The 288,358-nt window shown below is 44.5% G+C and overlaps 6 protein-coding genes across 20 annotated transcripts; 2 read left to right on the top strand and 4 right to left on the bottom strand.

Moving 5' to 3' along the window:
• Positions 1–6,665: 6,665 nt before the first annotated feature.
• On the bottom strand, positions 6,666–54,366 carry IFT43 (intraflagellar transport 43). Of its 3 annotated transcripts, XM_061998130.1 has the most exons (10): positions 54,208–54,366; positions 53,675–53,761; positions 48,244–48,273; positions 39,137–39,204; positions 24,071–24,103; positions 23,493–23,539; positions 10,851–10,923; positions 9,471–9,546; positions 9,014–9,076; positions 7,957–8,201 (listed from the first exon to the last, which is right to left on the bottom strand). In XM_061998130.1, the coding sequence occupies exons 1-10, from the start codon at positions 54,259–54,261 to the stop codon at positions 8,091–8,093; spliced, it is 642 nt and encodes a 213-aa protein (XP_061854114.1). In that variant the 5' UTR covers positions 54,262–54,366; the 3' UTR covers positions 7,957–8,090. The 3 variants fall into 3 exon arrangements, with proteins under 3 accessions (XP_061854113.1, XP_061854114.1, XP_061854112.1); XM_061998129.1 differs by lacking the exons at positions 7,957–8,201; positions 48,244–48,273 and adding an exon at positions 6,666–7,702; XM_061998128.1 differs by lacking the exon at positions 48,244–48,273.
• A 7,472-nt stretch (positions 54,367–61,838) lies between these two features.
• On the top strand, positions 61,839–76,861 carry TGFB3 (transforming growth factor beta 3). Its single transcript, XM_061998619.1, has 7 exons — positions 61,839–62,458; positions 67,849–68,012; positions 69,353–69,482; positions 70,957–71,064; positions 71,884–72,055; positions 72,626–72,779; positions 74,890–76,861. The coding sequence occupies exons 1-7, from the start codon at positions 61,975–61,977 to the stop codon at positions 75,046–75,048; spliced, it is 1,371 nt and encodes a 456-aa protein (XP_061854603.1). The 5' UTR covers positions 61,839–61,974; the 3' UTR covers positions 75,049–76,861.
• A 9,558-nt stretch (positions 76,862–86,419) lies between these two features.
• Positions 86,420–227,393, bottom strand: TTLL5 (tubulin tyrosine ligase like 5). Of its 9 annotated transcripts, none has more exons than XM_061998316.1 (33): positions 226,883–227,393; positions 226,631–226,795; positions 224,049–224,158; positions 222,082–222,164; positions 221,217–221,323; positions 220,554–220,684; positions 220,026–220,108; positions 217,944–218,013; positions 217,568–217,652; positions 201,173–201,274; positions 200,954–201,045; positions 198,760–198,867; positions 189,830–189,911; positions 188,334–188,395; positions 187,514–187,605; positions 185,253–185,294; positions 182,151–182,264; positions 181,673–181,764; positions 181,049–181,111; positions 176,758–176,903; positions 175,476–175,653; positions 171,374–171,494; positions 169,580–169,726; positions 168,857–168,964; positions 167,321–167,418; positions 163,329–163,462; positions 162,617–162,730; positions 160,274–160,467; positions 145,099–145,253; positions 113,699–113,858; positions 105,617–105,837; positions 98,315–98,400; positions 86,420–87,660 (listed from the first exon to the last, which is right to left on the bottom strand). In XM_061998316.1, exons 2-33 carry the CDS (start codon positions 226,699–226,701, stop codon positions 87,620–87,622), a joined length of 3,492 nt encoding a protein of 1,163 aa, XP_061854300.1. In that variant the 5' UTR covers positions 226,702–226,795; positions 226,883–227,393; the 3' UTR covers positions 86,420–87,619. The 9 variants fall into 9 exon arrangements, 8 of the variants coding, with proteins under 8 accessions (XP_061854300.1, XP_061854301.1, XP_061854302.1 ...); XM_061998317.1 differs by having other exon boundaries at positions 227,192–227,393; XM_061998318.1 differs by having other exon boundaries at positions 160,274–160,464; positions 226,631–227,393.
• A 260-nt stretch (positions 227,394–227,653) lies between these two features.
• Positions 227,654–230,132, top strand: ERG28 (ergosterol biosynthesis 28 homolog). Of its 2 annotated transcripts, XM_061998540.1 has the most exons (4): positions 227,654–227,847; positions 228,038–228,128; positions 229,355–229,473; positions 229,635–229,796. In XM_061998540.1, the coding sequence occupies exons 1-4, from the start codon at positions 227,715–227,717 to the stop codon at positions 229,709–229,711; spliced, it is 420 nt and encodes a 139-aa protein (XP_061854524.1). In that variant the 5' UTR covers positions 227,654–227,714; the 3' UTR covers positions 229,712–229,796. The 2 variants fall into 2 exon arrangements, with proteins under 2 accessions (XP_061854524.1, XP_061854525.1); XM_061998541.1 differs by lacking the exon at positions 229,355–229,473 and having other exon boundaries at positions 229,635–230,132.
• Positions 230,133–230,636: 504 nt separating this feature from the next.
• On the bottom strand, positions 230,637–266,787 carry FLVCR2 (FLVCR choline and putative heme transporter 2). Of its 4 annotated transcripts, XR_009818945.1 has the most exons (12): positions 266,210–266,787; positions 252,286–252,427; positions 250,926–251,066; positions 246,765–246,832; positions 245,864–245,967; positions 240,013–240,123; positions 239,274–239,379; positions 238,691–238,802; positions 238,210–238,265; positions 236,633–236,727; positions 231,791–232,127; positions 230,637–231,713 (listed from the first exon to the last, which is right to left on the bottom strand). XR_009818945.1 is itself a non-coding variant. In XM_061998537.1 (11 exons), the coding sequence occupies exons 1-11, from the start codon at positions 266,714–266,716 to the stop codon at positions 232,094–232,096; spliced, it is 1,476 nt and encodes a 491-aa protein (XP_061854521.1). In that variant the 5' UTR covers positions 266,717–266,787; the 3' UTR covers positions 230,637–232,093. The 4 variants fall into 4 exon arrangements, 3 of the variants coding, with proteins under 3 accessions (XP_061854521.1, XP_061854523.1, XP_061854522.1); XM_061998537.1 differs by having other exon boundaries at positions 230,637–232,127; XM_061998539.1 differs by having other exon boundaries at positions 230,637–232,127; positions 266,528–266,787.
• Positions 266,788–277,880: 11,093 nt separating this feature from the next.
• Positions 277,881–283,029, bottom strand: BATF (basic leucine zipper ATF-like transcription factor). Its single transcript, XM_061998510.1, has 3 exons — positions 282,809–283,029; positions 280,909–281,013; positions 277,881–278,430 (listed from the first exon to the last, which is right to left on the bottom strand). The coding sequence occupies exons 1-3, from the start codon at positions 282,872–282,874 to the stop codon at positions 278,224–278,226; spliced, it is 378 nt and encodes a 125-aa protein (XP_061854494.1). The 5' UTR covers positions 282,875–283,029; the 3' UTR covers positions 277,881–278,223.
• Positions 283,030–288,358: the final 5,329 nt, after the last annotated feature.

The raw sequence follows: 288,358 nt of genomic DNA, 5'->3' as shown, positions 1-288,358 counted from the left end.
AAAGGGATACTCCAACCTCCTGACAGCCACCATTTAGATATTTGTAAATATGAATGAGATCCCCCCTCAGTCTCCTCTTATCTACACTAAAATGAAGAGCATCCAATCCCCTTCATGCGGGGACAAATGGGGTCTTGTCCTGGGCACCATGGGTTTGAAGGCCATGCAAGTAAGAGTACCCCTGGAAGGGAACAGAGCAATACAGAGGGGCAATACCACAGACAACTTTAAAAGAGCTCACTCTGAAGAAAAGGAGCCACAGCACTCAGCGAGGCAAATCTGGGCTGTTTCTCATCCCTCTGGCTTAGAGGGGGATTGGTGTCTGGACTAGCTGTGAGTGAGCTCAGGTATAGCTACAATAGCCTGAACCCTTTCCACTCATTTACTTAGTGTGGGGCTCATGAAGCCATACAGCAATCCCCACAGGCAGCCACAGGCTTAACTCCAGCTTGGCTTTGGAGCTCCAAGCACTGAGAATGTTGTTTGACTCAGGCAAAATTCTTTGGCAAATTCCCAAGCCACTTTTCTGGCTTTGCGAGTAGTTCTGCTGATAGGGGTAATGATCAAAGCAAGACTTCAGCCTTGATAGGACTGCAAGTCCATCTCTTTTGACTGATTCAGAATGTCCAACAACACCAAAAACTGTGTCCTTCATCACTTTAGAGCCAAAAGCTATCCTGAGATTTTTCCTTACTTACATCTGAAGAGGGGGAAGTTTTTTCTGAAGGAGCAGAGTCAAATAATAGAAGTTCTGACCTACTACTAGTGAGCCAGTTTAGGCAAGTGAACCCTGCATTTTCTCATCTTTCAGACATTTTGTTCTACATTATGCACTGATGAAAAGATTTTCTGTGAGCAGCAGGAATGTCACTGTGCACAATTCTTGCCTGTGATTGTTACAGAACCAAGTGTTTTCAAAGGATCTGCTAAGCCATGCACAGGGGTTCATATTGTGGCAGCTCCCTCACCAACATCTCAACTGCAGGTTAACGTTCATCCCAGTCAGCTGAAATGCTCTAAAGCAACAGAAGCACAGGAGCAGAAGCCAGCGTGGCTCTGCTTGACAGGATTTCAGAGCTACACTCTCGCTTGAGCATCAGGAAGTTCTGCACTATACCCTTCCTGGGCCCGCAGCCTCTCAGGGGTGAAACAGCCCTACAAATCTGAGCCAGTTGCCATATTCTGTAGCAGAGGGTACATACGCGTTCAGTCAATGCTGCAACTTGTGCATCTGAAATGAACCGTTAGGGAAGGGAGGAATATGCATTTGCAGAGCTAAGGTTGACTGCTCCTGCTGCTCGCAGCCAAGCTCCTGCTGCTGCACTTCAGAGCATTCTGCTTTGTTACGGACCCCTGATTAACACTTTCTAAGCATTTCAGCCCACACTCCAGTCACTTTACAGATTGCAATGAATGCAGATTTGAGTTTATGGGTTCATAAAAGTGTGAATTAGCACAACAATTTTCCCACAGCCTATTTGCACAGCCCTTCCTCAAGTGACCTATCCCTTCAGACAACACAAATATTTCAGCTCAAGCAAACTGCCCGGCGAGGCATTTTTAAGAGATTAGAACGAGATCTGTGGCCCCAGGAAGCAAAGCCTGTGGGACTACAAAGCAGGAGTGTCACTGTGAAACCCAGCACTTACATCTCTTGGCAGTATTAGAAAGTGCTGAGAAATAAAGTCCTTCAGCCCCCGTAGGAACTGAAGAGTTCCCGGCAGCCCCAGCAGGGCCACTTGCACAGGCTCTGAGCCTGGCATTGCTGCTGTCACCCATGCTAAGCAGAGGGGTGAGCAGAGCTCCCTTGCCCCTCGCCTGCAGTACAGACATAGGCGCATAGCCCTGCACCACCAACACACCAGGTCAGACATGGGGTCCCCAAAATGAGCACCTCAGAGTGCCCCAGTGCCGGGCTTCTCCGTACACATGCGCCTTAATCTCTGTTAGCCTCTACTCCAACATCCCATATCTTTGGGCTGTGGAAAACACTGTCATCCAGTAATCTGCCCCTTTTCCTTTTCTCTGCATATCACTGGTGTGATCAGTCCTATCTCTGCATAGAGGAGGGACTGGCTGACCAAATTTCTTTAATTAAAAGAAAAAGGATCAGGTTTATTCCAGATAAGCAGGCAGGATTAAAATAGACAGAAAGAATAGACAAGGGGCAACTGTCAGCACTCCATCCAATCCAGTGTGATTATTAATAATGATAAGCAGTAGAAGAGGGTTAATAAAAGGATAATGAAGTGGTCCTGAAAGTGACAGGAGATGGAGCCTGATAAGAGGACCCGTGGCTCAGAGCAGGGGCAGACCTGGGTAGCGGGGCACTAGGAGGAAAGGTTTCATTTCCCTGGGGACCACGGCAAAGAGATTAACAGGCTCAGGAGCTCTGGACAACCATGTCATGCAGCATTCACGACAGAAACAATCAGGATGCTTCCCAGGCTGTGACCCCAAGAAGTGCAGGTCATCGTTCCACATAAAGGATGGCCCTGGGAGGCTTTGTCTCACCAAGGCAGCTGACTGTGGATCCCTCGTGGTGCCTCATAGCTGGGACCTTGCATTGGCCCTCACGGAGCACAGCCTGGGACTGGGATGCCACATTTTGAAGGGGAACACAAGGGGCAGAAGTTGCTGAGGTACGGGTACAGTTTCTGGGGGAGTACAGAAGCAGTATGGGGCATCTCTGCCCACTGCTCCTGTGTCTCCTGGCTCTCTCAGCTCTCCAGGCCAGGAGAGTATCCCATATCTCAGGCAGTTGTCCAAAAAGGTGGAAGGATGTAGCTGAAGAAAGGGCAACCAATGTTGGGTTGGCTCTGGATGCCCTTTCTCAAGGGAAAGCTCACATGCAGAGTGTGAGGCACTGGCAAAGATGGCTGCAGCCTGCAAACAACATTGTGCACCCACCCTGGATACAGGCTGTGATGCAAGTCAGTCGAGGGGCAATAAGGTGTGGAAAGTTAATTCCCGAGAGCCATTAAACAGTGAATGAAATTCCACCTAACAGCAAATACAGCCTCTGTTGAGAGAAGGATCAAATCATCTGTAGAGATGCGGTGGGAAAGAAGGAAGAGGGAAGAAGGAAGGGGGAGACTGAGGAGTGAGAGCCTCACAGCAAGCCACCGAACCAGTCAGATGGTGGGAGAATTGGTCAGGGAATGCTGTGAGAGGAATTAAGGCTGTTTGGGACAAACTGGATTAGTTTCCGTTCAAATCGGTCTCTTTTCCACTCAAACATCTCCTTCTTCCTCCCAGGTATAGAGCACGTCCCCTCTGGAGAGGGAGAAGGGCAGTGGCGGGGCTGTGAGGCGCACGCAGGTGCGGTGGGCAGGCCTCAGCAGCCTGTGGAGCAGGCCGAAGGGCCGCAGGGGCTCGCGCCCTGGCTCGCGCCGCTGCCCGCTGCGCGCCCGCCGCCCCGGTCACCGTGGCAGATGCCGGCAGCATATGCCAGGAATTAATTCCGCCTTCCCTGAGACGCTCCGGCGGGAGGAACAGCCATGCCTTTCCAACTTATTAACATAGGAGCTCCCCCCACTCCCATCACTTTGTCACACTTAATAAACCAGGCAGCCAGAGTCCCTTTAAGAGGCTGCTGGCTGCCAGGCAGGCTGCTGAGCGGAAAGGTGCTGGGACTGGCTTTTCTGTCAGCTTTTCAGTTTTTTTTCCTCCAGCACTGTGGATGCTGTTTCTGCCCCAATATCCACTATCAACAACAAACTGTGCTCTAGTAAAATATCTCCACCAAAGAAATACTATAATCCACCAAGAAAGCCTGTAAATTTGTATCTAATATACGCAAAACTAGAGATTCCTAAAATTGATAGTACCCAGAATTCATTTCTCCTTTATGCACTTCTTTATTTCATCTGTGGTTGAGGCCCACTGCTTGCCTGGAGTAGCCTACTGAGCCCTGAGCCCACAAGAGGCTATCTGTGAGTGAGCATTTACGCTCACCTGGAACCCCAGCAAGTCCCTGGGCAGGCACCTCAGATCTGCTCACTGACGACACACATTTCAAAGGGTTTACAGCTCTGCCTCAGCAATGTACAAACAGAGGCAGAACAAAAAGCAAGCAGGACACACGACTGTCTCTATTGAATTGCCATCTTCAAATTGAAGATGGGAAACTCCAGGTGTATGAAAGCCACGTTTCAACCAGGAACTTGAGATTCCTCATTTCTAACTCTGATTCTGCTACAGATCTGCTGTGAGGCCTCAGGCCCATCACAGCACCTCACTTTACCCCTCTGTGATACTGCTTTGTGGATACTAACAAGGGACTGCAGCACTTCCTAGGAATGAGGTGCACTCTTCTGAAAACTGCTCACACTTCTCACCTCACCTGAGGATCAACCAGAGGCATACCTTTCCAGGCTACAAGAAAAGAATTTACACCTGCCATTTTTTCCTTTGCACGCTCTTTCCATGGGACTTTTCAGAAATGCAGGTTCCTGAGGCATCTTTGTCACAGCCAATACACACAGGTGAATCACCACAAGTCAAGAGCTGACCCAGGCATGCAAAAGCATCTCATTATTTCCTTTTAACAAGGAGAGTAGCAGGACAAGATCTTCCTCTGGCAGCACCAGGACCAGCCCTTGAGATTCTATGACTTGAGAGAGGAGAAGGAACAGGTCTAAGTCACCTTCCCAGCACTGCAACCAAAACACAACTGTGGAAGGAAGGTAGGTGGGGACAGCTTGCTGGAGGCAGGCCAGAAGCCAGACACTCATCTCCTCTCCTCTAGCTGGGAAAGGAATTGAAAAGACATGGAAACAAGTCTCAGTCTATTAAGTTTATTGAAGGAAATTAAAGAGACAACTTGATCACAGTACACATAAATACTGAAGCAAGGAGAAAAATACCTGACAGCATGACTTAACTGGGAAGATGAAAACACAGGCAGGCTCAGGGAAAAGAATGAAACTCAAAATCTGAGTCCAGAAATACAGCTGATTTTGAACCACAAGGGCAATTATCTATTAGAAAAACTAACCAAGGAAGACTTTCAAGTATATTGTTTGCCTTTCTAAAAGACAAGCTCTGCCACAGGTCACTGGACTCTGCCACGGCCTGTATTATAGCAGGTCAGACTAAGTTATCAAAGCCACTTCTTCCTACCTTTAAATAGATGAAGCTGTGATGTTTTTCAAGTCCTACTCTCAAACTCTGCCTGGGTATTTCCTGGGCTCCCACGGTTCCAGAGTGAGTGGGACCTGGCCCACACACACTTGCCTCCTACCCCAGAGCATCCCTGCTCAGTGCCTCAAGCCAGATGTGGGTAGCTAACAGCACGCAGCCCCAAACACACTCCTCTGGGAAATTTTATGCAGTTTTAGAGCACCTCCTCCAGCATAAATTAACTACAGCTCACCAGCAAAGGCCTCATGCTCTGCTCTGGCCTCGCTCCCCTCCAAATTCTGTGCATACACTGTTGCCAAATAATTCAGCCTCCTTTCTCCTCTTGCCCCTACTCTGTCTCTCCCACAAGCCCTGCTCTTGCTTCTGGACCCTACACTCCACACTCTGCTTCAAACAGCCCTTCCCAAGCCCTCCCGCATTCCCACCTCTCACCGTTTCCAGGAGGCTCTCCACGGCCAATGTCTCTTGTGCTGTCATCTCAAGGGGTGCTTTTCTCCTCCTCTTGACTCCTGAAGGGCCGCTGTGGCCTCTGAGGGGCTGAGCATCACTGCACAGTCCAGCTCTTCTCCTTCCTGTCTGCCAGGAGAGCAGCCAGACAGGACTGCTGTACCTGCCCAAGGTGATCAGAGCAGCTCTCGGGGGCAGAGGTGGCTCTGGGAGCCTTCCTGGAGATGGCTCGGGACTGCTGGTGCAGCTGCTGGAGGGGCAATGGGCTTGGTGTGACTCTTCCACGGAGCACTCAGTGGCTACAATCCTGACTACTGCTTAGTTACCTGCTCTGAGTGCTGTGGCCAGCAATGGCACCTCCCCGAGGCCCGAAAGAAAATGCACCATGCTGACACACCATCTATCACACACCACAGCTCAGGCCGGGGAGCCAGAGATGCTGGATCACTCACCCTTGTGCCTCAGGCCTGGGCATCTTCAGCTTCTCTGGTCATTGCAAATGGGCTGATTTGCACCAGGTAACTGTGTGGTTTGATGAGGTGATCCAAAACTGCAAGGTCTCATATGCTTTGCAACAGTGATTGAAGGGAGAAAGGCAGGCTCACCTTTCAGCCTCCCTTTATGTCTCTGCTCATGTTGTTTTCTTGCCTTCCTCCTCAACAAACCAGAGGCAGTAAGAAGGCAGTTCTGACCGGGACATGGTACAGAGACCCAAGTTTCAGTAGGGGTGCTGGCAGTCTGGTTTGGGCTGCTCCTGCAGCCACCAGAGTTTGTTTTCTCATTCTCAGGGCATGAAAAGTTATGTTCATTTAATGCCTCAAAGAGGCTGTAGTCTCACTGGAAGCAGATACCACTGAATAAGGTGACACCATGCAAGCAACTTATAGGAACAGTGTGGATTAGAGCCTCAGATCAAGCAGAAGGGAGGGAAACCAGCCTAGATGGTCCTACAGTTTGCAACTGAGAGTGAGTGCCCCTGCTCTGTGATCTTTGAGGGACAAACTGAGCAAATCCATGTCCCATCCTGTGCTCCATTCTCTTCCTCTCAGACGGGCTCGTTGGGATTGTCTGATCACTAAACTATTTCAGTTTGCTAATTTTCTTTTTTCTCCTGGAATGTAGGAAGCATTCTAAATTCTCTTTGGCCAAAAAACATAGCTGTCACAGAAAAATAGGCACTATCTCAGCTGGGAACTCTCAACTTACACCAAAACAGGTTTCTCTACTCAGAGAAAGTCTCTCCCAAGCTTCTGCCTCACCTAGTTTTCTAGTTATAGGGGAGATTTATTGGCTGTAAAAAGCCTAGTGTCTCCTTGAGATAGATGAGCCCCTCCTTATTTTGGTGGCCCCAGACTGGGATTTCTCCAGATGCTTCTCTCTTGTTGGTAGAACTGTTTGACGTATCAGCTCTGACCTGTGGTTTTGCAGAGCACTGAATTCACCGCAAGTGCTATGACCTGTCCTGCTGTCAGTCCAAGAGTGGGAATGCCGTACTCTATTAGACCAACCAAACGAGCTAAGGAAAGCACAGCAAACGTCCCTGCCAGCATCTGCACTGCTCCCCAGAAGGAAGATTCTCTCACTGGACGAGGCTTCGAAGGACGTTGGCTTAGAAGTAATGTTACTGTTTCCTGCTAATAATGACCAAAGTTCTATGGGCACAGGGCAACAGCTAAATGGATTTTTCCTTAGATGACAATAAGAGTGGGTTACTTGGTTCCAAGGAGACACACACAAGGGAGTTACCTTGTTTCAGAGCAGCATGCTCCATTCTTTCACATGCTGAAATAAACAGTATTTTCTTTGCAAACTACCTCTTGCCTGAAGCTCTCTCTGTTCTGGCTGTAATCTCATCTGATAGCAAAAGCTAAGTGGGGTTAGGCCTGGTCAGAATTTAGCTGGGAAACCTCAAGGGAAAAAAGAGGGGCTGTAAGAAGTGGTGTTGGCAGTTTAGTAGGTGATGCTGCTTCCTTTGAGTCAATACAGTGGTAAAGTTCCAGAAGAGAGGTTAAACTAGGAGGGAATGGCTGGAGGCTGCTGGATGAAATGTAAAGCAGATATCTTTACATCTTGTGGCATTTGCTGTGAGGAAGGTGGCAATCTTGATGTCCTAGGCAAAGAAATCATATTAGTCTAAGCTTCTCTGAAAGCCATCACTGAAAACTACACTCAGCTGTAAGGTGGTCCACTCCAGAGGGGCTACATTTCCATAGAAGAAAGATTGACCATTACAGTTCTCTGTAAAGGTGCTAGTGACGTGGAAGTGACTGCTCATAAAGAAATGTTTTATTGTCTTTAGAATTCTTACTCTCTTTGAGAACAAAGATTCTTATTACAAAATACCCAAAACTTTTCCTGAGACAGTTTTCCTATGAGGCAAGATCCTATTTATTTTCATGTCTGAAATAAATTCTCAAATACAAACAAGTGAATAGAAGATTAAAGTGCTGAACTATTTACAGGGAACGCATGTAGGAGATGTCTGGTATGCCAGTGCTCTAGGGCAGACTGAGGTGGTCCTCTCTCTCAGACTGTCCCAGGTCCCACTCAGTCACTAGTTCTGAGGACACCTCTGTGAAGAGATGGTCCCAATCCCAGCTGACGTCATCCTACCGAGAGGGAGAAGACAAGCACACTGAAATGTTACTGGTGACACTCAAAGGTCACTGAATGATGCCAAATATTCAAGATGAACAGCAAATAGAGAAACTAAATGGCACCTGCCTTGGCCAGGGAAATCCCAGACTTGGTTGGCTAGAACAGGAATCTTAGCCAGAATCAAATCTGAATCTCTGTTACAGTTTAAAGATGCTGACAGGATTATTCATATTCCAAATTTCAGTAAAAGACAGATATTTTAATACTTGTCAATTTCAGACGCTCCCAGAAAAGGTGTAAAGAGAAGCCATAAAAATCTTCCACCCTTCTGCACCTCTGCTGAAACATCTGCCATTCTGAGCCACAGAAGTCCTTTGCTACAGGTCCTGAGCTCCTGCCCACCCAGTTGTATTGAGGTTGTTCTGTCCTGCTTAAAGACATTCTTCTGCCTAAACCTCAAATGCTTTCTGCCTTTATCCCTCCATACCACCCGGCAGAATCCCATGGAGCTCATGGTGGCTACCAAAAGACAATACAGAGCAGAGCACTGTTTCTGCAGGGATCTGTAACAGTGCTAGGCTCTCCACGTTTTCCTTACGCTGTCATACTCAAGTGGGCCAATCATAGCGATGCCACAACCTCACACAGAGAAACATCTATATATTTTTAAAATAATCTGCTAGGGAAATCAAACCTCCATCAGCTTGGAAAAGCTCCTCCTCACTGCTCTCCATCTAACCAACAAAGGCTTACTTTCCAAGTACAGTCTGAGACAAATGAGAAGCTTTTGACTTGTTGGTGTTCCAACAAAAGAAAGACTCACCTCTCGTAGTTCATGCTCTGGAGACAAAACTTTGGTGAGAAGCTTCAGGTCGACCTCTCCATCCTATGAATACATGTAAGAGTCACACACAGAGTCACAGTCTTACAGTGAGAAAGCACACAACATCATTTCACTAGGTCGGTCTTGCTAGAGATAGGCACACAGGCACATTTAAGGGACACACACTTAGTCTGGGACAACAGCAGGAGCCCATCTGAGCAGCAGACACCTTACTCAAGCAGCAGATACCTTACTCACAGTACTTACAGACACAAACAAGCACAAAAGCCACACTGCAGAGAACAACAGACTTGCAGGTAGACTGCAAGTTGTTTGGATGTGTATTTTATACGGCTGACTACTACTGTGGAAGATGATGGGAGCCTGGAAGAAGAGGGAATCACATCAGTCACCCCACGGGAATCACATCAGTCACCCCACAGCAACATCCACTTACCAGAGTCTGAAAGGCAGCATATTTCATTAGATCTTTGTCCAGGTCATGGTAGGTCAGAACTCGGTTCACCTGAACACTGCAACCAGAAAGGGTCAGAGTACAAGGCTGGGTAAGTGTGGGAGCACATTTGAGGAGAAGGGGGTGGCATCAACAGTAGCCTTGTGACACCTCTCTCAAGTGTCTGCATGCCCTGTGTGGACTCTTGAGACGGATGTCCCCAGGCAGAAGCACATCTCATTCAGCAAATGAACAGTCATTGACAAATCTGTGTGCCAGGACGTGGAGAAACCATGGACTCCCTCAGAGAGCCAGCATATTGAGAGCAGACACACAGACTAGCTGCAAGGGCCAGAAAGAAAACAGGAAGATAGCAACCATTCAAACAGCCCCAGCAGAGCAGCAAAGCAGGCTCTGAGAGCCCCACCATACCAGATAGAGGAGGGGCTGTCTGATTTTCATGTCTGAGCTGAGACATAGCTATCAAATACAATTTCTTAAAAGGTAGCTGTCAAAGAGAAACACAGTGTAGGGGGGTAATACATTGTCATGCCATGCTTCCCCTCACAGGTGATGCAATACTATAGAAAGGACATACATTCATTCAATTTTTGTGTTTGTCTTTCTCGCAGGCAGACTATGGATACAGGAGGAACAGATGGGATTATAAAACAGAGAAAACAAAGCCATGAACAGAGAGACAAGGTATTTTTAAACATTATTATAAAGTGACATTTACTCCACACTTGTGAGAGAGGCTTCTGTGGTCAGGAGTAAGATACCTCAACCTTCCAAATAAGGGTCAACAGAAATCCCAGTCTGTGATCTTGGCAATAGACCAACAGGGGAGAAAAGACTTTCCTGATACATTTAAGATAAACACCCCAAACCTTCATTTTTGAAACTTGCTGTTCTCCCTTGAGTTAACCCTAAGACTACCTTCAAACAACAGGACTGTACTTTGCAAATTAACTAGGTACTTGAGTAAGGAGGATATCCTGTGGAGGGCAAAGCAGCTTACATCCATGCATAATCAAAGTGTGTGTGATAGCACAGGTCTGCTGGAGGCATTTGAGGTTATGCAGACAACCTTAAATCAAGCAGTTACTTACTTCTGAGAGTTTGATTTTGCAATATCAAATTTGTTACTCTTTTTTTTACAAAGAGGGAGAGAATATGTAGTAATTGCTTTCTTTGTGTAATAGGAAACAAGAAGTTGGCACTGTTCAGCATAGAACCTTGCTGCCACAATACACAGCACCAACTGCTGCTGAATGGCACTGCTGCTGACATCCAGAGAGCATGAGATAAGATGGAGTTTAATTTCACCAGCCCTTTCAGACTGCTGATGACAGACTCAAGAGCACCTGGAAGTGCTCTTACCTGGGGGGAGCTGCCACTTGCATGGCAAGATCTTCCTCCTGGACTTCCTCCAAGTCAGGGATCACAGGAATGTCTGCAACAAGAGAAAGCAGCAGCAGGTAGTGTTGTGCTCTCCTCTCGCTAGAGACAAAAGTTCTCTAGCTTCACAGATATTAAATAGCCTGTTTCTTTTCAGAGTGAAACACAACAGAGTTATTTAGCAATGATTAAATAGTTAAATATTAAAACAAGACAATAAAGCTTTGAAGCTTGGAGTCAAAAGAAATCTTGCAAGAGGAGCAGATTTGGGCTGCGACAGGCATGCATTAGAGAAAATATTGAAGAAGCCAGCTGCACTAAACCCTGATGCCTACTTGCCATCATCCCAATACTGGCAAGAATTTGCATCTTATGAGATCTGTTATCTATTGTTCAGCTCAGCTGCCAATGATCTAGACTCTTAAACATGAAATGTGGGGCAGAAACTGAGAGAAGCTGTGTAAAACTACATGGTGAAGAACTGCTGGCAGAGTCTATGTAGAGGCCTGATAGCTGAAGAAGTGGTTGTCTAGCAGACAGAAAGGCTAGCTGTAATGTCATAAACCTTTTTGTGGTTTTCATTGTGACCCTGGGATGGCTGATGTCTGGGTTATTGGGTAGTCTCAGCACAAGAACTATAGCTATTCCACCTAAAAAGGATGCTAGAGACTAAATAATTGAGAGAAAGAACTGGACATACACTGAATCCTGCTAAAGGAGAAAGGCTCTGAGGGCTTTGCATGATCTTTGACTTGATAAAAGTGCTGTAAACAGCTAGAGATGGAGAAAGCAAAAAAGGAGAGAGGAAGAGAAGGGAAAGTAACTGGAGGCAAAAGCACAGAGTACACCAGCACAGAGCTCCTTTAAAGACTCAAGGCCACAAAGGCTCTCCAGAGACCGCGAGCTCTCAGACTGTGAAGGTGGCAGCTCAGCAGTGGGAGGAGGTCTCCCTCGCAGGCTGCCCCCAGCCCTGTGGCAGCGCAGTCATGCTACTGCCAGCCAGCAGCAGGCAGTTGGGCCTGGCTTCACCACACTTTGCAGCCCAGGCCAAGATGAATACTCAGAAGCCAGAGAGATGTTCCCACCTATGGTGCTCAGGGCTCTGGGCAGGGTCTTCTTGAACAGGCCCTTGTCAGAGCTTCGCAGACTTCCCACTGCCCTCCCCAGCCGGGCTTAGCTGCACCAGCGCTGGGAGCTGGTGCCTGCCAGTGGGGAGCCAACATAGCAAACTACCCAAAGATATTGAAAGGGAAAGTGGAGCAAGAGGCCCCAGGCTGTTCCTTAGGTGGAGGAGGCACGTGCAGGAAATGGCTCACCAGTGGGATGTGCTTGAAGGGACAATATCCGCCAGAAGCTGTGATCCCACTGGCTCTGCCCACCAGTGGCTCCCAGCTCTTGGTGAACCTTGGAGCAAAATGTAATTATGGGCTGAAAGCATTTCCATGCATAGATGGACTGACCTGTGGAGGCTGCTGGTAAAATCTGTACAGTGACAATTTGGGAGAAAAGTCCCTGTATATAAGAAACAAAGACCAAGGAGGGAACAGACTGGTGAGACTGGTCCAAAGGGAGGAAGGAAGCAGTGTGCAGAGGTGCTCTGTTAAGTCCAGGCAAATGAGCATGGGGATGAGAAAGAGTCTAATCTCTCCTGAGCTAATTTATCCTTTACAGCAAGAGACGGAATTTTGCTCAGCAAACACAACCTGGAAACAGAGCTGCCCTCACCCATGGAGAAATAGCATTCCCTGTAGCAGAAGGTCAGATACTTCTCTTCTTTTGGCAGCAGCAATGTGCAAGGTGTTTGCAACAAACTGAATTTCTTCACTCAGTGCCCGGTTTGGCAGCTATTCTGGGATCTCCTCTTCCCAGTTCCCCTTTGCTTTGGTTGATCTCTTTTTGTGCTACAAAAAAACCCCTGTAAACTTACAGCCTGGATCAGTGATGTCCCTTCCATTTTGCAGGTTCCTAAAGACTCTTGGATTCTCCAGTACTGCTTTTATCTCATAAATTCCACTGAGAGATTCACAAACTCCTTGCAGAGTCTGTATTAGCAAAATCCAGGCAATCACATAGAAATTGTTTCCAAAGGAAATTCAAGACTCCAACGTTTTATAGACACTTTGAAATATTTTCAGACAGAAGAGCTGGAAACGCTCTGGGGGCTCCTGCCAGCCCCTCCAACAAAGGCCAGTGTATGCTTGTTCTTACTGCAAAGTGTAGATGATTTGTCCATTTCTAGACAGAAGCAATGCCCTTCAGGACTGTCAGAGACTGACAGGAAACAGAACAAAAACGTAGCAAATTATAAGAAAATACCAGCTCCCCAGGCTAACTGCTATCAGTGGCAAATCAGCCCTGAAATATTTTGGTCTTTATTTCACTTGTTACTCATAATTTCCTCTTCCCTCTGTCAATTCCCATGGGGTCATCTCTTTGCAATCCCTCTCCTTTCTCTCTGTGCAGTTGCAAGGTATCTCCGTTCTCACTTTATCACCAAGGAGCCAACCTTTCCCCTCACTCAGTCTCCAGCTCTCTCATTGTTTTTGTTGCTCCTCTTAGGACTCACATCTTTTTTTTTCCAGTAAGCTCTGGTAGCCCAGCCAAGTCATGGCACTGTCAGCTGCAGGGGAGAGAAGCACATGGGCTACTCTGCTGCAAGAGTATAGGCATATACTTTTAATATTCCCTCTAGCTGCAGTAAGGCTACTTCCATTTAACATTAGTACATGCAGAAGTGTCCACAGGACCACGTCCTCCCAGCCTTGTATTGCAGCTTTTCCCAGTGTCAAGGTTACATTACAAACCCCCATCCTGTGTGCTTTGCTGCATGACCCACACTTCCACCCTTCCGTTCAGCATGGGGGCTTCACAACAGTTTCTGTAAGCCTGTGGTTTTAGTGTGGAATCTTGACACATACTTTACTGTCCAGGTTCTCATGCTTGAATTCAGTGCCCACATATGAAAAGCTTATAAATGATTGCACAACATACCTACATGCTACAGATCTGCCTGTGTGCAAGAGAAAATACCTTCACAGACACCAGGTCATTGCAAAGTGAACAAATGGCCTGTGCTTTCCAAAAAGAAAATGTTTTGCAGCTGAGAAGAAGGAGTAGCTTCAAAACCTGGAAACAAAAAAATTCTCTGCAGTCTAGTTATAGATTGGAGGGGAGGGAGGGGTGCATAACTCTGCTGCATTTTGGAGGAGAGAGCAACTTCCATATTGTCTTTAAATAACAACTGATTTTAATCAAGACTGCAGGCAAATCTGAGAACCAAGAGGAAAATCTTACAGCTTCAGCTGTTCTTCTGCCACTTTCACATCCTTTCCTGCAGACTTTCAAATCAGAATAAACTGATACCATGATGTAAGAAAAATTAAAAGTTGAGTTACTGGTAAAAAAAAAAATTAAAAAGGGGAACAAATTCAGTATAAACCACTTCACCAAACCTGATCTCCCAACTGGCCTCTGAACACGGTGCTGCAAGGTACTGTTACCTATGCCACTGGTCTTCTCTAGACAGAATCTCTCTGAATCCCCAGTTCATATATTAGACAACATTCCCAGAGTGAGTGAATGACACTCACTCTCCCCTTCAAGAGTGAACATCCTGCTTTCATTCTAGCTGAAGGGAGGGGAGAATAGGTAGACACACATGTCAGTGTTTTACAGGTAAAAGAAATGAGTGTACGCAACAAGAGGGGAGAACATTAAAACTTGGCCCATGCAGTTACCTTAAAGAGGAATGGATGAGGTTTCTCTTTATGGCTCAAAATGACTGGGAGCAGAGTAACACAAAGCCTTTCTCCATGGATTTCTCAGCCCATGAAAAAACAAGATATTGGCTTTAGAAACTGGTCATGGTAGAGAAGTGAAATACTGAGTGAGAATCAAATGCTTGATGACAAATGCAAACTCTTCTCAACCTCCCCGATGATGGCGAACATGAGCGAACAAAGGACGAAACCAAAATGAGCTGGCTAACAGAGAAGTTATAACATACTGCATCCAACTGATTGTCTCAGGACATCTAAGTCCCAGCATATAAGTAAGAACAGTATTTTAAACACAACATCTCCACAGAGCTAGGTCTTACACAAAAAGAGCCTCATGGCCAAGTTATGACAAGACACCAGCAGCGTTAGGCAGAAGCGTGTGGACGGTAGGAGGAAAAGATGGAGGGGAAAGACCGAAGGTGACTCATGCTACATGCAGATAGACAAAGAATAAGCAAGGAACAGCAGTTTTTCAAATCATGAACAAAGGAGGGCTTTATGTGCTCGTATTAGAGTACATGCAGTAACCATCACATTTTTTACCCTTAGCAAATAACTTACTGCAGCTGAAGAAGACAATCACAGAAAGCAACAAGCAGGAGGTAGAAGAACATACGTGGAATCCTCAAGGTCAGACAATAAATCAGTGGCAGAGCTGGATCTAGAAGCTATGTCCCAGGTCAGGCCTGCAGTTAGTCAGCAGTGTGGTTGCCACATTCTCCCTGAGCTGCTTTAAGAGTCTCCTTAGCCAACACCCTGACACCCCACAAAAACGACTCCATCTCACACAGATTGATTTGCTTTCCCCAACTGGATGAGCCTTTTGAAGGCAGGTTCAGAAAGGACACCCTTGCAGGGGGGATTGTGTTGCCCTCCCTGTCTATATCCCACCATAACCAGACAACATAAAGAGTGGTGGCTTCTGGAGCTGGTGGTCCCTCGCCATTAAGCAGGCACAAGACTGAAACTAACTTTAGTTTAAGTTGCTTGCTCACAAAACGTAAAACTGAAATAATTACAATATCTCTGCTGCTGCAAAACTTTGTTTTACTGAATGCTGTTACCTTCTGCATCACGTTTGGGGAATTTTAAACAGGCAAATGGAAGAAGGTCTGATTGAAGATGAAGTTAAGTGAAAGAAATTGGTCTCATTTAGCACATGACAGGATTCATCTGTGTTCTCAAGTCCACTGAGGTAGCATCGTGGGCGTTTCATATTCATGAGCTGCTGCGACACTGTGTCCCCTCATTTACAAAGCACCGTGTTCAGCAAATTCTGTCCCTGTGGACACTCCGTGCATTTCATGCTCTTGTCAGAGAGACATCAAACACTTCAGTAACCAAATACCAGAAAATGGCTTTAATTAGCACATCTCAATGCAATAAATAATTTTTCTCTCTAAGTGGAAAAATGGAGAATTAAAAAAAGAAAAGAAAAAAGTGGAAAGCAACAGGCAAAAAATCTTCAAAAAAACATAAGGAACAAGGGACACAGACAGCTTCTGCTGAACACACAAACAAGCTTGAAGCCTCTTGGAAGCTTTCTCAGGAGAGTAGCAGGCAAATGGAGGGGATAAAGAACACTTCTGTGGATGCTGGGACATTAATTTCATAGGGATGCCTTTCTCTGACTGAAATTGCCCTACTAGTAGGCCAACACGGAACAGCGCACCTGCCTGATCAGCCAGCAGGGAGATGAAGACAGTGTATTGAAAAGCAGGCAGTACCGCAGCTACTAGGGCATTGCCTTAAAAGCTGAGACAAGCAGAAGATAACCCTAGTGTCTCACATCCCAAAGCACCCTTTTGAGAGGAGAATGGCAACAACACAACCTGGCCAAGCTGATGGGAAAAGTCACACGGTGAGCAAGTGGCAGAGGATTCACAGGATCTAGGGGGAGGTCACGCAGCAGATTCGGTACTGACCCTCCAGCCTTGCCTTAAAAGATGATGCGTTTGCCCTGAATCACATAAAATCGTTTTTTCCTTCAACCACCAAGCTCTGATGATGCTGTCAGCTAGATGTCAGCTTCTGTAGGGGGGTTAGACTAGATGATCTCTAAAGGTCCCTTCCAACCCCTACCATTCTATGATTCTATAGACTGGGCTGGGACATCGAATGGTCCATAAGACACTTGACTGACTTGGATAGCGTTTGTGCTTGCACAGCCTGCTTGATGTTGCATGGTTTCCTCCTCACCTGAGAGCTTGCTGGGGACTAGCGTCAGGCATATTGGCTACTTCCCAAGGCACAAAGCCTCTGTCCAGTTGAAAGCCCTGGGAAATGTGAAGAGAGACCAGGCACAGAACAGTCTCGTCAGATGAGTCGCTGGGCTCAGTGCAGGGCTGGAATCCATGGCTTGCATTGTGCAAGAAGAAGCAGCTGACACTGACAGATTTAAAGGTGAGGAATCTCTTAAGGCACAAGTTTGTTCACCAGCAGCAGAAGACAGCAGACTGGAGGCCGGGCTCAGGACCTAGAGTCCACCATACATAGCCCTGAGGTCATCAGCGTTTAGAGTGGTCACACCCCTCCTAGCCTTACCAACAGCCCCTGACACTGCTATGCCTGCCCTCCATTCAAGAATATGTTTTCTTCTTTCCAAAGACTGTGCCCCGCTCCTTTGCAGTATTCCCCTCCTGAAAGACACTCAGAAGGTGGTATGGCAGCAGATGAGAAGGCATGAGGTGCCCAGGGAGGGTCTGGTGAACTCGGAAACACAAAACCCTCCTCAACAATGCTGGAGATGGGTGTTTTTTGCATTAGAGCATTACTGTGGCAGGGAAAGCGGCTTCTCAGGATGCTCCTGTGGAAGTATGTTCAGGAGCAGGCGTGTCTGATTCTATTTCATCCTCTTCATGTTACGCTGGAAAAACAAGACAAACTACATTTCTTTTATGCTAAATCCTTAGGTTTTTTATTTTTTCTTATATATATTTATTAAAAAATGCCTCTTTGATCGGCAGCACCCATGACACTTCCACATCCAGCAACTCCTCAGAAGCCTCCCTCCCTCCACACAAGGCCACCGCTGCTGACAGCCAGCTGGGTTTGATCAGAGCCACTCAGAATCGGATTTTCATAAGACAGATGAGGAATCTTACTGCTGCTCTCTCTCATATCAGATGAGAAACTGAGGGGGAGGGGGGACGGGTCCTGAGGGAACGACACTACAATCAAGGGCTACGCGGTTCTCTCTCTGTCCCTCCACTGCTGCAATTTTCAAAGGAGTTTGCCTCAGGCAGTTTTAAATGATGGTGTCTCAATTCTGTAATCATCTTTCAAGAGCTTTTTCTTAAAGGGTATTTTAGGTAAACCTAGTCCGTCAACTACACTTACGGATTCAGCAATCACAGACCCAATATAACTGTGTATCTACCATATCACACAATTTAGCAATGGAAGATGCCTACCAAGGCCATCATTTTTAGCCCCCAATGAGCTGTGTGTGCTCCCCTGCAATTAAGCTGCCCACTCATCCTTGGCCAGTGGTCTGCTGCATCAAACAGGACTTCAGACATATCCCCTGGGACATATTCTCTCCTGCCCCCTGCCCATTGTGGCTGTCAGGAGGGAGTTTGCCTTGAACACCGGAGACTCTAGATCACAATGCCAGTAGTCACTGGAAGAGTTCGAACTAGACTGGACCAACAGCTCAGTGAAAATCATCAGGTTGGGCTGAGTCTGCCCTTCACTGACCTTGCACAGGGACTCAGGGTAGTATATTAGGAGAACAGCCAAGGGGAGGACTGCAGTATGCTGACAGAGCCACACACAAAGTCACAGTGCAGAATCCCAGAAGCTCAGCAGTCACTACCACTCTCTGCCCCAGGCCCCTCTCTTCAGCCCATTCACACCACTTACCAAACATCATGTTTATCACTCTGTCTACATTTCACTGACTCCGAGAACTTTTTGTCCATTTAGCTCTCCCCAGACCATTGCCTCTTGAGCCTACTGCCCATCTCCCTGATCATTCTGGCAAATTCTCCCTTCTCTTGCCCTCATGCTCAGCCTATGTAGCTGTCCTTGCAGCTCACGGTCCTTGGAATCCACTGGCACCTGGTGTGTTCTATAAAAACAGCAGCTCACCCAGGAAGCAACTAGCAAACTTTATCAGGAGTGGTAGAGCCAACAATAACCCACCTTGCACTGTATTCTCAGCTGTTTGCAACAATTTCATCATTGGTACATATTCACATGCAGCTCCAAAGACGTTTGACACTTTATGGCTGTGAATTCCAGGTGCTGGCTATCCTGTGAGGGCTGTCTCCCACCTGACAGATAGACATTGCTCCCCAGAAGGCTGTGGGGACCACAGCATATATCCGCTTCCTCCTCTGTTGTGTACAGAGCCTGGACTCCCACCCTGTTCAAATGCAAAGCTGCTGCTGGCACACACCAGAAGGGTAAGAAGTCCTTCTAGAGGTTTGACATTGTATAGAGAGGTCTAATCGTCAGCTCTGCTTCCTTGAGGAGGCTTCCCAGCAGGCAGGAAGGGGTTTTGCCTTGAGGGCACAGATCTAGTGACTGTCTCCTGGCAGCTTTCCTGACCTGCAGGTCAGGTTTGGGTTTTCTGTGTAGCATAGTCAGGCTTTTATTTCAATCATCTGTCTCATTCACACGCACTATCTGCTTTAAAATAACAAGCCGTTGTTCCCGCAGACAGAGAATCACACATCACATCCCAACCCTCCAAGAAAAGCCTGTTCAAGTTGCTATGCATCCCAAGGGTAAGAGAGAGAAGTGGGGAAGGGACTTCTGAAGACAGTGGGCAATAGTCTAATGGGGAAGAATGCAATAGTCTAATGGGGAAGTATGGCTGGGAGAGATGACAACCTTCGCTAACAAGCCCCGTAGTGTGCTGAGGAGAAAAATCCAAGGGCAATGTAGTGAGGGGACAGGCATCTGGGAGAGTGCAACTCAGCAGTGCAGAACTGGTGGACAGAAAGGAACAACAAAGAAAACTTTTAGCCAAAAGACAAAGCAGTTTGCTGATGGGGAGTAAAGCCAAATGAAACAGCCAAGCAAAGTCAAAGCAGACTCTTATTGTCTAGATGAAGAAAGGAGCAAAGAAAGGAGCAAAGGGAGGAGAAATCCCTTCAATGGGAACTTGGTTGTTGTCTTTCCTCCCACCTTATCACAAAGAATAGTCTGCACTACAGAAAAGAAAGCAGTGCTCTGCAGATAGCACTTCTTAAATTCCACTGATAGTCTCCCATCTCATGCCATACAGAGTTCAGTCACTGCTACCCATTTCCCCTGTTGACATGGACAGAAAATTGAGCAATTACCCTTAAACTCCTCTCTCTCAGATTGCTACACACACAGCATTAAGCCCTCAATTGCCCCTGGCCAAAAGTGACTCAACTAGGCCTGTCCTTTAGGAATTAAACATTTTTGTGTTGCTTGTGAAGGTTTATTATTCCTCAAGTTAAGATGCATTAAATCCTGCTACAGCAGATTTCCCATCATGCAGAGGATCCGACCCCCCACTGACAAGGTTCAGGTAGACACACACTCCCCTAGCAAAGGCATGTTACCCGTTTGCCCTGCCTGTGTGCTACTGTGTTCCACTGTGTGCTCAGGAGGATGAGCACTAAGCTCACAGAGGGTGCTGCAGAAAATCCCAGTGCTCATCAGCCAGACACTCCAGAGCTGTTTCTGGAGACATACACTGCACTTTTTGAGACAATCTTTCCAGATCAGAGTTTATACAGGAGCAAAGTTTTACAGGAGCAGAGTTTTACAGGTGCTTTCAGTCAAAAATGAGTCCTTACTTTCCTGTAACCCAAAACTGGCTCCTCTTTCAAGTGTCTCTCTTGTCCTGGACTAGCCTCTATGCAGAAGAAATAAGGATTAGAAGAAATTAATTCTGAGCATGACCTGAGCCAAGGTAATTCACTGATGGTATTTCAGTGTTTTGTGTTGTGCAGTGTGGATAACTTGTACCTTCTGGGTTTCCCTGTACAGCTGTAAGGAATGGCTGAAATTGCAGATCGTTCCATGCATGTCCCCATCTCATCCACCCACTTACAATCTCCCATATTACCTCAGTCTTTCCACACAGCCTGAGAAGCATATCAAGTCAACTACAAAGCATATCAAGTCCAAAAGTCTCCACTCGGCCATACAACCTCCCCTCCACTCTCCACAGGCCAAACTGGACTCTCTACAGGCCCTGTGCATTTTTAACACTTTCTCCAGTGGACTCCAAATCCTGAGACTCTCGGTGTTAGTGGTGTATAAATGATCCACATTTCAAATTCACAAGAACATCCTTTTAAGGGCAGATAGTTTTGTCCTTCAGTGTTCTAATGAAAAGGTTGTACGGGGGACAAACAATGTTAATGGAATGGTACAGCTCAGCTTTCTAATAGGTTAAGGGAAGGCCGTCCAAATGTATTGGTTGACAGCAGCAATCATTACGCAACTGTGCCTCTTCATATTAAGGTGTACAAGATAACACATTATGCAGCAGAAAATACCCGTGACCCATCCTTGGGCATCCATGCACCAACGTCTTGATTTCTGTATGTTTAAACCTGAATGTTACTGTTACAGTTAAGGACATAAGTCCAAGTGCATTTCTGCACAAAGGGGAGGCCGATACGGCTCAACTTACTGCAGAGTCACAGCATGCTACTCCCTGCCTTCTACACTGGGCAGCTATTTGCATCTCTCTGCTTAATCAAAAAGGTAATTATATTCAGGTTCTGGAGTTTGTTTCTATGTCACCTATCTTCACTACAATTGCTGAGTCCAGATGGCAAACTCCTCTCCCAGAATAGCTTCCTTCATCTCCCTGTAGAAACAGGACCACAAGTATGCAGTGCATTCATCCCTTTAGAGATTTTCCACATGCAAATTAGATCCACAGCCCAGTGTACCTGGCTGTACCAGAAACTGCCTGGGTAGGAACCACAATCAGGTTAGTGGGATCTTTCTTCTGACAGAAGACAGAGGAGAGCATGTATGCAAACAGCCAAAGAGACTGTTCAGAACAGCCGATCAGTCTCAGTGACATACGCTAAAATTTAAGAAGCCGAAGAAACTTTCCAGGGGAAAAATTAAGATGTCAGTGCTATAAAGGTGCCACTTCTGGCAATCATTTGTTGCAATGCTTAATCTGTCTGGAAGACCCAAATAACTCTTCATTTAATCTCATTAACCATAGTGATGTCTGATCCTTTGTGACTCCTGGTAATTCTTCTGATGCTTGGTGATATTTTACAGATCCAACTTTTTCTGCACTGTATAAAATTCTTAGCCCTTGAAAACTGAGGTGGCTCCTAGAGACTTTAATGAATTTCTATGCTCCCCACAGTTCTCTCATGCTTGTCTCAAAATTCATACTGTGACATTTCCTGAGATTTCACTTGGTTCATCCAGTCCTAGAAGAGCAGGTGATATACACTATAAAGAAACTAGTGCTGTCAGAAGTCCAATGGATTTCAAAGCAGCCTGTACAGGGATGGGACTGCCCACCAGTGCCTACATTTAGTTTATGATCTATGTTCTTAGGTCAGGGCAAGTGGACTTTTAAAATTAAGAATTCCCTCTAGACACCCCAGGAGAGTGGTGCAGGCACTCGTCCTGATGGGAACAAGACAAAGATGTTACCATAAAACGTAAGAGGCTTTACATAGAGCATACTACCACATAAACTAGGGGACAGCAGTGATTTCTTTCCCTCCTCCTTAACCTTTTATTGCTCTTTTAGCTCTCTTTTTGCCCCAGCCCACTGTTCTCTGTGTGGAGGTAATCACAGAGAAATGCATGTCCTCAACACTTTCCTTCCTCCCCAAGAGGCTTTATCATCCTGTGTCAATGAATCATAGAATCCTAGAATGTTAGGGGATGGAAGGGACGTTTAGAGATCATCTAGTCCAACTCCCCTGCTAAAGCGGGTCCACCTAGATTAAGTTACACAGGAATGCATCCAGCCAGGTTTTGAAAACCTCCAGAGAAGGAGAATCCACACCCTCCCTGGGCAGCCTGTGCCAGGGCTCCCTCATCTGAACAGCAAAACAGTTTTTCCTTATGTTTACATGAAACTTTTGGTGTTCCAGATTCTTTCCATTGCCCCTTGTCCTGTTGCTAGATACAAGAGAAAACAGTGATGCCCCAACCCCGTGACATCCACCATTTATTAATGAGATCCCCCTTCAGCCTCCTCCAGACTAAACAGCCCCAGTTCCCACAGCCTTTCCTCATAAGGAAGATGCTCCAGTCCCCTGATCATCTAGGTGACCCTGTGCTGGACTCTCAAGTTCTCTGTCCCTCTTGAGCTGAGGAGCCCAGAACTGGACACAAGACTCCAGATGAGATCTCACCAGGGCAGAGTAGAGGGGAAGAAGAACCTCCCTCGACCTGCTGACCACACTCTTCTTGATGCATCCCAGGATGCCATTGGCCTTCTTGGCCACGAGGGCACATTGCTGGCTCATGATTAGTTTATTATCAACCAGCACTCCCAGGTCTCTCTGCAGAGCTGCTCTCCAGCAGGTCAATCCCCAGCCTGTACTGGTGCATGGGGTTGTTCCTCCCCAGATGCAGGATTCTGCATTTGACCTTGTTGAACCTCATGAGGTTCCTCTCTGCCCAACTCTCAAGTCAGTCTTGCTGAATGAAGAGGCAGAGTTAGACTGCAGGTTCACTTCCTCATCCTCCTTTCTATCCTCTTTGCTCTCTCTCCCTCATTCAGCAGATGATATGTAAGCATCTTCCACATTTGTTTACCCTTAGGATGGTACATTTCCTTGCAATTTCTTGCAAGATGAATCTGCTTACTCCATTGGAGAGATCCCAGACAAGGGCACTCTTTGCAGTCAAGAAGTCTTACCTCCTCCATCCTCTGATGCCTCCAGGCTCTGCTGTCTGAGACGATGGCTGCAGCAAAACAAGAAAGAATTTCAATTGCAAGTCCAGAGAAGTCCAGAAAAGTCCATCTTGTTGTGCCCCCTTTCATCCCACAAGCCTCATGGCCTGTCAAGGGGAGAGTTCCTAGGTACGCTTAGTCTGCAGACTGACCTTCCATATCCCCTCACAACTGGACTCGGCTTAATCTCAAGCAGAATTTTAAGCAGGAATCTCAGAGTACAGTGGTCATGCAAGATGCCTTGAACCTGAGACAAATCCCTAGGCTGCAGACAGTAGGGCCTGTGATGGGAGGAAAGCAGATGCTCGCTACTTTTCCTTCTTTCTGTCACATGGGAGTGACAGAGCTATCATCTACTCCAGATCCAGGCAATTATAGTGACCGGCCCTACTCCATCCCAGGACAAAACAAGAGTTCATGCCAGGTGCTGCAGCCTTCCCAATTTCCAGATCTTGGTATAGCAGCGCTTAGAGTCACATGTCCCTTCTCCATGAGATCAGATGTAAAAGTTATGAAAGTACTCAGCAACAATGGGAACTTACTCTTCTACTTCTTCTGCATGCTTTCTTCCTGACCTGCAAGACAAGGAAAGGCTTGTGCTTAGAAAGGCTAGAGAAAATTCTAAAAACCTGCACCTTTCCCTGTATATTTGTTATTGTGCAAAACAGTTGCTACAACAGGTCCAATATAACACACCGCACCTTTAAACAGTTCTAAGTGACGATTAAACCAGAGTATCAAAAACTCCCCAAGTGCCTCAGACTGAAGCAGAACTATTTAGGTCCAAAAAGACAGATATACCCAGATACAGCAAAAGTCATACTCTCTGGGTTTCTTCTTTAGCTTAGGAAGTAGTTTTTCATCTCCTCTACCATCAGCTGCAGGTAAAGCTTGCCTTACCTGAGTAGAGAGGCTGGCATATCAAGTGAAGATGCTGTAATTTGTCTATCTACCCCTGAGAGATCAACAGGTCCTTCCTCCCCCTGGTCATGCATAAAGATTATCTGGTTGCCTTTGTAGGTTAGAAGCCCCACCTGAGCTAGCCAAGTTGAGGTCAGATATGCTGTTGCTGCAGTAAATCAGAGTTGATCTGGCTGAGTTAACAAGAGTTCATAATAATAACATGGGGGGGAGGCACTGGCAAATGGCAGCTCCCTTGCTCTCCATCCTAGCAAGCCCAGAAGTAATTCAGACTCGATTAGGGATGCTTGTTCAATATTCAAAATGTAAAACATGGAGGTTGCTGAACCAGCACTTTGGAAAGTTAATTAAATGCCAGGTCTCTTTTTAACAGATACTCCATCACTCGCTGATTGCTTTGGCCATTTTGCAGAGTGAAGTTTCATCTCTATGCGATGGGAATAAATATTCTCCCCTCCCTTGAAGTCAGGGTGCCATGACAAAGAACACATGGGGCTCTGCCCTACCACATGCACTCTCCCAGATCACCACCAAGATGCAAAACAAGTTGCTTCATTGCCTTGCAGTGCTCCTTTCAAAGCACCTTCATAAGGCAGAACAAGCCTCTCCTCATCTGCGATCTGTTCTAGCAAGTTATGGTTCTCATCTAGCTCTCCTGTGAATAACCTACTATTCTAAGCACAAGGAGAAGGGCACACAGGATGTCTAGCTAAGAGGAGAAGGAAGCCCCTTGCCTCCACAGCTCTCCCTGGAGCTTGCAGTCTGTGAGAAGCTGAAGATTTTACTGAATCAGTCAGTGTTCTCAGCTCTCTAATATTCACTGCTTCAGTCAGAACTGCAGCTGTGGAGTTTATGTCTGCATCTGGGCTTTCAGCTATTATCTGCACCCCTCTGTTCATTAGAAGAGGCAGAAGTGCAATGGAGATGGGTAATTTAGGAAAAGGCTCTTCCAGTAAGGAGAAATTGTCTAGCTCCATTCTCCTCCCCAGTAGCAGTGCAAAACATCTTTTGTGAACCTCCTGACACTATGGAGAAAGAAAGAGATGGCTTCAGAGCCCACCAGCAGCTTTCACTGGAGTTTAGAATCTGAGAAGATAGAGATGGAAAGATGATGCAAGATTTGTCCTATTTTATCCCTCTCTTCTGCCTTCACAGAACTGCTTCACACACCCTATCTTCAAAGCTTTGCCTTCACTGAGCTGAAACATCACAACTGATGGCTTTTCGCAGCAAGATGGTTCGATCCAACCTCCTCTTAGCATGATCCCACTACTCTTGGTAATTGTCCAGCCCCAAACAACACTCCATTCCTCAGTACTCACAGTCCTTACATCTTTGCTCATGTCCTGTCCCCAGGCAAGACAGAAACACGCTACACGTCTGTACTTCCCAAGAGAGGGTCACTCCTGCTATCCCCGTAAGCAATTCCTGTTTCTTTTTCCTGAGCTCCCTGTCATAACAGCTATCCAGGTGGCCCACAGGGAAGGCAGTCATTTGTTAGTCCTAGAGACAGAGACTACATCACTCATGTTCCAAGACTTAAAGCTTTCTCAACTTTGCCTTGTTATGTTAGGAAAGGACTTATTCAGGAGCAATAAGTAAATACTTCATTATGAAACATCTGCATTACATTAGGAAAAAAAATAGTAATTTGGGGAATAAATTCATAAACTGGGAGGAGAAACTAGGTCTGATCCCTTTAATCCCAGCACCCAGGTGTTAGTATACTGTACTGTGAAACAAGACAGTTCCCTCTTCCCTCTAGGGCAAGCTGAAGCCCCATAGTCACCCCAGTGTTCTGCCATGGAGACCAAGAGCAGCAGCAGGTGATGGCAGCCGCTCATGCTGACAGCATTGTAGTTTACACAGAGCACTTAACACCAATGGCACTAGAGCAGGAGCTAGAAACCCCTGTTGTTCTGTCTAGGCGAGACATTTGCTTCCAGTCACCTGTACCAAAAATGGTTGTTAATGTATGATTTGGTAATAGCATTATTTGATGAAACTGGCACTTCAAAGCAGCTGATAAGTTCCCAGGTACAGAACTACCCCAGAAATATAGTATGGGACTCCTAGAGCACAGGAAGGAATTGCATGATTTATACTCTCTGTGGCCTTAATGATTGAGCTGTTAAGCAAAGAATATATCAACCAGCCTACTGTTTCCCTTCTTTTTTGCTAGGCTTTCTTTCATTTTGCTTGATGACAAATTACTTTTTTCATTCTTTGCTTCAGATTGGAAAAAACACCCCACAAAATATTTTTGGTTTGTTCCTGACCCATCTGTTGGTTTTTTTGGCCCATTTGCTTTACTTAAATCTACCTAACAAAGTGACCTTGAGAGAAAAGACAAGCTTTGTCTTGTGTCCTAAGGTTAAAAACCTTCAAGGCAGTAAGGAAAGTCATTAAGAGATCCCAAAAAGATGCCCTACCTCCAACCCTCTCTATCCTATAAGCTTAGTTGAGGGCTAAGCTATACACAGAGAATATACTATTCCTGCAGAACCAGTCACCTGCTTGTCTATTTGCTCCCCAAGTGCTACGGGAAGTCCCACTGGCATTCTCACGGTGCTTTAAGCACTGTAGAGTACCCCTTCCTGAGAACTGGCTCAGCTTATCATAGTCAATTGCAACATGTTGAGTCCAATATTTCATCCTTTAGCAATATCAGACCTGGATACACAGCATCCTCCTCATTCACCACATGGGCACAGCTTTCTAGTGGTGAGTGAAAGCAGACGTGGAAGAAAAACAGACTGTAAAGTCAAACCAGCACAGACAGATTTCCTACTTTTTTCTTACGTTCTCAGCAACAAGAAGTGCACTGTCCTGGTTGGTTTGCTGCATCAGTAGCCACAGTCCAGGGAGGGCAGCAATGAGTGCCTACAAAATGAGCTATCGTGTATATATACACCTGCTTAAGTAAGGGAAAACAAACAATACAATCCAGGGAGCAGTGCTCAGAAATACATTCAGTCTGCTGTATTATACACCAGCCAGACCAGTTTTTGTGAGATAGCACCTGTTTCTCATGTTTCTTTTGGTAAGTCCATTGCATCTGGAGGGCTAAAGAACATGAATGACCCTATCACCTGGACAGCTCCCTTTAAACTCTTTAACTGCAAGGTTGGCTGTGCTCCTAATTATAACCAAAATCCCACACTCTGTCTTTGGCCAGCTGCTGACTCCCTCTCTATTTCAGGATGTTGAATAGCTCATAACCCCACATAACTCCTAGTATGGAACACCTGTTTCTCTCCTAGCTGTATCCTGGGGCAGGGGACACAGATCTGGTCTTGCTCTCCAGTGTTGTGTGTGTACAGTTCTGGCCAGCAGGAATCCTCCCTCCACACTAATGAGAAGGGGTTAAACCTCAAAACCGAGGCTTCCTGCCAACATCCCTAATGTACAGCTGAGCTGCCTTGGAACTGCAGAACTGCAGGCAACTTCTGGCTGAAGGAAGGGTGAGACGCAGTTCTAATGTAGACATCATCTCTGTTAAACTGTTTCTTTCTCATTTAATGGACTACCACGGAGATCTAAATGGAGATAAAGTAGCAGGGCTCAGAGAACAGCCAGGATGCTATCTTTATGCAGCATGACAATGTGCAGTGGTTAATTAGACACCGTTAACCTATTTTAGCAGGGGACATAACCGGGATGAATGGAGGAAAACGTCCTTGAAATCTTTTAATGTCCACAGCTCATGAGAGCTGCAGACACACTTGCATCCTGCACCCAGCCCAGCCAGATGCCTGGAGGCCAGTGTATTAGATCCAAGCCTCTCTTCCACGCGCTCAGGGAGGTGCGAGGGCAAGCAACACGGCTAAGGAAAAGGGGGGCGATTCTGGCGGCTCGTTAAAACGACCGCTCAGGTGGCTGGGCAGGAACGTCCGGCCTACAGCAGCCGAGGAAGAGAGGGGCCGGGGAGCGCGGGCAGCCCCCTCGCCCGGCCGGCTGCCCTCTGCCCGGCCGACAGCTCTCTGCTGAGGGCCGCTTTGCCCTCGCCGGTCTTCCGCCCTGAGGCCGAGGGATCAGCGCCACGGGGCCGCGGCGGACCCCGAAGCGGCCGCGCTACCCGTGGGCCGCCGGCCGGCGCCGCAGTATGGCCGGACCGCGGCCGCCCTCTGCCGGCCCCGCCGGCGCTGCGGCCGGGAGGGCTCCCCGCGGAGCCTGCCCTCGCCGGGCCGGGTCGGACCAGGAGGGAGGCGAGCAGCGGGGCGGGGGCGTGTTGCCACAGCCGCCACCCGGAGGGGAGGCGGGCTGTGCCCGGGAGGCGGGCGCGCAGCGCAGGAGCGGCGCGCCCCAAGTCAAAACCGAAGGGTGTTTGAGGTATTTTACAGAATACCTCAGCAGAAGGGGAGAATTTCATCTGCTTGTGTGCCGGCGTATTTCCTGGCATGTGTCAACTACTCCTAATGAATCATGTGGAATCGGAAAGCTGCTTCAAGCTGTTTGCTTGCTAAAAGAATGAAATGAGGGGCAAAAATACGCAAACAGCCTGACATTCAGATCCACCTTGTTCTGGCAGAGCAGAGAGACAGGTTCTGTGCACAGGAAGCTAGCCACTGGCCAGTGTTCTGCCCCAGCACTTCCATCCAAAGCCCTACCCAGCCCAATGCCGCTGCTGAAGGACTGGGCTCAGCCCACCGGGAGACTTGAAGCCTTTTGCGTCTAGGGCACAGACTGTAATTCAGACCTAGGCCTGAAGGGGGGGGGGGGGGGGGGGGGGGAAACCCAACAACAGATAAAAAAGACATTGTATGCTTCTGCTCAAGTATTTTTTTTTTAGTGCCGATCACCACAGTGAGTGGGTGGTGAGCTACAAGTGGCAGCTTGTTCAATAGCCTAAGGCACAACTAAGTTACACATCCAATATGATGCACAAGTGCTAACTGATCAGTTCTCCCCACACTCCCAACTCTGGATCACGGTCACTGCTTGTTTGCTGAGGCACAAGGAGAAAAAAAACATTAACCAAAGGTGTAAGTAAACTAGAACTGCAGCCCATACTGGAAAGCACTACCACAAGCTGTCTTCTCAGCTATTCCACAGCACCTTCCTTGAGGCTCTTTTCAGTTAAGTTTCTACCCCCAATCCTGGACTGTGGCAGCCTGGAAAAGCCAGATTTGCCTTGATTAAATCAGATAGTTCAATCTTCACATCTCCTAAGATCACGGCAAATTTTGCCACTGATTTCCACAGAGGGAGGACTAGTATGCGCCCTTATTTCTGTCATAGGATGTCACCTCACAGCCTTCCACTTCCAAGCCCTGGGGCACATACTTGTCTATCTCCACACTGAGGTTTGGGGCAGACATACATTTTACACTTTCTGACCCCTCACAGGCTCCCTGGGCTGTGTAGACATGTTGAACACAGTGCCCTAGAGCATGGCACAAGAGGAAGAAGGATGCAGCATTGAGCTGACACGCTCTGAGGCGGGATGTGATAGGCTTGCCAGCTTCAGATGAAATGGGCTTATGAGGCACTAATCGATCTCTAGCTGAAGTGTTGTTTCTCCTCATATCCTAATACTGAGGTTGCTCAACAGAAACAACAAAGGAGGAAAGCTCTGGCAAGCAGGACTTTAGGAACTGACATAAAGGAGCAAGCTGACAGAGAGAGTTCACAAGGGTCACTGAACCTCAGCCTACTCACTGCATCCTCCCCATACCAGATGTTCCCAGGGTTCCCCCACTGGCTCACTGGTAGAGAGCTGATGGTCAGAGCTGCTCAGAGCTCCCACTGAGCAACAGAAAAACAACAACACTCAATACAAATTCCTGCTGTGTGGGAAAACAGCGCTGCAGTTTCCAAAGGTATCCACCACACATCTTCGTTTCCTGAGAACAGGGGCTGTAACCAAGATCGCCAGGGCCAACTCTCACGCTAAACCTCTTGAGGTTACAGGAGAATTTCAGTCTCCATTTAAAAGGAAAAAAAAACTTCTGACACTCGTGGTTACAAGGAAGAACCGACTGCTGAAGGAGAATGCAAACAAAAAGAATCTAAACTTGTTTGGGTTTTCTTTTTTCAAATCCCACAACAGAGAACAAAGTTGCGATTCTGAAGTACTGGGCCAAAGATTTGTAATCAGCCTCAGTGAAAATATTTACATGAAAAACTCTAGAAATAACTAGGTGTTTATTACTGAATGGCACCTTGTGCTTTCATCTGAGAGCAACAGCTTCTGAAAGAAGGTATTTTAGGAACTTTGATTAAGAACTTGAAAATAGTAGAGGGGTTAAATGGGGAGGGGGACCAGGAGAAGGAGAAATAGGGCCAAGCAAGTAGATTAGGTCACCTCAGGTCCCTTTCCACAGGTAAACTGCATTAAGTTAGAATTTGCAGCCAATTTAGAGGTGACCCACAAAGAGAAAAGTTTTTAGCCCTGGCTTTGACAGATACAAAAGGGTTGTAAGTTGCACGAATTCTTCAAGAGATTTTTTTCTTTTTTAAACTACAAATATTTGAGACGGCAAGGATAGTATCCCCTGAATTTGCTGATAAATCCCTTGGAGATGCAGAGAACTAAGGAAGATGCTTTGTCCTCAATTGAAAATCAGAGACTTCACCCTGAGCACACTCTGCCACCTCAGCAGCTTACATGGGCTGCTACAAAAAATGTCACATTCCTGTTTTTGTCATGCAGGCTTCATTTTCTAGGGGAAAAAGAGGCTACAGTCCTACTAGTTCTTCCATTGCTCAGTGTCTTTCAGGAAAAAGAAGACAGAGAAAGCTTCACTAACAGAGAAAAAATAAATAGAAATGTAGCTTTAAAAAAAAGAGAGAAAAAAGCTCAGCTTTTTCAGGCTCCTTCGGGTTCTGCAAAGACACAGGAAGGGGCACAAGCCTTCCCTTCGCAGGAAACCCTTGCAAGTCATACTAAGCAGAATTAAGCGGAAAAAAATCCCCCATCACAGCCACGGTACTGAGGGATTCTCAGATGACTCTTCTGTCTTTTAGGGACTTTCCTTTTTCGCCAGTTATCTTTACTGAGTCTAAATAGAATCACCAAGGAGAGTTCACCCCGGCAATGACATGGAGGGACAGGAGGACAAGAGCCTGTTAGCATTCCTGCAACATCCAGACTATAAAAAAAAAAAAGAGAGAGGAGAGAGAGAGAGAGAGAGAGAAGGGAAAAACCCCTAGCCTGGGCCTGCACATTGCAGCTTACCGCCATCTTGATGTCCTTGATGCGTGCCGATGGCATGGAGGCGGCTGGCACCAGATCAGCCCAAGAGAAGGAATGAGAGGCCAATGGAGATTTATGTGAGGAGAGTGAGATGGACAAGGTAAAATTGTCAGGAGGAGTTGTTAGAAAGTAAAATATATTGTGACAATTCCACTCCTGCCGTTCATCAATAAACTGACAGATCATTTAGTGTCAATTAGGAGTGATAGATGGACAAGTCCCCATGATCCTGGGCCAAAATTAATGGCTGGGAGGGAGAGGGTGATTGAAAATGACGGCTGACATTGAGAGGAAAGTCCTGAAGGTCCCCAAGGGGCCATTACTTGCCTCATTCCCTTGCAGATCAATGCAGGGACAAACCCAAAAACAGACACTTCAAGACAAAACTTAATCAGACTTCCTTTTCTTTCTTCTCCTTCTAAGTTGTGCCCCCTCACTTGGCAGCCTTGATCCTTTCTGCCTATACTCTTCACATCATTGAGGACATCTGCAGATGGCTGCAAGATGCAGAGTAAGGCTGCACAGCCAGGAGCCTGGCTCTGCTCCTAACATAGCAGTTACGGGGAAGCTCAGCCTGAGAGTTACTTCAAAGCTGCTGGACTGGGAGTAGAGGGGAGAAGCAATGACACAAGCTTCCCCCTGCCACGTCAGATAGAAAAACTCACGAGCGCTTAACTATTCCCATTTGTAAGACAGGGATGGCTAGGAGTTCTATAAACCAGGCACTCTCAGGAGTCATTTTGTACAGATACCACAGAGGATAGTTTAAGCTCACATTTTTGAAACAGGAGGTTTTTAACTTTACTCAACTCTAGAGAGCTTGAATAATAAACTCCCTTAATTTCTTAAATAACTTTCCTCCAGCTCCAGGGTGCAATCTCACCATTGCCCACCCTCCAGAGCTCTAAATGATATCTACACAAAAGCTGGGTTATCCTGCTCTAAAGGTCACCCCGACTGCATCCCCTTCCTTCCTACAGACCCTTCATATTCACCTTCTTCTTAAATGCATTCCTGGGCACTGTACCACCACTTCTGTTCCAAAATACTTCAGCATGGTCATTTTCCTAAATAAGCCTTGATTATCCCAACTCTGTATGATCTATCAGTCAGAAAGCAGACATTTCAGTTCTAGCTGGAGCACCTGTTGTTAAATTTTTATGACCCCTGCAGAAGAAAGGGGATGTTCCTGCGGGCACTGGAAGGGATTTCCTACTGAAAGCAGCACTTGCATTTCCTTCCAGAAATGCCTAAAACAAGCTGTTTATTCCACAACAACCCTGAGCTGCTGCCTGCAGAACTGTATAAATTTCAAGGGGCTGATTGCAAGACCAAAGGGATCAAGTACCTGATTAAACTGGAAGCATCCTGAGAAGCGAATAAATAAAGATACCAGCAAGGAGAAAAGTCAATGAAATTCTATAAGGAAAGTCAGATAAATGAGATCAGCAGAAGCTGGAATTAAATGGACCCTGGAAGCACCTCACCTTTGTCAAATCCTCACCAGTATGCAAAACCAAGTTCCTTTTCCCGTTTCTCATTGGCAGGCACTTTGTGTTTCATTCTTCTGATGCATGAAATAACCTGACAATAAACCTCTGCTTTGCTTGTCACAAGTGTCAACACTGATCAGCATGGTGTTCAGAATGGCACTTGGGCTCCATCCAGTGGTTAGAAAGCTGTTTCTGTAGCAAAACCAGTTGTAATTACTATTATTTATGTAATCTCAGCAGGGTACCAGGCCTCAGGCAGCTGCCTCTGTTCTTGAAATACTGAGGCTAGAATACTGCTGGGGCAGCAAAGTATCTGTCTCTTCTCAGAGAGACTGATTCTTCTCTCACAAATTTAAGTAAGTATAGCAGATTCAGGTGCAACAGAATCTGTTAACAAGGAAAAAAAGATTCTCGTGTTACTGCTTTGTACCATTTATTTGCTGATTGTAGAGCACCAATCTGAGGGTTTGCTCAGGCACTCACCTGCAGTCCTCAGCATTTTCCAGATATACAAAATGGGACTCCTAGCAATAACAGCTGTTCTACAGAGCTACAGGGAGTCCAAAGTACTCTTTCTGGGCTTGAGTTTTGAAAACTTAACAGTACAAGACAGCATCTTGATAGTTCTTAAGATATTAAACATCCAACACTTGTAAATGCTACGCAAACTCATGACAAACTATCTTACTTGTACACCATCCGTGCAAATTAATTTCAAAATTAATTACAGGTTGGAAAACTTTAGGGACTCTCCTCTTCTTCCCATCTTTAAAACTGAAGGACTCAGGGAGCAAAGTGGCAAAGCATGTGCCATCCCATCCAACAGGGAAACAGTGCAGGGCAGGGAATGCAATGAGGAGTGCTCCTTAGACACACACCATGATGAGATGCAGAAGGCTGACCATCCCAAGGGAATGTCTAACTGTAGAGGATCCTCTGGCACCCGTCCAGGGAAACCTGTGTTCTCGAGTCAGCCCCTGCATTGCCTGTACACCAACGCACACAGCCTGGGGAATACATAGGAGGAACTGGAGATGGGAGTGCAGGGCCATGATCTCATTGGAGTTACTGGGACGTGGTGGGACAGCTCACATGATTGAAGCACAGCCATGGGTGGCTATGTGCAACTTAGGAAAGACAGGCCAACAGGCAAGGAGGTGGAGTTGCTCTCTATATGTGAGGGAGCAACTAGAGTGCATTGAGCTCTGCCTGAGTGGGGATGAGGGGTGGGTTGAATGTTTGTGGATGAGGATTAAGGGTGAGGTTAATGTGGGTGATAACGTTGTGGGAGTCTATTACAGGCCATCTGATCAGGAAGAGGAAGTAGATGAGGCCTTCACAAACAGCTGAGAGTTGCCTCACAACCACAATCCCTGGTCCTCACGGGGGAACACTGATATTTGCTGGCAAAGCCACTCAGCCAAGCGCACGCAGTCCAGGTGGTTCCTACAGAATGTTGGTGACAGCTTCCTGTCACAGGTGGTTGGTGAGCCAACAAGGAGGGGTGTGCTGCTGGACCTTGCAAATAAAGATCGTTTGGTTGGAGATGTCAAGGTTGGGGGCTGCCTTAGCTGCAGTGGCCATGTGATGGTGGAGTGCAAGATCTGACACAGAAGAAGTAGGGCACCAAGCAAGATTGTGACCCTGGACTTCAGGAAAGCTGACTTTGGCTTCTTCAAAGACTTGCTTGGAAGAATCTCATGGGCTAGGACTCTAGAAGGTTGGGTGGTACAAGAAAGCTGGTTAATCTTCAAGCACCACTTCCTCTAAGTCCAAGATCAGCATATCCCCGCAAGTGGAAAACAAGGTAAAGGCTTGTGTGGATGAACAAGAAGCTACTGGAGCGACTCAGGGAGAAGAAGGAAGTCTATGGAAGGTGGCAAAACAGCTTGGTTGCTTGGGTACCAAGGCCAGCCCTCAGGAAGCCCAGTCCCTGGAGGACAGATAGTCTGCAGAACAGAAGACCTTCCCTTGGTGGAGGAGGAGGATTGGGTTAGACACCTCTTACACAAGCTTAACACTCAAAAATGTACAGGATCTGACAGGACACACCCACGAGTGCTGAGGGAGCTGCTGGCGTTATCACTAAGCCACTCTCCATCACTTCTGAAAGATTGTGGAGGACTGGAGGAAGGCGAGTGTCACTCCAGGCTTCGAAAAAGGCAAGAAGAAGGAGTCAGGAAACTACAGGCTGGTCAGCCTCACCTCCATCCCTGGAAAGGTGATGGAACAACTCATGCTGGATGCCATCTCAAAACACACGAAGGAAAAGATGGTTATCAGGGGCACTCAACACAGATTCACCAAGGGGAAATCCTGTTTGACCAACCTGACAGCCTTCTATGAGTGCATAACCACCTGGCTAGAAGAGGGGAGAGCAGAGGAAGTCATCTGCCTTGACTTCAGCAAGGCTTTTGACACTGTCTCCCATAACATCCTCATCAGAAAGCTCAGGCACTGTGGCTTGGATGAGTGGACAGTGAGGTGGATCAAAAACTGGCTGAATGACAGAGCCCAGAGGGTGGTGATCAATGGCACAGAATCGAGTTGGAGGCCTGTGGCCAGTGGAGTTCCACAGGAATGGGTTCTGGGGCCAGTCTTGTTCAACATCTTCATCAATGACCTGGATGAGGGGACAGAGTGTACCCTCAGCAAGTTCCCTGATGACACCAAACTGGGAGGACTGGCTGATTCCCCAGAAGGCTGTGCTGCCATTCAGCAGGATCTCGACTGGCTTGAGAGTTGGGCAGAGAGGAACCTCATGAGGTTCAACAAGGACAAGTGCAGAGTCCAGCATCTGGGAAGGAACAACCCCATGCACCAGTACAGGCTGGGGATTGACCTGCTGGAGAGCAGCTCTGCAGAGAGAGACCTGGGAGTCCTGGTTGACAATAAACTAACCATGAGCCAGCAATGTGCCCTCGTGGCCAAGAAGGCCAATGGCATCCTGGGATGCATCAAGAAGAGTGTGGTCAGCAGGTCGGGGGAGGTTCTTCTCCCTCTCTACTCTGCCCTGGTGAGGCCTCATCTGGAGTCCTGTGTCCAGTTCTGGCATCCCCAGTCCAAAGGAGACACGGAATTTCTAGAGAGAGTCCAGCGCAGGGCCACCAAGATGATCAGGGGACTGGAGCATCTTCCTTATGACGAAAGGCTGTGGGACCTGGGGCTGTTTAGTCTGGAGATGACTGAGGAGGTACCTCATTAACACAAGTACTTAGAAGCTGTATGTCAAGATGATGAGGCAACCCTTTTTTTCTGTAGTCTCCAGTGACAGGACAAGGGGTAATGGAAAGAATCTGGAACACAAAAAGTTCCACTTGTACATAAGGAAAAACTTGTTTCCTATAAAAGCGACAGAGGACCAGCACAGGCTGCCCAGGGAGGGTGTGGAGTCTCCTTCTATGGAGGTTTTCAAAACCTGGCTGGACATGCTCCTGTGTGATCTGATCTAGATGGATCTGCATTGGCAGGGGGGTTTGACTAGATGATCGCTAAAGGTCCCTTCCAACCCCTACCATTCTATGATTCCGTGATTTACTCTGAACTAAAAACGTAGCAGAAAATACTTTAAATATCCCTGCAGGAAAAGCAACAAGTGTTCAGCTGCAACTAAGTAAATCTGTCAGAAACAGAACTAAAGGCTTAGACCTGAAATGAGGAGAGAATAACATATGAACAGCTACAAGATAATTGCACAAGTGGTTGCTGTATCCCATCCGACCCACAATGTATTTAGACAACACTGAAAATCTAATTGTAGCCACTCTGCTCACCCTCCCTTTTAAGTAAAAAAAAAAAATTAAAATAAAAATCACAGATTTTAACACTCAGTTCTGACAACCAGATCACTCCAAGCAGTACAATTCCCAAATGTAGGCTCAGCTACACTGGCAAATAAGTGCTTATACCTACATCAGATATATCAATAGAAGCATGTTATTCTAACTACATCTACACTAGTGAAATTGGAGCAAGTGAACTTGATGGGCTTCCAAACTGAGTTAAATTGGTTGAAAAGCTGTGGGGAGATAGAGCCTGAGAAAACAGAAACAACAAAGCTACAGCAACATTGGTATGACATCAGCCGATGACTCAGACTTTTCACATGAAGGCTTTACTCTGGGATATGTCACAAAGGCAGCCTTACAGGCCAGCATCCCAGACCTTTCTAAGGGAGAGAAAGAGAGAGATTAGCCTGGGGAGAATACACAGCTGAAGGAAAGAAGGCACAGGGGAACCAGTTGTATAAAATCCTTGTACCTCATGTAGCTAAAGAAAATCAGAATAAACCTCCCCTTCATAACACTTATTCAATAAAAGCTCTTAATACAGATGAAAAGAATACTGTCAGATATGGCATATCATACACATGACTGAGCAAGGGGCATCTTCAGCTCATGTCCCTTTGTGCAGGGTCCCACAGGTAGAAAAGTCTGCAGCCCTCCATCTCCTGTTCTGTGTCATCAGCTGAATTGCATCCAGCTCACAGGAGCACTTACTCCAGACACTGTATCTGTAAACTAGCAATTGGGACGCTGGAGAAGCATCACTGACAGCTCCAAATCTATCAGATGAGGCTAATGTCAAACAATGGACAACATCCCAAAGTAGCACATGGCACAGTGCTGTCACATTAGGAACCTGTACACTGTCTTTCAGGGTACATTAGGCACAGCCCTGAATAACTGTATTACCTCCAATCCAGTCCTTCACCTAGCAAACAGTTACATAATTTATTTTTCCTAAACAATGCAATTCACCCTTGTTCTCTGCTGCCACATTTCCATAAAGCTTCTGCTTGCTCCTGCAAAGACCCAACATTGGTGGCCTTTTTTGTATAACCCTGAGGTGGATGCATCTTTGCAATGGCAACTTTTAGCTGCAGCCAGCCTATGAAAAAGAATAGGATTGTGACAGTTAGACCACAGAGGAACAGAAGTTTGAGCTGAGATCTTTATTCCTTTGTTTTAGTCCAGGCTCCAGATTTTCAGGTAATTTTTTCTTCAGAGACAAACAGCGTAATCATTTTCCCAGGAAAGTACCATTTTCCAGAAAAGCTATACCAGAATATAGACCACCTGTCTCACCTCACAAAAAATACCAGCTGTCTAAGGTTTCTGGGTGTCCTTTCCCATTCTCAAGGTTACAGGAAAGAAAACACATATTTTTGTGATAAATCAGTGTCTCCGGTGTTTACATCCAGATATATACAGTCTTACTAGATGCCTTAATTTATACAAGCAATCTCACACTACTCCATGACTGAGCCCTTTAGCTCTGTGAATGAGAAATACAACATCAGCATAACTTTACAGCTTGAAAAATAACAAACAGCTTGAAACCAAGTCATCTCCCAGTCTGAACTTTCCTTTAGTTTTCATACCCTCTCTATTACCGTGTCCAGATATTTTCTCTCCCTTAGGTGCCCTTCATAAGCATCAGGCTTCTTAAACTACACTCTAGAGTTCTATACTTTTTCCTCCCATCTCTTCTCACTGACCATCTTCATCCATCTCCATTATACCATAACCCCATACACACATAAGCATTGACAGATTTCACCTTTACTGTCAAGGCTGATCACTAAATCCTGAACTGTTCATTGCATTCTTGTCAGTGGGGCACTGTCATGTGTCACTCTCCTGGAAAGGACATAACCAGTCAAATCCCCCCTCCCAGGTCCTGCATTTAACATGCTTGTTATGCTCTTGACTCCTTTCTGTTAGTGTACCAGGTGAGGAATGCACTGCCTCTGGCAGGGACTGACATGTACACAGTTCTGAGTGCTGCCAGCCCAATTCATGAAAAGCACTAACCAGCAGAACTGAGCAAGAGCAATGCTTCAAATGGTCTGAAGGAGTTACAGTGGTATTAGAGACACAGGCCATTTCCAAGATCCAGAAAATCTGTTGCAATGCCTGTGACAGCAGGTGTGTCACTAGCGATGTTCACTCAATCCATGCCTAAATCCCTCTTGATAAGAAACGAGGACTCACTTGGTAGGTGCCAGTACAGGATCATCTGCCCAGCCTCCTTGCCGGCGTGGAGGTTTAGGTGGTGGACCCTTTAATAAAGAGAACAGACACATTACAGCCAGCTCCAGACAAGGCAAAGTCAAGCCAATTGAGACACCAGGTTCACACATACTAATCTAACACTTTACCAAATAATAGACGGAGAGACAGTGTTTAAAGTGCTGTTTGTTCACAAGCTAAAACAAAGTCAAATACTGCAGGATAGGTTTTTAAGCGTCTCTGTAAAAGATGTATCACTCTATTCAGTGCCTTGTCAAAGGCACACAGACCTGAAATGTCTAGTCCACGACACACAGTACAGTAGCAGACTGATCCACACAGGACATGTTCTAGCAAAATATGGTTCACTGGGAACCTGTTCATTACTGCTGCCCACATTTCAGTGAGAGGTATCACACATCTTTCCTACAGTACAAACTGGCACATTTTGATGTTTTCCTTTAGATGAGGAATTGGTCCTAAAAAAGGAGTCTGCTTCTGCCTGATGCCTAGAATAGGAGGCTAGATGCCCAATTCAGATACAGCCAGCCATACCAAACGCCTCTACAGGTAGTTGAGATGAATCCTACCCCTGTCACCACTAAAATGCTGAAGAGGAAGCTCATCTGGAGCTTAGAGACACTCCCTGCTATTTTCTGGCACTGTCTTGCGTGGCACTCTGCCCCATGGCAAGAGAAAACACGAACTTGGCTTAGGGCTTATGATGGGAATTTTCAAGGAACAGGGCCATGAATTCCCACTGTGTGGGAGCTGCTCGTTGCCTTCTGCCGTTTTGGGCTCAGTTCCTGCTGCCTGAAGCACCTTGTGCAGCAGTGCCTCCAGTGTTCTGCGTGACTGGCAGTGGTTAAAGCAGAGGGGCAAGGTGAACCCAGTGGGTGATTTTCAGACTACAGAGCTCCCAATTGATGGCGCCTAGGGAGGGAAGATGGGTTACAGGGATCTGTAAAGGGACTATCATGAGAAAGCATGATTGTGTAAAAGATGTCCCAAACTGCAGAAAAATGGTAACTGCAAGGAGTCTAATCTGAAGCAATGGTGGGGGGACAGGTGGCTACCACAGATTTTATTAAGAAATTGAACGAGCTGGGTGACTCCTGAGGATTTTTTGACTTGACAGAGGGAACCTTGCATGTGTGGTGAGGTCAGTCCTGCACCAAAGCCAAATTCCCTCTTGCCACAGATGAGGAAGGGGTTGAGCTAACCCCTAATGGTAGGGGTCTCCCATGTTTATTTCTTGAAGCAGAAGCATTGTTTTTGAGTGTGGGAAATGAAGAGACCCTGCCAGGGGCAGCCGCTGCCTGCTGAAGGGAGGGGGCACGACCCTGCATAGCTCCCTGATAGAAGCAAAAATAGTCATCCTCCAAAAATAAACAGGGAGCAGGAACGAGGCAGGAGCTGCGGTCCCAAAATACCAGCTTTCTTTGGCAAAGGGAGCACAGGAGGGAACAGGGACAGGCAGGGAGCGTGAAATGCAGGAAACAGCCTCCTTATATGGGCTCATCCGCAGGGGACAGAGCTCAGTCGACTGGAATGACCATGTCACAGAATGTGAAGCCTTTAGGGGCCCAAGTGAATGGAGTTTTCTGATCTTTAAATGATTCCCCCAGATTCTTAAGATGCCAAACCAGGGAAGAGGCTATAGTGCCAAAAAAGGAGCATTTTAAATTCAGTTGATCTGGACACACCCAGAGCCCAGGAAAAAGGGGAAAAAACACACCACATATGGATGTGCATGCCCACATAAACATCCCTATTCCCATTAACACACACCCCTACCTCAGAAACACACTCCTTCCCGCACGGATCTTCCCCATGCAAACAACCCTCCTCCCCTCACACCATCCCTCTGACAGACAGCAGGCCACATTCCCAACACACAGCCTCACAACCCCTTGCAAAGGTACAGGGAATTACTCAAATGTCGCCAAATAACCTAGGCCGTGAGGGAAAATGCAGCATCTCCAGGGCATTCCATCATCATCAAAACTAGCCTTCAGATCAAAAGATATCTCAAATGGGACACTCCAGATCAGGTGATGAGAACGACTGCCCCACTCTTTGCACAGAGCATGACTCCATGGCATCTAGGTGTTTGATTCCAACATTCTGCCAATGTTGTAACATCTTCCCATTGATCATACGTATCAGGCAACCCTGAATGTCTGTCAGACCCTGACAAACACCTCACATCCATCTACAGGTCTTTTATTCCTCTTGCAATAAATCAGTTAATTCTTTTTGAACAGCATACAGGAGCACTAGCAAAAGAAAAGGCAATGTTAAACTGTCAGCTGAGGATAAATAGCTTTTCTTTGTTAGTTGCCTGGAAAGTGTTGTAATAAGGTCACACGTCACATGCACTCTTGTCAAGTAAATAAACTTACCTTCGTATACTTCCACGTTTCCAAAACCTCAGCATAATTTAGAATTGAGAATGCAATGTCATGCACTGCCGTAATATGGTGACAGGTAGGGATGCTGCAGCATCTTGAAGCAGAAAGTGGGAAGAATGTCAATCCCAGAGGAAGCAAAGCAGAAATAGAGGACACTGTTCTTCTGTAATGGAGCACATGTGCTCCTGAACACATCTTTTTGGTGAAAAGTACTGAGAGCTTTAAAGCATCAGAACTTATTGGTACCTACGTGTTGAATCTTGGGCAAGATTTTTATGTATGTTCACAAACGCAAAGCTAAGCTATACACCCACATGGCTTGGTGTTCAAAACATTGAGATTCCACCAGCTCCTGACAATTGTACTGTCTCTCAGTTCTTGCTCCTCAGTCTCCTTCACAGTATAAACTAACCACTTGCTGTGCTTTGCTTTTCCACTGAAGTTTTGACAGTTATCTCCAGAAGATTTCATCTACCTTAGTTTCTTCAATCACCCTCTTTTTTCAAGGAACATTGCCATGATCTGAACTGCTTTTTTTTCTTTCCTCAGAAAAAACCCCATGTTGACCCTTTTCCACTATTTCTCAGGCCACCATCCTTACCAACACTTTCATACTATCACCACCATCAGTATTTTATCTCTCTCTTTGAAAAATGACTTGTCTGAATTCCATCTCTCCTGCATTAAAGCAAAAACTCCACCTTCCTCTTTATCTGCAGTCAGGCCCTTTCTTATCATCAGATGCAGAATTCTAATTTGGCTTCCCCATTAAGGCAGAAATTTCCAGACTGCTTGTCAGATCATGTCTGCAGTTTCAAAGGTGCTAGTTGGATGTTGCTTCCCTCATGGAAGCAACTACCCCTATGTCTCTGGATCCCGAGGGTCCAGCAAAGTTTCTTTTAGGACCTACCAGGCAGATTACACACGTGTTAGGTCCCACAGATTCTCAGGTGGGTCTGAAAATATGGATTAATTTACCTTCATCAACAGGCCAAGTCCTTTGAAACAGCAAGCACTCTGTGCAGGGAAGCAGGGACTCAAATGACATTGACAGTGTACAACAGAGGACACACAGTTCTTCTGTCATGTAATACATCTCTTAAAATGCGTGGGATCTATGTACTGTCCAATATACAGACACTGGGAGATTTTATACAGTGTATAAATGCCTATTTTTAATCCAATACTGACCATGAATAGAAAGAAGTATAGTCAGTCTTGAGCTTCCTCTTCTCCAGCAAGTCGTCTGAGGGTTCTCTGAATGAAGAAAAGCAAATCTCTACAAAGAGGCCTACTAAATTAGTTTTGACTGCTGCCAATTAAGGAGCTGTAAGTCAAAGAGCCCTACTGCTTCCAAGGAGCCACATAACACAATCTATACCCATCTCAGAGCACACATAATATCAAAAAGGGCTCAACTCCCAGATCTATGGAAGCCTTGTTTTTTTACAAAGAACAACCCATCCCTGCCAGTTCTCTTTACCATGTCCACAGATGGTTCAAGTAGTGCATCTGACTTTAGTGAATACCCTCCAAGGACTTGTGCATATCTTCATCGCCTAGAAGAAATTGCTGGATTTCCATTTCATCCACAAACTATCCTTCTTGGTCACTGACCTTCCTTTACTAGGGAAAGTGCTATTGAGACAGAAAAAGTTCTTGGAGAGCTTCAAATATTCTCTGCCATCTCTCAAGCAGGTAAAGGAGCAGTTCATACTGTTAAACAGCTATCAAGAATTTGTTCCCTAAAACAATGGTCAGCTACCTGGTCAGTTTATGTGTGCACCTGCTAGGTAAGCTGTTCTATTGCAGCATTTGGCACTTTAATCTGGCTCAGCAGTTACTGCTCTCTCCTGCATGAAAACAGTGAAGCAGCACACAATCTGACTCTCTGGACGAGGAGTCACCGGGCAGAATCCTCTCACAATCCACAGTTACAGGGCAGTGTCCCTCCAGCCTTCCCAGGCATGAACCTCTCTGTTTGCTACCACCTTGTGCTACGTATCATAAGACAAGTTCTCATTCATCTCTACCACTCCTGCCGTCCTTCAGGTGGGGCCAGGAAAATTAAAGGAAAAGCTTTCAATAAAATTATTTTTGATGGGATTGTTTCTAATCCACATCAAGGTAGCCAAGCAGGGAGGATACTACCAGAAAGGCTGGGGAATATGGCTGACTAGAAATGCTATTTCAGTAGATGTCATCAAAAGGCTAGTAGATAACCTCAGAAAGCTGAAAATAGCTGCCCTGCTGGCCAGGCGCTGAGGGTGCACAGGAGAGAGCACAAGGCCTTGGGGAGCTTGAGGCCATGCAATGCTGAGGCTCACACTGGGGAAGTTGGCCTAATTAGGGAACAAAAGTTCAGCTGCATTTTTTAGATTCCTCTTGGAGAATCTGGCCAACTTCCAGCTGAGCGGTCCCCGGGAACAGGCTGGGAGCCCAGCATTTCCACAAGCAACCAGAAGACCACTGGAATAAAAGAAGCAACCCCTGTAAAAGGAAAGCAGGTAAAAAAGCCTGTGCTTCCTTGGATGCAGGTTCCCATTGGTGGAGGGTGTTTATTAGCACAATGCAAGAATCTAAATGGATGACAGAACTCTGGGACATGGAGGGAAAAATCTGTCTCAGACCAGGACAAACAGGCAAATGAGAGGGCATTCACAATGTTCAACAGCTACAGGAAATTCTGCCTCAGGGAACCCTCCCAGGTTCTCAGAGCTGCCCATCATTTCAACTGTCTACTGCCAGTCTACCCCACTCCCAATTGCATGCCTAAGGTGGCAAAACCCTGGCAACATGCTGTATACAAAATGCAGTTAGCCCCTTGACGAGGGCTCTTCTGAAGATTATAGGGGAGAACAAGATGCTAAAGAAAAACAACAGACTGAAAGGTCTTTTGGAACAGGAAATTTTTGTCCCAGCCACGTAACAACACCTCCAGATTTTACTGCAATGCAAGCTTTAGATACAAAAATGAGTTACAAGGGATTGCATTACAATTATCCATGACTTCTTAGGTCACCAAGTGTCTGAACTAGAGTGGCTGGACAGTGCCTAAACCACTGTGATTATTTTTACATATATAAAATCCCCAAGGGAAAACCCAGCACTGGGCTCCTTAGGCTCACATTTCTAAGTTTATGGAGATATGGGGAAGAGCACTTGGGGGTGGCTGCTGTGCAAATCCAGATCAGACTAGACAATGGAGTGAGAGTTTGGAGCTGGGTGCCAATCACCATGCGAGGGTAAGAACTGGGTCAGGAAAATACCGCTCTGATTAAAGGCCCTGATCACATCAAGCCTCAGGCCACGTCTACACCACAGGTGCAGACCCACCTGCAAGCTGCATCCATGTGAGTCAGCTCAAGTCTGAAAATCATCTAGCTTGAGGTTCTCCTAGGAAGCAAGCTGGTACCTCCCCACACAGAGTGCAGGTTGCTTTTCACCAGGGGATCTCTGCATCATTCTGCACCGTATTTTAGGTTGCAAATACACTCCCTCAAACAACCTCACTGAACTCAGCAGCCTAGCAACATCCACCATGGGCTTCACATTTCAGGTATTTAAATCCTCTTTCCAATTGCTGCCTTAAAGCATGTCATCACTCAAACTCTGAGTGACACAGAGCCACCTATCCAAGAGACAGAAATTAGGTGCTCTCCCCACTTTAGTCCATGAAGGACCTTGAGACTACCTATGGAATGTCAACCAAAGGACAACTAGAGAACAAGATTCCAGCTGGATTCATTAGGACTGGAACACACGTCTTCCCACTTAATTGTTGTTGCCTTCAGTTAAATAAGCTCTTCCCTGTGGCTCAAAAATTCTTTCAGGTCCATTTGCAAAGCAGAGCAGCTTCAGGAGAAAGGACTGAGAGCCTTCTCAGACTCAGAACAACTCATAGCTTTGTCACTATGTGCAATATCCTCTAGGGAGGTGGGAAACATTACTTAATATTTTTTTTGAGACGAAGGATAAGGCCAATAAAATCAGTATCTTCCAGCTTGGAAAGGAGATGGTGGGTTTAATCTTTATACATAAAGTGTGCAGCTTCGACACTGAAATGAACACCTCCATCCCTGGAGGTCCCCAAAGGCAAAAAAAAAAACCCTGCTCCACTGCTGCAGGCTACCAAACACAGTGTGGATCGGGATCACTCACTGCTAGTGTAGGGACATGCAGTCCCAGAGCTCTCAGAATGGGGCCAGAACTCCACAGGACTCCACAGAAGGACAGGGTTTCTGACACACTGCAGCCCCCACCCACTCTTTGCCACCTTAATAGATCCACAGGCCCATCCTAAGATTGTCTACATAACACACAGGCACCTAACACAGGCTGTGGATTTTGCTGCAGGGACTTGCATTTAGGGAATCCCTCAGTTCTTTATTCTACATAAAGCTCTAGCCATCCTTTCAGACAGGTACTAAAGCAAGCTAGAGAAGGGACTCCTCTAAGATCCCAAAGCCAGGAAGAGAACCTAGGCAAATCTTGGCTCACAGCCATCTTCATACTCCTCTTGCCTGTTCTGCCTCTGCAAATTAAGATTTTAGGATACACCCTTTATTATACCATTGATCAGGCTGACAGCCTTTGGCTAAATGTCCCAGGCAGCCTTGGAAGGTGCAGCCAAATGGGTGATTCAACTGGCAAAAATTCAGATTCAAGATGAGTGATTTGCCAGGGGAGGCAAAACAAGCTTCTGAGCAGGCAGATGGCTGGAGGGCAGGACTTGAGCAGGTATGGTCACATCAACAGCCTAGCTGGGGCTGTTGGCTGGTATTTGGGCAGCCACAAACTCTCTTCAGCACAGCTAGAGGAAAGGGACCAGGTCCAGGAAGAGTTCAGATTGTAACACTCAGCCTAGCCCAAAGGGAGTTCAGAGAAGGGTTACATGAGCCATCAGGGGGATGAAGGGGCCAACTTCGGACAAATGATACAAGAAGCCAAGTATTTCAGCTTGGCCAGGCAATGACTAAGGGAGGGATAGACTGCAACAAGTTTTGGATCACACTTTATATTATAAAAGTTCCACTAATAATTGGTTTGGAAGAGATTTACAATACAATTAACAGAAGTTTGTAAGCACGTCATATTATAAGCTCCAAGCAGCTTACCAGTCAGTCAGATTTCTCAACACTCAGTTAACCATTTTGTTAACCTTCATAGGTATTAACAAATGGAAAAATACTATAAAGTGTGACTGTGACGCTTAAGAGCATAAGCCTAGATAAGGGCTGCAGGAATTATCCAAACAAGAAGGGTTCCAAAGCAGCGATCGTTTCATACTGAGGAAAATCTCCTCACTAGGCATCACTGCATAACAGCCCCGAAGCAACAACAACTGTTCATGTGGAAGAGTCACATTAGGTGAGTTATTTTAATGAAATTCAGCAGCCAGGAGCAGTAAGGCGCCTGTGGCATGTGACCAGCCACCACTCAGCAGAGCAGACCTTGGGAATCAATGATTTAGGGCACCATATGAAGGTGGAATTAGTTCCAGTGAAATGACTGTTAAGGACTGGTTCTGGGGAGGTGAGTTTACATCAATTATCAGGAATAATGTCTATTGGGTAACCAGTCCCCAAAACTATACCCATCAGTGGGAGGTCTGGTAAATGGAAAAGTGCTCTGGGCATAGTCCTGAACCATCCATCACTGACGGGATAAACCCAGCGGGTCTCTCCTACAATATCATCTCTAACACCACCAAGAGAAAACTCAGCTAATCTGAACAGTCTTGACTCCTTGTGATGAGCAAACCCTTCTGAGGCCAGAATTAATGAGATGGGTGATAGGGGTTTCTTTTCTGGGCTTTAAATTTCACAAATGAATTTAATATGCTACCAGCACTGGGCTGGTGCTTCAGCAGAAAGAATTTAGAGTATGGGAGAGGATGTTTTAATTCTCCAACATGTACAGAGAGCCAGGAAAAACTGGACAATACCAACGCCACGGTTAGGAAGAGTGCAAGACAATTAGCCCGAAGACTTTAAGAGAAACAGGTACGAGTTCTCAGGTTGTCCTGAACAGCACCATCTTGGCTTCTAATGCCAAATGAATGCTGGGATATATTTCAGCTTTGCTACAGGATGAGAAATGATATGTGTATTCTTTTTTCTCTGTATAACAGGAGCCTGGTAAGAAGCACTATGCCATCCTATTAACCACAAATACTAACCATCCAGTGATGGTGTAATAAAAAGGAAAGACTCATAGAAAACAGAAAGACACACATCCCTGTTACTACTGGCTGACCTCCTCTGGGGCACCAGCAAGACTTCATAACCCCTGGAGACAAGTCTTCATGTTATGGGAGCAAGCTAACCACACTGGACAGCAAATCTAGGCTCAGTTGGGTTTTGTACTCTATTAGCTAGTTGCTACCTTGACTTTTAACTGAAAACAGAGTATCTTTCCCATGGCCACATATATAGCTGTGACCTCAGAACAAGATGCAGCAGCTGATAAGAGCAGCTGTTACAGAGATAATTAAAAAACCTGTCAGCAATAGGAATAGAAGATGCAGGAAAGGTACTGCATCTGGGGCAAACTTTGTCTTATTTCCCAGCACAAGAGTCCCCTCTTAAGGCAGTCTCCAGGCACTTGAATAGGTTAGTCCTACTAGTCCCCTTCAGAGGAGCCAGAATCTACCTAGAAAGCCTCTAGTCTTACATGGTCAACCTTCTCCTCAGGGTCTTCATCCTAGAAGGATTAAGAGGGAAAAAAGAGAGAAAGAAGTTAAAAGGAGGAACTATGAAAGCCTGTTCAAAATAGCTTGAAGATTGACGTGAATGGCTGTCCTGCAGCAAATGCTCTGCAACCATAGTCACTTGAACAAAGCACAAAGTTGATCCCATCATTGTAAGATTTTATATCCAGTCATTTATGCATATGGCATGGTACAACAAAGCAGGTCTGTCTGACTGCAATGGCAGGAAAGTCTGACAGCAATCACATCTTAAAAAGCATATGAAAAATAATATAAATGACAGCAAGAAGAGAACAGACTTAGTTCCTTCTCCCTATAGTGTGAGAAAAGTCATTACTCAGGTGTATAAGACTAGAAGGATTTGTATGGATAGGCTCTGCAACCACGTCAAAGACCAGCCATATTAGGGCTTATATATTGCAGCACGCCACAGCCCTTCTTTTCAAAAGCCATTTCTCAAGGCAACCTGAAGTCCTCCCATGGGAGTAGAAACTGTAGCAGTTCACATAAGGTAGGAATAGCTGATGTGTTACCTTTATCAGATAAACTGTAGCTAACCCTATAGTACATGGGAGAAGCTTGGTTTTGGGGTAGATTAACTGAAAGAAAACAGCCCGTAAATGACTGTGAAAGCGTCCACATCAGTGAAAAGCACAAATGTAATCAGATTTGCCCAACTGGTAAAATCCATTTGAAGTGTGTATGTCAGCCAGGGACCCACTTGATCCCACAACCACGAGCAGAAAGGCTTCTGCAGGGCCCAACATGACCTAAATTCCTCTGGATATACAGAGCCCAAGTGGTATAGGACTCACAGTAGCACAGAAGGAAATATAGCTGGACAACACATGTTAGAAGGACATTTAAAGATCCATTGCTTTGAGCAATCTTCCACATGGATTTCGCTCTCAGCAATTGATTTGCAGTTGTTCATTCACTTGGGTTAAATAACCAAGTCCTATTTAAATGATGTCTGGATGTCAGCCTAAAGAATTACTGCCAGGAGTGTTTATAAGCTGGGTGGTAGAAGTCCAAATAACTGCTTTGCAGAATTCACCTGTGGGAACATCCTTCCAATATGCAGTGGAAGTAGACCATGCTTTTGTCTTGTCTACATTAATCTATCCCCAAACAGGTATTTTTTTACAGCACAGAAACGCTCACTTTTTAACTAACACTCAAGGACTAAAACAACACGTGCAAGCTTACAAATAGCTGGTAGGACAACAAGAAAAGATGCTTCCTAAAGCAAAACCAGAGCCTTTCCCCAGGCTTTGGTGAAATGAGGGGAAGAGAATCAACAGATGTTTTTTTGGGCAAACCCCCACATAAAATGAAAGTGATCCTGTCCTACCTGTGTGGAGACACTCAACACACCCTGGAAAACCTTCATCCTTCAGAAGGGTGACATACTGCCTATTAAAACAGCCTCCACTCAAAGAAACTACAAAGCGCTGCCAGAGTGACACCAACAATATCGTGCTGACTGAACAAGAGGGAAACCAGAGAAGTTGAGAACAAGGTCCCAAGGGAATCCAGTCACTGTAGGATGAAGAGAAAACACTGTGGAAACAGGATAATATTTCAATTTTTTTGCATATTGATTTCTTACAGAACAGCAAATAGTTCACTCAAAGGAGAAATTTGCTGATGTATTTAATTTTTTTTTTAAAAAAGGCTTTTCCACTCAGCTTTCCAAATCAATCTCCTCAAGAGCTCCAGATCTGGCCCAACAGCTAGCTTCCTTTGGTGGATGTCATCAAGCCAGCATTCAGGCTGTTGGATGCAGTGATGTTAGAGTCAGGAAAAATGTTTGATTTTTATTCTATAAAAGTGTCCAGAAGTCCTGGTTGGATGGGACAGCAAAGATCTTCAACGGATCTCATTATATCATCTACCCCTCCCATTACAGAAATAACATGACCAGTTTAAGTTTGTCCCATTTTGTCAGAAACTTGATAGCATCAAGATGAGTAAAAAGTAGCATGTCAAGCCAGGGGATGGGAAAGGCCTCCCAATGGAAAAATGGCCACATTACCCCTCTCAAAATGAATGTTTGAAATGCAGAGTTCTGGCACGCAGCAAGCACATTTATCTCTAGGAATTCCCATTTCCAGCATATTCCCCTGGGTGCCCAAGCAGCGCCTGCTGCTTTGCCAGCGAGCGCAGAGGCCCTGAGCTTGCACAGCCATCGCTGCAGGAGGATGCTGACTGCACCAATTACATGTTCCTTCTTGCCTCCTGAACTAATACATAGCTGCAGTGTTGTTTGTTAGTACTTGTACTTCTGAAAAGGCAGGAATGCTCTGTGTGTCAGATGGCAGGCACACTGTGAGCCTTGTGACCCTCAGTGAGCCTCTTGAGGAGACAGAGGTCTCAATTTGAAGGTGATGCAGATCATTCCACACAGGAATGGGAATTATCAATCAGAGATTTGGGGAGAGGAAGTACAGATACACCACTTTAGTCAAGGAACTTACTGTGAGAGACGTACACAGCAGGCACTGGGAAGATACTAAGATATCATACTGTTTCCATAGAGCCTGGGGGGAATATATTAGGCTACAGGGCACAAGAGGCTGCAGTTGGGCCCTAGGGAAGGAGATTTTAACATATTTGCAAAAGAAGACACACGGTTGAGCAAATGTACCATTGTTTGGACTCTTTTGGAAGATTGAGTCCAGGTCAAGGCAAGATCAGATCTGTTAAGATCTATGCTCCAAGTCAGACAATTTGCCTATTGACTTCAAAACAAAGATCTTTTTAATTATGTTAAATGAGTTGTTCACCCCTAGAAGTTAATTTCCTTGTAATAATCCCAAATGTTGAGACATGGATAGACAGGTACTTTTTGCTTCCTTCAAGCAAGCTGCTCTAACTGGAAAACACCTCCCAGATGACTTTCAGTGTCATGAAAAGACCAGAACAATAGCACAAATGGTGTGTTCATACCAGACATCTGAGATTGGTGGATAGTGGGTGGATTGACATGGAATTGCAAAAAAAAAAACAAACCAAAAAACAAACCCTCAAGGTGAATCTTAAAACTCTGAGGAACTACTGAGGGCACAGTCACCATCTGGAATGTGAAGCTGCATATGAAAGTGTGAACATGGCAAAGGTTTAAGACAAACCCTTTTGTTGTCCAAATCAGTCATAAGAATAAAACCTCCTACGCTGAAATGAACTACACGGGGCCTTCTTCACTACTGCCAGTTCCAGCAAAAAGTACTGGGCTTTTTATTTTGCATTTCTTTTGGACAGTTTCCTTGAAAAGGTTTCAAGATGACCAGATGGCTGAATGAAACATCTATTGTAATAGCTGACCCCACCACTCAGAGGCAAGCCAAGGCCAAGCTTCCAGAAAAGAAAAAGGTGATTGCCAGTCTAGGGGGAAGGAAAACACAATATTATTTCTATTAAATGCTTGCTTTGGTATCAAATATGATCACGTATGAGAAGCCTCCAATTCTGAAGTAAAGGAAAAGCCTGAGGACTATTTCTAGTGGATTTTTTCTCTTTTCCTGTAGCTCCAAGGTTTTTGGTTAATAGCAACATTACACAACAAAGAACTGTCTGAAGGGAGATTATTGACACAAATAGTTCTTCCTGGTGGTTAAGATCCAGTAACAACACATTTGAACCTTGTAAGGCGTGGAAGGCCTCACCCTTCTGCTCCTGAAAATCTCACTGCTTTCAAACAGAAGATTAACTTTTTCTGAGTCCTTGCCAGGGGTGCCCAAGGACTGCAGCCTTTATAATCTCTTCCCAGCTATTACAATGGCTATGATGCAAGACACATCAAGCACAACTGCCAGTCAGCTATACGCCTCCCTACAGCATGCCCTGGTCTCTAACCAGGGATCAGTCCATGAACTACGACGGCCAGTTCCAGTAAGAGAACAATCTGACAGTGAGCCACCTTCACCTGGAGGACAACCAAAGATTACACCCACTTAAACCACCATCTGGTTTCTTTAAGTCTTTACCTACGAGGCCCATGGTTATTTTGATTTCTTAAAGTATGCCTTCTGCAAACTCCCTCATGAAATCCCTCCTGAACTCCTGAAGTGTATCCAGGGAGAGGAGAATGCATATGTGGGCAAGAACCCTCCATCAGGCCTATCAAGAGAAAAGACCATACTTTTGTCCAGGAAAAAAAAGCCTCTTCTATGAGGTGAGGTGAGCTAAGCTAAGCCAGAACAGTGTATTTTCAACAGCATGGCAGGGACTCCAAGGAAATAACTCTCCTACAAAACCATTTTGGCACAAATGGCTGGGAAACAACTACTTGGTGTAACAGGAGAGTTATGTGACAGCACAGAGGGTACAGCCACTACCAGGACTCTACCAGGACACTACCAGGTCCCAGGACTCCAAGTACAGTAGCCCTGAAGCACAGTTAGTGGCAGGGTGGCCATCAGGGCAAAGCAAGTTTGCAATTTAAAGCAGCCAAGAATATGGCATGCTAGAGACCAGGACTGGCATTGTCAAAAGCTAAGAATCATCTCAGTTAAAATAATATCACTGTCAATAAGGTGGAAGTCTGACAACCTTTTTGTCAGCTGAAGGTGTCACGGAGCACAATCTGTATGGCATTTCTCAACAGGTGCTCCTTCCACTGGGAGATGCTTGTGGAGAAGCCATGCTAACATCAGAGAGTAAACTTCCAGGTAGAAGTGAACTGAAAGGGTTCAGATCTCATCTTTCTGGGATTTAGAAGATGTTGCCTCATTCTGCTGTGAGAGAGCTTCTAGATCACGTTATACATTTTGAAGATGTACTGACAGAACAGAAGCTGAACAAAACCTTTTCTCCAAAACTATCTGGGAACTGAATTTGCATATTATTACCCACAAGATAAAGTCTCAGATGCTGCAAAGCTTGCTCCTAGCATGACCTTTGTAGCCTGTGCACGGAGGAAAGGAAAAAGAGCATCACTATACAAACTTCATAATGACCATCTCAGGTGCTGTACTCTGGTTCTAGCAAATGCAAAAGCACCAAAGTAAGGCACCTGCTTACCTGTATTCTGTCTTACTACCATAGGTGGTGGTGGTGAAACTGGTCACCAAATTATATGCCTGCTCATAACTTAATTCCCATGAAAGATATACACGTACAGGAGGCAGAGGCCCAAGTCCTGTTTGATGCTGTTCTCCATAGCTCACACATGAGAAACTGTAGCCCTAAACTATAAGCCTGTGTGAAAACAGTATGTCATGTAGTGGGTAACAGCAGGAAAGGGACAGGGCAACCACATGGGTCCAACTCTAAAGACAAATTTTGAAAGACAGAGCACATCACACAGGAACAAACATCTCAGATGAAGTGAAGAACTCCCACTGGAGACAACAGCAGGATTGCAACAGGGACTCCAGATAGGACACCCACCTCTCCAAAAGAAGACGGGGAATTCTTCCTGCTGAGGTTTTCATTTGTAAATAAGTCCTGGCGGGCACGACGGCCCATCTTTAGTACCTGTAGTGAGAAAGGAAACGCACGGGAGCTGCGGGCACATTGTTAATGATAAAAACTGCCTCGGGGCGCGGGGAGGCTAATACAAGCAACAGCCCCGCATTTACGTTGTTCCCCTCAATGCTGCCAAGCACTGCCTCCCAGGCGGCGGCCGATACGCGGGCTGCGCTCCTCGGCCTCACTCGCCGGTTCCTCAGCCCTTCCCGCTGCCCTACGGCAGCCGAGCGCAGCGGCCGTACCATGGAAAGCCCGGGCAGGCCTCTCGGGAGGCGGCCGCCGCCATCTCCCCGCCTCCGCCACCCCTGAACACAGCCGCGCCGCGCCCCCGGCCGCGCTCATCCCGCTCGCCCAGCAGCGGGCTGCGGCGCCAGGCCACGGAGCTGCCTTGCACTAGCACCCAGCCCCCAGGCGGCCGCCCGCGCCTCGAGCCGCGGCCCGGGCCCGCTCACCCCGGCGGCGCCCGCCCGCCGCGGCGCCTCCACCCGCTCCGGCTCAGCCTCCATCCGCCGCCTCCGGTCCCGGTGCTTCCGGCGGACAGCCCGCCCCGGCGTCCCGGCAACCGCCGTCGCCTCGGCCCGGTCCCGCGGGAGACCTGTCCGTGCGCGGCCCGCTCCCCCAGCCCTGCGCGGCTGCCGCGCTCCCCGGGGCCTGGCGCCGGAGCCCTCCGGCTGCCCGCGCGGCGCCTAACGGCTGGCGCGGCGCGGGCCTGCCCAGCACCCGGCGACGCCTGGCGACGCGAGGTAGTCCTGGTGGCCACATAAATAGCTAGCCCCGTTAGCAGTCTTAAACGGCCGGCCAGACTAACGGTGGCAGCGCTGCCACAGTTTCTCTGCACAATACGTCCTTTATCAGTTGCCAATTTCACGTGCGGCAGGGGCGGGTTAAAGGCAGCCTGACACTTTCGTCTCCAGCTCTACTGTATTCCTTTCCGCAGTTCTGAGTAAGGCAGATAATCCCAGATCTGCCTCCTCATACAGGGCTTTGCCAAGTCTCCTGATCTCTTCTGATGCTCTTCCCAATTCTCTGTAGCTCTCTTAACACTGCTTCCAGGCAGTCCCAAGAGCACTCTGCCGAGGCAGTCCTGAGGATTAAGCAGAAGCACAACAATCATTACACACATGCCCCTCAAGCATGAGCTGTGCAGGGATTTCCACTAAGCACAAAACAACCCCTTGTCCCCTTCTTGGTTGGGCAGACATATAGACTAACTCTAAATAAATCTGATTTTAAATCCACATAAATAAACATTCCATTCTCCAGTGCTTTGTCCATTTGCCTGTATTTTTCTGGCATCTGTGACATTCCTCACAATCTTCACCCATCCCTATCACTCTAAATAATTGCCATCCATTTAGTCCCCTGCTACAGTCAAGAACTGTAAAAAAAAAAAAAAGCTGCCCTATTAACACCTTGCCATGATGGAAATTGACTGTGTAACCTTGAAATCTTAAGCTTTCCAGGAATACCTGTTACTAAAGGCACCAGATCTCATTCCGTACCTGCTTACATTTAGTAGAAGCTCGTGGTTTAGCTGAAGAACTTTAAGTAAAGTCTAAATAAATTGCATCGAAGTATTTTTATTTCCCCATTCCTTATTGACATTTTCAAGTAGTTGTGCTGTGACTGTGATGATTAAGGATTAAGTGGAACAGAATTTGTGAGCAGAGGTAATAACTTTTTATTAGACTAACTGATATAGCTGGAAAAAAATATACAAGAAGTGTTTCTGTGTCTGAAAGTTTGTCTTTTTTTCCCAGCCATATCAATTGGTCTAATAAAAGATACTATCTCCCTTTGCAAACCTTGACATGTTCAAGGAGTTCAGTAAGTGAGATGTGATTTTCCTTTTCCGAAGCCAGGCTGGTTAGGCTCCATGAAATCATGATCTTCCAGATACTTTGTTCTCCTCTTTTAATTACAGATCCAAACATTCATGAGGCAGAGAGGCCAGATTTCACCTCATCACGTGGCTCACCACCAGAGCCACTGAATATGGTCCTGTGCTCTCATTTCCCAAATACTCATCGGAAGAGCTGCTGCAACAATGAAGCTACGCAGATACTAGGAGGCAAGGAGGACTGTAGCCCCCAGGTTGCAGTAGCTACTGCAGGATGTTCAAGTACAAGCATACACTTATAGCTGACCTTGATCAGAAAAGAGCATCGTAAGAGGAGTGTGATTGCATCTGGGACAGCGTGTTCTGAAGCAGGAGGGCATCCCTGGGCAGGAATCTTTGGGCAGGAGTGCATCATCAGCTGTGGTTTCACATGCATTGCTGTCAGGGTGTTCCTATCAGAGGCAGGGGAGGAACAGTTCAGGATGCCACAGATCACAAAGCATAAGGACCCGTAGGTTCACTTGTCTAGAACTGTTGTGGTTTTGTCCAGCTGGGAACAAAAGACCACGATTAGCCTCGAGTACCGAAGAGGCTGAGATTGCCTAAGGGCAGGGAGAGCTCAATTGCCGCTTAAGGTGCAGGACAAAACAGACCAGGCTACTCGGCTTGGGGAAGAAAACAGAAAATAATTTAATACAACATCAACTAAAACATAACCTTAAAACCCAAAACATAACCAAAATAAACCAACACAGAGTAATACATCAATGAAGAGTCCGACCGGCCTTTTTAAGAACACCTTCTTGCCACACCTCCCCTCTTCCCGGGCTCAGAGCCCTGATCCCGGGGTTTTTACCTCCTCACCCCCTGAAAGGCTCGGGGAAGGGGGGGGGGGGGGGGGGGGGGGCCTGTGAGTGGAGGTTTCAGTCTGTTCCCGATAGCTTCTGCCCTTTGTCCCTCCTCAGGAGGAGTGAGCTCCACGCCAGTCCTCCCTGCAAGTCCGTGGGGTAACTCACACACACGTCAGACCTGCACGGGCTGCTCCAACGCGCACTTATCCCAAAGGCTGCAGCTCCTCTTTGCCTCTCGTGTGGGGCTGCTCTGCGGCGTGCAGGCTCTCCAGCACGGCCTGGGCCATGGCCGTCTCCCCACACAGTCCCTCACCCGTCCGGGCTCACTCACATGGAGCTGCTGGTGGCTCTCAGTCCTGCCATGGATCTCCATAGGTTGCAGGGGCACAGCTGCATTCTCGCCACGGCTTGCAGAGGAGTCTCTGGTCTATTGCTTCTCCTTGCTTCCTCCTTTGGCTGAAGGGTCCGCATGGCCGCCTCCATCTTGTATCACTCTTACACCTCCTGCCAGTACTTCAAATTCCCGTCCCCTAAATAGTGATGGCAGAGGCGCCAGATTGGCCCAGCCGGGCCGGAGGTGGATGTGAACCCAGGAGCCAGGGGAGAGTCCACAAACTCTTTACCGGGTCTTCACTGCAACCCGCTCCCCCTCTTACCAAGCAGAAGCTGCTCCTTGCTAAACTAGAACAAGAACTGACTCCCCCCCAAGTTCCTCCTCAAGATTTCCCTTGGCTCCCATCCCAGACACCACCCGACTTGCACATTGCAGCTTCCCCCATGACACACTGCCCACCCCAGTGACAGGGGGTGGCATCCACATGTGGGAAAGAAAACAGTTAAGCACTTGAGGAATCCAGCCTTGCCTCAGAACTTTGACTTCTGATTTCAGAGATTCTTGATGAGAGAGTGGTGTGGATGTGCAGAATGAAACCAAGTGTCCTGCCTTGAGTCCCTCTGGACTTCTCCATCCATCACAATGGAGTTTGTCACCTACCCTGACACATTTTTGTTTGCTTGGGAAGGGCAACAGAGGACAAAGAGTTTTCATGCACTGCCTCATGTTGCAGGTAAAACAAATCTTGCTTGCTTTAAATATTGGGGTAACCTTTTCTGAACAGCTTAATTCTCACAGGCAGCATATGATCCTGGGCCTAGAGCAGCCCCACTCAGCTGAGGTGAAGGCAGTCAGCAGGACAAACATCTGGTGCTGCTGGGTGCATCCTGTCCAGTTCAGGTCCATGGTGCCAAGGTCTCTCTTTACTAGTGTAAAATTTCAAGGGTATTCTCAGCTCTCAGCCTGCCTTACTTGTTTGGTTTCATCCTCAAGCAAGTAAGAACTATGCAAGCATTCCTTTCACAGACCATTTCTCACATCTAAGCAGAGACTCTCTCCATCTGGTTTCAACCCAATCCCAACCACGCAGAGCAACACTAGCAGAGTCCCTCGCTAGCACTGTTTGCTGTTGATTACTCCTCAACTGGATCTATGAATAGAGCTTGTGTCTGGTCCTCCTTCTACTGAAGAGAAAGCTAGGAGAGATTGGGAAAGCAATCACACTTGAGCACTCCCACATGCTTCTGGTCCTAGGCAACCTTTAGAGCAAGGGCACACATAGCTATGGTGGAAAGCCCCCATGGTAGCTGTGCTGTGGGAGAGAACAATAATCACCTTATTCAGAGCAGGCAAAGGTTTTGTTAAGCAACTCTATGGCAGCAGTAGGATTTATGGGATGCAAAACAATTCATGTAGCAATCAGTGATACAGCGCTGTGCCTTTCTTCCTCACCCAGTCCTCACATCAGGCAGCCAGCCAGGCTCATGATTTTGACATGGGCCAATTCATTGAAAACATTATGCTTCCACTGGGAAGCAAAGCACTTGGCAAGGACTGCTGCCACAGCCTGATCCACGCTAGCAGCATGCTGGCAGCTCCAAGAACCTCACTTTGATTTTTCTCCAAGTTTTTTCTCCACACACCTCAAAGTATTTACCCCATCTCTAAGGGGTCTTGGAGAAGGGAAACAACTGCAAATATTCTGTCTTTTGTGCGGGTTCCAGCACAAAATCTAACAATTGTAAAGCTTCAAACAAGAGGTTCCTTCCTCTGGAAGGTGGAAGGGGCTTTGACAGGCAGGAAAGGCCCATGCATTTGACTGTCTTGACCTCCACAAGAACAGACGCTATTCAGGTAACATCAGCCCCAGCTCAGACTGTGAAACCTCAGCTGGGGTTGCCAAGTGTGAAGTATTTCCTATGATGCTCACACATTCAGTAGCTTTGTTGGGCTGTCCCTCAGCCCAGATGGATTCCAGCATGCCCAAGACATGCAACCTGTTAGCAACTGGTGCTCGCAGTCACCTGTGGTGGTTCCAGGACACATCAGACCATGGAGCTTCCCCACCTCTTCTCAACTCATAGAGGGTGATACCCAGAGCAGAAAGTGAGTGGAACTGGCACCACACCTACATCCTTCTTCTCCGCTATTATTTTGAAGCATAAGTCCCCACTGACAATTTGTAACACAAAGGTCTGCTCTCAGCCATGAACAACATAAACTTACATTTTGTACTATTGCCTTTCATCCCATTTCTACTGTGTCAGCCATCAATATTGCCTACCCCCCTCTTATACAACATCCCAGTCCTCCCCTGTATCGACAATTCCTCACGACTTTGGATAAGCAGCACATTTCATTAACATATCCATTTCGGTGTGCCAAGATCATTAATGAAAACTGGGCCCAGGATCAGCCACTGCGGAACTCCTCTAGTAATCTCTTATAATTCCTGTACTTATCTCCATCTTAACTACTAGCTCACCACGTGGCACGGTAGCAAATGGATTACTGAAGTCCAAAGCAATCAGTTCTACTGCACTTAGTGTGACCTCCAACCTAACGCAGATTAGAGGAGGTCCCAGAGCAGAAAAGCAGCCAGAATTCATTTCTGAAGTGCCTGAGCAGCTCTAGAAACATCCATCCTAAAAATATCCCATGGACAGTTAACAGCAGTGCTTAGCCTTTGCACCATAGTCCAAGTTGTGATTCACTTTACATCACCTTAGAGCCACTAGATTTTGTTACATCGTTGTCTGTGCTATCAAGGAACTCTTCCCAAAACAAAGCACACGCCACCTATGCGACAGCTCACCCATTGGTCTCCTCAGAGCTGCAGGGAGAGGGCTCATCGGGCATCCAGCACCTCCAGCTGCCCCATGGATTTCCTCTGAACCTCTTCCACTCGCCGTGTCTTCAGTGAGCTGCTCGTCTCCAAACTGGCAGTGGTCTCCCAATCCCAGATCCACAAACATGCAGGCAAGGGAGGGCTCCCCACAGCCGTGCCAGGTATTTCCAGCCACAGATCAACTGCGCTGAAGCTGGACACCACCCACTGCAGGTGCAGGGCCACACAGCCCCTGGGGCCCACCTGTCATAGAATTGTTACAGATGGAAAAGACCTTTAAGATGGAGTCCAACCACTAACCTCACACTGCCAAGCCCACCACTAAACTAAACCATATCCCTCAGTATATATGTTTTGAATATCTCCAGGGATGGCAACTCCACCAACTCCCTGGGCAGCCTGTTCCAGTGCTTAACAACCCTCTCAGTGAAAAAATTATTCCTAATGTCCAATCTAAACCTCCCCTGATGCAATTTGAACCCATTTCCTCGTGCTCTGTCATTCATTACTGGCGAGTTCGACTCCCACCTCACTGCAACTCCCCTTCAGGTAGCTGTAGAGAGTGATCGTATCTACTCTCAGCCTCCTCCAGGCTAAACATCCCCAGCTCCCTCAGCTGCTCCTCACCAGACTTGTTCTCTAGATCCACTCACCAGCTTCATTGCCCATCTCTGGACACACTCCAGCACCTCCACATCCTTCTTGTAATGAGGAGCCCAGAACTGGACACAGTATTCAAGGTGCAGCCTCATCAGCACCAAGTACAAGAGGACAACCAGATCCTTGGTCCTGTTGGCCCTGCTGGCCTCTCCCAGGGCACAAAGCCATCAGGAGTTGCTTCCACAGAGAGCTCTGCCCAGCTCCCACCTCGCCCAGCACCCCACAGCAGTTGTCCCTGCATCTTCCTAGCGCCACTGCCAGGCTACTGGCTTCTCCTTTGGCACCGCAGTCAGGATGGCATGAAGCCACCATCTCATCCCTAGACCTTCAGGGGCCAGAAGCCCTTTGGCTTCAGAGCAGTAGGCACAGGCCCAGCCTGGGGTAGGGAAGAGGGAAGCTTGCATGGCCGGTAGCCATGGCCAGGGCATGCCCCAGGACAGAAGCCTGCACAGCCCCTGGATCCAGACCTCAGCTGGGGCCAGTTTTGTCACCTGCATGAGTCTCTGGCCCCCATCAAGGGCAGCGGGTGCCCAAAGCAGCCCCTTCTCCTTCCTCTGCAAGGTTGCCACAGCAGGGCACTCCTCTGCACCCCAGCGCTCGCAGACCTGCCGGCTGCACCCTGCCTGCCTGCCACCTTCCCGCGACCCCCGGGGCCTGGCCGCGTCCCACAGCCCCACCGCCGGCCTGGGCCCCGCCGGGCAGCCGCAACCCCTCTCCCGCAGCTCGGCGCCCGGCCCCCGTCGGCCGCCCGGCCCCTCCTTCCCTCGGAAAGAAACCACATCAGGAAAGTATTCGGCGTATTTTTAGCCGCTTTTAATGCGCTTTCGCAGCTGGAAACGGGAGGGGCCTCCCCGCGCCTCCCGCCAGCGCGCGACGGACCACCGCGAAGGGCCCGGCCGCCGCCGCCCCGCGCTCGCCGCTGCCCCCGCGGCGCCAGCAGGGGGCGCCCGCGCGCCGCCGCCGAGGCAGTGCGGCGGCCACGTCGGAGGGCGCGCGGGGCCGCCCCGCGGCGGAGGGGCCCGGCCGGGGCGCGAGGGGCCCCGGCGGCGGCGCGGGGAGGCGGCCGCGGGACCCGACGGGGGGCGGTGGAGGAGGGCGAGTGCGCGGGCGCCCGTTGCCGCGCGGCTGCAGAAGCCATTTAGCGCCGTGCGGCGGGCGAAGGCCGGGCTTGGAGCTCCCTCCCCCGCGCGAGCCCCGTCCCGGGGACGTCATGGGAGGGAGGTATAAAATTTCAGCGGCGGGGCCGAGGGAGAGACAGAGTTGCGCGGGAGGGGCGGCACGGCACTGCACGGCGCGGCGCCGGGCGAGCCGGTGCGGTGCGCGGCCGGGACGCGGGGGTAGCGGGCGGCCCGGCGGCGCTGCTGCCGGCTGCAGGGCGCGGGGGGCGCCGCGGTGCCGCGCTCCCGGGGGCCGGGCCCCGGGCGATGTAGGGCGCGGGGTCTGGCCGGGGCATGAATGGTGCAGCGAGAGGGGCGGGCGGCGCGCTCCCCCCGCGGCGGCGGGGCGGTGCGGGCCGCTGACACGTGCGGCGGCGCGGCGCGGCGGGGCGCCCCCGGCTCCGCGGGACGCGGGGCGGCGCACGGGGAAGGAGCGCGGCGCGGCGAGGCACGGCGCCTGCCGCTTCTCCTTGCGGAGCGCTGCCAGCTCTTCCTGGAAGTCCTGAGTCGCGCACGGCGCAGTGAGTTCATGCACCTCCTCGCCAAGCCTCAGCCTGCGGGATCTGGGGAGGCTGCCGCCAGCACACTGCCCTGTTCCCCGCGCCCGCTCGCTGCCGCCCGGGGGATTCTCCCGGGGGCCCCCGTCGCCGCCCCTTCGCACATGAAGATGTACGTGCAAAGGGCGCTGGTGCTGCTCTCCCTGCTGAGCTTCGCCACCGTCAGCCTCTCGCTGTCCTCCTGCACCACCTTGGACCTGGACCACATTAAGAAGAAGAGAGTGGAAGCCATCCGGGGGCAGATCCTGAGCAAGCTGCGGCTCACCAGCCCCCCGGAGACCGTGGGGCCGGCCCATGTGCCCTACCAAATCCTGGCCCTCTATAACAGCACCCGGGAGCTGCTGGAAGAGATGGAGGAGGAGAAGGAGGAGAGCTGTTCTCAGGACAACACCGAGTCCGAATACTACGCCAAAGAGATCCATAAATTTGACATGATCCAGGGCCTCCCCGAGCACAGTAAGTGCTGGGCTGTCCCCCTCCCCGTGCCAGCCGGGGTGCCGCGCTCGAGGGGCCGGCTGCTCGGGACCCCCCGCACGGAGGAGGGGCGGCCGGCCGGAGCCGCCGCGTCCCCGCCGGAGGGGCCGCTTTCTCGGCGGGGCAGGAGGGGGCCGCCGCGGCGGGGGGCGCGGAGGGGCCGCGGTCTTGGGGTGGGCAGCGAGCGCGTGGAGCCCTGGGAGCGGCGCGGGCAGCGGCCCCGGCGCAGGTTGGGGAGGTGGGTGCGGGCGGACGCGAGTGGCGGGATCTGGGAGAGGCGACGGCACAGGCCGCAGCAGGGAGCGCCGAGCAGAGCCCCCGTCTCGGCCCCGGGCATCTGCGAGGAGGAGAGCGGCGAAGCCGGGAGGCGGCAGGAGGGGAGGCAGGGCGCAGCCCGCGGGTCCCGTCTTGGGGCGGCGGGCTGATAGACGGACTCCTCCCTGCCGAAGCTCCAGCGGCTGCCGCAGAGAGAGACAACCTGTCCGGTGTGTGTGGCGCTCGCACAGGCTGTGGGGCAGGCAGAGAGGTGCTTGCTGAAGAGACTGCAGGACACTGTCGAGTGTGTTACTGGGACTGTATAAGGGCTCAGCGAGCGAGCAGAAGGTGACAGTGATGTTGAGCAGGTGCAAAGCGGACAGTGATGCGGAGGGGACCCCCAAGGGAATGCAGGCATTGAGGAAACATGACAGATGTTGAGCAGGTGTGGAGCAGATGATGAGTGGGCCCAGATGTGGACACTAAACAGATTCAGGTGCAGAAGCTGAGCAGATGCAGATGCAAAGACAGAGACTGAGCAGACATGAACCCCAAGCAGATTGCAGATGCTGAGCACATGTGGGCACAAGCAATCCTTTCCATCTGTGCTTTGGATTCCTGAGGACTGGAAGATGTTGGTGGGCATGAGGTCATAACACCATCCAGGGTGTTCTCCAGTGATGCAGTGCAGTCTTGGGGACAAGATTTGAATGCCAGCAGTTCTGGGGAGGAGCTGTGACTTGGTGCAGGCAGCCTCAGAATGCAGTTACCCTGCCAGGTTTATGTTAATCTTAACATATGATGAGCTGGAATAAGAGCTACAATGTGGTAATGCAAAAAATTTCACTTAATCTTTAGCAGACTGCACTCCATCTGGTGATATGATTAGCTCTCAGCTCAGGAGACGCCAAGACTCGAACAGAAAGTGCACAGGGTATAGCAGCTTACCCGTATTCCAACGTTTTTGACCTACTGAAGTGTTGTTTCTGTAATTCTAAAAATATATGGAGAAACCAATTGTCTGTGCAAAACAGTACAGGCCTAATATGAACCGGTGTGTTTTGGGGAAGGAAACTGGGAAAGTACAACAGCGGGAAATGAAGTCAGAGGAGTGGATTTGGATAGAGGGAAAAGAGGAATGAAGACATGTGGTGCATGAGAAGGAGCAGTGAGGAGGCACTGTGGATTGGGGAAAGTTCCTGTGGAAATGAATGAACCTGTCCTGTGTCCCCACAGGACACTGAAGCAAGGTATTGAGCAAGGTCTTGTTTCAAAAGACCAAGCAGTGCTGAGACTGAACTCCTGGGAGTGGGCAGCGTAGATGCCACCACTCAGAGAAAAAGAGAACTTTGGAACTGGGTCACACTGGGAAACACTAGCTTTGGACAGGCCACAGTGTCAAGAGACGTGCTCCTTTTGAAACCTAGGGAGATTCATTGCTTACACCGTGGCTGAATTTGGCCCCGTGTCTTCAGAAGTGGCTGATGTTCAACTTTCCCATGACTCTGTCACTGTGCCAGGTGGTGATCTCAGAGCACACGCTGAGCCAAAGCCAGTCTCCTCTAGGGGGAAGGGGAGGACTGCTCCATTGAGGGAACTGCAAGGATGATATACACAAGTCTGAAATGTGTGTGCAAGCACACTCACACGTAGACCAACTGTTACAGCTCCAAACTCAGTCAAGGGGCTTGTTGGCCCAGAGAACTCATCCTTCTCAAAGACTTTAAGGCCCAAAAGTGAGGAGAGCTGAGGAGATATAGCAGTGGGGAGAGATACATCTATCTAGGAAGGAAGGATATTCAGGACTGGGTTATCCGTCCCTACTCCAAGCTGTCTAGTGTCTCACAGAATGGTGTTTCTGCTGTGCCTCTCGGGCACATTGCCTGAATTACAATGGGCCTTATTTCAGACAATAACTCACACTCAACCAACCATTCACTTCAGAGATTTCTTAAAACTCGTGGGGGTTCAGAGCCCCTTAAGCACTTGCTTGGTTAGACTGAAACTCGGAGAATATCTGCAATGGTCCTGCAAACAGCTTTGCTTACCTTTCTGAGGAAAAACACGTGCAATTTTCCAAGCCACTTTGAGAATACAGGCAATCAAAGCCATAGGTCTCTGGGGCCAAGCATCTCTTCCTTCCAAACATCATGCCTGCAGAGTTCCAGAAGGATCAATTTTTTCCCCAGAGTTATGCAGCTTTGGCATGAAACACCTTAAAGTACCAGTGGTATAATGTGGAGTGAGGCAATACCTGCTTACAGACAGCCTGCCCTTCCTTGACTTCAAACTTAAACTGTAAAACCCTCAGCCTTCTTCAGACTTGCCGGAAGCAGCAGTTGTGTAGGATTAGCAGCATGTGGAGAACCTGCATCTCACTGAACGCAGTGATAGGAAGTGGGAAGCTCCCAAAAGAACCTGCTCCCTGTGTCATGTTGTCCATGCTAAGAGACTGGTGGTCTCCTCATTTGTGTAGTCAACAGCTCTGGGCTGTCTGGGCTCCACAGTAACAGCAGGGTCTGATCGTGAGGATACACTTTGTCATGTCAGACATAGCCTGGCACAATGCACAGGGTGTTACAAATGCCCTGCCTCCAGGCTTGGTTACAGCCACTGAGTGCTGTGGACTAGGAGAGCTTGCAGGAATATTGCCCCCAGGCTTCATTCCATGCTGGTGGGTGGACATGTCTGGATTCCAGTGTGATTAACACACCTGAGCTGGAACTGGACCAAGTTCCTTAAAAAACCATCTCGCTTCCTTTGCCTGTGACCTCCTGCAAAAACTCCTTTGCCCCAAAGCAGTCAGCTTCCTGGGAGTGAGACCCTGCTCAGAGAAGGCTCCAGCCTCAGTGTTCAGAGTGAAACACACAGCTCCATCTCCACACAGGGCTTGTTCCCAGCATATGAAGGCAACATGAAACTTCTTAGGGAAGGGAAGGTAGCTTTTATTGCTTCCACTAGGAAAGTCTCCCAGGACATCATCAGCTTGCTGGTGAAGTAAGTAGGTAGAAGGCCATGTGGAGACAGGAGGTGAAATACATTGGATGCAGTGATCTCTTACCTCCATGGCTGCCTAACTTGGCCAAAAATCTTAAGGAGATGATAAACACTATATTATTTGGTCTGTGCTGTAGGACCAGATCTGCAGCCTCTAAATAGATTGTTGGATAAAGCACTACTGTTGCAAGCAGGCGCTGGGCTAGACTGACCACTGGTCTGGACTAGAAAGACATTTCTGATGGTGACTGGGACATCCCTCACGGACAGGCAGCCAGGTCTGAAATGGAAGGGCAGGCTGTTAACAGCACTATTAATAGAGATAGAAATGCAAACCCGCTTAGGTGGGTATTAAAGCACCATATCTGCCTAGGCCTAGGCCACAGAACAGTTACCAGCATTAGACTCGCTATGAAGATGCTTTTGGGCATTTAATGAGAACAGAGCTTGTTTTTTTCTGCTGTTTTTCTGTGGCATTAAACCTAGAACTGGCCACAGAGGTGGAGTCCCACCATGGGTGTCCTTGGGTGGCTCTGTGTGCTCATTGCACTGCAGGGTTGTTGGGCTGAGTGCACCAGCTCACAGCTGCAATGGGGTCTGGTCTCCTGGAATTACTAGACATCTCTTCAGTAGCAGCCAGAGACTTCCCTGCATGGGAATGCTGTTCCATTGAGCAGTACATATGACAGAACCCCTCCAATTAAAGCCCAGTGTGAGCATCCAGTCATTAGCTTATTGAGTAAAACTTCAGCACCTTAGGAACACATCCTTGTAAACTTTCAGGCTATTGCTTGCTGAGTCTGAGTGAAGCACAAGAGAAAGACATTCATCTTGATGGATATGACTCTGGAAGTGCATCAGTGTTGCTCAAAGCAGGATTTGGCACAGGAGGTGAAACTATGCTCAGGTGGTTTCACATTAGCCCATCTTCAGAAGCTGCTTCCCTAGGGAGGTAATGGTGGTGGTGTGAAAAGAGGAGCCAACTCCACAAGTCTAGCTTGAAGTTTGCTTCAGCCAGGGCTTCTAGCTTGCTTGTCACAGGCTGGAACTGTGGCTCGAAACAGGTGATATTTTTTCTATTGTTTTTTATTGTTTTGATTCAAGTATTGGTATTGCACTGGACAACAGTCAGAGGTGTTCTGTAGGGCTGCAAACAAACCTTCATTTGGGCATAGAGCAGGAGCTGCTGTGTCTTCAGTAAGCCTTAATGATGCTAGAGCTTTGAAGACTAAAAGGGGTTAAGAGGAACAACAGCAACAATAAAGACTCTTCCAAGAAAACAAAATGGTCCTGTTGAAGAGAGACTTGTTTCTATTGAGGACTCTGGTTTGGACCTCACATAGCTTTTACCTGCTGTATTTTGGGGCATCTGCAGAATGGATTTTTGTTCAGCAGGAACATGTTGAGGCAGAGAATTGCAGTGTTACTTCCTGCCCATGTGTCTGATCTCCACAGACCTCTCAGCACTATTACTCTGTCCTTGAAGAACTTGTATACAATGTGATTCATTAATTCCTTCTCCAAGTCATGAGTGAGAACTGATCTTAAAACTCAGATCTGTCGATACATGCCGAGTAGTCACAGCCCCCAGAAGTCTTCCACACCTCGTTTTCTGGACACTTGGCTGGCTTTCATTCAGGGAGCCAGTGTCAGGGTTTGTAAAACTAAAATTCAACAGCAAAAGGCTCACTTATGTGGCTTCCAGCATAGGCTAAGTCACATCATCATTGCTATTGGCAATGGGCCCCACTAGCCTTGGTTGCCCCCTTGCCTTGGTGGGATCGTCAGTTTGGCTGCAGTGGAGTCATGAGCGTGAGAAACATTTGGTGAGAAGAGTTAGAAGAGATAATAGTAAAACGTGGTTGATCTCCACTATTCTTTGATGTGCAGCATTGAAATAGCAGTGTCAGCAGTGGGAAGATTTTTCAGAATGTTGCAGTGTAGCCCAAATCTGAGTGAATTCATCCTGTGATATCTTTAGCTAGACAGGCATGCTTCACAGGAGGCAAGATGTTTGAACAACAGGCCTCTGCTGGAAAGCTGTTTCTCAAGCAATATTTATTCAAAATACGGCCTCTCTGACCTGTGGGTCTCAGTCTTTCTGTTCTTCTTTCTCCTAGATGAGTTGGGCATTTGTCCAAAAGGTGTCACCTCCAACGTCTTCCGCTTTAACGTGTCCTCAGCAGAGAAGAACAGCACCAACTTGTTCCGGGCCGAGTTCCGGGTGCTGCGTGTGCCCAACCCGAGCTCCAAACGCAGCGAGCAGCGCATTGAGCTCTTCCAGGTGAGTGGTATTCTCACCTTCCCCTGTGCCTGAGCCCAGCATAGCTTGACTCCTTAATGGTTGCCTCAAAACTGATGTGTGCGAAGCCACAGGACACAGAGAGAAGAAATCCCATACCACAGGCTTCCTCCAGCACATGCAGTGACACAGTCACCTTTCTTCCCTTTTACAGTGTGGTGCTTTCCTTTCCCCCCTGACATTGGCTGGCTGCTCTGGGCACCCTGGCATGGTGTCCACTGCAGCTCTTTGCCACACTGAAAAGAGGGATGAAAGGGGAGCCCCTCACCAGTGGAGCAGCCTTGATCATGCCATTACATCTGGATGCTTAGATCCCGTGGCAGTTTAGTTCCTTTGACTGTCACAGTACAGTTGGTGCTGATCCAACGGGTGGAGCTCTCTGTCTTGTTGCCGATTTACTAGAAAAAATAATGCTTCCTTTCAATGTTCCCTTCAGCAGCAGCTCCTCAGAGACACAATTTACAGCACCGTTAATTCAGGTACTTATCTGGAGTTTGATTTGGACTCCTTTGGCAGAATAAGCTCTGTTACAGGCTTGGAAGTGGTCTTAGGCTGGACTGGGCCACCCAGCTAACGGTACAGTTTAGCATCCAGGTAGCACACTCCCACAGGCTGGTGTCTGTTCACTTTGCAGTAAGAGTGCAGCTAAAATTGTCCTGTGGCTGGTAGGGGACTTTCTGGAATTCAAAGATCAGAATAATTCTCCACCAGCTGACACAACTAACGGAGACAATCCCAGAGCTTCTCCATGGGTTCCATGCTCTCTTGAGTCAACCTGGGGTCCTGCAGGGAGGAACACCTTGCACAGGAAGTGGGAAGAGATGTCAGCGTAGAGGGAGAGGTCTCCAAACCTGATCAGCCCTGGTGCATTTGGACAGAAGTTGAAGAGTGTAGGACACATGAAAACACCAGTGTGGGACTCGATAGGCTTGCTGGGCAAGGGACCTGTGGCAAGATGCTCTATTGCCCACCGCTGGTTCTACTCTGAAATCCAGACCCATATCCCACAGGTGTATACAGAAACAAAACCACACATTAGGTAACTGCTGTGTGCTTCTGCCTCTGGATATGTGCCCTGAAACAAGGATGAACTGAGAGAGGTGAGCTGCTGAGGACACAAAATAAGCATGGTGTAGGTCTCTGGAGTTGAGGTTGGTTGTGAAGCAGGGCCTCCTCTCCCGCACCAGGCCATTCCTGGAGTCCCACTTGCTGGGACCAACCTTCCAAAGTGGTTCTTAGCAAGCTGTGGAAGAAAAAGAGACCCAAGGCTATCCTTTCCTTCCGTGCAGCACTGATTGTCTCTCCCACTCGCTCTGGCACAGATCCTTCGTCCGGATGAGCACATAGCGAAGCAGCGCTACCTCAGCGGCAGGAACGTGCAGACACGGGGGTCTCCTGAGTGGCTGTCCTTCGATGTCACCGACACCGTGCGGGAGTGGCTTCTGCACAGAGGTAGGAGGTCATGGCATCCTCAGAAACATGGATCAACGTTGATAGAGTGTCTCTCTGCTCCCTTTTTTGCAGGAGCTTGGCTCACACAGAGGTCAGCTTGTTTCTGAGAACAAGCCTTGCCCCAGAGGGCCACCTCAGTGCCAAAGTCCTAGCTCTGTCCTGAAGTCCCCACTGTGTAGCTCTGTGGGCTGTCAGCATGGGGATTCATCCTCTGGAGGAGGAAATTATTTTCACTGAGAGACACCGGAACTTCCCTTGGTTCAAGCCCAGCAGGGACCCCTCTGCATGTCTGAACTGTCTTCTCTAGTAATACACAGAAAATGAGGATTGCTATGGTTTAATTTTCATGCGGATTAGAGTGAATCTAGTAGGGGGGAAAAACCAGCAAGGATCCTGGCTTTAGCTGTTTTACAATCAGGTATAAAGGTGAGGAAATTCCAGAGGCTGACACACCTAGACAGATGGAAGCTTTAGCACTGCCGAGAACCACCACTGGGCAGCCCAACAGCTAGTTACAGGGCAGCTCCCAGCAAGAACACTGACGCCATTCACAGCTGGAGCATAGGTACTGTGACTCAGCTGGATTGGCCTCACAGATAGAAGCTAGGTGCCACTGAAAACTGGAATGCAGGTACTGGCAAGCAGCCGCTCCCCAGAAGAGTAAGCTCTGAGCTTGTAGGCTCCTTTTTCAAGCAATCTAAATTGTGTTCTAGTAGCTGGAGTTCAGGGCTGCAACTGCAGCGAGCTTTGGGCAGGCACACTGACTAACATCACAGAGTATACAGTGCTTGGGAAATAAGGTGCTAGGCACCTTTTCAATGCCCTGAGGAGCCAGATGTTTTAATTCATGACACAACATTAAAAAAGGAGCTTTCATAAGTCTTACATTCCCTTAGTCAGGCCCACACAGCATGACTGATCCAGGAAGTTATGAAAATAGACTTGCCTCTGGAAAGTCTGTGTGACTTAGACCGCTAGCAGTTCAACAAAACAGGAGGTTGCAGCTGCTGAGCAAAATGCTTCCAGTGAAATTACTTGCCCATATCCAGCTCATTCATTTTCAGATCTCTCCTTCAGACGCTAACCAGAACCCAGATAGTAGACAGGTACCGAGGATGGCAAAACTGATTTAACACAGATACTGCAGGACAGCTCTTCAAAATACTTTCTTTCCAGTGGAGCCCCTTGTAGCTCACAAATGCTTTTGCATGCTGAATACCCTAAAAAAAAAGGTAACCAGGAGTACCCTTCAGCAAGAGCAAAGCTCTTGAGACACAGGTGAAGCCCCAAGATTCTGCTTCCTATTCTCCTTTCCAAAGCAGTTTTCTGTTCCCCAACTCTGATAGCATCCCTGCCTTTGAGACCAACCCACAGTCTAGGAGTTACCGCAGTACATGTTCCCGAGTGAAACCTCCCTGCACTAGGAGTTGTCCCAGCTGAGGAAGACTTTCTCACAGAGTCATCTTCTTTGCAGAGTCCAACCTTGGCCTGGAAATTAGCATACACTGTCCTTGCCACACTTTTCAGCCCAATGGAGATATCTTGGAGAATTTGCACGAAGTCTTGGAGATCAAGTTCAAAGGTGATAAGGAGCTGGGTTAGGGGAGGCTGTTGGGGAAGGAAAAGCCTGGAGTATCTAAAGAAAAAAAGGTCTCACTTTGCATATTTGAGCGTTTTACATTGCGTAACGTTAGTCTTAAAGCATGCACAGCTGGGTTTGCATACTGATTTATGGGTATATCCACTTTGGACATAGGTTAGAAATGGACGAAAGTAAGTGAAGTGCAAGCTGGGTGGGTTTGCACGAGTGTCTGCAGAAAGGAGTCATTTGGTATGTCAATGTATCTGGGAAGTTCAGCTTGATGCCTTCTCAGATTTCCATGGAGGCTCTGCTTTCCAGTTAGAGTGACTGAAACACAAGGAAGGCCGGCATCCTGCTTGAGGTGGCCCAGAGACTCAGTGGCTTGGCTGGCCTAAGAACTAGGAACCTCCTGGCTTGCAGCCCTGGGCTGCAGCCGCTGGCCCCTACAGGCTCCATTTCTAAGGCTGTTCTGCAGAGTGCCAATGATCTGACATCTTCTTTAAACCATTCATCTTCCTGTCTGTCCTGGGACCAAAGCCAGGATTGAGCAGGGTGGATTAATGGCCCCACCAGCAGTTTGCAAATGGTAAAACAGGTGGCCCGTAAGCTGCTATTTCAGGCCTGCAGCAGTCAGATTCACCAGGGGTAAAGGGGTCCTTGTGAGGGAGGAAGTCCCTGAGTAAGCAGACGTGGTGCTTGAAGCCTTTTTACCTGGTTCAAAGACAGCCATGAGAGTGTTAAATGCATTGAAACGTCTTGTTGCATCCTCCACTTCCTCCACACTGATTTCTTCCTTGTGGATCCTGTTTTTCTCCAAAGGCATTGACAGCGAGGATGACTATGGCCGAGGGGACTTGGGGCGCCTGAAGAAGCAGAAAGACTTGCATAACCCCCACCTCATCTTGATGATGTTACCCCCACATCGGCTGGAGAGTCCGGCGCTGGGAGGCCAGAGAAAGAAACGGGCCCTGGATACCAACTACTGTTTCCGGTAAGCCGGAGTCCTGCCTGGGGTGGCCAGGTCCCACAGGTGAGATGGCACAGCCTGGCCAGACTGCAGCTGGAGGGAGAGGCAGAGCCCTCCCAGAGGGGTTGTGGGTCCTCACGGTGCCACAGGGACCACACAAGCAGCACCGCTCAGGCAGCTGTTCCTTGTGGTGTCCAAGAAGGGGGCGCCGGCCAGCTCACCAGAGTCACTGTATGCTCTGGCTGAGCTGCTGGCTAGAGGGAGACTGGCAAGCAGCTTCCTGGGGCACAGCCTGGGCAGGGACCTGCCACAGCCCACAGCTAGCTCCAACTGCTAGAGAGCAACCAGGTGCTGCTGTGGGTGAACAGGGTGCTGCCTCCCTGGGCTAGTGGCCAAGCTACCTGCCCACAGGCCTGAGCAGTGCCAGACCGCTGAGCTGCCCACCACTGTTCGCCTGTGCTTCTGCATTTGGTGCAGGCAAACACCACAACCCACCAGGCACTGCTGGCACTTGTCCTTCTGCTCAAGAGGCTGCATCATGCAGTTGCATCCAGGACCCCTCTTGAGGTTCACTGTTTCAATACTGTGTTTCAGAAACCTGGAGGAGAACTGCTGCGTGCGTCCTCTCTACATCGACTTCCGGCAGGACCTCGGCTGGAAATGGGTCCATGAGCCCAAGGGCTACTTTGCCAACTTTTGTTCAGGCCCGTGTCCGTACCTCCGCAGCGCGGACACCACTCACAGCACGGTACGTCCAGTACATCGTGCTGTCAGGGCCTGTGGCCCTCACTCTCCTCCCTAAGCCTCACCATAGCTGGTCTCTTCAAAGCAGCAAAAGCAGTTCATTTTAATATTGGTAAAAACACATTCAAGGAAACTGTAGAACAGAGGCTAAGTGGTTCAGCAGGGAAAATGGGCTTCCTTTGGAGGCAATACTACATCTGTGCTTCCAGCCAAACGTTGAGGAGGATGCTATCTCTTGTATCCACGTCCAGAAGTGAACAGAGCCATGCAGTAAGCTCTCCTTTCTCCACAGGCACCCTTTCCAGCTGTAAGTCCCACCTGAACTACAGCATGGAAGAACCTACTAGGCAGTGAGATCCATGAGTGAAAAATGTCAGAAAGCAAATGGTTTTAGGTAACCTAAGCATAACCTCTGTTTAACATGAGTACGCTAGGTGGTCTTTGGGAAGAATACCACCTGAGCCTGGCTACTGGTTAGAGTGGAAGAAACACAAAAGCAACAGAAAAGCACAGGCATGAGAGAAGTATCAAGGGGAGAAGACAGGCTAAGGAGAATTCAGTGAAGCAAGAACAGTCAGAGAAAAACCCTGTGCTCTGTCCAGGGAAAAGAAAAGGTGGCAACCCAGGCAATGCATCAGCTTCAATAAAAAACATTACTGGAAAAAGCAGATTCGGATGAAGAATAGGTAACTAGGTAAAGAAGATATTGCAGAAAAGATGCTAACATTTTCTTGAGAGCTTAAGGCTGCACAGCAGCAAGGGTCACTAAAGCTCAAGGTCTAATATCAGTGGGAACAGTCGGTCAGTGGGAATGAAGGAGTGAACAGATGCTGAGCACTAAGGACAAGACAAAGCAAGAGAATGAACAGCTTTGAAAGGGTAATGGGCATGGAGCTTTACCATCTGGTTGTCCTGAGAAGCTCTCTAGTAGATAACTGCACTGAATCAAAGTGAGAGAAAGGAGTTTTTAGAATGGTTCCTAATGTTCTTTCCTTGAGCAAGAAAGGAAATGATCAAACATTAAGGTCAGATGAGTGATCCAAGAAACCTCTAGAACAATGTAGCTGCTGACAGCTTGCCAGCACCACCTAGGTAAAACATGGTGAAAAGATTTCTCACCAGTCTGTTTAACCTACTTCTCTCCTGAGTAGAGCAGCCCCAGAGCACATGGTACCCCTGTGTAAGAGCCAGGTGTGCTGTGCTCAGTGTCCCAGAGAGCTTCTGCCAGAAAAGCTGCAATTACATGGATCTGGATGGCAGAACAGGATATTTCCTTGATGCTTCTGATTCCCACAGTCTGTAATGTAGTTAAAAGGCAGTGTGGCAGCCCCTGTCATTTATACCAGATATGCACCAATGAGACCACAGTAGTGCAGGTGAGATCATGCTTTGGCCCCACAACTCAAGAAGTTGCTTACTGCTGAGAAGTGGCCACCTCTGGCAAGAAACATGGCAACTGTTCTGTAGCAGTTACATGGCTGAAGTGTAGAGTCATCTGTGGGTTGGGGCCAGCTGGGAGGAGGAATCCAGTGGGGTCCCACAGGACATTCTCCTGGCTCCAGCATTACAGTGTAATGACTTGGAAGATGGAGTGGAGGGAGAAAGCACCAGACAGTTCAAAGCTGGGAGGGAATTGTGGATGCTCAAGAAGACTGGCATCTATCCAGTGCTATCTAGAGATGTTGGTTGAAATAAGCAGCACTGTTGTTTTTTCTTCTGGTTTCTTTAATGGAACCCAAGACAACGTGGCCCCAGGCTGGTTACTGGTTACACCCAGCCTTGTTAAAAGCAAAAATTGTGACACTATTCACCATACCAAATTAGAGATGAAAGGAGACAACTACTATGCAGCCCTTCAACCCACAGGCATCAGCCACAGAGGCTGGCTACAACTGAAAAAAGGCTACTACAATTAAAAAAAAGCTTAAGAGTGAAGCCAGGGCAGGTGAGAGCCCTTAGAAGCTGGCCGTGACTGGGGAGTATCGCTGCCCCCAGGGAAATACCCTCTGATGGGCACAGTTCAAACACCTAGAGACCTGGTGGCTTTGCAGACCCTTCATGTCCTCATACAACTTAAACAGATTCCTGACTTTGTCACCGCATCATTTCTGCAGGTGCTGGGCTTATACAACACACTGAACCCTGAGGCATCTGCTTCACCCTGCTGTGTCCCTCAGGACCTGGAGCCACTCACTATATTGTACTACGTCGGGAGGACCCCCAAAGTGGAGCAGCTCTCCAACATGGTGGTGAAATCCTGCAAGTGCAGCTGAATGGCACGCTGGCCTGCCCAAAACCGAGAGAAACTGTTGGCACCCCTCTCCTGCTCCCAGGGAAACACAAAAGGAACCGGGGGTCAGAGACTACATGTGCCGAGGGCCAAATGCCAGACCCTGTGGCTTAGGATCTGGCAGCCCTTGGGGATCTCTTCTGGAACATTTCTTTCAGTGCCACGTTCCTTCTGGGAGTTTCTTTGGTGACATGAAGCCTGCTGGCTGGACTGTTGGTGTGGAAGAGAAGGCTAGGGTGGAGGAACTGCTGTGTGTTTGAATGCTGGGTGGTTGAGTTGGGAAAGGGAGGGAATGAGAGCAAGAGAGGAATGGAAATGGGGAGATGTTTTCCATCTTTAGCAATCACGGGACCTCAGCCCTCCCTGCTGGAATGAAGAATTAAGGGTTTCCCCTGTGGGAAGAAACCCTGAAAGTTTATTTAGGGAAAGAAAATGCACCAAGAAGGGAAGCTGCTGACAGAAGAAATGCTCAGATATAGACTTTTGTTCCTCAGAGCTGCGATCCAGGAGTCCTACAACTGAAACTCCGTGTCTGCCAAACCTATACATTCAGTTGGCAGATCCTGGCAAACTGGTTTCTAAATGCAAACCACAAAGCTCCCAGCCAGCCTGCTGAGGGTGGGCAGATACAAGGAAAGAGGGTGCCGAGTCCATTTTCAGACGGAGTGATGTCTCCATTCAGCTCAAACTCCCTTTCTGGAGTCTGAGAGATGGTTTCTGGGCCAGGGCAGGAATAATACCTGCGGGTTACCCGAATACTCAGACCATTCATTTGTGAACTGATACACCCTGAGGACCTCTTGTCTCTTACGGTTTGTGAGGAGCTTTAGGGTGTTCTGTACCTGTTCTACACAATGTCCTGAACGTGGCCCAGGCCTCACTTGCCAAGATTTTAAAAATAGTAATCTCAAAAACATTGTAAAAAATAAATATTTGGGGGGGAGATGCTCTTTTTTTCACAAGCAAGTTGTTTGTTGGAGGGTTCGATGGTTTGATGGTTTTAAACTGCCGCTGCTGTGGCATACTCGATCAGTCTAAAGTATTTTCCCATTCCAAAAGGTCTGTTCAAAGGGACAGACAGAATTTCTGTCAGCCAGAGAGCTCCAGAATAGAAATTCCTTGGTACCTTCAAACTGGCCAGATATCTGTGTGCCCTGTCCTGCCTTAGTTCTTCAGACACGTACATCACCTCTGGCATCTGTTTTTGACAGGTTCATGTAATGCTCTCCTCAAATCTAAAACACTTCCAACAGTGCTGCTGTGCAGTTGCCACAGCTGACAGATGCCCATGGCCATTTGAATATATATGGTGTGCCAGTACAGACTTGTACACATGGCTGAATAACACTCCTCCTCCCGATTTACCACAAACATTGCAGATGCTCATAAAAAGCTCACAGATGTTGCCCAGGCAAGAAATCAATGTACTCCAAATTAAAGTAAGGATATGGGGTTTTTCAGCCATAGCTACTCCCAGAGGTAAAAAATCTCCAGTGCTTGCGTTCCACATGGGACTCAGGCTGCCTCTGACTCTCCAAATGACAGCTACTTAAAGTCATCTAGAGACTACAGAGGTGCCTCCCTGTCCCTTCCCAATTCCTGGTCCCCAGTAACTGAGTATGAAATGTCACCTAGCTGGGTAATTGCATGTGGCCAGGGCGCTCCACTCTCAGATCAGAATTGCGCTCTTCCATCAAATCCTTCACCAGTAGTAGCTGCTTCCATTTACCTCATGTGAGGCTGCCATAATAACATGTAATCTCAAACATCTTAATAAACTGTACACAACTCCTGCACCATCACCAGCTGGGTTAGCAAGGCTGGGGCACTGAAGGCAGCCTGCCAGCCTCTGGGACGTTTTGGCCGGGACATACATGCTCTGATAGAGGCATTCCCCAACACATTGCCCTTTAATCTCTCAGGGACTCCTTGACTTGTCATGGATGTGATGATGAAAGGTGCAGCTCTGATCAGTCCTGCACCACTGCTGTACTACTGTGCCCTATACAGCTCTCCATGCCCATGCTTCCTGCCCCCTCAACCTCCACCTGTCCAAGGAAGGAACCAAATGCACTACAACCATGCTACTATGCTGACAGGCCAGAAATGTAGTGGCTGCAGTAGGGGGTGGAGGGAAATCTAGATGCCAAATGGCTTGGGGATTCCTTCTAATCTTTTAGCTGCAGCCCCTGGGGAGGTTTTTGTTCAGGAGCTGCAGCCGAGTCTTTGGTCTTTGTTCCTCCTGAGCCCTGGGCTGGCTCTGCTGCCCATCCAACTGAAAGGCTTCCTCACCAGTAAAGGGAAAAACAAAAAACAAGGAGGGGGAGCTGCAAAGAGCTGAACTAGAACACTTGCACAGCTCACAGTCCTACAGTGGCACTTCAAGCATGAAAGAACCACCCATGCATTAACCCTGGCAAGCCCTTTGAGGTGGGTCTGTCTTACTAACCCTTGTTCACTGCTGCTTCTCAGTGACAGGGAGAGGTGGTAGAAGGACTAAGCCATTTGTGTCCTTGGAAATGAGGCAAAATGGCAATAGAAAATCAGGGGAGAAAGGTCTCGGGGTGTGCAACCAGCAAGGGCACAGGTAATCTCACAGGTACAGTAATCTGTGAAGTCAGACACATTTCAGCTACTGCTTCTCAGCCCAGCCTTCCATTTCTCTTGCAACACTTGATATGTTCATTTGTGAGACACGATCCAAATTCATTTTCTTACAATTAAAATAGCTTTTCCAGGGGTGTTCTAGCTATAATTGAGCCACAAACTATACTGTATGTGTGGTTTTAATAACAGGTTGAACACACGCCTGGGTGCAGGCTTACCAAAACATTTGAGGACACTTGTGTGAGAAGGCAGAGGGCAGTTCTCTATATGCTCTGTTACTAGCTAGCAAATTGAGGAAGACAATAGGAAAGAAAAAGTGGGATCTTCACTGCCAACACTGAATACAGCTCCCAACAGTTCCCTTTTGTTATTCAGTGGAACAAACAAAAGCTGATGAAAACAATCCCAGCGTACTTTCTGTCTCTCTAACAAAGATCAATGTTGTAGCTACCAAATTTCCATTCTCTCAGTTCACAATCCTCATCTTTTTATCCATCTCTGAAGCTCTTCTTGACTAGTGCCCTAATCAGAACAGAAATACAGGAGGCCCCCAGGCTCAGACTACTTTATAAATTAAATTACTACAGCCATTCCCTGACAGAAAAGGATCCACTGCAACATCTCACAAGGCAGATGTCTTAAATGTCATCAGAGGTCCTACACAGGCCAGGTTCAGTACCACAAGGTTCGCGGGATGCAGCTCAAGCACCCGCTCCTTTGTGCAGAAAAGGTTTCTCACCCACTACAAGTGCTTCTAGTGGCATGCAAAACATGAACTCCATAGTACTGGCTTGTCTCCTCTTAATAGCTGACTGAAAGGCAATAAAATCAATCAAGAAAATACAGATGCCAATCCATATGGAGCCAACAGTGTGATATCTACACACTTGCAAAACTATACTGATTTGTGGTAGTGCGAAATAATAGATGGTCCTATGGGCTGCCTTTAACCTACCCTGTTTGTGGTTTAGATTGACAGCAGCAATTTAGATCCAGCATAAGGAGGAAAACATGCCTTCTAATTATTGTTTAAAAACCCATCTATTACCTTTTTCCCATTCAAAAGCACCAGACTATATTAGTCACAAGCTGTATATAATTAATAACTAATATGCATACTGTAATGTTTAGTAAAAGAACACGTGGACTTTTAGGTCTCTGCTTTACCAATATTTTCTTTTGTATACAGGGAAGTCATTTAAGCCCTTGGTCTACTTTTGATGCAAGTCCAGAAGTGACAGATGAAAGGCATATTTTATCATCCTCTCTTGAAGAGAAGATTCAGATGCCTCATACAAATGCAAGATCTTTTATCATGCAACAAGTCAACATAGAAGAGACGTGACAGTTTTACTCACTGGGAATTAGACTGTCTTAGAAATTATTTCAGCTACATCAACAAGAAATACAGCAAATGAAAACTGCTGATTAATGGCTGCCATTCTCTTACTTCTCTGCATGACAGTAATGCATTTGAGATGTCACTTATGTCCATAATTTCAGAAAGGGTACAGTACAGTACTTTGGATGTCACTGTGTGTTTTCAGGAAAGACTAATTACAAAGATTACAGATCTCAGTTACTCATCTGCTTTTAGAACATCCTTATCTGAGGCTAGGGTGCATAGGGAAGATGGCAGAAATGGTCTGTAGGCATTCAATCAAGCAGCTGGACCTGTTCTAGTACTGGGCTACAATTTCACGGAAAATACACTTAGGGATAAGAACCTTTATGTCTAGTAAAGAATAGAAGTTTCTTTACAGCTGTGGTTTGTAGCAAAACAAAACAAAACAAAACAACCCACATTATTGGTTTCCCACATCCTGCAAACTCAATGAACAGCTTTGAGGCAGAAACTCTGTCCCCTGTGGCATATGCTGGCACTGTTAAATTATACCAAGGAATACCAATCTTTCAAGCATCATCTTCTGAAGATAAAGATTTATTTCTCCCCCTTTCAGGGGGACAGTGGTCTTTGTGCAAGGTGATATTGTCTCTCATTCCACTCACTTGGCCAGGCAAGATGATACCTCATTGCTGTCCATAGAGATCAATGCAAGAAATAACTACATGTAAAGGTTATGCACGTTGCAGAAACCAAAGGTGACTTCCTATCCTGGTCTGCCAACACTCAAGACATTTCTCACTAGCTGTTTACAGATATTCATTCATCACATAAAGAAATCAGCATGAGGCATTATAATAATATATCATGGCCAGTGTATGTACATTATGTGATGAAAGGAGCCAGCTGGGTCCTATCAAACCAGAGATTTACTGACATTCTTCAGGAAGGATTTCTTTTTTTCTCCCAAAGTTATTATCCTCTTCAGGAAGCAGACAAAACAAAGATTTGCCCTGCAGCCAGGGGCAAATCTTACAGGATTTGTGCAATGTATGTAGTGTAATGGCTGGGGAATGTCTCGGTAACCATCTTCTGGTCCTGTCTTGAAACAAAAAATTACAATCTTTTGAAGTGCTGAAACCCTCTTGCAAGTACAGTAGATGCTTGGGAGATCTCCACTGTTTTCAAGGATTTGGAAGAAACTCCCCTTGGGGAGAGCAGTAGCAGGCAGTCTGACTCACAGGAAGAGCCTCTGGAAGATATCCAGCTTGCAATAAGCTGCCTTGTGTGACACAATTTGACATCTGCCCCCTCAAAAGGCACTTGCTACACAAACCTGTAACCATAAGATCTGAAGACTTCATTTGGATACTACCATGCTAAGTGCACTCTGAAGAACTGGAAGCCAACGAATAGAACAAACAATAAAGACATAAAATAAAGGAGCTAGCTGTAAAATCTCAGGGAAGTATGGTATGGCAACAGTGACAATGTGCTGACTTCACCTGACCTCAGACAAGCCATCATTCAAAAGATTTAAGAAACTTGGAGAGCTGCAGTTTGGCAGGAAGAGCCACCAATCTTTATTCTTAGATATTTTTTCATGAAAAAAAATCAGCAGACCTATGGAGACATGGATATGTACATCTGTGGGTAAGAAAAAACCTCCTAGGTGATATCATGGACAAAATGTACTCCACATTGAATTTCTGGAATTAGAAATGGTGGAGAAAACACACTTTCAGGAGGGAAGATGACCCTGATTTGAATGGGAGAAGCACCATGCAACTGGAAGCGTAAGTACTGTTACTAGGGGCACTGATGGGATGCCTACAACTTCACTTGCCCTCCCAGTAGATTCACAGCTGTCCCTCTGCACACCTTGAAGAACGGCACAGACATCCCAGATGCATTAAATACACCATGATCTTTTGAGAAGGTCATATAAATAAGGCCAAACAACTTGAAAAACATGAGGTGAACCCTATATAGTAATTATTTAGAACAGTGGGGAAAAATCTCTTGTAATTTTTCTTCCCCAATGAGGGAGTGATGACAGTCAAGCATTTGGACTTGGCAGCAGAGGAACTTTTCAAGATCCCTTCTTGACCTTTGACATGGTAGTACTCAAGACACAAGGATTAGATCAATAATCCCAAAACATTTTTTGAGGAGATTTTATTAGTTTTGAACATAACTACACTGAGTACAGTAACTTGTGTCCTCTTGCTCTGGGGGGAGGAAACTGCACTTTACCATTGTTTTAAGTATAGTCAAATGAGATTTTCTAAAATACTCTTGCAGGGACACCAAATTCAATTAATGTTCTGAGTTTGTCTTCTGGTGCATATCCCAAAACACCAGTAGACAAAATGCCAAGTACAATGATGAAATTTATTTCAGCACCTCTTCCACCCACCCCAAACAAACAACAAAAATTCTGGTAATAAAAAGATACATTTTTAACAGCCCCCAAATTCTTAGCAATTGCATAAAATTTCCTATTTTTAAGGCCAATTCAGTTTTTTTGTGTGATGTGTCAGATAAAGAAGCCACTCCTTTCCAAAGAAGAAAAGATTTCTCAAGCTTATTGTGTGTGCTGTAGGCGTGAACTTGGAGAGAAGAGGCTCTGTTAAGTATACCCTTCCCTAGGGAACCACTATGATTCACTGAATACCACTGGCAAAAGCTTCACACCAGGGTCTCCACAGTGATCAGTGATTCTTTTCTTTAAATTGGAAACAGCAGTGAAAACTTTTTCAGTGAGGGGCAGTAAAATCCTTTTTTGGTAAGGTAACTGACAGAGTGTACTCCTTAGGGCAGACTTGGTATCTTATTTGTCACCTTTAGTTCAGTTGACTTAGTCTTCTGTGTTAAAACTGCACGGAAGAAGCTGTTTCAAAAACCACAGAATCCAACAACTTTGGAGAAGATCAGCTTGTGTTTCCTTACTACTCATCTCTAAGGCAGCAGGGAAACTTAATCTCATTATTTGGAAAAGGACAGTAGGGTTCTAAAGTGGGAAGAAAGCAGTTGCCAGCTACTGTAGTTCTTTAAGATGTGTGGTAGTTGTGCACATTCATCTTGAAGGTGCTCTGCACTCCAACACTTTGGAAGAAAAAGATGACAAGAAATGAACTGTATATGAATAATGTAACTTAAATGCTTCAGTTAGTGGTAAATGTTTTCCATATTTAAGCTTTTAATCATTTACAAACATCACACTACGGATGGCTTCCATATAGCAACCTACTTTCCTCCAAAATCACAACTGTCTAGACATGGATCTTTGTGTCTTTTATGCTTCTGTGAGAGCTTCACCACTCTGAAAGTTTTTGCAATACATAGTGCCCACTTAGGTGAAGCTGTAGGCAAGCTGCACGTTACAACTCAGCAGACATCAGCAATGGAGACTTTTCTTAAGAGAACCCTACAGCACAGAGTGAATGCCACTGTTGTGGAAGGCAACTGTCAAAAAAAACCTTCACAGTCAGACTACAAGACCATCTAGCCCTCCTCTCATCTCTGATGGTCAACAGCACATGCTTGACAGACAAGCTAAAAACTGGAAAAAGCCCACTGCGATACTTCCCCAGAAGAGTCACTTGAAAAGTCTTAGAAACACTTCCTGCTTGTTTTTCAGTTTTATCTACTTGTCTTTTCAAACCACATTAACTTTTTCGAATCCACAACATCTTGCGACAAGGAGTTCCAGAGGTCAATTACATACTGGGGAAGAAATGCACCATCATTCTCTACTTGCCCACCACCCTCCTTTGTTTTCTTTGAATCTGGTATCTGTTAGTTTCATTTGATGATCCTACTTCTTCTAGTGGGCAAGACTCTAAACAATTACACCATTTTCATCATCTCCCTTACACTCTTCCTTGCCCACCTCTTCTCCAGTTAACCACTTTTCTGAACCAACTATGAATGTTGGGGTTTGTGCTATTGGTACAAGCAGTCTCAAGGACCGTTTGACCTGATTATGTAAAGACAAAATAAGATCCTCCTGATGCTTGGTATAAACAAGGACGTCTTACCTCTAAAAATATGAGGGTCTAGAAAGAAGAAAAGTAGGTCAAAAGTAAAGCTCTGACAGATCAATGGGAATAATGTGTCCAGAAAGCAAATAACAAGAAGAGAAGCAATCAGTCAGTTACTGCAATGAAAGAATCCAGCTATTTAAACACCAGCAAATAACCCATCCAGAATCAAACAGTGAGCCCAGGATTATCATAAGCAGTAAGACTGAACGAGGAAAAAAGTCCTTGGCAGTTTCATCAGGTAAACCTTAATAAAAACAACTCAGGAGCCAGACTACTTTTGTTTCCACCAAATAATCCAAAATGACTGGAACTGTTGTACAAGGTACAAGCCTGAAAGAATGCAAGCTGAGAATCCAGTCTGTTCTGTAAACTCATCTGTAAGTCGATGACCTCCTTCACAGGTACAGCGGAGGAATGGTACAGCACTACCAACCATTCAACTCCACACACATGGGGACTACTCCTATTCTGGTATGACAAAGGGGCACAGCATTGAGATTCCTATTAGCAAACAAAGGTCCTGACACCAAAACCTCCTGTCACACTGTGGAACCAGAATCAGAGATATTTATGTTGACCCTCCAGGCACTGCAGTGAAGAGCATTTCCAACAAATCATGATTGTCCAGAAGCATATCTAGCCCTCAGAATGGAAATTTCAGTATCTCACTGGCATCTAAGACTAAATAGTCTATCTGGTGTCACAACACGTTCTCCTACTGATGGCACTCACGTGACTGTCTTAAAAGCCAAGATGAACCATGCAAAAGTGAACTTAATACTTCATGTACTGAGTACAAGTCAGCTGCTTCTGGAGAGCAGAGACTCTAACATGTCTCTCAATTTTTATGTTGTGGGATGCTCATCATCTAAACACAGCACAAAACACTGGTATGAACTCTGCATTACCTCAGCTGCCAGGACTCTGACGTGTACCTTACTCCTTTCAAGACTAACAAGCCTGATTCTCTGTCATTGGAACAGGCTCATGATGCAAACATCACAGAGTGGAAAAGGAGGACTCCTTGGTTACGTTATCCAGTCTCACCACTGAAGCCGATGCTGGATAATTGTTGGGGCTTTCTATTGGTACTTTTCTCATAGTAAACAAAAGCAATTTCAAAGAAACTAACTGATAAATACAGGGAAGTAAACGTCATAAAAGCAGAGACAAATTAATCCCCACTTGAGGAGCACATATGTAATTGTACTCCCCTCATCTGCCTCTGTTATAAACCCAAAATGGTTTGCTATTCTCCTTTCCTTCCTTGTACTAGAAAAAACTTCCTGCAAAACGCTTTCTCTCCAAGACATGTGGGAAACAGTGCTGTGCACAAAGACATATGTGGACTCCAGAATGAGTACAGGGAGATGGAAAAAACAAGAGGCTGGAATCACAGGATTTGTTCCTGATTCTCTACTGCACATGCTCCCAAGCTAACAGCGTTTGTGTTCAGAGCTGGGATCAGCAGATGGCTAAGGCGAAGGAATACTGCTATTTCCTTTGATGCAGATGGCTGCCCTAACATATCCTGAGGCTGAACAGGAATTCAATGTCTAGGTGCCTGACTTGAAGTAAAAGAGCATTCTTGATATCCCTGGAGTTTTTTTTATTTGTTAGAAGCAGAAGAAAAATTTTCTAGGAACAAAGAATGCAAGAGTTAACTGCTCCAGAAGGTGACAAATTTCATCCCTTTGAAATGAGGGTCTTAGACTGTAATGTGCATTTCTCTGAATATTTCAAAAATCTTGGAGCCAAGACACATGGCTGTTAAGTCATCACAGTCACTGAGGTGACGTTGGCTGCATCTAACATGCAATGCAAAGAAGTTCAGAAAACATGCCGGCTATAACTGAGCACAAATCACTATTCCAAAATGAGTGGGTGGGAGACTGGGACAGCTGACAAAACAATTAATCTATGTTCATATTTACTAATTGGTAATCTGCCAGACAAAGATGTAAGAATGCCATTTCTACAATGACCCTCTGAAGACAACCACCTTTCCTGGGATAACTGGGAATATAAAGCTATTCTCTAAACTCCTCTATAGTTTTCAGTGGTGGCTGTGGTAACCTGAAAGATGAAACTAGAGAACAAAAACAGAGTTGAGAATTCCACAAGGACGTATATTCTATAGCTACTTGATCCTGCCCATGAAACCCAGTGGGATAAGGATAACAGATCTCTTCTGGGAGGAAGAAAGGAATAGAATCCATTATTTACTGAAGACAAATCTGACAGGGAAACAGTTCTGGACACTTCTGGAACTAGGGCTGTTTAGTCTGGATAAGAGGAGACTGAGGGGGGATTTTATTAGTATTTACAAATATCTAAATGGTGGGTGTCAGGAGATTGGGGCATCCCTTTTTTTTCTGTTGTAGCTAGCAACAGGACAAGGGGTAATGGGATGAAGCTGGAACAAAAAAAGTTCCATTTAAACATAAGAAAAAACTATTTCACTGTTCAGGTGAGGGAGCCCTGGCACAGGCTGCCCAGGGAGGGTGTGGAATCTCCTTCCTTGGAGGTCTTCAAGACCAACCTGGACATGTTCTTGTGTGACCCGATCTCAGTTGTCCTGCTTCTTCAGGTGGACTAGATGATCTCTAGGGGTCCCTTCCAACCCTACCATTCTATGATTTTATGAACAGAGCTGGAGACTATAGTCAATATCACATGTAGCAGAGTAGGCTATGGGAAGACAAACTCAAGGACTTGAAGCGCACACCTGCTGAGGATGTGCAGAACTTCTGCAAATGGATTGTCACAAGCTGACAACTTGATGCACCTGTAGAAATATCTATCTCAGAGATACAAGGGTGGAATTCCATGATTACAGACAGAAGCGACGTGATCTGAAAGAAACTTCACAAGATTATACAAATCTCTTGGTCACTGATGATATGTGATGGTGGCAAACAGATGCTGTTGAGATTCTTGAAGAACAAAGCTGAAAAACGCAGAGAAAGTGAAAAGGATCATGCCTGTCTAGGAAACGAAAGATAAGCCAATGAAGTAAGAAAGGGAACTGCTACACCAGAGAAGCACATCTTGGACAAATGAAGTATTCAGTGTCTGTCATATGCATGAGTGGAACAGAAATAGAAAAATGCATGTGAATTCATGCCTGGAGGAAGCCATGGTGAAACTATGGAGTATGAACATAATTATTTCATCTTCTCCCAAATTATCTGGTCTTGAATGACAGAAACTATACACAATCCAAGAGTGAACTTGAGGATAATAATTTCAAGAGAAAACATGATCCCCCTCTGACATTGTTTCTTCTGTCAGCCACTTGGGTTGATCATTATCTACTTGCTAACACGTGAGAACGACCTCTTAACACCGACTATACAGGCCAGAAATGACAGGGGAGCTGTGGAATAAGAAAACAGATCAAACAGGCTGCTAGAATCCAATCTCTGAGGGCCCTGATACAAATAACAGGAGATTTTGTACCCTTTGAGAACTACAATCATACCACTTGCTTTTTAACAAGGCGTAGGTTACAAAATATGGAGTTTTCTTTTAGCCTGGCACCAACAAAGACCCTGAGCTGAAGCTGCTTCCTGTTCATTTTAAGGATGGGTGGATCTTCTCTCCAATACGTTTTCCATCTGCTGCTGCTGTTTCTAACACAAGCAAATTAGTTTACATAGCATTAGGCAAATTTTAACTGGAGTGCTTCACCAAGCCACTACTGCAACTGATAGGAGCCACCTGGGGCTGAGGATTCAAGCTTGGGTCTGAAAACATCAGCCAACAAAATAAGTTTATAAAGCCTAAACAAACAGAAATAAAAACACACAAATCAGCCACACAGAACATAAGCATTCAGCAGCAAAACATAACAAGATTTGAAATCCTGTGCAATGCAACGACAGCAAATATTTTGGGGGTGTGAATTAATAACAAATTATAATTAAAACAAACAAATGACATGACTTTATTCAAACCAATCACTTCTACAGCTCTGTGCCAAAATTCACGATGGCAACCAACACAGATGTCTTCAGTGGTGTATTCTAATATTTTTCTCTGCTGCTATTTGCCACATGATGACAAGAGAGAATCTTGGCTGTTATCGGACTAGGACTGACTGAAATGTCTGAACAAATGAGACTTTGAGTCACTGTCCCTGGAAGTGTTTAAGAGAGAGTTGGATGTTGCACTTGGGGAAATGGTCTAGTGGTTGATAGGGCTGGGACAAAGGCTGGACACAATGATCTTAAAGGTCTCTTCCAGCTGAAACGATTCTAAGATTCTATGACAATACAGACAGCTGGAGGACCTCTATCTTATAGAAAGATCTCACAGTTAGTGATCAGGAAGAGGTGGAAGAAAGAGATCCCAAGACTCGGCAGCCAAAGCTGTCAGAGGCAATCATTCACCTCAGCTTGCAGGTGTATCACCAGCTTCCACAGATGCTGAGGTAGACTCCTCCGTGGGTTGTCCTCTTCACTCTTTCCTGTGTGCTATGGGAGTGTGGTGGTATGAAGTGACTGTTGCTTTTTCCTTCGCCCTATACTTGAAGCAACATCCTGGATTCCTCATCTGTTGTTCAATGTTAGTCCTTCTCTGCAAGTGGAGGCTGGAAAAAAACACAGAACAAAGATTCTTAGTAATCACGTGGGACTATTTTGTGGAAAAAAAATTGCTGTGCTGCTCTGCAAATCTCCATCATCACCAGAAATCTGGCTCTCCCTATCATACCAACTCTCTCTCCACTAACAGATCGGTATGACAAAACCTAATCTAATAAGCTACTGTGTGGAAAAGTACTCTTGGTATTCCTCTCAAGCTACAGAATACTTTCTTCACTCATCTCTTCATATGCTCCTCCAGTAGCTCTAAACCTTTCTCCTCATCAGGATGCTCAGTTTCTTTGTGTCTTTTACACATTTGCTTGCATGGGAGTATACTTCCCTACTCCAAAAGATGCTGAGGACCTTGGTGTAGGTGAGATAGGGCTGTGAAAGGTTGATCTTTAAAAGAAATGAAACGGGGATTAGGAAAAAAAAATTCTCACCCTTATTATAAAGATAGATTTTAATTCCACATACTGCAACATTTTCCTGTTTAGGCATTTCATGGGAAAAAGTCAATGTCATCTTCACTTCTTTCACTCAGAAATCCTTAGATGGTCTTCTAAAGAAAATCCCAAACACTTCAAAACATACCAAGTTTATTTTGGACAGTTTGCATTCTACAGCCAATCTAATAGGTAAAGCTTGTCCTATGTATTTACCATATCATCTTGCTCCTAAATGTGAGTGACATTTGTTGAGAGTTGTTTATTAAAAATATTGCTATATTTAAAAAAAAAAAGAGGCTCTCCTTGAAAGCCCAGCATGGAGCCAAACATCACACAGCACAGAGCATCTGGAAAGATGTTTAGAAAGCAGGACTGCCATTTGTGTCACTGCACAGAAGTTTGGAACCTGATTTAGGAGCCAAACTGTCAACCAAGTGTCTTAAGGTACTGGTCCAGAAACTTATCCTTTGGCAATATGCTGAAATTAAGGAAACAAAGGCACATGAATCATGTGCCCATGAATCACAATCCCCGCTTTAGCAGGGGGATTGGACTAGATGATCTCTAAAGGTCCCTTCCAACCCTTACCTTTCTTTGATTCTGTGAAATGAAAGAGGCAGCCAACTTCAACCTCATCATCCTCTTTTGAAGAGACTTTTGAGCCTTCCTTTTCCTACAGAAATGCACAGTATAGTTTGTCTTTTCTCACAAAATGTATTAAATCACTTTGTGTGAGTTCCTCTTGTATGGCAAGCTTGAGGACTCAACACAGAGAGGAGCACTGTTGTATCTACAAGTAAATATGTAGGTTCCTATCATGAGCGCAGCTCATGGCCAATTCAGTCATTTTATAAATATTAATGTACATAAATTCTGTGAAGTTTTACTATTTCAAAGCTACTGGAGAGCATCCCACCTCATCCTGGTTGAGGTTCTTGTTAAGATAGGGAAGACAAAAAACCCCAAGTTCCTGGCAGCAGCCAACATTAAGGGTTGATTCTCCCTAGTGATAAGAGTCATTGCAGTGAATCATCACCTACAACAGAATAAATCTCCTTTATTCTCTGCCTGCCAGGAGGTGGTAAAATATCTGCCTCTATGTCATCCACAACTGCATCTCAAAAACTTTAACACTTTTATACTTAGAACGGTTACATATGAGGAAGAGAGGGAATACCTCAATTTTATGGATATTATTCTCAGTCACAATGAAATAACAGGAATTGTGTAAAGTTATTTATGGGATACTTTGCACACTAAAATTCAGTGTCATGTAGACTTTCCCACAGATGTACACAGCCTTGGCCAGACACCAGTACCTAAATCTACCCTGCTTCCAAGCAGCAGGCCTGAGACAGAGCAGAGACTAGGCTCTATGACAGTATGAGACCCATGCTAATATTTGTTAGAGCTAGCTTGGGCTGTTTTTTCATATCCACAGCAAGTCTATGGCAGAACTGAGATACATGGTGAAGCCTCCTGAATCTAGTGTTGAAAACAGGAACTTCTTTTCTGCTGAACGGGTCTGATAATCCTAGAAATTCAGTTTTTTTTTATCCCAGAGCAGAGGGAATTCCTAATCCCAGAGTGATGCCCAGCATTCTCTCGATAACACACAGTGCAACTAAGAAAGGCAATAAATAGATGAGGGTTATTTATATCCATGGGTGACTGACACCAACAAGCCAGGACAGCTGACAACAGAAGGCCAGCTTTCCCTCCCCCACCTTTTGGGCATAATTTCAAGTTGGCTTGCTGGACTGGGCAGCCAAGAGAAAGCAGCAGTTTCAAGTCATGAAAATTTACTTGGGGGGCAGGGAGGAGGATGTGCGACACAAACAGTACACACAGCTGTATTTGAGTGAAGTCTCCTTGCATGAAAAGGGTAGTGAGCAGACCCATCAAGTGGAGAAATAGCAGGAGAAACCAGTGTGAGCCTTCCAGCTCCTATGGTACAGAGAAGACACTGAACGGGCGCCTTACCCTGACTGCTAATGCCCTTCTTCCATACTTGACAGCCTTCATCCTGATTCTCTTATTCAGCTCCCTGGTTTGCGGTGGCTCTCTCTTCTCCGGCTCTTCCCCACATTTCATTTCTTAACTTTAGACACTCCTTTCACCCTATCCACACACATGTTGGCTTCTATTTTTAGTCTGAATAAAATAATGCCAGATTAAATCAAAATCCAATTTGGATGGGCAAAGTCATCCTCTCTATAGGTAGCCTAATGCCAAAGGGCCAGATGTGAGACAGAAGTAGCCAAGACATTATACAACCTCTCCCCAGTCTTTACACACCTGATCCTGAATGACATTTCCAACATAGCAAGGAAATACAGGCAGTTCGCCACCACCTAACTACTGAGAACAAGCAATGCTCAGCCTCCAGTCAGGCAAAAATGCCAACTGCCTGAAGTCATTACTTATCCTGCTGTGGAGTTTTCTTTAAGCCTGTCAGAAGTGAAGGCTCCTAAAATTTGAACTGGATTCTAGTTCTTAAACAGGAAAGCCAGTTTCTAGAGATTGTCCCTTCCTTTTTCTCCTGCTTTTCCAGTGGTCCTCAGACACGCAATGTCCTTTCAGTGGCATGAGAACAGTAGTAACAGGAAAAATCCTTCCTTTCATAACAGAAAGGCTAAAGCTTGACTAAAGGTATGAGAGGCAGACTGCTCTCACAAAGAATAAATGTAATTTCTGATGATCAGAAGTGAACACTGACTCTCAGCTCTAGCTAAAAGGCAATGCCTGAGTTGGACACTGTCTTCTTAACATCATCTAAGAAGGGCCTGGAATGCTGCTTTTAGCAGAAATTTACACTGCTGGTGTTTAATGAGACTTACATGCAGTTCTCTGATAGGCAAACATAGGCATGCTCTGTTGGTAATCTGCATCTATTTTAAAGGTATTTGTTACAGACATTGATATTTGCTCATCGTAGTCATAAGGTAGTGGTTCCCTGCTCCTTCAAAGACTACCAAGAAATGGGGTAGTCTCTCTTTACCCTTCTTTCTCTTTTGGTCTACCTGGTACTACAGGCTTGTTTGTCATTATTTGGCCTGGGACAGATGCAACAACTATAGCAGGGAGAGAAATTAAAATATCCTCCATTGTAACTGATTCTTTGCCCTCCCCAAAAGGGAGGCACAACACTAGGATTCACCTCCACCTGCTTTCCAAACTATGATAAAACATGATTCTGTTTCTCAAGAACTCTTTTTCTGCATAGAGACAGCACTACAGAGAGAGATGCTGACTGTTATTATTGCTGTGACAAAGGCTGTATGCAGGGTGAGAGGCTGCACTGGAAAGGTTTGATGCAAGGTGCTGGATATCACACAACTGTTCTCTTTCAGTGACCCAGCCACAGCTACTTAGCCAGACAGGTGGCTCTAGAAGGATTTATGTGAAAGAGCCCACCATTACTCCAGGAATAGGATAAGTAACGCAATGGCATCAAAAGTTGCTCTTTTGTGTCACAAGATATCTTGTGTCTGAGTAGACAAAGTAGTCTGAGGTAGAGGTTACTCAAGGTGCCCATTTGAAGGTCACCTTTCAAAGTCAAGACCACTTGTGCAGTCAGTTACCTCAACAAGAGAGGACCAGGAGGGTCGCAAATGAAGACTGGAATTGACAGTGGGAGGGAGGAGGTGCACCATCAATGTGCCCTGCACAAACCTGAGTGATTTTTTTTTCCCCAGCTGCTCCTGATGAAGGATTTGGCCAGTGTGGTGAGACCAGCTGAAATCATAGCCAAGGTTCCTCTTGGGAATGTGGTAACAACATAAAAATAAACACATTGGTGTTCAATGATCTCCTGCCTTCCATGGCTGTGGGGGAGCCTGGCAGAAGCTGAGGAAGCCTGGACAAGGCTGGGCAGCTGGGAATTCCACCTTACTGTAGCAAATGGCTGGGAGTCCGACACAGGCCAAGTACAGTGGCAACAGTACATATCTCATCCCCACCCTTTATGCTTCAAGGGAGCTGGGAGACACTGGCTAATAAAAGAATCCCCAAATTCCAGGCATTTTCTTTGTTTATATCTAGCAAACAATACAAAATAATTGGATGTGTCTTATTTAAATGCCTGATGTGTTTACCATAGAATGGTGGGGTTGGAAGTGACCTTTAGAGATCTAGTCCAACTCCCCTGCAGAAGCAGGTTTACTTGCCTTCTTTTTTTTTTCTTTCTTTTGATGGTGCAGGGCAATTTTGAAGCTTGTACTTTTGCACATCTGCTAAAAAAATCTCATCTTCCCTTAAGCTTATATAACAAAGAGTGCATTTCAGGAATAATATTAATTCAAGCGGTGGGTAGGCAACAGCCAGTCTCAGCTTAGCATCTCCAATGTTAACTCTAATTTGAGGTCTTCAATAACAAGACATACATGACCTTCTTATGAAGGATCATAGAATAATATTTAACATAGAAAACTTTAGAAATAAACAGTCTACCTGTAGATTTCCTGTAAAACAAAAACAATTTGGAGCATGCTAGATGCAGAAAGAGAAGAGTGAGTGCAAAAGTGTTTCTATCACTAGTTTGCAAGCAGGCTCCATTCATTGCTCGATGCAGGACCACACTGCTTGCACATTCTTAGCTGGATGGTGTTCAGACACTACTCTCTGCTTGAGCCTCAAGGAATCACTAGAAAACTACAAACGGACACCTGAATTTATGTGGATTAGATCCAAACCAGTTTATTAATCTTCATATTCTTCAACTAGACTCTTGGCCATTCAGGATCCAGTTTTAAGCCCCTACAGATGATGATACACATTATTTCAAAGACTTGCATACCTTCAAGATTAGGAATTCATGCAGATATGGGTGGATGTCCAAAGTAAACAGACAATTGTGCATCATCCTGCAACTAACCTCAGCTATAGACCTGGGAATCACAAAGAATAAAATTATAGCACCTAGGCTCAAGATGTTTTCTCCCTAGCTTCAGATTGAGTTTTGACATTCACCTTCTGTATGAAGTATTCTCAATAGAACCAGAATACAAATAAACTAGTTTTGGACTCATGCTTTAAACCAGACTAGGCATATATCTGAGACTTTGTATGAATTACCAGTCTTCACTGCTGTCAAACTCAAGACAGCCTATTACAAACTTCTGCCTCCCCTAATCAGTCACTCTAATGCTTATCTTCTTCACTAAGCACATACAGTAGAAAAGTCATGTGGACACTTGTAATAATAACATTCACACAATAAAACTGCATTACTGTTAACCAGTCTGAGTCCGAAAAGGTGAAAGTTCTACCAAGTCTGAAGCCAGACACCAGTCTTGTCCAGTTTTAGTCACAATTAATAATTGTTTCCAATTATATAAATTATTAGCACATGGTATTTTTGCCATAGCAAAACAGAGCCCCAGAGGCCTTCTGTCTTCTGAAGTTTTTAAAATAAAAGTTTCACAAACTCTCAAGAAATTGGCATCAAATGAAAGAGAGAAGCACAAAGACGGAATTCATTCATTGTAGTGGTTTTTGCATGGGCCAGGTTTTTTGGTAGTAGAGCGGCTGTAGGGGTGGGTTCTTTAAACAAAGAGCTGCAAGAAGCTTCCCCTGTAGCTGACAGGCCTAATGCCAATCAGTTCTAAGATGGACCCTGCAGCTGGTCCTGGCCAATTAGTGACTGAGGTAATGTCCCTGTGAACAACATATTTGAGAAGGGAAAGAAGTTGCTGAGCAGTTGCTGAACTGCAGCAGCAACAGAGAGTGAGAGTGTGAAAACATCTCCAAAGACTCCACAGGAGGGGGAGGAAGGTGCTTAGGGCCTGAAACAAAAACTCCTCTGTGCCCTGTGGTGAGGACCATGGTGAAACAGCTGTGCCCCTGCAGCCCATGGAGACCACTGGGGAGCAGAGATCCACTCGCAGCCCATGGAGGAGCCCTCACCAGAGCAGGTGGATGTCTGAAGGAGGCTGTGACTCTGTGGGAAGCTCACCATGGAGCAAGTTCCCAGCAGGAACTGGGAGTCTGTGGGGAGAGAGGAGCCCACGCCAGAGCAGGTTTGCTGTCAGGACTTGTGGTCCTGTGAGGGACTCAGGCTGGAGCAGTTGGTACCTGAAGGACTGTTCTCCCGGTGGGTGACCCACACTGGGGCAGGGTGTGAGGAGCTGCCCCTGTGGGAGGCCCCACGCTGGAGCAGTTTATGAGGAACTGTAGCCCATGGGAAGAACACACTGGAGAATTCTGTAGAGGACCATCTCCCGTGGGGAGGGACCCCACAGTGTAGCAGTGGGAAGTGTGAGGAGGCCTCCCCCTGAGAAGAAGCAGCGGTGAAGTCCCTCTGTAATGAACTGACCACAACTCCCATCCCCTGTGCCGCTGGGGGGGAAGGAAGGAGAATCCTGGGAAGAGACAGGGGTGGGGGGAGGTGTTTTAAGACTGAGTTTTGTCATCTCCCTGCTCTGATGGTTCATTAATAAATCAAACTCTTTTCTCCTCCAATTGAGTCTGTTTTGCCCGTGACACTAATTGCTGAGCAATCTCCCTGTCTTGACTCAAAAACCTCTCCTTATTTTTCTCTCTCTCCTGTCCAGTTTGGGAGGGGGAGTGATATCATGATTTGGTGGGTACCTGGCACCCAGCCAGGGCTAAACCACCATGCTTATATTTACTCCCGCCTTTACAAATGAAATCAAACAAAATCAGCTGGGCTCATCACCTTGTGCATCCGCTCCACAGCTGCTCTGAGAGGTTAACTATACTTTCAGATTGCTCGTCTCCAGGCTCCTGCAGACAGCTCAGTAACACAAAAGCTGCCTGTGACTATGCAGTGGTATTTTCATGAAGTGCCCTTCATCCTCCGTTGTCACTAAAACCTGCCTTGTGTTAGTGTTTTCAAAAAAGAATAATAACTATCATAAATCTCTAATTACGAGGTCTTCCACATAGCTCAGAATTTCCTTATATTTCTTATGTTGTTCAAGAGCTAAATTATGGTGTAGAAAATGACATCTTTTCTACCCAGAACTTCACTTTCTTGAGAAATCCATGCACTATTCACCATACAAAATGTCTCCATACACTTTACATTTTTAATATACACAGTAAAAATAAAAAGAAAGAGATGACCAGCCTGTAGATTCCTTCTTTCATCATCTGAACTTGCTATACCAAACACAGCCTCACAAAAACAACCTGGAACTGAGCAGCCCATCATACTCAGCTTAGACTCGGAAAAGAAAATTGATTTCTTAGTTCACAATCACCCTATGTCACTAATACAATCTGCTAAATTCTGTGAAGCAGGAAATAACTGAGGGTGCCTCAGCATTACGCTAAAGTAACATAGAATACAAAAAAAGTAGTATGATGACGGCTGTATTTTCAGAATGATTTAACAACTCACTAGTGGGTGGGTGTTGAATTTCAGTGAAAAATCAGGTCAGAAGCATTCTAAATGTTCCCTAGAGATAGTAATTAGTATTTCTTTAATAGATGAAATTCTGTTAAATTTTCAGGAACTTTGATAGGAAACTGTCTGCTCAGACACTCCAATCAACCCCCAAATGATAGCTTGCAGATTTAGCTTCCTGTCTGTAGATACTCATGAGAATCTTTGCCTCTCTCTCATTACATCAGTGTCATGCGGCTCACACGCAGCTTCTGCCTCTCCATGAAATGAAGATGAGGCTGTAGGGATGAGAGGCTGCCACACTTTCATTGCAGCAGTGGCTTGTTTTAGGATCCTGAGCTGCTTTGCAGAAATGCTGACTTTTATTCTCTCTTTTATTTCATCTTAAGGGATATGTTCTCTAGAGCTTGAGTCACTGCACAACAGTATCTGCAACTGGTGTTGTCTTACACTTGCAGTACTAACCACCAGTGAACTGTTTTCTGGAGTGCCTGCCTCTCTCTTCCTTTGAGCACCATCCTTAATTTTGGTTACATTTGACACCTTTACGCTGCTTCTCTGCAGAGCTCTGTAGTTATCCTCAGATAGTCTGTCAGAAGAGAAGGCCAATTCAAACCTCTCAGATGTTTTTATACAGAAGTTTTGCCTGTTTCCTATTTGTCTCTGCAACTTTTCACAGCCTTCTGTCTTTAAATGCTTGTAGTTTATTCTGTAATCTGCTTTTGAGCTTGTGTCTCCAGTGCGCCAGCTGGTATCTAGGATACTAAATACATGTGAAACAGTAACCCCAAATAAGCTGCTGATGAGGGAAATTCGGACCCTACTGTAAGCAGTCAATGGAGAGAGTCAAGAAGAAAAACAGCTGTTCCTGCAGGAAAGACCAGAGTAGTTTCTGAGACACACAGACTGGGCAAAGCGGCCTGTGACGCATACCAGTGGCTTGGTGCAAAGCTGGAGAAAATATCATTCCCTAGTTTCCAAGAACAAACATTTTGCTCTAGTTAGTTCAATCACTGTAACATTTAGCACTGTTCTTGTAGTTGCACACCTCTTCAAGCAACAAGGAAGATTTCAGGGACCCACTCACCATGGTTCTGCTAGCCAAACAAGGGTTCTATCTAAGCCCTCACACTGTTAGCTAAATGGCAGGCTAAACTCTGTGTTGTAGCTTCAGAGAGGATAAGTTTAGTACAGTGTAACTAGCCTAGTCCTACCAAAAGAAACAAACTGAAGTTCTCAGTTCTCACTGGATTATCCTCTCTGGTATTCCTAGAGACAGTGTCTACCCTGAACTTTGTAGTTATTACCTGTCTGTACTCTTCCTGCAGCTCTGGTTGTTGCCTTCCATCATTAATATTATCAATCCTCATGCATGCGCTGCATAAGTATTCCCAGAAACAGGAAAGGACAGAAAAATGCTACCTACAGTTATCACAGACACACATATCAACAGCAGTATCCTGAGGAGATGGAGAGAATCTCTTGCAGAGGCTAAAAATACCTGGTGGGAACTGTTAAGAGTACTCTTAAAACTGTGAAAAAGAGGACAGAATTCAGCACACAATGCCCTTCGTTTATGTTCACTCAGCAAACCACTTTGGTCAACATATTGAGAACTCCACTTCTGCATTTACTTGTAAGCTTCTGTGTAACCTTGCTTTATATACTGTACTAAAAACCCAAACTATATAGTAGACCAGAACTTTTGCTTCAACTATACATAGACCGCGCTGTTGACATAATTTTATTTATTTAGATAATCCTGTTATATTCCATTCCTACACTGTCATGTTCCAATATACTGTAGGTTCTTTTTTTATTGACTATGGCTGTTCACTCCACAAAATGTCTGGTAGGATAACTGAAGTTTTTGGCAGGTGGTAAAGCGTGGGAGGCAGCTTGGAACTATATACTAAGTGCATTAGCTGAACACTTGTGCTAGAGAATTAGCAACAAAATCACTGATATTAATAATGAAAATGTCATCTTTATAAGTTTCAGAGCTAAATATCCAAGAGGTCAACAGGGTAGTTCACTTCTATGCAAACTTTTCTTTCAGCCTGTGAAAACACAGAGATCACTGTATTAGTGATACTCAAGTTATGTTTTCAGGGTTTTTGCAGGAAAATAATTTTTACAGCGTTCTAGACAACATATTCCATTACAACATCATCACGAATTACTGGAGGCCGTGAGTAATATGGGTTCATCAAGACCACACGCTACCTGCTAATAGGTCCGCAGCAATGAAATATTGATTGGGTCCTCATTTACTGAGACCTTAGCAGCAGACAAAACCATTTGAATCAATCAGCCACTAGGGAATGATGAAGATTTGATTCTATAAGTCTCAGTGATTTTTCCCTGGGGAAATTGCACCTCTACTGACTGACTTCATTATGCAGTTGATTCACAAGTTTCAACTATGTCTTTCTGAACTAAGGGACTTTAAGATGGAAGAAAAATGTAAAGAATGTCTTGGCCCTTTATTAGAGGCCGAGCTTAAACAACAGAGCATCTTTGAGCCAAAGCCTAAAGCAAAGAGGAGCCATTTTAGCCAAGTTTTTTTCTTCCCCAGTCACATTTTTAGGGATCTTCTTTTCCAACTCCAAGAAACTCAGCTTTTGCTCCCTTCTGTTTAATGACTTTAATCCCAGGAGGAATAAATTCTCTGTACAGCTGAAACCAAACTGTTACCTAGGAACCACTACATGCAGGGCAGGCAGCTCTGTTTCTTCTTATTGCTGAGAAAGTTTTTTCCCTGCCAGTTCTTGAGAAAGATTAAAGCATCCCAGCATGCCCACCCCCGCTTTCCCAGTCTTCAGCACTGGCACTCACCTGTGGAATTTTTCCCTGGCTCACAGGATGCAGCAGTGTGAAGGCTGTTCTGGAATACACTCAGTTGCTTTTCAACAGAGGTCACCCTAACAGGTAAAAGCATAAAAATTAGACAGAGATAAAAAGGGATTTACCACAGAAGAATAAGTCTCAAACACAAAACTGAGAATTCTCCAAAGTTTATATAATCTCACTGGGATTGTAGCCGTGAATATGGTATGAAGAAGGCAGTATCAGCAACAGACTCCAAAAAGGCAGAGCAAAGAAGATGAACAGTCAAGCCACCAGAAAGACTTTGATGTGCCTAAAACAATTAATTGTCCAAGCTGATTCTGGAGGATAAAGGAGATAGTAAGTGGGACTGGATCATCACAACTCAACTAGTAGTGCTGTGGTCAGTTTATTCCAGTGGTTTGAAGCATAACGGTTAAGCAACCTTAGAACAGAAATGCACCTGCTGGTAGAAAAACATTCAAAGTTAGATCCTTGTGTCCTTTTTCAGCAGAGACAGCTCATTTAGGAAACATTTCTCACTTCTCTTGAAAACTGAGACCCAAAAGATGCATTTAATACACAGTAGTCACGTGCCAGTTCTCAAGCAGATAATTTAAGCAAATCCTCCTGCATTTATCTCGGCACTTGAGTTACGACAAAACTATATTCTGTGGAGTATAACTGCACCTTCTTTAACTGTTAAAAAGATTCATTACCAAACGGAGACCACGCCCCCTTACATAAAAATGGGTCTATTCACAAGGCAAAGTCGTGCTATACAGATGCAATGATCTATTCTGTCCTTAAAATCTGTACAATAGATCCACCTGCTCCTGGTTTGCCCTCTCCTCCCTTATCCCTCCTGCCTTATCTTCTCCCTGCCCAGCTCTATTCTGATCACTCCAGACTTCTGCCTGTACACACCTGTATCTCTGCCAGAGTCTTCCTTCACTTATTCAGCTCTGCAGTGTTACAGTTACTGTGAGCTCTTCTCCAGAACAGCACTGTAATTTGCAATCACCATGTGATGCCCTCATGACTAACAGACCCAGGCACATGTGTTTCTGTAGTTTTGTCTGAAATCTTTTGCTTTCATATTTCAAAGTCAAAAAGTTTGGCCAGTGAGGGATTGCTGTGAAATAACTGGAGTTCACAGAGGAAGGGAGAGGGATGCAAATATCACATTTGCAAAATACAACCCCTTACTTCAGCCAGCCATAATGTGAAATGTTACTGTCAAATAAGATGCCTGTTTCCATGTGCATTGTCTGTTTCAGAGAAATCTGGATCTGTATTTATGGTTTATTTTGCTGCTGACACTGCATGGTCCTTCTGAAAACTGAGAATCCAGATGGAACTTTGTGCTTCTTACACATACATTCCATTCTCATAATTAACCTGTCCACTTTGTTAATGCAGCACATTAACAGTCAAACACAGCTAAATTCAGCTCACTCTTTTGTAGGTAGAATGCAAGACTAGTAGTTGAAAATGCATTCAAGAATGTCAGCAAGTGCAACAGTAAAAAACAAAAATAAAAACCCAAACCAAGAAAGTCGTACTTCTACCTTAAAGCGTGATTTACATTCAGAGTATCTTTTTGTCTCTATAGCCTTGCCCTTCTTTTCTGCCTATGCACAGCATACATTGATCCCTGCAGTTTCAATTGTCATCTCCACATTTAGCTCATTCTCAGATCTTCTTCTGAATCACTGACCTCCCACTAACACTAAGCTTACCTTTCACATTCTCTCTGCTGTCATGATGGAAGCTACGGTGCCAGAACATATTCACTGCTTAAACTCAGTTAATCCCTTTCCACTTTCCTCCTCCTTGCCAAGTTTCCTGCATTTAATGACTGGGTTGTTTATGCTTGCACTTTTCCAATGCAATCTATTGTTATGTTCTCCATTTCTACTTTTTTCAATACTACAAAAACACTGTTCCCTCAATTTAAATATCTATGATTGCACTTTTCTCTCTCTTATACAGCTACCCCTCCTTGAAACTGACACTGACTTCATTTAGGCACTAAACCAGCCCTAAGCTGTCCAGCCTTGGAATGCAAATTTGGAGGATGCTCTTGTTCCACAGGTGACAAAGAAATACTTTCTTGACAGAGGTTTGAAGACCTTTGTTTTAACAACCTCTTTCTGGGATGCTATGAACCCATCTAATGGTCCAGGGGCAACAGAACTGACACTAACAAATTCACAGGACAAAAACCCCAGGTTTGACAACAGGACAGCAACAGATGTGAAGACCCAGAGCCAAGGAGGCTTGTTGCTCCTTGTTGCTCTTGGACAAGGAATCTGCATGTGTATCTGTGTGCATGATCTGAGGCTAGCCAAGGGCTAAGAGCTACAAGGCCTTGTGAGCCCAGCTGTGTCAGGGTGTTAAATCAAGGCATGTCTCTCAGATGCTCTGCTTTTGCTGCCAAAAATGTCTAAGGGTCAGGCAGCCTGATTAACCCAGATGCTCAGAAACTACAAATCCCCAAGTATCCTGCGTTACAGCAGTAGCAAAAAAGTGAAGGGAGCTGCAGTAATGGTTGCCTACTTGCTCTCCTGGTGCCTGTCCTCTTTTCAGTGGGCACCTAGTTCACCGAGTGCTATGCTTGGGTCACTTAAGACACTTTGCACGTGCCTATGAACAAGCACACAGAGACAAGGCAGGATAAAAACCAGAATCATGGTGTTTTACAGGGCTCACACTGTGGCCATCATTCTGCATTTGGTGCATTTGCCAGGTCTGGCCAGCCTGCCCTAGAACAGCTGGCTACTGCCAAATGCAGCTGTAGTCAGGACTCCACTCCACTGTGGGATGGACTTCCTGAACACTGGAGAAATGCATCATCTCTAACCTATTTCTGTACTAGTTACAATACAGCAGAACTTCGGCTCTTCTGCTGCTGACACCATGTAAAACAAATACACAAAAGAAGAAGGTAGAAAGATTTTGTGCTGTGGTGCTGGGACTTGAAGAGATTATTATATGAGACTAGATTATATAAGACTATATTATAACAGTCTCAGAAGGCTTCCTGAATAGAGTTGTTGGGAATGACATTTACAGAGAAATTCAGTACAAGAAATTGCATCATGTTGATCAACCTCCCCAACACTTTGTGTTGTTCCAGTCTATTACTGGTGAACTCAGTGAGCTTCTTGCATGCTCTCTCTCCCTGATAATATTTTGTACTACAGGCTCCATTTCACATTCTTACTCCCTGTTGCTGCTGCAGTCCAGCAACTGCTCAGCAACTTTTTCCCCTTCTAAAATACGTTATTCACAGAGGCATTACATCAGTCACTAATTGGCCAGGCCCTGGGTCAGCTGCAGGGTCTGTCTTAGAATTGATTTGCATTAGCCCTGTCGGCTACAGAGGAAGCTTCTGGCAGCTCTTTGTTCAAAGAAGCCACCCCTGTAGCTTCCCTCACTACCAAAAACCTGGCCCTGGCAAAACCACTACTCTTTATTTACAGTAGTCTAATATTGACAGCCGATTTTTTCTCAGATCTCTTCTTTGACTGACAGTTCTGTTCACAGGCTGTGTTCACTGCCTTGCTCTACTTGATGCTGTCATATTTAGAGAGTAAGTTTCCAAAAAGTTACTATAGGAATGACAGCACAGAACTTTGTACTTTCTGCAACTTAGTAATTCCTAAAAGCAGAAAGATTTTCTGTCTACCACCTGTACCAGTTCACTCTCATTCTGACAGTTGAGCTAATACATTTCTCTACTTTGTATGCTGTCATCTGTAATGTGAAGATTTGATACACCAAATGCTGCTTCCAGAGACATCTGCTTCATTCCATGGCTTATGAATGCTGTATCTGTGATCTCTGCCTCAAAATGTTGCTCTCAGCTATTAGCAGGTCTCTTAATGATTCACAGACCTGTGAAATAGTAGTGGCAACATAAGCAGTAGAAAGGACAGAGTCTGACTCTTAGTAAAAAAGGTCTTACGTGTTAGCTGTTAAAAAACTATCTTTCTACTTGTGATATGACCACATTTAATCAAAACTATGGAGACCCGAGAGACTGTTTTATGGGGCTACATTTCAATGTAGAGCTACATATCAAACCATTTCTCCCAGTTAGTCTTTTTCCACACCATAACATGGGTCCCAGTTTTCCACTCTGTTAGCTTAAGCAAGTCAGTCTACCACCTTTTTCAGTTTGAGGGACTGAGTAAAGTTGAGAGGCTAGGAAGTGAAAACACAAGACTGAATTGTCTGGCTGCTCTATTACTTTTTTATGTTTTAATCAGGGAAGTGTCCAAGTTATTAGCCAGTTTTTTCATTAGCCAGTTGTGTTCATCTTTAGCATTTTATTCTGTTTGTAGTTGACCTGTCTACTACTTATTCTTTTATTCCACTTCTGGAAGGCATGTGTGCTGGCTGGGAGAGAATTGATGATGCCTGCAAAGAAGAGATAGGTTGATTTTAGTTTGTCTTTATGGTCTAGTCTCTGGAGAAATTCTACAAACAACTTTAAAAATAAGATCTTTATTAAGATGTTAAAAAAAAGCCAGGTGGTGCAAGAGCAGACAGGGGAATAAGGTCTGGCTTATCGAAATACATGAAAAGAGAGACACGAGGGGTTTAGCAACAGAAGGGGATTAGTTTCAGTGAGTCTTATGAAAATAATATATAGCACTGAGACCTTCTTTGAGGAAAGAGATCAGGAAAACAGCCAACAAGTATTAGGGGGTGAAAGTGAGCAGCAAATCAAAAATGACCCGACAGAGAAATAAAGCAGCCAAAAAGCCCAAATTAGATTAGATGTTATGGAGAGTGATATTTCCCATGTCATAACCTAAGGACATGATAGTCCACACTGGAAAAGCACAATTCTGGGTGCCACAGTTCAAGCATTCTGATGAACTGAAGAAAATTCTGTAAATTCAAGACAATTAAGGACTTGGCAGACAGAACTGCTATCTGAGGTTAACAAAACCTCAACAAGTCTGAGCAATGTTAGGAAACTCCAAGAAGCAGAAGGATATTCAAAAGACGGAAAGTATTTGCAAGGGCAAGCATACAGGGTGGTTCGGGAAGAAGGAACAAGGTACAATAGGATGAAACAAAGGAAAAATTCAGATTGCACATCAGGAAAAACTTTCCGATAAAAAGGTTGGCTAGATTCTTAAATAGTTTTCTATAGCACATGGTGGGGTTTCTGCTGCTGGAGTTTTTTGGATGCAGACTACACGCAGTGTCCAAGAATACTTTGTACAGAATAACCAGTGACTGCAAAGAACAGGCTGGATCATGTAAGACATCTTTTTCTTTTTTAATCTAGATTTCTTCAACACAGAAGCTTCTTTCTGTTCACTCTCCTCTGTCAATGCATCTCTGGTCTTTTCCTGACAACAATGAACAGACTAAATGAGACTGAGACGTAGCAATTTTTAAATGATCAGCTCTCAGTGTGCTGGAAATATAGCTGGGCACTGCTGTTTTCCATGTAAGCGAAAAAATGTTACTGTAAGATCCCATGAATGGCAAGAATGGGTTTGGAGCCTTCTGCTGGAAGACTGAAAGGCAACTTGGAAAGTATTTCCGGAGTGGCTCCTTGAAGCCCTCAATACTTGGATTAGTTTTCTGAAATTCTGAAGGAATCTTTTGCTTTTTTTTTCCCCTTCTGTGCATTTTTGGTGCTGAACTTTTTCCGGTTTTCCCACACTCCTGCCTGTCACAGAGCAGAAACCACAAAAATGCAGCAAAGTAAAGTCTGTCCAAGGAGCTGCAATTCCATCTCACAAGGATAAACATTTTGTCTGCCAAGAAGTGAGCACAGCACACCGGCATCTTCAAATACACATCCCTGCTGCCCAGCAGAGAAACTTCACTGACATAGCCTGTCACCTGTATTAACATGAGCTACCCAACATAAAAGAAATCTGATAGCAAGCCCACCAAGCATATACCTGCCAGACCTGATGCTCACATCTGCATTTCTTGAGTTGACAAAGTCTACTAACATCTTGTTTTCTTTTTACATAGTTTTGGGGATTATTTCAGTGTACTATCTCGTAGGATAGCAGGAGTGCAGGCAGGAAATACACAAGCTTCCCAAAGCAGTTCTGTCAAAGCTCCATTAATACATCTTGCAGTTCCAAATCTGACCCCACAAACTGACAGTGTCCTGGCACCTCATAAGAATGTTTTAGTAAAACTTTTCTCTTTAAATAGGAGGAGAATCAGGAAACCTTACAGGAACCTACTTTGAAAGCTTTACAACTCTGCTGGCTGTAGAGGAAATATAAGGCAGGAAGTTATGAAAGCAATTTTTGCCCTTCAATGTTCAGGGATGAAACAAGTATGAGGCTGTATGAGGCTATATGAGGAAAAACCTGATGATTTCATCTAAAGCAGTTCTGCCACTTGAGATAAACAGAGATCTGAGGAAGCTACTAAGAAAGGTAAAGAATAAGAACAGAACCCAGAAGTCTTGCTCACATTCTCCCATAATGCATAAAAGAGAAGACACATCAAGAAAGGGAAAGGGCAGAAACTTACAATGAATACACAATATTTGATGGTATATTTTTGGTTTTGAAGATAACACACATCAAATCTATCTACCTTAGAATGGCAAGCATCATATAAATACAAGCTTAGTAAAAGCTCAAAGAAGAATTTCTACAGATGAGAAAGGAATGATATAAAAACTAAATGAAATAAACACTTGTGCTTGAATGTGTAAGTCAATTATAGTGCATTACATTCAGAGGGGAAATTTGGCTAAAGGGAAGATTAGCTTGTTAAGGATATTGTTTAGGTTTTTGGCAGCTTCTTCTGACCTACCCGATTCTAGTCCAGATTAAAGATTAAACATAGAGGGAGTTGCTCAAGTGTCTACATATATATATATATTTACTACCACACTTGGTACTCTCAAGTTATTTGAGGCATCCGCGTGGGACTGGGACATCGAATACAAGATCTACAGAAGACTTGTGATCATCTGGAGAAGCAGCTGGAGGTCAGGTGGAACAGTCCTTGGCATCTAAAATGAGACTAGCAACCTGTACTTAGGTAACTGAATCTCACTGTAGATGAGACACTTCCCTGCTTCAGTCTGGTAGTTCATGTGTCTTTATGTTTGTATGACATTACAGTTTTACCTGCCTTACCATTGTGAAACACAGTACACACCTATTTCAGTTACACACAGCTCAGGTTATTCTGAGATTCCAAAGAGATACCTCTCAGAATCACATGCAGAGGTTCTTCTCTGATACTCCTCAGTGAATGAGTGCCAACTTCCTGATGTGGATGAGAAGAGATAAAACTTACTTGGAAATCCTCTGGGCTGCAGCCTTTCTGACCATTGCCTGGCTGTGACTTGCTGGAGGCTTTGGAACCAGCTGAGATGATGTACTCTGGGATGGCATCACTTTGTGCAAACTAGCTGCCTTCTGGATACGAGAAGTGGCATTTGATCTCTTGCAGGCATCACAGCCAGCTGGCACAGACACAGGACTAGTGTTGGATTGTGAGTAGTTAGCAAAGAGAGCCTGGTAAATAAAAAAAAGAAAAGAAAAATACCAGAGTAATTGGTGATTAACTCACTGAATACTGTTGAGAAAGCAGATGTGAGTGACAATTTTGTGATGGGATAATATCTGCCTGGTGAAGGCAATCCCAGGGCTCCAAGGACAGTCCCAGGCCTAAAAAGAAGAGTTAAGTGGTCAAGTCAGTGAAGTAGATTTTAGAGCTGAATTTTATACCCTTGGAAGCTGTGACTAGCTTCTAGGAAGGCAGATAAGCTTGTTACTGACACAGAATGATACAACTCTGGAATAAAACCCAAGAGATTCTATCCTCAATCCAACCTTGCAGTGGGCTCCTTTGACTGACTTTCTGCATTTATCTTGCTAAATTATTCTTTGCACAGAAGGGATTGAGACACAGTTCTAGGAAAGAAAAAGCTTATGGGGAAGATGTCACAATGCCAGTTCTTCAGTCTCACCCTGTAGGTGCCTGGAATAACAAAAAGGCAATAGGGTACCTTCTCTGAAGAGGTGGCTTTAGGTCAGCAGCTGACAAAAAGGAAATCCCCAGTAATATCACAGAGTAGAAAATATTTTTATTCCTATAGCAGGTGGGAAAGTAAGTATGTTGGAAATTTGTCACAGGGAACAAAAGAATCTGCATGTTTATTAGACACTGGAGAACTAAGCAGTGGACTGGAAAAGAAGGGAGTAGGGATGGTTCCCTACAGGAGCCCTGCAAACTGCTCAACTCTTTTCAGAAAGGAGGAATCTGCTGGGAGTTTTGCCTTGTCTTTCCTCGAAGTTAAGTCAGATTCCCAGGGCAAAGAGGCTTTGTAACCATGTTGTTTGGCAGCTAGAGGTCAGTGATAGGAGATGAGGGGAATAGCTGAGCACTCGCCAGTCACCTCAGCATGACCTTGGGAGCAGTGCCCTCCACTGTGTTTGTCCTCAGTTTCTTCTCTGGTGAAAAACACACAAAGCCACAGTGAGTGGGCTCCAGGCTCCAGAGAAAACCACAGTCTGAGGGCTGGCTGAGTCTCAGCACACAGACAGGAAAAGCCCCTCTCCCCCGCAATTCTCTGGCAAGTGGCAGAGCAGTGGTGTGTGGGAAGGCGTTTCTGACAGGCAGAGCTCTGGGGAGAAAAGGAAGTGCAGGAGCCAAAACAGGCCTGTTTCCTAACTACAGCTCACTCACAAGATGCCCTTGAGCTCCCAGTCTTTCTTAACCTCTCCCTTCCCTGAAGCCCTACCTTGATCAGTGCTTTCAGATTTTAAATAAGTAGATAGCACAAGTGCAGGAGTCTGGAAAACAGCAGTCACACCCCACCTCCCCCCAGCAAAACAAAGAGGGAACTTGCTTTAGTCTCTTGCACCTTCAAGTCTGACTCATCATGGGGTCGGATAGACACCTTGATGTCACTGGACCCCCTTCTTATTCAGGGGTGACATTTCATTGTGCTGTGTTTGATATTACACATAGTGTCTGTAAGTTCTTTTTCTTGTTATTAAAATCACTAAGACCATGCAGTCCACAAAGAATATGGTCTCAACCTCTGCCTCGTGATTACATGCATTGGCAAGTAGGTCCATGACTGAAGAAACAGCAAGCCTGATCAGCATCAAAAACAAAGTCTGATCAGCAAAAGCTGTGCTGAGACCTGCTCAAAGAAAGGTCATGGATGTTTTTCTTGGGGTAATGGACTTCCAAAAAAGCCTTTGACTCCACACTGTGCTGAGATTCTGGCTGCTTTCCAGGCAAGGATGGGGAGACTGGAAGCGGACACGGACCATGGCTTCTGGATTCAGCTACAAAGCATACTGCCCTGCTGTGAACTCCATGGGGACAGGACAGGAAACCAGGAGAAGCTACTGTGCAAATAAAGAGGGCAGCTGGGGAGAGCAGAGCCTGACCACACAAAGGAAGGGCTGGGAAGAGATTTCAGCACATCTAAGAAGTAGGAGACAGACCTCATCACTCAGGATTCTGAAGGCCTGGAGTCTAGAGAGAGCAGAAGCCTAGAAAAACCCTAACAGAGGCAGTCCTGAAGCAGGTAACACCTTTACAACTGTGGCTGCTGCAAGTAAAAAACTTCGAACAACACTTTCCAAGCTGGCAGATTTAACTCCATGTCAAGGAGATGCTGGCTTCCCTGACAAGTTCTTAGGGAAAAATACATAGAATACTATGAGACATTTTAGCTAAAACTGATGTAAAGCACTAGTGAGTTAATTCTCTTGTGTAATTCTCTGAGGAGGTAGGACAGCGTTAACCCTGACTTGCACATAAGGAATGTTAGTGCTGAATGAGAAAGTTTTCCCTAAGCCACAGACTGAAGCAATATGAAGAGCCAGGCTGAGAGCTCAGAGAAGATCCTGACTCCCAATCCCATACTTGCCTCATTAGGTCACACATTTCCTTGCTTCCACGTCTACACATGAACACCACACACAAAGCATTACCTGTACAAAAATAGCAGGTTTGAATGAGAAAATCTCAAGGTGTACAGCTTGTCAGTATGGACAATGCGATTGTTAGCCAGTCGCAGCTGAGCTCAAGCTGCTCATGATTAAAAGCAGGGAGGTACTGTAGTACTTTGAAGAAAAGCAGATATATTAATGATCTTCAAAAACAGAAGGAATGTTCCTGGCACTTACCATCCCTGTATCTAAAACCCATCCCTAGTACAGAAACAGAACAAATGCTGCAAGCAAAAACATGTTCATTCTGTGACCAAAGGAGGTAATAAAGCTCATTTACTGTGAATCTGTCTTGGGGCTGAATCTTATAGTATCTCATATAAAGCATGCCCCAAATTATACCTCCTTTAATGGGTTTAGGGCATTCTTGTGTTGAATTTCTGCTGTCTAACTGTGAGTGGTCCCATACTGCAGCCTTTGTCTTAATGGGAACAGTAGTGGAATCCCTATTCTAGATATATTACTCACTAATTTCATGATACTTAGAAAAAAGTTATATCTTTGAGAGTTCTATCCTGTAGTCACTCAGTTTAAATTCAATCAGCAAGTCTGAAAATGATGAGAGACTCCACAGTGTGTAAGAACTGATGCACAGACAAATATATTGCATCAAGATCCATGCAGTTAGTTCCAAATCACTACTGCTGGAAACTGAGATGTTTATAAGCAATGAACAATGACAAGAGTTTAAGAAAACAAAAAGGCAAACTCAACAAAATAAACCCCATCACTTTTAGAAAAGCAGCCACATTTCAGATGACATTGCAAAATCACAGATAATTAAAAGGCTTGGAAGACCTTTGGAGTCATACAAATTGCTAAGTGGACAATCTTTTTAATGTGTATTAATGTACTCAGTTAAATCAGTTTGGATGCAACAATCAATTCAGTTCAAAATTCACCAAGTAGCAATACAGACCAGGCTCAAAATGTACTATTAACTGCCACAGTGTTGAACTGCAGTAAGAAGGGCATCTTGAGGTCATCAAGAAATGTAAAGGAGAGAAGCAAATTTGTGGTATGCACCCATTTGCATCTATTCCTTGGTAAATTCTTCAGAATGAGACTAAAATATACTAAACTAGATTGGACTTGGTGCCTTTTCTATTGTGTCCCTTTTCATACTGGGAGTTCTGTGGGGCAAGGATTGGGCCACATCACTATAGTGGAAAGATACTTAATACATCTGGGCGTTAACATAATTCTAATAATAGTGACAGGATCAGAAACACAGGGACAAAATTTCAGCTGGTATAAATCAGCACAGACTACTGCTTTCAGAACAGTTGTTCTGCTTTACATAGACTGAGACTTTGACTCATCAGTATCACAAGACTGAAAAAGAAAAAATGGAAGTTAGCACATTTAGCGGGAAAACAATCTGAGGGAGAAAGCTGCAAAACAAGAGTGAACGGGAGACTGAAGGGGAAGAGAGAATGCAAATCTGACAGCAGTCCAATATATAATAGTTTAAAAAACAGTTTAATAATGCTTAAGGCTACATTCAAAGAGGCCCTGTGTTCTCAGGCAGGAATAATGCAGTTCTAGAAATACTAGGAATATTATTCTGAATGCTTAACATACCCAGTCAGAACTAAATAAACTGTTGGGAATTCAGAAGATAATAATCTAAATTAAAAGAAAAAAATGTTGCTGAACTTCATAAAATGGTGAATATTTCAGACAACACACCATATTTAAGTGACTGAGAGGAGAAATATTTAAGATTAATTTAGCCCAATGTTTCATGGCATAAAATCTACATAAGCCGCTGATTGCAAATGTGACCATAACTGACCACACAACTCATTAGCATGACTTATGTCTTGTTTAACATGAGCTTTTTTGATATAAGCAGGACTGACAGGAATCATTCCACTAAACAACTGTACTTTTCTTGTTTTAATTTGGTTTTTCTCCCCCATGTGAAATGTTTGGCTTAAAATTCTAAAACCGGTAGATGCTAGACTAAGCAGACAGAACAGTCACACAAGGAGGAGGAACCTCCCTACCAGCTAATGGCATCTTTCCAGTACAGGAAACAATTAGAGAATAAACGGTGATGGTATATTAACTGCCTTGCCAACTGCAGCAGTGATACTAACATCTAGGTCATAACATGTCACACAAAGTCCCCTTTAAACATCAAAAATACTGCTGTTAGCCTGTTTTTCTTGTCTTTGGTTTGATTTTGTAACTCTTGTTCCTGGACTTTGTTGATACTAGATTTAAGCTTCTTGTCTCCACTTTCAAATCTGACCCTTTCTTTTTTTTCTCTCCTCTTTCCTCAAGCTCTGTACTATCTCTGTTCCTGGGCCCTATCACTGCATCCATTTGTTTGTTAGATTCTCACCCAGTCAGTTTGTTGTTCTTCATTTTGCCCACGGAATGAAGTACCTATTCTGGCATCACAGACCTATTTCCACCATATTACACTGTGTAAATTAACATTCACATGCAATGAGGGAAAATTGTTGGTTATCACTCCTTCCATCTACACAGTGTTTTCTACGCTGTAAATTGTTAAATGCCTGGAAGAGACATCATCATTCTTAAGTGTCTGGAAAGTGCTAAACCAAGAACAGGTGCTGCCATAAAGAAGTGTGCAATAAGCCTTCATTGAAAGATACATCCACTGCATGGCAGATGACGATATTCCTATTACACAAATACTTGTCCAGGAACTTCCATGGTTTCCAATGCATCTATCTCTTAACATATCAGCCTGGCTTCATGTGCAGGCAGAAGCATTTGCCTGTATTGTTGATCATGCTTCTGTTACTCATTCCCATGCTATCTATATACAAATGGTTAGACCATCTGTCACAGAAAGGAGGAAAGACTGGCACCAAGTCATGTTGTGTGGTCATGTCATACTCGGGGTATGCCTTGAGATACACTCATAAATGCACTTCAGTCTCTGACAAATGGCTAGCCTGCCTTCAAATCATAGCAAGAACTTGAATAATCAGATGAAAAAGGCTTGGAGATATCCTTGCATGCATTTCCCAAAGCAGAGAGATCATGACACACAACGGGCCATCCGTTTTCAGGAATGTATTTCTTCTGTTGTGGGGAGGCTAAGGAACTGGAATGTAATAGGCAAGACAACAAAGGATGGAGTAGATCTCAATACATGGGAAGGAATAGAAGGGAAAGAGCAGGCAATTGGAAATGGGTGGCTTAGGTGACACTAACTAAGAAATCTGGTAAAGCCATGTAAGTGAGGAACGGGGGGTGGGGGGGGGGGGGAAAGAGGACAAATGATGGCCAGTGGAAAAAGGTGGGATGGAAGTCAAAGCAGTGTGAGTACGAAGATGTAAGGCAGGGAGTGTGTAAGCAGCAGAAAACATAAGGCAGTTCTTGGAAACGGACTGAAGCCTGAGAAGCTAACTAGCAGAAGAAAGAGGTCAGTGACAGGAAACTAGAGAGGGAGCAGGGAATAGACAGATGAAGACGAGGGTACTGCAGTGAATAGGAGGGGCACCAGAAGATCAGTGCAACTGTGACTGGAAGGGGAGGTCTAGCTGGCTCCATACTGTGTCTAGTGGGAGAGGAAGTGTCCAAGAGACAATAATTTTATTAAGCTGTGGTTTTCACTACATAAAGTCTGAAAGCTCCCATGTTCAGCAAATACTTTCTTCATTAATGGCAACTTCAGTTCAGCTTGAGCCCTGCGGCATGGCAATGGCCTCAATACTGCAACTCCAAACTGCCTGGCTCAGAAGAAGGGAGGGAGAGAAAAGAGGGAGACATTCTGTGGGTGAGAGGAGGTTTAACAAAGAATCACTTTAACAGAAACTCCTGAGTAATGGCTCTGCCCCAGGCCAAGAATAACATCAGCTCAATGTCAGCAATTAGAAGAGGGCTCAGCCAGGCCCCATGGCCAGCTCCAGCCTCCTCACAGGCATAAGCCAGCTTACAGCCCTTTCCTGAGCTCATGAGCAGCCACAGCTGCCCACCCAGAGCCCCCTGGATGGAGATGAAAAGAAGACCTCCTGCTCAGAGGAGCAGCAAGAAGACTGTAGGTGAGGGAATTTGGTGATGGAAATTGTGTGGCTGACTGCAGGCCTTAAATGAAGAGTGCAAGGAGCAAAGGCAGAAGGATCTCTCCTTCAGATGTTCCCAGAAAAAGATGAGGGCAATTTCTTATAACCTTCTCAAGGACTCTGCACAGTGACTCATCTGCTTCACAGAAGACAGAGTGAGTGTTTAGACCTCTGCACGTTAGCTCTGACATAGTTTTGTTGGAGCCTAGTCTTGCCAGACTGTCCAGTAAATAGCTTCTTCCTAATGGAGACCAATCTCTTCTGAGTGAAGGTTTGTTCACCCAAAAACTTCCTTTTTGTTAGCAGGAAAATGCTTTGGACATCATTCAGAAAAAAAGAACAGACCTCTTTCTCTCCATAATAACAAAGAAAGGTAATGAGTGCATCAGTGAACTCATTGTAACCTTGGAAGATTCCCCAGGCAGGATGGAAATGCTGTTACAGACACAGTGGTCCACCCTTGGCATCTAAGTGTCATCCAGAACATCAAGAATATAAAGACTTTTTCACATTTCCTTTAGCTTTTGGAACCTTAGCCCACCTTTCACCTTGCAATTGTAACAGAGTCACGTGTCCACCAGACGGTTCCATGCAAAGCAGTGAAAGGAGATCTTAAATGTAGTAATGACAAAATGTGAAGGAGGCCCAGAGAAGATTTTCAGGGCTGCAGAGAGAGCTTGTATCTGGCACCAGGGTCAGTGACAATGCCTCCTGCACATTGAAGGCTTCTAAAAGGAATTAATACATCTGTTCAAAAGAATGAAGATTTTTCCCAGGTAATTTCTGAGTCCCCTTAACACATTGATCTTTTGATAACTGTATCGTATGAGAAGACATCTTGGATGGGGAGAATTTATTCAAGATGAAACCTTGATGAGGTCTGTTTGCCAAAGAGGACACAGCTGCCAACACAATTTTGAGACCCTATGTTTAGAAACCCTGAAATACAACAGTGACTCAGCTTGAAGCACTACATAAGAAGAATTCAAGTCAAAGCAGTAAGATACCATCAGTGACAAGATTAAGTGACAAAAAACTGTGGAGACTGTAGACAGTTTTAAGGCTGTCTGAGGCACTATATGGGGATGCCCTGAACTGGTGCAGAAAAATAAGCAGCAGCATGCCAGTAGCCAAATCCATGAGGATGACAACTCAGTGGAAGAAGCTATTGGGAGCTACAGAATCAAAACGCTATCAAATGCACTGCATTAGTTTTATTAGTTTTGTGGCAATGCACTTGAAGAACTTAATTCCTCCACAAAACCTGTGCCATATGTGCTGGCTCTGGATTGGTTCTGCACATCTAACACACAGTCAGCACTACTGCATCCCAGGCAGGATGTTTTCTTAGTTACCTGGTGCTGAGCTTGGCTTTGCTCCAGCTGTTGTCGTGGCTGAAGTTTCTGTGCAGCAAAATGGACCTGGTAGTTGGGATGTGCCAGCGGACTCTGTGTGACCTTGTAGACATTGCTCTCCATCTCTCCTTCCCAGGGAAAACAATGATTCTCTGGAAGCCTGAGAAAAGAAAAGCCATCATACTTTCACCACTCTGCATATAAGAACTCCTGTTTACAATGTATTGCTGCTTCCTAGAAATCCCTTAATTCTTAGCCATCTATGAACTTGCAGTAAGTGCCTCCAGCAAGCACAACACCTGCTAGAGGTTCCACATGCCAACTATTGTCTTGCTAAGAAGTTTTGTGAATTCCCATCTGGGACTATATTACCAGCCATAATACCATGCTTGAGGAGAACAAAGGGAAAGAGAAGAAAAATTCTAAACTAGAGCATGTCTGTGGCCGATGAGCATTGAAGAGAGGCAGAGCTGCAGTAGGAAAAGAGCTAAGGATTTCCATCACTAATGAGATAATTATTTATTTGTCTTTATAGAGATTTTGTTAATACAGTAACACAAGGCTTATGCCAAGAACACACATGGTACAGTGAGAGTGGAATAGAAGACAGACATGCAGTACAATATCCATAGAGAAGATAAAGGACTAGCAGGGTGAGGTTGCAACTAGGGCACAAATTGGCTTCATATAGTAACAATCCAAAAGACCTGAGGGGATTGCTCATTCCTTTCATCATCAGAGTAATGCAAGCCTTTCCCAGAGAAGAAAAAGCCTCCTGCAAAGAGGTAAGAGCTCTTACAACCCAGGCTTGTATGGTGGGAGTTCAGCTGTGGCCTGCAACATGATAAGTACCAGCAGGAGCTCACTGACTTGCTTTGAAGTTTGTAAGCCTCAGCAAGAAGGCAGCACCAGCGTGCTTCTTAACACAAGGCCAGGGGCTTTGCAGAGAGCAGGTGGCAGACTGACAGGGCCACAAGGTGTCCTGAAGAGGTTACAATGACCAGCAACTCACGTATCCTGTGCTCACAAGACAGGATGCCATATGACCCACTGAATCCTGACACTCGGGCTAATAAAACCTTCAAGTCTCAATGTCTGAACTTCCCAAGTTCCTGCTGATTTCTGTCATGTTTCCTTCAGTCACTCTTTCCAAATGGTTCCTTTGGATTCCCAGGGCAGACTTCCCTTGTATTTCCTATGCATGTCATAAACGACTGGCATGTAAAAGATAGTTGGTGTCCCTTACATTTCACGCCACGATTCAGAGTGTAAGTCATGACTTTGGCAAGGGAGTTAACTGCAATCTTCCTGCTTGAGTATCCTGTCAAAACTTACAACCTAGATTCTTTGAACATGTCATCGCTTCCCATGAATATGTTGCACCTTCTCCCACAAGCTTCATCACCACAGCAAACCCTTAAAATATTCAGAAGGATGTTTCAATTAAGACCAGAAGCAAATGACAGCCCTATATACTCTCCCTCAAAAAGAATCTAATGCTTCCCTTTCAAGGCAAACTGAGGACAAGAACTCTGAACAATAGAAGGTCACTCTCTGTACTCAGTTCCTCCACAACAGAGGAGGAACACAACAGTAGGACAACTGTAGTGTTTTTTGTCTAGGCCTGGTTTGGATAGCAAGGGGCTACAGAGGTGGCCTCTTTAAACAAAGATCTGCCAGAAGATTCGCCTGTAGCTGATAGGGTCATTGCCAGTCAATTTTGTAAAGGACCATCCACTGACCCAGGCCTGGCCAATTAGTGATTGAGGTAACGCCTCTGCGAACAACATATTTGAGAAGGGAAAGAAGTTGCTGAGCAGTTACTAAATTGCAGCAGCAACGGGGAGTGAGAATGTGAAAACAGGAGGGTGCTTAGGCCCTGAAAGAAAGACCCCCCTCTGTGCCCTGTGGTGAGGACCACAGTGAGACAGCTGTGCCCCTGCAGTCCATGGAGGCCACTGGGGAGCAGAGATCCACTCGCAGCCCATGGAGGAGCCCACACCAGAGCAGGTGGATGTCTGAAGGAGGCTGTGACTCCATGAGAAGCTCACCCCGGAGCAAGTTCCCAGCAGGACCTGGGAGTCTGTGGGGAGAGAGGAGCCCACGCCAGAGCAGGTTTGCTGTCAGGACTTGTGATCCTGTGAGGGACTCAGGCTGGAGCAGTTGGTACCTGAAGGACTGTTCTACCCATGGATGACCCACACTGGGGCAGGGTGTGAGGAGCTGCCCCTGTGGGAGGTCCCATGCTGGAGCAGTTCATAATGAACTGTTGCCCATGCAAAGAACACACTGGAGAAGTTAGTAGAGGACCATCTCCTGTGGGGAGGGACCCCACAGTGTAGCAGTGGGAAGTGTGAGGAGGCCTCCCCCTGAGAAGAAGCAGTGGCAAAGTCCCTCTGTAATGAACTGACTGCAACCCCATTCCCTGCGCCACTTGGGGGAAAGGAGGGAAAGTCCTGGGAAGGACGGGGAAGTGTTTTAAGAGTCAGTTTTATTTCTCATTTCCCTGTTCTGTTTTGATTGTTCATTAATAAATCAAATAATTTCTCCTCCAGTTGAGTCTGTTTTGCCCATGACACTAATTGCTGAGCAAGCTGTCTGTCCTTATCTCAACTCAGGAACCTCTGATTATACTTTTCTCTCCCCTGTCCAGTTTAGGAGCCAGAATGATAGAATGACTTTGGCTAAAACCACCACAACAATCCAATTGGAAAGCTGTACAGCTGCCAGCACTTACATCATGCATCCTCTGGGCCTCCTGCATACAGCACTGCTACCATCGGCTCTAGGTCGCCTTCTGTAGACTTCTCTGCTCAAGGGATCCAACTCCTGCTTCCTCAGTTCTTTACTTCCATTGTTTCCCAGTGCAACACTGGATAAATGACTCTCACTCCCTGCTCTCTTTTCCTACAAGATTTGTAGACTTTCTGTTCTCTTTCTTTCACCAGTGCTTCAAAAGGTGACAACTGTGATGTTGCTGACACTACTCAGCCTTTAAAAACCAAGTTATATAGCTCTGAATCTGGCTTTGTGGTTAACCCTGGGAAAGCTTTTTGAACCTGCCTTCCCCCTTCTGCCTCAGTAATAGGGTCATTATCTTGGTTTTACCTGTAGAGGCTCATCTCTGGATCAATGGATGTGCATGTGCCACTGGCCTCCCAGCAACGTCACCTACTGGGCACAAGATGCCATAAAAAACCTAACATATAAGGACATGGCAAGGCAGAAAGAATCCTTAAAACAATCCCCAGCTGCCTCCTCTCCAATCCTACCAGCTCACTACATGGGTTATCAGCAGCATGCTGTCACCTGGACTCAAATCCCATCCCAAGGGTAGCATCTGCTCTTTCCACTACATCCATTCAGACTCCACCATTCATTCTGCTCTCAAAGCTCACTGGACTCTTTCCTTGTATGGAGCAGCTGGAGTTTCTGTTACTCCTCCAGTTAAGTCAGGTCATGCTGACAGCTGAAAAGCACAAAGGACTGTGCTGGGACTGTGATGCACCCTTTGAGAGATACCTGGGGCTAATGCAGACCAGCGTTTAAAAGAAATATCAACTGCATAGCTACAAAGCTGAAGAGCATTCAGGGGCTCCATCAAAGTCATGTTAGTGCTCAGCAAACAGCCTGATTAATTTCCTCATCAGTAGTACTGAAGATTATGAAAAAGTCTTACGCTGAAAAACCAAAAGTCACTGAGAAGCGTAAATAAATAAGGACTCTTAAGCTTGGAATAAGGACAACTAAAAGGAAATATGAAAAACATTACAAAATCATGAGCTTCAAGGAGAAGGAGGATAGGGAAACCTCACCTTACATGACAAAAGACACGGGAAAAAACAAATGAAGTCATCAGGAGGGCAGGTTAAAACAAACAAAATGAAGTAGTTTCTCATAACATAATTGAACTGTGGATGCCTTACTACATGAAGCTAAGGATGCCAACAATTTTCAGGTGTTCAAAGATGATTAGATGAATTCACAGAAGCAAGAGCCACTAACACTATTTATATAGAAAGACACTATCTTTCAGCCAGAAAAATCACAGATTACTGAGTCCTGGAGAGTACTTTTCATAACATCACCTAATGCTCTTCCTACTGAGTCTTCCATGGGCTACTGTCTGAGCATGACATTGAACCAGACTGTCCATGTGGTCTGCGGAAATGCAGACAGTGTTGTATATACATCAGGAGTCTGAAAGGAAACCTGTCTCAGGCTTCAGTCAGAAGGCAGAGAACTCAGTCAAGCACTCTCTGAAGTATTCATTCAAGTTATACATGATTAATTCTAGAAACTAATGTCTGTTCCAGCTTCTCTCGTATCTACCTCCAGCTCAGAACCCACAATGCACAAAAAGTATCCTTTGATTCAAAAGAATGCTTGAGAAGCTAAAGATTGACTGACTTGTTTTGAAACATAAAAGTCAAGATAAAATGGAGGAGATAAAACTGATCTAAGTGAAAATTCCACTGGAGCTGAACCTGCTGATAGCCAAAATGGCTTTGTGCCACAGCGATGATGTACAATAACTGCAGTCTGTACCACTGTGAGGACCACTAACTGAATGGTAAAACTTTAATATAATGTCCTTGATTCTCCTTTATTTTGTTTTGAGATATTTGGCAAAGGGTTAACTATCATGGAAACACAAATACTGAAGACTGATGGTCCATTTTTTAAAAATGCCATGAGATTGCTGCCTTGCTCCAGTTATTGTCCACTTCACTGAACTTTCAAATGCTTTCATTTGGTTTATGATCTTTTTCTGATTTAATCACTATATCAAAAAACCAAACAAAACCACAAAAACTTTGGCTAACATTTTCTTGCAACATAGACAGTCTTGTACACAACTCCCTGCAGTTCCAATACCTTCTTTCCACACAATGCAGCACATAGCAATAAGTTTTTTCTAGATACTATATTGAAAACACTGTTTCTTGCCTAAGTAATCTTGCCTGAGATTTTACTCTCAAGACCTGCAGAATCCTTCTGTTAGATTCCATGGGTTTTACTTCTTTATAGATGGAAATCAATAAAAATTCATTACACATAATATCAACCTTTTATAATATAAGCAGTGTTTCAGAATAGAAGCATTTAAATATTTGACGACAGAAAGCTTGCACATTTGCAAATCTTAGGATCTCTTTCTTTGAGAGATGTTTCATCTGCAGTTTTGGAAAGTTCCCATGTAACGTGTTACCAAGTTGGTGATATTCCATCTAAGGCAAAGCCCTGGTACAGGAGAACAGGGTTTAGGATGTGACACTGAATATACTGCTGTCAGAGTTATCCTCCAGCTCTCCGTCTATTTGCCGTGCTCACAGGGACACATAATGGTGTACCTCTCTGTTCTCTGACTGTCAAATGAGTTATTGAAGCATGACAGCAACTTTGCAGGCTTCCTTAAGTTGCCTCTTCTGCTTAAGGAATTAATGCTACAACAGGGTCTGCATGGCAATGAAGGCTCAAAAAAAAGCTGTAGAGGACCTCACACCTTAATAGATATTGCAAGGTTCACATGGTAGAGAGACTATATAAATACCACAAACTGAAGGAAAAGCCTTCTCACAGCTTATGCCTTCTTAGGCAAAGCCAAAAATAACCAGAAAAATCCCACATTCCCAGTGGAAATGAGGATCATAGAATCAGTACTCACAGATCTGCTTGTTTTCAACTCAGGATTATTGCTTAAACACTAACAAGTGACTTATATTTGCTTACATGCACAGATGACAGACACAGTCATACATGTATAGACACGCAAACGGGAAACAGAAATTCCTGACCGTGCCACCAGAAGAGATTGGGTTTCATTCTGTCATCCAGGCTGGTTGTGAGCAATCTTCTCACAGCTTGCTCAGGATTATTTATGAGTTGCTTAGTTTAGCGACCTGGATAGGACTCAGGTCTTCACCACGGACAGGAAAATCTCAGCCTTAGCATCATGGCCCATCCTTTGTAAGCAAGACCGTCCTTCCAGCAGCTCTTAGGGCTACTCAGTAGTTTTATCAAGAAACCCACTGTGTTTCTTTCTTTCAACTGTAAGTTTTCATAATGCCTGGGCCAGAAGTCCCTCCTCCTCTTCCCTGACAGCATAAGACTTCTCTGCTGCAGTTTTTTGCATCACAAAAGATAAGGGTTTGTTCCTGAAACCAGTTTCAACAGATCTCCCTGCTATTACAATCACAATCCAGCATAAAACTGCTAGAACACCATGCACTCATCTCCAGGTATTCTGGTTCCAAATTCCATTTCTGCTCTAGTTCTCTTTTCCAGTGCAAGCAACCCTTATGCAATCAACACCACCTGACTAGGAAGTAATGCTAGTATACTAACATACTAAATACTAATACATTTTCCATTAACTACAGAAAAAGAAGTCTGCATGAAATCCAGCCTCTGTATAGAAGAGATGCGGTTATCAGATCTTACAAGAAAGGGGAGAGCTAGCTTCTGCTCCCATTTCAAACAGACTTACAGGGAATACCAAGGACTGAAGCTGTAGACAAAAACAGACCACAGAACACTACTCAACGAGAATCTCGTTGTTTTGAAGAACTATCTGACATAGAGCAAGTCCATACTCAAAGAATGACACTAGTAAGTACTAATGATAGCCCACACTTCTAGCATCCACCATTCTCAAGCAACATCTGACAAAGCAGGGTCTACTACAACACAGCCACTGCTGGGATGAGGAATACCAGACAATCAAAGAAAACAACAGCAGAAAAGACAAAGAAAATCTTTACTCAAGGAAATAATCAGGGAAGTGCAACAACTGATAGGATCACAGCAGGAGTCAGTATAGCTGGAGGTTTAGCAAACTGAGAAAATAATTTTCCTCCCTTTAAATGAGGAGCAAGCTGACAATGAAAGTATTTTACATCCTTTCCTGTAAAGGCTGAGGCTAAGGATGAACAAGGGCCATTGCTGGTAATAAGGGAACCCTGAGCAATTACAAATCAGTGCTCCCACCTTGCCATGGAATGTAAGAAAATCTTGGACAACAGTTTCTCTCCCACAGGGCATTCAGGTGGTGTGACAAGTCCAGGAAGCTTTCAGTACAAAGCCTTAGTGGGCACCAGCTGCTAGAAAGTAGTTGGCATAGTAACTAATGACTCTGTCTAGCATGGCAGCTCCCAGCATCCTGCTGACATGCTCAGGCACTCGGAAAAAACACAGAACATTTTCTTTGGCACACTACATGCTTCTTCCATCCCTAACAATAGGCACTAGATTGGGGTTGGCTATGGAGCAATGATAAACACAGTGGGACAAAGCTCAGGATGCTGGGGGCCTGGCTGGGATGCAGGACTGCCGGGCCTCTCACAGTGTCACTGGCCTCAAGGCCTGCCTTTGTCTTTTCTGCCTCTTTCCTTCCCTTCAGCTTCAAAAGCAATAATATAAAAATTGAAAAGCATAGCAACAAGTCTCAGAATGGTTTGCTCCCAGTCTCTGCTGTTATCAGGAGCGTCTATGAAAGGCTGACATGGGTCCAGTTTAGTCATCAAGAGTCTGCATTTTAGCATGGTTTGTGGCTCAGATTGCTGTAATGGACAAGCCCCTAAGACATGCAACAGCAGCAGCTGTGTTACAAAGGCAAAGAAAGGTAGCTTTCCAAAAAAATCACAGGCTAACAAAGCACTTTTAGTATTCCTCAAAGAGCTCTGCCTAGGACTTTGGTGATGCTCTAAGGCACAGGGAGCTGTCCAGAACTCGCTGTGGTACAGGTACTTGGATACAGTGAAGGGGCAGGAGCAGCTGCTTGATAAGATGAAGACGCAACCACCTGGTCTGCAATCCGTTTTTGAGCTTCTACAACAGAAGCCAAGGAAAAGCTTTAAAGTTAATGAGTTATTAGCACAATAAACACGTGGAACTGCATTTTGGGTTCAAATCCACTTCAAAGTGACAAATACAATCTCCCACAGTGAAGGCATTGCAGAGATGTAGGATAGCTTCTGTCCCAGGCCATTAATCTAATTTTATCTTCTTAGTAACGGAGGCACAGATGCAGGCATCTTGTAATAGTTTCAGCCTTAGTTCTTCAGTTCCCCACTTTCCTAGCAGCTCAAGCTACTTTTATTTACACAAGAGGCTCTTACCATCAGTATCTTTGTGCCATGTGACAACAGAGATGTAAAAGGTCCATGTCAAAAGCCTTGGGACTGAGCTTGGTTTAGGTAAAAAATAGCTCTGTGTATTTAACTACAATTTCCACATCCATTCACAGGTTAACTGTAATAGCTACCAGAGGCACAATTCAAGCATCCCAGGACATTTTAATGTGCATAATTACTAGCAAATGTTAGAGTCCTCCTCTGCTATTCTCACAATTCCCCTTTTCAACCAAGACAGTTGATGTTGTTACAAGAATTTTATTCAAAACCAAAGATGTGAGCAGAAGTATCAAATCATCTCTTGTGACAGAGGATTAGAGTATATTTCAGTTGCTGGAAGAATCATAGAATAACACTCTCAGCTGCACAACTCCACAGGCAGGTACACATTGAGCATCCAGAATCTTTCCTGAGAGTTTCAAACTTCAATCTTTTTCTTTTTTATTGCATGATCTTTCCTTTATTTCAGGTCTAAACCTTCATTAATAGAGCTGTGCCTCTTTCAAGCTTAGCCATTCTGGCCTTTGACTCTATATTGCTTTTCTCTGAACTTTTTCCACTTTATCAGTATTTGAGACTAGGCAAGTGCTCAAAACTGAGTACATTATTCCAGATGTGCATGCACGATAGCTATAAAGGGAGAGCCCACTGCTTTCTTACTCTTCCACTTTATTGTATGCATATTATCAAAGGTTCATGGGCTTACTTCTTTTCTAGCATATGCTGCTGTATAATCTGTTTCCAGCTCCCTGTCTTATGAAAATTTTTCCTACTATTTCCCTGCCATTGAGAAATCTGTGTTTTGGAGCAAAAAAGTTTTCTTATAACAAAAGTAATGTAGTGCCTATTCAGTTCTTAATCAGAAATTAAGTGCATAGAGGGTCCTGGGTCTCCATATACCAGCAAGGTCATGAGTGTAGCAGGTTAGAAATGAGGTACACCAAAACAGCCTTGTGACAGTCTAGCAGGGGAAGGGCAGGGTAAGCCCAGGGAGCACTGGAAAACCTCTGCAGGCAAGACAATCTACTCAACTATTCCCCAATTTAGCTGGCATTATCAACCTCTTACTTTTAGAAGTCCTACATTTCTCAGTTTTAGCAAATGAAATGAAATATTTACTCTTCAATGGCGCAAATTTTTGTTGAGCCCATAGTAGCATCCTTGGCTCCATGCCAGATACCAAATACTCTCAGTTTCTCTGATCTGCCCAATACTTGGCAGGTAAACAACATTTCCCCCGCCACCCCCCCCCCCCCCCTTCCTTCTCTTTACTCATGGCAGCTTTGAAATTCACTAGTAGAAAGGTTAAAACAAGAAGAAAACTAACAGCCAGCTGGCTGTAAAGTTCAATGCTTTCATCCTACTGTGTCTCATCAGGTCATTGTAAAAACAATGAAAGCAACTAAGCGTATCTCCTCCATAATCCAAATGAACAAAATCACATAGCCTTTCCACCCTCAATTAGTGCAAATAGGGTTGAACTTTACTGAGTGGAAGGTGGTTTTCTGCACCTATTTCCACATCTGCAAACATAGATTTTGAAAAAATATTTTAACAGCAAGACATACATACAATTAGATCAAAATAGAAACCTGGTATCATTTTGCTCTCACATAAGGAAGTCTCTGGGAGGATTACCTGCTTAAATCTGACATGCAATTGCCTGAACGGTGTCATGTCATGTCCCCTCCCCAAACCCTGCCCCAGTTTTAAACATTTATTAATTAAGTCAAGAGAGAGCAGGGGGAGTCTGATGGAAATTGTCTGCTTTACTGTCTAGTTCTGCCTTAAGCAAGAGAAGTCATTTAGATGTAGACAACATGTTAAGTGCCACCTTAAAATTGATCACTTGTCCTAGACCAGGCAGTATCTGGGGTGAATATCCACACTCCACATAATTCAAAGTTCCAGAAGCTTCAATACAATGCTGTACCACTTACAGAGATGAGAAAGGTATTCCTTATTCCAGAGGTTCCCCTGTAAAGTCCTAGCATGCATCAAATGGATCGGTACAAAACATGACTTGTACTGACATTCTTCTATTAAGGCAGGCAAATCAATTGAAAACCAAACTGGGAAAGACCTTTGGCTTTATTTATTCTTGGCCATAATTTTTTTCAGTGCTTTATTCAAGCAGATTTTGCATTTTGTGGATGGATAACAACAGTAGCACGTGAGGATAAAAACACTAAAATGGGCACTGCTATCTGTCTATAATGTGCTTGTAACTGGGTCTGTAATTAAAGTCACTAATCTTTTTTGGAAACCCTTATTCCTTACCTCTCTCCAGAGGAGAAAGGGTTAAATCAGGACCAGTAAAAGTTAGCCCTGCACCCTGTAATGCCTCCTTTGAAAAGCCGATCTCACAGTTTACAGGGAAAGAGTGAGAGCGCAGCTGCTGTCTCAGCCAACATTTGGTTCCTATTACAGTGAATAAATCTCCCCCTCCCCCTTTTCTTTTCTTTTTCCCTTTTTATATTAAAAGTCCATCAAACACATTTTTTCTTCTTAATATTTTCCATTAAGTTTCCTCCTGCGTAGGCTTTCCCAGAATGTGGTGCTCCCTGCTATATGTGCTCAAGCAGCAGCTGGAATATCCCACTGAATAAGAGAATAGAGAATGAAGAAAGCAGCTCAGGCCCCTTGTTCAAGTCTCAAGAGGCAAGTGAAAAGTTCCAGTTGGGCTAAACTGGTGAAATCTAGAGCACTTGAGAAGAATAAACAAACAAACAAACAAAGAACAGGCTGTTGAGTTTTGTAGGGTGAGGACTCTGGAGATGAAGAGTACTAAAAAAACTGTGCCCCTGGCATTACACTAAGGGCCTTGCAGGTTCTTCAGAGCTGTACTGCCCAAGTCTAATACAACTTGAGGTTTAAATGACTTTTTCAGTTGTGCCATGTGACTATGCAGTAGATATGTCATATGTTTCTAACTTCAGGGGATTTGTGGTCTAAATATTAAATATCAAGTGTGCAAAGAAACCTCTACAGAATATGACTCCACAAAGTTTGCACTGAGTTCATGAAAGCGATCACTTTTGCTTGACATCCAGTACACCTATCATGTGGTAGATTAAGACCCTCTGATGATTCTCTCTTACATTTGGTAAATCTGACAACTTAGATGGTCTATGAGGACAAAGCAAACTGAAGTATATGCTTCCCTGACATCATGCCTATACATTTTAAGGCCAAGAATGATAGTTATATAATAGAACTTCACAAGAAAAGCAAATACTTCTACATTTATAACCTATGTATCTAAACAGAAGGCCAGAGCTGTTCTGCACTTTCAGAGCAAAGACATGTGAATTCACCTAAAGCAGAATTATGGAAAGCCTGGGCCACAGTCATATTAGGAGAAATGCTCCAGGTAGAAGAGGCAGAGTAGCAGTATGGCACCAGCAAGATGCATCTGCTGCTACCCTTTAGTAGCACAACTAAAGCTGTATAACATCTAGCTGCTGAAATACAGTAAAACAAGGAAAAAACATAAAGCAAGAACTAAAGGTCACTTCTCTGGGTCCTTGCTGTGAGGCTGTATGCTTGTGGTTAACACCCTCTTGGTTTTGGCTAATTCCCCAAGCACTGACATAATGGTAAATAGTAAAGTAAAGGTCTTCAAGAGACCTCTTCCCTTAAACAACTGAAATTTATCAACCTAGCTCTAATGTAATGAAGCTAAAGGAGTTTCCCAATTAAAAAAGAAGAAAAAGACTTACAGTCTCCTAAGCCTGGTGGTACTTGTGTGCTGGACAAAGGAGGCATCTCTACCATTCTTATCTTCCCCATATCATAAACTTGGTTCCATATGTAGTTTCTGCTTTCCTTTTCCCTCAAGTGGATTTAGATAAGGTAATTGAGGTATGACAAGAAACAGACTGGATTTGAGAGTGATCTCCCACCTATTAAACAAAACATTTTTCCTCCTCAGATTCCTTTTGTAGTTCTGTTATTCTTGAGGTCAGTTGTATAATCAACTCACCTGCTTTGGCTCCCTGAACATTTAACAGTATGTCAGAGAAAGAATAGGAAGAGGTGACTGTGTCCATGTCAACACATGCTTTCTGAAGTCCACAACAAGCAATTTTATAATCTACAATTGGGGGTGGGGGGTGGAATATGCTCAGATAAACAAAAAGAGATTACTAGCATGAGTTATTACCTATTGCAGAAGCTGACTCAGAAACTGTATAGGCTGCATAGACAAGACCATCCTATCACACATGTTGTAGAAAAAAAGAAAGCAAAGTTACTGATACAGAGACCAAAGAAACTACACACAAACTGTGACATACAGACTTCCCCATTCCAAGAGCAGCATGGCCCACTGGCACCAAAGCAATCCCAAGGCTGTTTTACAGCTAGCTTGTTTGGAATCTCTGCAAGCCTCAGGATGGCCACAAATGCTGTATTTGCCCACTATATTGCTATTTTTCCCTCACTCCACTGGTCACTCAACTTCTTAGAGATAATGGAAGACACTTTCTGCAAGTGCTCATTTCAACCAAGGCAGCACAAACTCCTAGCAATGCCCTTTTTCAGACTAAAATGGACAGAAGTCTTTTAGGTCTGTAGTGTTCCTTTTAAGAATTCTCCAGAGATAGCCCAGTTGCAGAAAACTACTTTTCAGAAAAGAACTCTGCCCTAAAAATCCACCAAGTATTTCTCAAATTTGCTGCATTTTGTTGATAGCTAAAACGGAGCCTAAAGAAATAACTTCAGAACAAAACAACAGGGGTTCCATTTTGAACGACACTTCATCAATTCTTAACACAGAAAGAGAAAACATTTTAGAAAAATCCATAGCTACAACTAGAACTAAAAAAAAAAAATAGTAGTGCACCTCCTTCCACAAATTTCCTATGTATCTGTGCCCCTCTATTGCCTCCAGAAACTGGGGATGACTTATCAGGACTGGATTATAAAGAACTGCAAGAATAGAGTGGAGACTTTTATGTTTATGAAGTCTCACCTGGAAAAATAAGCTCTTCAACTACTGCAGAGCAAGAATCTCCCCAATTTTTGGCACTTTGTCCTCCAAGGATTAATATCATAGAAGCATGTTGCCTTGCCAGAAAAGACTATTCCAGTTTCTGCCAGTTTTGGCCTCCTTGCTGTCTTTTGTTTCAAGCTATTCAGAAAACAGGCCCCATTCCACTTCTAATGTTGAGCTGTAAATTCCCATCTCCTATTGCGATCTATCTACCTCTTTGCCTGAAAACAGAGATCAGCCTGCAGCATTTCCAGTAATTCAATGTTTCAACAAGAATAATATCACAGAGGAGTTCATACTATCCTAAAGAAGTTTAATATTCAGTGGAATAAACCGAGTTACAGCATCTTGTTGCTGGCGGAGAAGAATTAAGGGGGTAAAGGGGAATCTCCAAGGTTATTGCCTCCAGTAGATACAGGAGTGAGTGGTGTCTGTTCCTGCTTTAACAGAGGCTTTATATAACAGAGGCTTTTAACAGAGCCTTGGTTTAGTCACTGCATTTCTGCATCTCTCTCCTTACTGGAGAGATGATTGGGTCACTCTAGACTCAAAAAGAAGATCCAGGGTATCATGGATGTAAATTTCTGCCTATTTTATATGGCCATTACAGAAAAAAAATACTAAATTACCATGCTTGTTTTGTGAGTAGACATAAAGCAGAAGAAAGGAAGCAGTAATTAGAAAGGCAAAGAAAAACAAAGTGGAATAAATTTATTACTCTAATAGGTCCAACCAAGTGCAAGGTGCTTCACTGACATGTGGCATGAAGCACTACAACTCCAAAGGTAAAAGATAATAAAGCAACACTATTGCTAATGCCTACACTCTGGGTTTAATTACTTTTCTTTTATTCCCCTCTCTCCCTCCTGGCACAGTAAAGAAGAATACCATGCATGAAGGCTGGGGGCAGAAGTGCTGCACAGGGCTGAGGCAGCATACCTGGCAGCTGCTAAAACAGAACTTCAAAGTCTCAGCTCCCTTTGAAAGTCCATCAGGCAAGAACTACTCCTTCCTTTCAGCTTCTTTAGGAGCTGGTACACTTAAACACTTCAGCATGTTTGGCAGCAGCTTCCAAAGCAGGTGGTGGATTGGAAAATTGTGGGAGAGCCCCAAATCACTCAGTTGTTTCAGTTGTTTCCTTCTTTATCCAGCAGGCAGCATCACAGGTGCTGACCAAGCAGGCTAGCTGACAGACCACAACCAAGCCCAGGGAACAGGGAATTTGTGATTACACCTCTGAAACTACAGAAAAGACCCAGGCTTACCTCAGTAAACTGGGTTGATGCTATCTTTCTCCAGAAAATTGATCAATTTGATGACAGACAAAGCCTGTCATTAAAGGAAGATGAGTCAAAGGATGTTCAGATAATTATACTGTATAGCACAAAGACCTGGCATACTCTAAAAGGCAAGTTTCCAGACTTGTTTAGGTTTTGTTAAAAGATCCCTTCATGCCAGACCCTGTCTGAAAAGATGCTCAAGTTGCACAATACTTACTTGTGTCACCTAGAGCTCGAACTCTTCTATGTGAGATTTCTGCCTCTGCCCACAACTGGTTTTATTTGCAACACCTAGAAAAAAGCTTTTAGATTTTGTTTATTTGAACAAACACTCATATTTGTGATGGTTTCTCCTCCAATGTGGACAAAAGAGTCTGTGATGTAGTTGTGCCAGCTCTGCTGGTCATCCCAACTGCCTACCATATCCATTTTTTGCCCTTGGGGTTTAAGAATAGGAAACTATGTATGGTGCTGTTTTCTCGGGGATGCAGCTTTGCTTCATTCCTTGATGACTGATTTTGTGTAGATCTTTCAATTGCTAGGTCTTCTGGATTGTATATGGGCATTGAATATTTCTAATGACTCTGGAAACCAAAAGCCAAGAGCAGGTATCTTCAGAGGAAGTGCAATAGCTTTCATACGAATTTGTGGTTAAAGATGAAAAAAATGTTATGCAATCATATATTCCAGTCCAAACCAATCCCTTCTTCCAGAGCCAAAATGGAATTGTTTCCTACAGCATACAGAGAAAATTGTATAATTAGTCAGAAGCTCTCAGGCTCAGGAACACAGATGGGAACCATGGAATCACTACCTCAGGAATTTCACCAAGTGATTGCATGTAATGCTAAGCATGAGCACATCAAAGATGCAGCTGCAGATGCTAAACCCTTATAAGGGCAGACTAAAATATCCCAGCCACTTAGTGGAATAATGTCCTTTCAAGAGTCCCCTCCTAGCAGAGATAAGGCACATCAAGAGAGGACAATAACAATAGCATCCAGAGGCCAATCAAGAAATCTTCATTATATGCCACTTCTTTACACTCTGTGTCTTCTGTGGCGTTTCAAGTAAATGTTCTAAATAGAGTAGACTTTTCTCACAAAGGCCATAACTGGTACATTTCAGAGAAAAAAATGAGTCTGTAGTAAAGACAAATAACCGAGTCCAAACGTGGCCTCCAGATGACTTGAGTACAGTAACACTTGCGAAGAGGTTAACATTCATGTTGTGTACTGTGTTTATGTCTCTCTAGAGAGTAGCTGGAGTAGATGGTAAGCAAGCTCTCGTATTAAAGGTGAATAACAGACATCAGGAAAAAAAAAAGTAAATGATGAGCAGTTGTTACCTAGTTTTGCCACCTAACAGTACACACCATAAATACCAGAGTGTGATTTTGATACACAACCATGCACTCTGTAACAGCAAGCAGAACAATTCACAATCCATGAAGTTACACAATATCAGGAATTCAGATAATTTCAGAGTGAGGCATACAAACAACAAAATATCCAGCACCATGTCTCTCTTTCACAGAAACGCTCCTCAGTAACATAAGCTTTATGTCTACACTCACACATTCAGGTTCTCCAGTGCTTTAGAGGTCACAATTTGTTAACAAAGAATTTCTTCTGTTTAAAGAATACCAATAAAGAAAACCACTGCACTACATAAATCATATTCTGTGCCTCAAAACAACATAGAAATTCACGAATAATTTTCCTTTTCTTTACACAGTACAGGATACTTTAATATTTAAATAACTTAGGTTAGCACAGCATCAGGAAAGGGAGACTTCAGAAACAAATAAAAACATGATTCCAGCCTTAAAGAAACCCAATATCAGTTATGCAAACAATATCCTGAATAGAAGGGACAAAATATTTAAACGACTAAAAATGGACTGGATCCAAGTTTCTTGAAATTTACCAGCATACTCCCATTATTAAAACTGGGCTTTCAACATTATTTCACTAGTACCTATTACGTTTTTTTATTTAATAAATATGTTTAAATTTATTATATGCATTCATATAAATTAAAATGTAAAAAAAAGGTAACTTTAATGGATAACAGAGCAAGTGACTGTTCCTGTGAATTTTTAATGAAGTTAATTCTGCATTAAAACACAGGTCCTTCTTGAAGGTTTCCAAATCTGAAGATTAGCAAGTTCTCAATATTCAAAACTGAACTGTGAAAAGCAGCTGTTCTGAAAAAAAAAACCTTAACAGGCAGCCTTTGTTGGAACCGTTCATAAGGTATAAATTCTGAACGTTGTTTTTTAAGGAATTCTGAAAATAGAAGGCATGGGGGATTCACTGTCAGTAGGAACCAAAATCTCTCTCTGGGAGAATATTCTGGAGATATGATATGCAGTTCTTTTGTTAGAAAGGGATGTACTTATCACCACATCTCATCTTAAGAGCACCAAAGTCTCTGGAGAATCACTTTTGTGGCTTTCTCTGATAGCTTCAAAACCCTGTGCTTAGATCTTCCACATAGACTATTTTCCTCGTTAACTTCTTCACATTTGAGTTTGTGTGCTCTTTGCCATGCTCACTGTCTTAGTTGGAAAGCCTTAACTGCTGTTCAATTATCATTCAACAGAAGATGTTTACGAAGAACCTAAAATCTTCAGCATCATGAGACTGTGAAATAACCTTACACTCCAGTGTCTTCTGATGGAGCCGAGATCAGAAGCATACTGAACAGAACACTTTCTATTACCACAGTTTGAGATCTTTGGGAAACAGACACGGGAAGAAGAAGCCACTACACTGTAAGCAGTATGTTGTCTCCACTGAGTACTGGGAGTTTCTCATTTGAAATTCAGAATTAATGTTTGTAAGTGATAGAAAGCATAAATCCTAGATACTCATTCGTTGGTACCATAAAAGACCAACACAGGTGTCAGACTTGAGCTTCTGACTAAGATAAAGAATATTATTCCATTTACACTGTTATGTGGCTAAAATCTCTGAAAAGAAAAATCCCTGAAAATGCTGTGTTAGTTGTAAAAAATAGATGTGGATCTGAATTCAAACAGTTTCTAGGAATGCCAAGCCTTCACTTGTATGACTGCTACCTCCTTGCAGATCTACACTGAGTCAGCAGAAGCAAGAAACAAAATTCTTAACCTTACTCAATTTCAGATCTCAGCATTTGCAGCTTTGCAAAATGTGAAGTGAAAAGAAGATGACACCTCTTTACTCATCAGCATTTTTATCCCAACATAAAAAAAAAGGAAACATGGCACAGGCTTGAGGTTTCCTCCTCCTTTTCACATAGTCTAACAGATATCTGAGCTGAACTTTGAACAAACCTCAAAAAATTTTCAAGATTAAAGACGTGCACAGCCCAACCTGGCTACATTCTTCACAAAGAATATTATCTCTTTTTTTTCAACAAGAAGCAAATAAACAATTCTTTATGCATATGAAAGGTTAAAATCACATAAGCCACAGTCCTTTTGCACCAAAGGGTGACTCTTGCCCAGGCTAAGCATCTCAGACAGCTGCCAAGTAGCATATGCCAGGTAATAATCATCTTAGGCTAACTTTGCAGTCAAGTCCCACGTGCCAGATAGCAGAAAGATATGAAGGGCAGTGGAAGACATTTACTGAGCCAGATGCAATCTGAAATTCAGGCAGAGAAGCCATGCAACATCGTGGATACCAGCTGCTGGAACATAAACAGTGTCTTTGATAAAGCTCTCTTGCTTTGAAATTCCTTTTACTAAAGGTTGTTGTCTCAGAGCCAGTTTTCAGTAGACTTGGATCAGCCAGGCTGTCTTGGCCTCTCCCTACCTGGTTTTCCGTGGATAGTAATTGGATGAGAAATGTTAATAAGAGTTCAATGAGTGCAACAGGGGAGTGTCTGGAATTGTGGTATCTTTAAGCACTATCTAGCTTTTTTGGCTTCTCCCCCCAGCTTTTTTTTTTTTTTAATTAAGAGGATTGCCATCTTTCAACTATTGTTACAGAATGAAACCCTAGAAATAAATGCTTGTGATAAAGGACTCTGGATGTATTGGTGTTTCCATCTTGACATTGCAGAGCCTACCTTCAGAAGTGCACTTAAAAAATCTTTGTAATTGGTACTGATTCTGGACACTCAAAAAACCAGTTTCAGCCACCAAAACGCTTTCCTGCTCATTTCCAACGAAGTCTTCTTACATAGAGCACTTTGGTCAAACTACTCATTGGTTGACACCATGTAGTACCTTGTGTAAAGACTAAGAAAGTACTATTAACCACAAATGTTACTATTACAATTCACACTATTGCCAAGCAAAATGCTGGCATTCCACAGTGGAGTTTTGGTTACCTCACCTTCAGATTACACAATATATGTACATTTCAAAAGCCTATGAGCTAGTCAACAGGATCACCAAGCAAAGCTGTCACCACATGTATAGGGAAGCTGAAATACTTCCAGACTTTTAAATGCTTTTTTTTCTCCCCTCCCTCTTTTGAAAAGGGAGGTTTTGTTAAACACTGGAGCCCTGCATAGCTCACAAACAGCTGCTGCTTGATACGTGCAGCACAGAGACGCTCTGGAGAATAACAGCTTGTCATGGAACCAACAGCATAAAATTTACACACTCTTGTGTCAGCTACAAAATTCTCCCAGTCTGAAAGGTGGGGAAAATTAGGTGACGAAGCAGGAACTCCACAGGAAAGGCTGACTAACACTTTCAGGGATAGGAAAGGGGTTTCTTTGTGCTTTTGGCAGGGAATTCCCACTTCTACCACAGGACAAAACACCAAAAAGGACATCACGCTCATCCTGAGCAAGCTAAGCGAAAGCATGACCTCAGGCTGGATGGAAAATGTGAACGTGCACTGGTGGAAACTTCACTGTAGAATTGATGGTAGCCCCGAAACAAAGCCTAGTAGGAAGGAAAATCCTTTTGCTACCTCCTACTCTGGCATTTGTACTTGGTCACTGAAACCCTTAACTCATCTGAGCTTGACTCCAGGCCCTTTGATTCTTGACTTCACAGATTTGTCCAAGGACTTCCCCATGAGAGCTGCCTTCTGGAAAGGCTTTCCACATGGATCTCAGATCACACTCTACTCCCAGCACCTGACAGGCTGCTTGATATAGCAACATAATCTTACTTCAGTTTTATCTTCAGCTGTACACTACCAGTGTCTTCAATTCAGATTTGAGATGTTTGCTCTCAACAGTAACCAAACTTCCTTTCTAACACTACTCTCCATAGACACCTCTGTTTTCTTGAAGTGAAAAGTTACAGGGCAGATCTGGAAATCTCCAAAATATTCACAATGAGTTCAACTTCAGGACAGCCCAGTAGAGCAAAGGCAAATGAAGAAAAAAGTTGCTAACCCTTCTTGTCTTTCATAAGCTTTGCTTACAAAGGGGATTTCCACTTTTACAAAGCAGCTTTCTGTTGTGTGACTGGTAGGGAGGATACAGAACAGGCAGCTCTGAGATTTCAAAGTGCTTCATCATGACCCATAGGAATAACACAGTTCAAAGATGGGCCCATTCAATCCCTCTGTTCTTAGGCCAGATGGACCTGCCCTAAGATCAATCAATGCCAGAAAGGACACTCTTCTGGGAAACTTCCCAGTGCCCTTTGCAGCTTCACAACTGTGAACTGATTCCAAAAGCTATGGCATGGTAACATTGCTTTCATTTCTAACTCACTACCTGCAAGACCAATCAGTGGACAAAACCTGAGGTCCTTGTACAGGGAAAAAGCCAGGGACAGATAAAAATATTGCTAAAAAACAAATAGGAAAGGGGAGAAACCAGACATTCGTGGGATTCCCTGACAGCTCTGTGCAAAAGGAAGGGCTGGGCTGGAAAAAACAGGGCCCCAGGTTCCTGCCAAGCTGTCTGAGGCCCGTCCATTCCAAATAGCTCTAAGAAACAGCCAGGGCTCCTTTGTAACCCTTTCAAAACTCCTCTAGAGAGAAAGGCTGCTGTGACTAAAGCTGCTCCTACAGACTACAGGGCTCCCCTCATTTCTAGAAGGCTGTAAGCAGCTGAGTCAATCTCCCCCAGGAGAGCTACCAAACCAGAGAACTACAGCCACATTAACCCTCTGAATACCACTCTGGAAAGCAACTATTTTAATGGTGACTGGGAGGTTTGAATAAATGCAGAGGAAAAGGAGAAGTGCTGGGCACTTTGCAGCATGTAATATCCAGAATCTATATAAGAGTATTTATAAGAGATGTACTATCAGGGATGGCTGATAGTATCAGGGGATGGTTATGAGTCAAGTAGTGCAAGATATTAAGAGAGTTCAATTTGTTCTATACTGAATTAGATGCTTATTAGAACTGAAAACAGGATGTGACTTCCACCACAGCCAACACAATCCAGAGGTGGAAGCTGAAAGCAGGAAGAGGAGAGTTCACTAGTGACCAAGGAAAGAAAGAAAGAAAGAAATTTGTATCAGCATGAACTGCCTATACCTATTGCTCAGTTTCACATTTACTGAAATGATCAAAGAAAAACAACTGCATATTAATAAAAAATGCAGTGTTTAGCATGGTCAGAAGCCAGCAAGGTATTTACATATGAAAGTTATGAGTTAGAAAATAAAGATACAATAGTAATACTTACATAAAACCAATGTTTTACTCGTACTTGATGTACTGTTTTCATTTCTCGTCATCTCTATAAAGACAGCCAGACAATTATTAGAGGGCTGGGAAGGTTTCCATTTAGAATTTGAAAAGAGTGGGACTGTTTATTTTACAAGAGACAAATAAGAAAGGAGATGATAGAAACATAGAGAATAAATAATGCAGAAAATAAACCATTTCTGTTTGCTTTCACGTCATAAGGGTGCAGAGACTTTTGGCAGATTTGGGGGGGGGGGAAAAAGATGCTTCTGCATAATATGCAATTCATCTGTGGAACTCACTGCTACAGCTCAATGAGACTACAGTTTTTCCAGAAAGTAAAAATATACGATTAATGACAACATCCACACTAATCTCCATAGACCATAAAGTACTGTCAGAACTACAAGTCAGCTGTTAACAGTTGGAAGGTAAGAGCAAGCTTCGCCCCACAGACAGGGTATTTCACTACTGCTCAGCAGAACATTCTACTGAAGATGATGGTGGTAGTTGCTCCAAAGCACAGGATGAGAGAACTAGACAGGTTAGCAGCCCAATCCAGGATGGTAAATCCTATGTTTACATTAGGGTAAGGTCAGTTTGTGGGGCAGCTGAAATGAGAAAACCCCCAAACCATTACACAGTGTTGACTTGGGGGAAGGTATGAAAACCCTGTCACTCTCCTCCACCTAGCAACACGGGCTGCTTGCTGGAAACAATGGGAAAGATCCTCATGTCCTCTCTGAAAGGAACCCATGCAAAGAGAAACCTGCCCCACCCCACATTTTGAGAGCTACTTGCAAAAAACATAATTGGCCAAGGCCAGTCGACACAGGTAAAGCAGACACAGGGCCCCTGTGCTCAGCTAGTGCCAGGCCAAGGGAGGCCCCAGGCTGCAGCACCAGCAAACCCTCCCAGAAGCAGCTGAGCAGAGAGGCCACGCTTTTGCAAGTCTGCCGGCGCGCCGCTCCGAGGCCCCAGCGCCTGCCTCTGCCTCACAGCCCCAGCACTGGCTCCTACAGTCTCCCTGCACGTGGCCCAAAACCCCTTCGACTCTGGAAAGGGCCCTGCGATTAATCTCACTTATTACCTCGGAAAAGTAACAGCGCAGGGGCTGCCAGCCAAGTCCGACTCAACAGCGTCTGGGGAGCTGAGGCTGCAGGGCCAGGCCTCAGACTGTCTGGGCAAGTCACGAGCTTTCCGCCTTTCCTCTCCCGGAGGCTCCAGACAGACAGAGCCAAGGCCTAGCTGTGGGAAGCAGGGATCCTTCAGGACTGTGCCAGCCCATGGTGCAGAGGCTCAAGGCGATTTCCAAGCAGGATGGAGAATAACTGGACCTGTTGTCACAAGTTTCTTTAGTGTGACCAAAATATATATAGAGAAAAAAACCATACACGGCAAGCCATGTATTTCTGAAGTTTAAGTCAGATAATTCCCTTCCACACTTAAGTTGTCACTGGTGGCCCTGGGAGGTGTGTGGGGGAAAAAAAAAAACAAGCAACAAACAATGTTAAGAGATTGCTAGGGCAGGGAAAGGCTGTTACAGGCACGGATAGATGAAGAACATGCACAAACTGGAGACCGGATGAGTTGCAAGAATGTACAGCTACTCGGGCAGTACTTGTATTTTTTCTTTGCCCTCTTCAAACCTCCTCTGAGCAGAAGGTAATAATAGATCAACTCCCAGATTTCAGGCTCTCAGCAGGAAGAATCAGCATGACAGAGCTGCTGAGGAGATGCAGACAAGTGATTGGTCATGGAAAAAAAATAAAACTAAATAAATCACTGTACTCACCCTCAAATACTTCTCCCCCCAAATAAAGAAAGTGAATTAATTTAGGCATTAAGCTAAAGAGAAAAAAGAAAAGAGAACAAGCAGTATAAAGCAGTATAAGGAGCAAGGAACAGACACAGGCACAGGGCTGGACTCGGTGCTGCTGCTCTGCCACTTCTATGCTGCTTAGCTGGGGAGGTGTCAAGGTCAATGCAGTTTGCTCAAGCAGAACTGAAGGCCTATTGTGTAGCCCTCAGTGCCTGCTGTTTTTTGCCTTCATTTCCTACAGAGACATCATTGCAGCTTAGCCTCCAAGTTAGCTTGCACCTAGATGCTGTGCAAACAGATAGGTTCCAACCGCTTGGCAAGCACTGCACAGGACAGCAGTCAGGCAGCCTCTACCTTGCAACAGACTGCAAGGAGCTTAAAACAAAACAATTTGGAAGAGAATGAAGTCCCTGTCAACCCTTAAGATGCAGAACTGCGTGGCAACACATATGTGACAACAAGAAATAAGATTTATTTTTATAAAAACTTGGCACTAGCTGCCAAGATCCCTGTGAATGCTCTCCTCCTCACCTCTAGCTGGAAGCTCATATGTAGTTAGCTCTTTCCCACAGCCCCTATTTCCATGTCCATGCTGCTTCTGCCACGCTAAGCCCACCCTGGCCCAGCTCATAAGTCTTGCAAAAAAACATGACTATCCAATCAACTGCTCACCCTTCTGTCATTGAAAATCACCTTGTACACTAGTACATCTCTTAGCTATTCTAGTATCTTCTCATAGTTGTTCAGAACCTATCTGGTCAGGGTCCAAGCCTGATCACACCTCCAAAATTTAAAATAAAAACTGAGGAAATAAAACTGCTTTTACCTTCCCATTATATTATATGCAAGTTGCCCCTTTGACAACAAAGGATCAAGACTAGTGAACCACAATTAGCCTGTGATAGTTGTGTAGGGTCTTTCTATAAAAAACTCAAAAGTTTCAGTGGAAATAGAGAAGTCACTTAAACTACCCCAGAACAAATCTTAAAGAAAGATCAGAGATGCTTCCACATCTTCACAAGTCAAAATGTTATATACTTAAGTATGATTAGAGCAGAACATCTGAAACCTAGAACACATAATACATGCACATCAAGCCACCAATGAAAACGGTGTGAAGTAGTCGTAGGCACTAAGTGGGGAAGGAGGATATGAAGTACCCACTATCCAGTTGAGGCTAAGGAAGGCCAAGGATTAAGAAGAAGGTCCTGGTTTTGGAGACTGCAAAAGCAGACAAGATTGTCAGGGGATGTGGCACAGGGGCCTTAGTTCATGAGTTGGGGTATGCAAGAGAGTGAAGTGTAAAATCATTTTTCTGTGTAGAACTTTTGGAATACATATTTACTATTAGAACAGGCACAGGAAATTAATGTGTTTTTTTTTAACTGGACCTTGATTTCCTGCACCCATATTGCTCAACTGATGTGTACATGAGCAGTAGGTATATGCAATGTGACCCAGAAGCACCTAGTACGTGAATGCTCAGACTATGCTGTGAATGGGCATGAAGTCCAACGCCTTCAAAAAGCTGCAAGCTTACTAAACAACACATATTCCCAGAATTTCCAGACACAAGACATACCATTTAGGGGTCCTGAAAGCCTGAGATGTCAAACATCTGGGTGGCATCTTCTCATTTCCTGCCTTATTTGATACTTCCAGGCAAGGAAAAATAAAAGTGAAAAGACACAAAGCATAACCTGTTTAGGAACCTGCACATATGGCAGGTGTGTGCACACAGCCTGTGAAGCCTTGAGCAGCTGCCACTGTTACTGCCACTGAGAATGACATCAGAGCAAATTAAACTTAGAAACCCTTAGATCAGAAAATTGAAAAAGCCTGGTTTTATACAATTTAACACAGATCAGACAGCCTGCCAACAAAACATCATTTATTGATGAGCCTGAGCACCTTGGCTGAAATTATGAGCTAAGAAGTATTTGGGGCATGTTGAGCAATGTGAAGAGGAGAATCCCTCATTTCTGACTGCAGTAGCCTGCCCAGGCTGTCTTGTATAACTTGGAATGCCATTCTACCCTCTGATTGATGACAGGGAAGCTCACTTGCCTGCTTGTCCTAATCAAGTTAGATAATTCCGTCAAAACATCCAAGGAGAAAGAAAATATGCTGAGTACTTTAGAAGAGCTTGGTTGGTCTAAGATGTTATGAAAGAAGCTAATGAAATAGAAGTCTGAGAAAACACTGATCATTTCACTGCTGAATTCTGGCCAACTGACTGCCTGCATATGTTGTAAAAGATGAACTCGAGTAAGAATGGTTGCTGTCAGATCCAAGGTGCCTGCTGAAGACACAAAAGTCTGTACCATTTATAAACCTCTCACATTAGTTTTGGTCCAGGTCTTGGAGATTAAGTGACCTGCAGAGCCCAAGCAATTATTTGAGGAGAAACCCACTGTCCTTTTCAAAAACAGACACAGCAGCTGCAGATTTCAGTGCCAGACACTCCTAAGAATGCCTACCGTCCACACCAGCAGAGGTTATGCATCTATTTGTCAACAAGTAGTCAAAGTTTAGTTTAAGTTCTGAATCACCAAGCTTTGTTCTCTTAAACATCTGTTTTTTTTACCTGTATTATGCAACTAAAAATACTTTCAAAGACAACGCTTTTTCAAGAGGAGTTCTAGTAAGGTCTTGGCTTCAGTGGCTGGAAATCAACTTCACTGGATAATGAGGAATCACTCAATTTATTGTCCTTAGATTCCATTACTAAAATTGTGATTAAAGTTCTATACAGGAACCTTAAATATTTCTACTGTGAAACACATAACCATGTTTAGTGTCTTTACAGTAGAATGTGAAAGACTGACAATTCTGCCTGATGGATAGAGTGAGAAGCTGAGATAGGACAAATACGGCACTGAAACAGGACTAAAGGAGATTACAGGATTAAAGGAGAAAGTAGATTTACCATAGTCTTAATGAGCTACAGAGGGCAGCAGCAAATATGGCAGAGGCTGACAGCCAAGTTACGGTAGTCAGAAGTAAGCACATGTACAACTTGGAACATCTCACCACTTGTGTAGCCCTGCAGAACTCTTTGGGGCAAAGTGAAACCATCATTTGCGTAGAAATAGTGCCAATGCTTATATATAAAGTGACACACAAAAACCCCACAATCTCAAAAGGCATTAATACATCCAGAACTGTTCTCTGTCTCTATATTACAAACTCAAATCTCCTTTGCCTTTTCACGAGCAGGTTTCTGATTTGGCACCTCATCTCATACAGCCAAAGAATTCAACAAAAAGGAGAGCTTCTTTTGAGAAACATGAAGGTAAGTCTGGCACTGGGAGAGTGGGAATTAAAGAGAAGGAAGATTTGTCAGTAAGAATGGCCTATAGAATGCAAGCATCAAACCAAAATTTTCAAACAAACCTCCACAGCACTAAAATGGCTTAGATTTACCACAGAGCCATACAAAAACTGTCAGGACTGACTTTCAGAGGCAGATGTTTGAACTGAAGCCAAGTGCAAACCAGATAAGAGACCCATTTACAAAACATTTCCATCCTTGCTGAATTCTACAATTGATAGACCAGAACCTTAATGGAACAAATACAGGAAGCTTTTCTCTGGCACTAAGTACAGGCTGACACCCATCAGATGACCCTCTATGAACTGCTTGCTCCATTGTACCAGATCAAGTAGCAAACACAGCATCTACAAGACAAGATAGCCACCTCCCTATTCCACCTTCATATATCTTGATCTTTATATTCCAATTGGAATTCTCTCATAAAAGTTCACAGCCCAAGTTATCCAGCACCGCCTCAAGAATACCTTTATTTTTAATTTCCAGATTTATACCAAACCTTTAACTCAGTATTCTGTCCAATGGATACAAACAGCCATGAAGATAAAATGATTCAATAAAGAGTGTTAAGACATTTTTCTGTCTCTTGCTCCGAGTATAAAAACAGTGCATCTGAAGTACTGAAAAATCAAACAGTTCATAAAAGGTTTGAAGACAGACATTTCTGAAGTACTTCTGGATAGCTGTACAAAATAAAACAGATTTTCTAAAGGCATTATACAATGCATACAATTCTAGATGAGGCACAGCTCTGGAAGATGCTTGGAGTGTATAGATCATGGAAGGAAGAGATGGCCACTTGGGACAAATATAAGACTGTATTGTAAAAGGATGTAGGGAGGCAACTAGGAGAGCTAAAACCTAGTTGGAGTTGTACTTTGCAAGGTAGGTTAAGGACAACAAGAAGGGCTTCTTCAAATACATTGCAGATAAAACTAATGCTAGAGGCAGTGTAGGCCCACTGTTGAATGAAGCAGGTGCCCTGGTGACAGAGGATACAGAGGAGGCAGATTTGCTGAATGCCTTCTTTGCCTCTCTCTATACTGTTGGAAACTGTCCTCAGGAGCCCCAGACTCCAGAGGAAGTCAGGTTAAAGGAGGAGTTCTGTTTGGTTGATGAGGACTGGGTTAAGGATCAGTTGAGCAATCTGGATGTCCATAAATCCATGGGCCCCGATGGGATGCACCTGTGGGTGCTGAGGGAGCTGGTGGAAGTCATTGCTAAACCACTCTCCATCATCTTCAGTAAGTCATGGAGAACAGGAGAGGTGCCTGAGGACTGGAGGAGAGCAAATGTCACTCCAAGAACGAGGAGCCGGGGAACTACAAACTGGTCAGCCTCAGCTCCATCCCTGGAAAGGTGATGGAACAACTTATCCTGGGTGCTGTCTTCAGGCATTTAAAGGGCAAGAGGGTCATTAGGAGCAGTCAACAGGGTTTAACCAAAGGGAAGTCATGTTTGACCAACCTGAGAGCCTTTTATGAAGAGATGGAGAGATGGTGGTAGTGCAGTGGATATGGTTTATCTTTATTTCAGTAAAGCATGTAACACTGTCTCCCACAGCATCCTCACAGCAAAACTGAGAAAGTGTGGGCTGGAACATCAGGTAGTGAGGTGGATTGTTAACTGGCTGAAGGGAAGAAGGCAGAGACTTGTGATCAATGGGGCAGCATCTAATTGGAGGCCTGTATCTAGTGGAGTCCCTCAGGGGTGGGTGCTGGGACCAGTACTGTTCAATATATCCATTAATGACCTTGCTGAGGGAACAGAGACACTGACAGCAAGTTTGCTGATGATACTAAACTGAGGGGAGTGGCTGACACACCAGAAGGCTGTGCTGCCATTCAACGAGACCTTGACAGGCAAGGTTGTTGTGGATTGAGACAAGGGCAGGGAGGGCTCGCTGCCAATTAGGTTCCAGGCAGAACAGACTCCGGTACTCGACTTGAAGAGGAAAGTGGGAAAGTTTATTCTACAAGAAACAGAACGGAATAAAAGCAAAAAGGGAGTAGGATGATGAGAAAATTACAACCAGCATTTTAAGATCTCCCTCCTCCATCCCTCTTTTCTACCCAGGCCCAGCTCACTGCTCCTGGTATCTCTACCTGCTTCCCCCTCAATGGCTCAGGGGGGCAGGGGATGGGGTATGTGATCAATCTCTCACAGATGGGCTCTGCTGGTTCTCTCTTCTCAGATGAGGATGACCCCTGGCATTTTCCGCCTGATCCAACGTGGGATTCCTCGCCCGGGACACAGTCCTTAACAAACTTCTCTGGTGTGGGTTGTTCCCAGCAGCTGCGGCTTCTGCCGATACAGGTTCCCTCACATGGGACACAGTCCTTAGTGAATATCTCTGGCGTGGATTCCTCACCACGGTTGCAGTTTCTGCAGTTACAGAGACCCTCTCTCTGGACAAGGCCTCTTCTGGGCATAAGTTTAATGAGCTGCTTTGTCGTGGGTTCCTCCCCACAGTTACAGCTGTGGATATTGGGTCCCTTCCTCAGGACATGGCCTGGTCTGGCCATAGTGATAAAGGGTCCCTCCTTCGGGACACGGCCTCCTCTGGCCATACTTTTAAAGAAGAAAATCACTGCTCCTGGCTCAGGGTCTGCAGTGAAGTGGTTGGGTTCCCCCCACGGGACACAGCCTCCTTTGGCCATAGCCACTGTTCCTGGTTCGGGGCCTTTAATGAAGTGAACCGCTGCCCCTGATATGGGGTCATTAACAAAATGAGTCTGTACCGCCGATGCGGGGTCTTTAAAGAAATGAAAATAAATCTCAGCTTCACCAGTTCTCTCCATAGAATGCAGGGGAGTCTCTGCTCCAGCACACCTCCTCCTCTCTTTCATCACTGACCTTGGAGTCCGCATGGCTGTTTCTCTCACTGTTCCTACTCCTTGCACCACCACCAGCCAGAAGAAGAAAGGGCAGAAGAAGGAAGAAAGAGGAAGAAGATGTAGGAAGAAACCTCCTCTTCTGACTTCTTAAATAGTGATCGTGGAGGCGTCTAATTGGCTCAGCCCTAGAAGTGGGTCTGGCTCAGAGCTGGGGAGAGTTTTGAGCAGCTACTTACAGGAGCCATCTTTACAGCCCCTTCCCCCTTACTAGAAAACGCTGTCATGTCAAACCATGACAGGAATGAACTCTTAGAGAGTAGTACTGGGGAAAGGTAGCTGGGTGTCTTGGCGGGCAGCAGGATGAGCATGAGCCAGCAATGTGCCCTCATGGCCAAGAAGGCCAATGGCATCCTGGGGTGTATTAGAAAGGCTGTGGGCAGTAGGTGGAGAGCGGTTCTCCTCCCCCTCTACTCTACCCTTGTGAGAACACATCTGGAATATTGTGTCCAGATATTAATATTCTGGGCCACTCAGTTCAAGAAGGACAGGGAGCTGCTGGAGAGAGTTCAGCACAGGGCCACAAATATGATTAAGGGAGGGGAGCATCTCCCTTCTCATGAAAGACTAAGGGAGTTGGGACTCTTCAGCTTGGAGAAGAGGAGACTGAGAGGTGATCTCATTAATGTTTACAAATATGTAAAGGGTGGGTGTCAGGAGGATGGAGCCAGGCTGTTCTCAATGATGTCCAATGATGGGACAAGGGGCAGTGGGTACAAGCTGGAACACAAGAGGTTCTAAAGAAACACAAGGAAGAATTTCTTCACTGTGAGGGTGATGGAGCACTGGCACAGACTGCCCACATGGGTTGTGAGTCTCCTTCTCTGGGGACATTCAAAACCCACCTGGATGAGTTCCTATGTGACCTACTCTAGGCAGTCCTGCTCTGGCAGGGGGGTTGGACTGGATGATCTTTCTGTCTTGAGATTCTGTGATTAAATGGTAGGTTCTCAGGTCTATAGGTACCATATAAGTGAAATGGTCTTAGGAGCTACATGGTAATTATAGTGACTTCTGCAGAGACCTGCAACAGAAAATTTCGATAATGAGTAATCCTTTTCCACCTATGTCTGTGAGTCCATGCAGAGGTGCAAGCAGAGGTGAGAAAGGAATGGAAGCTCTACAATAGCCTGTGCTCTGCTGCTCTCTCAAGCTATGTAGAAGAGGAAGGCAGTTTACACCTGTTCGGTAGGTTCTTTATTTGTAGTAGGCAATAGCTCGCCTGGCTGGGCTCCAACAGCAGAATCACCACCTCCTCTCTCTCCATAGCTCTAAACCCCAGAGGCAAACATTGTGCTGGAACAGAAACAGGGCAGGAATTCATTTCTCACATTCCTCTTCCTCAGGCAGGATGAAAAGCAGTGACTGATGAAATAAGAACAGTTTTACTTAAGCTTTCCAAATCCCATTCCATTCCTGCTATTGAGGGACCCATTTAGGAAAGGATGACCGCACCAGGTCACATGCCTGCTGCATTGTGTGCCTGCCTCTCTCACCTCCTCTTTTTTCCAGTAGCATTCAGGCACCAATGACGAGCATCAGCATTTTCATATATACAGTGCCTTCGAGTCCTAAATTTGTGAGTTGGAGAAGCTCTGCCTCATTATTTATTTAAAAGAAAAGTGAAGACTTAGGCAAAGGAATAAATAATATTTACTGAAGCAGCACAGGAAGAACACAAATCTCCAGTAGTTCTGGTCCTGTATTCAGCTTAGTCTAAAGTAATAAGCTCACCTTGCTCCTAGCTTCAAATATCAGGAATCCTAGGGGTAAATCTTGCTGCTCTTTCCACCCCAGGAAGAATGGTTTCACTGCAGATTCACAGTCATCTACCCTGACTCCAACGAGCATATCAGTCATAAATACAAATTCCAATGTCCAAAAGCTAATAAAGAACATACAGAAGCCATCTGAAAAAAAAAATAGCCTCTTACAAACACTGCAAGATACTGCTTCACCTTTGAACAATCTAAACTTGTTATTCGAGGAAAAAGCATGAATATAAGGCCTTAGTGGAGGTTTCCTCCCCATCCTGTACAAGTTTGTATTCTGCATGTGTCTCAACGCTGTCAAACCTAAACTTACAGATGCAAGGATGAGAAATAATCAAATAAACAGATGTTTCCCTTTCATTCAAAATGTTCATCTGTGCCCTTATATCACCATGCCCCTGCCAGCTCTGGGAACACAGATCTATTTTCATAGGCCTAGTTTCTAGTATAGTCTCCAGAAGAAGCAGTACTAGGCCTTTAGATGTTATCTTCTGAGCAAGAAGCCAAACACAAAGTACAAATGAGTGCGGGTGCATTGCATTGAGCAGCAATTTTCACTTACCTGACTCCTGAAGAGACAGATCTTTTCTCAGCTATACGAGTGTCTGACTGAACAGTCCACAATGACGTTCTTTTCTTGAGTGGTGACTGGTGGCTCTGTGGGGCAGCTGCGTTTCCCTTGCTTATAGCTCCACTTGCCAAGTTCAGGTTTGTTAACTAAAGAGTGGGGGAGAAAGACATCAAAAACAATTATAAGCCAAGGAATGAGCAATAGGTGTCACCAGGTAAACCAAAGTATGTACCAAGAGAAGTAAAACTACTAGAGAAGGGAAATACTCAGATGCAGAAAAACTGTGCTAGTTGCATGAAGCAGTGGGAAAGAGGACACCAGCAGCCACCACGCCTGAGATGAATTTAAGTATCATCATTAACACTACCCTTCTATTCACTGAAAAACAAAGGAGGTAAAAGACAAAGACTGGGCAAAAATCCCAAAGTAAGAGAGCAACATCATGTTTCTGCCATGTGAAAAATTAACTTTACATGCATCAATCAAAAGCTGATATTATCCTAAGTAGAGACACCACTGTGTTTCTCCAGTCACCATGAGCTGTGCCACTAAGCCAGGCACGTGTATCCATCCTTTCTCAGCCCCTCTCTGTGCACACACACAGGTACAGCCCAACAGCACACATACCTTTGATGTAAAATTCTAAACCAAAGTTCATGACACATGAAAGAACCTCTTCCAAAATGTTCACACAAGTAAATACATTACTTAATGATAGCTTAAGATCATGTTAGGTGTATGTTTGTTATGTCAAGCTCTAAAGAAATTATCTATGTGTTTTTAAGCACACAAAATGAATTTCATTGTTTCTTTTCTCTGAGTATTCTTGTGTAGTTTTTCTTGAAAGATCAAACTCTGCAAGCAGACACAATCTCTTGGTTTACTGAGGAGAGCTTAAGTACATAATGTAATGGCATCTATTACAGCAGTGTAAGTATTAGTTTACATTTAGGAAAAAAAACCCTCACATTTTATGAAAGTTACAAAACACTACAAACACTGCAAAGCTAAGCTTCTCAGTCAGGCATTGCCAGAATTACATTTATGACTGACTTTAATTACGTGATCACGTGCTGCTTTTTAGAAGCACAGAACAGGCTTGGTTCTGCACCAAGATTAAGGTCATATGGCAAGCAAAACTTAACTGTATTGCTCCTGCTTGTTTGAGGCAACTGGCAGGCATATAGCTAATGAGACTGAGGACACTAACAGAAAGAAGAGTCTAACAGCTACTCCCAGATCTCAAGAGTGATGCTTATTATTAAGCCACTTCAGTGTGACTTGACTGAAGCACAGCTTGTGAGTTCATAAGATCTTGAGATCTTAACAACGTTCTTTTTACCAGAATTTGTACATAATTACTCAAACAGTATATATCAGCCTCATTGCAATACACTACACTCCCACCTACAATAGACTCGTGCAGGGCTGCAGACTTCATATTGTCTGATACAGTTCCCTGGAACACGAACTAACATTGCAACTGGCAACAGGGTAGGTTGTCACTCTTTCTACGGTTTAGTAGTACAAGACATGGAAGCATTTCAAGTTCTGGATAGGATTAAATAATGGTTACGCTTCAGGCTTCCGCCCACCTCTTCAAAAGCAACTGCTTTCATCTCATCCCTTCTCGGCTCTTATCCTTGCCCATTCTTGCTCCTTGACTGTGTGTCATTCTCACTTAGTCAGTCTCAGCTTCCACATTTCAGGTGCCATTCTTCTTACTCTGCTCAGTCCACTTTCGTTCTTAAAGACTTCCAGCACTGGTCTCCCAGTACTTCTGGTCCCTGAGACACACCAGTTCAGGTCTTGAAACTTTCCATAGGAGTAGTTCTCTCATCTGTCTTCCCACACTTTTGTTCTTAGATCCTCTTTCAGTTGCTCACATGCCCTGCATGTAGGGAAGTGGTTCTAGCTTTAACCCCCTCCCAAGCCTGCTCCTTTCACCAACCTCTTTCTTCATCCAGTCCCAAAATATAGGCTTCTTTCTGGACTGCATTTACCACACCACCATTCTTTCAATTTTTGTCCTTTTACCTGAATGGTTCTCAGCATTCTCTCCCAAATTATGTCCAGGTCTAAGTTTCATAACCTCTTCATCCAAGCTGTTCTCCACACCTCAGCAGAATTCCCACCCATCTGCATTCAAATCAGGCAGATTCCCAGCCTAACAAAGTCCAGGTCACTGAGAACAGAGGGTAATGGGGTCCCAAGCCTCAACACTTTAATTCAGTCTTAGCATCCATAATGTGGAGGGATTAAACTCCAAATTGTTATTCCAAAGCATGGGAGAGCCAGAAATTTAAAATATAAGTTCTGTAGATATGAAAATGCACAGATTTTTTTTTTTAATCTGCCTTGCTTTTGGCTAGAATACTTCACCCTGGCTGAACTGCTCTAAAAACTGAACATTAAGCACAGAAAACATGAGTGCAAATGAATAAAGTTTCAGAACATTACAAGGAATTTAAAGCACTTTCTTAAGATGGGACTTACTGGGCAGCCTTAATAATAGGCAGTGTTACCCATCCTATCTGGAAAACAGCAATAGGTGTCATTTTTGTGCCTCCACCCCACCCTTAAATGTTGTCTTCCACAGAATTTAATTAGAACTTAAAGCATTTTTATCACAATAACAGAAAGATTCAAACTAGATTTAGTTCTGATTGTGCCAGGCACTATACAAATACCTAACAATGACTGTTTCTGTCCACAAAGAGTTTATTGTCTGAAAAGAAGCAAGAATAGCAAATGAGGCAAACAGAGGCCAACATGGTAAATGAAGTAGGATCTACAATTCTTAGCTTGTCAGCAACAGTGATCACAACTTTGCTAATGCATCCAATGTGTGAAATGAGGATGACATCCTCATCATCTTGATACCAAGAATAACTTAGTCTGATGAATCACCACCTCACTGGACTATTAATGTGATAGGCTTTCCTTTTCAATACTGTATCATAATTTATTTGAAAGCTGTCTTTCTAAGCAAAGCAGGTGAGCAAATAGCTTAGCATGGGTAGCAGGGTCATTTCACACATTCCAGACAGACAGGTGTTTAAACTACAGCAGGATTAAATACAGGCAAGGGATTCAGAATGAAGAAGTGAACACCAGCAAGACTATAAGGCTTAGCTGCAGCCAGCCCACCCAGATGGGTGTTAACTGCTTGTTACTGTGCCATGCACTGAGCCATTTCAGGTGCTATACTTAGCTTGCCAGGATGTGGCCTTGGTGGCTTGCTGGGGCACTCCCAACACATCTGTACTCAGCAGAGTGGCTTCATTTTCTAGTAATTAGTCCCCATGAGCACCTGGTGAAATTGTAGTCTTCCCTTTATAGAGGCAAATACTTAGCAGCAAATCAGTTGTTACTCGGGCTTAAATGAAGATAATGTATAGCACCTGGACTAAAGCAGATATTAAAATCTCCATAAAGAATAGCTTGCCGCTTTAGAAGTTGTAGTAGCGGAAAACAGAATAACTTCACCCATCCCTCCCCCTAAAAAATCACACAAAAACCCAAGCAAGGCGGGCTAGTAGGGCTCAACAGGGATTTCAGAATATTTTTTCTGACACTGACAGTATAATAGATCTGTGCATGCTGCACTGCACACTTCGAGCAGTGCAAACATCTATCTTCACATCAATATGTTCTCTGTGGAGACGAAAGGCAAGACAATACACACCTAATGAACCTTGTTAGAGAATAATTCAAAGTTTTGCCCTAATTTTTAAACTGTTGGGGACAGAAAAAATGCCAAGTTGAAAGGAAAATGCTGAGTGAAGACCACAATGGGATAACAAATCCTCAGAAGCTCTCATGGAAGGAGACCCCATTGGATATACTTCTGTTCACCACCTAACATCAAGAAACAGCGGAGGGATATTTACCTGCCTCACGATCGCAGTCCCTGGTCCTCATGGGGGACTTCAACCACCCTGATATTTGCTGGGATAGCCACACAGCCAATCACACGCAGTCCAGGAGGTTCCTACAAATTGCTGACGACAACTTCCATTCTATGAAAATCTAAAGACCATTTATCTTATTTAGAACCAGACTTGCATCCTCTCCAGTTCACACATCTCACATTTCAATTTGGGTCTGACTGGTGAGGAAGAAAAGGGATCCAGAGTTTGAGTCATATTCCAGATGAAGACTAAGAGATATGCCAAAAGAACACAGTCATCATAGGCCTACTCTATTGTCTCTTCCAAAAAGCCTTCAATATCATTAAAAGTTGAATCTGAAACAGGAAGAGACCTAATGCCACAGAGTTTTCAGCAGAATGTTCCCCATGTTTCACAGGAATATATGAACATCAGCAGTTCACTGAGAAACCTTTTCCTTTGAAAAAAGATTGGACAGGGATCACTGTAAGATGCACGGAGATCTCTGCTTGTGTACCTTATGACCAGAGTCAAACCTTTAGGTTTTGATGTCTCAGAAGGACAAGATGACACTGTACGATAAGCTAAAAGGAGAAGCATTCCCCTAGAAACTGAAAATATGCAAAATGTCTCATCATTTATGATATCTTCTCTTTTGCCTTTTCATATTTACCTGCATACTGTTTGATTCCAAGACCTTCCAGTCAATCCCTAATTTTCTATTTTATTACTTACCATTCACCCAGCAATGCCATCTTTATCCAATAGCTTGTAAAACAAATGTTTCTTTTCTTCCATTACCTGGCTTCCTTAGTCACTGTATTTTCACCTGTGAAGCCTTCATCAGACTCAGAGGCTTTCAAGATCAGGGAAATGTTTATATTCCCAGGAACAGAGGTGAAGAACTAACAACTTGCCATAAAAAAAAGCTGCATTCTTTCAGCTATATTTTTTTTTCCTTTCAGGCTTCAGAGATGACTATGACTAGATGCTACAACAATACAAATCTTCACTGTTATAATCTGTCCTCTCCCCAGTCCACGTGTTTATTTTCTTAGCTTTACCATGGAGTTCCCCTGTACATCTGTGATCTATTGCAGGCTAGCATGACTTGGTCCAACAGAGCACCCAATACTATTGGAAACAGTCCACCTGTTTTGCCTTCCTTTATGCACCAAGATACTGGAATCTAACAGGCCATCCTGGTATGGGAAACATCACAGGATCTTAACCTGCCTCTTTAAGAGGCAAAGGAAGCCCCAAACCACAATTCTTTAGGACACTTCCACTGTCTGAATAATGGCAGAAAACACAGATTCCTTAAAGAAACCAAGTAATACAGATTTTTCTAGGGTCACCTTTTTGTTACTCAGGTCAGCTTGATGATCACATCCCATACTAAAACACCTTCGTTTCATGTACAGATTTGAATTTGCAGGAGCAATCAACTCCTGCTGGGAAGTGTGAAACCTGTGTGTGTACCGAGGCTGATCTGGCCAAGGGCCTGTGACATTCCTTCTCTGCTCATGAAGCTTACCAGCTTACAGGATATACATATGCATACAGAGCACAAATGTTCCAGTCTCCAGAAAATGTTCCAGACAAAGACCTGCCAGAGACATTCCTGGGAAACCTGACAAACTTGCAAATTCCTTTGTAGTAACTCCAGCGTATGTATCCATTTAACAATGAAAAAAAAAATCCAAGTTTAGTGCTGCTGCTGTGGGTCACTGAACTCCAGGTCTCCTTCTCTTGAAAAATATGAGATCTCATTTAGACACTTCCCAGTGCCAATGATTTTGACAAGCTACAGTCCTGCCCAATGCTCGATGATCAAGGTGTAACCTTTCCCATAACATGAATCTGCTCAGCCTGGCCCATTGGATGACTCTCTGAAGATGGTGCTGCATCGCAACAAAAGCTTCTGTCCCTGTATCCTCTGGAGCATCAGTGCAGAAGAGAGTCTATTTGAGTAGCACAGAAACTACAATGACATTTTCACTTCCTACAACTTCTGTCGAGACCAGTTCTATTACTGCTGATGCAAAAAATCAGTGGTATTAAAAGCAATTCCAGCTCCTGTGTGAACAGCCTGGGGGATGAGGAGGAGATGGGGCCCTGCAACAGTGCAGAGCTATGTGAAAGAGGAAAGAAAAACATCCCTTATACTTCATCTCCTGGCTTCTTGCTTCTCTTTCTAGTTACAGTGAGGTGGCTTTTTCCTTCACACTTCCCTTCCTTTCCACTAGTGAAAGAGTAAAAGTCAAACAAATGGTTTGATAAAGAAAGTAAATCTGATGAAGACTCAGGTAAAAATGGTTGAGTCAAAGCACGGAACCAACAATGAAAAAACCCCAAATCTTTTCTGGGGAAAACACCTGCACTAAATTTCTGCAGCACCCCGAGCTTTATTGTCTTTTTTTGCAGTTGCAAACAGCAGTGTTGCACTGCTCAGGTCTAGAATTGAAAGAGCTGATGTCCACTGGGACCTGCACAGTGCTATTTTGGCACACTTAGCAGTTTGCTTTGTGGCACTTTTCCTCTGCTGAGGACAAGGCAGGCCAGGGTACTGCACTGTATAATTGAGACATTAACTGACGAGTGGTGTGGGTTCAAATATTGTTGTAACTGATGTTAAGCTGAAGCTCATTATTTTAGGATTCCTGTGACGTACTATTCCTATAAGGTACAGGGCCCATTTCAATTCTTCCTCACTCCCTCTTCCCTGTCCTATGGTTTAGAAACTCACTCACTTCTTGCCAATTTCCACCTTCTATACAAATGAGCACAGAATGAGCAGTGCCTCATCCTCCTGTGGATCTGTCAGCAAGTTTGCAGGAATCCTGGCTGCTGGATCTCAGGCACTGCCTGGCTGCATAGCAGGGATGGAGGCAGCTCATTATAGTCTTTGCCTGGGTGGTCTGATGTTATCCCTGTGATTAAACTCCCTGGCTAGAAGAATTGGAGCTATTCCTAATGATAGCTGGGTCCTGAAGTCTCACACTCGCCCTCACTGAGAGGGGCAGAGCTCCCACCAGGCTTTTCCTCCTCCTCCTCCTGGTGAAGCTGGCCGATTCAACACATTCTTCGGTTCACTAGCGTTAATAGCTACAAAGTGTTATACCCTGGTAGATATCAACAGGCAGCCCCCGACACCAGCCAGCGATAGGGACCTCACACAGATCCAGTATTGCAGAAGAAACCTTTTTACCTTACAGCATATTTCAGAAAGAAGTAGCATACTGTTCAAAGAAAAAACACACACATCTCCAAGATCCAGCCACCTGGCTCTGGATCTACACACATACTGTGCATTTTAATGTCCTCTCTGTAGAAAATCCCACAAAACAAGCACATGGAAATATTTTATGCTAAACACACGTGAAATAAAGACTTTAGGATTAATGCCTGGTAAGGAACACAGCAGAGGGAAAACATGTCTGGATTATTTTAGTCACAGCCTTTATCCATCTATTATGAAAGGGCCAATGGCTTAAGAGTAGGTACAGATGACAAAACCTCTCAGTTCAGCTGTCTGGTAGTAGCATAGTAGTAAGTTCCCTATATCACAAAGCAAGGCAAAGAAGTCACTATATAATGAAAAGGCCTTACTTACCTTCAGGCTTCATTTCCCAACTCACCACTGATGTATCTACCTTTATTCTCCAATAGTACTATTACTATTTTAGGCTTATGCTAGGCAATTTCTGAATTAATCCATTTCAGACATCGATTTCCTCACAAGTGTTTCAATAACACAATTATCATAAAGGAAATATTTAACTTGACTACAGTATAATGATCATAAATATGGAAGCAGCAGCATAACACATTCCTCAGTATTAAAGACAAAAGGTCAGTTCTGAGCAATGGCCCAGCAAACTTATTCTCTTGACTGATATGTTTCAGAAGATGGAAGAAATTTAAGTTTCCATGGATCTAACTGAAATATCTTATTGATAAGGAAAATGAATTCGTTATTTCTATATGTTAAAACCTAGGGGGTCTATCATCTGTAAATGCTCATTATTCTGTTTGAGATAACTATGACCTGTTAAACTTTCTGCCTTAATGCTATCTTCTTGTGGGAAGTTTCAGAAGGTAGGTATATTCTTTTAGGAATGGTAATCAGAACTGAAAACAGGATGTCAAGGGAGGGCACATAATTGATGCTTCCATAATTACAAACTATTTCCTATCCTGTTCCTTAAATATGCTAATAATTTTTGGTTGTTGCCTTTATGGCTCGACTTACAACAGGTATCTCCACTGAGCTTTCCAGAACAAATATCTTTTTTTTTTCCTAAATGATTAATTCAAAGCTTATTACTTTAAGTGGATACAATTCTTGCTCATCATGTAATCAGTTATTTGTGAACAGTGAACTCCATCTTCCATTATCTTGCCCAGATAACACAGGGGTTTAAAGTTCTCTTAGCTTTTTTTCCTAATAATAAACAAAAGAATACAGACCTACTGACAAATTACCAGGAGGTAGGCTCATGTTTAAATTTACAGCACATAACTTTACAGTAATTGAACATCTGGACACCTGTAGTTAACAGTATACTGAAGGCAACAAGAAATTACCTCATGTAATAAATAGGAGCTGCACAAGCCTGTGTTTACATAGAACACTAAAGAGTAGTTAATCTACTGGAAATTCACACCCCATATTACCTTGCACTAACTTGCTTTTATATTAATTCTTAGGTAAGAATATGCCAGTCATTATGAACTTCCTCCTCTCAAATCTTTAATTTTACACTCCACTTTGTGCATTCTGTGTTCTGCATCTTCAGTTACCCACTTGCTGTGTAGCAAACTGGCTAGTTATTCTTTTGTTTGCTTTCTGTCAGTTTTTGATCTGTAACAAAACTTTACCTCTCACCCTACAAACACCTGGCTTGCTTAACAGTCCATGCTGAAAGCTTGTCAAAAACTTCTTTGGAAATTTAAACAAGAACCAGTTCCACTTGATGCTAATGTGCTCAGTTCAAAGAATTCTAAGACATGGGTTGGGTGTTTTGTGGGTTTTTTTGGACTGAATTTTGTTTATCTTAATTCCATTTTTTACTTCAATATATATCTGCTAGTGGAGGAAGACTCACTGCTTTAATTTACAGGAAACTTTAGGGTCCCTGTTACAGATAAGCACATTTGTTGCCTTTTTGTCCTCAGCTTTAAGGCTGACCACACCTTTCAGAAGGAACCTTGTAACTTCACTTTTGGTTTCTGAACTCCTAAATGTACACCATCCAGCCATAAAAGTCTCATGAAAAGATTTTGGCCTATCTTCTCTCCTAGTAGCTTAATTTCATTACCAGGAGAGAAATGGATCTCCCTGTCTACTGTAGTGAAAAGTAATGCAAAATAAATTATTTAATATCTCTACTGCCCATATCCTCCAAAATTTGTTTCTACAGACCTAGACTCTATCTCCACTGAGTTAATAAATTAATCAAGAGCATATTTAAGGAAATGTGGTTTCCAGTCACATGCCCACTTGTCTCCCTGGCCAATAATCATCATTCACAGGCCTGGTACCTAAACTACAAGATCTTTCCTCCTATGTCAAGCAAAAATCAGCACACATCGCAGCTAGTTCCAAAGTAGAAGCTGATTCACTGCAAATTAACACATGCATTCTCACTGGCTAGGCAGCAGTCCAAACAGGTATGTTGAACTTCATTTTAGCTGAAACTTGTGGGCCTTGCACTGCCATGCACTTAAACATTTCTCATGAATCAGAACATACTATCTTCAGAATCATTTTACTCAAAACTTGAGGAAATTGGCTTTCTCTTTCCTGTTTCCTTATGACCTTTTGAGCTCAGATACGTCCTTAATAACTGACTCAGCCATGAACTTACCAGATTAATGCCAGTATCCTCAAAAGCATGCATTTTCCATAGATATTTCTGTATTGCTTGCTCCCAAAAATATTGCGTAGTTAACTAGAGGAACATCTTGTTATTTTTGGGTACCGTGGAGTACTATAGTTAGATGGCAAGTACTGTAAAAATCAGGCAGTGTTTGAAAGATCTCTTATGGATAGAAATACATAACTCTCACTGTTTGTCATAACCTCAAAACCAGATTTATTATTAGATTTTATGTAATCACAGAAACATTGTAAATTTGTGGTGTAAGGTAAATAAAATGGAATTAAATGGAAGTAAAAACTAACATTTATTGTTAACATCTGTATTTAACAATAAAGATTCTCCCCAGTAGCTTCACTGTATTTATTAATTTGTAACACTGAGTATTTATCTTTCATATTCTAACTTCATATTGACATACTCCAGTGTGTTCTTAAGGCAATATTTTTCCTGCACTTGCCATTAAAGACAGTTAGAGAACTTACTCAAAGAGCTGTTCCTTTTCTAGTCTAAGATAGAATAACATTGCACCTCTTTTCTTTTATCTCTCATTCCTGCAACTGGGCAGTAATCCCCTGCATCGTGCATTGATGCAAGGGATTAAGTAATGATTCTTATGGGTTCTAGATCAATATTTCTATTGTATACCATTGTGAAGGCACCCTTGTTTCCGTCATGCTGCAAAAGCACGAAGAAGAACTGATGTCATTGTATGCACTATAATGACAAATATTTCTCAAAAACACAAATTAATGAAAGGTAAAATGTTCTCACAGACTTTGTGAGAAAGTCTGTGAGGACTGAAAACCAATTGTGTATAGGAAATGAAACTGCCATATTAGTAAGGCTTTGCCTTCCCATCATCTCCACCTCCTCTATTATAATAACTGTTTGCTTTATGAGTATCACTGAAGTTGCCATCTGGTGTTTCAGATGTGAATGGAGATGACAAGAGATAAAGCTGATGTAATATCAAAAATCTTGTTTTCTTAAGATGACAGTTTAAAATCCTGTTCAAAGCTCATCAGATACTTAACACTTTGAATTTTCCCTTTGAACATCATAATTTCGGCAGCCAGTTGGCTTAATAAATGAAACCGATTTACTACAGAGGGTAGAATACAACAGTGTAAGAGAGAAAATATGAAACAAGTGCTTTGGTCATGGGTTGGAAGCAGTGAAGAACAGCAGAAATCGGAGAGGGACGGAGGTGGACTTCGAACCAGAATGGCAACATCATTTCAAGCACAACTGTTAAGGCTACATCTCTGGGAACCCCAGAGAGCCATACTAGTACAAGCATTTATCACAATGGGAGTGGAAAACAAGCTTCCCAGCTGTTCTTGGAAGGAGGTAATGTATTCAAGACTGCCCCCAATCCCAAGACACAGCTGGGCACAGCACAGAGATCCAAAGCAGAGACAAAGGCATTCAACTCTCACATACAATATATATGGAAAAGAAACACAGTCCACAGGAGTAATACTATTTTCAAAAGCCTCTTTTTCACACACTCCCTCCAAATCAATAGTCCTAATCCTGTAATTAAACATAATTAAATTTAAATATCAAACCCCTTTCATAACAGCCAGGTACTTTCCAACAAGGTAGACTAACTCCAAGTTTCTGTAGCACTTAAAACAATTGTACTATTTTTTATTACTTCTTAAGTAAGTGATGTTCTCTTCCAGGGATCATCTTCATGCCAACTTACATTAGAATGCTTTTACTTTAAAGGGACTATTATATTTCAAGTAGCTTAAACAAAAGAGTAAAAGGAGGAAAATAACAATTCAGAATCTCCTGTCAGGAAATGCCTAGGAAACCAATGCCCTGTCTAACTAAATCACCCTCATACAAGTCCTATCTCTAATCTCTCGGTTTTCAATCTCTTATTTCTCCTGTCCCAAAGCCACCAAGGTTTCATAACCCAGGATCTTCAAATACTTCCATTCCATTTCCCCTTTTTAACCTATACCAATGGTCTTTGGTTTCTCACTTCTCTGCAGTTGTTTACTAAATCCACTCACACATGTTTATCTCTTCTGCCTCTTACGGTTCAGACTAAATTCTTGTCTGCTCAAATCTATAACCATACAGTGCTCCCAAATAGCTTCACTTTTATCTACCCTTCTGCAAATCACTTTGCAAACTGATAGTGTATTCTGTAATGCCTGCACTTCTATTCACTCAATCCACCTGCTTCAAATCCACATCCCCACATAGTGGCTCAACACCAGATGTCCTGGTTCCAGATCCCTCAACAGTAAGCCTAACCCTTGCTTGGCTCCTCCAGTTTTGCCTATACAGACACTTGCTGCCATAATACTATGCTCTTATTGTATGCTGATATCTCGTCACCCTTCATTGTCATGGCAACCTTGTTTCCCCACAGAACAAAAACCCTTGGTCCTTATCCAGCTCTGGGCTCCCCAGCTCAAGAGGGACAGTGAACTTTGGAGAGTCCAACACAGGGCCACCAAGATGATCAGGGGACTGGAGCATCTTCCTTATGAGGAAAGGTTGCAGGAACTGGGGCTGTTTAGTCTAGAGAAGAGGAGACTGAGGGTGGGTCTCATTAATACTTACAAGTATTTGAAAGGTATATGTCGAGAGGATGAGGGCAACACTTTTTTCTGTAGTCTTTTTTCAGTGATAGAACTGGGGGTAATGGAGAAAAGCTGAAACTCAAAAAGTTCCACTTAAAGAAAACTTCCCTACTGTTCAGGTGAGGGAGCCCTGGCACAGGCTGCCCAGGGAGGGTGTGGAATCTCCTTCTCTGAAGGTTTTCAAAACCTGCCTGGATGTGTTCCTGTGTGACCTGATCTAGGTAGACCTGCTTGAACAGTGGGTTTGGACTAGATGATCTTTAAAGATCCTTTTCAATCCCTACCATTCTAGGATTCTATGATTCTATTGCAAGTCAGGCTTTAAAAGACAGGATGGGTAAAATAATTAATCAGAAAGACTCTTAGATGACAGAAGAGTAGAATGTGCCCAAAAAGAAAAAAAAAAAGTACAAGTAGTAGCTGTATGCTTTAGCAATGTTCCTTTGAGCCTTACAGTTACATCAAACCTTCCAAAACATCATTTCATGTATGATTAAAATAATAGTCCTAGATTCAAAATTACTATGTGCCATAAATTCAGTACTGAAGAATCAAATTGACAAAACTGTCTTCAACTAAACCATCCAAATTTTCATACTAAGAAAGGTTCAGATTCTCCAAAGGGACTATTCCAGAAACACGGCCTGGAAAAGTCACAGTAGATAGCAGATGTCTAGAACTGAATGTGTGTAGGCTCAGAAAAGAAACTGATTGTCTGACAGCTTCAGATCTAAACTTTTAATTGATCTGTAAATCCATTTCTACACAGATCTTTTCCATGATGACAGAAGACTATTAAGACACAATCCAAACCTTGTTTTGGTAACTGACTACAGAAGCAAAGCCTGTACAAACAGTGTGTAGCCAAACAGAAAAGGTATTAAGGTCACTCAGAAAATCTACATTGTCTGGTAGGAGCTGAAGTCTGAAACAGTTTGCTTGTCACAGAAGGGAATTAGCACCTTCCTTCTCCTGCTACACACTTCCCATTTCTTCTGTGGGAAAATATCTTGGGAGAACTCAGAAGCAAAAAGCAATGCTGACACATTTACCACAACCAACACATTTCCAGAGCTATCACTGCACTTCATAGCTACTTTTGAGTTAACTTCCACCATGTAAAATTACCAGAGCATACCTCTTTGTCACTCAACACACCTGTGCTCAGGAAGCTACAGTTCTTCACACGTAGATCTCTAAATTCCTCTCTGGATTCCCCCTTCTCTATTTCCTAATTTACCTAGCAGTAACAAGCTATGGTAGGAATACAAGAGTTCAAAAATCATCTAATGGATACATAAGACAGCAGCAAGAGGACAACTTGGGTTCTCTAGACACACCTAAGAAACCACAGCAGCTGGAGCTAAGTTGGAAATGAGTGATTTAGAGAGATACAAATACAAATGTATTTTTTAAAGTTCTTTTCTGAAAAGACTGAAATGAAATAGATGCATTTCAATTTTTTCCCAATTATTTCTTTAGATACTAATTTTTACTCAAGGAGGCATCATGATATATTTAGATTTCAACAAATCAGCAGTTCCTGAATTTCATTAACAGAACCAGAATGACAGCTCTGAATATTACTGGACAAACAAACAAGCTTCTCCTGATGTTCTCCATACCATTTCAGGCCTTAAGAGATCAAATTCTCTAAATATGGTCTGGCCTGACACAAGATCAGGCCTTAACAACACTGTTTATATTCAGTGCTCACATTCTCTACTGAGTCCATCAACAAGAAGGTGCTTGTTTTCGTGACTTATCCATTAAAGTTCAAGACCTATCTGCAAAGACTAGAGTGCTTGTGTTAGTTTTGAAACTGCCCAGACTGAATAAAAACCTTGAAATAGTTGTAGGAGGGTCTAAAAATGTATTAATCTTCCTAGTTACAACTGCATTCCACCTTTTGAAAAAGACATTGCAAATCATTTAATCAGATACTCAAAATCCAAGCAATCCAAACATTTCAAAAGTGAAAACAAGCAAATAGCAGCAGCTACTTTAGCTATTAAACATGCCTCAGAAAACTTAGCAAAACATCACTGTTAAAACAACACCTCCAAAATCAAAGCATCAAAGCAGAGACATTTGAACTGTTCAAGGCAAAGTTTCTATCCTGGAGAAACTCCAGTTGCCAGCCTGATTAATGGGTTCAACTTGAAAATCTTTGATGAACACAATTATAGAATATTCCAAAGAAAAAAAATGAATACATGTTTAGCCATTTAGGACATAATTAAAAAAGAAATATGAAACTAAGTGGCATTCTACCAAAAGCCAGTGTAGATTTAATCTGTACCACCATGTTTAGCAAAGGGATTATCATATTCCATGCTAGTAAGTACTACATTATATCTTTACAAAGTTATTGGAATATAGAATTTACATCAGAACCCCTTCTGTGCAGTCCTCCATTCCCAGCACTGTGATGAAACACTGGAGGGATGAGAAGGTAAATTGCATGGAAGCATAAAGCTAAGAAGTCTTGGTTTTATTGTTTAATAAGATCAAGCATGGGTTTGGTTTTTTTATAACGTATTTTCTCATCTTCTACCCAGTCTCGCTCTCTTCTATAAAAGGACTTTAGCGACATTCTTGTGTTCTCACAGAAAATCTAAATTCTGGTTGCTGTAGACACTTCAGAACAATATGACAAAAATCAATTTTCATGAGATTTATCCCTTCCAGCATGTCTGAGCCCAGTCCAGTGCTGACACAGAAGCCTGTGACAGACTTTTCTGTTGTCACAGGGACTCCAGCTCTCTCGTATACATACCTGCTGTGTAAGGAGACTGATGAGGCTTGGTGGGGAGTACCGACAGGCTGCTTGCTTTTCTGCCAGCTGCTGCAGTTCTGCTGCCACCAAGCTGGGGCTGTAACGTTTGCCCTGAGACGAAGTATCTTCTGCATTTTTGTACATCCTGGCCGAGCCGACACACTGCCCGCTAGGACTGCAATGGCACAAACCTACTGAACAGAGATGCAAAAACAGGTGTGACATTTTCTGCAGACTCTAGGGAAAATACAGCCATCTATTCAGAACAGGTATTGACTGCATGATCTTTTTGTCAATTCCAAACCCGTATGCTCTTGATCATAACGTATCTAATGACACAAAATTCCAGAGAATATTGGCTGCTGTTAACCAAGTTAAGTCTATGGGGCTTTTTCTTAAACACAAATAGATCCCTTTAAATAAGCTATGTGGCTGGAAAGTCAGATTTATTTAATGCTAAAAATTTGTGTGTGTTAGAGTAACACTAGTGAACATGTGATGACCCTGACATACAACCTAAAGCAAATGTCTACCATCATTAAAAAAGAAAAGTTATCTATCAGTACCACAGCTGTTAGTCTGTGTGTGGATCCCAAAACTTTCCTAATGCATTACAGTCTGTATACATAAATTCCTACCGTTTCTTCTATCTTTCAGATATCCCACAATGTAATATTAAAGTTACATTGCTCAACTATCTTCTACCCCAGCATGGTAAATGAGATATTCTTGGATATAGCAGTGCTGAAAGGTAAGAGAGAATGAGATGTAGTAATGATTCCTTCAGATCTTTCTTTTTTGGAGGTCTTTAGGCACCTTTAAGTATTCAACAATTATGAGGGTTTTGTTAAAGGATTTCTCTATATGATAAACACAGAACTAAGAACAGTACATAGACTGAGGCAGGACTTCTGCTAACCAAACCAACATTAAAGTCACTGAAGACAAACAAGTGATCAGTAATATAATCAAACAAAAGCATACAATATTTAATTTCCCAACTCTTTTCTAACAAGTTCAAAGGCCGAGTTCAAAGTTCAAGGCTGAGACTGAACTCTCTGCAACTACCTGAAAGGAGGCTGTAGCAAAGTTTATGTCAGTCTCTTAGGTAACAAGTGATAGAACAAGAGAAAAGGGCCTCAAGTTGTGCCAGGGAAAGTTTAGATTGGATGTTAAGAGAAGTTTATTCTCTGAAAGGGTTGTCAGGCATTGGAACAGGCTGCTCAGGGAAATGGAATAACACCATCCATGGAGGTACTTAAAAAAACATGCAGACACAGTGGACTTGGCACTGTTAGGTTAATGGTTGTACTTGATGAATCTTAAGTTTTTTTTTCCAGTCTTAATTATTCTATGATTCCCTGTTAATCTGCTCAATAAAAGGGTACATTCAGCAAACAAGGGTTGCTTCCTGCACTCCTCCTTCCCACGAGAAATTTAGCACCATTCAATGAGATTCATAAATCTGGAAATGTAAAATTTCTACTTACTCCAGAACAGAGATTATAAAGTCTCCATACTGAATTATAAGGCTACTACACATTCCAGAACGTTCATTTGCTTTTGCAGAGGATGGTTGGGACAATCTTTGGCTCTAGATCTGAGCAGCTCTCTGAAGTGACTGAGAATGCACCAATGGTGTAGCTACCAGAATGACAATCTAACCCTGCAAGGCTAGAAGCCTCATTGGGCACTGGTTTTGTGAAGACAGAAGAGCTGTCAGGAGATGTTCTCTGTGAGAAGGGCAGTGGAGCTGAGGATTGAATCAGCTTAGAATCTACTGGAGGAGCCAGCAATGAATGGTGACCAGGCACCTGTGAATTTTCAGAGACTGCAGGCTGAGATGGTATCCAGGAACTGGTACTTCTCTGGAATGTGGCACCAGAAACAGAGGAAGCAGCAGCAGGAGGGCCACACCAAGGTAATTCACTTCAGTATTTGAGAAGGTGGCTCCTCCTGGAACTACACAAAGATAATGAGCGTACTACATGGAAAAAAAATGCTTTTCAGGTCCTTCTGATATTATCAACACACCAAAGATGTCTCTGCTCCGACACACTGAAGCCACAATGACCTCACCTACCAGCAAAGACAAGAAGAGGCTCTACATAAATATCATCTTTCCAAGCTTGCTGTATCTAGATCTTTGCCCTCAGAAGAGCAGCTAACTCTTTCAGACTGCTCACTCTGCAGTATCTTCTCTTGGGCTTAAAAGAAAAACCTTCAGAATCTCCCACAAAATTGGGTGTTTGAATCCCTCAGTTTCACCTCAAAAGTTCCATCATTAACAGCACATGCATTCATTATTATTTTCTCAATGATGATTTAAGTAAGTTCACTTACAGGTTGACTTAACTTCTTTGGGTTTATATTCTGTTAATGCTCCTTCTGCAGGCATATCTGGAACTGAACTTTTGGGCTGATCATCTTTTATTTTTTTCACCACTTCAGGATGCTCTATAACAAAATCAAGGAGTTAGAATAATGCAACCAGCAATATCATTAGAACCGGATTGCAGAATTCAAACCTTGCTACAATGGACTTCCTTGTTAATATTTACTGTAGACCACGCAATTCTATTGATGACAATTGTGCTGTCATGCACAGTAACACAGACTACTGGACACGTATGGCTAACACTGCGCTTCCTCCCATGGGACATCTAATTAGGCTCAAATATACAGATTCTGCTTGTCCATGGGTACGCTCACCATAGGCAGCATAAGTTAACAAGCCTTGATTTCTCTCATCCCTTAATTTGATTCTGGGATTCTCTATTTATTTGAAAAATCTGTTCTTTCAGTTTGCACATTCAGCCTCGAGCCACCATATCTAGTTCCTTGTAAATGCTAGACCAGACTCATTCCATTTCACTTCAGGCAAAAAAAGCAGGGATGCAGTTACTCTAGTCTTCACATACAGCATAATTTAAAAAAAACCAAAAATTAAGCAGCCTCAAGAAACCTTAATAACATTCTAGAGAGGCTGTTCTCTTTCCAGACTGAAATTGAACTGGCTTTGACTGGAAAACAACTCAATGCCTGCAACACTTACCACCTTGAGGCTGTTTCTCTGACTGCTTACTGGTGTTGCTGGGTTTTGTGCCTGTGGAGTTTGTTCCTAGGAAGACACTCGCTGACTTATTTTTCTGTGTGTAAAATGTGAGCACTTCCTCCAGGTCACTTTCACTGCAATAAGGAGAGATGAATGGACATGAATGGGGATTCCAAGCTTTTCTGTGCCATGTAACAAAAAACAGACACGATAACAAGACCAAAGAGAGGAGTGGGGAAAAAAAGTGAGGCCAGACAAGCTAATGACTTGCTCAGTTCTTCAGGGTAAGAGCAGAAGGAAAGGAACATGCCTTGTTTAAACCTGAGATTCCCACTGAAATGCCATTTTCTCTCACAGTAGAAAATTCCAGGCATTCAGGAGCCTTCCCAGGATAAATAACAAGCAAGTGAAAACTCCAAACACATTTTTGCAGAAATCAATTCAAGAAGAAAGATTCAGTTCATAGATAAATTTGTGGATATTCCTCAGGTGCTCTCTAGAAAAAGCAGCTAATCTTGTGCAAGACAGAAACCAGCTCAGCCTCTGGTTTATAGTAATTGCTTGTAGTTTCAATTCAGTAGTGAGGGAAGAAGAGGAAAGAGGATGGAAGAGCTTACTAATCAGCCAAAACTGAAGGACAAACAAACAAAACAGTCAATATTTTTGTGAATCTCACAAAACTTGTATACATTTATCATTTTCTTTACAAGAGAGTTGTTCTGGTTTAGCAAGGAGCAGCTTTTGGCTTAGTAACAGGGGGCGCGGGTTGCAGTGAAGACCCAGTAAAGAGCTTGTGGACTCTCCCCCGGCTCCTGGGTTCACACCCACCTCCAGCCCGGCTGGGCCAGTCTGGCACCTCTGCCATCACTATTTAGGAGACTGGAATTTGAAGTGCTGGAAGGAGGTGTAAGAGTGATACAAGATGGAGGCGACCACGCGGACCCTTCAGCCAGAGAAGGAGGAAGGAAGGAGAAGCAATAGACCAGAGACCCTTCTGCAAGCCGTGGCGAGAATGCAGCTGTGCCCCTGAAACCTATGGAGATCCGTGGCAGGACTGAGAGCCACCAGCAGCTCCATGTGAGTGAGCCCGGACGGGCGAGGGACTGTGTGGGGAGACGGCCATGGCCCAGGCCGTGCTGGAGAGCCTGTGTGCCGCAGAGCAGCCCCACACGAGAGGCAGAGAGGAGCTGCAGCCTTTGGGATAAGTGCGCGTCGGAGCAGCCCGTGCAGGGCTGCCATGCGTGTGAGTTACCCCACGGACTTGCAGGGAGGACTGGCGTGGAGTTCACCCGTCCTGAGGAGGGACAAACGGCAGAAGCTATTGGGAACAGACTAACTGAAACCCCCACTGCCTGCCCCCCAGAACCGTTCAGGGAGGGACAGGGTAAAAACTCCGGGATCAGGGCTCTGAGCCCGGGAAGAGGGGAGGTGTGGCAAGAAGGTGTTCTTAAAAAGGCTGGTTGGACTCTTCACTGTTGTATTACTCTGTGTTGTTTTATCTTGGTTGGGTTTTGGGGGGTATGTTTTAGTTGATGTTGCGTTAAATTATTTTCTGTTTTCTTCCCCAAACCGAGTAGCCTGGTCTGTTTTGTCCTGAACCTTAAGCGGCAATTGAGCTCTCCCTGCCCTTGAGCACTTCTCAGCCTCTTCGGTACTCGAGACTCGAGGCTAATCGTGGTCTTTGTTCCCCAGTGGGCCTAAACCACGACAAGAGTTTAACTGCCCCAAACTCCTAAGCATCTATTTGTCCCAAAGTCATATCAGTTACTTGGTCATTCATATTAGAGCTTATGCAAGCTTTTGATAACTACCATACTTTCCTTTTGCTTTACAGTGTTGTGTCTGCATTAGTGAATGGATACCTGGTAGAGCAAACACCTAAAGCAGAAATACAGTGCCAGTAACACTACAAGAAAACATAACACAGGAACACAAATTTGCACAGCAGCAGTCATCCTTCCAAACATCCTTTGAATATCACACTTGTACTAGTATTAGCTAGCCTAAGCTTTGGTAAAACCAATGTCTAAAGCTGATCCCACTCAAGTTTGGACCTTCAAGGCATGCTGCAGAATTCACCTTTTCTCCCAGACCAATAAGAACAGAGGTGAACAGAAAATGTAAGAATGAAAAGTTGTTGGTGGAAAGGTGCTTTAAGATTGGGTGAATTGGCCAGTGTAAGTATATACTTCTACATTGCACTGAGGATGTTTAGAAGCAATGGTTATAGCATATGTGTTACTAAACACAATGCTATCCATGTGATATCAAAGTTAGAGTCAATGAGACAATTATTAAGTAGCAACATTTATTACCCATTTTCTTCAGTGCTGCATTTACTGTAATGCAGAACATTCAAAAGTGGAAATCTATGCCTTGACTAGCTCCAGATGACTAGCTCATTCAATTAAGCTTTAAACACAGCATAAAGTAGTGTGAAGAGTGTTCAAACACATCTGATACTTCTGTAAGACGCAGAAAGATCCTCACTAGAAACTGTCTGATCATTGGAAAACTGTCTTTTGCTGTCCTTTATCAGTCAGGCAGATGGTCCAGTAAAAATCTCTAGCCCCAGTCTAGACCATGCATCAGACTATGATGGCATAAGAGCCAGTAACATGGAAACAGGAGAGTGTGCAGTTCTGCTCCAAACAGCCATTTCTTAGTATTTCTGGCAAAAAGTAAAAATTACCTGCCCTAGGAGATAACTGTCAATTTAGTGGCCAGAGATGTCAGAGAAGCGAGAGTACGCCTGTGAAATCTGCCCTTCTAGTGACAGGAGTAGATGTCATTGTATATGGGATTCACACATCTTGAGTATCATTCTTTTACAGAACTCTCTGCGAAAAGTGAGATTTTTCTTGGAGCCTTAGATCTGTTGCCATAATGACTCCATGAATTATATTAGCAAAATGTAAAACTCATTGTTTTTATGAGTCTGTAGCATCAAAAGAGACTGTGAAGCTTCCTGAATTTAGTTGAAGAGCCCTATCACCCACTTCTAATTTGTCGCTAAGAGTGCTATCCAAACAGAGAAAAAGAACAAAGAGTTTCGTACATGATCATGAAAAAGCAGCAACTGTCAGCTTTCCCCGAGAAGGCAGACAGGCATTAAAAAGGCAGGTGAACTCTACATGTTCACAAATCAACAAGGGTCCATGCCCAAACAGGTTTGTCATATGGGCTAAATAAGAGTCAAAAGGAATCAGGTTTGTACTCAACAATCAGAGTTTGAGGACATAACTCTGGTTCACCAAACAATTTCAGACCTCTCCATAGTCAGACAGTTATAATACTTTTGTTTTTCATAGAAAGCTACAGGCCATAATTTACCTATTTTCAAAACACATTTCCTACTAGACTCTTGTAAGTTTAAGGTGGATAAAATTCAGAGCATGCACAGATAGAAAATGCTGCTTTTTCATTGTGAAACTAACTGCTTCCACTGAATTGCCTTAGCAAGAGGCTAGGACAAACACAGGGATTCTAACTCCCTTCCTTTCTCAACTCAAGGGTTCCTAAAGAGAGACAAGCATGCATGAGATCTGTTTCTGAGAGTAGAAACTTGAGAGCAAGAGCCACAATTCAACCACAGCAGCTCAAGGCCATCTGAGCAGTAGCTCAAGTTTCAATCTCCTTCCAAAGCACTGCTGCATTTGTCCCAGAATCACAGGAAAGAAGACCATTAACTTATCAGCAGTAGTTTGAAATTTACACTGACCAGGGCTACCACTGCCATCCTTTGGGAATTTACTTTGTGGTGAAAACATCTATTGTATCTCCTTCTCTCATTCTACAAGTATTTGGTTGTTAGAAGGGAGGAAAGAGGAAAGACAAGTTCTTCGGTCACCTAGCAAGTGCAGGGACAGATGCTGTGGTCAGTAAAGGCATCTAGAGAGTTTTAGCTCAATTAAATAAATCAGATCAGAACAATCACAATCACCTTCAGGGTTGGGAAATCCTCTATCAAATAGAATAAAATCCATTCCTACCTTGCTCTGGTAATAAAGTTCTGAAAACCTTCAGGATTCACTCCTTCCTCCTCTTCCTGTTTATTTTTTGATTGTTTCTGTGCCATCTGCTCTGTTTCCTGTTAATAAGCAGGATCAGTGAGTGTCTCTTACTTTATGTTCCATGGAATAGCTACAGCTCAGAAGACAAAGCACAAATCCATGAGACCTAAGAAAAAGAGAGTGTCAACTCCAAAGAGATAAATTATAAATATTTCACTATGAGCAACAAAATGAATAAATATAGAGCCTCAAAAACAGCACGCTAAGCATATGCCTCCACCTGACATAACTTATTAGAGATCAAGTATTCATAAACATGTGCTGCTCTTTCAAATATATCCTTCGCTAGAACATAGTATGGAGGGGAAAAAAATAAAATCAAAATAGTTCTTTACAAATATTAGGTCCCCTTTTGCTCTTTCTGCCACAAACACAAGAGTCCCTCAAAATAACTTTATTTTGAGCATCTGTCTGAAAAGGAGATATTCAGGAAGAAAGGAGAACAAAAACTGTATTAAAAACACTCAATTAGAGAGGTCTGCTGAGGGCACCAGCACGTCCCACTGTAAACTAGGAATTCTCCTCTTGAGTTAATTTCTCCTGTCACAAAGCAAATTGCCAAAGGCTCATCTACATACCAAAACCATACTGCTTTAGCAAAAGCAAAGCAAGTGAAACAGTATAGCCCATGGCATATATGCGTACATACACTAAAATATACTGGAATAAAAGCCTTTGTGTGTGAGAATGGGAGCCTACTCTCAGATATAAATGATCTATTTTACACCAGTAGAACTTGACACAGAGGTTGTTATTGATACAAACATTTTTTGTTAATAAAAAACCCCTACAGGCCTGTCTGAAACACTAATATGTGCATACAAGCTCTATTTGACTAGACCTGACCTCCACTTCATTGCTTCCTACTGGCACTCTGAGCATTCCCAGGATAAGAGTCAGACATCTCATGAAAGATAATTCAAGGAGAAAAAAAAAGCCACTGTGGGACATGTTTCTACCCTTTCTATAAAGTGAAAGTCTGGACAAATCTGTTTTACTTAGTTTGCTGCAGGTATTATTTTTATCTGCTATGTTATTACAGAAGATACATAGTGGATAGTAGGAGTCCCTCACTAAATCTGAAGTTACAGCTCAGTAAAAAAAGCCTATATGTTGGAATCAGAGATCAAAAAACCTCATAGTATATGAGTCTCTCAATGGCTTAAACATTTACGTCCTAAAACCTCAACTGATCTGTTCTCACTTGTTTTAACTGAGAAAAGATGTTTATGCACTGATTCATTACCAGTTACACAGCTTTATTTTGTGAACTTAAGAGTTAGCAGAAAATCCTGATGTTTGAATACTATTTGAGTGGAAATGATATCCAAAGCAGCTGCATTCCTCGCTCACCACAGAGCCACCCAAGTGTTTTGTGGTTACTCCTAACACAGTAATTCAGCAAGCTTTAGGCATACAAGGCACTCCCTGGAACAGACTTGGTTCAATACCAACCTTGCTTTGACAGATCAAGTTACCAGATGTCAGCTCTCGACAAGGTAATGTAAGTGAACATCCTTTGCTAACGAATAGGAGCTTGGAGGCCTGTGTGCACAGCAGACACTGAAAGCAGAATTTAAAACTACCCTTGTTCCAGTACTAGAGAAATTGCAAGGGGCAGAGGAAAGAGGAAGATGTTCTTGAGAAACAAGCATTAACATGAGGAACAGCATCTTCTACATCTAAAGAGGTGGAAATTATTAAGTTAGGACCTACTTCTCCTTATCACTGAGCATGCAAATTCCCATATCACACATAGTAGTCCCTCAATACACCAAATAAATGGCAAAATTCATATTTCAGTGTTCTGTATAAAATATCTCTAAAGAAGCATCATAAAAACAGAGAGTGATGGGAAGAGGCACTACAAAGCTTTAGAATCGATTAGATGCCTAAGAAAAAACAAACTGACAGTTCAAAAATTCCACTTCAACACTTCATTTTACTTTTATGTACATGATTATTGGACTGCATACATAATGTAGTAATTCTGTTGTCTGACAGTTTGAACAAACCATCATTACTGGATGCACAACTGCAAACAGACCACTTAAATTATGGAACAGAGCCTTTAAAAGATCCTGCTGTCTAGACTATGGCAGCAGCCAGTAGGAGATACTTTAGGAGAACAAAAACCAGAAGAGCTACCAGAAGAAGAGTCAAGAAATTAATAGTCACCTTGTTATAGCAGATTATGAATTCGCCCAGGAGGTGAGCTAGGACACGACGACGATCATTTAGTCCTGAACGGCGGCTGGGGAGCAGCATCCTCAAGGACTGCTGAAGATTACTGGCAGTTCGCTTCAGAAAGCGTACCACAAGCTCCTGCAAGTAAGAGAGATGGAGTTAACAATGGGCCAGTTGCAAGATGTGACGAGAAGTGCTAGAGCAGTTAATGACTGGCAAGAACTAAGCACACTGTCCTGAGAAAATGATCTGACAATTTTCAGGCAAAACCAACCTGCAATGTGCATTTTTAACATAGCTCTACACATCCAAAGTGGGATGAAAAGAACAATGGTGTGCCTTGCCTGAGATGGGTCAGAATTGGGAACACTTGAGAAGTGTTTGTCTGGAAAGCACAACAGATGAAGAAAACAAGCAGCAAAAGCAGCAAATACATGGAATTACAAGTAAAATCTGATAGTTATGAGAACATTTCCAAAAAACTACCTGCAACGTGTTAAAGAAGGCCTGTGACAAAGCATACCAACACAAAAATCTTTCAGCACTATCAGAGGGAAGAGGATCTTGATCAGGTATCTCCACAACAGTGATGTAGCCCCATTTCAGCACTTTTCATACATGTATAATATTACCACAACTCCTTCAAAACAATAGATGACTATATCTACAGCCACATAACTCAAATCCCCAATCATGTCTGTTTGACCTCTCGTGGGGGACGCATATGGCAAGGCAGATCCTAAGGCAAGATGCATTCTGTATGTGTTTTGAATCCTTTCTGTCTCTCCTCTGAATTTGCTTTTGGTTAGGACTTCTGCTAATGTATAAATGAGCAGCCTTGCAGCCAAACTATTGGATTTCACAGCTTGCCTCTCGCTGTCATTATTCTAGGCTGGTTTGATCTATTATTTTAAACATTATTTTTCACAGTACAGCAGACAAAGTGACTCTTAAAAAGCCAGTTTTAATTTCCACTTGGAAAGAGCAGAGGTAACATTTTCCACTGAGTCGACTGATTATTCTTGACACATGATTTTATCTCTGAAATGCACTGGCTGTTTTCCTGCAACATGCATTCAGCAAGAATAATTTGGATTTGCAGAAAGTTCAAGAGCCTATTGTACAAAGCCCTTTTAGGAAGACTTGTGTGGGGATCTGAGCTTGCTGCACTCCTTCATACATATATCAAATATAGGGCCTTAAAATACTGCTTAGAAAAATTCAGCACCCATTTTTTTTAACGAACACACACACATTCCCCCTTGCTAGAAAGTAACTTTTTCCCCTCAGTGGCTTTTACTCTTTCTTCCTCTCTATCTAGAATTCAAGGAAGGCTCCCAAGAGCAGATGCCTGCAAAGAGTAAAATGGTACATAGAATAAAAAATGTAATTGGCTAGGCTAACTGTTCTATTTAAGTAGACATATGCTTTGTTTAACACAGTAGAAACCAGACACCGCCAAGTAATGTTAAAGAATCTTAGAGAAAAGAATTCAAAAGCAGGTAAGCTCAGAGATCAGTGAAGGAGAAACAATGAAAGATCTGAGCAGCCTGAATGTCAACCACACTCTAGTCATTAAGAGCTGTCAACACTACTGCTGCTCAGACAGCAGTCAGCAGTCCTACCTTGTCTGCAAATTTAAAACACCACACTGGCAGCCAGCCAAAGATAGACAACTATCATCTCAGTTGGACTTCAGTTCTTCCAAGGCCAGGAACTGACCTTAAAACTCTCAAGGCAAATTTTAGCTTGGCTTCTCAGTCTGGCCAACACAAAATTTCTTACCATTTGCTCATCCTCTTTGGCAGCCCAGGCAGGATTCTGGATCTGGTCATTAGCCTCCTTCATCAGTCGCAACTGAACGAGCTGCAGGTAGGCAGAGAAAGCTCTGCGAGCTTGCACTTTGCTGTTGACCAAAAGAATCAGTCAGCTATCTTCATAGCAGCAGAAAGAATTACAACAGTCAGGCATAGATAAGGGACCAAAGTACCATCAGCAAGGACCTCCTTGCATAAATATTGAAGCTTAAGGGAAGGATCCCTTCACCACACCAGTATTTTCACAGAGACCTTCAGTTCACCAAGATGGAGTAGGTATTGCAGAACATTAAAAAAACCCAGCAGATGTTCTCTATGTTCTAAGTTAATAACTAAAATGGAATGGTGGTCTCATCTTTTCAAAGCCTTAGATACTCTCCTCCAAAAGCCAATAACACGACCACCAGCAACTGTATTTTTAAACCAAATTCAGGGCTCTCTTGGGCCTCTGTATTCACAAGCATTTTGAACACCACAACAACAGATCATAAAATAAATAAAGGGCTTGGTACTAGTGTCAGAGTTATAACAAAGGCTCTGCAATTCCCATTGGAACTGAAAGAATTAAATCTGTGAAAGTGAGCTCTTCTCCTGCTGGCCCAAGGACATAAGCCAAATTTAATTGAACAAGGCACCACTAAGGAATGAAAGAACATCAGCAAAATCTGCTATGCAGCTGGCTGAACATGTTGGGAAGCTGCAAGCATGAACTGAGGAGAGGACTGGAAGGAACACACTGCTCCTCATTCCCTCACAATAGTAGTCACTTTATCATATACATCTGTTGGGAGAGAAATTGCTGAAAGCTTTGCCTAATTCTGTTCATTGTCATCTTGGCCTCAACTCTCTCCTCCAACATTTTGTTCTCCCATTCTCCACTCTTCTTCCTATTTCTCCCCCCACAGTTGCTACAAGCTGTCCCTTGAATTGCCAAGTATGATTTCTCCTTCCCTTTACATAAGGATGTAGAGGCAGATGGGATTTAGTGTCAAGAGACAGATTCTCCTTCTATCACAAGCATTGTCCTAATCTTTTCTATAAAACTATCAAATTTCACCCTAAATCAAACAGTTTTCAGCCCATTGCTTTCCTGGAATATTCTTCTAGTACAACAATTAGGAACCTGCTTCTACTACCCAGCCTAGCTTAATTCATGAGCAATTTACACCTGGGTTTGTTTCCCCCCCCCCCCCCCCCCTTTCTCCGACATTGTTCTAGATCTTAAATAATTTTATTCCCAATGGGCCTTCTACCTACATCTTTTCATGGCTTTCACTTTTTTAATATGAACAATCCACACCTTTCAGTGTCTTCTAACAAAGCACTCACAATCTGATAGACTAGCAGCTCTTCTCCACCTGTTACTGTCACAACTTACTTTCCATGTACTTGTGTGATAGCAACTGCAAATAATATTCCACATGAAGTCTCAGAAATATCTCAAGTGATAAACCCCAGACCACATTTGGTGTTTTCATGCATGCATGAACTAAAGCTTCATAAACCTCCTGTGATAATAAAGCATACCAGATACTTTTCCCTTATAATTAATTTCCAGTTGGTAGAATTTCTGCTGTAAATTAATATTAGTTCTTAAAAGCATACCTTTGCACTTCTTTGTGTTACTGAATTGCATCCTAGTTATATTATTCCTATCCTCAAGGTCATCAAGCTCTTCCCACATTAATTCCACCACTTCTCTCATTCCAATAGCTCCCAATTTTTTTTACTGCAGCAAATTTCATTAGCACATTTCTACACTTTGTGTCATTCTTGAACTGACAATTAAAATCAGCCTCAGACTGATTCCTGAGGAATGCCATCATTTTTTCTCTACTTGTTCTCTGCTTCTTACAAATATTCTCAGATATTTACATATCTTCATGACTCCATGTACATGAGACTCTGAGACATCATTAAAAACTCAGTCCAGAAATTTAGTCTTCTGTAAATTCAATTAATATTTTGTTACAGTACTACATAGAAATCTTAGTACTTTGATGAATGTATCATTTCAGGTAAGAATTTAGGTTAAAAAAAATACATTAAAAGTGTCCATGCATCTGCTTAATCTGTAGCTTTTGATGCTTCTGGAAGACTATGTCAGGCTGAAAGAGGGGCTAAGCAAGGGATGAGTTCACAATAGTCTCAAAATAACATCTTCTGTGGATAGCTGTACTAGTACTCCAGCAAGTAAAATATTATTAAAATACCTGGTTAAGATTCCTGTCTTCCAGTGAACTCCAGAATGCACAGCAGGCCTTGTAACACCTCTGAGCTCTGTGTGCCGCTAGTCACCACACTTTTTCTTTTCCCATGTGTGTGGGAACCTTGACTAAGAACTAACACTCTATACATCAGGCCACCATACATCAGAAAAGGTTCTCTCCTGACGGCTCTCTAGGGCTGCTCAGTTTGTTTTAGGTGTAACTCAAACATGTTGTGACCAAGAGTTCAATACTCATGTGGACAGAAATTAAGGTCCTCCCCATTACCAACATCAGAACAGTAATAAAATTCTTTGCCTGCACCCAGTACTTAGGAAGGTCCTTATATAACACTGTCTCTCCTCTGATGCATGGAATATTGAAACTTGAGGCCTTAAATGCTGGAGCTATTTTATTTTTGTTTCCCTGGGAATGGTACAGTTAGGGGTACATGCAGCACTCAAATGTCACCTCTTCACCAGTAACACCCAATGCATGGAAAGCAGACAAGTTGCCTCATCAAGCTGACTAAAGGTGAGAGAGAAGTCCTACGACTTAGAAAAACTGACTGGAACAGGTCTGGTTTCTTTTGGATTAAAATGTCATTACTTCAGCTCCTCTGCCTGTTGACCCTACAAGCAAAGCTTACATCAGATCAGACAAGGCCAAGCCCAGCACAATCCCAGAACATGAGGTCACCACAAGCCTTAAACGTTTTTGTGGGGAATCCCAACAGTACTGGGTGCTGAGCAAGAATCTGCCAGGAACGCCAGACAGAGCTTACGTTCTTGGCAGGAGTCAGTTCTATATATAGGTAGATGACAGCACTGCTATGTTCATCCTCAAAACAGCTTTCAAAATCTTCCCTGTAAAGACAGCAAATTTCCTTGCCAGAAGAAGACATCAGAATCATCCTCAAATCCTTTTGATAATTCACAAATCCTCTCAGAAACTAAACTAAGAAAGCAACAGCAAGCAACAATTATTTTTTCTACCTTTGGACATTTTTCACAGAAAACAGTGTTCTTTCTTATCTAGAAGATGTAAAATCCTCCTACACAGGAGGATCCTCCTATGCAGGATCACCCTTTCTTTTTGCCATTCCTGTTGATCTGCAAATAAACCGTTTTACTGCCCACACTTCAAGGGAAGATCACGCTTTTAAACATCTAGTAGGAAGGACCCTGGTTTACTGTCATTCTATACAATCTCCTCCAGCATCTCTCCAGCAACAGAGTCAAAGATCAGAACATACTCTGCTCCACAAAGTCAAACTGAACAGCAGGCAATAAGATGTTTCAGTAGTTTGTCACCCTCAAATGACCTCCTATCTTGCTCTCCAGGAGCAGAGGTTAGAGGTATAAATTTTACCACCAAAAATTAAAGCAAAAAAATGAGAAAAATAATTTTATGGAGAGGCAGCAGTGAGGTTATTCCTACCCAGTCTTTCTTGGATAGTTCAACATGTTAATACTTCTTTGGAAATGCAAAGAATTAAAAGTTTAATTTTAGAATTCAACAGCAGATATCCTGCATTAAGACAGAGGTGCACTTTGAACTCAAGTTGACCAAAGAACAAATTATATCAATAGATTAAAGAATAGCAATGGAAACACAGATTATGCTTTATATTGATCCAACACGTCAGGCATTGAGGTAAACTATCAGTCTTTGTGACTACCTTCCTTCTGTTCCAACTAACTGTTACAGCAGGCCACACAGACAAAAATCCATGTCCTTTTCTCTGGGGTCCTCATAGCTCTCCATACACTCATTCATAAAGTGGAAGAGAGTGTACATCTCCGTATTTTATCCAGTTTAAATGCTAGTCAAAACTCAAGGCAGTATGTAGAAGCTTCTCACCTCAGGTTTCCATGCTTTCGAAGAATCTGCAACAAATTAAACTGAGATTCTGAGTCTGTTTTTTGAAGAATCAGTTCTCTTCCATCTCCAGTTTTCTTATCAAGTTGTTTTGGCAACCTCTCCTTACAAGCAGTTTTCACCAAGTCAGAGAGCTTTGGCTGGCTTTTCACCTGGGTGTCTGAAAGAGAGACAACAGTTCTATCTAGCTCTTCATCTGCATCCACCTCCTCTTCCTCCTCACCTTCTGTGTCTGACTTGAAGGACAGCTTTGTAGGTTCTGATTTCCCTATAGCAGAGGAGAAGTCACCTATGCTGGTTAATTAACAAAAGAAGCATGGACTGTCCTGCTATTAATACCTTTTGATTTACTTCTAAACTCTTTTCTGATAGGACAGAACACTACCATTTTAGAATAGCATATTAAGTATCACTGCCTTTCTTTATTCTTTCTGTCTTTCTGCTTGCACATCAAAAAGTTTAGAAGCTCATATGCACAATATCAGAGAAAACAGATCACAAACAAAACAACAACAAAAAATTTCAAAGAAATAAAGGCATTTTCCTATATTTTATTCTGATTCTTACATATTTACTGAAATATATTCTCATACTTGATATATATGTACTAACATTTTGTATTTTTGTGTGCCAGAAAAAATAGAAGTAGGAAACCTAAACTTCCACGTGTCAATCCAGGTCACATACCTTAAGACAGCACCAAACAGCACCAAAAATAATTTCATAACATACAATGTCTCCCATTGCAGTCAGTATCACATAGCTACTAAAAAGAGTTTAGATAACAGCTTCAGGAGCAGTCATTGTATCCTTTTAAGTTTTTCGCCACATTAGCTTGGATAAGGAGGTTTTCTCTCTTTCCAACAGCTCAGAGTCACTACTGTGTAGGAGAATAAGACAGGAAGGTCCCAAGTTTTCATTTTTCTCTGGAAAGATGAAGGACGAGGCACACATACTGTTGAATTCTTGTATCCAAAACACAATTGCAACTTCACCTTCAATAAATATTGACTACATTTAGTGATATACAAGGAGATGTGGAATGGTGTGAATGATATTCTAGGCGCTAAAAAGGCAGGAGGCTCAGAAGAGGAATGAAGTGAAAGCTATTAACACCTGAAATGAAAACTCTTCATTTTAACCTGTGAGTCCCTTCAGGGATTACAACGGCCAGAACAACCCTATTCACACACATTTCAAATGAAAGAGTCTTTGCTTGCTTGTTTCTGACTAACTACTCACCCAAGACTCCAGCCATGCATACCTGATGATCTCGTCCGTGCTGTTCTAGACTTGCCGCGACATCGCTGGCATTTCCGTAACTCCAGTGAAATGAGCTTTCTCTCATAAAAGAGTGCATGAGAGTCTACAGCTTCTAGCCCCATATCCAGACTTTCATTAAGACCTGCTCTAGGAAGCATAACAGAGACATACTCAGTATCCCTTTATACTTATCTCCCTGATGATATAAGAGACTTAGTAGACTATATTTCTTCAAGAAACAGATTTCTGACACAGAAAAGAAATATATACGATCAGTCTAACTTCACTCTATTTAAAGACTGTTTAAGTAGTCTTGAAAGTACTTTACAGAACAACATCTCTCAAAGTCCCAAAATGTGCTTATCTACTGTCATGTTTTCATGACTGAGCAGCATCTGTCCATCATGTAGCAGCTCAAAGCACAATTAACAGGGAAAATTGAATTGCAAGAGTACAAAACAATGGAGGGAAGTGGAAAGAAAGCATATGGATCTGAGTCCAGGCTTCCAAACTTTTCATGTAGTCAGCTTGTTTTTCACTGTTTGTTCAGAGATTATAATCTCTGAAGCTCTGAAGAGATTAACATAATCTAAATGAAAAATGACAACCTTCTACAAGTTCTGCCTAATCTCAGGGAAAAGGAGCCCTGCCAGATTCCTTACGAGAGACAAACATAACTTTCTGCCAGTGCACAAAGCTCCAGCAAAGTGCTCTTTATCATATGAGAACATCCACAGAAAATTCCTATTGCACCATTTATCTTTTGGATCTAGCAAAGTGAATATATGGGTATATGAAGTCCAAAACCTTCATGCATTACAGGATCCTCTAAGATTGCTCAGTGATAAGGCTTACCACTATGTAAGGAACGGCAAAGTAGGAAGTCTAGGAGGAACTATTTTAAGGTTCAATAGCAAAAAAAAAAAAAAAAAAAAAGATTTCTGCACATTCTGGGATACCCTTTGTTCACTGTATTTACTTTACTAAAATTACTTTGGTGGATTTCAGGTGTTAACTCAGGAGTTGGAAGATTAAACTGTGGACATCTAAATTTAGAATAAATCCTTCCAAGTAAAAAATTATTTAATTAAAAAGATCCTGTGTGGAAGAAGCTGGACACTAAGCCAGGTTGCAACCCTGGATTTTAGGGGAGCTGACTTTGGCCTCTTCAAACACCTGCTTGGAGGAATCTCATGGGATAGGATCCTAGATAGTAGAAGTGCTCATGAGAGCTGGCTGATCTTCAAGCACCACCTTCTCCAAGTCCAAGATCAGTGTGTCCCTACAAGTAGAAAACCAGCAAAAGGAGGCAGGAAGCCTCCATGGACAAATAAAGATCTGCTGGGATAACTCAGGGAGAAAGCAGCCATCTATAAGAGGTGGAAACAGGGCCTGGTTTCTTGTGAAGAGTACAGGAACATTGCCAGAGCATGCAGGGGTGCAACTAGGAAGGCTAGAGCCCTTCTAGAATTAAAACTGGCCAAGGAAGTAAAGGAAATGTGGTAGTTTGAGGAGTTTTTCAGGTACATCAGCAGCAAAATGAAAATTAGAGAGAACATGGGCCCACTGCTGAATACAGAGGGTGCCCTGACGACTGACGATGCAGAGGAGGCTGAACTACTGAATGCTTTCTTTGCTTCACTCTTTATGGCCAAGGCCAGTCTGTGGGAAGTCCAGTCCAGCAAGGATAGTAGGACAGTCTGGACAACAGAGGACTTGCCCTGAGGGAAAGAGGAAGAGGTTAAAGACTTGTCGGGCAAACTTAAGGCTCATAAGTCAATGGGTCCTGATGGGATGTATCCTAGAGTGCTGAGAGAGCTGGCTGAGGTGGTTATTAATCCTCTCTCCATAATTTTTGAACAATCATGGAGGACAGGTGAGGTGCCTGAGGACTGAAGAAAGGCCAGTGTCACGCCAGTCTTCAAAAAGGGCAAGAGGGACAACCCAGGAAACTACAGGCCAGTCAGCCTCACCTCCATCCCTGGAAAGGTGACTGAATAATGTATCCTCAATGTTGTTAATAAACATAAGAAGGAAAAGATGGTTATCAGGGGGAATCAACATGGATTCATCACGGGAAAATCCTGCTTGACCAACCTGATAGTCTTCTATGAGTACATAACTGGCTGGCTAGATGAGGGGAGAGCAGCAGATGTCATCTGCCTTGACTTCAGCAAGGCTTTTGACACTGTCTCCCATAACAACCTCATCAGAAAGCTCAGGCACTGTGGCTTGGATGAGTGGACAGTGAGGTGCATCAAGAGGTGGCTGAATGACAGAGCCCAGAGGGTGGTGATCAATGAATCACAGAATCGAGTTGGAGGTCTGTGGCCAGTGGAGTTCCACAGGGATGGGTTCTGGGGCCAGTCTTGTTCAACATCTTCATCAACGACCTGGATGAGGGGACAGAGTGTACCCTCAGCAAGTTCCCTGATGACACCAAACTGGGAGGACTGGCTGATTCCCCAGAAGGCTGTGCTGCCATTCAGTGGGATCTCAACTGGCTTGAGAGTTGGGCAGAGAGGAACCTCATGAGGTTCAACAAGGGCAAGGGCAGAGTCCTGCACCTGGGGAGGAACAACCCCATGCACCAGGACAGGCTGGGGATTGACCTGCTGCAGAGCAGCTCTGCAGAGAGAAACCTGGGAGTCCTGGTTGATAATAAACTGAACATGAGTCAGCAATGTGCCCTCGTGGCCAAGAAGGCCAATGGCATCCTGGGATGCATCAAGAAGAGTGTGGGCAGCAGGTCAAGGGAGGTTCTGCTCCCCCTATGCTCTGCCCTGGTGAGGCCTCATCTGGCGTCCTGTGTCCAGTTCTGGGCTCCTCAGCTCAAGAGGGACAGAGAACTTCTGGAGAGTGCCCAGCACAGGGCCACCAAGATGATCAGGGGACTGGAGCATCTTCCTTATGAGGAAAGGCTGCAGGAACTGGGATTGTTTAGTCTGGAGAAGAGGAAACTGAAGGGAGATCTCTTTAATATTTATAAGTATATAAATGGTGGACGTCAGGAGGTTGGGGAATCCCTTTTTTCTGTTGTATCTAGTGGCAGGACAAGGGGTAATGGAAAGAAGCTGGAACACAAAAAGTTTAATTTAAATATAAGAAAAAAACTATTTCACTGTTCAGGTGAGGGAGCCCTGGCACAGGCTGCCCAGGGAGGGTGTAGAGTCTCCTTCTCTGGAGGTCTCAAAACCCATCTGGACATATTCTTGTGTGACCTGATCTAGGTAGACCTGCTTGGGCAGAGAGGTTGAACTAGATGATCTTTAAAGTTCCCTTCCAACCTGTATCATTCTATGAATCTATGATCTCCCAGTGTTAAAGTCTCTTTTCACCTTGCCCCTACAAATGGGAAAACAACAAAAATTACCACCCAGTCTGGATCACCAACTGGATTTAAAAGCTTCTGAAGCCTTTCTTATGTGCAGTAAAAAGGTCAAATTTACAGAATTCCTTATGAGTTCTATCCTTAAAGAGGGGAAAAAAAAAAAAAGGTCTCAAAAGAGGAAGTCTGAGAAGCTGTTATAAAAATGACGCTTTCATCTGTCTGGTATAAATTGGAGAAGGTATCTTTTGGTGCTACCTTCTAGATGCATCGCTGGAAAGTTCACAGTAGAAAAAAAAATACTGTACAGTGTTGACACAGGAAAAGCTTCTGTAAATATTGTCTCCTCAATTAGAAACCTTATTCTTACTGTGATGTTACTAAAATTGAAAATCCACAGTAGAGTAAGAAAAAACATTGAGAAGGGTGTTAAACACTCAGCTCTCACTGAAAGTTCAGCTAGCAGCATAAACAGTCATTTCCACCCAAGCACAGACTAGAGACAGAGGTACCAAATCATGCTTGCACAGGTCAAGAGACAAGATATTAAACCCTTGGAGTAAACTGCAGTTTTTACTTTACATGAGGGGACAAGCTTTAACTTGATTTTAAATTTGAAACAAGAAGTAAGAAAGGTCCACCAATAATCCCTTCACAGAGAAACGTAGGTGCTTGGAGGTTTGTCATGTCTATAGTAATAGGGATTTCACATCTACAGTAATCTTTTTTACTCCAATGCTCTCATGTGTTTTGTGTATTGTTCTGTTGTGTCATTGGATTCAGAAACACAACATGTAAACATTTGAGAAAATTCCAGTCACTAACAGGCTAGAGAAGGGATGTGCAACTGTTACTACCCCTGTAAATCATAGACTGGAGTTTATAGCACTGGCTAAGTAGGAGATGAATCCTTCTAAAGCTGTTTGTGCCTTTTGTCTCTCTCCCAAATAGAAAAGCTTTCTACCTTTCCTGAAAGAGATGTGTAGCCAGCATGTAGTTCATTGACGTCTTGTGCTCTAAAAAAGATCTAGAAAAACAAAATATGGATTGTAGCAAGAAAGAGCTCAACACAACAAAAGCAATATAATACAAAAACTAATGATCTATAAAAACCATCCCAGAAATGGATTGAGACAACATGCTGTGTCATAACAGAAAAGATGTATCACTTCTGAGTTGAGGTTCCTGGTGAGGCAAAGACAAACAGAAACATTACAGACTACAAAGAAAGAGAAAAGTATAACATAGTATCACTCACAGGACAGTCCTATAATGTGTTTATGGTCTAATGATAGATGAAAAGGATGAAAAAGCAGATAGCAGGAATGAATTATCTGAAGTAAAGACATTTTTATTTGAACAGAAAAGCAACAGCAGAAACAATGTTTGATAGGCTTCCATGAGGTGAAGTCAGGCAAAGCAGCAGTAGTTAAAAACAAGGAACCAGAATAAAGTATCGCCAAAATTAAAATAAACTCTACCAAATCCTTGATATGTGTCTTTCTGTTTGCTAAGCTGGTTGATCTACATATACCTAACACAGAATATCCACCAACACAGGGCCATCCTATTGGAGTCTCATTCTTACCCGTAACGGTCCCATGTTAATGGAGTAGGGAATATCCGGATGAAGCCTCCTCTCCGTTCATTCTCCTCTCTCACTCGACGAAGAACTTTTATCTTGAAATAAGAAGAGAAAAAAAAAAAAATGAAGAAGCCAGTAAAACAGACATAATGAAAAATGAACCCTAGAAAAATCTCTGAGTTTCAGAGGACAAGACTGTTACTGCAGTCCTGGGAGTAAGCAGGCTACATAGAATATCCTTAAGCAATTTTATCTGGCATTTAAAGTCTGAAGGAGTCTATCACTGCTTGGAGCACACGTGTGCCTGGCATGACTGAAGGCCAGAGCAGTACCAGCAGTAAAACTCAGCAGTTTTGTTTCAAAAAATGTACTACTTCTGTCACGTTTTTCAACACGCATGCACATGCTCTTCGCTGAGCAAATAACACCATATATTGCATGAAAGCCAAGGTAAATAAAAGATATTTAATAGCCTACTTACCTCTTCCATAGAGAGACCTGGCACAGAGCTGCCTTGCCTTCCTGTTGCTTTTTCCCTGCCTGAGGGCATTGGGTTTTTGATTTCAGCATCACTGGCAGACAGAGGACGAGTACGCTGTAGAGACAGTGTGAATTCAGGTATTTCCCTTTTCTTCTCTCAACTCACTTTCAAAGAAGTAGCATTCAAATTCCAGGACCTCATTCCCAGCAGAATCTAGACTCCAGAGTGCTACAGACAGAACTCACAATTCCCCACTCCAGTGGGCACTAAATGTCAGTTTTCACATTCCTAGTTTTTAGCTTAGGAGGAATCACAATTCAGGCACCAGTGCCAGTATTTACACCCCTGGCCCCTTCCAGAAAAACATGAGACGTATCCAAAAACACCAAAACCAGGATTTCATACAGAAAAGTCCTCATCCAAGGCACACTAGAGCCAGCATTCACACTCACAAGCTCCAAATACGTTTGGATTCACATCTCAATGGTACCAGAAGCATGATTCTCTGTTCCAGTTGTGTCACTACACAAGAAGAATTGAGTTGTAATTCATCGATGACAAAGTTGCAAGGGAAAAGTTAAAAGTTCAGTTCAATACCTGTCACTTTTGTTACTATACTGCTGGATCTCAGCTTGTTATTTCTCACACTTAACAGACAGATGTTGTACACATAAGTAGATCTGTCATGCAGGTTTACATACATGTGAGAATTTTGAAAAGTAAGAAAAGAAATAATTTTGCAGGCAGCCTCTCCAAGCTCATTCTTAACCTGAGGAGCACGCCTGATCAATTCTTATGAAGGATGGGAATTCAAAGTGACTTCAAATTGACAGGATTTGAAAATCCTAGCAAGAAGAAAATCTTTTAACATGTTCTCAAGTATATTTTAGCTGGTCTTAGGCCCAGTTCAAATGAAACACCCCTATAAAAATAGTATTACAAGAGTCTAGCTGAGAAGGTCTCCTGCCTTTATACAAAATTCAAGTTTTCTTTTAGCACTATACTGAGCAAAGAATGCACAGAGAGCCTTCTTAATCTAGAAAGAAGAGGAAAAACGTGACAGAAACCTTAAGCTGGATAAGTCCAGGGGGACATTCCATACTGCTCAGATGGAAATAAAACTCAGCGAGGTCAGATTGTATCTTACTTTTTCCTAAGGGCTACTGGAATTTTGTTTCATTAGAAATTGACAGTGGCTATTCAGAATCTTAAGATTAATCAATTGCAAAAGCAACAGGCATTGCACTAGAATGGGTCACACTGCAGTAATTGGCACTCAAAGAGCCAAAGAGAAAACAGACATAGCAGGTGCCAACTGAAACATTTTGTGAAGTCTAATGAATACTGATTAAATGGACAAGCAGATAGAAGACAGGCATTTGCAGACAAAAATGTCTATTATCAAACAGGTTTGCTTGCTGCTGTAGTGGCATTAAGTTGAAAGGCTTTTAGTCTTTCTTCTAAGTTCTCCCCCGATTTCAAAAGCACAGCTTAATAGCTTTGCTTAATAACCTCCTCTAAAACCTCCTGCTAGGTAACCTCCTCTTAAAAATCATTTCCTGACACTACTGTAACAATCATCACGTGAGAATAGCTGCTCAAAGCAAATATTACAGGAATTTTTTCATCCTATCAGATTATCTACTTTACCAGGGAAACACTTCAATGAAATTGCTCCATTGTTTCAACATAAAGGAGACAGTTTCAGTGACTACAAACAGAAAATGTGTGTCTACATATTAGCAGCTCTGGCTCCTACCACTAGTGAGCCTCTGGCTCCCACTTGAAAACAAACTACGTTACTGTCAAATGCTAGAGAAAAATGAGTTTGTTAAACTTCCGAACAAACACTTTTTTACAGTGTTTCATTGCAGAATTCTCTCTGGCTGTAGCACAGAAAAGTCTCCAACTTCCGAAAGCTCTTGTTTCCTCTTTGACCCGACTTATCTTTAAAACTATAGATAAATCCAGCCACTTGGATTTATCTCCAAATTCTGCAAGTATCTCCAGTTCCCAAATCATGATTCTAATTATATTAAGCACTGACAGCAATTGGCACAAAGATCCTTCCTGTTCTCTATGAAGTCTCATTATTGAGTAAGACTACTTTCTCTTATCTTCAGCTAAATTTACACAGAATGACATAAATGACACCACATAGAATGAATTAGGTTCTCAAGATGATTCCATCTGTCTTACCTTCCTTCCTGCTGGGAAACCTCAAAAAAAGAGAATCATCACTATTACATTCGTGCACGAAGCCCAGCAGTAAAATAATGCCTACGAGGTTCCCCCACAGCCAGGTGCTTAGAACAGTAAACTAACATTGATTTGTCCATACGGCTTCAGTGAAGGGTACCAAATATGACATTTAGAAAGGAAGATCGGTCTTATACACTAATGATAGGTCTACATTTTTCCATTATCTTTAAAAATCCTTATCTCTGTATCCTGTTCACTCAATTTTTTGCACTTTCCTTCACACAATTGCCTCACAGAATATAGTAACTTCTTATATGAGGTCACCAGAATTCTGTCAATAGATTCACATGCACTACCCTTTATTCTGACTTATTCCATCCCCTGCAGTACACAAAAATTCATCCTCCTCCCTTCTGATGTGACACTCCTGTTTGCTGCTGCTTGCATCAGCTCTCCCTTCAATTTTGAACTTTCCTTTTCAGTGGCCTACAAAACAAAATCCAGAACGCTTTGTTGTTGCTGTCCTCATGATTTGATGACTTTGGTCATCAAATAATGTGACAACTTTAAATATCTATATCCAAATTCTTTAAAATGCAGTTCAGAAATACTTGTAGGCTTAAAACCTTTGTGGGATTTCATCCAGCCGATCTTGACACTCGGCACACCTCATCCATCCTTTTTTTAAGCTGCTACAACTGATGTATAAAATGTTTGTCCAATCTTTGTTCTTGCCACACAAAAATGTATGTCATGTATACCTATCCATCTACTCTTACTGACTTTCCTTCCCCCAGGTTGATAAATATATTTTGAGACTAATTGCACCAAATGTACTGTACAAGATAACAGCTGAAGTTGTGTCCCTTGTATTGGTGAAGGAAGCTGAAGGGTACTTACCAATCTGGTGTTTGCTGTTTGCGACTGCGCAGACACAGGACGCTGCAAGAGACACATAAAATTAAAACCTTGTCTTCTCTAAGATCACATCCTGTACCCTAAAGGAAAAAGGTATCACTGAAATGCAGAGATACAGCTAACAGTTTCCATTATCTCAGTTTGGATTTGTCACATATCCTCCACAAGTGTATCCTGTCCCCATTCTGAATGCAGTACTAAATCCTAAGCTCAGAGGTGCTCAGCTGTGCAAAATGCATCTGGTCATGCACATAATTTTCAGAAGCACACAGAAGAGCTTTGCAGAATAGGTGAATAAACAAGTCGTATGACCAAAACTCACAGTATCGTAAGATAAGAGTTACTCAGAGGAAAATACTTAATAGCTATACATTATGGACAAGCAGATGCTGTCAAATAGAATTGTTCATAGCATGAGGCGGGGGTGGGGGAAGTAAAAATACTGACATTCCAGAAGCCATCTAATTTGAATTATCTCAACAATATTCCAGTTCTTGAGGAGAAACAAGAAGCTAATTAAAATTCAAAAACAGGTGTAGAAACATCAGCCGAATGTCAAAAAGTAACCTGTATTACTAATCTGGCAGCAGGCCTACAGGCAAGACCCATTCAATGACAGTGGTAGGTTCAATAAACTATTATCATTGGAGGTTAGATTTTTCTCGCTTGCCTTTGGAAGTATTCAGCCTGCCTTCTTCCTATCCAGTAACCAAGAAGCGCAAATAGTGTAAGGAAGGATTCTCAAGAGACCCATCTATCATTTCTATCTGTACTACTGCCAAGACCCTCTCTACAGCTGGTCTACATACAAATGGATCAAGGTCCCTTGTATTGCTTATAATGAATGGAAAGAGATCCAATTCAAATCAAAATAAGATACAAAGGAAGCAGCTAAATTGTTCATTTTCCTAGAGGTAGAAACACTCAGTCTCAAACCCAACCAAATTGCATGAGTAACTTGCAGTCCAATCTGATGAAACTCAGAAAACTCAGAATAATTACCTCATGACCAAGAACACTTGTATCGGCATTTCTTTTCCCAGAAGCAATGTTTACAATCATTAAAGATGGCCCATATCAATGATGTCCCTTCCAATCCCTACCATTCTGTGAATCTATGATCAAAACTTAAAAGACATTATGAAGCAGTTAAGAAAAACTAAAGAGGTTCAAAGTGCCCTTTGCAACTGAGAATCGGAACAGAAATATCAAATATCCGACAATCCGAGATAAAATACATTCAGCAAAGAATAGCCCAAAACATTCTTGAACCACGGAAAGATCTATACACCTATTTAGCCATGGGATTTCCACTTAGGAACCTAATGAATTTAATAAAAGCATGCTATGATGCTATCACTGGACTTAAAGCCCATTACTGGTAAATAAAAGACACCAAACCATCAGGATCTAATGGCATTACTTTAAGAGAAAAAGTTACTTTTTCCGAAACTATTTTTAATTTATCTGATGTACCTTTTGCTTGCAACAAAGAGCACCTTTATGGTCAAAGAGACCTGGACAAAACCATATCTATTAAATTTGTCATGGAAGCTTTGGGCTCAGCCATGCACCTTACACATACTCAAACCTCACCTTATCAGTTATTCAATTCTCTCCCAGTGACTCAAGACTCCCAAGTTTTAAAACATGCAAAATGTTGTCATTTCTGTGAGTTTTCTTTACACCAAAATGGACAGTGTGTTGGTACTCTGTCACTGAATTAAAATTACTTTCTAGTTCCTAATTGAAGTTGAGGTGCACATCCCTCACAGGAGCATATGCATCAGCTGCAGAGTGTATCGGAATATGCCCTTTGCCTATTTGCTGAGGAGAAATGCCTTTGAAAGTCCAAACGACATAGGGGATCTCCCTGCCTTTTGTGAGTGCTCCACTTCCACAGATATTTATGGAATCCATCTCAGCCAAAAAGAGATAGAACAAATGTCCTTCAGCATCACAGTGCTAAGAAAACACTATCTCAGCAGAACAGCTAATAGACAGTCACAGTAAGCCACATGAGGCCTCAGCCAACATCCACAGGAATGGAAGTGAGAGATTCCAGGAAAGAATGGGAAACAAAGCTTAAATTTCAAATGCAGAAGGCTCTTTCTGCCTAGGAGGAGGTTTTGGAGACATTAAAAAAAACTCTAGGGTTCTGGAAGTTTACTGCCCACAACATAGCTCAGGTGCAGAGTCTCTTCTGTGATTATGCTAGAAATCTCTGGCTTGAAGTCACTCACCTGCAGCTTCTGGTATGGATTTCTCCTGCTACATTCAGATGAACGATAAATGGCCCGGCTTGACCGCTGGGCTGGATCCTGGCACACAAAGCCTATGGGCATAAGAAGCCACATGAGAACTTTAAGAGAGGCAAACCCTGAAACATAAACCTAGCATTCCTGTTAATGATCTCAGCCTATAAGCAACCTTCCCACCCCTGTCCAAGGGCCAAAAAGGATGGTTTTCTTTTCCTTTATTCTCTATATCTGGCTCTGTTTAATCACGAACTGTATGTTACATTACTTCAAATAAAACTGGAACTTGTTTCAAAAGCAAATATTTAAAATTAGTAAGATAGGTTACTGAATAGCAGCATAGAGAGAGGGTCCATTTCTTAAACAGATGAGCAGGCTACCTGATGTATTAGGGGTAAGCTGGATCAAGTAACTGAACCAAAATGTACTACTAACAGGCGATGGACACTAGACAGTCACACAGCTTGCAAAATCATGACTTCACTTTTAACGTAACTTAACCAGAACCCACACATTCAATCTAAAAATGGCATTAATACTGATTCTGAGGGCTAAACAGAAGCCACTTGCTAAAGAATAGTATCTTCAAATATCAAATGAGGGGCTCTTAACACAATCTATGCAACACAGACAAACTATTCTGAAGGTGAAATGTCCATACGTAGCTTCCCAGTGCTAAAAAGAGTTGCTCTTCTCAACTAGAGTTCTCCTGTGTTATACTCATCTAACAACATGCAGCTCATAAACCTACCTTTTACTGGTTTTAAATAAGGGAAAGATGGAAGGAGTTCTTTGTTGTACTCACCTACAAGACTGAACATATCTGAAAGCATACTAGCTTTGATCTTCAAGTCCAAAGGAGCATCACTATCACACCACATGCAACAGAGAACAAGAGAATTTATTTGTCTGGCATTAAATGAGAGGAATGCATCAATATCCAAGGCATATTCCAATACTGTATCAGTTCTTAAACATAATCAACATGAGAGAAAAATCAGGTGATTTTCACATACTTGGGTAAAGACAAAACAGTAACAGACTAGTCTGTCACTATTTATCCTTTTTCATAGTTTTAGTCTTCTAATGCAGCAACATACAGCCTTGTTTTAACTCTGCTTGGCTAGAAACATTTTCTTTACATGTATGTAGGCTACATTTCATGGAGACACAGAAATTGCTATTGCAGAAATCTTAAACACAGTCACTTACTCCTCTTCCACATAAAATCAGATAGGTTAGCTCTCATGGGATGGGAACAAATGATTAGAGAAGGTGACAGATATGAATAGATTAGACAGTGGAGATAAATGGGAAGCATCCATAACTCTATCCAATCGAAAAACTAAAAACTAAAAAATTTTAAAAATAAAATAAATGAAAATAGTTCAGATCAGACAGTCAAAGTTTGATTCCTTACAGTGAAAGATGCCAAAAGCTTGGACAAAGAAAATTAGTCAGAACAAAGTTAGTTTTAAGTAGTAAGGGATGCAAAAAAATAAACGTTGGAGACATTCTAGATGCACCTGAAAACAAAAAGAGTACTGTGAAAATGAGGGTTATGAAGAATGTCTGAAAAAATTTCCATGCTGGATAAAGACAGGAGGAAAAAAGGAAAAAAAAAAAAAATTAAAAATCAAGAGGAAGGTGAGATATGGCTGTTGCAGGAACACAAAGCTTACTTATACTGTCAAAACTGAAGTATTCCTCACGGTACTACAGAAGCGTATTGTGCATTTGTGCTCCTGTAAAGTTTAACTGTGGTCCAGAAAACATATATAGTTGGAGATCTACAAAAATAAATCCTTAGGTTTCATTGAAGAGTCAGCATAAGGACCACAAGGATGCACACTCTTTAGATTTTAGCTAACAAGAGTACTACACCAAGAATTTGAGCCCAAGCATACATCTACATACTCAAGTCAAGCATAATGTCTGAATCTGTTTGGATTCCAACATCTTAAAGCTGCTACTCAGTCAAGCAGACTGAAACCTCACACAATAGCCTGAGGAGTTTAAAAATGTTATTTTGATGGGAGATCATGAAGGATGGTGGAAGAGAAATAATTCAAAAGAAAATGGAATCCCAACTGGGTTCTTTCACAACCTATTACTGCAATAAGTTTGCTTTTCCCTTTGCATAAACAAAGGACTATCCTCTCTATGAATTAGCAGCGGAACAAATACTCAGCAGGCATCATGAAATCACGCCCTCCTACAACCACAAGTTTCACGGACAACTGTCTCTAGCAACAACCCTGGCCTGATTTTAAATTGGGGAATCATTTGGGAATCACTTACCAGACCAATGATGGGGATAGGTTCACTTCCAAAAGCCAGGGCTTGAGACTGTCATCAATAAGGACATCAAAACCATACAGCTCTGAAAACACAGCAGACACCATAACTTTACCTTACTGCACCTTTAAACATTGAGGTGCAAGTCCAACATTAGTCTCTACTAAGTAATTTCTATCTATATAATTTATGTTAGATATAGTGAACACTCTAGGGCTGAACAACATTCCTCAAGTGGGAAATCTGACTTCTTCAGAATCAAGAATAAATATATTCTGTTTGTCGGGGAAAGCACAAAGCAGAAAGTGAGACTCAGGGAAGTATTACATATGAAGGTAAACTCTGCTGTCTACAAACTGCAGCTCATGTGGAACTCTATTACTTGTTTTCAAATAGAATTGACAATAGCACAGCAAGTCCAATCTACTAACTTCCATTTGATCCTGAAACAAGAGAACTCCATTTTCCTTTTCACTTTTTAATTCCTATATTAACTGTTCCAGTCAGCTATAGAAAATCGTGCTTTTTTCAAGCATCATCATCTTCGCAACTCTTCTTGTTTTTCAGCAATATCTCCATGGAAGTACAAGAGTCTTCTCATTGGCTCCATCTACACAGTCTCTAGTGCTTTTGCCTGGGCCAGGTTTTTGTAGCAGGGGTGCTTCAGGGGTGGCTTCCTTAAACAAAGATGGGCCAGAAGTTTCCCCTGTAGTTGACAGGGCTAAGGCAAATCAATTCTGACTCAGGCCTGGACAATTAGTGACTGAGCCAAATTAGCCTTTGTGAATAATGTATTTGAGAAGGGGAAGAAGTTGCTGCACAATTGCTAAACTGCAATGTGTGAAGAGCTGCCCCTGTGGGAAGGATCCACACTGGAGAAGTTTGTGGAGGACTGTCTCCCGTGGGAGTGACCCCACACTGTAGCACTGGGAAGTGTGAGGAGGCCTCCCCCAAGAGGAAGCAGCAGCAAAGTCCATCTGTAACGAACTGACCACAACCCCCACCCCCTGCACTGCTGGGGGTGGGAAGGAAGGAGTGTCTCAGGGAGAAAGGGAGAAGGAGGGGTGGGGAGAGGTGTTCTAAGATTTGGTTTTATTTCTCACCTCCCTTCTCTGCTTTGATTGTTCATTAATAATTCAAACCATTTCTCCCCAAGTTGAGTCTGTTTTGCCTGTGACAAACTCTTTATCTTATTGACAGCTTGCCACTTTGCAGCAAACCACATTTTCTTTAGTGTCTACAGCATTCATTACATTACATCTGCTAGATGTGTTCTACCCAGATCATATTGAAGCCAGCTTCCCATTCCAAGACTAATTTTACTATTTCACTTTATAGACAGGTTCTCTCTAGTTTGAAAAGAGTCCCGAGAAGGATGCTACACAAAGATAACTAAGTCAGAAGTTGGCATTAATGCAATTCCCCCTTCCAGGATGAAGTACAGCTTATGATTATCAGGGCAACTTATGCACATTTTACAAAAACACCACAGAACAAGGTATTGGCAGAGAAGAAGGATTTCCATGGAATTAACCAGTTCTCTAGTGCCTAGAATGAAAGCAGGAGAATTTCTTTGCCATGCTGCTTTCCTTGAATTTTGGCCTTGGCCTTTTGTCGATGAGTCTGGCTCTGGGGACCTGGACTGCTTGACAAGATCCTCCTGTGCAGACAGCTGTGCAAAAGCTCATGTAGCTTATAATGGGAAGTTAATGAGCTGGGGGGCAGGACTTGGAAGGAAAGGAAATGGCAGCAGAGTTAGTAACGCCTGCTCACTCTGCTAGACTGTGTAGCCAGACATTGAGTGGGAAGCAAAACAGCAGAGTTAAGCGGTTGGTTCACTCCAAAGAAATGAGGCTGAATCTACATTTGGCTGTCTTGCTTCCCAGATGGGAAAGGCTGCAGTAGAGGGAGAGGATTATAAGCCTGAAGATTAACAAAGCATTTTGACCAGGGAAAGCTTCTAATGATTTTATTATTTCAAAATACAATCTCAGGTGTGGTCAAGACCTGTGACTCCCGATGGCATAGCAAACTGCAAGGGACAGGTAGCTCATGCCCAAGGCAGAAAAGCAATGAGTGGGCCAGTGGCAGTTGCTGGCCTGTGACCTCCCAACCCCAGTCAGGAAGCAGACCATTTTGTTTTGACTAGCTGCTGCTTCTTTTGCTGTTGGCCTTTCCTTGCTCTGTCCCTCAAAGGACCTTTGCTCCTATTTTGGCTTCTCTGACCTTGCCCTCCTCTCCCATACTTCTTTCCAAACCACTTGGTCTTTAAACCTCCCTGTTTCCCACCTAATTACTCAATTTGTCCACTTTCTCAAATATATACGGGAAGTGTCTGCTTTATTTATTAGAATAGCAAGCTCTTTGGGATATCCCTATTGACTCAATTCCATCTGATGCTATCTAAATGCCTTAGGGTCTGCTAGGCAGGTTCCATCTGCTCCATAATGACCCAAGTCCCATGTATTCTAGGTCATATCTAAAACCCTTAGACAGATGTCTCTGCTATCTCAGGGCATCAGAAGGTATGCAATATCCATGTTCTGGCAACAGAATCAAGCCTCACTGGTTCCCCCACAGGGCTTCGCAGAAGGGGTTCTCAAGTCTGCCTGAAATACTAGGGCAAACAAGAAATAAAAAAATACCTGTGGTTTCAACTACCCTAGAAATATCTCCTTGGCACTACTGCACATTTGGAAAATGCACTACCTATATTACACTTAGAAGTACCCTTTCTACTGTAACACTTCAGTATCATTTATAAAAATACATATATAGGCAGCACAAAGATGTAGAGTCACATGAGCATAGCAAGATCAGAACTATACTCTCTGCAATTACTAACTTAAGCAAGACTGTCACTCTCCTCTGTACAGAGACTAAAGAAAACAGAAGGACTGAAACATATGCCTCAGGCTGTGGCAATCATAGGTTTATGACAACCCATCTTGTACTACTGTTGTTAAGAATAGAACAAACTAATATATCAAGTTTGCCCTTCACCCGCTTCTACAATCCACAAAATCATGTTTCACCCTTGCAACTTGCTAAAGAGATTGGAGATACACCAGGAGGTACCAGCAGCTGCCAAGATTCAGCAGGAATAGCCTTCCTCTTCCCTCCAAATTCTATACAGAAAGGCTAGCTTCAGACTAAAGTCTAACAAGAACTGTTCAGTCAGAGATTTTTTTGTCAATGTCATTATTTAAGATGCAGGCTAGAGACATGGTCTTGAGCTTTTTGTTCTGGTGAACTATCATGTATTCCATGTTTGGGTTACAGTCCTGCCTAAGACTGCACTAGCACTCTGTTTTAGAAAATACCCCTAAAGAATTTGCTATTCTAGAAACTAAGTCACAAGTGCTAGTGTGGTAGGGCAAACAACGTTTTCATGATTTTGCATAAAATGAATAAGCCCAATTCCTAGAGGGTCGCTGTAATTCTGGTCTTTGTTTTCAGCTTGTTCACTGGGGAAAAAGAAGAAACTTCACTGCAAAGCACATATCCTGCAATTGAATGGAGGCAATCTGAGGTTACGAAGGGACACATACACTGAAAAAAGCTGCAGAGTGTGCAAGTCTTCTGCTTTTTCCATTTAAATTTAAAAAAAACCCCAAAAAACTCTGATCATTCCATTTTAAGGAGGAGCATGTTTCCATACATTCTCTAATGCAAGGAACTACAACTGTGTCACTGAAATGTAAGCCTTCCATTTTACCTTCCTACTACTTCTGTGCTTTACATAAAGGTAACTCATAGACCATGCTTCCAGACAACATATATGAAGGAGCTTCAGTTAGAAAACTTAACTGTGCTACAACTTCAGTCAACACAGCAACTAGTCAATGCAAGGGAGAAAAACTTCCAAGAGTATTGTCATGGACATATTGCTTTATTGAACATATATTGCCAAACTTAAGGCTTCAGAGACTACGTAGTATTTTGCAAATAAACCCCATCTCTTTATCCATCTATGAACCCTTATCACGTTACCTAGCGATGGTACATAACCTGCTTAAACGCTGGTAGAGCACATCTTAACAGCTCTGGCGACATGAACAAATCTATGTCTTGGAGGCTATCCCAGCCAGGTCCCACACGATCTCTGTTATTCTAGAGAATGCCAGCCTAATAGTTTAGGCTCTGATAAGCAAAATGTCACACTGTGTTATATCAAGTAATAGAACAGAAGCCTCTACTCTGGACACCAAAGGCTTTGAGGAAAGTGCCACTGCTGTAGTCTTGTGCAGGAATTTGCCTTGCACTCCAAATGCGGCTTAACTCCCTGTAGAGAACTTTATAGAGAAAGACTTACCTCAGTGTTATTATAGGAATGGATCCAACAAGAGGGGACAGAGTTATTTCACACATCGATGCTCTTGCCTGCTTTACAAGATGCAGCCTGTGCATACCAGTTTGTCACACTAGCTTGGCTAAATGTGTAACAACCTCATTTATAGAACTCCTTCTACAACAGGTGATCAGAGAAAGTCTATCACTTATGACTTCTCAACATTTTTTCCTTCAACTGAAGCCTGAAGGACAGTCACATTCCCAATGTCTTCAGAAATAGATTAATTTCAGAATGCTTTTATAGAACATCAAGTTGCAAAGGACCCATATGGATCAAGTGCGAGTCCCTGCTCACTCCTTGCACAACTACTTAAATCATATGACTACAAGTATCATCTAGATGCTCCTTGAACTCTGACAGGGTTAGTGCCATGACTACTTCTCTGAGAAGCCTGTTCCAGTGACCAACCACCCTCTCAGTGAAGAATCCTTTCCTAATGTTCAATCTGAGCTTTCCCTGACACAGCTTCATTCCATTTCCTCACATCCTATGGCTGGTCACCAGAAGAGAGGAGATCAGTATCTGCCCCTCTGCTGCACCCCTTGAGGAATGTCTATACTGCAATAAGGTCACTCCTCAGCCTCCTCTCCTCCAAGCTGAACAAGCCAAGTGACCTCAGCTACTGCTCATAAGCTTTGCCCTTGAGACCTTTCACCATCTTGGTTGCCCTCTTTCTACATAAAACACTACCTACTTTGGTGAAGAGAAGATTACAGTTGGACTCGCCAAACTTGGGTGCTAAATCAGCATTAACCAGGTACTATTTAGAGCTATGAAGCGTAAAGAAAACAGTGCAAGAATAGACATCTTGTCCTAACAGGAGGTATCACTAGAAAACCTATCCTTTGAACTCATTTTACCCTTTGGACTTAGCTGACAGTTTTGTTCAATTCTGAAAACCTAGTTATATTACAAAACCTACCTTGGCACATTGGATCATGAAAAGATCTGTCCTGAAAGGTACAGGGCTCTTGAATCTGATGGCAGGCAGAAGACTCTAAAGACAACCTTTTTCAGATTCATTATGGTATCTCTACATATTGACTTTAAAGTAAAGACCAACGGTAAGGGTAAAAAAAATGGAATTAAGTTTTGCAAAAACCCAGATAAGTAAACGGAACACCTGTTCTGCTTTATCTTGACATGTCATGGATGAAACTAAAAAAAAAATATATACAGAATATATGTATGGTATATGCACAGCTGATCTAAGTCTATAAGCAGGGACTCCCCTACACTCATGTCAAGCAAGTCTGCACAGAAATTCCTTAAGAATCTCAAAATTTTAGTGTCCTGCAAAATTCATTATGGAGCAAGCTATCATTTCCTCAAACAGGTCAATTGCTACCAATAAGAAAATTAAATGCTCATGAAGAACAACCACATGAGGATTGAGAACTTGTGATTAGATACAAGTGAAGACTTATTTAACTCCAGGTCAGCACCAGTTAAGTAATGCAATAGTTTATTGTTTGCTTTATACATGTTAATGTAGATGTGATTAGAAACATAATTCTGACCAATTCAGCCTTAGGACATGGAGGAAGCTAATTCAGAAAATCTCAGAGGAACACATCTATTGTCCTATCTTGCCCTGCCTTCTTGATTGCAGAAGAGCTCAACAGTGTCTCTGCTGGGCTGACCAGAGCTGAGAATTAAACAGGGGACTTAAACCTACTGCTTTTTCACGATCATGTTTCAGTGAGTACAGAAAATTTTGCTACACTAGACGCTGGCAAAAATACAAGCTGCACCCAATTGGCTTCATGTCATCCCTTACTAAACCATCCTACAGAGAGATTTTTCAGGCTGTCTGAAAGCGAGGCTCACTGCCTTTCCTAGCCCACCCAGAAGTGCTTCTTCCAGGAGGGAGAACAATGCAGTCTTTAACTGGCTTGGGCATATGTATCCCTATCATACCTCCTGCCCAGAGATATCATGTCCCTCACTCAGAGCAAAACCCAGTTTCTCTTAAGGAAAGCTCCAAAGGCAAAGAATGACCCAAGGGGTGACTGGCTTCAGGACAATACAATGGTTCAGAGTCCTGCAGCACACTTTCTCTCCTCTGGAACTACTGGTTAAGATGATTTTTACTCACAGTTTAATTTTACATGAGCAATTACTAACTAATCATAAAGAACAAAATAGATACTTGAGATCATATTGTTAATAACAATGCAAGAATAAGGCAGCAATATCATGTAGGACTTACTTGCTTTGTGATGCACTTCAGAGGAACAAAACTAATGAGTATCTCGAGTCCTCTGAGAACTGATTATTACTAGAATGCAGTAAATGGCCAAAAGGGGACTCATTACAATCTTTCCACAAACTGTCAGCAACACTCCACTTCGACATTAGAAAATGAATCATCCTGACCCATCAGTCTCACATTCTAGACATGTACATGTAGTTGGAACCATACAGACTATCCTATCAGTCTTACTGAGTATGAAGAAGCCATGAATGGAGTCTCTTCCCTTAAATCTAGAAAACAAGTATATTACTACAAAAACAGTTACTTGGGAAAGGAATGAAGGATTATAGCAGGGTAAACTGATAAAGAAATAAACTGGGCAACCTAATCTAGTCAAATAAGTACTTGTGATTTAATATTTTTAGCAAGAAGGTGGCAATTGTGCTGGAGTTTTATTCCCTAGAACATCATAACAAAGACTAGAATAGAATACCTATAAAATTAGTCATCTTCTACTAGCAGCTTTCCAACAAGGCCTACCTCTGTATCTGAATCTCAGATACAGGTTTCTGAAGTCTGAGAAAGACTAATTATTTGAAAAGTTTCTCAGGACACACATGCAGTTTCATTGTTCACAGCCCAGAATGAAAAAAGGTTCTTGGGAACCTCTGCACGCTGCCTTGAAATCTTCATTCCCAGTTTTCTCCCTCGTTTTAACAGCTATGAACTTAGCCATTCTGAACATCTCCAGATAGAAAAACTGCCTTTTTTACAACAAGATTAGAAGTGGCAGAAAGAAAGTGTCAGAACAAGACTTGGGGATGAAGACTGAGTTACATAGCATGACAAGCATGTTCAAATCACAGCATGTTCAAATCCTTGGGAGAAGCACAACCATTTAATTGTGGGGGAAGGTGGCAGAAAGTATTGAGCTCTGGAAATGCCTCAGGCTCCCTAGGGAAGCAGTATGGCTCCTACTTAAGCTCTTTTTCTTGGGAAGCTCTTAATTTATGTTTACACTGAAATAAATGGAACAAAACAGTTTATTTATGGGGGAGCATCTGAGGGGGTGGTTAGTGCAGCCCTGGGGAGGCAGCAGGAAGTGGGATAACTTCGGAGCCAGGCCCAGTAGAAAGTACATGAAGAACATTAGTTTCCACATGCACAGCTCAGTGTAATCTAGAGACAACTACAGCAGGAAGAGGGAGAACCAAAAAAAAGAGGCTGTTAAAAAGTTTTTTGGTGTGTCTTTCTTTTCTTCAATCCAGTTGTTGATGTTTCTTAGTAGCTGATAGACTGTCACTTCACTAAAACTGTTATCTAACTCATAAATCCTTGTGTATGCCAAGGTTTTCCAACTTCAACCTCATGGTGTCAGACAAGAGAAGTTAAGGCCAGAAATTAGTTAAGGCTAGTTTGACAGGAGACATGGCTCCTCCTTGATTCTTGACTGTCTCATCACCCCTGAAAACCCAAAGATGACAGCATTTATGTTAGTGTTGAAAGCTCTACGACTGTCAATACTCAAGTGCAATGCAAGGACCCCACAAATGGATTTACCTGTTACAGTTTAAATATAAGCCACAATACCTACAAACAGATTAAGAGTAGCTTAAGCCAAACTTGGTCTTTGGTTTAAGCACTGACCAAAACCAATTCTAAATTAATTTCCCCTGCCTCAAGCCTCTGACTTAGTGTGTGTACCCACATGAGCAAAGGGCGGCTAAAAGCAGGAGGAGGCCTCTTTAGGGAAGGCTGGGAAGCAGCCACTGGAAAGCGGGAGAAGGCACACTGGTACCAGCCGCTGCCTTCTGGACCTCATCCCAGCATCTGTTTTGCCAGCCAGTTCTCAAATCCCTTTGCCAGGACATAGCGCTGCATCCAGCCTCTGCCAGAAGCAGGCTTTGACGCCACCATGCGGTGCTCTCGCAGAAGCACAAGCTGAAGCACTGACCATCACCGTCAGACCAGGCACTGCATTACACATTCCTCCCAGTCCTCAGACGCACGTAGGACAACAATTCAGAAGTACATTGCGCGAAATGGCTCAAAAGAAAATAAGAAATGCTCTAAAGAGACGTTCAATCATCCAGAGCCATCCTTCACAGGACACTAGTGGGGCAGTAACTTCAACTTCCCTGCACTCAGATTCCCTTTCAAGTCCCTTTTCATCTTCACATTTTCTAGCATGAGATTCTGACGAACAACACTGGCACCAGGGCAACTGTGATTCACTTCCCCTGCCCTCAGAGGCCTATACCAAGAAAAAAAGTCCCAAACAGTATCCAGTTTCCTTACAATAGGGAATATACGCTTCTGTTTTCTGCTAAGTTTCAAATAGCATTCAAGAACCAATCAAAAAACATGTTCCCAGTGCCTTACCAAAGCAGCTGCCACGATGTGAAAGAAATGTTTTACAAGCTGTGGCAATGGCCAGCTCAGCAGAAACTACAGTCTTGATAATCAGATCCTCCACACTGGCCATCAGTGCTGCAAGGAGGGGAGGAGGGGGAAAAAAAAAGAGAAAAAGCAGATAAGTAGATTGTGAAGTAGCACATAATATCTAGAAAAAATGAGAATATGCACATGGACAGATCTCTGTGAATCAAAGCATGTGAGAGCCTACGGATGGCAAAGCAGTGATGTTTGGAAATGCACACAAACAAAAGTACATAAATACATGCATAAGTAATCTAATGCCAAAATACTCACAAATGAGAATGATGAAAGTGAGTAAATGTACAGTGCCAGTAAGCAGAAGCATGTGGCAAGCACATCAGCCCAAGTCAGCTGGAGTCTGATATCCACCCACTCAGCATATTAGGAAGGATTAAACAAGAGTGGGTTAGTGAGATAAGCCCTTAAACTACAGAGAGTAAGCCACTGAGATACAGATTTTTTTTCTCGTGGAATTTTATGACATCATTGTTCTGTGATGTTGCATCTTCCTTTACAGCAGCTGTTCACATACCATGATTCACAAATCATTTCAAAATTACATCATTTGGTGACAGCTCCCAGTCCTGCTGACCTATAGATAATCTGCAGTTTCAGTAAGGAAGCTCTCTTCAGCTGCTTTAGGAGCCTGTAAACACTGCTCAGGAACAGGAATCTGAGCTGACAGAGGAAGCGAAAGGCAAGAAAAGATGCACATTAGATGCAGACCTGGATTCTATACTGGGCTCAGGATGAGTCATGCAACAGAAGGAACACCAGACTTAAGTTTCTGTTTGGAAGGACACACAACAGTGACAGGAGGAGGGAATGAACACACATTGGAGTCCTAGTCTGAAAAGTCAGTAGGGATGATAGGACAGCCTTCCCCACTCTTCAAAGAGAGTACAAGTAAACTGGACCTCCAGTAAACTCACACAGACATTTGGTAATCCCTGTCCCAAAGAACATCTAGTATTAACCACTTGACTAAGAGATCAATTTAGGCCTATGATTACTAGTTGTCATGCTCAAATGATAACACACAGGGATCTGAATAATTACAGAGGAGCATGCAAGGAAATTCAGAAGGGAAGGTCAATGCCAGAAGACAACTAAGTGGAAGCAACACAGCATGGAAATGTCTAAGAGCACATAAACATCTCAGAGCACAAAAATCTTGCCGGTCCAGACAAGGTCAGCATTTTTCAGCCAGCATTCCACCTTCCTATGGCCAGAACAAGATACAACAGAGAAAAGTGCAAGAAGCCTTGTAACGGATAGAGAAACCTGCTTGCATTGCTCAGCAGTTTACATAATAATGAAGAGTGTATGTTTTATACTTTAGGTTGGGATGGGGTGTGGAAATGTATCAATAAAAATACCTATGCATACACAGCTTACTGAAACCAATGGTGCGAGTGACTAGACAGCCATGCACACAACATGATGGGCAGAAAAGTCTACTTCCATCTGAAAGTCAGATTCAAATTCCTTCCTCCAACATCTAAGTGTTCTTGGGCAACAGTTGCAATATGGATATATCTGTTGTCAGTAGTGTTACTGATGCCTCAGTATCACAAGTAATTTATCCCTTAAAGGATATATATGGATTCTGCTCTGCAGATGCATTTACTCTCAGCAGACCTGGCAAAAGTGTGGAAGAGGGAGTATTTTATATGAAATACAGACTGAAATGAAAACACTCAGCAAAAACCTGAGCCATGGAAAGATGACACCACATCCAAGAGTCATTCAAACTGGCACAGTTCTCCAGAGGTTGGTCACTCATCAGACTGAACAGGCCATGGGAGCAGCAGAGGGAGGGAAGCTTTTAGAAGGAATGGAATGACCTTAAGAAACGGGAAATGTAGGCAAAATATTAAGAAACACACCCTGAGAAAGCCTCAGAATATCTTTGCAAAAGGGAGGGGGTAGGTCTCATCTCTGGGGACAGGACTCATCTCTGGGGACAGAGAATAAATGCACAGCTCTAGTGAGTAAGCTGTAAGGAGCAATGCTTCCCTCCATCCTGCTCTGGTGCTAAATGGGACTCGCTGGGGCTCTTCCCTGACTTCTTAGGAGTTGCACTAGCAAGATGATTAAGATAACAAAGGAATAGAAGAACAAGATCTGTACTGACCTGCAGTGTCTCTCCCCTCCTGTTTTAAGTACCTCAGCACTGCACTCATGCTCCACTTGTTTCCATAATCCTCTACTTCAGGGTCATCACAGCTAAAAATAAATGAAAGCAGCAAGTTGACACCACTGACCTACCTCTATGGACTTGCACCAGCCTAAGATCAACTTAGGTAAATTGACCCAGTCTCTAGAGATGAAGTTCCATTTTCCAGGCAAATACCTGACATAATTTCCACTCTTCTTGTTGACACTGTAGTTGGTCAGATGCATGAACTGGTTTTTAATGTTCTTGGATGCTTGGTCATACCTCACTGTTGCAAATCTGCAGAGAAGGATAAAGATTCACTGTATTTCTTCAACAAGTGACATGCTTACTAAATACAACCCACTACACAGACGAGTCAATAGCAGCAGCCAGGGAAAGAATGCATGCAATGAGACATTATAATGCAATCTCTCCTCACAATAAATAACAGCTTATTCTCAAGGGTCACATCCAGGTACATTTAGTCTCTTTTTCAGTGTCTTACAGCAGGGAGTTCCATTTGTTGTCCTGGGAGTTTTCACAGCCTAAAAGCTTACATACCATGTTAGGCACATATTTTCTCATATGTGTTCCTTAGGCACTGCAGCCAACAGGCCACTTCACTTTAGACAGTGTCAAAATCCCTTCGGTTTCACAATAGGACCTACTATAGATATCTAAGACCCACTGGTCTAGGGAAATACATACATTCATAATCATCACAATACATATGTAGGTCACAGTTTTTATCATGAAGTCTCACCAACTTTTGTGTACTTCAAGGATGCCTTAGGAAAGGCCGATGTCAAAACAAGTACACAGCCTACAACTGCCAATTCTCTTTCTCAAGAGACATCCAGGAAAACAGCTGCAACCTATAGGCCAGACCAATTCATTCAAAAAGGCAGCATTTGCTCCAAGGTGCTGTCATTTTCAGGGTCTATGCAACCCTTCCATATGTCAAAGATATCACCTAGTTGTGTAGAAAGAAAGGGACTGTGGGGGGGAAAAAAAAAAAAAACAAATCGCAATTAGGAGCAAGACACTGCTACAAGCTTATTTAGGCTCCATATGAACACTGTTACAACCAATGATACTAGTAAAACCAGCCTGTTTATTATGGAAACAGTGGCAACAGTGGTAATTAAAAGGCATTACCTGTAATGTAACCAAGAACCCCATCACGATGCCCTTAGCCAAACACTACCATAAAATTGTGCTGAAATGAATCAAACAATTGATTAAATTGAAAAAACAGTCCAGGATTTTTGTTTGCAAAGTGTCTAGGGATTTTTTTTTTTGGTTCTATGTTGAGAGTAGGTAGAGGGAAGTGGATGGGAGAGGGAGAAGGGAGTGAAAGGACAAAGGTAGTAGCTGGATCTGGTAGCTGATCTAAGTTGTCTATCCTGCATAAGAGTATCCGTCCTGCAAAGCAAGTCATCTAAACTCAGTCTTTTTCGCTGTTTATCAGATCAGATCAGTTCGCTGCGTGGGTAAAGAAATGCTTGTGGTGACACAATACAGTGGACACCACAAGCCCCTACATGAACACAGGAATACAGCACAAAATTGCACTGAAGCAATTTAAACAGCAATCTTAGCAACGGCATACCTCTTTAAGAAGGAGTTGAATGAATGATGAAACAATACAAGCTTCTGGAGAGGGGAAAGAGCTTCTGGGAGCTGCTAGTACAGTTGTCTATGCTACCCCTTCATTCCACTTTTCACTGTGCAGCCAGAAGGGAACTGATCATATAACTGCCAGGAAAGGAAAGTATCAACACAAAGAAGGGAACAGCAGCCAGGAAGAATACAAGACTGTTTCTCTTCATAGCCATGCCAGTTTGAAGTGTTCAAAATCACACCTTGTGCAAAAGTTGCTTTCTACAGGTGTAGCTACATGACCAGCCTTCGTCAATCTAAGGATGCACTGCACATCACCTGCTCAGTTGCATACTTCAGCCACTCTACTTGATCTGCTCCACAAATTATGTGGCCACAGGCAATTCAGAACACATCACATATCTGACTGAACAGTCACTTGAGCAAATATAGAAAAAACTAATTAACTTTCACTCAGATGCAGCTCTGTCCTCCTTCAGACATAACAGAAGAGTGTTACGATGCATAATCACAACACAAAGAGGGTAGTGCCTTCATATTAGGAGTAGGGCATAAAACTTAAAAACATAAATTTAAAACAATATCCAACATTAAGCAGAGGATAATAGTATTTGTGGAAACATTTGCAAAATCCTGCATCCAGACAAGGATATGCCATCACGTTATGTAGAATGTAATAGAACAGTTCCATCTGGAAGAGACCTACAATAGTTTTCGTATTTCTTACATATATTTTATATACTTACACACATTTTCTTGTTTCTTATTTTTTGAGAAAAATAAATAAAACCAAGATCAAGGGCAGAAGCCAGGCCAACTAGTTGGCTGAACAACTAGAATGAACCACTGCTTACCACCATACCTCATAACAGCAAGCATGTTCTGGTTCAAAAACACACATATACCAAAAAAAAGGGAGAAAAAACATCTTCTTTACTCTAACCATCTTACTATACCACAAAAGCTTAAGATGCCAATGTCTCAAAGGTGATAATGAAGAAAATGAAAGGGTAAAGGAGAAGTCAGATATATGCTATCCTAAGAAGCCCTGGGAAAAGGGAAAGTAAGCCCAAGACGAGCAGGGTTAATTGCAAGAGAAGGGGAGTAGATATGGTTGAAGCCTCAAAGCAGGAAAAGGGAGGCAGTGTTCAAGAAAAATAAATGGAAAGAGGGAAATTTGAGGCATGTGGCTGTGCAACGAAGTTAGTGTGCAGAAAAGGACGCATCCCAGTTTGCTTTATTAATAGCCATCGCTTTTCATCCTTCTCCTATTATTTTCCATAGTTCAGAAGAAGCTGAACTACACAAGGACATCTCACAAACTACATTAAAAAAATCCTTCCCTTAGAAAGAGCTGCAAAAAAAAAAAAAATCCTCATTTCTCAGTGACAACGATGACACTACTGCCCTCACTTGGTACCCTTTTTGAGAAATATCTCTATCTCCACAAGAGCTGTATCAGCAAATCCATTAAGATGCTGCTCATTAGATTAAATCTATCCTGAAATACACAAGTGGAAACAGGAAAAACAATGTAACTAGCTCTGAACAGCAGGGTTAAAAGAAGTTTAAAATATTTTGCACTGCATTTTTCTGAGCTTTAATTACACACAAAGTCAGAGCAGCTGGCAACCAAAAACAGTTTGGAAGTTTGCATCCCTTTTCCACATATTTCCACAGCTTAAAGTCTTTGATTTTCTTTTCACTTTAACTGTAAGTTTCCTGGATTTATCACTTCTGTTTTGAAAATAGTGACAACAGCCCTATCATGTATTTTTTTTCCTTAATTATGATTTCACTATCTCCACACCTTAATAATCATTTATTGGCAGCATTTGTTGATAACATGCTTTCAGACAGATCCTGGAAGATACTGAGCACAAGCAGTAAGGTACTTCACAAAGTTATAGTTCCCTCAATACTCTGAAGCACAGGGCAATTAGGTTCACCATGCTTATCAGCTTCTGATTTAATTATGCACATACTCAGAAATATGAGGATATGAACTTCTGGAACACATAGACAATACTTCTGAACAACAGTATTTCGTTGCCTTGCAAGTACTTGCTTTAGTTTCCTCTACAAGGACTTAACTATTAGGTGATCTGAGCTCCATGCCTGTAGAACTCGGATTTCCATGAAAAGCTATTCAGAAAGGATTTCAATGTGTTACAAAGCTCTCAGTATACAAACTGTCTCTTCTGCTAGGATTACTGTAATCTTAACGGATATGATGGTGTTGAGCAATGCATCAAAAACCATAAAACATTAAATGACTCAAATCTTCTACCAAAAAACCCCAACCTTTAAAACAACAGAATCAAATGCCAGCTTAACATACATTCTCCAAGAGCTGGTTGGACAGCCCTGATAGCTTCACGCCAAGAGCAAGACTGTAAACGGAAAATTCAAGTTACTCCCAAGCCTCTGTCAGTAACTTCAGGATGTTACAATTGTGACAGATCACAACATTGGCAATAGCCCCCAGCCCTTATACTCTGTTTTGCACTTGATTGAGATGGAAAAGCATTGCTACCACTGACATGTCAGTTACGGTTACCTTTAACACTCCATAGTACTACAGCTTTTTGTACAATACTTCACTGTCTCTTTTTTGCACTGCAGTAACAAGTCTACTCATCCATGACACTTGTTCTCTCCAAGAAAGACAAAAGACTTGCATGCTACAGAATGTCTTGCTTCAACAGAAATGTACAGGTTATTTTTAGAGACCCTAAGGTCATAGGAACAGGCCTTACAGAAAGAGTGGAAAGTAGGAAAATTTCAATGCTTGCAAAATTTTCTGTGATTAGAATAAACTCTTGAGAAATCTTACAGTCTTTTAGAGTATGATTTCATTTTGGGGCCCCTCTCATTTCCAGTGTTGTAGACCCTTCTAAGAATAAAATAGTCGACCTATCAAAGATAAGGGACAAGATTTTAAAAGTAATTTAGAATCTACACACTAAGGTGGCACAGAAAACAAAGGACAAGCCTGATATTTTCCCAGTAACACAATTTACCACAGGCACGTGCTTGCAACATTCTGCACGAGCTATTTTCCTAAGTACTAAAGGCTTTACGCCCAGGTATCTCATATTGCTATAATCCAGCCAAAGAGTGATGAAGGCACAAATAACAGGCCAGGCCATCATTGCCAGGATAAGACAGCTTCCTAGCCAAAGCATTACTTGTGGATGCTGCTATGTGGGAGACTGCAATCAGCCAGGATCCAAAAGTATTCCTAAAGTGGAGGAGGCTGGACTGTACCCATGCAGAGGCATATCTTCAGTCAAAAGAGACTATTTTATCGTGTGAAACTCTTCAAAACATTACATTCTTGTCATTAACACCACCTCTTTTTGCTCTGCTTCAAGCAAATCTTATGTTCCCCCACTGTGATTTCATCCTGTCCAATTTCCGGACTACTCCGTAGACTTTGTAACACAGAGACCTAATCCACTTAACACTGCTGTGTATTCTTGGTAGTTAAGTTTGTGGGGCCTGAATGGTTCAACAACCATATCCACATTACTTTGAACTCTTAGAATTTTTTTTCCTGTAGGACTTGTCAAACGAAATAAAAACAAGTTAGGAAGAGGTGAAATCTTCTAGTAGTAGTCAGATAGGAAGGTTTCCTGCCATTTCAGTGCATTCTGATCCCATCTCATCTAAAGTAACGGTTCTTCTTGTTAACAATGTGAAATATTATAGAGGCAATCAAGAAAAGTAATGGATATCTGTTCCATATCAGAAGGATATCAACTCTGTTTTGGCCTGAATTCAGATTTGCTTTCTCCATAATGCAGGTTCTAAGCACAAAGTTTTCAAAGTAGAATTTCTCCTATGTTGACTGAATTCTTTCACTTGCCAATGGACTTGGGAGTGCAGGAGATAAGCAAAGAATGCAGGATGAACAGTCTGCTATCACAGTATTAACCTGGGTCACCTCTGTGATATGTATTACTCAAATATAGCGCACAGCAGCAAGGACATAGGAAGAAGTTCTTCTGTCTTGATGTCAGATACTGCTTCTATTCACTGTATAAATGGAACAAAAATTGTTAATATCCCGGATACCCTTTATTAACTTGTTTTCCTGGCCTTACTGCACTCTCATTTTCTCAAAGATCCTCCCCTTTAATTAATCTTGTCTTTTTAAAATCTGAGGAAAGGGATAAGTTAAAAAAAATTAAGGACCCTTACTAACATGATATATAAGAGATTAGATTCCAAAAGCTTCCAAACAGAAATATTGTGGGAGACTGGACACAGCCAAGTCACACAGGCACATGCCAACTCAGATGAAGGCAACAACTGGCTCCCTTTACCAGCAACTGCACACTGCTACAGAGCTCACCTTCAATGACAGCACACTTGCCTTCCCCCTGGTTGCACTTACTCTTGGATCAGAGAGGGGGAAAGAGCAACCAAAAGCAAGCACTAGTGCAGCAATAGTGGCAGCATGTGGCTTGGGCAGCAGGAAGACAAAAATCAAGGGAGAAATCCTTACTAATTCCTTGATATTCCAGAAGTACTCTCAAACTTGACTAACAGTACACCACCTAGAGGCATCCCAGCTCTCTGCTTCCCTGTTGTGCTTCAGACTTTGCCTGTTAAAAACTACTTTTGGAATTCAGATACTGACAGATTACTACCCTCTTTCCCTCCTCATCTTGTAACAGTTCACTATAAGCCTAATAAGTAAGCTTAAGCTGCATCTTCAATAGGCCACATAGTCCACAAATGACATGCAAGCCCCTTTTTTTCCCCTGTTGACATAGCAATCTACACAACATGTCAGAGCCCACACTTATCTCTAGAAATCTCCAAACCCACTAAACCATGACAAACTTCAGTTGGTCCCTAATCCACTGTCATGGTTGAGGCCCATCCAGGGACAAAAGACCACAATTAGACTTAAGTACCACAGACCTTGGAACTCCCAAACGACAGGAAGGGCTTAATTGCCACTTATGGTCTTGTACAAAACAGACCAGGCCACTTAACTTGGGGGAAAAAACAAAACTTCATTTACTCCGCCTCAAACTAAAATATAACAAACAGATACACTGAACAGAAAAGCTACAGAGTAGGGCAAATCATGGAAGTGCAACCAGTTCTTTGAATTCGCCTTTCCCCTACCCTTCCTCTCTTCCCAGTTTCATTACCTCTTCCCCTTATAAGCAGTGCAGGTGGCAGTGATGAGGGCTGCAGTCAGTCCTTTCCTACACCCACACCACTATACTGCTTTAACCCAAACAATCTACCCTCTTACTGATACACATTTAGGCAGGACACTATCCAAGCAGTTGCACAGTGCTTTTTGCCTTATTCCCAGCACTACTTCAGGAAATTAATTAATCATGGAGGTAAAGTTTGTCATATGCAGGTCATTTTTTGGAAATACATACACTAGATCACTAAATATTTACATAAGATGTTACATGGTTTTGCACGAAACTTGGCAGCTCTGGAATGCTTGAGACATCTAGCCAGGGCCTGGGAAAGGAGAAGGAGAGAAAAGCTCTGGAAGTGGGAAGAAGGAAAGAATAGTTCATCTCTCTCAAACAAGTGCTACAGAAAAAGCACACGTTATGGTATTTTTTTCCAAGACTGCACATCAAGTTCCTGCCTACATACCCTGGAAATAACAACTGAAGTGTTTCTATAAGCATGCTCCTCACATTTTATCCTTGGAGTCTCTTTCTCAGTCTCCTTTCCCTCCCGTCCCCATGGCATTAGACTTTGACTTCCCTGTCAGTCTATTAGCTGTCATGCTGTTTAGGGAACTAAGAAAAGAAACAATATGACCTAGGGGAATTGTTCAATGGACTAGAACTGGTAGAGAAGAACCACAGATATTTTCATTTTTAATACTATCAAGGTCTGGCCTCCAAAATGCCACCTGGGACCTAGTTCCCTTGTAGTACACAAGACAGAAGTCTAGAGACCATCACAATCCCCCTATCTCCATGAGTATTTTCCACAGCATCCACCTGACACATCAGTTAGCAAGTGAGTATGAACAGGAGCCAAAGCTTTTAAGGGAATTATTAAACATTAAAAGGAGCTTTAGTGACATCTCTATAATGGCAGTTTCTCTAACCAATGCTGAATAAATTATTCCAGCAGTTCTATGTTAAAGAACAAGATCCAGGAGCAGTTTTACCAGATGCCTGCATGGATAGAAGAAAGAAAAAAAAAACCCACCTTATTTTTCTTTTTTATCTTTTCGTAACGAATTTGGAAGTTTTCAACTTATGCACTGCTATTAACAGTGTTTTGAACCTATGGAACATAAGGAAACACTATGAGGGTTACGGAGCACTGTCACAGGCTGCTCAGAGAAGTTGTAAAGTCTCTCTCCTTGGAGACATTCAAAAGCCATCTGGACATGGCCCTGGGCAACTACGGAGCCCTGCTTAAGCAAGAGGGGTAGGATCCAATGACCTCCAGAGGTCCTTTCGAACCTCAGCTACTCCATGATTCAGTGAATGTCTTCTATTCTGTTTCTCATATTCTCTAGTTTCTCATTGTGAGTACTGTCATCAAGAGTTGCCCGTCCTGATTCTTTAGTACACCAACCCTGTCGAGTGCAACAGTAGGGTCATGTAGTTATTCCCAGAGACATGCTATGTCTGGGTAGATCACATACCGCTACCAAAACACAGACTCAAAGGATTAGGTGGGGGCAGGGGGATGCAAGGAATAATCTGAGAACATGAAAGATGCCAAGGGGTCTACAAAAGAGATAAAAAATTAATTTACTACTCAGTATTTAGCTATCTTCAGAATTTCCTAAATATCTTATCAAGAAGACAGGTTGCTGAAGCTAGCAAAAGACATTTTTTGCTGGAAAATAGTGATATGCTATGTCAACATTCTAACTACACCACTGCAAGGTACAAAAATATTGCTATGGGAGCCATTTTCTCCTGTCCTTTTTACACAACTCTCAAACAAAAGAACAGTTATGAGAAAGCTCAAAAAGAGGAGGTTGTTCAAATCAAACCCTCATCCAAGGACCCTAAGAGTCAACATCCTATACCAGAGACAAGCACCTAGGTATCTACCGTGGGAAGGAGATTTAAAGCATATCACTAGACCATGACTTAAATACATGTGGTACAAGAGATATTTATATTGCTTATCTATTAAATAGTAGGCTTCCTTACAACTCTCGAACAGTAGCAGTCTGTGGCCCAACTACTCCATTTTACGGAGGAAAAATTAAGGCTAAAATCAGGTAACAGGTGTCTATATAGGCAATACATTTCTACTAAAAGACATATACAGACAGACCTCTCCAGTAATTCTGTCCGTTTGCCTTAATTAAAAAGCAAGGAAACGGCAGAAATTCTCTTGGCTTGATGCACTGTCTACTGGTCCAAAGTCCAGCAGGAACATCTAGCGAAAAACACCGTTCCACAGCTTCCATGCGCAGTGGTTGTAGCCTGACCCCAGGTGTCCATGCAGAAGTAATGCTCCCTAAGAAGCAGAGGCCTGTCAGGCAGGGGTTACTGCAAGGGGCAGCTGGCTTGGCCGGCTCTAGTGTGAGCGCAGCCTGTGAGGTAATGTGAATTCCTTGGCTCAAAGCAAGCACCTGAATCCTTTGGAAATCACATGAACCAAGCACAGAAGAGGTAAATATCCCAGTGGAGCCAGTGCTAATTAGGAAGCTGGCTACTGGAGGACGGTGTGATGGGAGGCTGAGGGAGCGGAGTTCAGTCAGCAAGATGGCAGCTGCCGTGAAGCCCAGCTGCCTGCCACACCATTATGGGAAACTCTCGTGTCTCTCTGGAAAGCCTCCCTTAGCTGCTGCACCTTGAGCTCTGCCATGCTTTTAGGCCCAGCTGGGCACAAGGACCATACAGCTGCTTGTTCACTCTCCCTGCTACCTGTGGTGAGATGGGGAAGAGAAAAAGGTAAACCATGGAAATTCCCAAGGTCGGGGAGGGATTCCTCACCAGATATGGTCCTAGGCAAAAGAGACAAGACTACTTGACTTGTGGAAGAAAACAAAGTTAACTCAATTCACCAGCAACCAAAACCATAATAAACACAAAAACAACACACAGTGGGGTGACAATGAAGAGTATGAGCAGCCCTTTAAGACCACCTTCCCCCCACTCCTCTTCCCAGGCTCAAGTACACGATCCTCTACCCTCAGAGATGCAAGGTGGCAGGGATTTGGGGGTGCAGTCAGTCTTTTCCCAATGGTCCCTGCTGCTTGTTTCTCCTCAGGGGAGGAGAACTCCTCGCCATTCTCCTGCTCCAGCACAGGGGCCCTCGTACCAACAGTCCTGTACGGACCTCTCAGACATGGGTTTGCCCTGAGGGCTGTAGCTCCTCACTGCTTCCTGTGGGGGTTTCCCTCCACAGCTGGCCCCCAGCGCAGTGCAGTCTGTTCCATGGCTGCCCTCAGGCACAGCCACCCCTCTGCTGTGGGGTCCTCCTGGAGCTGCTGATGACTTTCAGTCCCGACATTGCACTCTCAGTGGGTTGCAGAGGAACAGGCTGCCTTCTCACCACAGGCTATGGGCTGCTCAGGTATGGCACACCTCCTCCCTCACTCTTAAATAGTGATCACAGAGGCACCATATTGGCCTGGCCAAGCTGGAGGTGGGTCCAACTCAGAGCTGGAGGGATGTTTCAAGAACTTACAGGGGCCAGCACTGTAGCTCCATCGCCCTCCCCTTACCAAAAAAGTTGTCTACACACAATCCCAATATAAGCCCTTTACCAGAACACTTAGTTTCCAACTCAGTTTTGCCTTTGGCTTAGGTCTTTTTTTTTTTTAATCTATAGACTAGAGAGAAGTCTTCCTAAAACAAGGAGACATTTCACTATGAAATTCCCACACCTTGTCAAGTCCCCGATATGTCTGCAGGCATCGAGCAAGACAGGTCCACCATGCTTCTTTCTGTCCCACAAGGTGGTTCACAGACAGAAAGGACTGAAAGTCAGATGCCAGAGGGAGAGGCATCCTTAGTTGGCAAAATGGGGAAGGCTCACGGAGAGCACAAGCTATTCCTGACCTGATGTTCTCTTCAGTTGTATTTCAGACACAAGTCAGGCCTGTTATTCTCTCCTTGCATGGATGCCCCTCCAAAAGCTAGCATAATCCATCAATTCAACAGTTAGCTATAAGAGCAGTCTAGGGAATTCCACATAACTTGGTTTGGTGAGTCATCTTCAAAAGTATGTCAAAGTTTGTAATTAAGACTGTAGTTTATTAACAATGCACCTCTTATTCATCCTAGGATACAAAAGGTATGTCGGTAAATACATTCCACCACATATTTTGGAAACTCAGATAAATAAAACTGCCTAGATTCTTAACATGAATCCTGAGTTACATCCTCAGGAAAACCTGGACCAAGCTTGCCAAGACCATCTCACTCTCCAAACCTACACCTTCCATGCAAAGGTCCCAGCTACAGTTCTCCAGGTGGTGAATCACAGTTGGTCACTTTAAAGGATAACTGTCCTTTCCATTACCAAGTAACTAAATATCTGCCAGTTTAACAGTCGTATGGCGACACACTTACTGGGTTTTTTTTACAGATGTACTAGAAAAGCATTCTACACCACAGTTTTCAATCCAACAGATAAAGGTCTTGAGTCACACAGTGATGCTTTATGCCTGAAGTCCAACTTCAGTCTTGTTGAAAGCCTCCAGAAAACAAAACAAACAAAAACAAAACCCCATTCCACTAGCTCTAAACACATCACTGAATATCCCCAAACAAATCTATTAGCAGTGTTCCTTCCGGAGGTAAACGAAGCCCAAAATATGAAAGAAAAGGTTTAACAGTTTCAGGGATATGAGACCAGAAAAGTAGTATCATAATGAAAGATGAAAACATAGAGCACATTCACTGATACCATTCTTAGTAACTTTCTAGAGATCTGATACCTGACTCTGCTGACCTAAGGCTCTGCCTCTACAGCTCTGTCCCTACTGAATGCAGCTTATTCAAAAGGGACTAAGGTGGAAATAGCTACAAAAGGAACCTCCTCAATATCAGCACTTCTTAAGTTCCACTCAATATTCTTTTAGGGGATACACACACAAAAAAAAAAAAAAGCTTTGAGGTCAACATCTCCCTGAAAAATTGTACTTTAAAAAAAATAAAAAGAAGGCACACCAAATCCTTCCACACAGTACTTACAGCACAAACCAAGCAACATTAGCTCAAGGCTTTGTTACACCCCTCTGGATACACACCCTTCACATCTCCTTCAAAGAAAACTTTCTTGACTCTTCCACATGGAAAGTGAAACACAAGTTACATATGCTGGATCTATGAGCCCTTTCTTCTCCTCAGCACTGAAGCCTCAAATTCCACTGGAGATTATGTCATGAGAAATCTAGCTGTGCCAAGAGAAACCAGTCCCAAGGAAGTATCTAGTCAAACATCACAAATGTGTATTATATCCAGTCGATTCCATTTAAAGATCATTGCATTTTATGGGTTCTTGCTAGCACTCCTTTTTCTGGCAAAGGTCACTCAGGTTCCTCTTTTACTTGGAAAATGCAAAGCATAACACTGGGGGAATACTTGGGGAATGAACTGTTACAGAGTAGTGTAGGAGAAAGAGACCTGAGGGTCCTGGTGGGCAACAGGATAACCATGAGTCAACAATGTGCCCTTATGGCCAAGAAGGTCAATGGCATCCTGGGGTGTTCCTCCCCCTCTACTCTGCCCTTCTGAGACCACATCTGGAATACATGTCTGGTTCTGGGCCCCTGGTTCAAGATGGACAGGGAGCTGCTGGAGAGAGTTCAGCACAGGGCCACAAAGATGATGAAGGAAGTGGAGCATCTCCCTTCTGATGAAAGGCTGAGGGAGCTGGGGCTCTTTAGCTTGGAGAAGAGGAGACTGAGGGGTGATGTCAGTAATGTTTATAAATATGTAAAGGGCAGTGGTCAGGAGGATGGAGCCAGGCTGTTCTCAGTGATGTCCAATGATAGGACAATGGGCAATGGGTACAAGCTAGAATATAAGAGGTTCCAAAGAAACATAAGGAAAAGCTTCTTCATTGTGAGGGTGAGGGAGCACTGGAACAGGCTGCCCAGATGGGTTGTGGAATCTCCTTCTCTGAAGACATTCAAAACCCACCTGGATGAGTTCCTGTGTGACCTACTCTAGGTGGTCCTGCTCTGGCAGGGAGATTGGACTAGACGATCTGTCAAGGTCCCTTCCAACTCTGTGATTACCTTTCAGGTAGATAAAGAAAAAAGGAAAAAGAAAATTTAGAGAACAACCCAGAAGATTTTACCCTGACTATATTTCAAAGACTACCCACCTTGAGAAAGAAAACTCAAAACGTGGAAATCACCATAGTATACCACAAGCACTAGTTGAGGTCCTAGAAACAGATTCCTTTGTCCTACTCATGGGTCTCTCCTAGCACTTAACTTGCTCTGTTAAATGGAAGGCAAAAAAAGCTAAATAGGAAGTCAGAATCCAGTAGCCACAGGCTCCTCACCTCTGACCAACTCAATTTACAAGTCCACGGTACGGGAAAAAAATCGCTAAAGCTAAAGATCAGTACTGCCATCTGCTGGCCATACCAACAGCCCACCTAAACCTTTATGTCAACTTCTGCAGCTTAAATGCCGTCCTCCAAGCAGCGCTGCCAGCACTTCCTGCACAAACATAGAAGTGAAAAGTTTAAGAGTAATTAAAGATATTAGTTGCGATAAATTTATAACTATCATATGAAAGCATTCAACTAGAAGTCTTGCTACATGCCTTTAGCCATAACTGATACTACAGCTGAAATTGTTCACTGGGCAGTTTGAGTTCAGTTACAGAACTAGAGTTGTACTCTGGAGTCAGGATTGTCCTTGGAGATCAGAGATAACATCTCATTATTGTCTCTGCAGCGGTCCCATAGTTGTACTGTTACAGCTGATCTACCTCAGAGCAACGTTAAGATACCTAGTGCTACAGTTAGTCTCCATATCCTAGCTACCCCTCCGAGAGCTGTTAAGATGGGAAGCAATATGAAGGAAATGATAACTACTATTAGTAATATTGTGGTGTCCTGTACATATGTGTTCTACTTGTAATGTACGTGGACATGATATGCTCCATATTTTATTAAAGTTTAAACAAATGGAATCTAAATACATGTAAGACTGCTAAGGATTTTAGAATACTGAAAATGGAATTGCCTGTATTACTATCACATGGGATCTTACCAAGGTAGAGAGTTCAGAATTGTTGAGACTGGACAGATACCCAGAAAGAAAACAAGTTATTTGTTTGGGGCTGACTACAACACTGTTTCAAGCTCTGAAAGTCAATATTCTGAGTGTCAAAAGAAAGAAGAAATTCAGTCAGCCAGCAGCCAGGTTATCAAGTAGGGACACTGTCTCACAAACTCAAAGAAATCAGATCATTGTTTCAATAGACCTTTTACCTAAGATAGCCAAGGTGATCTACGAGCCTGCTACCAGTTAATTGCTCCTGGACTATTATCTTCCAGGACGGTATTTCCAGGCACACAAAGGATAAAACGATTATTGATAACAAGCACAAATTTTCCTGAAAGTAAATCACATCTGATGCCTCCTGATTGTCTTATAAGATGACATGAATGATTCTGTGGACAAAGGAAGAGGAGTGGCTAGCATGCCTCAAGACCTGAGTACTCAAATGGCCCCTGTAAAGCTAGAGAAATGGGCTAACCCTCACAAACTTTGGCAAAAGTAACTGTAGAAATCTTGTACCCAAGAGGAATAAGCCTGTTCAAAAGTACAGGCTGGGTGGATAGAAAGCAGCTCTACAGAACAGACAAGCAGTTCTGGTGGACAGAAAGCTGAACACCAATTAGCAGTTCACCTTTGCAACAATGAAAGCTTACTACATGCTGGGCTGTATCAAGAAAAGTGCATCCAGCAGGCTGCACTTCTGAGTGCTTAGCAAGCAATGGACACACATCTGGAAATCATGTCCAGTTATAAGCCTCACAGTACAAGTAGAAGCATTGAGTAAGTGGTGTAAGTCTGGCAAAGAGCTATTAAAACGTGCTGAAAATCATGATGAAAAAGCAGAAGCTGAGGAGAAAAGGATTATTTAGCCTGCAGATAAGAAGGCTACGAACAGATCTAATTGTCATGTTCAATTCCATAACACGACTGTAAATACAGAGCCAGACTTTTCTCAAAGGTGCACAGCAAAAGGGCAAGACGCAACAGTCAAATCGCAACAAAGGAAATTCCGATTAGATATAAAAACCAAACACACACATTGACAGTGAGAATGGTCAAACAACAGAAGAGATTGCCAGGAAAGGCTATGGAATCTCCATTCCTGGAAGATACTCAAAATCTCATGGTACAAGATCATAGATCACTTGCCCAAACCTTGAAGATGGTCTTGTCCTGAGAAGGAGGTTGGACTAAAAACCTTTAGGCTTCCCTTTCCACCTAAATAATTTGATTATTTTTTAAGGGATTCATTAGAACTGTCTGATCATTGTATTTCAGTTAAAAGAATACACTTGTTTAATTCCCCATTTCCTTCCCCAGATCTCTAATGTGACCAGGACATCCCCACATACACTTCCCCCACAGAGCAGAACATGTTACTCTACTGATAGAGGCAACAATGCCACCTATCGTGAAATGGGCACACTTGATCCCAGAGTAGCACAACTGTCTCTTACACGGATGGATTTTCCCAGAAGTGAACTCCTTTGTTACAACAGAATCAACAGACACCTCTAAGACAGTAATGGTGCAAATCTTATTTTAGATGTTTGCTATGCACCACCCATTTTCAGAACATCCTAACAATCTACTCATATTCACAATTAATGATCTTGTTTCTTACTTCACTTTCCAGTAGCATACAATAATAGGAACTACAGGAAACTATGCTGTTTCCTATGGGAAAGTCTTGTACGCCAACCAAGTTTAAGGTTCCTTTTCTTAAGTGAATAGAGTTGTCAAGTTCTCCACTGACCAATATGAGCTTCCCACGCTTTAGGGAAACAGGCAGAGACATGTAACATACCCAAGGGGATCTGTTAATCAATTTAAAGGAGGATATTTCTTGTGAAATCATTATTAATATATCCTTTTGGATTAAATATCTGCTTTGGATAAAGACAAGTAGGATTGAGAAACAGCCTAAGAGAGTCACACAGGCTTGAAGTCTGGAGATGTTAATTCTGGGTTTGTCAGGTGTGTGCTCATAAAACAAGTTCAGCATTGCTTAAAAGTGTTGCAGAAAAGAGTCATACAATACTCTCTGCTCAAACACCACTACAGTTCAGTTTCTGAGTCTGTTGGAAATTCAGAGGTAATTATTTTAAATTCATTAGTTACTACAGACAGCTAAACTTCCATGATAAGAAGAAACAGGTATTTTTGGCAGATACGTGTTCCTCCTGGGAATCTTAAGTATCTTTCATGACCTACATGCAAGAGAATTGACGTCTTGCAGGGCAAGAACAGTGAACTAGTCTAAACTCACCTGATTGTAGAAAATACAAATACTGGCCTATAACTTAGAAGACCAGCTGAAAGTATTAAAACAAACAAGTACAGTCAACAACAGGTCTCCAACTGCTTCTGACTTTGGAATGAAACAGAAATTGAAAAAGTTTATATACCCTTCACCTTGAAGGTTGGAGAAGGGCCACAAAGGCACCAAGTCCAAAGAGCTGTCAAGAAGAACCCAGTATGTGTGGCTATTCCTCACAAATAAAGCATTTTTTTAACTCTTATTGCATATATAATGAAGTGCCTTACTAAAGATCCTATAATCCATGTAAAGAAAACCGATGGGACAGAGCACAATGAAGTATTATATATTTAAGCTCTGCAGAACTCCCTAACTGGCACCTTCCTCATTTGCTATGGTGTCAGGAGTACAGATACAAGCCAAGACATCTCTGGATCACCAAGCACTGGCACACTGAAAAAGAAGCAGCCTCCCCTACCTGGCCAATCCTTCCTCGTAGAGATAGATGACAAGTGGATCATAGGATGTGACCAGCACATAGAGGCGCACGTCGAATTTGAAATCTGAAACACAGTTGTCAAGAGGCAGTGACTGCAAATACCTTTGAGATGTCATATCCAGTGGAGGAATTTCAGACTCTGAAAGCAATAAACCATTATCTGCTGCTGACATAGGTGCCTGAAGCTTTCCCAGTTGAAAAGCTTCCATATCTTAAGGAACTCTCTAAATTATATTTTCTGGTACTAGAAGAAGATAAATCACTCAATTATTCAACTGAATTCCTGCAAAGATTGCAGAAATCCTCAGGAGTGGGACTAGGGGAAGAGAAAACAAAAATTCCTGAGCACACTCACCATCTATGAGCAGAGTGTTGCTGATGTAACGAGAAACCAGGATGTTGTCTTCCAGGACAATCTGGTTTGGCTACAGAAGAACAGAGAATCCGGGAGTGATTAAATGGGAGACTTAAAGAATGACTCGATCAAACCTACCACTTTTTCCAGCCTTTCCCTCCTACAGCCACCCTGGACCAACAACTATGTCTAGGGAGAGAGGAAACAAAAGCAAAATGAAAAAATTCCAAACCCCAAATCACTGTCAGTCACAATATACTTAAGGTAATTAGATAGTAACCAAAAGCCTGGGAATTACTGCATTTCAAAAGAAACTGTCCATTGAATCTTCCAGTTAAGTTCCTATTAGAGTAGAAAACAGATTTAACAGCCGCATGTCAATGATGCAAAATAGGCAGGGAAAACAACCCAAACCACCACCACCACAAACACAGAGAAGTGACAGCCATTCTGTTTGCTTCTCTAGTGTTTAACTAAACATGTGGAGGAGGGGTTCAGAAGACACTGGAAGTAGTATATAACTACAGTTGGTGAGGAAGTCACAAGTGAAAACGACTGCTCTACTTGTGATCTTTCTAGCTAGATCCTGGGCTGGTATCCAGCTTTTTTGACTACATGAGTAAATATCTTCTGCTGAGGTCACCTCACAGCAGGAGCTACTGCACCAGGAAGACACTTACCCTTGTAGCTCAGAACAGAAAGCTTTATCTATGACAAATATCCATTGCAAACTCACAGCATCTGTTGAAAAAGTTTTTACTTTTTGCTGTATGCAGATGCCTTTTTCCTGTAATCAGTTTTAACTAAACAGTTTCTCGCAAAACATTTTCTTCCTTTCAGTTTGCAAGAGCCAAGAGAACCTTGTCATCCTGCCTTTATACAATTTTGCATGAATTCAGCCACATCACCAGCGCAAGAAGCAGGAAGCCTAGGCACACAGACTACATGCACACAACGTGAGGGAACAAGCTCAACTACCCTCATCACACAAAAGCAACAGCCTGTATTATTAAGGATCAGAGTAATCCAGAGGTTTGTTGTTTTGTTGAAGGTTTTGTTGTTGTTGTTTTGAAACACTATTGCGAGGAGATTCTAGAAGACACTCCCTTAATGGCATAACACCAAATAACTGAAGTCTTTAGGCCAAGCTAGCTGAACTGTTTCTGGAACAGACATACAAAAAGGGAGATGGATCCCAGAAGGGTCTTTTCCCCAGTTCATGGCCAACTGCCATATAAGCCTGAGCTCATTCCTCTCTGTCTCAAATAAATAAAAAGCTGAGTGCCAGTCTGGAAATACTTACCTCATACACTTAGTGAATTGCTCCCTCATTTTATGGGAAATGGTCCAAGTAGAGAATACATGAGATAGCATGACCCATTCAGTACAGGGGAGGCTAAAGGGGTTAGAGTGAGTGAAAACAAAATGACTCACCAGACAGTTTTGGTGCTGAGAATATTTATTGGATTCTCCTCTTATGTTTGACTGCTGCCAAGGTGTAGTTGTTATATATGACAACCTAACTACTTGCAAAACCCACAAGTGCAAAAGACACTATAACCAGCACATTGAATTCAAAGAACCATCCCCATTACACTCCAGTAACAGCATATGGGCTTTTAGATAACACTTCCTATTGTGTTACATAAGGTTTCATTTTAACTCATCTTTTCCAGGGGAAGAGACAAGGGAATCCTTTGAAGACTGCTTAGGTCACATAGAGAAACAAAGAGACTTCTAGAATCTTCCCAGGGCCAATCTACTGTCAGCCACAAGGAAAGCATGAAGCAGCAGTTTCCTGAATGGCCTCGGGGAGCATGAACACGCTTCTAATAAGCTAAGACTTGAAAGGATCATACAGGTTGCAAACTAAGCACAGCATAAAAAGAAACAGAGTGGTTTTGATTACACAGCGTAAGCACTTGCACACTTTGCAAGCTGCCCAGGGCTGTTTAGCAGCTCACCAGCAACTGAAATCCAGAGCAAGACCACTGTCTGGTTAGATGTTTCCATGCCCCTTACCTGGAAGCTAGCATAGTTTTGCCAGCTAGTAAAGCACAACCTCTTTTGCTGAATACTTACATTGTTTATTAGGTAGACACCTCGACCGCTGGAAGAGGCCACAGGCTTCACTATCCACGGGCCTCTGTCCTTAGAATAGCTATCTGGTTACAAGAAAACAACACAAGCCCGAAACATTTTCCATTTTGCAAGAATAAAGAAGCAAGGATCAAGAATATTGCATCCAGTAAAAGTCCCATTCTGCTGTTCTGATAGATTCATTTCTTTGTCCTATCCTACCTTTCTCTTGCCAGTGCTCCCAGGTATTAGTCAGGGATGCTGTGAAGCTGATCATCAACAACACTGTGCACAAAAAAAATCTTTTAAGACCACATCAGCTTCTTGAGGGCTTAGCCAGGCATAGAGTAAACAGCAGAGTAGAAGTTACACAAAGAAGTCATGTGGGCTTTTTCCAATGTCTTTCGTCTAGTTTTGTTGCCTTAACTACTGTCATGATCAACAGACTGGGATATTAGAAGTTATTCCCACCTTGCCACCCCACTCCCAGTTATTTTGCTTTGGTCTGGACATCATCAGCCATTCACTTACTGCAGAACTCCTGGTACTCTGTCGGGAGGATAAAGGTCTGTGGTAAGATATGGAATGTCTTGAAACCATGGGCCAGTTGCATACGACTGACATTCCTGTACAGTCTATCTTTTCGTGTCAGTTCATACGACCTAAGTTCCAAAACAAGAGGCTGTATCTATTTTTTCCTTATATAAAAAGAGACATTACAGCAACTCTTCATCCTGGTTATTAAAGCATCTGTAGCCCTGTCAGATGTCTGAAATCTATCTGCAATTACTCTGTAGTTTAACTGTCACTCTTCTACAGCTATATTAATATCCATCATCTCTTGCAATTCCCAAGACAGGCTGAAGCATTGTAAACTGTTATAATGGTGTTTGCAAACTTTAGCAGCTAAATACAACTATCTCTAAGAACCCAAAAGCCTCAAATACTTTACTTACACCACCAAATACTGAAAAAAAAAATCAAGTATGTGGGCTACAGACAAGGATTTCAACTCACATGCTATCTCCCCAAAACCACAAAGACCATCAAGAATGAAGACAGTGTGTGGCACTGGCACAGTGCATCAGGACTTTACAGTATCACGTATACTCTATTTTGTTTAGAGCTATCCATGCTCAGATTTTTGCAAACCACCACAAAGACATTCAGCAAAACATGATTTCAAGGCCTTACCTAGGGAAATGATTGACCTTCTGAATATCTGTAAGGGAACGCAGCATGAAGGACTTCACGTGTGATCCTGTCCACATAAGATTATAATCGTTGCTATTAGGATGCACCTAAAAAACAACATAAAAACACAACAAACAAAAACATAGAACTAATGAAAAGCACTACCAGTTGTCCTACAGACTGTAATCTTATGTCTGAGATCAAAGCAATTGTAGTTATAATACAATGTCCTCTATCCATCTCTACTATTAGGGCAACTCTAGATACACTCCTGTCCTAAGATACAGTCATATTTTTCTAAACAAACTTGTGGTTTTGTTCTTTTTATAAACTGTTTAAATCCAGTTTGTAAAGTATTTTAGATCTCTTCAGGAAGCTTGTGAGACCAATTCTTTAACTTGGTGTTATTCAGAAGATCCACCTTGCAAACCATACAGGACATTTCTTCAAGTAAGACAGATGCTAGAGAGAAACATTACATCAATGTTTCTGTGAGCTTGCAAGGGGTGAGACATTAAATCCTTCAGATCTTCAAAGGTCTTTAAAACCAAGAGAAAAAAAATCTGCACTCATGACCCAACTTCAGCATCCCTTTTCTCCTAACTTTGCAGGCTTGAGGCTAAAGGGTTCTCCTTTGAGAGAGCAAAACCACAATGTATTTCTTCACTAGCTGGCAGAGTATGTAAAAAACAAAACCTCAAGGAAGTCCACAGCAACTTCCTGGTTCTAACCCTGCTGAGTTAAGAACCAACCAAACAAAACAAAAACAGTGAAGCAAACAGAACACAGAAAGACCCAAAACCATCACCGTCATCACTACCTCTTAGCCCAGCACATAGTAAGAGCTTAAGTTCATTGCATTCACCTCTTGGAAACCATGAGCAGTCAGAATGCTTCGAACCAGATGGCTGGCTGTTCGCATGAACTTAAAGGACAAGTGGTAGCGGTCTGTTAAGAGGACAAAAGACATGGTATTACACTCTGCACCCAGAAGAATAAACCAAAGTTACCTATGCCAACACAGAAGAGAGAAGAGGACAATAGGACGCAGCACAATACAGCTGCACTCGATGTACTGTGGAGCATTCACACAGCAGCAACACATAATGGGCAAAGTGGGAGAGGAAATGCTTGTCCACATCTGGGGGCATTAACTCCAACAATGGCATTGAATTGACATCAATCCTTAGGTATAATATTGCTGCACACTAAACCCTATAGTATCAAAATAAAACACAGGACATCCTAACAAATGCCCAGACTTTTTTTTTTCCCCAAACAGCTCTTTATATAGATTGTTTTATCATACTTCAAACATGATTCAGCTCTTTCTTCTCTATTGAAAATTGCCATTCAGAACTAAAAGTAATCCTCTCCTATGTCCTTCATTGGCGTGACTAGTTTCTATGATCGCTTTTCAGGTCTTGAAAACATAAAACACTGAATTTTTGTTCACATCTTATTCACCAGTACTGATCCTCCCATAAATAACTGCAAAAATAGTAGGACAAGGGAAAAAAATAATCACTATCCAGGTAGAAAGTCATAAAAAACAAGCAGAATGAGAAGCACTGGAGGTGTAAGATAAACAGAAAACAAGTAGCAAGACTAGAGACCAGTTGTCATATACAAGGATGTGGCAATTCACAAAGGAGTTGAAAGAATGTAGAGGCAGAAATTGCAATGCTAGAATATATATCAATCACTTAGAGAAGGCACTTCATGAATTTGTTCAAACTGAAAAGAGTGAGATGAAGATTAGATTAAATCTCAGGAAATATATTCTATCAATAAAAATAAGTCTAAAGAAATGAGCAAGAAATGTTATAAACTGGGACCAGACAAAGCTCAAGGAAATTTAGCAAGTTGCACTACTATGCAGTAGACTTGCTAAACCACAAAAAGCCTCTACTCCATGGGAAAAAGCAGAAGAGACACCATACTCCAGTTAGGATACAAGTTACCATTACCATCAGCTTCTGCCATCATTCAAGTATGTTTTTAACTTACATCAAAAGGATCAGGGGTTTCCACACACAAATCACCTTCTCCAGCCCTTACCCCAATGAGCCAGAAGCATTTCTGCCTGGATAGATATTAGAAATGAGGGCACCAATTACCTAAGAAAGGGATAAGCAAGAGAAGAAAGAAGTGTCAGCACCTTCACAAAAAGTAGATGAGTAGATTTGAGCTTTTCTCCACCTTAGCACACCCAGAATGAGCTGCCAGCTGTACGCACCCATAAGTATTAACTCTTGCAATCCGAACTGACTGTTCATAACAACTCTCCCTCTTATTTAGAGGATCTCCCTTATTTGACACTAGCCAGGTTTGGTCTCCCAACTCCACCACTGCCAGAGCAGTAATCATTTTGCTTGTGACCCTACTCACTGTTGTGAGGTTACACACATTGAGATTTGTTACTACAGCTGACTACCGTTCTTACCACTGTGGGCTGGCTGCTTTATTTCTCAGTGAAATCCCCTCAGAACTCACTGCAGTGATCAACTTTAAGTTCTCAGCTACAGAGTAGTGAATTTATATTCTGGTCCTAAGTTCTAGCATGGCCTCCAAGTTCAGTTTGCAAGTAGACAGTTCCAAAAGAAAAGACATCAGCATCCAATGGAGGGACAAATACAGACACGTGTCACGACACAAGACGCGATATCAGCACCAGCCGATCAAGCATTTCTGAACATCTCAGTGCTCAGAGACAAGACAGGGTTGTAATTTCCTTCCTACCCTGTCCTCTTCCCTGCCACAGAGGAAAGCCAGGTAAGAGACCTCCACCTTATGCCTTCAGGTCAAAAGCTGGCACATAGTTGCACCCACCTCCAATTAGGCGGAAGTAGCGATCATGGGTCAGAATGGCTTCAGCATGAAACACCAAGATGGGAATCCGCCTGCAGCCACCACCAGTCCACTTGATACACGGATGATCCCTGAAAGGGCAAGACAGTCTGTATAAGCAAGCGCTGAGCCTCACATGCACAGTTCTCCGTGCTTGCCCACCCAGCCTGTGCGCAGAACACAGGCAAACACGCTGTGGGAAAACAACAGAAGACTGGCAGGGAGGACTGCAAACGTACTCAAGTGACTTGCAGCTGCGGCGTAGAAAAATACATACATCATTCTAATTGTCATCTATCTTTGCATGCCTGACAAGTAGAATATCTATGATCAGGTAACATTGGCCTTGGATAGACTTAGAGGTACCCTCTAGAACATGCTTGAGATTCCTGCCCTGTTGTGAGAAAGAAAAACACGGTAGTAAACTGTGCCCACAGGAAGCCCCGCAAAGTGGGCACACACAGGTTTGACCATCCTCCAACAAGGCCCCAGCACCATGGTGCCTGCAGCCCTGCCCAAGGGCTGCTTCAGGCATCCCCCAGCTGACAAAGTCCCAAAAATAAATTTACACTATAATTCAGTGGGGGTTGTGTGGTTGAGCATGTGCCCTGCCTGTGCCGACTCACACCTCCTTGGCACTCATCTAGAAAGGGAATCTTCCTGATCATTCTCTCCAGTCTGAGTTCTGTTTAATCTGTATTTATTTTACTACGTCATTTAGGAGAAACTCTATAAATTTTTCCAGAATTCTCTGGACTTATAGCCTGAAAACAGGATCTATAATTCAGGATAAACCATAACTGCTGATATCCTCACAATCAGATCTTACAGTGCAGGTTCCAGTCTCAAATTTGAGAACTGTAAATCTGTGCATGCTGCCTGGTTGTCATCCTGGACTCTGAAGTGCACTAAAAGGCACTCATGCATTTGAGAGACTGGAACAGGCTTGGCTCAACAAAACAGATAAAACTCTGCACTCTTCCTTTTTGCTTTCTGCCAGGTAGAGTGGAATGCAAGCAACAAAAATGTCCCCAGCCAGCCAGTAAAGCTACAGCTTCTAGGACATAAGTGATCATTTCTGTGCAAAACAACAAGACTACATTGGAAACTATCATCTCCTCAGAGCAGTGAAGGACACACTCCCCAAAAAATTAAGACATGTTACATAAAATCATAACATCACAGAAAGAAAACCTGTCAATGGCCCTAAGCAAATAAAACTCTTATTACTTAATGAAGGAAGTGCAAGGAAACAGAACCACAAAAAAGTCAACAGAAACAGAGACTGAGGGATTTGAGAGACACATCACTATCTACACAGGTAAGAAGAAACAGAAGGACTGGCAGAGACCCAGATGCACTTGTCTATAGAATGTGCAAGATCTTTGTCTGCCAAAGGTTTGGAGAAACTCAGAAGACTTTCTACACTTAAAAGACAAGAAGAGAGATAAAAGGGCAACTTTCTGATGCTAGGACAAGTAAGTACTCTTAAGCATAACCTTGGTGGTCTTAACCAAGTTATTACTGTTATTACTCAGACAAATTAACTTCACAGCACTCACATCTGCTCCTACCACCTCTAAAAGGAAAAAAAAAAATATCAGTTATGGGGGGATAATTAGCTGGAAAAGACTCAAGGAGCTCCCAGAATTTACAGTACAGGCCTGAGCCTTATGCAAGTGGAAAATGAGCTGAGGCAATGGGAGGGGAGTTTATGTTAAGCCTGTCTTGAGGATTTACAGTAAGGCTCAATCCTCCAGGTGACAGCAATTCATGACCCTTGGTCATTTGATCCAGACACACTGTTACAATTACTGTCTAGGTGAAGGCAGTCCTGGACTGTGCCATCCACTAAAGTTTGGTAAGCCTGAACCAACTACTTGGTATGACACAACAGTCCTCTACATGCCATAGGTCACTGCAGCTTGCAAATGGGCACTTAGTCACAAAATGAATCCAAAAGAAAATAAACAGGACCACATTAAAGTAAATTCAGATGAAATGGAAAAGGGATTCCACTGTGGGAACAAATAAGGGAGCAACTCACTGACAAGCAGAGATAAAAGAAGCTACTAAACAGAGATGAAAATACACTAGTAAGTAATAAAAAGTCTAGGAGTTGAATATTCACAAGACAGTCTTCAAAAAAGGTCATAAAACACTGCATATCAGTCTACTGTACAGTAGGTTTCCATTCTCTGCAGCAAAGAAAAAAACTAAAGCAAAACAAAATCTAAACAAACAATAAGAAAAGGCAATAATTTCCTTAATTTTCTTAAACATAATGAATTAAATTCCTGCTTTAGGTTTGTGACAGCAACCACGCAAACTCTGGACTTTAAGAGCAACCAAGAAAAGAGCTGCACCACCAACTCTGATGAATATGGTTGTCTTTTAGGCTACAAACGTAGGTAGCCTGCCTGCCTACTTGAAGCCCAAACCAAGCATCTTCCACTTTATACGTAGGAGGAGGGTAAGGAACACAACTGTCTTTTCAGATTACTACAAATCCTGCAGGAAGCACAGGGAGATAGAAATAGTTAAGAGGGTGTTTTCCTACTTACTCCAGCCCATCTTCAGTATCTTTCTCCTCCTCTTCTGAGGATGAACCATTTTCCTCAAGATCTTGAGACATCCCCACTGGTATTTTCTCTGGGAGTTTTCATTCAGCCCACCTTCAGTAGCTTCTGAGACTCCTTCTTGCAGATTCAAAGGATCTTGCAAGTTACCTGCAACAAGGATTAAAAGCATGACTGCACAGATGAATAGGACAGCAAGAGAAACGTGGTAACTTAATTCCCACCTCCTGTCAATACAGATTTCTCACAGGACTAGCAACAAGCTTGCTACAGGCTGTAAATCATCTCCCAGTCAGGGAGAAGCATCATGTTCCAGTACGTTATTTCCCACGAGAGTCACTTGGGCGCTTCCCTCTGCGGCGCGTCCCTGCCCTGGCCTGCCTCCGGCCGCAGAACCGCAGCGGGCTGTCCAGGCCCGGTCCGGCGGGAAACGCCTGCGCCGCCCCGGCGCCGAGCCTCCCTCGCCGCCCGGGCCCTGTAACCCTTCCGGCGGCCCAAGAACAGCCCTCCAGCCCGCCGCGCCCAGAGGGTCAGCTGGGGCCCAACCTAGCACACAGCGGCCGAGCCTGGCGGCGCCAGAAGCAAGAGTGGCGGGAAGCGCCCGAGGGGTCCCGAACCGCCCCCGGTCCGCCGGCCAACCTCCCCTCGCCCTGAAGCAGCGGCTCCCTCAGCGCTATGCTCGCTGCCGCATGCGCCCAGGCCGCCGGAGGGGGCAGGCGCGGCGGCCCGGCAGGCGCAGCCCCTCCCGCCGCTTCGCCGTTACTACAACAACGGCCGGCCGCGCGCACCCGCCCGCCCCCGCGCGCAGGCGCGGCACCGCGGCGCGCGTCCGGCCCGCCACCGCCGCCGCCCCCCCGCGTCCCGCCGGCGGACGGGGCCAAGGGGGCGGGGCCGGCTGCCGGGCGGTGCGGGACCCGATTGGCGCCGGCGGCCTGGCGTTAGCGTGGGGCGCGGCCGCGGCCAATGGGCGCGCGGGGGGGCAGCGGCAGCGGGAGGAGCCGCGCGGGAGAGGGGCGGTCGGGATGCGCGGGGACCGGCGCCTGGGGCGGGCTGCGCGCCGGTCGGCAGGATGAGCCGGTTCCTGAATGTGCTGCGCAGCTGGCTGGTGATGGTGTCGGTCGTCGCCGCCGGGAACACTCTGCAGAGCTTCCGCGACCACAGCTTCGTCTCGGAGAAGCTGTACACCGCCAGCCCCGGCCTCGGTAAGGGCCGCGCCGGCCGCCTCGTGGCTCGGAGGTTGCCTTCCGACCGCGGGCCTCGTGCCCTCCTTGGGACTCCGTCCCAGCGGCTGCTCTCGGGCCTGGGAGCCGCCCGCTGCCCCGGCGGGCATAGGGGGTGGGTGGCGAGCAGGGCTGTGCGCGGTCTCCATGTGTTCCCCGCTTCTTTGCGCAGTGAACGGGCTCCAGGCTCGGACCTTTGGCGTCTGGACACTGCTGTCATCGGTGATCCGCTGCCTCTGCGCCATTGACATCCACAATCGGACGTACGTACAAGAACACGCGACGGATGCTGGGGTTTGCTAGTCACAGCCTGGGCAGGTAGCTCAGAGGGCAGTGCACAGAGTTGTGCAATCAAAATCTGTTCCTCAACGTTCCACAGGATTGCAAGCACTCCCCTAAAAAGCTTAAACAGCAGTGTGGGATTTGTGTGTTAACTGCTGCTTCTTTCTGCCTCCATGGGCAGAGACAGTGCATTTGATTTCAGTTTCTTAGCTTAGGCAGAAATTGGTAGATGTCAGAACTTCTTATGTCACAAGGCTCCACCTTGAAAAGCATCTTCTGATGGCATTGCTCCTCAGCTGACGTTAAGCAACTGCTAATACAGGGGTCTGACTGATGCTCAGTATTTCTTTTCCTGTGGCAGCTCAGGTAATGACTGAGGCTGGTTGAGAGTTCCATACACTCTCAGCTGGGTCTGAGGGCAAGGCCTCAAGCACAGGTTGATGCTGTGGTGGAAGGCAGGCCATTTTTCCCCACGGGGAGATTTCCAAGCAGGCTGACTGGTATTTCCAACCAGACTAGACAAAACCAGTGTTAGAGGCTGCTAGAACCCAGTCTTTTGTCAGCACCTCCCCCAGCCTCCCAGCAGAAATCACTGTTGAACTGGCAGCATGTCCTGGGATTGCCTAGGCTTGTATGTGTTAGGGAGGTGTGCAGGGACTCAGTTATCTGGTTTTAGGGGGTGATGGCAATGCCAATTACCACATATCCAGTTATTTCTTAGAATGATTTTTGTATCTTTCATGTCTTGGACCTGCTCCTTTTCCACAGCTGTGGCCCCTAGAGGGCAGCAGAGCAAAGGTGGAAAGATATATTGGGTAATGCGGCCTTGAGTCAGTCAGAGTCCTGTCGCCCTAGTTCTTAAGTTTTGTCACCCTAGTTCTTGACTCATCCAGTTCTCACTCGTTTTGGTGTACACAGATGCTTCTCACTTCACTGGTGCCCTGCCCTTGCTCTCTCCTCTTCACCTGCTTTCAGGACAGATAATGCCTGTGACTTTCAATGCACCATTGAACACAGTGCCCCATTCTCCTCTCAGCTGTTGCCCAGCAAGCTTTTGTACCTCACTAGCAAGGGACCAAGTGCCCTCTGTGTTGACATAGTGAGGACAGGCAGGCCAGCTTACAGGTTTGCCTCTTTTTCCACTCAGTCATGCATGTGTCTTTACTATGGGCCATATGATAACCTACTTCTTTCTGCTCTCCAACAGTCTCTATTACATCACGCTCTTCACCTTCTTTTTGGCCCTTGTTCACTTCGCCTCCGAGGTCTTCATTTACCACACTGCAGCCCTGACAATTGGAGTTATGGCACCCCTCATGATAGCAAGTAAGTAGAGTGCTGCATCCTCCCGACACAAACTCTCCTTGGCTCTGACCCCCCAGAAAAAAAACTCTCAATGAAGTAAGATCAGGGAGGGGATAGTGGGAGGGAATGCCTCATCTTCTGTCTAGCATTTTCTGCACAACTCATCTTGTATCTCTGTCCAGGTTTCTCTATTATGGGGATGTTGATTGGGCTGCAGTACCTGGAGGTAGAAGCATTGTCACAAAAGAAGAAAAACTGAAGCTGAGGGCCCTGTGTAGGACAGAGTTGTCTCTTCTCTTCACTGCCAAACTTCCACTAAAGCTTGGATGAACTTCACCAGGACACCAGCCCCCGTGATGGATCAACGTTGGACTCTGTTAATCATTCTTCATTACCAAGTATTTTTTCTTGTCCAATGTTCCAACTGAATGATGTCAAAGACCGGGTCCCAGAGCAGTTTGTGTCAAATCTTGTATGGGTCAGTTTGTGACTGCCTACCCAGAGGAGAGTAGATGATGTCTTAGGCATGCCCAGGACTTCCCTGCCATTGTACCTGTGGGGAGATGTAGAGCTACCCAGGATCCACTGGACACTTTGAACCAGAGAGAACATGTGCTGCCCCTGTAACTTGCATGTGTGTGTTCCTCAGGGGCCATTTCTAATAAATGACAGAAAAACCACAGGGCGCCATGTCCATCTTTCAGCTACACAGCAGCAGGTAGAGGATATACAGCGTCAGAGCAAACAGCATTTTCTGCTGGATGCTGCAGGATAAGTCCTTTCTCTTTACAGCAAACCCACCTTTCCCTGACTTTCCTACAAAGTTCTAGGTTTGACTGCTCCCATCACATACACACAGGAAGAGAGTTGTTGCAGCTCCTGCTTTGCAGCATACTGGTGAGAGCCAGCTGGCAAGTACTGAGTCACCTTTGCAGGAGCTGTAACTACAGAAGACACAGTAAACAGGAACAAGTCGCTTAGACCTAGATGAAATAATGCCCGAAGCAGATGGGCAGTGTAAAGAAGGTAGGAAGGAAACAGCAGGATCTCTTATCTGGGAAGACAGTGCATGTGCAGAAGAAAGAGGAAAAACAAGGAAGAAAAGAACATAGCAGTAGCACTGGGCAGAAAGATGATTTTTCCATTCTGCAAAACATTTCAGGCTATTACAAAAGACAGATATAAACTGTTTCACCTATTTAATATGAATGTGTCAGATTTCATTGTACACTTCAACTGTTCTTATTTCATGTAAAAACTTCTATTGAAAAGCCATTTTAGACCCCCATCCTTAATCCTAAACTATCAAAGATAGGACTTGATTTTTTTTAATGTGTCAAAAGATTGTGTAATGTCACCATCAAAAAATGTTTTGTCAAAAATGATGTCAGAGAGGATTATTTGTATGCATTTTACATGGTTGTAGGTTTTGTGTCTCATTGCTGTTGAACTGTTGTTTCACCCCTAAATGATAAATGCATAACTGCATTATTTGAGTAAAGGACACTTGAGGTCTTCACCAGTGGATAGATGTTGGAAAGGAAGGAGAAGGAATGTAAGGTTCTACATATCTTTGTAGAACAGCAGCATACAGCAGGGCAGTGTCTATGAGACACAAATGCTGGTAAGAGGGTATCTGTTCCCAACAGTGGGAAGCTTCCACACTGGAGCAAATCTGGATTCCCATAATATTCAAACCCTTCTCTGTGGCTGTGAAGAACAACACAGCCTTGGCTGGTTATTTCAATCTAACACTTCAAAAAAGGTTTTACGTAGTGTTGCAACATGCAAAAGGCACTTCATTATGGAGAAAGACACAGTCCTCAGCCCAGGGAGCTTGTGGTTTGCTTCCTGTTGTTTAGTGTAGTGTTGAGCTGGGCTTGAGTTGTAGCTTCAACGTAAGCTGCAGAATTAGCCCTTGCCTACAGGTCACAAGGAGGCATATTGGTATCTCTGCATTACTCCTCATAGGAACATCAAGGCAACCTCAGTGAATTCTGGGTGGAGGTTTATGCACAGATGTGAGAATGCTTCATCTAGGACAGCCACCTAATAAAACCAGAGCTGGTAATGGCAGATGCACTGCTTTGCACTTATTGGTGTTGTGCAAAGTAAGCACATAGAGCACCACCTGTGCAATACAGAGCATCACAGGCACCAAGGCAAAGCAATCCCTCTTCCTGAGTGACAGATGACAGCTTTTCCAGGATTGTGCACAGAGTAAGTGTGGTCCTGCTTCTGCATTTCATGTCACAGCTTACCTGTGGGAGGAGAAACAGTCAGGTGCAGATGCCACCTCGTGAGCTCAGGGCTAGCCTGGAACCATGGCTTTTCTCACCATGTGTGCTTTTTCCTTTCCAAGCATACATGGTAAGATGAGGGCTTTCCCAGCTTCACCTCCCAAGCAGTAAAGTCTCCAAAGCAGCAAGATGCCGAAGTATAACCAAAGAGAGCAACTCTTCTTATTTTGCTCTTTCACACTCTCCACAAGCCGTTTACTGGACTTGTGTCCCAAGGCTGCACCCCTGCCATGGTGTTTATGTAACAGGAGGATGGTATAGGCAGCAAAGATGAGAATGAGGGAGGCCTACATCTCCTGGCTCTGCCACCCCTCCATTTCACAGTTTTGTTTCCTCGAGGACTATGGGATCAGTGCAGGCTTTTGACATCCCTTTCTGCAAGTCAGAGAAAAATAAATATGGTTAGGATCCTGTGTGGCCAGACTCAGGCTTCAGAGAGACCAGCTGGTCAGATGCTGGCTCGTTGCCAGCTCCCTGCTAGGGTGGAGAAATCCCCAAAGAATCACCTGGTTCCCTCCTCCTTCTCCAGACCCTTCTACTGCCCAGACAAGGGGCACTGGGGCAGCAGGGCAGAGTAGGAGCCCTGCCTCTCTTAAGCTACTTGTTGTAGTCCTCAGACCATAGGTAATTCACAGAAGCCATACAGGTCCAGGTATCAGCTCCCACAGCAGCTCACTGAAGACATTTCACTGTGACACAAGGTAAGCCTTGAAGCAGTGAAGCTGCAAGCAAGGCGAGTTCTCTGGGCAAGGGACGGAACTGGCAACTCCTCCTTCATACCATGGAACAGTGCAGCATCTGTGTAAGCATCAGAGACAGCCTCCATCCTGCACACCCTCAGCAAGCTCAGCACAGAAACTAGCTCCGATCCATCCTTACCCCAGCATGACTGAGGGCCTCTTCAGTTCCCAGACAGACTGCTGATTCTGCTCATTTTCAAGTATTTTCATCCCCACACCCCACTCAGGTCTGGCACCCTCTGCCCTGCTTCTTCACTGTCGCCAGCTTGGATTAATAGCTGGGATAATTCCACAAACTGGTATCAATAAGGCCTTCAAAGTTCATTACTCACCTTAAAGAGCCATAAGAAACAAAAGGCAAACATACATAAGATCTTTTTTCTGCATAAATCCTATAGAAGAATTAGCCTGATTTCTTGAACCCTACTACATTTTTTTACCCTTAAGATAGAGGAAGCTGTGGAGTCATTTCCCAGAGGAAAAGCAAGGGCACCCAAGATTGCCATCCTACCCTGGGCTGCATGAAACTTTTGCAATTCCAGTTCAGCCTTCCTGGATGGAGCTTGATGAGCTCCTCTGCTGAGCCTTTCTAGGATGTGTTAGGGTTAGATCTGAGGCTTTGCTTTTCCCCAGGAGATTTCTTTAAGTCCCGACTCTGCTTACAGTGAGACACTCCAGTTGTCACTGATTCAGAAGACAGTCTGCAGACTTGTATGGGTAAATGTGGTCTCCCACAGCCTGGGCATTGAGTTAACTCACTGACATCTGAGGCAGGAATCAGGTGCACATGAAAGAGGTTCACATCCCCAGTGCAGCTCAAGAGAAGTCCAGGCAGCATGGAAGCAAGAGATACGAAACAGTTTCATTTTGAGTAGCCTCTTAAACATAGTGCAGGTGAAAAGGTTTTATAGAGGTCTGCAGCAATATCCCAGAGCAGAGGAGTGAGATCAGGAAAGCTTCAAAGAGATGCCCAGAAGCAAAAGCCAGAAAGTGCAAAGAGAGAACTCTTACCAGCAGGAGGGGTAGCAGAGCGCATGAAGCAGGGCCAGAGGTGACAGTAAAGGGAAAGCTGCATTTAAGCTTCTGGAACCTTACCAGAATGCATCATGGAAGCAGTCTGGCAAACCTAAACAGACTCCCAGAGCACCTCTGAGATCTGAACCTCACTCACCTGCTGTGGAGCTACAAGAGCAGAGGTCTAGGAGCTGAGCCAGCCCTGCAACGCTGCACTGCCTTGGACAAGAAAGGCTGCTCTCATGGCTGGGAGTCAGAAAATGGCATGCAAACAGCCTGCCCATGGCTTTGGCATAGGAGGAGAAGGCTACTTGCCACACAGTAAGCAAAGAGAGGGAGCAGAAAAGTTTGGGAAACAGGGGATGGGGTGCCTACTATGCAAAATTTCCAATTGTTTTTTTTATTGGCAATATTTCACTAGAGAGTAAGTGTGCTACAGCTGAAGGTAGAGGCTTGCCTTATGGCCCCAGGCCTGCCTCTAAATCACACTGGGCTTGGGAGGAAAAAGCAATGTGGTTTTGGGTATTTCACTGAAATTCATCAGATGCATCTGCCTCCTGGCAAACATAAAACAGGCAAAAAAAAAAAAGCACTTGGCACTGATCTGATCTTGACTTATCCAGGACGTGGTCTGAAGACACAGCAGAACTTCTGTCCTATTTCAAACTCGTCCCTTGCTGTGGCTGTATGCCTAGAGCAGGTCACTGGTCATCAAAATCATCCAGTCATCAGTGCTCAGCCCTGTTGGTGGCGTAACACTCCAGACAGAAGGATTTCATTCTATTACAATTCAAAAACTGGGACAAAAATCTGAAATGGCTTTACTCCTTACTCTGTGCTATCGTCAATAGCTTCTTCACACACACACACACAAATGCATTTTATCTACCGCTACATAAGACCAACACAAAGTAGTCTCAAGTTCCCTGAACATGCATTAATCAAATTTGCAAGTTTCAAAGAGGCCTCACAAAGCCTAGTTTGAACAAAAAAGATAGTCTTGCCATTTTGGAATCCTGCACTCTATGTGGTAGCTGCTTTCTTAAAAATTCACACAAGCTTAAAAGTATTTCCAAAGAAAAGTTGCCTGTTCTTGAACAATTCACTCCTGAGTCAAAACAAACCATGGAAAAACCAGCAAAGATGGTTATTTCATAATGCAAAGAAATAATACAGGAAGGTTTGCATGGATGCTGGAAACCAGGAGCAGATGAGTGCAGCTGTACTCAGCATATATGTGAGTATAATGTGTATGCTGAATCAGCTGACTACTGTGAAACCTTAAGGCACAGCATTGAAATGGCTTCAGATACACTTACAACAAAGGCAACCCACAAAGAGACTCATTATCATGTAAAACAGATGTTTGATGCAAGTGTCCTGAGGTACAGAAAGCTAACCCTGCTGATGCTCTGGGAACTGAGGCAGAAGGAAGTGGATTGTTGGAACCACGCTACAGCTTTATTAATAGAAGACAAAGTGTCCACAATGGCATTAGGCTAATTTAGTTCCCACTACAAGTTCTACTAATAGCAACATCTGTTTAATTATTACCAAAAGCAGATGAGGGCACCCATAGAAGACCAACTGCTTGTGAACACAAGGCAGGTCCTGCAGGAAGAAGGCAAAATATCCTACAATATGGACATAGCAGCCAAAAGCTGTAACAGATGGCTGCTGAGAGGCTGCCACTCCTGGGCAGAGAGTCAAGGCTGATAAACACTGACTCTTGTCACCTATGGCTTTACACATTGCTCTTCTCCCTGCAAAGTCAACAGCTCCGCCAGATTCTAGGTTTTCAATTTCATCACCAGAAGCCACTACCAGCTAAAAATGGAAGATCTTTCTCTGTGAGAATCAGCATATGGGTTTTTCCCCTGTGTGTTCCATAGGCAGTTTCACAGTCCTACTCTGCATCAAAGCCACTCAACAGCTGAACATCCAGCTAAAGGTTTTGACAGTTTTCTGTCAAATCATTTCTATTTCTTCATCAGGAAGACTCACACCTTGTTAGGCCAATACTCTGGATGACAGGCCTCCAGAAAAACAAGCCAGTTGCCTACCTCCACTGTGGTACTGCACTAGGACTGCACCTCCATTGATTCAAGACAGAGAAAAAACAACTGTCATCAAAAGGGCTACACAGCCAATAGTACAGTGTTTCAGTGGAAGTGATGCCTGCACAAGTCCACTTCAGCCATTAAAAAGTACCGATATACCCAAAGAAGGTTTTACCCAGCTCAGGCAGCTAAAGCTTTTCAACTACTTGGTCCCAAATCAACATCACACATGTACCCTGCTAAAACTGCCACAGACTGCAACATGGAGACAGCTTCAGAATCACTCAGCCTGGAGTGAAATCTTTCCCTGCCCATGGGCCTCTTCCTCTCACTTGCATCAAAATATGGCAGCTTCACACTCTCTGTAGCACACACCCTGTAGTCTTGGCAGGACTGTTCTTTCTCAATGGACTTATTCTGCTTTTGCTTATTAGTCTTTTTGGCTGTGGCACTAAGCAATAGTGCCACAAACCTCCCTGGCAGATCAGCCAGGCAGTGCAAAACAGAAGACAGTGAGTAACAAAGCATTACACCCCAAGCAACAGCTGAGAAAATGCCAAGTGCCATTGAGATTCACAGATCAACAAGCACAGAGCTTTATAGCTTTCAGGTATTCTTATACCAAAAGGCACCAACTCAATGACTCTGTTATTACTAGATGGTTTTAAATTTTCCTCTCAAAGTTGGCCATGCACCCTGGCTGAGATCAAAGCCAACTCTTTACAGGGCTCTTGGTATCACTTCCAGACAATAATCTGGACTGTAGAAGTAATTTCAGAGTAATTTCAAATAGCTGCACTTTCTCTCCCCAGTAATTTACTGACAATTCAGTTCTCCTTTTGCTCTACCTAGTTGAATATCTATGCCCCTATCTGAGGGGACATCTTGAATGATCTCCACTCTATTCTTGAAATCTATCTTGTCTTTCTTCTCAAGTGAGTACACAAGAAGGCCAGAAAGATTCTTGCTATTCTATGACCACTGCTGTCACCCCAGAAGTGCCATTGGCTTGGTGCCTGTGCCACCTGTGAATGTTCAGAGAAGCAGATTAGTGCAATTATCCTACCTTTGTGTATGAGCTAGTGAGCAGGAATGGGAATTGATGGGGTTAGGGTTACAAGCTACAGTCCCATAATCCATCTGATTGCTGCCTTGGAGTCTCTGTAACAACAGCCACAAGTCACCGTCCCAAAAAAGATGGATGAGAGTAAGCAGAGAAATAAGAAAGAAGAATAGACAAAGAAAGAAATGAATAAAATCACCCAGGCATGAGCAAGGCAGCTGTGCCATGTAGAAAAGTTATCCACAAAGGCAGCACACAATACCCAAGCCTAGATGTCTGCTGCCCTGACTGAGGCATTCATGTTAGCATAGATCAGCTTCAGACCACCTTCAGTTACTCAAGCACCTGGGGCTGTTTCTTAAGCTTGAGAAGTACCCAGGTGAGCTCCGCTATGTAGAGGCCACGTTTGGGGCTGTGGTGGGGTGTCCACTGTGACTTCCTCACATCTCAGGGACACCTCAGGGAGAAGTACCTGCCAGTGAAGCTTTAGACTGACTGAGACCTATTAGCTCACACACATTCCTCTGATACTTACTGCAGTCAGCTCTGGATGCTTTAGAATGATAGAAATGACACCTACACCACCTTTGCTCTGGTCTCAATGCTCTTTCCCCTCCAGCAGCAAGCTCTTAACAATTGTATTTATACCAAAAATGGCTTAAGAGAAACCATAAAATTCGTCTGCTGAAAGAAGTGTCTGACAAAGGGAAAAGACCTTACTACTACTACTAGACATGATCACTGCCTAAGGACTTCAACATTTGCTGGGCCTTCCACATATGTGCTATGAATTATCTCACAGTGCCACCACCACCTCTCATTACAACTCTGCTACCTCAGGGCTTGCATAGGATGCATTGGCCTTACAATTCATCTCCTGCCTTTGACTTTAGCACTGTTAATGAAGGGATAAAAGCAGTTTAGTGCATATCAAAACAGACTGATCTTTACCCCATCTCAGCTTAGCTAAGTGTGTTTCAGTTAGCCCCATTCACTCTGGTAAGCATTTATGAACTAGCAGCCTTGTCTGCACTGCACAGAGAGGAGCCAGGCTGCTCAGGTGCTCACTTGGGCTTTGCCATCTAGCTTCCTCCAGTCCTATACACTGAACCTCAGCTGGCAGGGAATAAAAGGAACTGACAGGGAATAAGAAGAATAACACTACCTCCCTAAGGGCCTGGAATAATAGTTAGCCAGCTGTAAACAAGGGCAAAACACTGGAGGGCTCAGTGCATTGTTAGAGGAGAAAAGCAAACACAGTGCTGTCCTTATGTCTGTCTCTAGCCAATATGAAGATGTGTGATGCTCTGCAGGCTTCTGGAGCCTACAGGTTCTGTGTGACTTTAACAGTAAGCAAAGAGAGGCCCCAGCAGCTGGCAGAGCTGGGATTACAGCCACCTGTCTGAAAACACCTACAAGGAGCTTTCCCATGGGCTGGACAAGAAGTAGCAGCGTTAAGGGAAGAGAATTGCAGCTGCAGTCATAACTCCAAAGTGCCAGCCTCTAGAAAGGGGAGAGGTTGGGTATTGTCCTGAGCTAACCACAGGGGCACAGCAGAGATGGAAGAAAAGTTTACTCACTGTCTGTTCAAGATCCAAATTGGCCCGTTGTCTTCGGAGATCGGCATTAATGAATGCTGGAAACGAGGGAGGAAGAGATATGTGAAGACAGTTAAGTCACCATGCAGAGTCCAAATCAGTTTCCCCAGGACTCAAAGGGGCAGCAGAGGACCCAGAGGAGACAGGAATGTGTTATGGTGAGCAAGAGAAAGCAGTCTCCTGGAAGGGGTAGAGAGCACTTTTGAAACAAGCAGGATAGAAACTCCTTATTGCATGTACAAGGCCCATCTTTTAGACCCCAGCCAGCAGCCAAGGCAAAAAGCCTTGGATATTCTTTGCAACACAGACCAGATGCTTAAAGAAGCACAGCAGCAATGCCATGGGACTGCTATATGGGTCTTGCCCATTCCTGCAGGCACCACTACACTTGAAAGCCCTTCAATTCCTATGACAAACCCAAGGGTAAGAGTCACAACAGAGGAACACTGAAAAAATTAATTACCTGTCATAATGGTGCCCAAGAACATGAAGGAACAAAGAAAGAGGTTTCCTGCCTTTGTCCCAAAGTGATCCATGATCTTCCCTTGGCCGATGGTGAAGGCAATACCAAAAATCTACAAACAAACAAAGGCAGTGTCAAGCTGTACTGTGATTACAAAGCAGCCTGAATTGCTTCTCAGCTTCACCAAAGTATCACAGCATGGAGGCCAGCCAGGCTGTTGGCCTAGCCAGGCTAAAGTTTGGTTATAAACACATTCCAGAGTCACCTCCATGCAGCTGATGGGAAGACAGGTGACCCTTAAGGCTAGAATCCTATCTCTCACTAGAGAAGAACCAGGTCCTAGGCTGATAGGAGAAATACTGGAAAGGGAAGGATGGATGACTGGTATCCTCATGGATTTTCCTAAGCAGAAAGAGAATGGGTGCTACCACAGAAATGCCAGGAGGAATAGCTTTCAAAAAAGCCATGTCCCAGGGTGCAGTACATTATAATAACTGTGGACAAGAAATAGGAGTCAAGGCTGGGAACTACAGTTTAATCTCTCTGCCTGTAGAGGCAAGCAAAAGGAAAACAGCACACCTACCTGTGCTGAGACATTAAGGAGCCCTGATGATGTTCCTTCCGATTCTGGGTATGTCAACTCTGCAGCAAATTCAAAGCCTACGGGAAGGTATCCTGTCATGAAAAACCTGTAAAGAAACACACAAAAAGGAAGACTCAGCAACTGTCAGAGGAAGACTTAAAAAGGAACAGTGCAGTCCATGTTGCCTTTGAGATGCCTCACTGACAGCATAGGATGTTTCCCGTAGCATTGTCACAGCCTAGGCAGCCATCTGACTCCCTCACCATGGCACAGGTCTTCCTCCTACCCAGAAGTACCTCTGCCCACAGCCTCAAGGCACAGAGCCAGGTCAGCAAGGAACTGTCAGATGCTAGAAGAATGAGGCATTGAAAGCAGCATCTGCCACAAGTAACTCTAAGAGACATCATTCCCAGCATGGTCAGACAGCCACCCAGGCTCACATGCTTTTTATTCCTACCTATCTATGGGGCTGTGGTACTACTCACTTCCCTAATGCTTTTACTTGATTACCTGTAACACTTAAGGCAGCTGTAGATGAGCAAGGCCATGCTAGTGTCTCTGACTCTAATGAAACATATACAAGAGAGATGGGAAGAGCAGACTATTTTGTCCTTAAACTATGCAGGAGTTATACCCAGGCTATGGCTCTCCCCAGTCTCTCCTGTGCCATGAGCTCTGCCTCCCTGCTTATCCCCTAGCAGCTCACATGTAGAGAAAAGCAGCCTGCAGATGAACTTACCCCAGCATGCCTGCAGTCACAAAGACCACCCAGAGGTGGTTTAGGCTCAGAGTGAAGGTGTAGACTATCATTCCCACCAGAGACATGATATAGACAACTAGTGTTGTCTGTCTGCAAGGAAAAGCAGAGTCATCATTTCATGTAATACACTTCTCCTACTCTTGGTATAGTCTGCAGCACATGGTTAAAAAACTTTTTTTAAAGTTGCACAGCTGTCTTGACATCCTTAGCCCAGACAGAGGAACCAGACTGGCAGCATAGGGGCACCTGCAGACACAGCAGGGTGGCAGGAGACGCAAGAACAGGACCTAGGAGTTTTTACACCCCTACCTTGTGACCAGGGGCTTTGCTCCCTGTGGGGTTAGAGCAGCACATCTGTAAGGAGGTGCCTGTGAGGCAGCCAAGATCAGATCCCACCATGGACTGACAGGTCCCTGGTCAGGTATTGTATATGCCTCTTGAGTGGGAGAACACAAGACAAATAAAGATACCACTAATCTTTCTTGGGCACCCTATGTACTATAACCAGTTGGTCATATTAGCAGGGGTTGACGGAAGCGCTTCCAAGCAGGAAAGGAGACAACACTGCTACAGAGTTATAGGCCTGTATTTTCAGTGCTATCCAAAACACCTTTTATTGCTGCTCATTTCTCTGTTTAAACTGCCTCCTGTACTTGGAGAGGTGATGTGCAAGCCAGGTTGCCCTCACAGCCTCACCTTCAAGCCATGGAAGTGTTTAGCAGGGCTAGTGTCAGTTCCACAGCCAATGCCAGTTGAGCCACAACGTCTTATCTTTGGACAGATGAGACAAGGAGACCCAGTCCCCTAGAAGCACACCAGGCAGATCTTGGGAACAGCTAGACTTGTGGCCTGGCCATGCTGAGGAACATCAGGAGGCTTGGTTGACAAAACTTTTTGGCCACTGTGTTTTACTAAGAAGTTAAATGTATAACCACAAGCTACCTGTGTACTTTCTACAAAACTTTAGTCTTAATCCATTAAAGAACGTGTTTGGTACCAGTTCCTAGAATTCTATTCAAGAAACTAAACCTCAAACTATTCTCACTTTTTTTCTTTTTTATGCAAATGACCACCATCAAAACTCCAACTCAAAATGAGCAGCCAGTATTATACTGTTTTCAATACAGCACAGATACATTACAGAATTACTACAGATAAAAACAGAATATTCCAGATAAGGTTCTGTCCTCCCTCACTGCTGCAATGACTCAAGTCAGTGGAGTTCATGCTCATACATCAATTCTTACCCAAACACAGGTTTGAGAAGCTTATTTCATACTTCAGCTATTGACCCATGCTTGCAAACATTTGCCAGACACAATTTATTGAAAGGCTAAACAACATTTTGACAAGTAATTTTGGTTTGTGTAGACAAATCCCTTAAGCTCCAATACTGATTCACTCTGTGACAGTTGCCAACAGTTGCGCTTTGCCTCTCATCTTCATGCAAAGGTGATAAATGAGTTAGTGACCAGATGTGGTCAGGACTTTGTTTCACATTGATGCTGTGTCATTAGCCAAGCTGCAAGTAAAAAGTTCCCAGAAGATGCAGCACCTCACTGAGAACTAGAGCAGGCAGGCTCAGAGAAGCAGGCAGCTCTTGAAGGTGTTCTCCGTTGAAACTGCAGAACTAAGTGGGGATACTAGGTGGAGAAAATTGTTTGAGCTTTCCATGCCTTATCTCCTGCACATTACCTGGCTCTAGAAGACTTCAAGCTTTCCACAGTGACTTCCCTGAATCATTCTGTTCCAGCAGGACAAAACAAATAGACAGATCCTTGTGAAAGAGCAAGGCTGCAGGCTGTGTGCTGTGCTGTGGAAATCACACACTAGGAAGCACCCTGAAGCCATGCACTGGGTTGCTTTTCCTAACTGGGACTTTAGAACAGACAGCCTTGAATGCAACTCCTGCTGCAGGAAATCACCTCAAGTACACAAGCAGACCTCTGCTAAACTAGACTTCAGCAAGACTCTACTTCCCCCCGAGAGTACCCCCCCTGATAATAATAGAAGACTAGTGTAGTCCAAGTAAGGCTCAAAATTTTGAAAAGGGTTTAATTGAGAGACAGGTAGACACTGGTGCATAGGCTAACAAACCCCCGGGGAAGGACTCTGAGGCAGGGTGTTTCTTACAAAGTGGCCTTTGTCACCATATTCACTAGAGGTCAAGAATGCTCTGGGGCCCTGGGTGTACCAGGACATGGAAGAATGCCCAGTTTTGCTTGATAAGCCTCTTACCATAGCAATAAACATCTTATGAAAGAGATAAAAATACAAAGGAGAAGCTGGTACACCAAGGACAGTCACACAGCATTCTGGTGTTTTTTGCAACCTGTTCCCATGATGGTCCTACAGGGACTGATAATTAACAACGTCTGGAATAGGTAGCACTAGTTTCCTTAACAGGTTGACCAGTGAAGGGAGTGCAGGCTGAAGTTAGGCACCCTGCTTAAGACAACTGCAGTTAAGCTGCCTCTGTGCTCTGGGCTGTGGGAAGGAAGCCCAGCACAGGGAGGTAGCAGCAGTGCTAAGAAAGCACCAGCTGTCAAGTATCTGTGGGACAGCCAGAGGGAGATCTGTGAAAAAGCTGACACGCTTGTCAGTTAGGTGAACCTAAGCTGCCCTGACATTCATCTGCCTTCCCAGCCACATTTCCTACCCTTCTGAAGAGGCAGATTAAAGAGCTCACACAAGGGACTGTGAGAAAAGAGAGACCTTGGTGGACAAAGCCAGCCAGGGCCAGCACCAGTAGGGAACTTGACTGAAATGGAGAGCACAACTCCTGCTGTTCAGCCAGCTCCAGAAGAAGCCTTGGAATAAGAAACGGGCACAGCCCAGCCCAGCATCATCTCACAAGGTCACTTGGACAAGGAAAGACAAAAGGATACCACCAGGTTCACAGGGGACTCGAGCTGTGAAAGCACTGGAGTCAAGCAACATCTAAAGCACCAAATGAACAAAGAGCAAGGGCAGGGGAGGCGGCCACAGCGACATGCCACAGCTTTAGGTGCTGACTGGGATGCTGTGTGTAGCTCCAGAGCACGCAGCTGAATGGAGTGCGATGACAGATGGCCTCCCCAGGTTCCGCCACGAAGACAGTGTGTTCCAGGCTGAGTAAGACCCCGGACAAAGGCTTTGTCCCTATACTCCCAGAGACATCTTGCTGCTGAAGACACTGAGGTGTCAGATGCTGTCAAACAGAGGATTTGGAGAGGGTTGGGTTGGTTTTCACCACTCTCTCATCCTTCAGCACTAGTTCTATGCCACATTCTTCCTGGACGAAGGTCACAAAAAAGGACAGCTTTGGTAAATCGTTTATACAAGACATATGGAAGGACAGGGTGAAGGCACATCCACCACACAAGGACTAACCTGGAAAAGGACTACAAGAAGAAGATCCAAATTGCAGGCCAGGCTAGGCTGAGAGAGCATTCACTTTTCAGTGGAAGACACTCAAGCACCTCATTCTCCAATGTACAAGTCTTTCCTTCCTCACCCAAATTTTAACACAGTTTGGGCCTTCACAGACCTAAGGTTAAAAGACTTGGGGTCCTCTGCCTAGTCAATGGAGAGAGATGGATATTTCTGATATCTTGCCTTACAGAGATGCGGCAATGACAGTGGACAGGGCTCTATGGAACCAGCAGGACACGAGGCCATGTGAACACTGTTCCTAAAAGCAAAACGTGGCCAAAGAGAAGTGATGATTAATCCAGTTCCCAAAAGCCTGATTCTGAGTCACACTCCCCTCAAATACCAGTACACCTGGCAATCTCCAGGTGTCACAACCACATCTCTCCTTTGAGACAGGAACTTCAAGGATGTGCATTTAACTCGACATCAAAATGTGTTCTTCCAAGAGAGATGGGCAGTTCTCAACAGGCTGTCCCACCAGAAGCAGCCTCAGTTCACATGTTGGTATGGGCCAAATTTGTGCCTGCTAATTCCATAAAATAACCACAACAAGAATGAAAGGCTGTTTGGTTCCTGAGCACGACAGATGTGGAAAGCCTGACTTAGCATAGCCTCACTCTTTCAAGGAACTGCTGATGGGGCAGTAAAGATCAAATGCGCATGTGGAGTTCTCTAGTTCCTTCTGTTATTAACCTCCCCCTGCTCCCCTCAATCACAGCTGGATCCCATTCATTTGCTTCCCTCTCTCTCCAAGCTTACTAAAAAAAGGACTCGGCATCTTTCCTTCCTAATTTTCATGTGCTTATCATTTCATTCCTGACACTATCTGAGCAGTGGAGGGAAGGGGGAGGGTATCTACCTAGAACATCTGGCATCTTGACAGTTTTTTTTTAAGTAGACTTTTAAATGAGGCTAAATAAAGACTCCATAGCACTCAGAAAAAAATTGCTAGTTCCAGAGAAATCCACTTTGTGGGCTGCAATGAAGAACAAATTCTTACCAGTGTTTTTCCTCCCATAAGGCTAAATGTATCTCCAAGCAGTCCCCCTCTGGTATTCTCAACCAGTTCTGACCACCTGCACAATCTCTCCAAGGAGGGGCAGTAGAACAAATCCAAGATTTTTTCCCCCCTTCTCCTGTTCTGCCAGGTTTCAAGTCCCAGCTCAGCCCAGTGAGCCACAAGGCTCTTCAGCCTTTGTGCTGCAACCTAGCTCACTTAGGGAGAATCAGAAAGACCATCCACCCGCAGCCCTGGCCTGGAAAGAGACACAAGTTACATTGCACAGTTGGCTTCTACAGTTCGTAACAGCCATGTTGCTATTCCTCAGGACTGTCAAATGGCACAAAATGAACTAGAACCAGCAACAAGGGACCTGTCAGGCCCTGTATTAGTCACCTGCTCCTCTTTCCCAGAACCCCCAGGAGTTCTCAGCTAACATTCTTTCTTGTTATAAAAGCCCATTTCCTCTCTATTTTTGATCCCTGTACTTGTTAGCTAGGGCCAGAGGCCACTTCAGAAGCTGTAAGCCAACAACTAGCCAGATTCATCTAAGCTGTCCAAAATAAGAACGTGCTTTTCTGGCCAAGACACCAGGTAGGATAATGGCAGCGGGACTTCCCCAGATGACAAGCTGCTGCAAGGAAAAGAATTCTAAAGTTGCCTTCAGCTTCTTACTAGCATATCACCAGTAAAGGCCTCTCCCATCCAACCAGATTAGATGGCAAGTTATTGCACAGTTCTCAAAGCCAGCAGGAAAACTGAAAAGATGATTATATGGATCCCAATACAAGACAGGAGAGGCAATCTTCATCCTCTGGGACAACCTACAGAGGTGTGTCAGTGAGATCTGAGTTCCTGAAGACTGGGAGATACAGGACATGCAAAGACATCTCTGGGCAGTGTATGCTGGCCAGATCTGCCTTCCAAACCTATCAGGCAGCAAAGCTAGAATCATCCACCCATAAACCCAATACCCCTATGCCTGCCCTAAATACAGCAATGCCCTCATACAATGCCTCTGGGCACTGGATTCAATGTGCCTTTCATTAAGTCAGACAAAGATTCACAGAAGCTGGTTTGTAAGGGCTGAGAAATGGTCTGGTACAGTCTTGATTCTGCTTATGCCAAGAACTCTCTCATCCCTGACAAAGCAGTTGCTAGGCCATCTCATCCTCTCCCTATGCCTCCCTAGACCACTAGAACCAGACCTTGTATGGGTCCAGTACAGACTAACACACAGCTTCAAATTCTGCTTTGAATGAACTGGGTTTTGAAGAACTGTATGCTTTTTCCTATAAAGCCTCCCAATGATTCAGTCCCTGGACTGATGAGTTGCAACTGCACAGGTTTGCTCCTTGCACAGTATGAGAGAAAAACACAGTCACCAGGGGCACAGAGGCAAAACAAGAGACTTACTTGTAAGTTTTGGTTCTGTCCAACCAAATGCCAGAGATCAGAGCCCCAGCCATCCCCGACACTATAATGGTGAGTCCAATCCTGCCAGCATTCACCTCCTCCCCCTGTGGCAAGACACACAGACAGACAAATGCAGGAGCCAAGTCATAGCCAACGGGAAGCAAAGTGCATAGAACACAGAGGAAGAGACCCAAAGTTAGTGTCTCATACATGTCTTCTGCTGGTAGCACACTAACTAGAACTACTTTTTCCTTGAAAAATGTTGAGCATGCTATGAGCCAATGCAATGCCCTATTGCGGCCAGAAAAAGAGTGCCTTGGGACTTCTTTCTGAGCCAGCCCAGAGAAAAAGGTGAGCACTGGTCAGCATGACTCAGAGAAGTCAGCATGAACACTCTCAAAGGAGTCAGCATAAACTCTATGAAGCTTGCTATCTGGCATTAGGACTTGGGCCAGATCAAACAGGAAATATTGGGATCCACTCTAAGACAGCAGGTAACAGAGCTCTCTAGCACACAGCCCAGCAGTAAGCTCTACAGCAGCTCAGCTACTGAGGCACCCTACACTTCTGCCACTAGAGCACAAGTGTGGGCAGCCTCCTGTTACAGATGTCCTGGTAGAAATCACTGTCAGGAACAGGGTCGAGGCAACTGCTGGAAGAATTTTCCAGAGGCAAATGCTGTCATTTAAGGTGTAAAGGAACTGTCTTTGCTATAGCTTGCCAGCTTTTGCATGGGGTAGGGTAAAGAATTAGAGGAATCAGTGTTCTCCTTCCAGCCAGCCAACTTGTGCCAGAGCCAGCCAGAAGTGCTGTGGAATTGCATTTCTCACAGACTCTCCTTTGGCAGCCACTGCTGGACAACACCAAGCATCAGAGGGCAATGAGGTCTGGATTCACTTACTGGATAGTGATGGATCACCATGCGGTTCAGCAGAGTGGACAGGGCGTAGAAACAACCTGTATTCAGACCTGAGGGAGGAATGGAAATGCAGCACATTCAGAGTTTGCTACTGTCCTGCTGAGTAGTGAAAGGGTAGAAATGTAGAGAGATCCTTGGGAACACGGCTGCCAAGTCTCAGGGGAGCCAGCTGGACTGGCTAGACACAGGTTACTGTAAGACACGTAGATCAAGGACAGCCAGATCTCAGCACACAGAGGGAAGAATCCTGAAGTTTCACGACACTCCTTACCTTAGCAGATAGAAGAATGTGCATATTTCTGGTACTGAAAGGTCTTGCAAGTCCTTCACAGGGTCTCGCCCCTCCCTCAGAGCCAGATCCATCTTTAGCATCATTTTCTCCTCTCCCCAGCCAAGGTAAAATACTAGAAAACACCTGCCTCAGCATCACACATTTACAAGGGCCTGGGATTCACTTAACACCAGTACCATTAACCTGTGTGGTTTCCTCACAGAGAGGAGCCTGATAGCACTCTCCCTGCTGACAGCCAGTATAAAACCATCCTCTCCACGCCAAGATACAGCAGAAGGAAAGCAGGAGAGGAACTGATGGTGATGTGTAGTGAGCACATCCCCCAGGCACCTGGGGTATGCATCTGCATGGGAAAAGTCTTACATTTGCAAAGGTATCACTGAAGCCTGAAAAAGAAAAAAAAGAAGAAAACCAACTGTGAAAGTAACTGTGTTTCTGAAAGGGAAGTTTGATTAACTGTTACAGGCATCAGCCACCTGGTGAAGGTTTCTCAGTATCACCCAAGGTGAGAATGGAAACCGTTGGGGTGATACTGGTCAAACCCCATTCAGACACTCTGCCCCAGCTTACGTGCAACTCTGGTTGAGTGAAACCCCTTCCCAAAGGGCACAAAAAACAAGAGCTTTGCTTCTTCTAGACATGAGCATCCCCGGGGGCGCTGGAGCAGCAGTACCACAACGGCTACACTCTCACCTTGGGTGATACTGAAAAACCTTCCCCAGGTGGATGAGGTCTGTAACAGTCAGCGCAACTTTCTTCTCAGAAAGTCATTTACATCTGCACTTAAGTTTCTTTTCAAAGCTTCAGTGATCCTGATGGGGGAGGAAGGGAGACACACATTTCACCACTGCAGCTCACACATTTACAGGCTCCATAAGGAGAAATGGGTTTAAAAAGCTCTGGCACAGATGCCTGAAATCCTGACAGAACAGATACGTGTCAAGTTCACGCTTCCTACTTTTCCTCTTTCAGGCTCAGCTAAAAGCAGAAACATCGCAACACATGATACAGAAGTGCAGTCTAGCAGGCAGAGCTTTGAAAAAGGGAATAAAACCCTGAAGTTCTCAGCAATCCTGCAGCTAGCTCACTTCTCCTCTGGGACACTGGATGCCCGTTGCCCTACATAGCTCATGAAACACTCTGAGGAGCCACCAGACTGGCAGCTGGAGGGAACATCCCACTTCCTCCATATGCCATTTCTGAGACATTAAGTAGAGCTCACTCTGCAGATTAACGACACAGGGATCTCAAACAAGCCACCTGCCTGTGACAAAGTTCCCTGCTCCAAAAGTATGTGTCAGAAGGTTATGGGACAGGCTAATCAACCTAGTGACATGCCCTTGGGCAGGAGGAGCGATCTTTTCCAAGAGTCATTCAGACAAGCTGGAAATTCCAGCAGGGCCAGCAGCCAAATGAAAAGAACAATTGGAGATCCCACAGCAAATAGGTGCCTTCCAGCCTTGAAAACTGGCTCTCTGCAACACTTGGCTGTGGCAAAACGACCCACAAGAGCTTAATTTGACTTTATCCTTTCTTCTATCTGGAGGACGCTGCTCACTAGGAGACACCACAGACTTCAGTGCCAGGACATGTGAGTGTGGGATATCATCGCTGTCCCTCTACCCGCTACTGTTTAACTTCAAAGCTAGGTATAAATGTAGACCAGTCGTTTGTTTACCTCTACTTCTTGTCCAGGCAAGGAGACAGAAGCCTTGTGGGGATGGTCAGACACCGCTCTAGTAGCTGTGAGTATGGCAGCTTCACAGCTGCTCTATGATGCATTTGGTTTCCAAGAGAGAGACAGGCCCCAGCTCCCAAGCTGAGCAGAAAGTGATGCAGAGTTGGCAGGAACGCTTGGCAACAGAGTCAGCCAAAATATTCTAAGAATCATGACAATGTGCCGCATTTGCATTTGTGAGGGCTGGCAAAAGTTGTAGGCATTTCACATGTCAGGGTCACTCAGCAAAGTTTCTCTGTGAATTACAGCTGTTTGAATGCCCACAAAACAGGCAAAGGTTGTTTCCAACGAGGCAGTGCCCATATGCCCATGCAGATGAGGAAAACCAGAACTAGTAGCTGGGAACAGGACAGATGAAAATCCAGCCCCACCTGATTTATTAGCTAGTTAGCATTGTAATGTGGTGTAGAAGAATATTTTTGAGGCCTCACGTTGTCTCCTGTATTTTACAGAGGCCAGAAAGGGGAAATTTATTGCCTAAGACTCTAAAAGGAGTCTTTATTAAGTCTCAGACTAGAACCCAAGTCTTCTATAGCTAAATAGCCTATTGCCTATATGCCAGACTATTGGTCTCCCTCTTCATCCTCATAATCCTCCTGGGCAATGGTTCCTTATGCAAACCTCACTCCCCTGCCTCTTTCTCACTGCCCCATCACCTTTCCAAATGCTAATTCTTTGAGGCTGCCTCATAACTCTCACTTTCCCAGGCTTTTTCACTCTTCTTCTGCCTACTGCCTCCCAGTAGCAATATGCTCTCCATGTGCAGATCCCAACCCAATAAACTCAGAGTTTCTTAATGCTCACCCATCCTATGCCTCAGCTTTATGGAAATAACGTCAGCAGACTTGGGGGAAAAAAAAACCTTACCTGAAGGTTTCCCCCAGAAAAATTCAGAAGCAATATCATAGCTGCAGTGCCACCAAAGTTTCCAGCACTGCAGTCTTACCACAGGAAAGGAGTTGACAGCTGCTGGTAATAGCAAGACCTTAGTAGTCTGCAGACTTGTTCTGACCTGGAATCATGTAAGGGTCTCTTTCTACAGCCAGGGTAGATGAACAAGCAGTAGGTTTCCCCCTGTCTTCCCTGACACCACACACTATGCTAATACAAAAGCTAAGACAGCCTGCAGGTATCTTTGTGTTAGCTAGGGAGGATGACTCAGTTGCACTCACACGGCTGCAGATGTCTTAAACCTTAGCCAACATAACTTTTGACTTGAGTAGGAAAAACCGTCCTCATTTTAAACCTAGACTAGTCAAAAAAAAGGTTTCACTGCATAGTTCCCTCTCTGAGTAACAGTCACTGTCTTAAGTCAAGCTGAAGATTGACATGAGGCCGGCAGAGAGGAACAGAATAAATGCACAGACCAGCAGGAAGAGAGTCTAAATTATGAGGCCTTGAATAGGCTTTCCATGATGTTTGTGACTGTTGTGACTACCAGAAGGGAATTATCCCAGAAAGGTTGGATTCTAAACAGTCTTCGTGCTGAGAGCCCATCTCACTCCTCTAGGACTTGTTTATGCCTATTAGAACAAATGCTTTCCCCCTTTTTTTTTCTCCTGAAGGATAAGTGGAAAGTGAGCAGATAGCACAATCCAACTTTTAGATACAGTCTGCCTCACTGTTTTTTCTGTGTCCACTTTCTGAGGACACCATGTACTATGGAAAAAAAAAAAACAACCAAAACACAAACCAGCAGCTGCAATGCAAACCAGCAGAGCTTAAGGACCATCTGAGAGGGGCATTTCTAGAGGACTACTGCACTGAGAAGGGAGATTTCAGCAACTCCAAAGATCATTAGCAGCTTCAGCAAGTGCAAAGCCACTCTCCAACCTGGTCACTCATCCACCACGTCCTTTAGGCACAACTGCTGTCAGAGCAGCAGAACGTCCAGCACTCTTTACCTTCTCCCCCAAGGAGCTTCCATAGGCATTTGCTTGTAACCACTGCTGGGGATTACTAGGCTAGACTCCTAGTCTGTGTCAGCACAGCTATCCTTATGCTTCCCTAAAACACCTCAGGCCAGCTACTGCCCTGGCAGTGTGTGGAGAGGGCGGGAGAAGCTAAGCATGTCTAGCAGTGATAACTGCACAGAAGAAAGGCCAGACCTTACCGTAAGTGACAACAAGCAGCAAAAAGTTGGCACTGCGTAGCAAGTGGAGGATGGACTTCACGTAGGAATACTCCTCTGGTGGTCTCAACTGGATCAAGGCCTGAGCTCGGCTCGGAGGATTTGGGGGCTTCTCCTTGAAGACTGAAATCAGACACAAAGTACCCTTGTTTGTAAAGGTGCAGTCAGGGAGCCTGAGCACAAACTGTGGACAGAGCCATTTGAGGGATGGCAGGGGGCTGGTAAAACCAACTGCACAAAATATACCATCATCCTTTGATCTCCATGCATTAACTTATCCTGGAACAGAGAGAACACTAACTCCTTCCACTGGGGAAACACCTTGCCTTCAGTTACCTTTTTGTATCAGCAGTGTCTGGCAACAACGAGACACTAATAATGCCTCTGTCTCCAGGAGGATGGCCAGCCAGCTGCCAAAGTGGACTTACAAACACAAAAGTGGAATGGGAAAAGCCATCTGGCAAAGGTGGCCTCATGCCCTGCAGCACCCAGCACCTAGGCAGCAATGACCTAGGCCTGGTTTTATTTCAGGTCTGGCACTTTTTAGGTTGTTCAAGCCATCTGCTGTTCCTACCTAGCATTAAAGTAGCATCCAGAAACTCCGGACACCGGCAATACTGCTGTACCAGGTTCTACACAGCCATTTTCATACTTTGTCTATTGCCTGCCTCAGCATCTCTAAAGCCTATATCTGTTTGAGCCACCAGACAACATGAACAAGTTGGCAAGAGGAACTTATAAAAAGCCCATTAAATTACGTGGAGATCAGCAGACAAGCTCTGCTCTCCATTGAGCATGTCAATCTTTCATGCTAAAGATCTGGCTTCCACTTCACATGTTAAGCAAGTGAATTGCACCTCTGCTGTCCCACTACTGCCCTAAATGCATCCTTCTCTCCACTCAGAACTGGTTACCTTTTTTCTTCTGAGAATAACTTGTTCTTGTGATGTCATGTAACTTCTTTCTCGTTACTTCTAAGAGATAGTCAGGTCCAAGACATAACCCAAGGCCTCCACCCTGTTTGCAGGCAAGATGACTGTGAACCTTGAAAGATTTCTGTTCACTTTTAAAGGATTTATTCATGCCAGGGTTCTATCACACAGGCAAAGGATGATATGAACAATTATGCAGGCCCCCAACACTTCATACTCCCTTCTACATGTGCTGTTCATCAAGGGCTTGAAGCAGCAAGACACGGTACCACGTGACTCTGTCAGCTGCGTGCTAGGACACATCCCCAGATGACTTCCCCAGCACATTTCCTAGCACACAGGCCCCTCACACACACAGGTTGATCTTCTCAGTCACACTTATCTTCATGTACATGCTCTCACCTCCTTACCTATGACAACCAGGATGAATAGAGCTGTTGCCACGCCTGCAGTCATGAAGAACATGATGCTGATGTGGTAGGCCAGTTTCTCCTCATCCTCCACATTGGGAACCAGAACTGGAGGGACCAGAAAGCCCAGAGCAATGCCAAGCTGGGCAGGAGAGACAGAGGCACACAGAGATGTGACATGGAACCACAATACTGCCACCATCCCACAGCTCAGCCCCCTGATGCCCAGTAAGGACTCACTGAGCCTAATCCAGTTTCACAACCAAGGTGAAAATCTTCTTTATCACCCAATAAGAGAGAAAAAACAGCTACTCATTGCAATTAGGCCATAAGAGAGGTACCCCCCACTACAGCCACAACTGTCAGGATATTCAAGGCAAGGTTTTCCAATAGAATTGAGGAGAACGAATACCTGCCTCCATCACAGGGGAGGTCTTGCTTCCCCTGTCCTCCTCCAGGCATGTATGTTCCTGTCCACACACAAATGCCACTCCTCACCTTGCACCTGCTCTGGTGCTGGCATGGCGGAAAACAAAACCATCAAAATCCAACACAATTTGCTGAGTTAATGAATGGAACCAATTTACTTTCCAGCCAGATAAGAGCAAGGGAGAAGACAGAAACCTGTCCATCCCTAGTGAGTATGATACTATGTCTCAGCCACTTTATGACAGACACTGCTTCCTAACAAGCCCTGTTCTGAGACAGGGCTCACCCTATGACTGCTACAAGAACTTGTGGATGGTGACAAGGCACACACAACAGCCTTCAATAGATGGAAGGACTGAGAAAGCCATCAAGACAGAGATGCCAGGTGGCCATGCAGCTGTTCTCATCCTTGCTTGAAACAGAGATATCCAATCTCTTTTTCAGACTACATCATTTACCTGGAGACAGGAGTTCTAACTAACAGTACTAACAGTACCAGAACAGTGACAACTGAACTAATAGAGACTAGCAGCACCAAAAAGCCACAACCATAGTGGTTATTCATCCTACATCAATATAGCTTCTATAGAGCCACTGCCCTCATCACACTAAAACACAGGCACAGCCAAAACATGGAAATGATGTTAAAATGTTAAATGTTAAAATGTTAAATGTTAAAAGCCCGCTGTATTTACCACTTCCTTATAGGAATCATTAGATCAGTAGGAATCAATTAGCACCAGCATGACCCTTTGTCCCAGGATAATGGACTGGAGAGAATACTGTTTATGTCTCACTGATGATGGAACAGCAGCAAGACACTGTCACTAGTCAACTGCTCCTCAAAATGATTCCACAGTTTTCAATGTCTTCACAGTCCCTGGCAACGGTTTGTTACTCTACAGGTACGGAGAACAAGGGCTAAGAAAGGTGAGGGCTGTGCTGCCTATAAATCACCTCCAAGCATGTCAGCATACAGGGCAGAACAACCCAGGAGCCCTGTAATCCAGACACAAGCTCAGACACATTTGTTGCCTGGGCTACCTTCCAGCAAAAACTCCTTGTCCTTTCTGCATGCTCTCACTGTCATATATCCAGGTTTCTGGGATGCCAATAGATTAATTTCAGAAGACTCACATCACAGAACAAAAACATTTCAGGTGCCATATCTGGTAGCTGGGATAAAAATCAGCTTTTGCCATCCAGCCCCAGAAACTTTACAAACTCCTTCCATCCAGCTGGTAGATTTTTGAGACAGGAAGAATGTCTGTGTTTCACACAGAGCTATCTGCTAGACTCAGACATCAATTTTATCTTAGAAACAAGTAACTTTCAAATGTCTGGCCAAACTTCTCCTGTGTCAAACAGTGCCCTCCACTGGGACCTGGAATAACCTGGGTGAGCATAAGCAACAGGCATCTGTGCTGAGTTAATTCCTGGTGCTGGGATGTCACAGGGAGCCAGTGGGAAGAGTGACCAAGGCATTACAGATGTGCTCCACTGGTTCAGGGAACTATCAGGAATGAGACCATTCAGGGGTCAGTTAAATGGACTGAAGACAGACACAAGCTGTGTTGTCCCAGCGTAGGAGGAAACTTAAGAGACCATTAGGAATCCAGACCTCTCCAACACTCACATAGCACAGGCAGCCAAGACTAAACATAAGACTAAACATACCAGAGCTCACCTTTGTTCATTCACGGCCAAACTCCTGCTTCCCATCACAGTGAGCCAGGTCAGCTCTCCTCTGCACTGCCCACTGACCCCTGAGACTCACTGACCACCACTAAGCACAACTATCAGCTGGGTTAGAGGCTTCAAACTCTGATCTTCCTTTCATTGCACATATTTCCCTTCTCTGCAAAAGGGAACAAGCCTTCGGCTGCACAGAAAAGACAACTGCCCCAAACATAGATGCTCATAGAGATCACTACTTGAGGGCAGAAGCCTGCTAGTCTCTGCAGCATATTTATTTTGCCCTGCTTGTGGACAAAGTGTAGGCACATGGCTCTGGTATGCCTGCTCAGCCCAGGACATAGCCACACTGGTTTTGACTCCTATCTCCTTGGCTTTACTAAAATACCAGCTTTGAGGAAAAGAACTCAACATCCCTCCCTTCCATTTGAGGGAAGAGTCCTAGTAGCTCTTACATATCACAGAATCATAGACTCATAGAATGGTAGGGGTTGGAAGAGACCTTTAGAGATCATCTATTCCAAACCCCCTGCCAAAGCAGGTTCACCTAGATCAGGTCACACAGGAACACATCCAGATGGGTTTTGAAAATCTCCAAGGAAGGAGACTCCATATCCTCCCTGGGCAGCCTGTGCCAGGGCTCCCTCACCTGAACAGTGAAATAGTTTTTTCTTATGTTTAAATGTGTTCCAGCTTCATCCCATTACCCCTTGTCCTGCCACTGGACACTACAGAAAAGGGATGTCCCAACCTCCTGAAGTCAACCATTTAGATATTTGTAAATATTAATGAGATCCCCCCTCAGTCTCCTCTTCTCCAGACTAAACAGCCCCAGGTCCCGCAGCCTTTCCTCATAAGGAAGATACTCCAGTCCCCTGATCATCTTGGTGGCCCTGCGCTGGACTCTCTCCAGCAGTTCCCCGTCCCTCTTCAGTTGAGGAGCCCAGAACTGGACACAGGACTCCAGATGAGGCCTCACCAGGGCAGAGCAGAGGGAGAGCAGAATCTCCCTTGGCCTGCTGCCCACACTCTTCTTGATGCATCCCAGGATGCCACTGGCCTTCTTGGCCACGAGGGCACATTGCTGTCTGAGTACCAGGTCTCACACATGCCCCTCCATCCTTCATCAAATAAGGTCTATAAACATCTTGGAAATTGACCCTTTGTCTTATTACCCTTTCTTTCTTTGGAAGAACTGAGGCGGATTGCTGTGCTAGGCGCTTCTTTTCTGCTCTCTTTAATTACATGCAAGTCCCATGAACTGCTGAACCACAGCAAAATAAGAACAGGAAAGGAGGAAAGATCCATGCTTTATTCTGACCTCTGACAGAAGTTTTTCCAGGACCACAGTTAAGATTCACTCTTTTCAGGTCTCCCTCTAGCTTCTCCTTCCTGAAAAAGGACATATCTGATGTACCTAGCAGAGAGGGTATTGAGAATCTGTTTTGTGAGTTGTTTAGAAATCCTTTACTGAGAAGTCCTATAGCCATTGCTTACCCAATGGGACACAGACTTAGTTCTCTTGGATATTGCTGTTGTATTTTCAAAAAATCTGAACAATTTTTCTAAATACAGATGAATATTTTGTCCTCTCTCTTCCCCTCTTCCCAAAAGGAAGCCACTTTTATCCATTAGGAGCTTGTTAAACCTTTGAGAAGGACTAGGTGGTAGAAAGGAGAAAAAAAATCCCAGCAACCATAGCAACAGGAGCTATATTTTATTTTTCAGAGCAACTAACATTATTAATCATAGGTCCATGAAGACAAAGCCTCTTAACTTGACTAAAACTGAAAATTTCCTGGAGGATATTCATGGACTCTGTATTATTCATACCACTTCTAGCAACTAAGACAAGCTCTCAACAACATTATGAGTATTATATAGCATAGTTTACCTTTCACAAGGAGATTTTTAACCTGCTTCTCTGCAGACCAGTGCCCACATTACCATCAGCACAACAGACAACACTGTAACCAATTAATCAGAAAATCTAAAGACATCTTAGCCAGGAAAAAAATAACTTTTCTCTCTTCTCCATACCTCTCACATTATGTCTGGCAAAATAAAGCAACGTAGAAACAAAGTTGGTTCTGCAATAGTCTGTCCTACAATCTTTAGAGAGACCATCAGTCATTAGAGTTCATAGTACAATCCCTCTCACCGGCATACAAATTAGCATCTCCAACCTTTGCACAGGAAGAAAGGTCTCCAAGGCTCGTACAGATAGGCTTTAGTTCCCAAAATTCAGCACATTGTCCACCATCCCCACATCAAAACCACACAACATTGTCCCGATCTTTGAGAATCTCTCTTAAGGAACCAGGCTGCTGGCACTTAATTTTAAGGAGGCTTTGGGGTAATTCTTAAACAAAACAACTACATCAGAGTGCACTGTTCACAAAACTTATTCTTTAAAGGATGGCAAAAGACAGAAGGAATGTGTTTCCTACCTGAATTTTTTCAGCGACCAGTCCCAACAACAACATCATAATAGAGATTTAAGTGTATACAAGAACAGGTAACAAAACCAAGAGTAACTGACTGATGATATAAAGGTACCCAGAGTCTTCAAATGGATGTTTAATTTAAATTTTGATGTTTGTATCCTAAGAGTCTGCTGATCATTGCAGTATCAGCATAAAAATGAATGATTGATGGAGGAGTGGGTCTCCACCTCAAAGAAAACTAAAAGTCAGCAACATGAATACAGAAACCCCATGAAATTCTATAAGTAAGCACAGATATTGACTGAGGATATCACCAAACCCAGAAGGTCAATTAAAGTGTTAAAAGACATAAAAGAGAGATGCTGCAAAGGCAGAAAAAATACAATGGTGAAAAAATTTGACAATGTCCTTGCACACTAAATAAGCGTCACGACAGGGATGATGCAGAGGCTGCATTTTTGGTTTCCATAAATATTCTTTTCTGAGAAGAACCTATAAGAGGCAGCACAAGTTGTGATTTAGACCTAGAGCAGCACAATGTGACCACAATCAACATTATAGCATGGTTATGCCCTGTACTCAAACTCAGATTCCTTGCAGCAGCGACAAAAAAAACCACCCTCTAAAGCACTATGGCAATATTTAACTTGCAAGAGGAAGCTGCCCAAAAGGAAATAAGCTTGTAAAAAGAAATTCAAGTGAATAGTCAAAGAAATGAAATGCTTGCAAGAAGCATTAAGACTATGCAAAGACTCTGCATCAGAGGCTCAGTATGAGCCTGGAGAATATTAGCAAAAGATTTTAGAACTGAGTAAACGAACCACAGTTAAGTAAAAAACCAACAAAACAAAACAACAAACCACAACCAAAAAGCAAAGCATCACCCAACTGGAAAACTGGACATTATTCCTTCAAGCAAAGGAAAAAAACAAGATATCAAGATGGACAAAGCTAAAGTAAAACCATAATTAGGCAAAAAAAAAGGTCAAGGAACAAATTTACAAACTAAGTCAAAACTCTTCGAACACCACAAAATCGAGAAGCCTACCAGAAAGTCTGTAGGACCAAAAGGCTGTGGAAGGAGAACATTCAAGAAAGTGGGAGAACTAAATGAACTCTTACACCAGTACTCATAGCATGATATTTATGGAAGGTTTCCACATCAACAGAACCTCTACATGTGGCAAAAATCTGAATCATTATTAGTGGAATATCTTCATTAATTTCAACTAGTTTGTTCTACAAGCCATCAGGGCCAGATGGTATTCATTCAGGAGCTCAAAAGAACATGTCAACAGAAAATCCACGTGACTCATACAAAAACACAGCAAACTGCTAGCTCTGCTATGCTACCAAATACTCAAATCAGGAATGGAGGAAGGGAAAAGTGGTTGGAATATTTGAAGAGGTCCAGCACAGGCATGAGGGCCAGGAAACCCCAGGGCCAACAGCCCAGCTGTTTGGCCAAATGGGTAGAAACTGTAGCAGCGAAAAGATTGAGGTTTATGTATTGAAAAGCATGGATATGACAGGCTTTTCAGGCACTATGATTTCAACACAATCTCAGCAAGTTCTAAAACTAAGACTTCAGAGAGTTGAGATGATACACTCTGTTTTTGCTGTCTTTCCCTTAGAACTTATCACTGACTGGCCTGGGGCCAGATGACAAATTTGGCCCAACCTAGGCCAGAAGCCCCTCTGTTCTGATGTGTTGTATCTTTTCAAAGGAAAGGCTTTGGAAAAAAACAAACATATATAATCAAGGGCTTCACCTACTCTCAGCAAAGAGACCTCATTGCATTTGTCAACACACTATTTGAGGCACTTTACCTCTTCACTCCCAGAAGAGTACTCACGCTTCTTTTAATCTGGGAATCAATCTTTCACCCAGACCACCCCAGATCAGCCTTGAGAACAGAACTAGGAGAATCTAGCTACATACTTCAAGCCTCTCTTTGAGAGACGTTTGTGGAACCATCAAGTTCAATGTTTTAAAGCATAAAACATTGGGGACTGGAATATCTTTCATACAAGGTAAGGCTACGGGAACTGGGGCTGTTTAGTCTAGAAAAGAGAAGACTGTGAGGGGACCCCATTAATATTTACAAATATCTAAATGGTTGGCTTCAGGAGGTTGGGACGTCCCTTTTTTCTATTGTAGCTAGCAACAGGACAAGGGGTAATGGGATGAGGCTGGAACACATTTAAACATAAGAAAAAACCATTTCACTGTTCAGCTGAGGGAGCCCTGGCACAGGCTGCCCAGGGAGGATATGGAGTCTCCTTCCTTGGAGACTTCCTTGGAGTCTCCTCCCTCCTTTCTAACTGCACATGCCTCCCACACTACAACTAAGACATTTCACAGGAGCAGCTAAACTTTCTGACCCTACAAGTCACGTATGGCAGTCTGCAGAGAGCAAACGTGCCACCCCCTTGATACATCCTGTGAGCCCTACTGCACATCGGCTTCCCAAGACATTGCTGTCAGCACAGGTCCCAGCTGCCTTTCTGTACAAAAGGTTACAGTAGAATTGAAAATACCCAACTGCAGAGCTGTGTAAAGCAGAAGCTGCCAGCTCCTACTTGGTGTATTTTTATTTGGATTGCTGTCCAGAATATGCTGCTCCCATACCACAAACAGCAAAACTAAAAGAGCATGTTTAAATCCAGACTGCAAGTTAACACATGTAAATGTTTGCAAATCATAGCTTAGTCACCTTTCTTGCAGTGTTTTAAGAAACAGAAAGGACACAAGTTGTGAAAGGAAAAATTGTAACCCAGGCCCCGTGATGAGATAAGATAGGGCTTAGGCTCTTTCTTACTCTCCCATTGATGTTGGGGAGATTGCATTTTTTCAAACTGCAGTTGTACAAACAAAGCTCTTGTGAACGCAAAGTAAACTCACTTCCTCATTACACTTCTGCTTCTGTGGCATCATCTCATACTGCTTAATATGATGCAACGACATATGATGAAAACTACTTCCCTATGCAAGTCATTCTGAGCTTCTGAGCCTTCCCCCAGTTTAATGGAAAAGAACCACAATGCAGCAGAACAAGAGCAACTGATAAGACAGAGTAAAGCAAAAGAGGGGTTTCAGCTCTGACAGCTGAAGCTGCTGTTGGAATCCTCAGTCAGATATAATACTTTGGTCAAAAACCTACTACAGTCACCTAACATAGCCAGTCCTAGGAGATTCTGCAGGATAAGGGCTCAGGGTGCATTGGGCAGCCTCTCTCAGCAAAAATACTTAGTCACTCATTTAACCCCCATGCAACTTCCACAGAACAGAACCCAAAACCCAATCTCTGTGAGAGAGAAGGGAGAGCTGCCTTTGGTGTACAGCTGGAAAGGGAGCACCAGATGAAACGGGTATAAAAAGATCATTTCAGGCATCGCTGTCCATTTACAGAAACTTAGGCATTCCTGAGAAAGCCACATTGCTGTTTGGTCAGCACACCCTCCAGGATTTAGGACAGTTGGCTACATAGCATTTCTTGTGATCCAAGTGCTCTGATCGACTTTACCCTTCTTTACAGGGGGAGAAAGGAGTCAGGGCTAGAGAATATTGAGGTTCTGGAGCATGTCCAACGAGTGACAACAAAGCTGGTGAAGGGTCTGTTGCACAAGTCTGACGAGGAGCAACAGAGAATTGGGGTGGTTTAGTCTGCAGAAAAGGAGTCTGAGGGGAGACATGATCACTCTCTGCAAGTACCTGAAAGAAGGTTGTAGTGAAGTAGGGGTCAGTGTCTTCTCACAAGTAAGAAGCAATAGGACAAGAAGAAACAGCCTTAGGTTGTGCCAGGGGAGGTTTACATTGGAGATTAGGAAAAACTTCTTCACCAAAGAGTTGATAGACACTGGATCAGGCTGCTCAGGGAGGTGGTGGAGTCACCATCCCTGGAGACATTTATGAGATATGTAGATGAGGTGTTGAGGGACATGGTTTAGTGGTGGACTTGGCAGTGTTCAGTTAATGAATTCACTTGATGATCTTGCAGGTCTCTTCCAATCTAAAATAGTCTATAGTCTATAAACTACTGGCATTACCAGCTCCTCTTGATTCCTTGATAAAATCTTCTGTTACAATATCTTAAAAAGGCAAGAAGGTCCAAAGCAGAGTTAGTGAGGCATCAAATGGCAACACATGCTCAGCACAAACAACATTCACCAGCACAAAAGAATGGGGATTCAGATGTTGCAAACTCGATTGTTTTGCAACACCCACCCCACCCACTACCCCATGCAGACTCTTTCCTTGGTCAGTACAAGAGGGAAGGACCCACCAGGGGCTTATCACCCACTTCACCCACTTGTAATGTCATCATCTAATCACTGCTAGGCTGGCACTTATAACAGTCTGCAGACAGCACCTAAAAGCTCTGCTTCAGGCCATTTCTGTTATGGAAACCCTAAACCTCTGAAGTCACATGCCAGCTGCATCAGAACAAGGACAGACCTCACCTGTGTATCGGTAAGAAGATGCATCATTTTTCCCCAGAGGCAGATTAATATTAAGCTAAAGTTTTCTTTCCTGCCAAAACACATTAACTTTTTATCAACCCCTGCTAAAAAATGAAGAGGCAAAAATCAGAGTAGAAAGATCATGTAACACGCCTGCGTCCTTACTCCTAAGCTGCTTGATTCTCTTTGGCAGAATGACAGGAGCCTGCAACAAGGTCTGTTTCAATCTTAAAAAACACCAGCACAATATGGGGAACAAAGCAATACAAAGTGGCAAACACAAATGTTTTCATTACCCCTCTGCAACACAGACACTTCTCTACATCCTCCCCATGTGCCTTGTCCATCAGGTGACAAGAGGGAGATACCACAGTCAGAAATACATCTAAAACCAACATGTATGAAGCAGCATGGCCTAAGCACAGCTGCCCAGCATACACCATGGCAGCTGAAGTGGAGAGCTAGCACCTGGCCACCAGGTTCTAGACTGTAGATCTCAAAAAGCCACAGGAATTTAACTTCTTACCTAAACAGCCTTATCACTTGTGTTAGTTTTGTCACACCACAGCACATTTCATCATCCCTGAAAGACAGAATCACGGATCACAGAATGATCGGGGTTGAAAGGGATGTCTAAAGATCATCTAGTCCAACCCCCCTGCTCAAGCAGGTCTGCCTAGATCAGGTCACTCAGGAATGCATCCAGGTGAGTTTTGAAAACCTCCAGAGAAGGAGACTCCACACCCTCCCTGGGCAGCCTGTGCCAGGACTCCCTCACCTGAACAGTAAAGAAGTTTTTCCTTAGGTTTAAGTGTGACATTTTGTGTTCCAGCTTTTGTCCATTAACCCTAGTCCTGTCACTGGACATTACAGAAAAAAAAGGCTGTCCTTAGTCCCCCCTCAGTCTCCTCTTCTCCAGACTAAACGTCCACAGTTCCTGCAGCCTTTCCTCATAAGGAAGATGCTCCAGTCCCCTGATCATCTTGGTGGCCCTGTGCTGGGCACTCTCCAGCACTTCCCTGTGCCTCTTGAGCTGAGGAGTCCAAAACTGGACACAGGACTCCAGATGAGGCCTCACCAGGGCAGAGCAGAGGGAGAGCAGAACCTCCCTTGGCCTGCTGCCCACACTCTTCTTGATGCATCCCAGGATGCCATTGGCCGCCTTGGCCACAAGGGCACATTGCTGACTCATGTTCAGTTTATTATCAACCAGGACTCCCAGGTCTTTCTCTGCAGAGCTGCTCTCCAGCAGGTCAACCCCCAGCCTGTACTGGTGCATGGGGTTGTTCCTTCCCAGATGCAGGACTCTGCACTTGTCTTTGTTGAACCTCATGAGGTTCCTCTCTGCCTAACTCTCAAGCCAGTCGAGATCCTGCTGAATGGCAGCACAGCCTTCTGGAGAATCAGCCAGTCCTCCCAGTTTGGTGTCATCAGGGAACTTGCTGAGGGTACAATCTGTCACCTCATCCAGGTCGTTGATGAAGATGTTGAACAAGACTGGCCCCAGAACCCATTCCTGTGGAACTCCACTGGCCACAGGCCTCCAACTCGATTCTGTGCCATTGATCACCACCCTCTGGGCTCTGTCATTCAGCCAGCTCTTGATCTAACTCACTGTCCACTCATCCAAGCCACACTGCCTGAGCTTTCTGATGAGGATGTTGTGGGAGACAGTGTCAAAAGCCCTGCTGAAATCAAGGCAAATGACATCTGCTGCTCTCCCCTCATCTAGCCAGCCAGTCATGCCATTGTAGAAGGCTATAATATTGTTGAAACAGGATTTCCCCTTCATGAATCCACATTGACTCCCTGATAACCATCTTTTCCTTCATGAGCTTTGAGATAGTGTCCAGGCGGTAGAGCAAGTATGTTAAAGGAACGGTCAAGGCCTGCTGCCCCAGCAAGCACATAGTGTTGCAAATGCCAGTATCTCAGGAGAACGTTTCTTCCCACTGTGGTCCTGTCACCAGTGAGAATGAAGGGACAAGTGACACGGGTGGCAATGTGACAGGCATGCTACTACTGACATCTGTATTTCAGATACATGTCAGACAAATTGCTCTCAATATTCAAACACATCGGAAGGACACTAGTGAACTCTCCAAAACACTTTTGCTTCCTCCACCTCAAAACTTCAGTCTGGGGAAAAATCCCCACATAGATTTTTCCTAGTCTTTTAAGCAATGAGGTGCTGGTAACATTTTAATAACATTGACACTTTCAGGTCAAATTATCCAGCGTTCTATGCCGATAAATGCACTTACAGAGTTAAGGAAAAAGAACGGAAAAACCAATGCCTCTCCATGTTAAAATGGGGAAAACATTTTGAAAACCAGCAGTGCGTAAACATGAGAATGTGATCTCCTCCATAGGTGTCACCACTTTTCTCTAGCTCTCCGGCATTGATTCAAGAGTGGTCAATCTAACCCTTCTTTGCACTTCAGAAGACACAGGCAACACACAATTAGAAAGAAGGGAGAAGAATCTGATACTTTACTAAGGTTTCTTTTTTTCTAAAAGGCATTTTATACCCAGTCTGACTGATTAAATTATTTACTCTTTAGGGCTAACTTTGGACCTTAACGTTGCCATCACTCAGCAAGCAGCAGCAGTGTCCTGAGCAGATGTCACCCCGGCAGACCAGTATTGAACCAGCAGGCAGGCTCTCCTCAGTGCTGGAGGCCCGGAGGGTACAAGCAGAAAGAGAGCAGGTATCAAACAAAGAAGCAGTTACACTGCCCCACTCCTCCATGTAGCTGGTTGAAACTCTTGATGGAGAGGGACAAGAGTGCTTGGCATTCTGTAATAATAATCAAGATAATATCTCATGACAGAGTTTTCCATCTTGAGGATCTGTAACTAAGTAACGTGGCAGGGAAAAAAAAGGCAACAAACATAGCTGTAGAGAAACATGCACAGGGAATAATTTGCCACACTGGCGTACCACAATTACAAGCCTGCTGCATTATACTCTTTGCTGACACTCCTTAAACCACAGTCTTTAACAGAGTCAGGAAAAAGTGATGTTTCTATTTCTTCCTCCTGCCAGCATCACCAAAAACCAAAATAGCTATTTTTCATTCACTGTGATTCTGCTCCTCAAGACCCTTGATTAAGGGAATGAATAGGTCCTTCTTATGGAGTACAACCTGCCTTTACCAATTCTCTAAAAGGAAAGTCTGGCCTTATAAACCAAAGGCTTAGTATTGAACTGAGGTCTCATTGCCATGTCAGCTCAACTTCCAAAGCAGCACGGAGCACCAAAAATGTAGCCAAAGTTTGCTTTTCACGGTTATACTACCCTGCTCCTTTCAGGATGATGAGGATCCCACACGCACATATAACACAGGTTGTAAAGCTCATTGTTTGGATTTCCTATGCACACTGTTGAGTAACTCTACCTGAACAACTTAAAAAAAAAAAAGTCTGACAGCAAAATACTCAGTTACTTATTTACTCCTAAATCATCAGAGTGCTGATGCCAAGTTAAATGCCTTACGCTCTAAAGGTTCATTTAAAACACATAAAAAACAGCTCACTGCCTTAGGTGAAAAGAACAAAGAGGAAAACTTAGATTTACTCAGAGAAAGATAAGGATGTTTTCTCTTTCCAAAAGATGTAAACCAGAGTATCCTCTAATCCCCTGGCATTCTTGCACAAAGTTCAGTTCCTCAAATACTGTATCTGAGCATTCACCTCTTTTTGCCTCAGCAGTATATCTAAATAAATACAGAAACCCGGGAATGTGGGGAAATGAGATGTCAAACCCACTGCACACAAAGTTATCTATGAGGAGGAACAGTGCAATAGAAACTATCTGAACTGCAAACCATTGAAATCCGAGTAGCAACCACCCACTGGGTGAACCAAAGATGGTCCAGAGTGGTACAGAGTCATGTGTAGTACATCGGTTCTCAAAGCAAGGGGCACAGGTCCAGTCTAGCAGCTAATACCAGGCTCTACTTCCCTCCTTTTCACATCATTGTTGCAGAGCCAGCGTCACTTTGCTTACACCACATTGCATCAGTATTGACCTATCTGCTTCATGCAACAGGCATAAGTGGGTGTTCTGATGCAATAGTTGAGAAGCTATTTCCCTGATTCTTTCAAAGATGTGGGGAAAATTATCTCCTCTGAGCACTAGAAAAGTGGCTACAAGAAAAGACCATCACAGTTTGAACAAGTGCAGGTCACTGGCCTTCCTGATCTGCCTTGATAGGACAGTGCCTGGGAGCTTCCTTTGCCCTAGCCTGATGGATGGGTTGTTCCTCTTCAAAGCAACTGCCTGTGGAAACTCTGTCATCTTTTAAGAGATATGTAAGTGCTAAAGTCCTTTTCCTCCAGGGCTCAGCGACAAGTACTCTTTTCAGTTGACAGATAATCTCCTTTGTCCCATGTAGTTGTCAACAGGAGGATAGTGCAGTCAAATCCAGATACAACTGCAGATCTGAGGTTTGCAAGATATTCTGCCTAAAAAGCACACGCATTCCTCTCCAGACCATGCACTGTTCTGCCAAATCATACCCCTGGACTGGAGATTCTCACACACAGTAGCAGGAGGGCACTGGAGAAGACCCTGAGTCCAAACACCTCTCAAAGACAGAATCATACCCAACTCCCGTGCTGCCACCAACTTTGTAGACTTAGGTCCCACTTGCCTGTGCCACCATCATCAGCCCACAGCCTAACCCCAGCTGCATCTCTCCAGGTACCAGCTGCATTTCCCAGAGGGAACTGTGTGTAAGCATCTCTTATCCCTACTGCTGCCCTCTGGGCCTCATGCATCTCCTCGCCAACCTGGTTTTCCCTCTTTGAGCTCCTAGTCTCCAGCCAGGCCAGGGACAGCCCATCCCACATGCCCAGACAGTCTAGGGGCAGGTGCCTATTACCTGGTTCCCAAAGACAGCAATGGAGCAAGCGGTGGAGACCTCATGGGAGCCGAACCAGACAGAGGCGATGCGCGAGGGCATGCCCAGGATGAAGACCTGGGCCATGGAACAGATTACCTGTCCCAGGACAGTGACGGGGAAGAGGTGCGGCTTCAGGCTGCCTAGCTTCACCCAGGCACCCGCAGCGTTGAGGGCTGAGCCTGCCAGGGCGATGAGGCGCAGGCCCCTCTTGTCCAGCAGCCAGGCAACGGGGAAGAGCAGGGGGATGTAAGTGAGCATGTAGCTCATGGAGAGCCAGTCGATGGCAAAGGAGCTCACGTTGTAGAAGTGCATGAAGACGTTGTTGATGCTGCCGTACTGGATCCACTGGAAGGCGTTGCAGAGGGAGTAGCTGCTGAAGAGCAGCACCACGACCCAGCGACGCGATGACAGCCGCACCTCGGCGGTGGCAGCAGCGACCTCCCCCACCGCCGGCCCCGGCGCGCCGGCCGGCTCCTGCTGCACCATGTCGGCAGCTCAGGCTCCCGGCCGGCCCCGCTTCCCCGGGCTCCGCTCCGCTGCCCGCCGGCACCCACCTGCCCGGGACACCCTGCCCGGCCGCCCTGGCCGCGCCCACCGGCAGCGCCGCGCCGGGAAGCGCCGGTGCCGTCGCCGCCCTCGGCCCGGCCCTCCCGCCCGCAGCCCGCCCCGCCCCGCCCCGCCGCGCCGCGAGGGCGGGAGGCGGCCGCCTGCTGCCCAGGCCCGGGCCCGGGTCGGCCGCCCAGCGGGGCACCTGCGGAGCGGCGGCCGTCACGGGGGTCCCGCGGAAGCGCCGCCCGCGCCAACGCGGAGCGGGACCGTGACCCGCTGGCCGCAGCCGCCACCACCCCGCCACCCCCCGGCCTCGCCGCAGAAGTCCCGGTGCGATGAGCAGGACGTGGACTAAGGCAGAGCCTTGAGAGCCGTGTGGGCAGTGGCTGGACCAGCCACAGGAGCCCAGGAGCACACCTGGAAGATGAGCTGCTTTGGGGTTTCATTTGGGTTGGCTTTCGATGTTTGGTGGGGTTTTTTTCATGACATGTTGTGCTACGAAGTGAAAACATCCAACAAAGTAAAAATTAAAACATGTCAATGTGACTGAAGAAAAAAGGCCAAAAGTAATGTTTGTCTTCGCCCTCATGGGGAAGTTCCAGTTAATGAGTCAGCTCTTGTTTTCCCATTACAGAGTGGTGCAACACACCACTCAGATTCCAGCCTGGAGATCACTTGTGATCTACAGTTCATTTAATTAACATCATATTATCTGAAATGTACAAACACTCAGTGCAAGCTTTAAAACGTGGACTCGGTTGCACACTGGTGTAGCTCATCTCTCTTCCAGCAACAAAAACACAGCTCAAAGTTCACTTGGAAAAATGGGAGCAATTAACTGTCTTTAGGATGTTATATTCCTGCAACAAAGACTTGAGTCAGAGAACGAAAAAACTGAGTGTCTCTGGCTCATATGTACTTTGTGGAACTCTGTCAGAGGTTTCTGATGCTGCCCTCTCACTTATCCACTTGACTACTGCCAGGAGCAAAGGCAGACGCTCAGCTTTGGTGCCTTTATGTTCTTATTCCTCATGCAAGAAAAAAGGAAATTAATAATTTCCTTGAACAAATCATTCCAAAGAGAGCAAATATCACCTAAGTGGTTCCTGCTGTGTATCCTCACAGAGCTTGCTTCTTGCCACCTGCCTGGGTTACCTGCTCCCAACAGTGGCCAGGAGCACAGCTGGAAACAAGCAAAGCCAGCACTGCCTTCCCTGTGTGCTCTGCTGAAATCAACACAGGGCAGAGCTGCAAACCTTCCTACTCCTCAGCCCACAGCCTTGACAGTGAACTTCCTGCCTCAACTGGGATGCTCATTAAGATAATACAACATAGGTACAACGTAACCATAATGTAGCCCTCTTACATAATAAACAAGAAAGGCAAAATCAGAAGCAAGAGGGTTTTGGTCCCATTTATGGGATGATGGAATTTTGGGTGATGCACCCAAAATTACTTCAAGCTGTGTACTGAGACAACAGAAAGAACGGAGGAATTTGTTCTAATAAAATTGTAATTTAAGTGTGCCAGGAATGCAACAACTGATAGTGTTGTAGAGTACAGAGGTGAGATGGAGCAGGAAAAGGACTGTCATGGTCCAAGGTCTGCTTATTCTGACAGCTCTGAGGGTACGTAACAGCAAAACAGTGAAGAAAATAAACTTTTAGGTCCCTCAGATTTAAAAGGTCTTTTCCACAAAAATTCTCCACAATATTATAAAGAAATCAAAGTTACCCAGGGGTGATTACTATCATTGGTTGGAGCGGTCAAAAGGCAATTTTTAGCATGGCAAACTATGTTTGCTCAGAGGGGCCTCACTTACTAATAATCCTGAAAGCACTTTGAGGATCAAGAATCTGCAGATGGAAGGACATTAAGTTACGCAAGACTGAAACAGGTCACGTGCATGTTGTATTTAATTCTGCATGACTTCAGGTCTGTAGCTTTAGCTACCTGTAACTGAAAGTGTTATCACAGCCTATGGTATCTTTTAAACTCAGGTAAATGCAAGATAATGGAGTTAGCTACCGTATGGCAGTCTGCTTTAATCAGAGGTCTCTGGGTAGCCCAGAGGAAGATATCAGTGACTAACGGGGTCTGAATGTGGTTATCAGACTTAGGTCAGAAAGAGTATAAAGAGAAAAATAAGAAGTTGAAGAAACACTGTCATACATTAGGAAAACATTGAGAGCAGTTAATTTTCTTCACATATGACTAAGAAAAGAACATACACATAGAAAAATCTTTAGATATGTGGACGAGGGGTAAGAAATACTACTTCAACTCCAAACTAGAGCAAGAAACTCTAAAGTTTCCTACTCCAAAGTAGAGTAACAAACAGTCTATTGTCTTGAGCTGTGTTTTAGTCCCAACTTCAGCTCCCAAACTTCTGTCAAAAATCCTCAGTGTTACATATTACTCACAAAAAGTCCATAGAAAGCCAGAGCCTGCCAATCAAGGAGCTATTTGCTCCTGCTAAACTGATGTCTTAGTCCAATTAGAAAAGTCAAATGGTAAAACAAGACTGAAACACAGACCCTGCTGAAAATAACAGCAGATGGATGAAACTAGTACCCAGCCTCTGGTGACTACAGCCTGTCAAGTGAATGTTAGCCAGGCAGGAAGAAATCCTGGCTCCCCAAAAGCTGATTTAGTCAAGTATTTACTTATAGGCCCCTACTTCCCAGAACTTCTGTTCTCTGATTTGAAGATTATTTTGTTCTGGCTCTGTGAACTGTTCAATCACCCTTTTATACCATTTGCCAATTTCTGGACCAAAATAAAACCCCTGTGCTTTGCATTTCTTCCTCTCTCCATTGCCACATCTGTTCCTACTCAAATGAGCCTTTTCCCCTTCATGAAGCAAAACGGCAGCTGCATTTGGATTTCCCTCATCAGAGCATCTTTATATAAAAATTTCTTAGCCATGAAAAATTATTTATATCTCAGGACAACCCCTTGAAATAGATTTTAAAGCTGAAAGGAAATCTCCTTCACACAGAGATTGACACGAGTGCTAAAAAGGTTACAGGATTCTGCAGCCAAAAGTATCTGTGAAGGTACAAAAGCATTAAGCCAGAGGCAGAAGCAGGGCCCAAATTAAATGTAATGTAGAGGCCACTAAATAGAGCCTAAAATCACTGGCTTCACTACTGATCTCAAGAAATCCAGCTTCTGACACTCTTGGAAGGTACTCTGCCTTCGTGACCAATGAGTACGTGCAATTTGTGTTCTGTAAGGACTGAAGAACATGCCTTGGAACAGCTCAAAGCTCACTCTATGAACATAAATGCTAGAAGTGATGCTGTCCAATGATAATCCAGCTTTCTCATTTCTAGGGGATGGCAACAGACCTCAATGACAAGCATAGCCATAACAAATGGGTAGCAGGAACCAGATTGGAAGGTGTGCACAAGCATTTGAAAATTATTGTGAAAAGAATAATTCCATGATGCCTTATCTCTCTCACATTGGATCAGAGGCCCAAGGAGTAGATGGACAAAAGGTGAAGGTTACCAGGGAAAAGCAGGTACTCATCGGCCTACCAGATCTTCCAGCCATGCAGTTCCTGAGAGACTTCAGAGAATGCTTTAAACGGAAGAGTCTAAGTTCACAAGATGTCCCTTGCTTTCAAACTCACAGCATTATGATTTGTGCCTCTAAATCTCATCATTGCACTGAGAAGGCCTGGCTAGCACAGCTCTTCAATGTCTCTATCACATTTTCACTGGCAGGACTAAGGTCTAGAAGAGATGTCAGATCTTGCGGTCTGTCCCACACAACCTTTCACAACAGACATTGCAGAGGAGATTACAAGATCTTTGTTGGTACAGAGAGAATGTTTTATATTGGATTCAACACCCAGGTTCCTTTAGTGGAGGTCTTCAGAAGTCAGGTAGTTGTACCATCAGACCAAATGGCAAGACTGAAACAGGTGGCAGAACAACTCACTTATCTGAGTCACACCAGGATGCAACACACAGCTGGAGACACACGGTGTAGAGCAGGCTGTGTGTCGGACCTTCCCCTATAGCAGCAGGGAAGACTGCGAGCCCTCTGCTGGCACCTACAGCTTTTGACAGCCCAGAAGCCACCAGCAAGCAGAACCCAGAACATATCCGATACTCGCAGAGGATTACTTTGTTACTGTAGTTGAGACACAATTATTTTGACACCCTAAACCCTTAGGAATCTTTCCTGTTACATTTCCTGTGTAAAGACCTGGGGACACATACAGTAAAGAACTACATTTTTAACAGTACAGCATGCAGCCCTCGTAGCATTCAAAATGTTGCCAAAAATTACCGTTCTCTGTGCAAAACATGGTGTCTTAGTTGTACAGTCTAAAACCTCAGAAGCACCAAAGCTGTGTAAGGCATAACTGAGCACCAAACCTATTCTCTTCAAAGTGAAAGGCCTTTCAAAAGCATAACTCAAGGAAAGGAAATAGTGTTTTGCTCCCTGTCAGCACATCTCATGTAGCTCTCAGAGAACTTCACTGGGGATGCATCATCTCCGTCTATAATATGGGAGAAACAGGAGCATAAAGAGTTAAGGCGCTGAGCACAGGACTGTTGTTCCTGACTGCCAGCTTGACACCTTCTAACCTAGCTTGAAAGGGCTTGCCCAACAGCAGCTTGAATTGCCCAACAGCACCTCTTCACAGGTCTAATCTCCCTCTTCAAAGCATGTCTTCAACAGAGCAATGGCTTTACTTTAACCCTGTCTAGCTCAGGTGTGACTTTGTATGGATTAATCATATAGGTCTGAACTGTAGAGTACATGGGAGGGCATGGCTGAAATGGTAACATTCACAGATGCCTTCTTGCAGAAACAAAAAGGTGTAAAAAGGAGTGTGTGGCAAGGAAGAGCACTTGTACCCCTGGTACCTCAGATGTGCTGGTTAGTGCATACCCTGAGACACAGTGGGATTACACTACCTCTGCATGTGGTCTTCTGCAAATAGATGGCAACTATACTCTGATCTGGTTGGATGACAACCAGCTCTAATCCAAAAGCTGTCTAACTGTGGTTAGCATGCTGTGCTGCTTGAACATCTAAGCCCAGCTCTCAACCTTTCCTTGTGAAAAGCAGTGGAGATACAGAGTTGTAAGGAGAGACATGGAGGCTCAGTTTGTGCTGTCCTCGGAGCAACCTACCTCTGCTACACACCAGATGTGCTCATGGGACATGAAGATCTCTTTGCCCAAATCAGAATAAAAGAAGTGGAAAAAGAGCCAGAAAGACCCAAAACTCAGACATGGTCTAGATCTATATACTCACTCAAGATCAGGGTCACAGATTAACCCCAAATACCAAAAGCTCGAAGTACATAAGCCCTTCTTACTCAGCATCCTCCAGCCTCCATCTCAGTGAGTCATACCACTTCATGCCAATGACACAAAAAAGGTTTTCATCTCCTAATGCTTGTAGCTGGCATTAATTAGTGATTAACATAATTCTAGAAATGTGCACGGCTCACTGCTGAACTCAGGCCCATGCCTTTCCTTCCTCCCACTCACGCTCTAGCAAAAAAGACAAACCTGGGATAGGTCCTGCGGACTGGGGCATCACTGTTATGAGGAGAGAAAAGTTGATTGTGTTTTAGGGAAGAGTACAGAACTGGTGCAGGAGCTGGAAGGAACATGAGCTCTCTCTGCATGGATGTCTCTGAAGCCGCAGGACTCTCGGCAGCTGGCATCTGCAACCCCAGCTGCAAGAAAAATTATGGTCTTATGTAGTAACCTTAATGCATTGGTTCTAAGCCTGCCCTAGCACAAAATTAACGCACATTCCCTACTTGGGTAGATATTTAATTAACCTAGAAAACTTATATATACCCATATTACTGCCTCACTACTCAAACCCTCTCCAGATCATTAATCAATAACATGGCAACACCACAGTAGAGCAAGAACCCAGACAAAGCAAGCACAGTGAAGTTTGCTGTGAGAGTCTCACCATTTCATGCCATGCTTTGCTTTTCCCTTCTCTCCAAATTTTGATTCAGGAAAACACTTTGTCTTTTAGCAGTGAATCCTGATCTTCTTTGATCTCTGTGTGCTCAAATATTAGCATTCAGATGGCATTATTGTATGACAAGCACTGCTTTGGACACTGTGATCATTGTAAGAGGCAGAGAGGGTCTCTGTTGTGGGCTGCTTTGGTTTGCTATGCAGATTATCCTCTTACTGGTGCAAGCTGTCAGCACTAACAGAAGTGACTTCTGAGATAGGATTTGCAAAACAAGTGCATAAACCCTTTGTAGCCTCAACAAAATGCAACAGAGGTGCTTAGCTTGTCCTTTGCCAAACTGAAGATGTGCCTCTGCATCTTTTCTGACTCCCTGCATACTGTGCTGGGGTATTACTCCTTCTCCTCTCTCTCAAGAGAGAAAATTCACATGTCTATCAGATTAGAGGGCAAGTATCATAGTGACAACAGTTGGAATTGTAGCAGCCCCATACAGGAGAATGAATGCATCTTCACCTGGACTGGTTGGCTCTGTGTCTCCCTGCTTTGGCACCTGGTACATCGGGAACCTGCAGCTGAGCTGAGGAGGATGAAGTGGGAAGGGAGTATCAGGCATGACATTGCCCTGGATTTCCCATCTGGGGAGCTACATTTAGCTTAAGTCAGCAACTAATGTCATATATTTATCTTACCATAGACACAGTCCTGAAATGCTGATACTGAATGCTTGTAAAGTGCTGAGCCTCCCCTTGTAGGAGGGTGGAAGGGGAGAATATTACTGCAACCTCCTTGCTTAGTGGCTTGCTGTCTTCCTACACAGAATTGCCAGGATACCTCGTTCCATGAGAAGTATCAAGGTTCAGTGAAGGCCATAAAGGAAAATCTCTCACGTCCCCCACTTCTTATCTCCACCCTCTGGATTGTAAGAAACAAACAAGTTTTCTTGCCGAAGACTCAAGTCAGACTCTGCAGTGAAGCACTTTTAATCAAGCATTCCTGCAAGAGCAGGTGTCCTAGCTAGCAGGCATACCTGATGGATACAAAGGTTGCCTTTTTATTCCCTATTCCCAGACACAAAATCCCTCCCTTGTTTCCCCATTGGCTGGGTACTTCAAGGTGTACAACTTACCCGGGACACCTACAACTCCTATGAGCTATTTTAGATTTCTTGCACCCCTCTTGGATTTATTAGCTCCTTCCTATAGTAAAATTTTCGATAGTATATCCTGAGCATTGGCACATGATTGATACTTTATTAATGTTAAGGCTACAGCAGAGACCTCAGGACAAGGTAGCTGGGAAGAAATACAGAACAAGTGCTTCTATGAAAGCTTTCCTGAGCATCAAAACACTGAAACCCATCATTCTCATCTCAGATCTCAGTGAAGGTGATTACAATTTATCAAGGCTGAAAACAGGTCTATGTTTATTTTCAAATAGCTGTTACTTCTCCACCCATGATGGTTCCCAGTGCTCAATCCCCACATCCAGCCCAGCACTGCTGGCACACAGCTCTGCAACCCCCACAAGAGCAGTAGAAGGTGAGAAACATCAGGCCAAGCTCCTCACACCCTGGCACAGCAACAGAAACACTCTGGGACCACAAAAGATAACTGGTCCCTGGCCGAAGCTACAAAATCCTTGAGATCCTCGGCCATGGGAGACCACAGCCCCTCCACTGGAACATTCCCCTTCAGGCAGCCTTATCCAGCCTTTGCCATCACACACATTAACCCTGAGCCTCCCTCCCAGTTCTTTCTTCGGTCTGTGGCGATGGCCCAGCTGGGCTGGCGGGTGGATCTGCTGTGAGGGAGCGTGGGGAGTGGGGGGTCATGGCCCAGTGCCACCATGGGACTGCTCAGCCCTCACCCAGCATGGCACAGCTCAGCATAACAGAGGCATCTCTGCCAGGCTTTCCCCAGCACAGAAGGCCTGTCATGCTCCTGTGAGTCCTCGTGGCCTTACTGCTTTAACAGCACTTTCCTATAGCCCGACAGAAAGGCACTGACATCCTACTTGGGTAGGGGCAAGCTGCCACAGGCCCAGCCGTCACCCAAGTTCTCCACTCATACACCCAGAAGCATCCCCTTCCCTGAAGCAGCAAACAGCACAGTGCTCCCGGAGGCTGGGGAAGGCCACGTAATGCTCAAAGATCCAGAAATACCAGATGCCAGTAATAAGTTCAAAAGAATCTGCACTGGGGGGGGAGAAGTACGCAATCGAAAGCAATTAGAGATGATTGCCCTTGCCACCACCCTGCCCTTTGCTCCTCATTTGAGCTTGTTAACAGCTCATTTGCTGACAACAGTGAAGGCCACCCTAGAGGACCTACCTGTACAGGGCCATTTAGAAATCAAAAGTAATTGCCTGAGGAGTGAGGAGAGGCTTGGGAGAGAGAAACAAGGGATAGTAGTGAGGATAGAAGTGAGGAATTCTCACATAGCCTGAACAAGCAGCTTGTACAGCTCTGCAAATAGCCTCAGGTAATGATCTTTTTCTCAGGGACTGGTTGAAAGGGCTGATGGCCCTGAAAGGATGTGTTGTGCCTTGTTGGTTGGGTGGTAAGGTCTCCCAGGGGAACCATTTTTCATAACAAAGACAGATCTGGTTCTAGGCACTGAACATTCAGCAGAAGAAACCGAGAGGTCAAAAAACACTTGAACCATACAGATCATCTTCTATCATCATCTTTTTGAGGGCAAGACTGGAGCAAAGACAAGTCAGATTAGAAGATGAGGCCCTTAGCACCAACACAGCCAATGTTTGGCCAAAGTGGCTTAGCACAACACTCCTTGGAGGCCTTCCAGCTCATAGACAGCCATGCAGAGGAAGGGCACCTTAACTGATGATGCCAAGACTACTGTTTAGGTTCTGGAGAGGATGTTGTTGCAAATTGGTCTCCCAGTCTCACCACTTATTCTCGTTCTGAGTCGCAGTAGTAAGTCTGAGACGTTACCAGTGTGTAGTCGAGCAATTCTGCGGGCATTCCACAGAACCCCACCCAGCCTACAGGATCTCAGACTTCCACAGCTCTGCAACAAAAGTACTGTCTCCGTATCTGTGTGAGCAGAGGTGATACATATATATCAGGGTAGGACCTTCTCTATCTGCAGATAAAACCAAGCTTAGCCTTTTTATAACCATGAGAAAACACAAAGGTCACAGCAAGGATGGAGATTTCTTGTTACTGTAGGCAATGCTGTATTTTAAGTCAGTGCAAGTTTTGCTGGGGCTCTGTTACACCCTCCAGAGATGAATATGAACCTGCAGTGCCTTGCACAGCAAACTCCAAGTGAAGTACCAGTAGCTTTTTTCTCTATTCTGTGTAACGCAAGAATTGTGGAAGCATCAGAGCCCTGAGGAATAGCAAGTAAGAATTCCAGGGGCAAAGCCACCTGAAGCTGAAGGAGCAGAAGAATAACCTGTAAAAACAAGCTCCTCTAGAGCTGTAATCTCTGCAACACTTAAAGGGCAAAATCTCAGAGAGAAGCAAGTTTGAGAAGGGTCTTTGTAGCCTAGGTGGCTCAAAGTATGGCCTGTGGGGGGGGAATCAACAGCTCTGGTGGTTGTAACAATGGGTGCAGTGAAGACTACCAGTGTGAGATCTAGCAGAGGGAACGGGTGGAGGGGAGTGTGCAAGGTGTAAGACACACTGAAATTTCTCCTGCTGTTTTTTTGTCAAAATGATTTGGGTCTTTATACCACCCATAGATGTACTCTGCCTGTCCTGTGTACAGAAACCCAGCTGGAATAATTGTTATCCTTCCCTATATGTGAGTCCCCTTGGGGCAGGGGCAGAGTTGTACAGAGGTGTCAGTGCAATCATTCATTGCCTCAGCGCTGCTTTCGCAGGGTGGTGACTCCCAGGGCATCCCTGGCCACTGCACTTCCCATGCTGGCACACCAGCTGTAGGCAGGAGGTTCACAAGCCTCTTAACAGGCTGTGACAGAACTCCCTGTGCTATCTGTGCCTCTCCAGAGGATGTCTTGCTGAGGCATGGCAGTGGTTACCATCCCACTAGTGCCAACCAGGGAGAGAAAATGGGCACAGCACATTACAGACTTTTCCCAGCCGCTCTTGAGGACTATGATGATGGGCCAAACCTGTCTGGAAACATGCTGCTTCTCTGCACTTGAAAGGTATCTACAAATTGGGTCCATTTAAAAGCCTATGCCAGCAGCACTGTTTGTGGTACCCTATCCTGAAAAAATTGCAGCTGATGCACCTTGGAGATGGCAGCAGCCCTGAGACAGCATTAGCAACAGGACCTGCACTGGCAGGTGGGCTTCAGCCTTGTGTATAGAGTGGAGCTGACAGATGGACTGCTGGCTGTGAGGATGACAGGTGCAGAGGCTGTCTATATGGACAGGCTTGTGCTTCCACTAGATAAAACTCAGCAGAACTAATCTAGCCTTAAATGACCTTTGGGATTTAATCTGCTTCAGTGAATGGGGTAGCGCAGCAGCTTTTTGTGGAGCTGTGACTGGTGAGGAAGGGCAAGCAGCATAGGCTGCAGGAATGTGCCTCATAAACCCAAGGGTCCTGTTTGGCCCTGCCTCCCCTGTGCACTCCAGTGCAGCACCACCACCCCCCTCCACACTGTGAGGCTGCTTTGCAGCTGTGCAAGCTGAAGGCTCCAGCAGCCCCCCAACACCCACCCACGATGCACTGTGGCAATGCCCCTCCACATGTGCAAGGGGAGCACCTGATGCTCTAGCCATCGGCCACAGGGAGCTGAAGGGAACACCAGGGAAGAGACCTCTGAAGTCATATGGCATGCCAGACTCATCAGCCAGGTCCAGCCCTGCAGCAAGAATGGATCTGTCTCCGTTACGGACTCCTTTGCCCCACAAACTGTTGCTCCTCAGCCTACCTAGCCCTCATGTGTGGGCCCCACTTCTGTGGGGCTCCAGCTGCTGGCCCTGAATTAGACATCAGCACATGCAGGGCTGTTCCCCGGACCCCTGGCGCTGCCCTCCTGCAGCCTGTGTCCTCGCTGTGTCATGCTGGGTCTTAGATTTGTCTCGGATCCTACTCTGGAAACAGAGTTAAGCGTTTTCAATCTTTATTTTACAAAAATAAACCAGTTTTGCCCTAGTACTCTGTGGCCCCCCACCTCTGCCCCTTCTCGCGTGCCTCTCCCAGAGCCGTGGCTGTCGCAGGCCACAGGCAGCTGCTGGCACAGAGGCTGCCATGCTGCTCCTGCAACAGCCCCCAGGCAAGGGCCAGGGAAGGGGGTTGGTGCCTTTTTGCCAATGCCTCCTCTTCCCAGGATCCAAGTTGGAAACTGCCCAAAGATGCTTCCCGGTGGCTCTGCCATTTCTGCATCGGGAGTGAGTCTTAGGCAAGTCACTTAAGAAGAGGTGTCCATCCGTCCATCCCTCCCTCTGCCTTGGATGGAAAAGTGAGCCCCACAGAAGTTGCATCTTGCCGGCGGTGGAGCTGGCAGGCTGCTGTCCCACCGGCTGGCTCAGTGCTGGAAGCGCGGGGAGCTGATGTGGGGCTGGTGGAAGGAGTGTGTGGCATAAAGCACTTCTGGAGGGGGCGGAGGGGACGTCAGGATGGAGCAGAGCGGTTCGTGGGAGCTCAGCATGGAGGTGAAGTGCTTCATCTCCTCCGTCAGCTGCTTGATCTCCCGGCGCAGCGCAGCGTTCTGCCTCTCCAAGTCTTCGCTCTCCTGAGGAGACAAAACCACAGGGGCTTCCACAGGGACGAGCCGGGGACACGGGGATGGCGGTCCCGCGCGTCCCTGCCGCGCCGAATTCCCCGAATGACAGGTTTCCGGTAAAGGCGGCGGAGAGCCGCGGCCGGGCAGCCCCCGCCTGCCCCCGGCAGCCGCGCCGGGCCGGGAGCGGGCGACGCTGCCGTCGCCAGCCGCGCTCCCCGGGCCCGGCTTACGAGAAGTGGCTGCGGCCGCTCCCGCCCAGGCTTTCTCGCTCCCTCTCACGCACGCTGCCCGCCGCTCCCCGAGCCGCCCGCCGGGGGCAGGGCGCGCTCAGCAACCGCCGGCTTTAACCAGAAAACCACCTGCCACAGGAAACCTGTCATTGCCCTGGAAAGAAAAGACTCACTGCTTCCTGCTAGCAGCCGGGGAAACCAGCGGCACGGTGGGGAGGAGGGGGAGACGCTTGAGTCAGAAGAAAAGAGAAACCGAAGCCTCAGAAGAGCAGAATTATTACTGTTATTAATGAGAGTAACAACGAAGGGGTTAATAATGATGCTTATCCGTGTCTCAACGATCCCGAGAGCATCACAGCCCTACCCACAGGTACCGCAGCAAGAAGTGTAACCAGCTCCTGGCTGGAGCGTCCTGGGCAGCAATCCACCGTGGAGCCAGCAGCCTGGGCAGGACCGGAGGAGGGAGGGGGGACGTGGCAGCAGGCTCTGCAAACCCAGCCGAGACAGTTAAAGCAGGATGCGGCACTCTGAGGCCCTGGAAAGTTGCACCAGCGCCTCGGTAAAGCAAAGCTGCCGTCCCTCTGCTCGGCCCTGCGCTGCCCCGCTGGCTGCGGTGGTGCCTGCGCCCCGCACACAGGTCGGAGGGCACCCGGCACTGGCAGAAGTGTCACAGGAGGAGCTGGCCCAGCATCTCTCGGACGTGACTAAACACTCTGGAAATTGCGACTGACGTTGAACTCGGGAGCTGATGGGAATCACCCAGAGGCAGGGAGCCCCAGCCTCCCCATGACTCATTCTCCTCGAAACACAAGCTACAAAGTTCTGGAGCAAGTGGAGCTGCTTGCTACGTTTATACCACCATAGCTCAAGCTGAGCCATGCTCTTCTGAGCGGGACCATGTCAGAGAAGCAGAGTCCTTGATGCAGAGTCCTGACCAAAGGCAAAAAGGTCTCAGGGAATGAACCCAAGGTGTCACTGGTCCACCAAGAATTGCAAAAAAAAAAAAAGCAAAAATTCCCTATCCATCATCTACTTGTCTCTCTTCACTTCTCCAGCTTCCTGCCAGAGTCCTCTCTGTCTGAAACAAACTGAGCTTAGCCCTCCTGCTCCTGTCCCCTTGGGAAGGCAAGAAGCCTGTGCTATCAATGCTAGCTAAGCAGTAGTCTCATAAGCAAGTGATTTGTTATCTGCTCTAAGAAGAGCAGCCCAAATCTCCTTGTTGCACAGCTAGGCAGGATTTTCCTGGGGGAAGATCAGAGCTCACATCCACCTCCAGGATTACTGTAGAGAGAGCACTGACCCCAAGGAAAGGGCAACTCTTCACCCCTCACAGGTATCCAGAGCCATTGCTGCTGACAGACCTAATGCAATGATCCTAGAGCCATGTCAGCTCTAGAAGGATCATCAGACACTAAGAGTGAAATCTCTGTCTTAAACTCAGCTCTAACCACTTACCAATATGCAAAATGCAATGGAGCCCAGCCCCTGTGCTCAGTCACTGACCCCACTCTCCTGCCCACTCTCCAACCAGAAGTGACCATTCCTCCTGAAGAGCAGATGCCTAATTCTTCACGCTGGGAAGGACACAGGGGTGCTCACAGTGCCACAGAAGGAGAGTGGGACAGCAGGGTGAAACCAAAGGAGGGAAATTCCATGCTAAACAACAGGAAAGGCCTGCAGGCAGTGTGCAGTGTTCAGATATACAAAGGGATACAAGTGCTATCATGGAGACATTTTAAAATACCAGAAAATTATTAATATTCCTTTATCTATGCTGCATAGTGTCTCAGGGAACAGACCAGTCGAGGTGGCTCATTTGACTCCACATCACTCTGTTGTTCTTACCAATGAATACAAAATGCTACCTTTTCAGAAGAGCATCCCTGTGTGCTGTTGCACTGCTGTGTAAGTGGTGGCATGAAGCACAGACCCAGGGAGAGCCCGCCCAGGTGAGCCTGGGCTCTCAGAGGGCTTCTGACTGAGCAGCTGGTCAGAACAGGTTAGGAAAGGAAATGGCTAATGTCAGACGGAGATAGATAAAGAGATTCAAAACTGGCTGCAAAACTGAATGCTTCAGTAGCAGTCACCCTGGGCCGTGTGCTCTCGTTGTGAGTGCTGACTCCTACATCCTGCCCTAGCCTCACTTTTCCTGTCCTGCCTCAACTGAGCATCTCTGCTCCAAGTCCGCAGGGGAAAAGCATGTTGTCCCCTGCGTGAGCCCTCAGCAGTTGGGATGGGGAAGGGTGGGGATGCTCACCAGGTGCAGTGTGTCTGCCTTCTGAGTCTGCCTCAGGCGGCTCTTCTGGGCAGCGATGCGATTCTTCTCTCTCCTTTGGACTTTCCTCATGTCATCAGAAGAGTCCTAGGGAAACAAGGCATGGAAATGATTGGGGCATGCCCTCCTTCACCCTCCTCCTGCATAGCTGTAGGTGGGAAAGGGACACAGCAAATAACATCACTGAAGCACAGGATATGGGATGTACACCCTCAGCACCAGGATAAGGCCATACCCCACGGATGTGTAATGCTTGTGGCATCCCTGTTGCTAGGAGGGATGAGTCTGATACCCTGGGGCATTCCAGCACAGCTGGGAAATGACTGCTCTTCCTTCAGCAAGAGGTAGGCCTGGGATATGGCTTGAGGGAGCAGAGTAAGGACCTCTTTCCAGAATAGAAGTAGTTTGAATTCCTTGTTCAGAAAGCCTTTTCCTTCCCCATGTCCCTGGGGGCATCCGGCACTGCAGACGTTCCAGCACCTTGTCTAAACCATATTTACAGAAACTCAGCCTGTGTTTTTCTCCTTTCATCCCTGTAGGTGCCATCCTACCTCCATCAGCCTTCTCCCTCCCTCAGGCTTTATTTGTTGCATACCCTTAGAATTTGATATGGCCCCTGCATGTTCAACTGGACAGAGCCAAAGTTTTTGGTTTATCCCCAGATCTCATTTGCTCCAGCTCTTTTCAGTAGTTCCTTGGTAGCAGTGCCTACAATGCTGACTGAAACACTCTGAGACCTCTTGGACAGACGAGAGCATAGCTCTCTAGGTTCCAGGTCATGAGCATCCTGCAGCACCATTCTTTGCTGAGACCTGGTCCTGCTGCTGCCTTCTGACAGTTGAAACTGTCACACAGAGTCTTTCATCTTCTATTTTCATATTGCACTGCCTCTTTTGTGGACTCTCTAATGTTCACACCATCGTTTCTCCACAGGACTACAAAACTTAGCCACAAAAGTTGTCTTGCCAACCCATCTGTCTGTCCACATCCTTTCACCCCTTCCACCCCGCCCAAGATCTTTTATTTTCTTTGAATTTAACTGTTTAATCCTTGCTTTGAATACCCCACAAATGTCTCAGATACAGCTCCCATGTCCTGCACCAAGTCCAGTCCCTGTCCTTTGGCAACCCCTGTGTTTTCTGCTGTTCTCTACCAGGATGCTTCCCCATTCCTGATTGCAAGCCCCAAATCATCTGCCCTAATCACCCCCAAGATTTCTGAGCAAAGTCTCAGCCGCTTGCCAGCCCTAGAGAAATGTCAAACGATGGATATAATAAAGCTTAGCCAGAAAAGGCAGTGGAAATACCTTATACTTGTGTCAGTATCTGCCAGCAAAAGACCTACCATTAAGATACTCCATGCAAGAACACCATATCTTTCAGTCAAGCACTACTGAGACGAAAAACCTCTGAGGCTGACCATAGGAGAAAGCAGACCCAAAGTGTCAGGGCTTCTCTGGGCTGTGAGCAGTGTGGGACAGCAGGGAGCAGGCGAGCTGCCTCTGGGCTGGCCCACTCTGTGGTGAGATGAGGAGTGCACGTTCAGGCTCCTGTGCCAGAGTACCAGCTCTCACCCTGAGCCTTCCTGCCTTCTGCCTGCCTGGTGTGTATCACAAGGCCCACTCTGCCTGGGTGTCCCAGCCCCACAGTGGCCCCTGGCACTGGGCCTCCTCTCTTCACCCATGCCTAGCTCAGTATCAGGGCTCCTGTCGGGGATCTCGGTCAGGCCCCCATCCCTCTCCCCACAGCGGTTCCTAGAAAGCCCCACCGTACCATGCTGTGGAACTGCCAGCCATGGGATGCCACCCTTCCTCCTGCCCAGCTATGGCCCACTACGAAGGACTCTCCAGCCAGGGGGAGCTGGTGAAGGATCCCTGCTTTACCTGCTTGCTTGGAGGTGGGGACTGGCTGAAGCTACTGGAGTCGCTGCTGTCGGAGCTGTGGGGCATGGCTCCCGTCTCTGGCTCCCACGGCCTCTTCAGCTTCCTTTGTGCCTTTGACGTGCCTGTCTTCTGTCTTGCTTCCCTTCCCTGTCCCCCGTCCTCCTCTGTCCCCCTTGAAGTGGCCCTCGGCTTCCTGGCTCTGGCCCAGCCCGGGGGCACCCTGTCCTCCTGCCTCGCACTCTGCCGCTTTCTCTGCGTCTCCTCTCGGAGCCTCTGCACCTTCCCTTTAGGTCTCAGCCTCCTGTGGTTTCTCAGAACCTTGGGGATGTAAGCTGAAAGTCACGTGGCCGGAAACTTTATAAAGGCGAAGAAGAAAAGTTACAGAAGAAGAAAAAAGAAAGAAAGAAAAAAAAAAGCAGATCTGGGAAAAATGAGCTTCAAAATAGCCTGAAAAACCCCCGAAAAACACCTTCAGGCGGCTGAAAAACAGCGAGATGGGTTTCCTCTGAGACAAACAGCCGAGATGGAAAAGAAGAAAAGCCCCATCTCCGGCTGTGAAACCTGGACCCTCAAAGGAGGGCAGTGCGGAGGAGGTGCTGCCTGGAGCCCCAGAAATTCCAGGAGTACCGCGTGCCATGCCAGCCCCGTGCAGGCACGAGCTCAGTCCAGCCCTGGGCAGCTTCCGCCACCCCAGCCCAGCGGGGAAATTCCCGGGCAGCCACCCACCTCCCCACAGCCCACCCACCCCTCCTGCCACCCCCGCCGCCGGTGACGTGGGTCCCCGGGATGGCACAGGCCCCACGTAAGCACTGTTTGTGCAAAGGGCTCACATGTGCACCGTGAAGTACCAGTCCCACCTAAGAAAAAAGGCTCAGGATTGTAGAACATTGGGTCTGGTTTTGGTAGGACTGATGTTGTCTATAAGGCAAAGCTCTTTAGCACTTGAAAATATTGATTTGCACCTCACTGGCCCACAAGGGGAAAGTCAATCCTGGCACACAAATTATGCTGTAAACATGTAAACAGACCCAGAAGCCTCAGACCTAATTCTCACTCTGTGCCATGGTATGAGCTTGGCTACACCCCAGGGGATGTGAGAGTGTCATAAGGGGTCTTGACTCCCTGCCTGCTCCCCTCTAGTTCCCTCTCACTATGGCTGGCAGGAGAAGATATCAGGAGAAAACTGTGGGGAGACGGAAGCATTATGGCACATTGGAAGTTGTTTCCTTTCTATCCTCCCTCTGCCCACACCCGGCTTGGGCAGCAAATGATGGCAGCAATGAGAAGCTGCTTTGTATCCTCTTGTTTCTCCCCTCGTCTGTGCTGTGTGGGACCACTTCCATCCTTGGTATGAGCCCCGATAGACTGAAGATGTGTAAGCAGCCCCCCGGGGCAGCAGTGCTTCAGGAGTGCCCTCAGGATACCCCAGGCTCTGGAGGTGACAGTGCAGGAGCAGGGAGTGCCTCAGCAGGGGCCGTTTGCTTTATGATCTGCTCCTGTAACCAGAGCAAGTGGGATGAACCGGGGGCCACATGTCAACAGGCTCTCCATCCACAGATAGAAGTACACATCTTCAGAGTGGCTAAGCTCTCACACATGCTGTGAGGAGTAGATGCAGAAACAGCCATGAACCCATCCACAGTAACTCACTCTTGTGCAAAGAAGCAATTCCCAGTTCCCACTTACTGTTTTTAGTCGTATATTGGTATTCTGGTTGAGTTTCTCCTGTCTCAAGCAGGAGCAGCGATCAAGTCATCAGGAGCAAGACATCAGCAAGGGAGGGCACTTGACGTGCAGTTGGCATTAGGGAAAAAAATATTGGCAGCTTTGGGTTTTCAGCATTCTTGCAGCACAGAAAGCACACACACAGAGGAGCACATGCTTGAGGCGCAGTACGCTTTTGTGGCCATTGCTGGCATTCCTTCCCAGCCCCACTGCTCATGGAGCAAAGACAGGGACAAACATGGCCAACAGCACATGAGACTGGCTACAAGCAGGGAAACTGCCTGGCCTAGCTCCAGTAGCAAAACTGCTCCATTTTGGCCCCATTTCTCCTCTTTAGAGACGTCTCATGCATCCATCGGTGCATTACCCTTGACTCTATTATCTGAACATTTCACAGCCTGAAATGTATGTTTTCTCCTTGTGTGCTGTAGGGAAACACAAAGATCTTCCACACCTTGGGATGTGGCTGGGAGGGTTTACTTGCTGGGCATGAGCCACTCTGAGGGCCCTCATCTCCTGGCAGCACAGCCTCCCCATTGCAGGCTGGTTCCAGGAATGGAGCAGCCAAAGGCAGTGGTGAGATGGGGTTTTGAGTTGGGCCTCCCAAAGTCCTGGCTAGCGGCACAACCACTGAAGCATCCATTTGCTCACTGCATCACTACACTTCCTGTGAACTCTGCAACCCGGTACAACGCTGCCTTTCCAGGAAGCGCACTGCTGGACTCCCGCTCTCCTGAGGAAACCCACGGACAGTGGGGCTGAGACCGCCTGCCCTGCCCTGCCCTGCCCTGCCCTGCTTCACAGGCTGCTGCCGTTCAGGGCAACACAGAGGGAGCTCCATCCTCAGGGGAAAAACAGCCTTGTTCCATTACTGGGCAAATAAGATGAATTCCTCCTTTTGTATCTAGCAGGCCAATGGCTGAAGCGGGAGTGATGGGGAAGGTGGATTCATTAGCAGGAGGCAGTTCAATGAAGCTGAGTGTCCTGGCAGGAGCTGGACAGCCAGTGCAAAACTGGCCAGAACGTGGCTATGGCAAAGGTTAGTCTTTGATCCACAGGAGGAAGGCTTTGAGCTGTGCCCTGGTTCACCCAGAGCTGGCCTTCTGTTAGCAGCTGATATCAGGAGAAAGTAATATCAAAGGAAAGGGTTTGGGCACATGGTCTTGCTGAGCATCTCTCTTCCCTCCCTGCCCTCAAGCTGGCTATGATGCTAATGAATCCCTGTCACTTAAGAGCAATGATTAAGCAATGCTGTAGATGAGACCTTCCTGAAGGGAAGGTGGGCAGAGCCTGCACAGTGCTCCCCTGGGCTGGACAGGACCCATGTTGCCTCCTCGCAGGCAGCACCCTGTGTGCTTCCTCCGGGCAGAGCTATGATCCCCAACCCAGAGCAGCAGAAACCACCAGTGCGGCTCCACCAGTGTCTGCTCTTGGCTCTCCAGGTGTGGCCCTGGGCACCTGCCACACACACTGGGGAGACGATATCCCGCTCTTCCTTCTCAGGCTCTCCTTCTCTCCTGCTGTCAGGGGGAGACTTGGGAGTCAGCCTCCTAATCTCTGTGCTTGACTCAGGTGACTGAATTTACACAGCAAATAAAGTCCCCCGACTTTCTTTCTGGGATCATTTAAGGTTTCTTGATCTTAATCACAATAACTGAAATTGCTGTCAGTGGCACTGGATGAACTCAAAAGTGTCAAGTTACTGTCATAGCAACAGCCTAATGGAACAGGGATATTTCCAGAGCTTTTTAGGGGAAGGATGGGACCATCCAGTTCTGCATTTGTTCCTTCCACATAGCAGCAAGGACCGTTCTCTCTGGGACAGAGCGGCTGCAGGGACTATGGAGGCTGTGCTTAGTGTGATCTCGCCTGCCAGAGAAGTGGTTTGAAAGCAGCAAGATGCAGTTCAGCAAGAACAAATGCAAATGTAAAGCAAAGTGAGATATAGGTAGAAGAACTGGGGAATAACCGACTGGGCAGCAGAACGGCAGGGAAAAATCTGGGGGTTGAAGATCATTGTAAAGTGAAGGTTTGGCAGCAGCAGTGCAGAGGTGTCATGAAGGGGCTGGGTGTTGGCCTGGGGTGCTGGGTGCAAGGCAGAGGAGACGGCTGCCCTGGCCTGCCTTGCCTGTGCACACATTCACAGTCCCAGCTACAGAGGTGGAAAAGTCCAATAGGAAGGATAAATGCATAGAGGTCTTGCCTAGGAGAAAGGAGTTAAGAGGTTAGGTCCATTTAGCCTAGAAAAGAGAAGCCTCGGAGGCGGAAAGTGGGTGAGAGGAAGGCGCAGTCTTTGATATGTTGTAATGGAAAGGGTGGTCAGCCGTTTGCTGTGCAGCCAGCACAGGGTAAGAAGCGCCAGGCTCCAACTGCAGCAGGAAAGATTTGATTCTGAGGTACAATGCAAGATGAGGATAGGAAGATCCTGGGAAGCATAGCTCAGGAAAGTTAATCAAGCCTCTTCATATGAAGTGGCTGGGAACAAGCCTCTGTCAGAAAGGGTCCCAGCTGAATCCTGCCTCTGTAGGATGTCAGAGTTATGTTCCCAGGGTTTAAATAAGGAAATTTTGGTTTTAAACCCAGTGAGCACACAGGGGACTTCTCAGACTTAACTGCAGCCAATCCCTGTGCCTCCAAAGCCCAGAAAGGTCCCTATATCCCACCTGTGCAAATTGCTTCCTCAGCACAGGTTGTTGCTAGAGTTTCTTTGTACACCTCCTGCCTCGGCACTCTCACCTTCTGCAAGCTTACAGCAGCAACATTCAAAACTGCATCTCACCCATCTTGTTTGCATGACCATTCAGTGCACAGTGCTATTTAAAAATCCAGCCTAGAGCAGCTACCAGCTTCATCCTCCTGTAAACTACTGCAGTTGCTTCTGCTTCGCATGCAGTATTTTATGCAAATATTTTCTTACAACATTTGGACAATTGCAACAATTTGCTTCTTATTCCTCATATGAGTTTGAAGACTTATGTGGGAAATTCAGTGCTGATAAGGGATGTTAAATGAATGGTGACGTTGAACAAAATCTTTGCTCTCTACCAGATAAGTTTCTGCCATATCCGGCTCTCTCAGCATGTGTTTGCGACTTGGGAAGCTTCCCCAGCTGACAGGAGGGCTTGTCTCTGTCATGAGGGCTATTGAGATGAGCCAGTGCAAGAGCCAGGTTGTGACAGGCAAGTATTCATCCCCTCTAGCAGAGAGCAAATGCCCATCACACACTTTCAGTCCTTATCAGTCTGTTGACATTCAGGAAACAGGTACTTTACACCCCAAATGTCTGATAAATGACAAGAGCTGTAAGTCAAGCACACAAAAGTACAGAAATCGCATAAGTAGGTCCCTTAAGCACTCTGTATTTACACTCTTCTGCCAAGCAATATGCTGTACTCTACAGCTTTTTGATCCCCAAAGGTTTCTTCCCTGAGATGCCTGCATTACCTTCATTGCTGTCCTGTGGTCAGAGCCTGCTCCAGCATTCCTCTTTTCCATTTCTCTGAGGACTACTAGTGCTCATCACTTCAGCACTGAGTGCTTTGGGGCTACTAATGAAGCTATTTTCTCAGCCACCTTCTCAGGTGCAGGAGGTGGGGGGTGGAGTTATCCCTATTTAACAGTTCCAAAACAAGAGACAGAGAGATTTAGGTCATAAGTATTCGGTCGTTTTGGACAGACCGTTTGAACCAGCTAGGATCTCTTTTTCAGTGGTTTTAGCTCTACAGAGCACCTTATTTAACCAAAGCCCAGCTCCTGATGTCTGTGACTGCAGCTGCAGACTTCTAGCACTTCTGTAAATCACCTCTGGCAAATGAGGAAGACGTG

The sequence above is a fragment of the Colius striatus genome, chromosome 6 (genome assembly GCF_028858725.1).
Source record: "Colius striatus isolate bColStr4 chromosome 6, bColStr4.1.hap1, whole genome shotgun sequence".
NCBI lineage: Eukaryota > Metazoa > Chordata > Aves > Coliiformes > Coliidae > Colius > Colius striatus.
Note: the sequence above shows the minus strand (reverse complement) of the source record. Positions and strands in the feature narration are given on the sequence as shown.

Excerpts from the sequence above, each read along its gene's own strand:
- IFT43 (XM_061998130.1), bottom strand. The coding sequence starts at position 54,261 with ATGGAGGCTGAGCCGGAGCGGGTGGAGGCGCCGCGGCGGGCGGGCGCC. Across the intron at positions 9,077-9,470 it reads ATGCTGCCTTTCAGACTCTG|GATGGAGAGGTCGACCTGAA; the intron begins GTAAGTGGATGT and ends ATGTATTCATAG. Across the intron at positions 8,202-9,013 it reads CAGAGCATGAACTACGAGAG|GATGACGTCAGCTGGGATTG; the intron begins GTGAGTCTTTCT and ends CCCTCTCGGTAG.
- TGFB3 (XM_061998619.1), top strand. The coding sequence starts at position 61,975 with ATGCACCTCCTCGCCAAGCCTCAGCCTGCGGGATCTGGGGAGGCTGCC. Across the intron at positions 72,056-72,625 it reads GATACCAACTACTGTTTCCG|AAACCTGGAGGAGAACTGCT; the intron begins GTAAGCCGGAGT and ends ACTGTGTTTCAG. Across the intron at positions 72,780-74,889 it reads CGGACACCACTCACAGCACG|GTGCTGGGCTTATACAACAC; the intron begins GTACGTCCAGTA and ends TCATTTCTGCAG.
- TTLL5 (XM_061998316.1), bottom strand. The coding sequence starts at position 226,701 with ATGTCTCAAGATCTTGAGGAAAATGGTTCATCCTCAGAAGAGGAGGAG. Across the intron at positions 201,275-217,567 it reads TACGAGGAAGGATTGGCCAG|ATTTGCAACAGTGAGGTATG; the intron begins GTAGGGGAGGCT and ends CCTTCTCTGCAG. Across the intron at positions 175,654-176,757 it reads AGCACGGACGAGATCATCAG|ACACCCAGGTGAAAAGCCAG; the intron begins GTATGCATGGCT and ends TCTCTCTTTCAG.
- ERG28 (XM_061998540.1), top strand. The coding sequence starts at position 227,715 with ATGAGCCGGTTCCTGAATGTGCTGCGCAGCTGGCTGGTGATGGTGTCG. Across the intron at positions 227,848-228,037 it reads CACCGCCAGCCCCGGCCTCG|TGAACGGGCTCCAGGCTCGG; the intron begins GTAAGGGCCGCG and ends TTCTTTGCGCAG. Across the intron at positions 229,474-229,634 it reads GGCACCCCTCATGATAGCAA|GTTTCTCTATTATGGGGATG; the intron begins GTAAGTAGAGTG and ends ATCTCTGTCCAG.
- FLVCR2 (XM_061998537.1), bottom strand. The coding sequence starts at position 266,716 with ATGGTGCAGCAGGAGCCGGCCGGCGCGCCGGGGCCGGCGGTGGGGGAG. Across the intron at positions 239,380-240,012 it reads GTGACTGCAGGCATGCTGGG|GTTTTTCATGACAGGATACC; the intron begins GTAAGTTCATCT and ends GTTTCTTTACAG. Across the intron at positions 232,128-236,632 it reads TCACTAGCTCATACACAAAG|AAAGGGATGTCAAAAGCCTG; the intron begins GTAGGATAATTG and ends TCTGACTTGCAG.
- BATF (XM_061998510.1), bottom strand. The coding sequence starts at position 282,874 with ATGCCCCACAGCTCCGACAGCAGCGACTCCAGTAGCTTCAGCCAGTCC. Across the intron at positions 281,014-282,808 it reads CCCCACCTCCAAGCAAGCAG|GACTCTTCTGATGACATGAG; the intron begins GTAAAGCAGGGA and ends TTGTTTCCCTAG. Across the intron at positions 278,431-280,908 it reads AGGCAGACACACTGCACCTG|GAGAGCGAAGACTTGGAGAG; the intron begins GTGAGCATCCCC and ends TTGTCTCCTCAG.